This window comes from Saimiri boliviensis, assembly GCF_048565385.1.
Source record: "Saimiri boliviensis isolate mSaiBol1 chromosome 1 unlocalized genomic scaffold, mSaiBol1.pri SUPER_1_unloc_4, whole genome shotgun sequence".
NCBI classification, from domain to species: Eukaryota; Metazoa; Chordata; class Mammalia; order Primates; family Cebidae; genus Saimiri; species Saimiri boliviensis.
Genome location: NW_027412487.1, coordinates 1 through 225,198, shown reverse-complemented (window position 1 = coordinate 225,198; position 225,198 = coordinate 1). Strand labels below are relative to the sequence as shown.

At 56.8% G+C, this 225,198-nt stretch overlaps 4 protein-coding genes and 1 pseudogene across 18 annotated transcripts; 4 read left to right on the top strand and 1 right to left on the bottom strand.

Annotated features, from left to right (window-relative positions):
- Positions 1-84,314: 84,314 nt before the first annotated feature.
- LOC141579874 (malonate--CoA ligase ACSF3, mitochondrial) lies at positions 84,315-151,171 on the top strand. 9 transcript variants are annotated; one of them, XR_012515857.1, is made up of 12 exons: positions 84,316-84,439; positions 90,794-91,486; positions 92,693-92,848; positions 105,031-105,185; positions 107,082-107,230; positions 114,633-114,745; positions 125,936-126,062; positions 137,801-137,935; positions 138,415-138,526; positions 146,902-146,998; positions 147,110-147,698; positions 148,355-151,171. XR_012515857.1 is itself a non-coding variant. In XM_074392475.1 (11 exons), the coding sequence occupies exons 2-10, from the start codon at positions 90,818-90,820 to the stop codon at positions 146,951-146,953; spliced, it is 1,668 nt and encodes a 555-aa protein (XP_074248576.1). In that variant the 5' UTR covers positions 84,316-84,439; positions 90,794-90,817; the 3' UTR covers positions 146,954-146,998; positions 147,110-151,171. The 9 variants fall into 9 exon arrangements, 5 of the variants coding, with proteins under 5 accessions (XP_074248578.1, XP_074248576.1, XP_074248575.1 ...); XR_012515856.1 differs by having other exon boundaries at positions 147,110-148,635; positions 150,603-151,171; XM_074392475.1 differs by having other exon boundaries at positions 147,110-151,171.
- A 3,843-nt stretch (positions 151,172-155,014) lies between these two features.
- LOC141583105 (uncharacterized) lies at positions 155,015-155,683 on the top strand (annotated as a pseudogene).
- A 2,563-nt stretch (positions 155,684-158,246) lies between these two features.
- Positions 158,247-179,005, top strand: LOC104650352 (cadherin-15). Of its 2 annotated transcripts, XM_074392484.1 has the most exons (14): positions 158,247-158,375; positions 165,357-165,515; positions 166,107-166,262; positions 169,195-169,339; positions 171,290-171,450; positions 172,278-172,406; positions 172,991-173,176; positions 174,070-174,323; positions 175,154-175,296; positions 175,478-175,717; positions 175,971-176,210; positions 177,052-177,188; positions 177,296-177,454; positions 178,417-179,005. In XM_074392484.1, exons 1-14 carry the CDS (start codon positions 158,334-158,336, stop codon positions 178,615-178,617), a joined length of 2,352 nt encoding a protein of 783 aa, XP_074248585.1. In that variant the 5' UTR covers positions 158,247-158,333; the 3' UTR covers positions 178,618-179,005. The 2 variants fall into 2 exon arrangements, with proteins under 2 accessions (XP_074248585.1, XP_074248586.1); XM_074392485.1 differs by lacking the exon at positions 172,278-172,406.
- A 400-nt stretch (positions 179,006-179,405) lies between these two features.
- On the bottom strand, positions 179,406-184,875 carry SLC22A31 (solute carrier family 22 member 31). The gene is made up of 9 exons (XM_039462403.2): positions 184,407-184,875; positions 182,934-183,037; positions 182,629-182,783; positions 182,244-182,412; positions 181,884-182,029; positions 181,668-181,776; positions 181,347-181,561; positions 180,303-180,414; positions 179,406-179,803 (listed from the first exon to the last, which is right to left on the bottom strand). Exons 1-9 carry the CDS (start codon positions 184,782-184,784, stop codon positions 179,497-179,499), a joined length of 1,695 nt encoding a protein of 564 aa, XP_039318337.2. The 5' UTR covers positions 184,785-184,875; the 3' UTR covers positions 179,406-179,496.
- Positions 184,876-185,099: 224 nt separating this feature from the next.
- Positions 185,100-197,716, top strand: ZNF778 (zinc finger protein 778). 6 transcript variants are annotated; one of them, XM_074392480.1, is made up of 8 exons: positions 185,100-185,337; positions 186,681-187,290; positions 188,815-190,027; positions 190,504-190,595; positions 191,436-191,562; positions 192,468-192,551; positions 193,411-193,487; positions 194,579-197,716. In XM_074392480.1, the coding sequence occupies exons 3-8, from the start codon at positions 189,823-189,825 to the stop codon at positions 196,448-196,450; spliced, it is 2,457 nt and encodes an 818-aa protein (XP_074248581.1). In that variant the 5' UTR covers positions 185,100-185,337; positions 186,681-187,290; positions 188,815-189,822; the 3' UTR covers positions 196,451-197,716. The 6 variants fall into 6 exon arrangements, with proteins under 6 accessions (XP_074248581.1, XP_074248582.1, XP_010330826.1 ...); XM_074392481.1 differs by lacking the exon at positions 185,100-185,337 and having other exon boundaries at positions 185,994-187,290; positions 188,848-190,027; XM_010332524.3 differs by lacking the exons at positions 185,100-185,337; positions 186,681-187,290 and having other exon boundaries at positions 187,298-188,971; positions 189,872-190,027.
- The last annotated feature ends 27,482 nt before the right edge of the window (positions 197,717-225,198 follow it).

Sequence of the window (225,198 nt, the reverse complement as noted above, 5' to 3'; positions counted from 1 at the left end):
CTTGAGGAAAATACCAAGAGGCTGTGCGTGGTTCGTGGTGTGCGGCGTGCAGTGCATGGGTAGAGGCAGCTGCCCGCCTCCCAGAGCCACGGTGCCACCTCCCATGCCTTAGACACCTGCCTCAAGCAGGGCCCAGCCCTGCCTCCCACCGGTGGCTACTTCGGGCTGCGATGGGGCCTGGCACCATGGAAGACCCAGGCAGGTCTGGCCAAGAGGCGCACAGAAGGATACAGAAGAATCTGGGAGTCTTGGGTTAAGAGCCACGTGGCCTGACGTGCGCCAAACATTAACTTGGTCCCTGAAGATCCTGCGTGACCCTTACGGCCCTGTCGCTGCACCTTAGATCTGAACTGGAAGATAAATTGGAATGGATCCAATATGAAAAAATGTGTTTTGTTTTTGCTATTTATTTGCTTACTTATTCTGAGGCATGGTCTTGGCTCTGTCGCCTAGGCCAGAGTGCAGCGGTGTGAGCTCGGCTCACTGCAGCCTCTACCCCCTGGGCTCAAGCGATTCTCCTGTACCAGCCTCCCAAATAGCTGGGACCAGAGGCGCCCGGCACCGCGCCTGGATGATTTTTTATTTTTTGTGGATATGGGGTCTCGGTATGTTGCCCAGGCTGGTCTCAAACTCATGGCTGGAGTGATTCTCCTGTGTCAGCCTCCCAAAGTGCTGGGATCCCAGGCGTGAGCCACTGCACCCGGCCTCGTTGCTTTTTAATAGTTAGGTTTCTACTGACACTGTTTTTAGACACACACAAGCTTAGAGAGCACAGGCTGGCATCAAGCACTCCGCCTCGCTCAACTGGAAGCTTTTTAAACATCAGATGTTTCTAAGGTGCTTTTGGGTCCCCTGGGCTAGAGCAACCTTCCCACTCCACCCATGTTCAGCCCTGACTCCAGACACCAAGGAGAAGGGGCCAGGGAGGGGGGTTCAGGGCTTCTCAGAGCATGGTCCCCGACCCTGGGAACTTCTCAGAAATCCTCGCCTACCCAGGGCCTGTGCAGGAGGCACCTGGAAGTGTCCCGGGTCCGCTCCGCTTGTCCCTGAGGGGACCTGGGGGGACGAGTGTGCCCTGGGGTCTTCGTGGAGCCAGAGTGAGGCCGGCACGGCGACTCCGTCTCTGCCCACAGGTGGGTGGAGGGACTTTCCTGAGGCTCTGGGACCTTCCTGGGGTTCCAGCCACCTGATCTCAGAGCGTGCGTCTGTGGAGCTTGGTGTGGGGGTAGGTCCAGGGTCCAGTCCCTTCCTGCTTGTTGTCTGCAGGCCTGACCCAGCTAAGGGGGTCCAACCAAGCGGCTGAGAGGGCAGGGTCTTATCGGGAGGAGGCTGAGGGTCGAGGAGGAGAAGCAGGGGCGGGGAGGACCATCAGGCTAACCCCCCCCATCTGGCAGCTCAGAGGTAGGGGTGGGGAAGACCACCAAGCAGAATCCCCTCATCAGGCAGCCCAGGGCAGGGGGCTCTATGCCTGGTCTCTGCACATCCTACAGTCACAGTGGACTAGGTTTGTCATTCAGCACCCAGGGAGGCTGCTCCTGCAGGTGGGGCTCTGGCTTCCACCTGACTTCCGGCTGCCCGCCGTGTCCAGGGACCCACTCCAGCCCTCCAGTCCCGCTTCCTCCCTTCCCTCTGCTCACTCAGTGCCTCCTGGAAGTCCCTTCTCACCAGCCCCCAGGAGGTTTGGATACTGGGTCCTGGGGAAGGGGCCCTGGGGTCCATAGCAGAGCATCTGAGGGTCCCAGGGCACCCAGAAGCCCCAGAAAGGCTGTGGGTGACTCAGCAAACCCTCAAATCAAGATATGTGGGGGGGTTTCTCAGGCGTGTGCTGTGGGAGGGGTGGGATGTGGGGTCTGCTCAGAGAGTCTCGGCCCTTGTCTGCTCCTTGTCCCCGTGTCACTTTGTCCCGTCACAGCCTGGCACGGCCCCCCCGACTCCCACCTCTGCCCATGGCTCAGCCCGGCCTCTCAGACCCTCCCCTCCCCTCAACCCTGCAGCCCCGCCTGCTTTGTTTTTCTTGAATAGCAGGTGCCACTTTCTGATGTGCTAAATGTTGTTTACTGCCTGTCTCTCCCTTGAGGTCAGCTCCAGGGACATGAGCTTTTTCTCTCTTTCTTTTTTGTTTAAACAAACTTCATTTTTTCTATCAGCTTTACTGAGCATGAAGTACAGAGGGTTGCCCTGCACCCCCGGCCTCAGTATCCCAAAGAGAGTGGCCGTTTGTTGCAGTCGTGACCCCTTGGACACAGCACCATCACCCACAGGCCACACGACCTCAGGGTCCACCTGCTGCTGTGTAGCGTGTGGTTTGGACACACGTATCCTGACGTGGACCCATGGCTGTGGTATCATGCAGAGTAGCTTCACTGCCCCGGGGCCCCCGTGCTCCTGCTACGCATCCCTCCGTCCCTCCCTCTCCGCAGCCCCTGGCATCGCTGATCTTTGTGCCGTCTCCACAGTTTTGCCCTTTCCTGGATGTCACAGAGTAGGAACCCTACAGAGTGTCATCTTTGTAGCTGGGCTGCTTTCACTCAGCAGCGTGCATTTACCGTCCCAGCATGCATTTACCGTTCCTATGTGTCTCTTTTTTTCTTTTTTCAGACTGTGTCTCACTCTGTCGCCCAGCCTGGTGTGCAATGGCACAATCTCTGCTCACTGCAATCTCCGCCTCCTGGGTTCCAGCGATTCTCCCCCCTCAGCCTCCCAAGTAACCTCGAATTACAGGTGCCCACCACCATATTCGTCTAATTTTGTATTTTTAGTAGAGAAGGGGTTTCTTTATGTTGGCCAGGCTGGTCTTGAACTCCTGACCGTGAGTGATCCACCTGTCTTGGCCTCCCAAAATGTGGTGGTGACATGCCTGAGCCACCCCGCCCCGCCCCTTCGTGTCTTTTGAGGGCCTGGCAGCTCATTCCTTTCACCCTCTGAAGGGCATCGTGGTTGCTTGTGAAGAAGCTGCTTTAACTCTGGCGTGCGGGTTTTTGTGTGGACACGAGTTTCCAGCTGGGCTGGGCGAACCCCATGGGGCACCGTCGCCTCAGAAGCTGTCGGCTGCATCTCTGTCTCTGGTATTTCCTGCTGCATCCCAAGCCAAATAGCACACGGCAAATGGACACCCGGCAAATCCCGAATTAATGCGTGAAGAAAGCGGTGGCCCGGAGAACGCAGCCCTCCCCGGCAGCTCGCCAGGTCTCTCCCTTCTAGTCCCGCTGTGCTTCCTCCGGTCTCCAGGGCAGCCGCCCCATCCTCCACACCCGAGGGAGCCATAGAAGGCTGAGCTCACAGGTGTTCTGCCTCCAGCAATGAAAACAAACTCCAAGATCTGAAGCAGCCACATTTGTGAGGCTCAGACCCTCGGTGGGGCGGGAGTCCGGAAGGGCACCTGGCGTGTCTGGTCTCTGCTCCACTGTCTGGAGACGTGGCTGGGCTGGGACCAGCAGGTGGTACCTCCTGTGGCCTCTTCCTGTGGCCGTCCCTCCTGGCAGCATGGTGGCCTCGGAGTGGCCAGCCTGGCTCATGGCTCAGGGCAGTAGGTGCTGGTGTTTAAGCAGCAAGGTGGACGAGGGAGGTGCAGTCGGGGCCCAGCGGGGGTCGGGGTGGGACCGGGGAGGGACAGAGTGACCTGGGGATTGCGGTCATTTTCTTTTTTCTTTTCTTTTCTTTTGAGACAGAGTCTCACTCTGTTGCCCAGGCTGGACTGCAGTGGTGCCATCTCGGCTCACCACAACCTCCACTTCCTGGGTTCAATCAGTTCTCCTGCTTCAGCCTCCTGAATAGCTGGGATTATAGGTACGCACCATCACACCCAGCGAATTTTTGTATTTTTAGTAGAGACGGGGTTTCCCCATGTTGGCCAGGCTGGTCTGGAATCCTGACCTCAGATGATCCACCTGCCTTGGCCTCCCAAAGTGCTGGGATTACAGGTGTGAGCCACTGCGTTCGGCCATGGCCGTTTTTCTTAAACCATGTCTTAAGTGAAGTATGGGATCATGTCCAAACTCTCTTGATCCCTCATTTCATTTAAGACATGAGGAAACAGAGGCCCAGCAATGTCTGGAGTGTCCCCAGGCCACCCAGCTGGTGTGGGCAGAGCAGGGAGGGTGGTGGGAGTGTGGCTCAGGCCTGGGACTCAGCCTCCGGCGTGTCCTCCCTGGGTTCAACTGCTTCGGTCGGCAGGTGCTATGACAGTGAATGACAAACTGGCCGGGAGCATGGTGGCCTGTGGCGCCGCCCCACCCACCTGGGTGCCTGTGGGCGGTAGGCAGCTGGTCTGGGTTTGGGGCTGGGGCTGGGACCACCAAGACACCCGGGGTACAGGGATGACAGAGTTTTCTGAGGACAGAGGCAGGGGCTGCAGTGATGCTGCCAAGGAACACCGGATTGCTGCCGCTGCCGGGGACGTGAGGCACAGGGTGGCCGGAACAACACCACACTGGGGGCTTCAGCAGCAGAAACGGGCTTTCACGCAGCTCTGGAGGCTGGAGGTCAAGATCAAGGTGTTGATAAGCTTGGCTTCTTCTAGGCCCGGGTCCTTGTCTTTGCCGACAGCCGCCTGTGTGCGCTGTCCTTGTGCGGCCTTGCCCGCACGCACCTTTGGCGGCTCTGTAAGTCCAACTTCCTTTTTTGTGTTTTTGAGACGGAGTCTCGTTCTGTCACCCAGGCTGCAGTGCAGTGGTGTGATCTCGGCTCACTGTGACCTCCACCTCCTGGATTCAAGCGATTCTCCTGCCTCAGCTTCCTGAGTAGCTGGGATTACAGGCATGCACCACCACGCCTGGCTAATTTTGTATTTTTAGTAGAGACGGGGTTTTCACCATGTTGGCCAGGCTGATCTCAAACTCCTGACCTCAGGTGATCCACCCACCTCGGCCTCCCACAGTGCTGGGATCACAAGTTGAGCCCTCGAGCCCGGCTGTAAGTCCAGGTTTCCTCCTCTTACAAAGACACCTGTGGGCCTGGGTCAGGGTCCCACTCGATGGCCTCTGTTTGATGGGATTATCTATTTAAAGAACCCGATTCCAAACAGTCACATTCTAAGTTCCCATCGGAACATCCATATGAGAATCTGTGGGGCAGCACTGACCCCATCACAGGATTCATCGCTAGAGCCTTCAGAGGGGGTGGCCCTACTGACACCTTGACTTCAGCCTGTGCACCCAAAGCTTCGATGACCCATTTCTGTGGTTTCCAGCCCTGGACTGTGGGGCTTTGCGTGCAGGGCAACAGGGGTGCCTGCCACTTGCCTGCTGTTAGCCTCGGGTCCCATGTTGCGGGTGGGAAGCAGGGGTCAGCACTGGGTGATGGTCCCACTCCACGCAGGGTGACGGGAGCTCCTGGCTCCCAGCGACCTCCTTCCCACCCACTGGGTGTCTTGTGCACGGCACACGCGTGTCCCGCAGGCCCGATGGGAGCTGGGAGCTGGCTGCTGGTTCCTGTATGAGGCTGGGGTCTGACCGTACTGCCAGGGAGGCAGACAGCAAAACAGACCATGAGACGGAAGAGCCGAGCCATGCGTGCCGTGGGACGGGTGAGGCGCACGGTGTGACTGAGGGTGGGGAGGGCCTTAAGAGCAGATAGGGGAGGTAACACTGGGCACCCGGAACCCCCCGCATGGGTCCAGCCTGCTCTGGGGGGCGCAGTCCCTGCAGGCCCAGCTGAACGTGCAAAGGCCCAGTTCCCTCTGCCCCAGACCCCCGCCAGTCTCGAAGAGCCATGTGATTCGGTCACGGGATCCCTGGAAGGCAAGGCCTTCCCTAATCCGGGCACCGAGGCCTCCCAGGTGGCGAGACTCCTAAGCAGGCTTGAGGCAAAAGCATAGCGTGCTGGGACGTGTTTGGATGTAAATGTTTTCAGCACAGAGCAGCTGGGAGCTGCGGCCTCCGTGTGCGTGGGAGCTGGGGCCATATGGCTCCTCTCCTGGCTATGCTGCCTTCCTGGATTGGGAGCGCAGCCAGGCGGGGCCCTTGGCTCCCTGGGCCCCCAGGGGTGTCTTCCGGGGGTCCGACTTGAGTCCTGCCGGCCCCTCACTGGCTGCTGCCCACCCTGCCATCTGTCAGGTGGGCTGAGACCATGCCAGCTGCCCTGGCCGTGAGGAGGCTGTGGGGGGACCTGAGGGGCTTGGGCCTGGTGCCAGTGCGATGGGTGTGGGTGTCTGCAGCCTTGGCAGCATCGAGTGACCTCTCTCTTCCCACACTTGGCCCTACCCCTGGTTGGGGAAGAGCCAGGTGCTCACCTGTGGCCCTGCATGACAAACCACATGGCCGCTCACAGGGTCTTCTTGGTAGGGGACCTTCCTGGCCACACAGATGCCTCAGAATTCCTGCCTCTTCTCTCCCAGCTGAGGTGGCTCCTCCCAGAGACCCCGGGAGACACCTCCCCAGGAGATGGGAGCAGAACCATACCTGCCTGGACTCATGGGCTGCCTCCCCTCTAGAACAAGCGCTGGCTCCCCATCTCTGTCGACTCAAGGCGAAGTCTGAGTTCAGCCCTCGTAGCCCCGAGCAAGTTGTCCTCCTGTGTTCTCCACCGCTGGGGCTTCCCGAGAGCCCCACCACTCCCAGCCGGCCGCCGACCTCAGTCAGGGTCATGGGGGATCTGGGCTGCAAGGCCCTGGGAGGGGGCCTGGTGCAGCAGTGGCAGACAGGGGCACTGTGGGGGGCTCCTCGGGGGGCTGCTGGGCCCTCTCCAGCTTCAAACGGAAAAACGCAGGCCAGGCCAGCGCGCGGCTATGCCCAAGGTTCTGGATGGGGTGTGTGAGTCAGCGACTTCACCAAGGACCCCGACCTCCTCCCTCCCCTGCCCCCTCCCTCTCACAGTCAGTGACATCTCAGGGACCCCACCTGCTCCCTCTCGCGCCCTGCCACGGCCCCTGTCCAGGCTTGCTGTCACCTGGCCTGATGATTCCCAGGTGGCTGCTGCAGCTCCAGGAACCTCAGCTTCTGACCACCGCGTTCAGGGAAGGAAGAGAAAGAGCAGGGGAGGAAAGTCTTTTCCAGAAACCCCGTGCCGTTCTCCCCTTTCAGCTGACGGGCTACGCCAGCTCTGGCGGTCGTGCCTGGCTGCCAGAAAGGTCCTGTGGGGTCCTTGCCTTTCCGGGGCATAATGGCGAGAGCTCAGAGGGAACAGAGGGGCTGCAGCCACGAAACAAAGGCCAGAGCTCCCCCAGGCCGCGTGGGGCCTGGACGCTGCTGGGCCCGCTCTAGTCGGCAGGAGGCCAGTGTGCTGTGCGGGGGGGGCGGACAGAGACCCTGCGTGTGGGCCTCAGTGCCAGCACCTGTGCTCTGTGGCTGAGGACCGGGCTTCCACAGTCCCCCACCCCCCCAGGTGTGGACAGCAGGCTTGGAATGTTGGTGAGGGGCCCGGGGGCTTGTCCTGGAGACCCTCAGGCAGCTCCGTTAGACTTGAACGCCCAAAGCACGAGAGAGACTTGCACCAGAGGCCTGGGGCAAGCTGCCACCTGCAGAGCGGAGAAGCCCTTCTCTTCCTGCTGAGCCCTCGGAGGCTCCCTGCGGAGCTGTGTGGGCCCTTCTCACTTTCCCTCCACCTGGGGCTGCCCGGCCTAGCTTGGAGGGATGGGACAGCGGCTGGCCGGGAGCCCTGTGAACGCTCACTGAGATGGGACCTTCAGCTGTACCCGCTTCCGGGCTGTCGCTGACTGTGCTGTTCCTTGCCTGGTTGTTCTGAGGAGTTCAGAAGAGGCTCACTTCCACACTTGCCCTGGAAATCCCAATTTTGCTTTAAAATGCAGCAGTGGCCGGGGGAGGTGGCTCTTGCTTGTAATTCCAGCACTTTGGGAGGCCCAGGCGGATCACCTGAGGTCAGGAGTCCAAGACCAGCCCCAACATGGAGAAACCCTGTCTCTACTAAAAATACAAAATTAGCTGGGCGTGGGAGTGCATGTCTATAATCCCAGCTCCTCGGGAGGGATTATCACTTGAGGCAGGAGAATCCTTATCACTTGAACCCGGGAGGCAGAGGTTGCAGTGAGCCAGGATTTCACCACTGCACTCCAGCCTGGGCAACAGAGCAAAACTCTGTCTCAGACAATAAATATGGCCGGGCGTGGTGGCTCACTCCTGTAATCCCAGCACTTGGGGAGGCCAAGGCGGGTGGATCACATACTCAAGAGATCGAGACTATCCTGGCCAACATGGTGAAACCCCGTCTCTGCTAAAAAAAAAAAAAAAAAAAAAATACAAAAATTAGCTGGGCATGGTGGCGCATGCCTGTAGTCCCAGCTACTTGGGAGGCTGCGGGAGGAGAATTGCTTGAACCCGGGAGGTGGAAGTTGCAGTGAGCCAAGATAATGCCACTGCACTCCAACCTGGCGCTGGGCAACTCTGTCTCAAAATATAAATAAATAAATAAAAAGAAAATAAATAAATAGAATGCAGTAGTCCTGGTCCTGTCAGCTGCTCCTTGCACCATAAATACCACTGTTCATCTGAACGCGGCGGGCCGGGGGAAGCTGTGTTTCTTTTGTGTCCCCAGCACCTGGGATTGTACCAGGCACAGAGCAGGTGTTTGTACATGTTTGCAGAAGGAAAGAATAAACAATGCCTCCTGACATGGGCCCAGGAAGCCCCACATGACACACGCAGCACACGCCTGATCACACGTGGGTGCTGGCGGGGTGTGACACACAGCACACACATGATCACATGTGGATGCTGGGGGCATGCGACACAGCACACACCTGATCACACATGGGTGCTGGGGACGTGGCAGAGCACACACCTGATCACACGTGGATGTTGGGGGACTGACACACACAGCACATGCCTGATCACGCATGGGCAATGGGGGAATGTGACACACAGCACACATCTGATCACATGTGGGCACTGGGGATGTGACACACACAGCACATATCTGATCACACGTGGGTGCTGGGGGACTGACACAGACACCACATGCCTGATCACGTGTGGGCAATGGGGGAATGTGACACACAACACACATCTGATCACACATAGGTGCTGGGGGACATGACACACAGCACACACCTGATCACACATAGGTGCTAGAGGACATGACACACAGCACGCATCTGATCACACACGGGCTCTGGGGGACGTGACACAGCACACATCTGGTCACATGTGGGCACTGGGGATGTGACACAAGCAGCACATGCCTGATCACGTGTGGGCACTGGGGGGCGTGACACAGCACACATCTGATCACACGTGGGCGCTGGGGAATGTAACACAAACAGTACATGCCTGATCACACGTGGGTGCTGGGGGACGTGACACATAGCACATGCCTGATCACACGTGGGCAATGGGGGACGTGATATGTGTTTGCTTGTTTGTAAACCAGAGTTTTTTCTTTCCAGACACACTGGAGCCCCGCTTTGGGTAGGAATTTGTTTCCCCACAACTCCAGACTGCAGCCCACGGCCAAAGCCAAACACAGAGTGGGCGCTTACTCCACGGGGCCCACAGCCACCTGGTGGCTGCGATCTCAGGCTGCCCAAACTAGCGGGTCACGCAGAACATGGCGGCCTCCTGGATCCTGGGGGCAAGCCTCCTCATGTGGGTGAGGTGCCTGGCTCTCCCTGGGCCCGCTGAGGCTGTGATGTGGGGCTCCCTGACCACCTGGGCCTCAGTTTCCCCACCATGCTACAGGGATAATAGTGTGTTGTGAGAGAAAGTAAGATGTTCTCTGCAGAAAGCATCTGGGGCCGGGAGGGCTGGGGCCAGGCCGGGGCTGCTGCTGGTGGCCAGCTGGCCTTGGGGACGGTTTCCTGGGCCACCTCCCATCCCACCCCCAGGGTCAGCATCTCTGCAGGGTGGAGTTGGGGCTCTGAGTCTGCAGACAAATCCACTTCCGGCAGCCGCTCCTGTGCCTGCAGACTTCCTCAGGCTGCCCAAGGTGGCCCGAGAGATATGGGGCAGGGACTGGAGCTTTCCTGCTGTGACAGGAGCAGTTGGCCCGGCTGGCTTGACCTTCCTCCAAGTTTATCTCCCACGGCCCAGCCAGGCCGCCACCTTATCGCGGCCACAGTGAGCTGGGGGCGAGGGTCACAGCATCAGGCGCCCCTGCAAGAGGCTTCTACCCAAATCCCAGCACCCCCAGGCGCTCCTTCTCCACGGGCACCCGAGGGTCTCCCATCCGCTGCTGCCAGGGTGGGCTATGGGCCCCAAGGGTGAGAGCCTCGTCCCCTCCCTGCCTGCGGCTTCCCCCCTCCCCCACCGCTCAGGGCTGTTTTGCCCTCCACCTGCGCTCTGAGTCCGTTCACATCAGCCCCGAGTCTAACCAAACCCAAAAATATGAAGCCATGAAGCCGGGGCCCATCTGTCGGCTAACTGATGAGCACAGATGTGCCCCTGATTTCAGAGGAGGCTGACAGCCGGCCAGGGCTGTTGGGAGAGCCACCTGCGCCCTCGTGGTCCTCAGCCCCCCCCAGCCCCTGGAGCCTCTGGAAGGGGCCTGCCCCACTGAGTGGGAGGAGTGTCTTGGGGCCCCCACAGGAGCCAGGCCCACCAGCTGGGACCCTTTGCTGTGAGTCTCTGCTCAGAAGCTGGCCCCGGGGCAGGGGAGGGGTCTGCTCTGGGGTCATCACCTCAGCACCAGCTTCCCGCTGCCTGCAGCACATCCCCAGGGGCCCCAGGGCTCCTCGGCTGGGTCGAAACAACACATTTGCAGCTTGCTTTGGGTTCACATGAGGGTCCCTTCTGGCTGCTTCATGGAACAGATGCCCTTCCTGCTCTTATTTCCAGAGCGAAGGGAGAAAGAACAAAGCAAACACCCTTCCCTCCTCCGTCCCTCTTCGTCCCTCCTCGTCCCTCCTCCCTCTCTCCTCCTTCCCTCCTCCCTCTCCTCCCTCCCTCCTCCCTCCCTCTTCCTCCCTCTTCCTCCCTCCCTCTTCGTCCCTCTTCCCTCTCTTCTCTCTCCCTCCTCCCTCCCTCTCCTCCCTCCTCCCTCCCTCTTCCCTTCTCCCTCTCCTTTTCTCCCTCCCTCTTCCCTCTTCCCTCCCTCCCTTCTCCTTTTCCCTCCTCCCTCCTTCCTCCTCCCTCTTCATGTAGAATCTCCATTCCTTCCCTTCCCTTTCTCCTCCCTCCTCTACTCTTTCTTCCATTTCCCTTCTGTAGGAGCCAGAGTCAAGATGCCCACTGAGGAGGCTGTGGTTCAGGAGCCTGAGGTTGGGGCTGGACTGGCAGGGGGCGGTGGGGGGGCGGTGGAGATGGTGGCTGGGAAGGGCTGGGAGGGGTTGCAAGGGGCTGGGCGGGGCTGGGAGGAGCTGGGCGGGGCTGGGAGTAGTTGGGCGGGGCTGGGAGGGGCTGGGAGGAGCTGGGAGGGGCTGGGAGAGGCTGGGAGGGCTGGGAGGGGCTGAGAGGGGCTGGGAGGGGCTGCGAGGGGCTGTGAGGGGCTGGGAGGAGCTGGGCGGGGCTGGGAGTAGTTGGGCGGGACTGGGAGGGGATGGGAGGAGCTGGGAGGGGCTGGGAGGGGCTGGGAGGGGCTGGGAGGGGCTGGAATCTGGCTGTAGCTGGGGAAGAAGCAACAGCACTGCCTGGCAGATGAGAAAAACCAAGGTTCTCTGGAGTGGCTGGCCCTGCCCCTGCCCCAGAGGGTGCCCCCCTGGCACCTGTGCCTGAAGCTTTCCTGTGATCAGCACCTGTTCAGCTCCAGGGACGGCCGAGGGGGCCTAGGACCAGGAGTATTGAGGCCTTAGTAGGAACCGGGCCTGTCCAGGGTCCCGGGGGCTGAGGGCACGGGCGCCGAGGCTGGGTCAGCCTTGCTGGACAGGAGGGAGGCCTGCGTCCTGGCCGAGGAAGCCGGGGCCTGTCCACCACTCAGCTCCCTCCGCTCCTGCTGCTTTTCCCTGGGCACCAGGGCTGGTCGGCAGCGTGGGCTTCACTCCCTTCACCTGTTGGATGGGTGAAGTCACTGAGGGCCAGGGTCTCCCAGGCAGGAAAGGCAGCACCAGAATTGGAGCCCAGTGCCTGCTCTGTGTGCCAGGCACCCACGACCGCGGTCCCCAAGTGGCTGAGCTGTGGGACCCGGATGAGGCCTCCCAGCAGCAATCAGGGCCCTGAGCCGGGCGGTGCCGAGGCCACAGTCATGGGTCTTGCCAGGGGCTTCGGGCAAGGCTCCGCCACCAGAATCCAGGTTTGGGACCTGGCTGGGAACCCCTGGCTGTCCCCCACCCCGCAGAAGCCTCACTCTGCTCATCCCTCGAACGGGGATCAGAAGAAGCCAGTTCTCCTGGTGTTTGCCTGAAATCTGCCCAGGTGTGCGGCCTTCGAGCCCTTCTGACCAGAGTCTTATTCCCTCTTAATATGCACACGCTCTTGTGTGTCCGCAGAGGACACACATATGCCACTTAGACGCAGACAGTCTATGTGATTCGTGAGTGTAAGCGTAGAATCTCTATTCACCTCACACGCTGCTTGGGAGAGCTGCCTTCCCTTCCCCTTGGAGAAGTTGCTACTATTTAATTTATTGTAGCATTTCTTTCTCCCCCGCGCCCCCCGCCCACCCCCCGCCCCAAGATGGAGTCTCGCTCTATTGCCCAGGCTGGAGTGCAGTGGTACGATCTCAGCTCACTGCAACCTCTGCCTCCCAGCTTCAAATGATTCTCCTGCCTCAGCCTCCTGAGTAGCAAGGGTTACAGTTGCCTGCCACCACCCCTGGCTACTTTTTTTATTTTCCGTAGAGGCAGGGTTTCACCATGCTGGTCAGGATTGTCTCGAACTCCTGACCTCATGATCTGCGTGCATCGGCCTCCAAAAGTGCTGGGATTAGAGGCGTGAGCCACTGTGCACGGCCTCTCTTAGCATTTCTTTTACCTTTTGATTGTGAAGTGTACACGCCCTTGGGCCAGCAGGAAGCAGAGCATGTGGGACACCCTGGGCCCCTGTGTCCTCCACAGCTGCCCAGGGAGGGAGGCGGCTTCGGCCCCGCCACAGGCTGCGATCATGTGTCTGCTGTCTCTATCGCTTCACATCTCCGTGTGCGTCCATCCCTCATCACAGTGCCGCCTGCCTGTGTCGGGACTGGACGCCTCTCCTTCCTCCTTGGCTCTGAGTCCTGTTTCGTGCGGTGGGTGAGGCTCATGCTCCCTAGTTTGCACCACGTGGCGCTGCTTTAGGAGACGCCTCCTCACTTTGTCTGTTCCATGGGGTTGCTGTGAGACGATCACAGTCACAAACTCCGGCATCCGAGGAAGCATGCCCTTGGCCTCTGCCCCAGTTCCCAGCATGGGGCTCCTAACCCTTAGCCTTTCCGGGATGCTGGGAGTAGCTTTGGCTCGACTGAGGCACCTGTGGGGGCTCCTGGAAGGGGGCTGGGCACTGGAGAGCCCCTAGGATAAGAAGCTGGGAGCTTGCCATTGCCGCTGGGAAGAAGATGGGTAGACGTGGAGGTCATCAGGGGTCATGCTTGCCTGATGAAGCCTCCAAAGAAACCCCTAAGAGACGGAAGACGGAACTTGGGAGCATCCAGGGTGGAAATGCATCAGTGCCATGAGGGCGGCCAGCGCCACTCAGCGGGGCAGAGCTCCAGCGCTTGGGCGGCTTCCAGACCCCACCCTGCAGATCCCTTCCTGAGAGTCCTCAACGACGTCCTTGCTAATAAACTGGTCCGTTTAAGTGCTTCTGAGTCCTGTGAGCTGGCCTAGCACATACCAAACTGGGGGCTGGGGCTCACGGGAACCCGATTTATAGCCGGTCAGTGAGAAGCACAGCCTGGTCCTGAGACGGGCGCTGTGTGGGGGCAGGCTGTGGGCCGCCCCCTGCTGCCGGGGTCTGTGGTGAATCGATTTAATCAAGCTGAATCTTGGGGCATCCCTCTGTCCTCCACAGAGAGCCAGAGACTGTGTCCGTGTGGGAAGCCCCCTGAGTCCGGGGCTGGAGTCAGCAGCTGTCTGAGCAGGGAGTTGGTTCCCTCTTCCCAGACCTGGGGCCTGGCATCTGGGCACACACAGTCTCCTTGGGTGCAGCGGGCATCTCAGCCTAGGGCCTGTGCCTCTCAGTGGGGCCTGCACCTCTCAGCACCTGTGCTTTCCATTATATTCTATCTCATTGAAAAATGCTGTTCCCAGTTCTCTAAATGGATCTGTGTCTCCTGCAGGGACCGGTCACTTCCCGCAGCCTGACAAAGGCTGGCCTACAGGTTTGGGGAGGGCTGAGGGCTGGCCTTGCTGCAAAGGGTGACAGTGCAGCCTCAGAGGCCCCTCGGACCCCAGCCCTGTCCTGGTCACCCAGCCCCTCGCCCCCACTAGCCATCAATAAAAGGGCAGCCCCTGGCCTTGGGGGCATCCCGGGCTGGGATCCGATGCTGGTGCCTGCCGGTCGGAAACCTCACCAGAGGGCAGAGGGCAGAGGAGTGAAAGCAGTGAGCTGCCCCCAGTGCTCCGTATCCAGCAACAAAATCCTCAGAAATCCTCAATGAAGGTGAAGGCAAAATAAAAGCTCTTTGAAGTAAATGAAAGCTGAGAAAACTTGCCGTCCTGAGAGCCGCCTGACAAAGCGTGCTAACGCCACAGCATCAGCACGGGGTAAGGAGCTCTCTGGGCGGGCGGGGGTGACAGCCCCTGTGTGACCTTGAAGGACGACTTTCCTCCTCGCCATCTCTTTTAAGGGGCAAATCTGCATGCTGTGTGTCCAGCATCATGCACTTCGTGGGGTCTGAGTCGTAGAACATGTTGTGGAAGTGGGAAAGTTCCTTTTTGAAGTTTCCTTTCTTGTTAAAGAGTAAGTGTGCTGATAACTTTGTGAAACCCTGTCCTATGTAGCTGTTAGACGTGCCGTGCTTACAGGCATGCAGTATATTCTGTGTCCTGGTACTTTAACCAAGGTATCTGTGCTGGACGTGCTCACAGGCATGTCCCAGCTCTCCACTGCTTTTACCTGTTTAGACAAGTTGTAAGTTGTTAGCTAATTGCGTTTTAGTTTAGATTGTGAGGTCTAACTCCAGCCAACAGAGATCAGACACAGCAGCAAGGACGACCCCACATGTGTGAAAGATAAATTTGTCTGTTTTCCTTTGTTCTTTGTACTCTCGTGGCAAGATGGCTAGCAAGGGTCCCCTTCCTGTAGCCCAGGAAGTAAAAGTTGCATTGCTGAAAGATCCTTTGTCTCAGTGCTGATTTTTCTTTGCGGCAACGAGCATCTATTTCCCACAATGTGAGGAGAGGAGCGTGAGGCGTTGGGTGGGAGAGGAAGACCACTGCTGCCAAAGTTTTGGGTGTCTTGTCAAACGCTGCCACATCTTCAGATGTCTCTAGAAACGGACGTGAGTCTGGACTTGGGTGAACAAGACGTTTAGGACCAGCACGTGCGAAGGGAAAGGGTAGGGCTGATGTGGGGGCTGGTGCCACGAGGCTGTGTGACCCCATGGGCAGCTCTGGCGCACACGGGGCCCATCCAGATGGCACGTGCCTTCATCGGTCACTAGACGCCATCTTTCTGTGGAGGGCAGGGCATGGGAAAGGTGGCTCTGAAGGTGAAACAGAGCCCGGAAGAGCAGACCAGGTGCCCTGTGCTTCCAGGAGCCATCTGAGCAGCATGCCTCGCCCAGCGCCAACCTCAAAAGCAGCCTCCAGGGAGGCCACGCTGTCAGTCTTCTCTCCTGCTGCCACAAGTCCACCGTCCCTCCAGATAGACCCATCCTCAAATGTCCCCTGCACCCACATGCACCTCCGCCCCTGGGCTGGGGCATCTCCCATGCCTGGGGCTTCCTCCGATGCCCCCACCTCTGTCTGTGCCCCTCCTCCTCCAGACCCAAATTGCTCAAGGCCACTAGAGTGACTCTCACCGTGACTCCTGTGTGTGGCCAGTGGTGCCACAGCCTCAGTGCGCTGTTGGAGGTGATCCCAAGCCCACTGCTTCCTCGTGGGGAACAGAGGACCCAACGGAGACCCTCAGCAGCCTGCACAGAGGAGAAAGGAGCCCTTTCCAGCCTCCACCACATGGGTGCTCTGCCAGCTTCCAGCACCTCCTGTTCTTCAGAGAGAATTCTGGAAAATAACAAATGCTGACCAACACACAGCCCCACGGATACTCAGAGTCCTGATTTTTAAAGCAACCTCAGCCACCTCTATCCCAGCTTCTGCCCTGGTGTGGCCTATGCTTGGCACTCACTGTTTAAGAAGACGGAGAAGTGGACCTGCCCATCCCCATGGGTGGGCTTCACACTCCATTTGGCCCCACCGAGGAGGGAACACATGGGTCGGGAGGGCTGGCATTGTTGCAGGGGCAAGATTCCCCACTGGACACAGCCACAGCTTCCACATGAGTTGGACAAGTCTGCTGTCCTCCACGTGGTGGAGATCCTCCACTCGGGGATCTAGGCTGCCGAAATCTGAAGCCACAGCCTCTGCACTTCTGGAAGGAGGATGGGCGTTGACTGCATGGCTGAGAGAGGTGAGGGCAGAGCGTGCTTTGGGAGCACCACGCTGCCCGGCTGCCGCGCGTTTCCTGGGCTCAGTACCCCAGGAGCCTCCTGCACTCAGGCCTCAGCACCCCCCAGCGGCTGGCGCTCCACCTCGTTCCTGCGTTGGGGGAATTCATGTGGGTGGAGGCTCCAGGCTCTCGGCTACAGACTCAGAGTGGATTGGACCCTGCTATCTGCCCATGAGGGGCTGCAGCCAGGCAGGGGTCCATGTGTGTCCCCTGACTGAGTATCAATGCACCAAACTCTGGGGCCGTGACAGTGGAGGTTCGGGCTGTCACAGCCTGCAGCAGGGAGCCTGAGACGGAGGTGCAGGCAGCGCGGGTGTCCTCTGAAGGTGCTGGGAGAGGCCCCTCCCCTCTCCTCCACCTCCCAGGGCTCCCTGGCTCGTGGCCCTCGCTCCATCTCTGCCTCTGTCCGGACACAGCTGCTGTCCCTGCAAGCCTGGCTCCATCCCACTTGTCTTCTAATGGCGCTGGCCATTGGATTTGGGGTCCACCCTCCGTGGGACAGCCTCATCTAAGAATCTTTCACTTCAGTTTTCCTGCAAAGACCCTATTTCTGGATAAGGGCTCTGGGTTTTAGGATGTGTCCAGTGACAACATGAAGCTGGGAGCTGGAGGACACAGGAGCTGGGCTCAGCAGGGGTCGAGCTGTGGGCTCCGGCCCCCTCTGCCCATCCCACCTGCCTGTCTTGTTGAATGGGCACATGAGCATGTTCTGAACCCTGCCTCTCAGACAGGAGGCGCAGCACAGAGGGCAGATGGGCCGGGCACTTGCTCAGTGCCAGCTTGGCTGGTCGAGGGGTAAGGCAGGTCACATACCACCCCTGTCCCACCTCTGCCTCCCATCATGAGCCGCAGCGGGGTGGCCATGAGCGAAAACCACTCAGAACCTCAGTTTCCTCGTCCGAGAGGAGACGACCGAGTCTCTCTCAGGATTAGGCAGGAGCGGAGGAGACAGCGGACCCGCTCAAAACCACCCCATTCCTCGATTGGGGCAGGCTGTGTGGCCCACGCCCAGCCCGGCCTCACCATCGGGGCACACGGCTGGCACTGGGAGGGGAGCCCTCAGAGGGGGCTGGGCTGGGGCTGGGGGTGCTAGGGGAAAAGGGAGGGGGAACCATGTGGGGAGTGGCAGGGGCTCACTGAAGAGGCTGTGGGCTTGATCTGGATCCGGAGGGGAGAATCACTGGGAAGCTCCCCCACACCCACGGCAGCCAGGAAGGGCTGGAAGCAGACGGCAGTGGAGGCTGGAGATGGAAGATAGGAGAAGAGGGCCGACCACGCAAGGGCTGATGGGGAGAGGCTGAGGTGGGGCAGGAAGGGGCCTGGAGAAGGGGATGCCCAGACCCCCACGCCCACCCCTTTTTCCCCAGCCTGGCCGAGGGGCAGGGGCCGCAGAAAGATGTAAGCCACCAACAGTCTTGCCTTGTTGCAAAGAAAATATTCCCTGAAAGACACATCAAAATGAAGTAAATAAAAGAGATAAAAATGGAAATACCAAGGCAGCAACTTCTCTTCTGATTACAAAGCAGGCAGCACAGGCAGCGTGAGCCCTTGAGGACACAGCTGCACAGCCGGGCGGGCCTGATAAGGCCCCTCAGCCTGCGAGGGCGAGATAAAGGCAGCACGCGCCTGTCCTCAATCCCGGCTGCCGTCAGCATGCAGACAGCCCGACCAACTGGTGTTCCAGATAGAACGAAGACGCGGCCACGCTGTTACTGAGACCTTCCTAATCTGCTTGCAGGCATTTAAATGCCATGGGAAACGTGGGGCTCAGGGCCGCAGCTGACAGTGGCTTGACGCGATTCTTCCCCCCCCAGCCTCTCTCCTTGGCATCGTCTCTGGGCCCCAACTTCTGCTGGGAAGGGAAGTTGTAGGTGCAGGTGGAGGGGCCAGGAGGGGGACTCCAAGCACCTTTGGGTGGGGGAACCCATGGGGTCACACCGCTAGGGGGAGCTGTCCCTGAGGTCGGGGGGCAGAGTCTACCGTGTGTGGGCAGCCTGGTGAGTCCCCACCCTTTGTGAGTCCTTGATGCGCTGGGTTCCTGGTTTGGGTTTGATCGTTTCTTTTTCTTTGAGACGAAGTCTTACTCTGACACCCAGGCTGGAGTGCAGTGGTGCGATCTCAGCTCACTGCAGCCTCCGCCTCCCAGGTTCAAGTGATTCTCCCACCTCAGTCTCCCAAGTAGCAGGGATTACAGGCACCCACAAGCACACCTGGCTAATTTTTGTGTTTTTAGTAGGGATGGGGTTTCACCATGTTGGCCTGGCTGGTCTCAAACTCCTGAGCTCAAGTGATCCACTGCCTCGGCCTCCCTAAATGCTGGGATGACAGTGGTGAGCCGCCGTGCCCAGCCTTATTTGATTTTTATGTATTTATTTATTTATTTATTTTTATTTTTTATTTTTATTTTTTTTTTTGAGACGGAGTTTCGCTCTTGTTACCCAGGCTGGAGTGCAATGGCGCGATCTCGGCTCACCGCAACCTCCGCCTCCTGGGTTCAGGCAATTCTCCTGCCTCAGCCTCCTGAGTAGCTGGGATTACAGGCACGCGCCACCATGCCCAGCTAATTTTTTGTATTTTTAGTAGAGACGGGGTTTCACCATGTTGACCAGGTTGGTCTCGATCTCTCGACCTTGTGATCCACCCGCCTTGGCCTCCCAAAGTGCTGGGATTACAGGCTTGAGCCACCGCGCCCGGCCTTGTATTTATTTTTAAAATAAAATCTCTCTTGAGATCAGGCGGCAGCAGAGGAGACAGCGGACCCACGCTGTTCCTCAACTAGGGAGGGCTGTGTTGTGCTTGCCTGGCTCAGCCCCACACCCGGGCCCTCATGCCTGGACTCCACTATCAGGGGTCCCCGGACCTCCTGGGCTTTTGTTGTGGGGATGTGGGGGTGGGGGGTGTCTCCCAGTCCTGAGCATAGAGGCAGGCAGAGTAGAGAAGGGTCAGACCCTGGGGAGAGGCCATCTTGTCACAGCACAGGCAGGATTAGATCCCACTGGTCTCCACCTTCAGTCCACTGACCCCACCAAGGACCCCAGCTGGGAGAAGATGGAGCTTTTATTGATTGATTTTTATTTTTATATAGACAGAGTTTTGCTCTGTTGTCCAGGCTGGAGTGCAGTGGTGCAATCTCGGCTCACTGCAACCTCTGCCTCTGGGTTCAAATAATTCTCGGCCTCAGCCTCCTGAGTAGCTGGGGTCACAGGCACCTGCCACCATGCCCGGCTATTTTTTGTTTTTATTTTTAGTAGAAACGGGGTTTCTCCATGTTGGTCAGGCTGGTCTCAAACTCCTGACCTCAGGTGATCCTCCTGCCTTGGCCTCCCAAAGTGCTGAGATTACAAGCGTGAGCCACTGCGCTCGGCCAAACTCTGTCTTTTCTTGCATTGAGCTGTCTGCCCAGCTGGCAGAGACAAGCACCTAAAATACAACCACATAAACAACTTTGTTCTTGTGGGAAGCAGCGAGATGGCTCCAGAGCCGCTGCAGGGCCCTGTGAGAAGGGGGCCACTCCTGCTGAGGCTGGGCCAGCCAGGCCACCGCTCTTCTCACACCCTCCATGGCTGCAATGCCCTCTTGAGAAGCCCAGGCTGCCAGGTCCAGCCTCCTTCCTGGTCTGGGCTTGGTCTGGCCTTGCTCCGTGCAGGGCCTCATGTGAGCTGTAGTCCCCTGGGAGCCCTCTTCTTCCCGACATCCTCGAAGCCTGTCCCCCTCCTTCAAGGCCCGGCTCAACTGCCACCTCCCCAGAGACGCCTCCGTGACCAGCCGCTCCCTTTACTGCACACCTCCTTGCCCACGCATGGAAGCAGGTGCCACAGGAGTGGATGCCACACGAACAGGTGTTTGTGTCCACTTCCTCCCCCACTCCTTCCTCGGGTTGAGAATGGAGAGTGGGGAGTGGCAGGCATCCCTCCAGGGCTGTCAGCAGCAGTGGGGTTAGATGCAGGGGTGGGGTGGGAGTCCAGACCATGAGGCATTGGGCGGCTGGGCCAGGCAGTGGTGAGTATAGGGGAAGGACCTCTCGGCAGGGGGACTGGCTTCAACAAAGGCCCCCAGGTGGAGGGTTTAGGTGGCTGAGGGGATGGTGAGGAAGAAGAGGCAGGAATCCAGTGCACTCAAACAGGGGCCTCGGGGCAGTGCTCCAGGAGCAACCCCAGAGTTTGTCCGCAGAGTATGTCCCCAGAGCGTGCTCACCTCCTCCTGGGCAGGCCTCGCCCAAGGTGCTACCTGAGCCCCACACTCCACTCCCCAGACTCAGCCCAGGTTCAGCCATATTGGCCTGGCTGCCGTAGAAGCTGGAGATAAGGAACTGACGACTTGTGGACCATTTTTGGTGTGACCCTGGAAGCCCCCGAGGGCGGGGAGTGACATGGGAGGGCAAGATCAATGCTCACTGCCGAGGGGCGTGGCACCTCCTCAGGTGTGGGCTCTGGGGAATCTAGCGTACAGCTCAGCGCTGCCGCAGGGCAGGGAATGGGCTCCCTATGGCCATCACACTGACGCTCCCTGCCTCGGGCCGCTGCAAGCTCACAGCTCCAGCAGCCACACAGAGAGGGGACCTGGCCTTGGATGCCCAGGTGGGACACAGGAGACAGCAGAGGACCCAGTGTCTTCACAGCAGCAGGTGCCGTCCACATTCAGTCCCAGCTTGTGGAACGGGAGGGCGAGAGCCACCGACCTATCGCCCAACACCTAGAGGAAGACCCGAGAGCCTACCCTGGGATCCCCTGCCCCCGCTGCCATCCCCGAGGCCACATTCCGAACCTGCCCCTCCTCACACTCCCACGTTCTGTGGCCACAGCCTGTCCCCTGGTCACGTTCCCCCTGAGGTTTGCACCCACCTGGGTTATTTGATCAAATCTTATCATAACCAGGTTTCCTCCGGGTGGAACAAAGTGGGGAGGGGCCCCCCTTTCTCAAACAAAACCCCTATCCCCCCGGGGCTGATCAGACAGGAGGATAGAGGGCGGCTCCTAGGGAAGGGGAAGGCCCTGGGTGTCCAGGCCCAGCCCCCAGGAGCTCCTCCTCCAGACTTTCTCCTCTCCTGCCGGAGGTGCTGGAAAATGGTGGCTCCTGAGATTAACAGTCAGGGTGAAGATCAATCTTTTAAAACACACCAGTGGCACAGCACGCAGGAAAACTTAAAAGTCCACACAGATTGGTGAAACATCGGTTCTGGTTACAGATATAAGAGGCGGAGGACAGCGGCCAAAACCCACAGGGCAGGTCCCTCCTTTCCTCACACCAGGAGGACACTCTCCCCTCCCCTCCATTTACCACCGAGGAAGCGGAGGGACAGCAGGCCCAGGGCCCGGCTCTGCCGAAACGACAGCGGGGTGGTGGGGGCAGAACCGGGAGACTACTGCCCACCACCCCTGGCTGAACACTCGCAGACAACCCCCCTCACACCGCTGAGACCCTCACTCCTCATCTGGAACTGCACAACACTGGGGGCTTCTCCCAAGGACGATCTATGGAGTGAATGGGACACAGACCTAGAAACCGGCACTTCAGACACCCCTGAATCTCCTCCACTCCAATCCCCACCCTCTATTGCCTCCCCTTCCCTCCCTCCCCTTCCACCTTCTTCCCCATTCACTCCCTCCCCTTCCACCTCCTCCTCCCTCCCCTCCCCACCCTCCACTTCCTTCCCACTCCCCTCCCTCCCCCTCCGCCTCCTCCCCCCTTCCCTCCCTCCCCCATCTCCTCCCCACTCCCCTCCTTCCCCTCCATCTCCTCCCTATTCTTCTCCATTCCATTTCCTTCCTCCACCCCTTCCCCCCTCTCCATCTCCTCCCCCTCCCCCTCCATCTTTTCCCCACTCCCCTCCCCACTCTCCTTCTCCTCCCCACTCCCCCCATGCCATCTCCTCCCTCCTCCCCTCCTTCCCCCTCCATCTCCTCCCCTCTCCCCTCCCTCCCCCTCCATGTCCTCTCCACTTTTGTCCCTCCCCCTCTATCTTTACCCCCTTCCCTCCCCACCCTCCATCTCCTCCCCACTCCCCTCCCTCCATTCCATCTCCTCCCCCCTTTCCTCCCTCCCCCTCCATGTGCTTCCCTCTCCCCTCCCTCCACGGCTGGTTCTGAGCTGGGCCCTCCTAATTCACAAGGGAGGCAGCCCCGTGTTCTGGTGTGTAGGCTTTGGGGTGTGCAGGTCTCCCCAGCGGGTGGGTGTCCACCGCCCACCTCGTCTCTGCCAAGTGGACCTATGATACGGGCCTTGGTGGTGGTTTGGGTGGACTCCTGGCTACTCTTTCCCTCGGGACCCCGGTTGAGCCGTATCTGGCTCTCAGGTCCACATCTGTGAAGTGGGGCCGCCGTGCTGACCTCGCCGGCCGTGGGGTGGGTTAGAGGGCACAGCTCAGGTGCATCCGGCACAGCTGTTTGCCCACAGCCCTGTCGCACTGGGCGGATCTGCCCAGGGAAAGGGCAGGAGACCCCCTGGGGCTGTGGGGTGGTCCCCGCAGGGCTGTGACGCGCCTGGGGACGGGCTTAGACGGCAGCTCCTCTGTCCATGGTGCTGAACTGTCCTCTTGCTGGAAACGTCACTTTCACCCACGAGTGAGCCAGGGACAGGAAGAAGGTGTTGGAAGAGAAGCAAGGGCAGAGAAAGGGAAGAGAATCAGGAAGAGGGGGGAGAGGCAGAGAGGAAGAGGTGGAGAGACAGAGAAAGGGAGGCAGAGCCGAGGGAGGAAGGAGAGCAGCTTTTGTCTTGACCTCCTTGTTCCGACATCACGGTCTCTGAGGAGTGCGTTTCCGTGTGGTTATTTGCCATCACACCCCTTCCTAAGGGTTCCACCTGTGGGTCCCTGGGCGGGTCTGTGTATGTGTCAGAGCTCAAAAGCAGAGCTGCCTTTTATGTGCATGAGCTGTGAGGATAGAGAAGTGTGTGCACATGGACATCATGCATGCACACACGTGAGCACACACTCACCCACGTGCATGCACACATGCACACAGATGAGCACACACTCACCCACGTGCATGTACACATGCACACAGACGTACACACACTCATGCACACACGTCCACGCACACATGCACACACCTACACTTGTATACACACACGCACACACACGTGCATGCAGCCTTGTGCACACACTCATGCACACTCACACATGCACACACTCACACTTGCACACACGCATGCACACACACAACTTGGATATGCCACAGGGAGCTGACCATGCACAGTTTGGGCATCTGGCTAAGTGGCCTCTGCTGTTATCCAGCGCTGGAGATAAAGCCACAGTGGGCAGCAGGGAGGGGAACTGTCTGTAGAGTGGGGTGAAGACAAGCTGTAGCCCTCATGCGTGGGCTGAACCCCCTCAAGGACAGGCTCCAGGTGTCCTGGCAGCTGTGCCTGTGGCCTTGGTAATGGGAGTGTCCTGCAGAAACTGGGACCTCACCACAGAGAGGGACACACCCCAGGTCCCGGAATCAGAGAAGCTGAAAGAGGGTCAGGCCACTGAGTCGCAGGAGCAAGATCCTGCCATAGCCACGTGCCAACCAGTAATTCCAAAGATCGGGGAACATCATGAGAGCTAAGAGGGGAGGCCACCTCCCCACCGGACTCCTCTGGGGCTCCCATGCAGAAACGGAGCTGAGTATAGGCTGCGTGACACGGGACAGAGCCACTGCAGCAAGGGGGCAGCAGGAACTGGCTCTGGGCAGCCAGCTGTGGTTTGCAGTTAGTTCCTCTTGGGTCAGGCCTATGTCCCGCCTGTGAGCCCATCTGTCCTTGTCCTTGGCACCTTACCAAAGGGTCCTTGGAAGAAACTGCCAACTCTCTTCCCCTTGACCCCTTCTGGATGCATGTGAAGCTTCTCACTGTTTCTCCTGACTCCGGAAAAGCACAGAAAGTTTACTGATCTGGGAAGTTAAGCCTCTACTTTGTTCTCATGAATGTGTGCCATCAAGCCACCCATCCACACACTCACCCACCCACCATTCATTCACCCACTCACCCATGCACCTGTTATCCACCCACCCATTCATCCACATACCCACCTATTCAGCCATTCATTTACCCACCTACCTACCCACCCATCCATCCATCCATTTACCCACCCATTCGTACATTCATCCATCCACCTACCCACTCACTCATCCACCCATCCATCCATCCATCCATCCCACCCACTATCCATTCATCCATTCATCCATCAGCCTATCCACTCACCCACACATCTATCCATCTGCCCACCCACCCATCCATCCACTCATCTACCCACCCATCCATCCATGTGCCAACCTATTCATCTATTCATTTGCCCACCCACCTACCCATCCATTCACCCATTTAACCACTCATTTATACATTCATCCTTCCACCTATCCGTCTATCCACCCACCCAAGCACCTATTCACCCATCCATCCATCTACCTATTCACCCACCCATCAACCCACCCACTCATCCATCCATCCATCCACCCACCCACCTCATCCAGCATCCATCCATTCATTCATCCACCCACCCACCCATCCATCCACCCATTTACTCATCCATCTATCCATCCATTTACACATCCATTCATACATTCATCTCTCCACTTATCCATCCACCCACCACCCATGCACTCATCCACCCATACGTCTATCCACCCACTCAGGCACCTATCCACCCATTCATCCATCTACCTATTCACCCACCCATCCACCCATCCACCCATCCACTCATCCATCCATCCACCCCACCCACCATCCATTCATCCATTCATCCACCCACTCTTACACCCACCCATCCATCTATCCAGCTGCCCACCCACCCACACATCTATCCATCCATCCACCCACCCACCCATCCATCCACTCACCCACCCACCCACCATCCATCCACCCATCCATCCATTCACCCACCCACCCACTATCCATCCACCCATTCATCCACTCATCTACCCACCCATCCATCCATGTGCCAACCTATTCATCCATTCATTTACCCACCACCCATCCGTTCATCCACCCACTCAACCATCCACCCATTTACCCATTCATTCTTACATTCATCCATCTATCCATCCATCTATCCACCCACCCATGCACCTATCCACCTGTTCATCCATCTACCTATTCACCCACCCATCTAACCACCCACTCCTCCAACCCCCCCCAACCATCTGTTCATCCATTCATCCACCCACCCATTCACCCACCCACCCATCTATCCACTTGCTCACCCACCATCCACCCACCCACCCATCCACTCACACATCCACCCACCATCCATCTGCCCATCTATCTATCCATTCATCCACTTACCCATTCATTCATCCATCCCTCCACCCACCCAACCTTCCATGCTCCCACCCACCCATCCATCCACCTGTCCATTCACACGCAGATATTTGCTGAGCTGGCGCCATGTGCCTGGGTGCTTTGCTGACCTTTGGGAAGCTCAGCAGTAAAATACCTGTCGTGTTTACCTCAAGTTTCCAGCCTATGATGAGGCTGCGGGCAGAGGCAAACTGGTCTCGGGAGCTGCAGGACACAACTTGGGGTAGCGGCAGTAAACATTAGCACTTGGGTTTGTGTGTCTTCCGTCGCACCTCATTCTTTATGTGACTCCTTCTGTATACCTGTTTTACAACGCAGGGGGCAGCTCAGGCATGCCTCTCTGTTAAGGGGTTACAATTAAGTGAACGAGTGGGTGACTGAGCCAGGTAAATGAGAACACGTGTAACAATCTCAATGGAAAGAACCTGTGGCTGGGTCTCAGGCTGCAGGAGAGGGGAGGACTCATCCGGGTCTTGGCGGATGAATTTGTTGCCTGGGAAGTTGGCAAAGAACCTTCCCCGGGCGGGACCGGTGCAGGCATGTGCAGCCAGCAGGGGTGGAGCGTGAGGAGACACCCAGGGCATGGCATTTTGGAGCTGGGGCTGCAGGATTCGGGGACAGAAGTGCTGCCAATGGGTTTGGCTTTGATGCTGGTTCACGCGCAGCCTTCACTCCACCTGGTTAGTACCAGACACTGTTGAAGGAGGATGAGGGTGTCTGTTCTCGGCCCTGAGCCTGAGCAAAGCTCTGTGAGGACCAGGAGGGAGTGGGGGCTGAAGCTGCTGGGCAGGGAGTTGGGGGAGATCTGGCTGAGTCTAAAAGATAAGGTGCTGCTGTCCGTGTTAGTGTATCATTAACTGGCTCTGTAACCAAACACCCAGACCTTCCTAGGTGGCTTCCAACAACAGCGACTTGCGATTCTCCTGGGCTGACAGTCGGGACAGCAACCAGAGCCCCTCAGTCTCCTGCATGCATCCGGCAGCTCCTTCCATGAGGTTCTCAGGGCAGCTTCGAGAGGGCAGAGGGGCAGGCCACCACTTCCACCAAATTCTGTGGGTCAAAGCACATTAGAAGCCCACCAAGACTTGGAAGCGGGGATTCCACCTCTCCTAGGGAATTTCAGAGAATCCCTGTGGTCGCAGCGCCTGGGCCCAGAGTCACCGGAGCATGGCCATGTGTGGTGAATGCAGACTCTGGTGTGTAGTGGAGGGTGAGGGCTTTGGGATGCAGGGGAGCGGTGAGGGCTGTGGTGTGCGGGGGAGGGGTGAGGGCTGTGGGGTGTTGGGGAGTGGGGAGGCTGTGGGGTGTGGCTGAGGGGTGAGGGCTGTGGGGTGCGGGGGAGGGGTGAGGGCTTCGGGGTGCAGGGGAGGGGTGAGGGCTTTGGCATGCAGGGGAGCGGTGAGGGCTGTGGTGTGTGGGGGAGGGGTGAGGGCTGTGGGGTGTTGGGGAGGGCAGAGGCTGTGGGGTGTTGGGGAGGGGTGAGGGCTTCGGGGTGCAGTGGAGGGGTGAAGGCTGTGGTATGCGGGGGAGGGGTGAGGGCTGCGGGGTGCAGGGGAGGGGTGAGGGCTGTGGGATGCGGGGGAGGGGTGAGGGCTGCAGCGTGCAGGGGATGGGTGAGGGCTTCAGGGTGCAGGGGAGGGGTGAGGGCTGTGGTGTGTGAGGGAGGGGTGAGGGCTGCGGTGTGTGGGGGACGGGTGAGGGATGCGGGGTGCGGGGGAGGGGTGAGGGCCTGGGCCGGTGCACAGGCATAGAAAGAGGGAGGAAGGTGGAGAAGTGCTGGAGCAGGGGACAGGGTGCAGTTGAGGAGGAAACGGGGCCAGATGGGGGTTCTCTTGCCAGGCTGGGTGTGGTTTAGGAAGGCTTCTCAACAGAGCTGAGGGATCAAGTCTGTATCTGCCGGGAGTCGGGAAGGACAGGAGTCGACGGGATTGCGGGGGAATGGGACTGTGTGGGACCGCAAGGATGGAAGGTGGGGAGACGGAGGCTGTGGAGGCCCGAGGGGACCCTGGCTGGTGAACGTGGGCACCCCAGGCTCTAAGCCCCCACCCCAGGGTGGAGAACCCCCACTTCCCAGGTCCCCAGGGAACCCTGTCCCACTTCTCCATCCAGGCCAAGGCTTCTTTCTCAAGAGAGGAAGAGGGGAAGGGAGGGGAGGGAAGAAGAGGGGAGGGGAGGAGAGGAGACCCCAGGGAATGAGGGGAGGGGAGGATGGAGGGACGCTCAGGTTGGAGATCCACTGGGGAGAGCTGTAGAAAATGCAATTAAATGGAAAATAATTAAATCCAATTAAAATTGAGCAGTGGGGGGGATGCTGGGAATCAGGGAAGGCTTGGGCCTCCGGTCCTGTCTGCACGTTCAAAGTGGGAAAAGGAGGCCAGGCCAGGCCCCCAGCACTGCGGGAGCGCCCACTGGCTGCAAAGCCGGGGCCGCCACGCCGGGCTCTCCTGGGGCCTGCCCTGCAGGACAGGACGTCAGTCACCCCTCCTTCCCAGCCACCCTCTCCCACCTGCTGGGGTTCCCCAGGCCCTCCAGTCCAGCTAGACCCATGAGAGCACTTGAATGGGATTCGCTGGGGCCGCCTTGAGACCCTCTGGATGGAAAGCGTCCTGGCCAACATGTCGGCCACCTGGGTGCTTGCTACCACGCACGTTCCCGACCCCGCCCCGGCTGGCTGGCTGGATTCTGGGCATCTGAATTGACGTGAGGTCCAGGTGGGTCAGGTGGCTCAAGCCAGACCTGGAGACCCCCGTCTGATGCAGCCCCTCTTAGAGAGCATTGCCTGGGGCCCTCCCTGCTGGGCTGGGGGATAACCCAGGCTGCTTTCCTTCCTGGGAGGAGGCCTTTGCTGGAACCAGGAGAGCCGGGTCCTGAGGTACTGCTGAGGGGCCTTCGCCTTGGCCACTCACAGGGGTTGGACAAGGCGTGGTGCAGCTTTGACAGCTGGAGCCTGATCTCGGCAGGAGCCTTCAGCCTTCCCCAGCAGCCTCCCGGGAGCTCCCTGCCTCCTCCCTGGGCTCCCAGCCGCTTCCCTCCCCTGAAGCACCCCTGTGAGATCTTCGTCCACCTGGCGGTTTGCAGGCGGGTTCAGCCCTGGGCTGGGACTTGGAGGAGGCAGACCCAACAGACGGTGGGTGCAGCCTAGCAGACATGGCCGCTGCTCACACCAAGGAGTGTGGGGACCTCAGCTCGGCTGGCTGCCAAGGTGGAACCGCTCTGCAGAGGCCTCCCCGGCCCTGCTCAGGACCAGCATCCCACCTGCCACGTGACACCCAGTCCTGGGGTGCAGGGGCAGAGGAGAGGTTAGCTTCATGCGGCAGCAAGGGCTGAGGAGGGCTGTCTGTCCCCGTAACACTGCAGGGTCATTGCTGAGCAGAAACCCCCTTGGAGGTAGGGCCTAGAGAGGCCTAGAGAAGACACCATTTTTAATTTTAAAAACATGCAAATGTTGCAAAGGGAAGTCACGCCTGTAATTACCAAGCCCAACAGCCAGCACGGTGAGGAACGGCAGGGAACAGGCAGGGCCATCCACCTGCAGCCCCAGAGGCCGCGGTGTCTCCCGAATCCTCCCGGAGCTGGCCCTGGGCGGGAAGGCTTGTGTCTGATGCTGTGTCTGTCACAGGTACCCACACACATGGCAGCAAAGCCCAGAATGGGGGTCTCCCTGCATGCTGCACATCCAGAGCACTGCAGGGCATTCACATCCTCCTCCAGCTCAGGATGGAATCCTCTCCGAAGAGGGGGAATGGGGAGGAGGACTTTAGAGGGCAGTCAGGGCCAGAGTCCTCCCAGTGGGTCAGTGTCCTCACCAAAGGGGCCAAGGGAGCCTTCTGGGGGCACAGGGAGCAAAGGCGCCACCCACAACCTGGAGGAGGCCCTCCCCGCCCGGCCCAGGACCCAGATCGCAGTGTCCAGCCTCCGGAGCCGTGAGAACTAGCTCTCTGTGGCTGAGCCGCCATCTCCGGTGAGCCACTATGGCATCCCAAGCAGAGACAGCCACTGAGGCAAGGTTGTGAGCGTTTGGAAGACTGGCTCTGCCCCCGCATGCTGAGTCGAGCCCAGTTGATGGGGTTGGGCAGAGGGTTTTTTTGTTTTTAACTTTGTAGAGAATTTTAGTATTCAGCCAGTGCTGAGGCTGACGGCGCAGGGCAGCCCAGCAGCTCGGTTTCTCCGGAAAGAGCTGGCTCCACTTCACTGGCATTCCCTAAACACCAGGGCCCTGATCATGCTTCACCCATGGCCAGCTGTTCCTGGGGTGAGCACGGAGGCCATCTGGTCCTCTGTCTCTGAAGATTTGGGGACGGGCCCCTGGATGGGCAGAGCTGAGGGACGGCCCTAAAGTGGAGCTGGTCAGCAGAGGGTTTGTGATTCGAGTGGAATCAGACGTTCCCTTTCCAGTGTCATATGCTGGGGAGAATGAGACAGAGTCTGGCCCCATGTGCAGAGGGCACTGCTTGTCAGGAGTGTGGCTGGGGCTGATGTCATCCGGAGGCCTGGGCTGAGTGAAAGGGGGTGCAGGGTGGGGCAGTCTCAGGGGCCACGCAGGGGGTGCAGGGTGGGGCAGTCTCAGGGGCCACGAAGGGGGTACAGGGTGGGGCAGCCACAGGTGGGCCATGCAGGGCTGTCAGCATCGCTTTTCCAACCTCGCTTCCAGCTCTTTGTCCTGGAAAAGATGAAAAGTAACTATGCCTCTCCCTTGCTGTGGCCTTCTGGCTCCAGGTGAGGCCCCGCCAGCCAGTTGTCCTCACAGGAGCTGGGCCGGTACTCAAGAGCGTGCGGCCACGTACTGCTGCTCCTTCTGGTGACACCGCGGTCAGGAGACATGACTCCCTCTGACCACAGCATGAGGGGGCCCGCAGAGAAGGGCTGGCACCCGCCGCCTTCCCGCCCATCCTCCGGAGCTGAGCCCAGTGCAGGAAGCACTAGCAATGGGGTGGTCTTCCTACTCCCTGGAGGACAAGGACCAGGTCTGCCTTTCCTACAGGGGCTAGTGGTTCTGGTTTTGAGGCTGAATTTGGGCTCATGCAATGTCTCTTTTCCCAGAGGCACCCAGAGGAGGGGCTGGGTGAAGGGACAAGGATCTGAGGGGGCAGCTGTGCACCAGGGAAGGACGGCTTCCCGCCACCACGCAGGACGGGTCACGGCCACTCAGAGCCAGGGAAGGAGAACTTCCCCCCACTGCACAGGATGGGACACGGCCACTCAGAGCCACGGAAGGAGGGCTTCCTGCCACAGCGCAGGACAGGTCATGGCCACTCAGAGCCAGGGAAGGAGAACTTCCCCCCACTGCACAGGATGGGACACAGCCGCTCAGAGCCACGGAAGGAGGGCTTCCTGCCACCGCGTAGGATGGGACACGGCCACTCAGAGTCTCTGGGTCCAGCCTCACTCCACCCCACTGCAGGGAGCTCAGGCAGCTCCCACCCCACAGAACAGGCTGCAGGCAGGCCCAGAGCACATGGCCCTGGTGGCAAGTTTGGATTTTTTTATTTTTATTTTTAGATGGAGTCTCGCTCTGTCGCCCAGGCTGAAGCGCAGTGGCATGATTATGGCTCATTGCAACCTCTGCCTCCCAGGTTCAAGCAATTCTCCTGCCTCAGCCTCCAGAGTAGCTGGGATTACAGGCACCTGCCACCACGCCCAGCTAATTTTTTCTTTAAATAGAGATGTGGTTTTGCCGTGTTGGCCAGGCTGGTCTCAAACTCCTGACCTCAGGTGATCCGCCTGCCTCAGGCTCCCAAAGTGCTGGGTTTACAGGCGCGAGCCACCGCGCCCGGCCAAGCTTGAGTTTCATGGCTGCCTTGGTTTCCCTTGCACCACAAGCCTTGTGAGCATGGTCTGGGAGACACTGTTCACACAGGGCATTTTCATCAAGCTCAGCGAACTTGAATAACAGGCCACAAGCAGCGTGCCTGTCCTTTACCCCAGAGGAAGAGGCCTCTCTATCACACTGAACTGCAAACAAGTGTGCCTTCTGCTTCAGAGGGAGCACTCTCCTTACCAAGGCTGTTTGCTGAGCTAAAATCTTTGCAAAGATTATCTGGTACAAAACGATCAGTCTCTGCTTGGAAGGTGTGCAGAAATGCGACCGGCCCGTGGGAAATGGTCTCCCAACAGCCGAGGAGGTGAGAAGAGTGAGGGCAATGGAGCCGTCGTATCAGCCCGCGCTGGGCCTGCCTGTCTTGGGACTTCTGTCTGGAAATACGATTCCTTATCGTCTCAGGTCGTCACTTGCAGCCAGGGCATCGGAGGCAACTTGCTCCCCGCCTTCATCCCCTCTACCACCAGCAGTGTGATTTGGGACAGATCATCCAAATCCTGTTATCTTGCTAAGGTGTGGTGCAGGCCGAATGAGGTTTTATTTGTGAACATGCTTCGAAAACGGCAGAGTATATCGGCCAGGGACGGTGGCTCACGCCTGTAATCCCAGCACTTCGGGAGGCTGAGATGGGTGGCTCACCTGAGGTCAGGAGTTCGAGACCAGCCTGGCCAAGATGGTGAAACTCCATCTCTACTAAAAACACAAAAATTAGCCAGGCATGGTGGCACACGCCTGTAATCCCAGGTAATCGGAAGGCTGAGGCACTAGAATCGCTTGAATCCGGAAGGCAGAGCTTGCAGTGAGCCAAGATTGCGCCACTGCACTCCAGCCTGGGTGACAGAACAAGATTCTGTGTCCAAAAAAAAATTGAGGAAAAGAAAAGAAGGACGTGGTCGTTGTCGCTTTTCCACTCTTTCTCTGTGGTCACAGATGGTCCCCTGACTCCGTTTGCTGGTGCTTTGTTAACATGAGCTGAGTGCAGGTTCAGGAACGAGGAGCCCCTCATTTACTGCACACCCCGCCCTCCCAGGCGAGGGGAGAGAAGAGAGATGGCAGAACCCACCTTCTAGGTGGGCAAGAGCAGCTGAAGGGCTCACAGGCGTGCTGATGCCCAGCAGCAGCCGGGCAGCCACCGGAGCATGGCCAGCCGCCGGCTCTCACTGCCAACCTTGGTCTTGTACCTTCTTCACTGTAGCTGCTGAGGGGTTGGGTGGCGGCGTCTCACTGAAGCTGAGATCTTTTCATGTGTTTGTGGGCCATTTGGGCATCCGGTCTCTAATGTGAAAGATCCCGTTTTCTTCCTGATTTACAGGAGTTTTTTATTTGAGGAGATGACAGTTTGATTTGAGGAAGTTGAGGCTGGCGGTGTGGGCACAGTCCGTTCGCCCATTTGCCCTGCCCAGGCCTGTCCCCAGCTCCACAAGCCAGCTCCTCACATGCACTGCCTCAGACGGACAGCCGCGTCCCAGCACACGCTCAGCTCACAGGCACCTCTCAGATAAAGGGCTCCACAGTGGACCCACGGCCTCTGCGCACAGGGCGTCCACAGCCCACAGGCGTGGCTCGGCAGGTCCTGCAGCCCGCACACCTGTTCAGCCCTGTTTGGCTGAGAGCTTGGCACGCTTATCTGCCCGTGGGTTTACGAAATGTCTGTGCTGTCTTACAGAAGTCAAGTCAGGCTCTGGGAACGAAGAATGAGCCGTGCTGGCCCATCCTAACCCTGCCCAGAGACACGCACGTGGACGTGGGATCTGTATGTGGACACCCTGCATCCCGCACCCCACACAAATACACACGCGAATACGCTTACATGCACCCACGTTCATACACACTCACACATGACAGTCATATATGCACCCACGCCCACACTCACACATGACAGTCACATATACACCCACACTCCTCACACACACGACAGTCACACATACACCCACGTTCACACTCATACACTCGCACTCACACACGACAGACACATACACCCACACTCCTCACACACACTCACGACAGTCACACATACACCCATGCTCACACTCATACACTCGCATTCACACTCACATGACAGTCACACATACACCCACACTCCTCACAGTCACACACAAACACATGACAGTCACACATACACCCATGCTTACACTAACACACATACAAAGTAGTCACATATGGATCCACTCACACCCATACACATGCACACATACACTCACAGTCACATGCACAGTCACACGTGCACCCACACACACATATGCACACATGCACTCACACATGCACAGTCACACATGCACCCACACTCACACACACATGTACACACGCACAGTCACACGTGCACTCAAACACATGCACACATGCACACACATGCAGTCACACGTGCACCCCACACACGTACACATGCGCACACACATGCAGTCACACGTGCACCCACACACACATGCACACACTCACACATGCACAGTCACACGTGCACACACACACACACACGGCACAGTCACACGTGCACCCTCACACACACATGCACACATGCACACACACTCACACATGCACAGTCACACGTGCATCCACACTCACACGCATTCCCCCTGGTGCTGCCCCCGGGGTCTAGGCAGTTCACCCCTCAGGGCTGCCCAGGGCTCTCGTCCTGCAGCAGGAGCTCCCTCTGCAGAGTCTCGCTTGGGCCGTCGGGGCCTGGGTTCTCAGGAGCTGAGATCTTGTCATCAGTGTGGGGAGGGGAGGTGGCAGCTGTGGCCTTGTCCCACCCACATCCTTGCACCTGCCCAGAGACAGCCCTCTGGCAGCCCCAGCTTCCTGTCCACTAACACAGACCCCATTCTGTTCTGGACCTGGCCCTCCTGGCCCCTCACCCCTTCCCCACCTCCACTGCGCAGGCTGTCTCTGCCACGAGTCACACTCCCCGTGTATGAAACAGCTGGCTGAGCTTAATTAAGCCCCACAGTGCCGGGTTCCACCTGGTGAGGAATTAACAACAATAACAAAATAGCAAACACCGGAGGAAGGTCTGAAGAGGCGGGGCGGCGGGGCGCAGGGTAGGGGCCTCCTGCTCCTCCCAGAGGGTGGGAACGTGGCCAGGGAGCCACTGGCCTGTGTGTGGAGGCTGGCTGCCAGCTCTCGGTCTGGGGATGATGTGGCCAGTCCTTGCCACTCTTCCCCGTGGGACAGGGTCTCAACCAGCAAGTCGTCTCTGTGTCCTTCACTGTGCGAGGGGCGCCGCTGGTCGCGCCACCCACAGGTGAGGAGGTTCAGGCTCTGCAGCTCACCTGTTCCTCACACCTGTTCCACACACACCTGCTGAGCACCATGGCGTGTGGGATGCCATGTCACAGGGTCCAAGCTCGCCAGGGCCCAGGCAGAACAGGTGGGTTGAGACGGCCACACCATGTACATGTGCCTTGGGCATGGAGGGGGGCACTGGACTTGGCTCAGAGAGCTGCAGGGCCTTCTCTCGCCGATGTCTGAGCTTCCTGTGGGGGATGTGGCAAAGGCGCTGTTGGCTGCAGGAACCTGGGAAGAGGCTGGGCGGAACAGCAGGTGAGTGGCATTGCCCAGACTCTGGTTCTCCTGTGGTCTGCCGGGGTGGCTCCGGGAGGGCCCTGAGTTTTGGCCTTGCAGGGCTCAGAGGAGGCACCTCCAGCATCACACGTTAAGAGGTGCCTCACACATTCAGTGCAGGCTGCCTGGCTCCTAAGCTAGGGTCTCACTTCTGTACCAGGTACCCACCCCGTCGTCTGCCGCCTGGGGGTGGTGCTCAGCAAGGACGGAGCTGCAGGGAGTGTGGGGCTCCCTCAGAAGCAGGCGCCTACAGATGCCAAGAGACGGGGTGGCCGCTGCAGACCCCAGGCAGTGCCTTCTAGCGGACGGACAGGTTAGCAGGTGCAGCGGCCCACCTGTGCACACAGAGTGATTCCTTTGAAGATGTTATTTATAGCTTGTACCCCATCTGCTTCCAAAATGGGTTTGGGAAATGCAAGAAAAAAATAGAGCAGTGGAAACAGAACCAGCAGGTTATGGCAGAGGCAGCACGGGTCGAAGTGCTCCAAACCAGCCTGGAGTTTTGTTCTGGACTTCCTGGCACCTGAAGCAAACAGAGAAGTGAAGGATTTGTGAGCTTTCATTTCATGTTTGGCTTTTCCATTTTTTCTCAAAGTTATAGGAGAGATAGGAGCTTTCACGGAAGGAGTGCAAAAGCCATGAGAAGCCTGGAATGGCCTCTCTGATCTCAAGAAAGTCACCGACCTGTTTTGTCTTGTTTTTGCCTCCAGTGAAATGGGTATAATAATTCCAGGCCAGGCGCTGTGGCTCATGCCTGTGATCCCAGTACCTTGGGAGGCCAAGGCAAGTGAATCACTTGAGGCCAGGAACTCCAGACCAGCCTGGCCAACATAGTGAAACCCCGTTTCCACTAAAAATATAAAAATTAACTGGGTATGATTAGCACATGCTTGTAATCCCAGCTACTCGGGAGACCGAGGCTGCATTGCTTAAACCTGGGAGGCAGAGGTTGCAGTGAGCCAAGATCACACCATAGCCCTCTGATGAATAAATAAATGAATAAATGTAATTATAATAATAACACCTCCCTGCTTCCCTGGGAGGATGACAGCTCCAAGGGAGCGGATGCTTGGGACATGCAGTCAGGCATCTCTGGGGGACTGTGAATAAGAGGAGTCCCACGTTAAGCTCCTGGAGGGTGGGGATGCAGCCCACCGCTGCCCTAGGTGGGGTGCCTGTCCTCTGTTCTCCTCCATGCCTGAGGTTATTACGGGCACCACGCTTTCTCGTCTGCCAGTGTTTTTGGTTTCGAGGACAAATTATATGGTTATCATATCCATGTATATGCCTATTTTTGGTTTTACATTTATTTTAGTATTATTTGAAATGCAGTTCCTTATCTTGAGGCACTCTTGTTGTGGAAGAGTTAAAAATATCAAGTCTCTGCACCAGGAGGGAATGCCTCAAAAGGCAGCTTGTAAAGATCTGGCAGATTCTGCAGCTTCCTTTCCTCAGGGGCCCTTGTCTTTTGCACCAAGTACCTTCCCTGACATAAGGCGTTGTGAAGACAGTTCTGCCACTTCGTGTGTGACTTTGGCAAGGCACTAAAACACTGTGAGCCTCTTGTCCAGGCGTCCCCAAACTTTTTACACAGGGGGCCAGTTCACTGTCCCTCAGACCATCGGAGGGCGGTCACATACTGTGCTCCTCTCACTGACCACCAATGAAAGAGGTGCCCCTTCCTGAAGTGCGGCGGGGAGCCGGATAAATGGCCTCAGGGGGCCGCATGCGGCCCGCGGGCCGTAGTTTGGAGACACCTGTTCTTGTCTGTGACTCAGGGTTGTAAGAAATGGCCAGTAAATCAGCAGGCGCGGTTGCTGTGATAGATGCTGCAGAAGCGGCTGGAGACAGCTGCTGTTCTCATCATTGCCTCAATTGCATTCAACCTTCCAGACTCTGTTCTCCAGTAAAAGCTGATGAGTAATTTTTTAAGAATCAGATGTCTTTTCAGAGTTTCTATTTCTTCTCATGTCAGTTCTGGTAATTTGTGTCTTTCAAGAAATTTTGGCATACCCTCTAGTGTCAAATTTATTTGCAAAAAGTTGTTCAGAATATTCCCTAATTCTTCCTATTACTACAAGATCTGTGGTTATGTCCTATCCTTCATTCCTGATACTGGTCATTTATATTCTGTCTGTCTCTATAGTAATCTAGGAGTTTATCAATTTTATCAATATTTTCAATGAACTAACTTGTGAGTTTCTTGACTTTTTCTCTATGGTTTGTTTATTTTTTTATTTGGTCAATTTTTGCTGTTTATTACATCCTTTTTGAGATTAATTTGTTCTTTTTCTAGATTTTCAAAGTGGAAGTTTAAATCATTTATTTTAAACCTTTAGTCTGCTAACACCAGTATTTAAAGCTGTAAATTCAACTTTAAGCACTGTTTTGTTTAAAGCCCCCAAATTTTGATATGTCATGTTTTAATTATTATTTGTTCAAAATATTTTCTAATTTCCTTTGTGATTTCTTGTTTTACCCATGGGTTATTTAGAAGCTTGTTGTTTAATTTCCAAATATTTAAGGAAATTTTATAGCTATTGTAATGTAATTAATTTTTGACTTTACAGTTAAAGAAGATACCTTATATTGTTTAAATCTTTTTAATTTATTGACAAGTTTTATGGTGAATGGTCTATGCACATTTGAAAAAATATATATGTGTTCTGTTTTGGGTGGGTGGGAGTGTCCTGTTAATGTCTACCAGGTTATTTTGGTTGGTATGTTGCTTTGTCTTTTGCATCCTTGCTGATTTACTGTTTACACATTCAGTTGCTGAGAGAAGAGTACTGAATGCTCCATAATTGTGGGTTTGCCTATGCCTCTCTGTGGGTCTGACTATGTTGCTTCACATATTTTGAAGCTCTTATTAACTGTGTGTATAGTTAGGATTGTTTTGTGTTTCTGATGAACTGGCAGATTTATGACTATATATGTTCCTCCTTAGTTCTGATAATACTGTCTTGCAGTCTATTTTGCCTGATATTAATGCAATTACTCCCGCTTGCTTATAGTACTGTTTGTGTGATGTATCTTTTTCCGTCCTCTTGCTTTTAAACTATCTGTGCTTTATATTTAGACTCTATTCTCTTGTAGACAACAGATGGTTGAGTCTAACTTTTTTTTTTTAATCTAGACTGGCAATCTTTGCTTTTGTAAATTTAATTTTTATTATCTTTGCTTTTTAACTGAAGTGTTAGTCTACTTACATTTAATGTAATTACTGACATGTTTGGGCGTAAACCATCTTGCTATTTCTTTTAGATTTGTCCCACTTGGCTTTTGTTTTCAATTTTCCTCCTTTCTGCCTTCTTTTGAATTATTTAATTATTTCTTAGTATTCTATTTTCTTTCTTTCTTTTTTTTTTTTTAAATAAAGCATTATTTAGAGATGGGGTCTTACTCTGTTGCCCAGGCTGGAGTACAGTGACACAGCCCTAGCTGACTGTAGCCTTGAACTCCTGGGCTCAAGCAATTTTCCTGCCTCAGCCTCCTGAGCAGTTGAGACTAGATGGGAGGCACTGTGCCCAGCTAATTAAAAACATTTTTTTGGAGAGACAGGGTCTCACTATGTTGCCAGGCTGGTCTTGAACTCCTGGGCTCAAGTAATCCTCTCATATCAGCTTCCCAAAGGGTTGGGATTATAGGTGTGAGCCACTGCGCCTGGCCATTTAATTTATTTCATATACACTCGTGTGTGTGTGTGTGTGTGTGTGTGTGTGTGTGTATTTATTTGGAGGCTACACCTCTGTTTTATTTTTTTTTAAGTTGCACCAAGGATTACAGTGTCTTTCTTGAATTTATATTATTTCACTTCATGTATAATGTAAGAAGATTACAACATGGTGCCATTTACACTCTCATGTTTGTATTTCAGTTCTATATTTTACTTCTACAAATTTTATGATTTTTATGATACATTTTTATTACTTTTGCTTAAAACAGTCAGTTGTCTTTTATAGAAAATCAGTGCATGAGCAGAGCACACTTTATATTTACCTGCATGCTCACCCCCCCAGAGCCCTCCCCTTCATGTGGGTCTGAAACTCCATGTGGCGTGTTGCCCTTCAGCCTGCAGGGCTCCCTGCACGTTTATTTAGGTACGGGTCTTCTAGTCATGAATTTTCTCAGATTTTGTTTATCCAAATGCTTTGTTTTACCTTAATTTTTGAAGGACTTTTTCTCCGGCAGGAAGTAGGATTGTGAGCTCAGAGTTGCAACACTCTGAAGATGCCATCCCGCAGTCCTCTGGCTTGCAGTGCTCCTGATTAGAAGTTGACTATTTTGTTTGTTTTTATAGTTAGCTTTTATTGTTATACGCCAGTCACTATGCTATGAGCTCATCTTTTAAAAATTTATTTATTTATTTATTTTGAGATAGAGTCTTGCTCTGTCACACAGGCTGGAGTGCAGTGGCACAATTTCAGTTCACTCACTGCAACCTCTGTCCCCCCGGTTCAAGTGGTTCTCATGTCTCAGCCTCCTGAGAAGCTGGGATTACAGGCAGGTGCCACCGTGCCCAGCTAGTTTTTGTATCTTTAGTAGAGATGGGGTTTCACTATGTTGGCCAGGCTGGTCTCGAACTTCTGACCTCGAGTGATTCACCAAGTTAGCCTCCCGCAGTGCTGCGGTTACAGACGTGAGACCCCACGCCCGGTCTCTTTGGATTGTTTTTGTGGACCCATCTTCAAGTCCGCTAACCGTTTCTTCTGTAGTCCAATTCTCTGTTGCACTCATCTGTTGAATTTTAAATTTTAGATACTATAAGTTTTAGTTCTAGATTTTTTATTAGATTCTCCTCCCATAGATTCCATTCTTTTGAGATTCTTTATCTCCTCACTCATGTCTTTCCCTTCTCATAAATCTTTCTCTTCTGATTCCAGCATCAGTATCATCTCTTCTGGTTGAATTTGTCTGCTTCTTTGCATAGGTAATAATTTTTTGTTGTGTGCTGGACATCCTGAGGCTATGATACTGTCATCTTTAAAGATGCTAAGTTTTGTTCTGGGAGATGGGTGACTCTGAGCGTGGCTTCATCTGTCAAAGCTTGGTTTTGGGCTTTGCTAGGGCAGGCTCTGAAGCCATCCTTAGCCTGTGGCTATGATAGGCCTCCTGAGACCTCCCTTCCTGGGGTTGTCAGGGAGGTCTTTCCACTATGGCTGTTTGGATCACACTATGTCTTCCAGCACTGTTTGACCTCCAAACTCTGCTCAGCACAAACCCTTTGTCTCCACCAGGCCGTGTGAGGTCCTCCCTGTCAGCTCAAGGGAACTCCTGTACGGATTCCTGAGCTCCCTGTTTTGCACGGCTTCCTCCTCTCTTCTCTGCAAGCTGCAGACAGCTCGGCAGCCCCGCACTCCACGCTCTGCTCCTCTGCCTGTTGAGACGACTGTGCTGGGTTGGGTCCCCACGTTCTTGTCCTGTGCTTTGGAAAGTACCTCCCAGCAGAAAGCTTGGTGAGTGTGGAAATACCTGTTGTGCAGTGGCTGAAAACAGTTCATTTACATTTCATCCAGTGAAATCATTGTGTCTAGAAGGAGGGTGAGCCCGATAGACACCCGTGATCTTTAGCATGGCCGGGAGGGGCCGCCATGCTCCGCCTTGCAGCGTCCTGTCCTTCCACTGGGACCGCGGTTCCCGCCACACCCTCGGCCCCATCAGAGCCCCTCATCCTCATTCCTCCAGGCCCTCGAGACCCCCATCCAAATGCTGGGTCTCGGTTCTGCCCCCCGCGTCTCCACGCAGAGCCTCACCCGTCCCCATGGGCGTCTCTGCTGCTGGTTCCTCTTCTAGGCAGTGAGTGCCCCAGAGGCCAGAGACACCAGGTGCTCTTGGAAAGTTCTCTCTGGCGTTGGTCACGGAACTGTGGTGAACGCAGTGGGGACGGGTCTCACTAGCCATTGCTGGCCTCTCACTTGGGCCGGAGTGGACATTTAAAGGCGTGAGGGGAATCTGGACTGTCAGATTCATCTTCTTAATTTTCTAGATGAGGAACTGGGTCCAGAAAAGTTTCATAATTTATTTCAATTATCTCATTATGTCTTTATTTATTATTTTTACACAATTTTAAATTTTTGAGACGGAGTTTTGCTCTTGTCGCAAAGAGCGAGTGCAGGAGTGGAGTGCAGTAACACAATCTTGGCTCACTGCAACCTCTGCCCCCCGGGTTCAAGCTATTCTCCTGCCTCAGCCTCCCGCGTAGTCAGGACGACAGGCACACCTGGCTACTTTGTGTGTTTTTAGTAGAGACGGGGTTTCACCTTGTTGGCCAGATTGCTCTCGACCTCCTGACCTCAGGTGATCTGCCCATCTCTGTCTCCCAAAGTGCTGGGATTACAGGCGTGAGCCGCTGTGCCTGGCCTATTTATTTATTATTTAAGAAAAAAGTATCAAACATCGGCCGTGAGTTAGGCTCTGGGGCTAGAGATAAATTGCTTTGTCCTTAAAAAGACCTGGGGTGGTGGAGTGGGGGAGATAGAGGAATGAATGAGCGGGATCTGCTCAGGACTCTGTGCAGTGTGAGCTTGGGGGACCGGCCTGGTGCAGGCAGGGAAGGCCTGGAGGAAGGTGGGGGTGTGGGGCCGCGAGGTCGTCGGGAGAGGGCCGGGCAGTGGCATGCCCACACCAGCAGGAGAGCATGTTGAAAGGCCCCGGGGGCCCTGTGAGGACAGTTTTGAGGTGCACGTGGCGCCCTGAGGATTTGGGGCAAGGTCCCTGTGTGCTGGAACAGGGGGCGGGGTGGCAGTGGACTTGATGGGATGGTGGTGAGATGTGGCAGGAGGGCCAGGTCAGGGCAGTGTGGTCCACCTGTGGTTTCTCTCCAGCCACTGTGGGCTGGACAGGCCGGAGGAGAGGGGGTTGGGGAGGCAGTGGGCAGCTGGGGGATCTTCCAGAGAGGGGGTTGTGGGATGGAGCAGAGGCGGTGGGCTCTAGGGGGACTCGGGAGGTGGAAGGGGAAGCAGAACCCTTCCCCAGAGCCAGTGTGCGTTTCTGAAGCTGAGACCAGGCCTGAGGGCACCCAGGGAGCCTGTGCGACTGCCATTCATCTAGGTCTGTGCTGGTGCCCTGGTCATGGTACCCGGATTTTGCTGTCATTTGCATGGGAAGGGACGTGGGTTCCTGGTGGGGAAGGAGGTACCCCATACCCCGGCGCGCACAGCACACAGGCAGAGCAGGGCTAGAGCCCAGCCCTGGGACTGCAGGCAAGCTCACTGCCCGCCTGGGCGTCCCCCACACTGCAGGCTGAGCTGAGCGGGCGCTAGTGTGTGGCCTGAGCTGCCGGTGCACACACACTCACACGTGGGCTCACCCACATGTACTCAGACCCATGACACACACACTTGGGCTCACCCACATGCACTCACACACACAGCACACACATAAACACACGGGTTTACCCACATGCACACACACAGTACACACACACGTCGGTTCACCCACATGCACTCACACCCACAACACACTCACACATGGGTTCACCCACATGCACTCACCCACAACACACCCTCACACGTGGGCTCACCCACACGCACTCACACCCACAGCATACACACACACGTGAGTTCACCCACACGCACTCATAAAACACACACGTGGGCTCAATGCACTCACACCCACAACACACACGTGGGCTCACCCACACGCACTCACACCCACAACACACACGGGTTCACCCACATGCACTCACACCCACAACACACACGTGGGCTCACCCACATGCACTCACACCCACAACACACATGGGTTCACCCACATGCACTCACACCCACAACACTCTCACACGTGGGTTCACACACATGCACTCACACCCACAACACACGTGGGTTCACACGCACTCACCCACAACACACATGTGGGCTCACCCACATGAACTCACACCCACATGCACTCACACCCACAACACACACATGGGTTCACACACATGCACTCACACCCACAACACTCACATGTGGGTTCACCCACACGAACTCACACCCACACTCAAATGTGGGTTCACACAACATACACAGGCTCACACACACGCACTCACACCCACGACACTCACATGTGGGTTCACCCACACACCCACAACACACTCACATGTGGGTTCACACACACATGCTCACCCACAACACACAGGTGGGCTCACACGCACACCCACAACACACGAGGGCTCACCCACACGAACTCACCCACAACACACTCACACATGGGCTCACACACATGCACTCACACCCACAACACACACGTGGGTTCACATGCACTCACACCCACAACACTCACACGTGGGCTCACACACACCCACAACACACTCAATGTGGGCTCACACACACCCACAACACACAAGTGAGTTCACATGCACTCACACCCACAACACACATGTGGACTGACACACAACACTCACACGTGGGCTCACCCACACGCACTCACACCCACAACATTCACACACGGGGTCACCCACATGAACTCACCCACAACACATTCACACATGGGCTCACACATGCACTCACACCTACGACACACGTGTGCTCACAGACACCCACATGCACAGCATACTTGCACCATGTGGGCATGCAGGCAGGCACGCTCACTCTGAGGTTGGAGAGAAGGCATGGTTCTGGGAGCTCCCTGGACCCCTGGGTGTCCGGGGCCTGCCCTCTTCAGTGGTGGTGGAGGCTGGGCAGGCCGCGGCGCAGAGGGGAGGAGAGGCTGACTGTGGAGCTGTTGGTGCCTGGCATTGTTTCCTGGCACGCTTGGGGCACCTTCCCTAGCTAGGTCTGGCACACAGGCCAGGCCTCCTGTCCGGGACCCAGCTGGATGCCACGTAGCAGAGGTACCAGTGTACCCCAAACTGGTGGTGCCTGTGGTCTCGCGGTGAGAGCAGGGCCCTGGCCAGGAACCAGCACGCTGGCAGGAGGCAGGAGAAAACTTTGTTTTTGCCCCGGCCTCCTCTGTCCTGAAGAGAGTGGCCACATGGCTTATAGAGCAGGTGGGAGAGGGGCAGGGCCTGTGCCAAGGCTGGGGTCCGGGTGTGCTGGGAGCAAAGCCCCCGCCTGCCTGTCCCTCCCGCCCCCTCACCTCACCCCAGCTCCTTCTCTCCCTCCTCCTAGTCCCCCTCTCTCTTCAGATTCCTCCTGCGGCAACAAAGAAACCACCGCTGCCCCACCCCCGCCGCTCTCCCCAAGACACCCTGCGAGACCTGTTTATCAATTTGTCTCCCTCTCCTCAGCTCCCCCCGCCTTGTTCTTTATCTTTTCCCCTCTCCCTCCTCGTCCTCCCTCCCTCATTCTCTCTCTCTCCCTCTTGAAAAGCAAGAGAAATGGAAGTCAAGATCTTCTCTCGGTGATAATTATTGAAAAGTTCAGCCCAGAAGCAGACAGCGTGCTGCAGGGGGAGGGGGATATTAAAATGCATGTGCACAGCTTAGCTTTGCAGCAGATGTTGGCATAATTAGAGAAGAAAAAATTATGAAATTAATTTGTGGTTCAATGTAAATTTCAGTGATGGGGAAAGCTGGGCTCCAGTCACCGCATGAGCACAGATAGACACACGCACCATCTACACACGTGTGCACACACAGTCACCTCATGAACACAGATATGCACATGTACCATACACGTGCACACAGTCACCTCATGAACACATAGATATGCACACGTACCACACACATGTGCACACAGTCACCTCATGAGCACAGATACGCACACGCACCATCTACACATGTGAGCACACACACAGTTACCTCATGAACACATAGGCACACGTACCACACGTGTGCACACACACACAGTCACCTCATGAGCACAGATAGACACGCACATGCACCATCTACACATGTGTGCACACACAGTGACCTCATGAACACAGATATGCACACGCAGCATCTACACACATGAGCACACACGCACACACAGTCACCTCATGAGCAGATAGACATGCACACGCACCATCTACACATGTGTGCACACATGCACACACAGTAACCTCATGAGCACAGATAGACCCTCACATGCACCATCTACACACGTGTACACACACATAGTGACCTCATGAACACATAGATATGCACACGTACCACACACATGTGCACACACACAGTCACCTCATGAGCACAGGCACACACGCACCATCTACACACATGCACACACACACACAGTCACCTCATGAACACAGATAGACACACATACCACACACATGCGCACACACACAGTCACCTCATGAACACAGATAGACACACACATGCACCATCTACACACGTGTGCACACACACAGTGACCTCATAAACACATAGATATGCACACACACCACCTAGAAAACGTGAGCACACATGCACACACACAGTCACCTCATGAGCAGATAGACATGCACACGCACCATCTACACATGTGTGCACACACAGTGACCTCATGAACACATAGATATGCACACGTGCCATCTACACACGTGAGCACACACACGCACACAGTCACCTCATGAGCACAGACATGCACACGCACCATCTACACACGTGTGCACACACACACAGTCACCTCATGAGCACATAGACACACACCACACACACGTGCACACACATACAGTCACCTCATGAGCACAGATAGACACACACACACCATGCACACCTGTGTGCACACACGCACACACACATCTCAGCTACCAGGGAAGGGGTCATTGTCAGCCTCATGCAGGGGAGAGGTTCTGGCATGAGCATGGGGTGCAGGGGAGTAGTGGGTGGGATTCTACTTCTTAAAAGCTGGAGGGCAGGGGACAGCACCCCTCCCCAGGGTGCCAGGCTCACCTCCTCAGGTACGGGGAGGGTGGCCCCTGGCTGAGGACTGAGTGTCCCCATCCTCCCAGTGTGCAGGGAGCTTCTTCAGCCTCTGGCAGGTTAGGGTGGTTCAGGGCAGGTGCCATGTGGACGCTGTCGCACAGCATCAGATGAGCGGAGAGTGGCCAGGGGTGAAGGCAGTGCGGGCCTTGGAGGAGTCGATGGTGTTGGCTGTTCTGGGGGATGTCAGGCTGGCAGAGGCAGGGAGGTGGCAACAGGGAGCCACCGAAAGTTCTGGAGTGGAGGTGACCGGGGTGGCATTGCCTGGGCCTCTCGAGCCCCTTGCTCAGGCGCCACTACCTTCCAGCTGTCCTCCCTCTAGGGCTCCAGTGTCCCTCTTGCTCCTGCCCACCCACGCCCCCAGCTTCGCCGAGCCACACGCAGGCAGCCATATGCAGGCAGCCACACCAGGAGGCCCTGGCTCTCCCCATCCCCTTCATCCTGCCCCACCATTCAGCTGGCTGGGAGGCCCTCCATGCCGGTTTCCCTCCATGCGAGCGAGTTGGGGGCTTTGCACCTGCTGTCCGGGGTGCTGTGCCAAGGACAGGGAGGAGGTCTGTGAATGCGGCATCAGGGCACCTACGCTGTGCTGAGGAATCACTCCACTGTCCCCCTCGGGGGCCCCCAGCAAGAGCCCTGGACTCCATAGACTCCATCCCTGCCTGCCTCAGATCCTTAATTCCCCATCCTGATGCGTCCTTCATCATGGGACACTAGACCTTCTCCTCCAGGAAGCCTTCCCTGACCACCCTCTGAGGGCACAGTCAGGGCTGCCTGCATTATCAATGAGGTCTGTGCCCTGTGCAGTCCTGAGCTTGTCTGCTTTAGGTGCTGGCTTCCATCACGGCACACCAGGGTGTGAGGGGCAGGCCAAGAGGTGCTAGCAGGCTGGGGTTTGCTCCATCCTCATGGCTGCCTGAGAGTCATTGGCAGGGTGGGTTCCCCGCTGACCCTTCTGGACCCAGGGCGGCTGGGAGATGGGCCCCGCCAAGAACCAAGTGTTAAAGGTTGAGATGCCCCGGGAGACTGTCCGTGAGGGCCACACCCCTGCGGTGAGTGCTGGGCGGGGAGGGGTCCTGCCTAGCCCCTGTAGTGTCCTGATCCTTGAGCTCCACTGTCCTGGGGTGGCTGAGGGGGCCTTCCTCAGGGTGCTGGGCAGTGGCTCCAGCCCCGGGCAGGTCAGTTTCATGTTTTGGGCGGTGCCCTGTGGTCCCAGCCACCTAGCGTGGCTTTGATAAGATTCAGGGCAGGGGGTGAATGTGGGAGGCCCCCAGCCCTAGGCAGACGCAAGTGCACAGAGAAGACAGGGCCACAGAGGCTCTGTCCAGGCGCCGGACCCATGGGCTGCAGAGTGAGGCTGGACACCAGGTCTGTGTGGACACAGTGTCTATGCCGCCTCCTGTGAATGGAGACAGGCCCTTGTCAGGGGATCCAGCTGGAGCTTCCTTGACCTCACCACTCCTGAGACACTCCTGGTCCCTTGCGTCCATGGGATGTGGACTCAGGCTGCCACCGTCCCCCCAGCTCTGCCCTGGATCCCATAGGGCTGGTGGCTGTCCCTCTCCAAGGTGCTGAAATTGCTGCCTGTCGTCAGCCTCAGCCTCCACGTTTTGCGATGTGAGCTTTCCAAAGGGCGAGGAGAGGAGCGTGCAGGGAGGAATGAGCACCCAGCTGCTGTGAGAATGAGAAATGGTGAAGGCCAGGCTCCCGGCGGGGCTGGGGTGGAGGGTCAGTGTCTTTCACTTGGGCTGGCAGCCAGGGAATTTCCGGGGAGGGGCTCTTCCACCCAACTCTCCCCAAAGCAGCCCCCCCTGGCCTCCCTCCAGTCCTGCAGACAGGGCAGGGGAATGGCCTCTGTGTCTTTGTTGCTCTAGATTCTTTGTTTTAATCCTTGTAAATTTACATCCTTATTTACAACCTAAAAAGCAGAAGTAGAAAGGGAAGTTGAGGCTGGGTAAGTCTGTTGGCTCTCTCGGGTGGGATCCCGTACGCTTGTGTGTGCAAGTGTCAGACACACAAGGGTGAGGCTGGGCACGGGAGCAGACAGCTCCAGGTCAGCCTGGGCGTGCAGGGTGTTTGCCGGGTGGTCTGCTGGGCAGAGGCTGCCAGCCAGCCCTGGGTCTGTGCACAGCCAGCCAGAGGTGGCAAGTGTCTGTGGTATTGGCCCACATTGATCTGTGCAGTGTGTGTGTGTGTGCACATGTGTGTGTGTGCATGCGTGTGTGCGTGTGTGCACACGTGTGCATGTATGTGTGTGTGCATTCCTGGGTAACTCCCAGCAGCCCCCATCCCCTCCCGGACTCAGTAAGGCGCTCCCGTTTTTCTGACATTTGTGCACCTCACGTACAGGCAAGAAGTAATTTACTTAGAAGAAATTAAAAGTTCATGTTAATCGTGCACACCGCAGTATGCAAATGAGGAGCACATTAAGCTCACTAATGCAGAGACAGAGTCAGAGCCATCATCAGCACTTAACCCTCTGCATGCCGGCTCCCCGCTGCATGGGGTCCAGGCCTTGGAGAGGCCGCCCTGTCCCCTGGCAGAGGGGACCAGCTACACCTGGAGCCCTCTCTGGGCTCTCTCCAGATGTCCACCGTACATGCTCATGGCACCCTGGGGAGAGACACAGGGTCTAGACCCCCCTTGGCTCCAGTCCCAGGCCATGGGTGGTGTATGGGGCAGCCTCCTCAAGGCTCCCAGCTGGCCTGAGGCCACAGCAGAGAATCGCCATGGCCTGACACGTGATGCATGCCACAGAGGGAGGCTTCGGGGTGGTGGGCAGTGAGGACGGACCCCTTGTGGTACACCCTGCCCCTGCCATGCCAGGTATCTCAACACTCTTTCCTGGGGAGGGTGGTGCTCTCCTCCGTCCCACAAAGGAGGTCTGCAGAGTCAGGTCTGTGTCTGGGGCTGCTGTCTACGTGTGCTCCAGCTCATGTCCAGTGCCACCTGCTGCAGGACTGGACGGTGGCACCCACCACTGCCCGAGAGCCACACTTCACAGCATCTCGAGGGCCTGCTCCTGTGACGAGTCCAGAGCCAGGCCCCTCCATGAGGCCATCGTCCTGTGCCCTCCCTGGGCTGGCGCCTCCCACCCATGCACTACCATGGACCAGTGCCTCCCGGGGGTTTAGAGGGGGAGGTGGCCGGACCCAGTCATGGAGAAATGTCAAGAAGCAGAGCTGTTGTCTGACTGGCTCTGATGCCTGGCCCTGCCCTGTGGCCTCATTGTGCATTCGGGGGCCCTCAGGGCCATGGGACATGGTGGGGTTGCCTGGCCGCCTCCTTCAGCCCTGAAAAGAGATACAGTGGGGTCCTTTCCAGGCCCTGGTGGATCTTCCTACAGGGGCTCTTCTTCCAGCCCAGGAGAGAGGGGTGGCCAGAAGCCAAAAGAATTTGCCCCGGGTCTCCTGGCCAGATGGGAGGCTAAGGGCTGGCTAGAGCAAGGCATTAGGTTCTGGCCATGTGACGCAGGTGTGGCACATGAGCTCTTGGGTCCCCTTGTGCATCTGTGGCCACCCCACCACGCCCCCAGCATCAGGAGCTGTGCCTGCGGCCCCTGACACGTGGTCAGCAGCCTCTGCCCTCGCCTGCCTGTGGCCTGGCCTCTTCCTTTGGCACCTGCATTGGATGACAGGTCCACACTTATCCAGGTTGGCCCAGCTTACCCCAGAGCAGCAGGGACTGGGGCAGAGTTCCCACCCTATCTCCCCAAGGGGCCTGGCCCTGGCCTGGAAGCAGGGTTTCTGCAGAGCTGAGGCCGCCCCTGGGTACTGGTTTCCTGTAGTTTCCCCCACCTGTCAGGCCTGGTGTTGATGGCAGTGAGATGAGGCTGGTTCACAGATGGGAGGTGGCCTCCTCCCCAGGGCCAGCCCATGATGCCCGTTGCCCCACAAACAGAGCCAGCCTGCTTACTTGGGGGAGCGAGGGCTGGAGCCAGCTCCTCCTGACGCCCTAAAGCCGTCCCCTTAAGGGCAGCACCCACCCAATGCCACCGTCTCTTGTGGGCAGCTGGGCAGCCTGATCACCGCCCGCTTCATGTCCGTACACCGGGTCCCCCACCCATTCCGCAGCCTCCTGGCCTCTGCCCTCAGCTCAGCTTCTGAACTCATTCACTGTTTCTCCTCACAGTCCCCAAAGGCACAGGTGCAGGGGAAGAGGCCGCCTCTGACTGTCCCTCCGGAACCCATGGCTTGGAGGGGTGGCTGTGAGTCCAGGTTCCCCCAGCTGGGCTTGGCAGAGTGGGCACAGTCGGGGGCAGGGTCTGTCCTCTGCACCAGGGGCTCTCAGGCCCACTGAGCACTGACCCTGGGAGGGTCTCAGCAGTCAGACCATGAGGACCACGGAGGGAGCGCTGGGCCCCTGGGACCCCGTCACTGCCCGTTGGCCTGCTCTCAGTCCTGGACTCACCCCATCCTGTGCAGGAGGAGCCAGGGAGGCCTGGGCAAGGAGGGGCGTGGCAATGGGGCTCCTCCCCTCCCCTCCCTTGTTGGAGCTGACATCATGCCTGCTCCTTGGGACAAACTTACTCCCAGCCCCAGTGGGAGGGTGGCCAAGTCTGCCTGGGTTCAAGTCCTCCGGAGTGCCAGCCCTCCCCCCGTGTTCCTCCCCCCGCCGGGTAACACCCTTTCCCCTCACCTACTGTCTCCCAAGGGACGAGAGGTGGCAGGCAGGTCCGTGGCCATCTGTCACTGGCTGTGTGGCTCTAGGCAGTTACCGACCCCACGTGCCTCCTGTTATCCGGCACCACAGGCATGTGTCTCAGCCACGCTGAGCTGAACCCAGGAAAGGCTCCACGACAGCAACGCCTCTGGTCCTCACCTCCAGCAGAGGCGACCATAGCGTCGGTCCCGCCTGGGAGCCTGGCTAGGCTGGGGGCCTGAGGACGCACCTGGCTGCGACTGCCCGAGTGTCCTTGGCCCCTGCTGCTGTCTGGCCCCACCAGCCCGGCACTCACAGTAGCAGCAGCTCTCCTAGTTCTGGGCCATGTCGTGTCCTCCTGGCAGCAGTGGACTCCCATGCCCGGCTGGCCCCCCATGGGTACCTCTGGGCACTGGCAGAGCAGCTCAGCTCCTGGAATCCCCGCCACCCTCCCACCTAGACCTCTGCATGCCCCTGGCCTACCCGGCCCTCCCACCCCGACCTCCACATAACCATGGCCTCCCCAGCCCTCCCACCCAGACCTCCGCATGCCCCTGGCCTCCCCAGCCCTCCCGCCCAGACCTCCACATAACCGTGGCCTCCCTGGTCCTCCCCTTCTGGCCTGCATGGCCATGGCTCTGCAGCCTCCTCTGTTGAACTCGTACATGGCGCTCAGGGGCCTCGGCTTTACTGAGCACATCCTGTGTGCCACACGTGACCAGTGACCAGCAGGCCGCCACGCATGTGTGGAAAGAATTTCTGGGGGATGGTGATCCCGTTGATCACAGGGTGGTCAGCACTGAGCCTAGACTTCCGGAACCCAGGTCTCTGAACCCACGACCCATGTTTGGGTCACAGTGTGCTGCTGAGATGGGAGGGGGTGGGGGCATGTGGCTAGGGATTCCTAGGGCAGCAGGCGGTGGTGGGTGTGGGGCCGGCCTGCCAGGGTGCAGACCCCATGCGTCTGGCTGCTGGGAAGCCGCTTGGGGGAGCAGGAGGGGTCTGTGCCAGGTCTCCGGGCTCTACAGGTGTCGTGGAGAGAGCTCGCTCCTATGAACTCGAGGCAGCCATTGCGTGGTCTTCAATGCTGAGACCCCGTGGGCTCCTGGGTGACCTGTGTGGGGGCCTAGATCAGCCCTGAGTGGGCCCAAGCGTTAGGGGGTCTTGGAGCTCATAGAATCCAGGGTGGCAAACAGAGGTCACCCGCCTGTCCGGGAGGATGGACAAGCATCGGTGTCCTGGAATTCCCTTGGGATGGCGGGAGGAGGCACAGCGATCGATGGTGACGCCTGCTGCCGCTCAGGACGGGGCGGGCCTCTCCAGCTACAGATCCAGAAACTGAGGGGGAAGTAGGCTAGAGTCACCACGAGAGTGGCCGGGTCTAGCCTGGCCTGGCCTCCACCCACAGAGACCATCTCAGCTCTGCTCACTTAGCCCTTGGCCCCGGCCTCTGACATCCTTCGATTCCTGCTCACGACCCTCTCTGTCTGACACCACCCTCCACCCCCCGTTGGTGTTTAGAGGCCCTGGAAGCTGCCCTCCTGTGCCCCGACTTGGCCCTTCCTGACGCGCCAGCCCCTCCCAGTCCCTAAGAAGACAGAACCAGGCGCTGCCATCAAGGTGGCATCCGTGCACAAGATCACGGGGACCCCATGTGCACCTCACAGCTGCCGTCAGGAGACGTGACAGTATGTGGCTCCTGTCCAGTGCCTCCCGTGCTGGGGCAGAGCCGTGTAGAACGCCATGTGCTCGCCCCATTTAGTCCTCACAAGCGCCTGTGGGGTCAAATGCAGGTGGCTGATCATTTCTATATAGACACATGGCTTTGGAAATCGTGTCTCCAGGGAGAACTGGTACTGCCAGCTGCTGTGAGGCACTGGGCCCTTTCCAAGGGGACGCGCTATGGCCATCTCAGTGGCCCTTGGGATTATTCTCCACTCCGCGGCTGGGCACAGTGGCTCACACCTGTAATCCCAGCACTTTGGGTGGCCAAGGTGGACAGATCACAACATCAGGAGTTAAAAGACCATCCTCACCAACATGATGAAAGCCCATCTCTACTAAAAATACAAAAATTAGCCGGACGGGGTGGCACAGCTACTCAGGAGCTACTGGGGAGGCTGAGTTGGAGAATCACTTGAACCCGGGAGGCAGAGGTTGCAGTGAGCCGAGATTGCACTACTGTACTCTAGCCTGGGCAACAGAGTGAGACTGTGTCTCAAAGAGAAAAATTATTCTCCGCTGCAGACTAGACGAGGCGTGGAGCAGTGGAGCTGTTGGCTGGCAGAGGCCCCAGTCCATCATCTGAGCCCTGCACAAACCTTCCTGACTTCTGAGCACTCACAAGCCCTCACTCAAATCAGGTCGGGACAAATAACCCAGGCTCCCCAGGTGTCTCTGGAGTGGCCCCAGGCCCCAGGCTCTTGCACTCACCTGCTCCCTGGCTTGGAGAAGCATGCTCACCCTACAAGGCCCGAGGAAGACATCACTTCCTCTAGGAAGCCTGCCTCGATTCCCCCAGTGGATGTTTACTCTTCCTGACCCAAAGCCTCTGAAGGACCTCACCCTCTGCCGGCTGCCCCTCTCCCTGGTGCAGGGGTCAGCATGGGTGTCTCCCTCCATGTAGCCCTGTGCTGATGTCCAGTCTGGGGCTGGGGGAGGATTGTGGAGAAAATGGATGAGGACACTTGAGTGGCTTAGGGGACCCAAGTATCTCTGGCTCCCGAAAACTGCAGGTGAAGACCAGCCGAGGAGGGCGTCCCTAGCAACCCTTTCCCCACATTGTTTGGCACCCAGGCAGCCCTCACATGGTCCCTGCAAAGAAAGGGGGCTGTGGCTGAGCCCAGCGGGTCATGCTCAGGGGCTGTCCTGGAGAAGATGCAGCGGGATGGTGCGCTGGCTGCACCAGGCGCGGCTTCCCCCGGAGGCCCTGGACGCAGAGCAGGAAAGAGTTAAGTCTTCTGTGAGCAACTATGCGAAGGAAGTGGTAAACAATTTTTCTCTCCCTCGGCTAAATTAATATGCAAATTCCTAAACCCCCCTCCATTCCCTACCCCTGCCTTGAAATTAGCGAGGTAGAATGCTAGGGCTAATTATGCATTCAAACGAGCAGGCTGCGTTCACTGGGCGCTGAGGGGATGCGGGAAATGATTGTAAGAAGATGGAGCTGACATTCTAACGCAGCCCTCCCGCTGCATCTGGAGCTGCTCACGCGCCCAGCAGATGTAACCCGGCAGTGACTGCCGGCTGCCCCCGGCCTGGGAAGGGGGGACCGTGTACACAGCCATGTAGCCTTCTTTTTCCCCACCGAGGAGCCCCACGTTGCCAGCCTGGCACACCACCTCGCCACCGAGGAAGCCCACATTGCCAGCCTGGCACACACCACCTCCCCACCGAGGAACCCCACATTGCCAGCCTGGCACACACTGCCTCCCCGGGAGCCTTTGCTGCTTATACCCTGAAGTCAGAACCTCAGACCAGGGTGCTGGGGTGAAGGCCACGGCAGGCAGCCAGAGCCACAGAGGCCTCAGACCGTGTGAAGCAGAGCCCTGGAGCTCTGCCAGTGGGCGTCTGACCACGTGGTGCCCTCACTGCAGCCGCCCACACCGCCAGCCCAGTCAGCCACCACACCTCCCGAGCAGATGCGTTATAAATTTAAGTTGTAACTAAATTTTCACTTCGAAATAGAGTTTCCCTGCAAAGTCAGTTTGACTAGCAAGAGAAACAGGCCAGAGGCTGCCTGGCATCAGAGAGGAACAGGGCCACAGGGAGCAGGCAGGCTTCCTGAGCCCCAGCTCTAAGATGGGCCAGGCTGGAACCCTTTCTCACAGGACCTCACTCTGCATTTACTATAGAACCCAACCTCCCTGCCTCTTGGGGCCTGTCCCAGCCACATCCTATCATGCGCCTGTCAGTGGTCCCAGATGCAGGAGCCCTCAGGCTGCACATCACAGGGCCCTCACCTGGCACGGCCTCTCCCTCACCTCCGGCTCAGTCAGTCAGTCTCAGGGCCCTGTCCAGAACATCTGCCTCGGCCCAGCCTTCCGCCTCGCCCCCTGCACCCTGGGCCACTGCCCTTGTGAAGGCTCACAAGGCCTCTTTTCCTCTTGTGGAGCACGGAGGCTTAATATTCCCCAAGTCCAAGCGTGTTTTTCCCACTTGTCTCTAAACCCCTGCAGGAAACAGCTTTGTGCTGGATCTCTGGAGCACCCATGGCACCTGGTCCTGACCTCAGCTTGCTTAAGACCTGTCCATGGGGACACTGCTGCAAGGATTGGTTAGGCAGCTCCAATCTGCTGGACATGCTATTTGTAGCTGCACATGACAAGGAGGCTCCTTTCTGAAATGTGTGCCCAGTACTTCAGAGGAAGTCCTTGATGGGTCCATATACTGGTCCAGGTTTACTCACACTGTAAAAGAAGCAACATTATCACCGTCACCATCACCATCATCACCGTCACCATCAGCATCACTATCCTCATCATCATCACATCACCATCATCACCATCGACACCACCATCATCACCATCATCACCATTATCACCATCACCATCACTGTCATCATCACCATCATTATCATCACCATCACCATCACCATCACCATCACCACTATCATCACCATCACCAGCATCATCACCATCACCACCACCATCACCATCATCACCATCATCACCATTATCACCATCACCATCATCATCACCATCACCATCGTCACCACCATCATCACCATTATCACCATCACCATCACCATCATCATCATCACCATCATCACCATCACCATCATCACCATCACCACCATAATCATCACCATCACCACCATCATCATCACCATCACCACCATCATCACCACTGTCACCACCATCACCACCGTCATCACCATCACAACGATCACCATCACCACCACCACCATCACCACCATCATCACCACCATCACCACCATCACCACCATCGCCACCATCACCACCATCACCATCACATCACCACCATCATCACCACCATCATCACCATCATCACCGTCACCATCACCACCATCATCACCATCACCACCACCATCACCATCACCACCACCACCATCACCACCATCATCATCACCACCACCATCACCATCACCACCATCACCATCATCACCATCACCACCATCACCATCATCACCATCACCACCACCATCACCATCATCACCACCATCACCACCACCACCACCACCACCACCATCATCACCACCATCATCACCATCATCACCATCACCACCATCACCACCATCACCATCACAACAATCCTCGCCATTTTCTGGGCATTGATTTGGTACCAGACATCATGCAGAAGGGTTTAGACATAAGATCACATTGAATATGCACAGCTCTTTTGAGGTATGTACTATTATCCTCTGTCTACAGATGAAGACACTGAGGTCTCTAGCTAGTGACAGAGCCTGAACTTGAACCTGGTCCTTCTGACACCAAAATGCCAAGTTCATAGCCCTATATTCTTCTTCCCATGTCCTCATGGCCATGCCTTCCAGTGAGGGGATGAAGACCAAAGGAGAGGCTCATCCAAGCAGAAATGGAGACCCACTGCTGGAGAGGCCCAGACCTCTGAGGCCAGAGCTTAGGTCATGCATGGCCTGAGGGATTTAGATTAAATGAAACCCAAGACTTCCAAATAATGTGTGTTCTTAGTTAGCAGAACAGCCAAGAGGAGGAGATTCTTGCCTCTCCCAGAATGTGCAAAGACCAGCAGGCTGATGGCTTGTGGGTGTCAGACCCAGCCTGGTTGCCTTACTGTGCAACCTGATAGGGGCGTCCTTTCCAGGCAGGCAGGCAGGTAGGTCGGGCTGGGGTCTCAGGACCTAAAGGCTGTCCCTGACCTCCCTGACCTGGAGGAAGATATGTGAACCTGGGCTGTGGGGGATGCAGGAGCAGACCGTGGACTGTTTCCCTGTCTAGGCCAAGGGCTGTGACTGGCCTCAGTTTCCCTCCTATCCCGTTAGAGTGTTGGACTAGATGCTCTCTAATGACCCTTTCTTGCCTAAAGTTTTGTGATTCCAAGTGCAGGATCCTATTAATTTGCCCATCTGTCCCTTCATCCAACCCCCAGAAGCATTCCCAGATGCCTCTGAGTGCACAGCATGCCCGGTCCTCGACTCAGGACGACCCATGGAGCCAGCACTGCACCCCACCTCCACCTCCCACCTGCTGCCTTCCTGCCATCCAGCTGGAACAGCCCTGGTTTCCAGGTAGAGGCGTCCAGAGGGCCTGTGCCAGTCTCAACGGCCACACACATGGATGATGCTGTGAAACTCATTGGCTGTGGGGGCTCCCGGAGCCACCCATGAAGATGTAAGGTGCAATGTGCGGCTGGGTCCTAACACGCAGGCCAGGTGCACATCACTGCGGGGACGGCAGCCGGGGCAGGAAACGGAGCGTCCAGGTGGTGAATCTCCACTGCTCATCAACAGGCTGCAGCAGCTCTGAGCAGCCCAGGAGTGGGAACCGGAAGAGGTCACGAGGCAGGCGGGTAGGTGTCCCAGGGCAGGGAGGGCCTGGAGCATGATCCTCACATAAAGAAGAAAAGTGACCGTCTGGGAAAGGAGCAGTGAGACCCCAGGCTTCATGGCGGTGTGAGCCCCAGAGCACATTTTGGGGGCCTGGCAGGGTGACGGCAGCTGAGATGGGACAAGACCGCCGGGCCTGACAGGCAGTGGCCTCCATTCTGGAAGCGGCTGTGCCGGAGGCCACCACACCTGGTCAGGCAGGGCAGCCAGGTGGGACCTCAGGTGCTCACCGATTACTCTGGCAGGAACCTTCGGGAGGCAAGAGGGGCCCCAGCAGCTGCTCCTTCGCTTCCTGAAACAACCTCCTGCCTGAAGGGCCGGGATGCATTGTCCCTCCGAGGGGCTGCCCGGCCGCTGATTCTCCGCGTGGAACCACTCATTGTGGTGGAGCTGCCCTCTGGGCGCTGGGTAAGTCCGGGCTGCAGTGCTGCTGCAAATTGACACCATTTCTTCTGTGGAAGGTGCTTTATTTCCACACCACAGGCAGAGTTATTACCCTGCCAGCAGTTCAGGGAGCAAGGCAGCAGACACCCCTCCCGCTGTGCAAACCAGTCACTGCCCGCATGGGGGAGGGCACTGGCCAAATCCCTGGTCGGTGAGCTCAGGAGAGCTGGGGCATCCTGGGCAGGGAGCTATTTCCCGGGAGGGTCCCGGCTGCTTGTGCTGGCCCTGGAGATGACACTGGGCTCCAGGACAGACACGTGCAGCTTCCTTCCTGGGCTCGGTCGGTCGCCTCAGGGAAGCAACGTGGTCTCTCTTCGGATCCATCTCCCCTAATGCGGAGGCTGAGAGTGCCTCTGTGAACGGTTGTGTGACCCTTTCCCTGCCGCTTTAGGTGACAGTTAAGGTCAAGATGCCCTGACCCAGAGGCTGGGAGCAAGGAGGGTATAGGAATCACAGAGGTGGGGACAGCCCTACGGCCCCCAGCAAGCCTGCTGGGCCCCTCCCAGCTGAGGCCGGCCCTGCACAGCCAGAGCAGAGCCCAGGGCCAGCCACCCCAAGAGGGCACCCCATGTGGGGCAGACTCTGACCGAGTGGGACCTCACTGTAGCCACCACCTGCAGCCCAGGGCCTTGAGGAGGCCTGACAGAGCCAGACAGGGCCTGTGGACGGAGCAGAGGCTGCTGTGGACTCAGCCTGGGCCAGACCCCTTCTCCTTTAACCTGGGGCACAAAGGTCCCCTCTGTGTGGGACTCACAGACTGGCCGCTTTTTACTCCTCACACAGCTCCCAGGCCCCTGGAAACTTCTGTCCACCTCATCCTTCTTGGTCTCACCGGCCCTGGCCCAAGGTCCTCTGCCCTCACTGCCTGGCTGGGGGCTGCGTGAAGACCCCAAGCGCAGGGCTGGGCATGAAGTCTGGTCTCCACGCACTGGACCTGGCGTGGTGCCAGCTCCCTGCCAGCACCGGGTGCATGAGCACATGGACAGAGGTGTGGACAGATCACAGCAGTCACCGCAAGGCCAGGCCAGGCCAGCTGCCACACAGCAAGGGGCAAGGTGGGCTTCAGGAGCCCAGCCTTGCTGGCACAGGGTAGGGAGCTGTCGACCACCAAGGAACTAAAGGAAGAGAGAGAGAGAGAGCATCTCCGCCCCAGGCCTGTGAGAGTGGTCCTGGCTCCTCCCTGTGCTGGGTGGCAGCTGCCCTCCCTCCAGAGCCCAGCCCCAGGGCTGATGTGCCCACACAGCTGGCACTGGGCTCTCAGGAGGCAGAGGGGGGTGCAGGCAGCCGGACCCCTGACCCTTAGCAGGGCAAAAGGGAGGCAGAGGCCCAGTGTCTGTCTCGGGAGGCACAGTGGGCAGCTGGGGTTGGCGCACAGGGAGTGGTCACCCAGGGTTGGCACAGGGGGAGGGGCTGGCCGGGTGTCCACTCCTTCCTGGGCTTGTTGGGAGGCCGGCCCCGTCTCCATGGTGTGTGGAGCTGCGGAAGGCTTTATGTCAAGAGGCAGAAAGGCCCCATGAATATTTCATTAGGGAGGCGACATGGGGCCGCCAGGAACATCTGGCAGGAGCCTCTTGGGAGCTCTGAGCCAGCGCGGGAAGCAGGGACTGTGAAACTCAGAGGCGGAGGGAGGGGGGCTGTGGCAGGCAGAGGGTCCCCTCCAGCGTTCACTGTTACTGCTGTGGCCCGGCCAGCCTGCTCCCCTGACCAAGACCATCCCCGCGCGGGGGCACCTGTGGGTGACGGCAGGACTGACCTCCTCGCTCCCCGACAGCCCCCTGGTGACCCTTCCCACCCAGGCCCATGGCCTGGGGCACCCACTCACACCACTGTCCTCATGGCTGAGACCAGGAGCCCATAGCTGCTGCCACCCCCACTCCCAGTGCGGACCCCAGGCCAGGGTTCCAGCCGGCACCTCGCCCACCTGTGTCTCCTCTGGGAATCCTAGAATGTGGGCGCCCTGCCCTGAGCCTGAGGGACGCTATTGTCCCCGAGTCTGGCAGCCATTTGCCTGAGTGTTTATGCCACCAGCACCCATGCTGAGGCCTACCCAGCCCGTCCTCTGTGTCCGTGCCGGAAGAGGGCAGTGGGCACAGGGCTGTGTCCAGACACTGTTAGGGACGCTTACTGTGCCAAGGTCCACCGGACATCGCCCCCCACATCACCCCCACATCAGGACTTGGAATAGGAAGCCCCTGTCGTGAAGTGTCGGCCAGAGTCAGGCTGAAGCCTCCCGGGACTGTGGGCTCAAGAGGAAAAGGAGACTGAGGGCGGCCAATCATTGGAGCCCTGCCCCACCCCTGCCCCCAGGACCTCTGAACCTTGCCCCAAAGTTCTGAAGCATAACCCAGACCCCAGGACCCTGTGTCCCCCATCTCTGCCTGACCCTAGGACCCTGTGTCCTGACCTCTGCCCAATCCCAGGACCCTGTGTCCCCAACTTCTCAGGCTCTGGGACCCTGTGTCCCCGACCTCTGCCCTGACCCCTGGGCATCTGGACCAGACCAATGCTGCCCTCCTCCACCTCCCTCAGCCCTCCCTGCCCCTCAGCCCAGCCCAGGCTCCTGACCTTGGCCTCCGAGCCCCCTCCTAGCCCCTTCAGGGTGGAGGCTCCCATGGGCCAGCAAGGCTCCAGGCTTGGATTTTTGAAGTCCTCGAGCCCAGCCTCCTCCCAGCCCCTGCTCGTGTGCTCCCATCTCCCCTCAGTTGGAACCTTCTTTCTGGGACTGGACTGGCCTCCCAGAGCAATGACTGGGATGGCGGCCAGCACGGATCCCCTCATATGGCCAGGGCCCCTCTGTGCCATGCCCCTGCCAGGGCGTGGGTCTGTGCCAGCCTCTGCCAGCTGATGCTGCTTGCCATGGATCATGCTGAGGGGCAACAGCCAGGCACCCGGGCTAACACTCCCAGCCCTGCCAGCTCCACGCCAGCCCACTGGGGGCTGCCCATCTTTCTGAAGGTGAAAATCCCCTCCTCCCACAGCCCCCAGCTCTTTCTGCCCGGCCTGTAATTGTGGGAAGGGCAGCAGGACTTTGCCTTGGAGCTGCTGGGGAGTCCCTCACCCCAGGCTCCTTCCCGTTCTCAGCAGCCAGGCTCGGGACACCGCCACCCACACTCCTGCTACAGCACATTTGGCGTCCGTCCCATCCTTCCGCACAGGCTCGGAGGCGCCAAGCCAGGATGCAAGAGGTGGGGCAGGGGGCTCTGGGACGATGGGAGGGAGGGCAGGCCTGCTGCCCAGGAACCCTGGACCCCGAGGTGCCGCCCTGCAGCCCACCCTTCCAGCCCACGCCTGCGGAATGCAACCAACATTCAGGGACCATCTGGGCGCTGGCCCTGGGAGCCCCAGTGCATCAGGCGGAGGTGATGAAGCCGTGAGACCCCAGAGGAAAGCCCCACACGCAGCCCCCATGGGCACCCCGTGCTGGCCCCACCCAGCCTGCCCAACCTAGCTCCCTGGAGGAGAAGGGCCAAGCATGCCCAGGCAAACATGCCCCAGGGCAGCGCTGGGGGAGCCGGGAGGAGACATCGCCTACCAGCCTGGCCCAGACCCCCCGTGGGACTCAGCCCTCCTCAACGCTGCCACGCACTGCAACCCAGAGCCAGGCTGTGATCCGACCCCGGCCTCTGGCACCCAACGAAGATGCCAGGTGCCCACTACCCTCGAGCCCGCACCCTTTACCTGCACTGCCGCTGCCGGGATCCACCTGCCCCAGCTGGCCCTCCCCAGCTCCTCTGCCAACTGCGTCCGCCTCCCGCCACGGCTGCCAGCGATCGTGGGGGTTTGTGGGTGGGTGTTTGGCCCACGCAGCCACTAGCACGCATCGGTGGCACGCGTCCATCCTCACCGCACGCTGCCTGGACCTTCCACCTGGTGCCTCCGAAGTCCCCGGCGCTGGCTCGGAGGGGACTTGGCACGGATGGGGTCTGGCCAGCGTCTCGCGGCAGAGTATAGACACGCTTCTTTTTTCTGTATTTTAAACACACACACATACTCTCACACGCACACACGCCAAGCCCCCGCCCCTGGCAACACGCATCCCTTCTGTCAGGAGCAAACCCAGCCAAGAATGCCCCAAGCAGGCGGGGGCAGAGAGAAGAGAAGGGGCTCCTCAGCCTGCAGCCCCGTCCCTGCCGCCCCCGTTGCTCTCCCTCTTACGTAAGCCACTGGGAAGAAGAGGAGAAAACGCAGACCCACGTCACACCGCCATGCCTCCTGATTGGGCTCACCTTCACCAGCCAGATCCCCTGGGGCACGCTCTGGCCTGGCCACCCTGTCCTCTGCCCAGCCTCCCTCTGCCCCTGCCCGTTTGCCTTGGTGACCGCACCCAGCCTCTTGCATTCCTTCTCCTGAAAGGCATTTCTTCATCCAGTGCCAACCCTGGCTCCTGTGCCAATACAGTGGTCGGTGAGACAGCAAGGCCGGCCAAGAGTCTGGCGGGACGACCGGGGCATTTGCCAGAGTCCTGACCTATGTCTGAGGGGTTAGGGTAACCCAACTGGACGTGAAAGTCAAGGTCAGCCTCAGGTTGAGGACAGGGGTGGGACAGAGCCTCAGCGAGGCGCCTGCTCCGTGCAGACCCCACCGTCTCCGCCGCTTCCCTTGCTTGAAGAACCCCAGGTCAGTTTCGTGCATCCCTGCTGACGCTGGAGACATAGGTGACAGCTCCCGGGCATCAGGGAGAGGTGTTGGGGAGAGAGCTGGGAGTCGAACCTCCAGCCCCTCTTCCTGGGTGGAGTCACCTGGCACCTCAAGGTGGAGCTGGCGTCTGAGCCCTGAGGAGGAGGCTGCTCCCTCCAAAAGGTGGATGAAGAGGCTGAAGGAGCCCAGGGAGCAGCTGCCCTGCCCTGATAGTCAGCTTGTCACCTGAGAAGACAACCCAAGCCCATCTCCCTGGCCCTCACTCATGTCTTGGGGTGCTGGAGTGTCCCAGGAGGCCCGAGCAGGAAAAGGCTGAGAAAAGGGGTGCAGGTGGCCACAGCCCAGGTGTGGTCCAGCCAGGCCAGCCCTGAGAGGGGGAAGGGAGACTGGGCGGGGAGGGCCTGGCACTGGGGCTTTCCCAGCCGCTCGGCCCGGAAACGTGGGCTGGCCTGCTGAGCGCGTGACCATCCCCACCCTCTGGGCAGGCTGCACCACGTAACCCAGCGGCACTCTCAGCTTCCGGAGGGTGGTGAGCATACCTGGCCTGCAGGGAGAGGGAGAGTCGGGTCCAGAGGGGCCAGAGTGGAGGCGAGACCGGGAGGGAGTGGGGGGCCTGGAGCCGAGAGCTTGGTGGCCTCCACTCCTCTGCCCATCATCTACACAAGGGACTCAAGTCAGACACTTCCAGGAATCTGGGTCAAGCACAGTGATTGGTTTCTGTCCACGGGACCGACACACACACATGACGGACCTGCCCACACACATGATGCACCCGCCCACACACGAGACATGACCATACACATGATGGGCACGCCCACACACATGATGGGCACGCCCACACACATGATGGACACGCCCACACATGACACGCCCACACATATGACGGACACACCCACACATGATGGACACGCCCACACACGACAGACACGCCCACACATGATGGACACGCCTACACATGATGGACACACAGACACGCCCACAGATGACACGCCCACAGATGAGACACACCCACACATGACAGACACGCCCACACACGTGGTGGACACCCCCACACATGACGGACACGCCCACACACGTGATGCGCCCGCCCACACAACGATGGACCCCATGAGTGGGGAGGGGAGGCTACAGTGATTGGTGTTCCCCAGGCAGTGGGACACAGAAGCTCCTTTCTCCCGACCTGTCCCAGACTGGTGATCTGTGAAACGCAGGTTGGGAAGGGGCGTTGAGGCCTTGGCCCCAGCACAGTTAGGGGTTCAGCGCCGTGGCGTCCCGCCTGAGAGCCGGGCAGGCCCTCCAGACACTCGCGAACCAGCGCCCCATGCCGCTCTCCGAGAGCCACCCGGTCAGCCCGCTCAACCTCGAGTGGCAAGGCGGGACTCCAGCCCGAGCTCAGGCCTCCCGGCTCGTTCTCAAGCTGGGTTCCCTAGAGCGTTGTGGTTCCGTGGGCCGCTCCCTGGCTGCCCAGCAGGTGGCTGAGAAAAACCCCTCTCCCCAGATCCCCCAACTCCGCCTGCTCCGTGTAAGTATTCCTGGCCAGTGCTGTTTGGAATAACTGAGTACTGAACTTTCACATTAAAAAAAAGTTTGGCAACAGGGAGGAGGGATGGTTAGAGATACGTGTGACACGTGTGTTTAAAAACGTAAAGGGCTGGCCGGGCTCGGTGGCTCAAGCCTGTAATCCCAGCACTTTGGGAGGCCGAGGTGGGTGGATCACGAGGTCAAGAGATCGAGACCATCCTGGTCAACATGGTGAAACCTCGTCTCTACTAAAAATACAAAAAATTAGCTGGGCATGGTGGCGCGTGCCTATAATTCCAGCTAGTCAGGAGGCTGAGGCAGGAGAATTGCCTGAACCCAGGAGGCGGAGGTTGCGGTGAGCCGAGATCTTGCCATTGCACTCCAGCCTGGGTTACAAGAGCGAAACTCCGTCTCAAAAACAAAACAAAACAAAACAAAAAAATGTAAAGGGCAAATTTCATCCAACCCCACTTTTCTTTTCTTTCTTTTTTTTGCGGGGACGGAGTCTGACACTGTCACCCGGCTGCTGTGCGGCGGCATGACCTCCACTCACTGCAACCTCCATCTCCCGGGTTCAAGCAATTCTCCTTCCTCAGTCTCCTGAGTAGCTGGGGTTACAGGTGCCTGCCATCAGGCCCGGCTAATTTTTCTATTGTTTTAGTAGAGACGGGGTTTCGCTATGTTGGCCAGGCTGGTCTCGAACTCCTGACCTCGTGATCTACCTGCCTCGGCCTCCCAAAGTGCTGGGATTACAGGCGTGAGCCACTGCGCCTGGCCACCACATTTCAGCATAAGTGAACTGAGGCCTGAGAGCAGGGTGACCTCTTGAACACTGTGGGCCTGAACCTACAATCCAGGTCCCTCTCCTGGTCCCTGTGACCCTGGCTGGACCAGCTGTGAGGCATATCCCTCTCCGGTCGCTGTGACCCTGGCTGGACCGGCTGTGAGCTGTCTCCAGGCAGGCCAGGGCTTCCCCGCCAGCTGAAAATTCCTCCAGAGTGGCCTCTCCGACCCCCGCCCAACGGCAGCCTATGCACCTGGCTTCTGCCTCTGCAGGTGACTCTGGATTGCTGTCCCCTCCCACCTAAGCCCCTGGTCATTTTCTCTTGAGGTACTGCTCATCACACAGGTGAGCAGGAAATGTTTGCAGAATTCACTGAGAATCAGGGAGGGGAGGCGGCAGGGAGGCCAGGGTGGGTTCACACTCGGGAGTGGGTGCAGCCCTGCCTGGCCCCAAGACCTGTGGCTCTTCTCCCGCTGCCCGTGGCACGGGCACAGGCCTGCTGCCTCATCTCCGCCTTCCAGAAACATTAACAGAGCGGTGTTCTGTAGCTGCCCGAGTTCTGGACAGACACTCAGGGAGCAGAGGCTGGCCCTGTCCCGCTGAGGGCTTGCTGTGTGGCCTGGGCAAGCTGCCGGACCTCTCTGAGCCTCAGTGTCCCCTTCTGTAGAGTGGAGGTAACACAGCCAGTGAGGACATGGGGAAAGAGTGGCCAGGGGAGGGTCACATTCCGTGATAATTTTTTCTAGTTTTTTTGCAGGGAGGTCACCTGGTGAGTGTTGTGGCTAAAACAAGATGCGGGGGAGGGAAGAGCCACTGCAGGGTCCCCTGGGGCTGGCTGGGCCACATCTGTGGCAGACACCACGGCAGGACCACAGCTGCCCAGGTACCCATCTGGATGTGCCACCTCTGTGTTGCCCAGAGCAGCTGGGCCGGGGTGGCAGCCATCCGGCTCCTAATCTCCCTGCCGGGGGCTCCTGAGGGAGTCACCCCCTCTCCAGGGCTGGAGGCTGGAGTTACCCGCTTTCCCACACAGGAACCACTGGCCCAGGTTCTGGCTGACCAGGACAGTTCCCCAGTGCCAGGCCCCCACAGGAGCCCCTGAAAGGGGTCGGTGGCCTCTGTCTCAACTCAGCTTGCTCAGGGACTCTCAGCTGTAGCTGCCACACTTGACAGCCCCTGGGAAGCTGGGGACATTCTGGAGCCAAGTGCCAGTCACACCTGTCCCAGCAGCACAGCTGTGTGCTTGGCAGTGAAAATTGCTGATGGGGGGGTGCCCCAAAAAGAGAGTCAGGAAGAGACAGAGTCCAGCCACAGGTAGTTCTATTCTCCCAGCTCCTCCACTGACTGCTCTGAGGCCTTGGCAGAATGCTGCGTTACCCAAGCCTGTTTCTCCATCTGTAGAATAGGGATAGGAACCCTTCCACATGCCAGGTCCTAGAGAAGGCCAAATGAGGTGACACTCTGTGCATATTCCTGGCACAACAAAGTGACGACCCATGTGCACCGTCACATCATGGGCTCAGGTTAGCCACTGTAATCCTCAAAGGTTCCTGGGAATGGAAGCACTGTCACCTTCACCTACAGAGGAGGAAACCAGGGCACTGAAATTTCAGTGGCCCCCCTGAAGCCATGCAGCTAGTAGAGAAGGAGCTGGAAATTCAAGCAGGATGGTGATGATGACGATGGTGATGGCCAAGATGGTAGTGATGTTAATGATGATGGTGGTGATGGTGATGATGGTGATGATGATGGTGATGGTGGTGGTGGTAATAGTGATGATATTGGGGATGAAGGTGTTGGTGATGATGGTGGTGATGGTAATGGTGATGATGATGGAGATGAAGGTGATGGTGATGATGGTAGTGGTGGTGGTGATTACCGAGTAGCAGCTCAGCCGTAGAGACCCCCACCCAGGTGGTGCTGAAGAAAATGAGAGGCAGATACCCAGACAGAACAGCAAAGTGGGTCTATTTGGGGGGCCAGCAGCCTTCCAAACTGAGAGCCTCAGGGGCTGACAGCATTCCAGGATGAAGACCCCGAATCGACCCTGACCCACACATTTATTCTCTCTGAACAGGTGATCGTTAACAAACAGGTGTTTGGTATTTTCTCATAACACAAAACACGCCCAGTAGGCAGCTGGTGCCTGCTTACCACTGATCACAAACAAGCTGAAAGGTATTCTCCACGAGGGAGCCACGGGGCCAGAGTCAGCTAGCTTAAGGATTGTTTTTACAGGTGGATTATATTTACATGTTGTCCTGCCGCTTTGGAATGCCCCAAGTAGTTTTCCACTTGGTGGGGGCGGCTAGGTTTTCCTTGCCATCATTACCCTAGCAAACAATATATTCTATCACACACTCAACATTCATCAATATTCAAGAACTTAACATTTCTCAAGGTCAATATTCATAAACATAACATTTCTCAACAGGCGATGGTGATGGTGGTGATGATGGTGTCGGTGAGGGGCATGGTGATGGTAGTAATGGTGATGGTGTTGGTGGTGGTGATGATGGTGATGATGATGATGGAGATGATGGTGGTGATGGTGAAGGTGATGAGGGGGATGGTGACGGTAGTAACAGTGATGATGGTGGCATTGTTCTTAGCAGTTTATGTATATTAATTCATTTAATTATCACAATAAGCCAATGACCATATCCATTTGCAAGTGAGGACAGTGAAGCAGACAGAGAGTGTCTTGCTCCAGACCACACAGCCAGTAAGTGGCAGAGCAGGGGCTCAGGGCTGCACACACTGGTCAGAGCCCGTGTCCGCAGCCTCTGCCCCATCCTGCCCTGTGAAGCCGCGCTGCTCTCGAGAAGTTTCTCACGAACCTGGGGAAAGGGACTGAGTTCAGAGCACAGAGTGCAGTCCCTCTGGAGGAGCTGGATCATACGGGAGGCGCAGTGGGCTCAATGTTTCTGTCCTCCCAGATTCAGATATTGAAAACCTTTCCCCCACCTCCCCGTGATGGTATTAGGTGGGGCCTTCAGCAGGTGATTCAGTATGAGGGTGGACCCTCGAGAATGAGACCGCGCCCCTTGTGAAAGGGAACCAAGATTGCTGTCAGTCCTCTTTTCCTCGTATGAGGACACATGAGAAGTCAGCTTGGAAACAGGCCCTCAGCAGAACCCAGCCACGCCAGCACCTTGATCTTGGACTGCAGGCTCCCGAACTATGAGATGGAGAAGTCTCTTGTGTAAAAGCCACCGAGCCCATGGTCCTTTTTTACAGCGGCCCCAGCTGTCTGAGGCAGGAGGTGAGATTTCAGCTGTGCCTTGAAGGACACCTGTAAGTGGTTCGGAGTGGGAGGGTCTGCCCGGGAATGGAGCAAGGTCTCAGAGCGAGACTCTCACCCACTGGAGTCTGGCTCTGGGGGGGCCCAAGCTCCAGATGCAGCAGTGGGACCTCCCTGCAGCCCCCATCTGCCAGCCATACATCCTGCCAGCAGCTAGGTTCTCCCCAGTGCAGGCAGTTTGAGAGCCTCTTTGCCGAGACTCCTGCCCTGTCTACCAAGAGTCCATGTCCCAGGCTGAGCAGGGATAGCCAGGCACCCTACAGGCACTGCTGGCTGATGGGAGGGGAGCCTTCCAAGGTGTGCCAGGGGACCTCGGTGCAGCAAGGGGGACCGGCCTCACCCCCTACTGCCACCTCTCTCACCCAGCATCACCCTAACTGCCCGCTACTCTCAGCCCCCACTGCCCTCACCCTCCACCACCACCCTCACTACCCCCTTCACCCCCCATAGCAGCCCTGACCCCCACTACCACTGCCCTTAGCCGGCATCACCCTAACCTCCCGCTGATCTCACCCCGAACTGGCTTCACCCTCCACCACTGCCACCCTCACTACCCTCCTTACCCCCCCCACCACCCTCACCCTCCCCACCCTAAGCCCCCACCACCTTCCTCGCCCCCCCACTTTCATCCCCCACTCTCACCCCCCACCACCGTCCTCATCCCCCACCGCCCTCACCACAACCAGTGCCCTGATCCCCCAGCACCCTTGCCCCTCCCAGCACCCCTGCCCCCCAGCACCCTTGTCCCCCCAGCACCCTTGTCCCCCAGCACCCCTGCCCCCAACCAGCACCCTTGTCCCCCCAGCACCCTTGCCCCCACCAGCACCCCTGCCCCCACCAGCACCCCTGCCCCCCACCAGCACCCCATCCCCCCACACCCCTGCCCCCCGCACCCCTGTCCCCCATCAGCACCCCTGCCCCCCCACACCTTTGCCCCCCCCCACCAGCACCCTTGCCTCGCCTGCTCCCCCTGCTGCAAAGCAGAAGAATTCGCGACTTGGGGTGAAAGCCTGGATTTGAGCTCTGCTGCCACCCTGCCCTGCCTCGGTTTGCTTTTCTGCTGCTGCGGACACCGCTGGCTGCTCACCTACACTGCGCCTCTTCTCCACCAGGGCCGAGGTCTGCCCTCTGGCGGCACCCGCCCAGCTCAGAGCCAGAACTACGGGACCTAGGGGCTGTGACTGAGGAGTGTGGCGGAGCCTTTGGGTGTCCACTGAGAGCTTTCTTTTCTCGGCTTCTGCAGGGAACCGGCCTGGCAGGAACGGCTGCTCTGGGGAAGGGAACTGGCCTCAGCCGGGGTTTCCAGGCCAGCGCTTGCCCTGGGCGCAGCCACCACGTTGCAGTGGGACAGGAGCCGCTTGCCCTGTCCTCTGGGAGATGCTCCTGGAGGTCAGGGGAGCCAGGGCCCGATGCTGTCCCAGCTTCTCTTCTCCAGGCACCCACCCAGCCTCCGAGAGAGACAGAAGGAAAGACAAACTCGGCGGTGCCTGCATCTCTCCCAGCCTTCTCGTTCGAACCTCCCACGCTATGCGGTTGGTGCCAACATGAATCCCGTCTTACAGATGAGTAGATGCCACTTCAGGGAGGTCAGGGGCCCTGCTGGAGATCATGGAACAAGTGGTGGGGCCCAGGCCTCAACACCCATCTCCCCCCACCGTGCCTCTGCCACCCCCTCCCAGTTCCTTTCCGGACTCTGGACCCCACAGGTGTCCTGGGCTCTGCTGTGCGGTTCCTGGCTCCCTTCCTGCCTCCTCAGCCAGAGAGGGAAAATGCTCCTGGCTGGGTTCCCCACCCCTGACCTGCCCATTCCACTTTGCCCAGCCGTAAAGCAGGGAGTCAGGTCCCCTCCTGATGGGCCTGTGGAGTTGGATGGGAAAACATGGAAATTCAGTGCGGGCTCAGAATCAGACCTGAGTTCCGGGTTCACAGTCACTCTCCCACTCAGCCACCATCAGCCTCAACTGCCGACGGCCCGAGCCGCCTCTACAAGGCTCTCCTCTCGTACCCTGCAGTCTGCAAGGGCAGGAGGTGCTGGGGGCTGGCTGGCTCCTCGGGGCCAGTGGGGAGCCACAGAGGAAGGGCGCTGGAGGGACAGAAAGGGACACCAAGGCACCGAGGGCCCAGCAGGACCTGGGGAGGGGTACAAGGGCAACCATGCTGTGCACAGACTGGCTGGCTCCACGCTCACTCTGGAATGGTGGGGTGAGACTGCCCGGCTGTTGTTTTGATTGAATCCAGATGCCCCTCGTACTTGAGACAAATGAGCTCTGGGGAGCATTTAAATAAAAACACAAGGATCGGAGGTATCCCCAGGGCCAGCTTCGTGGGAGCCAGGCAGAGAGAGGAGGGGGCCCTGTACCCGCACCCATGGCAGGTGGCCCACTCCCGGGCCTGGCACAGCTCCCCTCCCCCACCAACCTCCTGGACACTGCTGGGCCCACCCAAGGCCTGGAATCTCCTGGAATCTGTTGTCCCAGCAAGTCACGGGGCACCCATGAGAGCTGCACCTGCAGCGATCGGGTGCTTGGCCCAGGGGTGCCATGCTGGCAGGAGAGAGTGGTCCCCAGCACCATCATAGCCGGTAATTGACATCTGTCATGTCGGGACCTTGGGCCAGGCAACCTGGGACCCAGATCTTCATTTCCTCTCCTGGAAGTGGAGGCTCGGAGGATTCCAAGCTGGCAGGGCTGCTGGGAGGACGAGTCAGAAAAGCAGGTAAGTGCAGAGCCCGAGGCTCCATGTGGACTCGCCACTCAGCTGAAGTCACGCCCTGCACCCCAGCCTCCACCCTGCACCAGGTCCTGACTGTGGCACCTCTCGAGGGGTGTCCTTCCGTCTTGGGGCTCCCCAAAGCAGGAGGGACATGCAGGGCAATGCTGGCACAGGCTGGCTCAGAAACACGGCAGAGCCGGGCCCTGCAGGGACCAGGCGTGTTGGGAGTGGCCTTCGAGGTGTCAGGCAGCTGCCTTTGAGCAGAACACTTACCTGGAGTGCTGCGGCTCGAGGAATCTCTTGCCCAGTTCCTTTTTTTTTTTTTTTTTTTTGAGACGGAGTTTTTGCTCTCGTTACCCAGGCTGGAGTGCAGTGGCGCGATCTCGGCTCACTGCAACCTCTGCCTCCTGGGTTCAGGCAATTCTCCTGCCTCAGCCTCCTGAGTAGCTGGGATTACAGGCACGTACCACCATGCCCAGCTAACTTTTTTTGTATTTTTAATATACACGGGGTTTCACCATGTTGACCAAGATGGTCTCGATCTCTTGACCTCGTGATCCACCCACCTTAGCCTCCCAAAGTGTTGGGATTACAGGTGTGAGCCACCGAGCCCGGTCCTTTTTTTTTTTTTAGATGGCGTTTCACTCTTGTTACCCAGGCTGGAGTGCAATGGCGCGATCTTGGCTCACCGCAACCTCCGCCTCCTGGGTTCAGGCAATTCTCCTGCCTCAGCCTCCTGAGTAGCTGGGATTACAGGCACGTGCCACCATGCCCAGTTAATTTTTGTATTTTTAGTAGAGACAGGGTTTCACCATGTTGACCAAGATGGTCTTGATCTCTTGACCTTGTGATCCACCCGCCTCGGCCTCCCAAAGTGCTGGGATTACAGGCGTGAGCCACCGCGCCTGGCCTCCATTTTTTTTTTTTTTTTTTTTTTTTGAGACAGTGTCTCACTCTGTTACCCAGGCTTCAGTGCTGTGGCACGATCTCAGCTCACTGCAGCCTCCACCTCCTGGGCTGAAGCAATCCTCCCACCTCAGCCTTCTGAGTAGCTGGGACAACAGGTGTGCACCACCATGCCCAGCTCATTTTTAAATGTTTTTTAAAGAACAGGGTCTTGACCTGGACCAACCCAGGCTGGTCTCAAACTCCTTGGCTCAAGTTATCCACCTGCCTCAGCCTCCCTAAGTGCTGGGATTACAGGCGTGGACCGACGTGCCCAGCCCCTCATGTGGTTCTTCTCGTGGGCATGCCCTGCGTGTGTTGGCTCCTCCTTCATGGTCTCCAGCTCCTGTTCAGTGAGGGTATAACACACTGAGAACGGTCACATGGGTGGTGTCAGGACTGAACTGAGTTGCAGGACGCCAGCGGGTGTGAGAGTTGCTGCTTCGGAGAATGATGGTACCATTTCCATGCCCACCATTTCCATCTATAGTGCTTTGTCATGGCACATGTGGAAACAACTACACCCGACTTTTTCAATCCCAGAAAACCTACGTTTTTCTTCCCAAGACAGACACTGTGCTCACAACACCCTGTTGCTGCCTTTACTGAGTGTTGCGTGTGCAGGAATCCACACTGTAGCCATATTGCAGGAAGCGGGTGCCATGACCATGGAAGTCAACACAGTCAGCAAAATTCCACTGGGAGCTGGAACTGACACAGCTGCATGGTGTCATGTATGCACTAGTCATGTGTGGACCTGTCACGTGTGGACCTGTGGTGTGTGGACCTGTCATGTGGATCTGTAATGTGGGCCTGTCATGTGTGTACCTATGGACCAGTCATGTGTGGACCTGTCACGGGTGTACCTGTTATGTGTGGATCAGTCACGTGTGGGCCTGTCACATGTGGATCTGTCATGTGTGGGCCTGTTATATGTGGACAGTAGTATGTGGACCTGTCATGGATGGACCTGTTGTGTGTGGATCAGTCATCTGTGGGCCTGTCACATGTGGATCTGTCGTGTGGACCTGTTACATGTGGACAGTAGTATGTGGACCTGTCGTGTCAAAGACCAGTCAAATATACACCAGTCGTGTGCAGATCAGTCATGTATGGACCTGTCACGTGTGGACCTGCCACCCAGAGGGTGATCTGTCATGGATGGACCTGTCATGTGTGGACCTGTCATGTGTGGACCTGTCACTTGTGGACCTGTGACATCTGGACCTGTCATGTGTGGATCTGTCATGTGTGGACCAGGCTGTAGGTGGAATGCCTCAGCCAATTCTATTCCTGGGCAGGGCAGGGGACACCTCTGCATTTTCTGAGCCCCATGTCCCTGCAGAGCTGCTGGGTGAGCATCACAGACCCAGGCCAGCCCCTCCTCCCAGGCAGGGGCTGGAGGTGCAGGGGAGGATGTCACAACCAGCCCTAGAGGCCTCATTTCTGCTGCCAGGCACCTGCCCTCATGATGTCCAGCCTAGGGCACTGAGTGCACAAACGCACCTCACGTCAGTGCCAAGAAGGTGTGACCAGTGCCTGCTGAACAAAGAAGGTCTGTAAGTGTCCTGATTCTGGGACAGAGAAGGTACAGCCCCTCCTGAAGGCTGGCACCTGCCTCGGCCTGTCCTGGTTACCCCACAGCCAGGTGAGCCCAGAGGGTAAGCAATGAAGCCAAGGTGGTCACGAAGGGACGGGGCAGCTTGGAAGCTCCAAGGACATGAAGGTCTGAAAAAGGAAAAGGAAAATATAGACATCCCTGCTTAGCCAGGGTTTTCTCTCCCTCTTCCTCCCTCCCTCCGTCCCTCTCTGTCTCTGTCTGTCTGTCTGTCTGTCTGTCTGTCTCTCTCTCTCCCTCTCTCTTTTTGAACTGGGGTCTTGCTCTTTTGCCCAGGCTGGAGTACCATGGCACAGTCTTGGCTCACAGCAACCTCCACCTCCCAGGTTGAAGTGATTCTCCTGCCTCAGCCTCCTGAGTAGCTGAGACTACCGGCATACACCACAACATCCGGCTAATTTCTTTCGTATTTTTAGTACAGAGTTTCACCGTGTTGGTCAGACTCGTTTTGAACTTCTGACCTCAGGTGATTCCCCACCTCAGCAGTGCTGGGATGACAGTCAGGAACCACCGCGCCTGGCCCAGGGCTTCCCTTTCCACAGTGTCAGCCATGGTCAGCAGAGCTCCAGAAACGTCGAATGGAAAATTCTAAAACTAAATGATTCATAAGTTTTAAATTGTGCATGGCCTGATGAACTCTGACACCTCCTGGGGTGGGATACCCCATCTGTTGGGGGATCCATGCTGTGGATGCGTGGATTTTTTTAATGTTATGTTTATTTCTGTTATGTTTTATGCTATTTTTATGTTTTATGTTATTTTTAAAAAGCTGTCCAGTTTTATTTGCAGGGCTTCAAGTCACCGCACCTGATGGGCTTCGTCCCCCTCGGCGGCTTCCAGCCCGGGCACCTGGGCCTGTGGAATGGCAGCCTGCGCTGGGGTGGCTCCTGCTGGACCCGTGGGCACTGCACCCTGGGAATGCTCTGATGGTTTCAGGGCCTGCCCACCTGTGGTCCTGCCCCCACCCCCATTTTCATCTTCATTCTCATCCCATGCATCCCCTATTTTTGGAGGGGCAGAGTGGATGAATGAATCCACCTTATTCCCCAAACTCCCCCAAATCTGGACTCCTCCCGGCCCTAAACTCCAGCTCCTGAAATGCTCCCACTGTACCTCGACAGGCGGCAAGCTTCCCGTGCCGCTCCTCCAGCCCGCTGCGGAGATGGAGGTGAGGGCAGCGCAGCAAGACCCGTGCAAGCCGCGGGACGCCTGGGAAGAGGTTCGTGCACCGAACAGGGCCCAGGGCAGAGGGGCTGCTGTCACTTCCTCCCGCTGGTGGGCCTTCTGCTGGAATATAGCACAACTTCACGGGAACTCCAGTATTTTCCGCTGTACCAGGCCAGGCCTTCCTTGGCTCACGTGGGGCCTCATCATGTCCCAGCGTTTTCTCCCTCGGGAGGTGTGGCAGCTCAGACGTGGGCCTCCAACCTCTAGGTTTCTCAGAAACTCAGGGTCCCTCCCACTGGCAGCACCAGCCGGCTCACTCTCTGTGGGCAAAATGGAAGCTTGGAGCCCCTGGGAACCATGTGGCCGGCCAACAGGGCCTCGGCACATTCACCCCCAGACGGCACTGTGTCTGCCCCACTTTGGCACAAGTCACAGGAAGAGGCCCCTGCTCTGATGGGGTGGTGTCTCAGGCTGGGCGCTGAGCGGGGAGAGGACCCTGTGGGGCTCCAGGCTGCTGGAGAGGGCAGAGGGAGGAGGGAGGGCCTGAGGAGGAGCGTGGCGGGAGGAGGGAGGATCAGGAAAGGTTTCTAGGCTCCAGGAAATGCGTCCCCACCGCAGGTCGCAGAAAGCGGCAGCTAGGCCTCCCCTGGCAGCTTTGCGGGGCTGGCAGCTGCGCCCGCTGTTCCACAGGTGGAAGCCAGACCCTGGGAGCCGACTTGTGCCAAGCCAGCATCAGCTGCCGGGACACGTGTGTGGCACTCAGACAGCTCCGCCCAGCGAGGCCTGTGTGCCTCTTCCTTGTGGGGAAGACGTGTCACGTCAGGGTCTGGGGACACTGCAGGACTGTGCCTGGTGTTCCGTCCCTCTGGGCTGGCCCCCATCATGCCCATGTTCACTGCGTGGCCCCGACAGTCAGCCTCGTTGATGTCGCCTTCCAGGAGGGAGGCCGGCCTCGGCGCCCGTGGCCCAGGGCTGGTGTGTGTGGCTCTGGGTGTGTGTGCGAGGGACCCAGCACATAAGCTAAGGTCAGGCCCTCTGAGGCTCCGGCAGACTTTCAGGCCCTGCCCAGAACTCTGTCCAAACCCAGGTGGGGCAAACACTTCCAGGTCAAATACCAAAATTCACGTCCCCAGGACACAGGCCTTGGGCAGTAAAGGCAGAGGCAGGGGTGGAAAGGGGTGCAAAGACATATGTCAGCACCTGTGACCTGCACAGACACGCCACGCACATGTACACGCACACGCAAAAACACCGTGACCTGCACAGACACGTACTACACATGTGCACATGAACACCCGTGACCACAGAATGCACCATGCACATGTACAGGCACATGCACACACACCAACACCCGTGACCTGCACAGACACATGCCACACATGTACACGCACACACACCCATGACCTGCACAGACACACCCACACACATGTACACACAACTGTGACCTGCACAGACACATGCACACGAACACCCGTGACCTGCACAGAATGCACCATGCACATGTACAGGCACATGCAAACGCCCATGACCTGCCACGCACATGTACACAGACCAACACCCGTGACCTGCACAGACATGTGCCACACACATGTACACGCACACACAAACACCCATGACCTGCAGACACACCCACACACAGGCACACACACCACCCGTGACCTGCACAGACACGTCACGCACATGTACACGCACACACAAAACCCATGCTGCACAGACATACCCACAAACGTACACACACACCCATGACCTGCAGAGACCCACCACACACGTACATACACCTGTAACCTGCATAGACACACAACACCCATGTCCATGCACACGCATGTCAGGGAGCACAGCTGGGACCAGGCCAACGTTCTGGGCATCTGGGGGGCTTGCGGTTTATGTTTATCTGGTTTTTCCATCTGTCTTCTTTACGGTGAGTCTATTACTTGCAGTAATTTAAAGAAAGTTTCAAAATGAAATTGCCCAAAATAAGGACAGTGGTGGAGCAGGTGGGAGGGTGGCCTCCTGCCCATTAATGACTGCTCGGGATAGAGCCTCCTGGAGATGAGGGAAAACGAAGCCACAGGGAGCTGCTCTGGGCTTTGGGGGATCAGCAACTGTTTTCTGGCCCCATGGGGCACAGACATAGTCAGAATGGCCACACAGGCAAGGCACGGATGTGGTCAGTGGGGCCTTGGGGGTGGAGCATGGATGCGGTCAGTGGAAGTGGGCCTTGGGGGTGAGTAGTGGGTGTGGTCAGTGGACGTGGACCTTGGTGAGGTGTGGGTGTGGTCAGTGGATGTGGGCATTGGGGGTGAGGTGTGGATGTGGGCATTGGGGGTGAGGTGTGGGTGTGGTAAGTGGACGTGGGCCTTGAGGGTGAGATGTGGGTGTGGTCAGTGGACGTGTGCCTTGGGGGTGAGGCGTGGACGTGGTCAGTTGATGTGGGCCATAGGGTGAGCTGTGGGTGTGGTCACATGCCACACATGTGAAGTGTGGACATGGTCAGTGGGGCCTTGAGCTGTGGGTGTGGTCAGTGGAGCCACATGGTGAGGCGTGGACATGGTCAGTGTGCAGGGGCCTTGGCATGAGCTCCTGGAGTTAGGTGGCTTCAGTGGGACCCCACTTGTTTTCACAGCTGGAGCCTGGGCACTGAAAGGTGTGCTCCCTGTTCAAGACTTTGAGTGGCTGGATGGGCAGAGCCTGGTCTCCAGGGGGTACACTCTGCCCTCCTGCTGGCCCCTTGCTGTCTCTGCCCACTGCTGACCCTTCCTTTCTTACTTCTCCTCCACTGGGAGGCTCTAAGGAGCAGGGCCCTGCTTCTGCTCAGCCCATCTGCTACCATTCATGGGTCCTGTGGCTGCCCATCAGTCTCTCGTCCACCTCCATCTGCCAGGCCACCTCCTCGGTCAGAGCCAGCAGCACCCGATGCCCTCTGCCTCCGGTTTGGCATCTTTATGAGCCACCTCCTTGTCTCCAGCTCTGCTCTACAACCTGCAATGGCTCCCTGTGGCCCAGAGCAACTGTTCTCATGGGACCACAGGGTCCTCCCACTGATGTGGAAGTCATTCAGCTCACAGTGGGAGCTCTGAAACAAGGGAACTCACAGAGATGGAGAGGAGAATGATGGTGGCCAGAGGCTGGGAAGGGTAGTGGGGGTGGGGCTGCTTGGCTACACGGACCGCAGTGGAACCTGTGGAATATGTGGGTTCCACGCAGCAGCGTCTCTGCCTACAGCTCTTCCAACGTGAGTCAGCCGCTGCCGTATCTGGTCCTGCCAGAACCCGTGAGCTGATACGCCAGTGACCACGTCCGAGGGTTGGGAGACTCCTGCTTATCCACACCTCCGGCAGCCCCTGCGTGCCTACCACGGGCGAGGTATCCCACAAGAATCAGAATGGCCTTGCCACGTGGTGCCACCACTTCCAAGCTAGCTCCCTGCTCCAGCCTCCCACAGCTGACATAGAACCAACCCTCTGGAGGTTCCCTATCTCCCTCCGTCTAGATTCCAGACAGCGTGACCCCAGCACCTTATGGTTTGATCCCTTCACCCGCACAGCTGCCCACCCATCACACGGGGCCCCAGCTCCAATGGAGCACATGCCGCCCTCAGCAAGCCTCACTGCAGCAAGCTGTGACTGTGCCACCGCACCCCCGGCCTTGCAGCCTCCACACCTTTGTCCACGCCGCCCCTTCTCTGAGTACACTGCTCCTCCCATCACCCCAGGTCCAAATCCTGCTTCTCTTTCCAGAGCCAACTCAAATGTGGCTTTTCCCACAAAGCGTTCCTGAGCCCACCTGGTTGAACTGTTCCCACTTTGCGATATAGACGTTTTATGATAGTGATGATGACTATTTATTGAGACCATCCCGGCTAACATGGTGAAACCCTGTCTCTACTGAAAATACAAAAATTAGCTGGGTGTGGTGGCAGACACCTGTACTCCCAGCTACCTGGGAGGCTGAGGCAGGTGAATCACTTGAACCTGGAAGGTGAAGGTTGCGGTGAGCTGAGATCATGCCACTGCACTCCAGCTTCAGTGATGGAGCGAGACTCTGTCTCAAGCATAAATAAATAAATATTTACTGAACGTTTTTTCCAGTCCAGGCACTGTCCTGGGAATGTTAGCTGAAACATTTAATTCTTTTTGAGATAGGGTCTCACTCTGCCACCCAGGCTGGAGTGCAGTGGCGCAAACACAGCTCACCACAGCCTCCACCCCCACAAGGCTCAAGTGATCCTCCCACCTCAGCCTCCTGAGTAGCTGGGACTGAGGCCCACACCATCTTGCCTGGCTAATTTTTTTGTACTTTTTGTAGAGATGCGACCTCATGATGTTGCCCAGGCTGATCTCAATCTCCTGGGCTTAAGTGATCTGCCCACCTTAGCCTCTCAAAGTGCTGGGATCACAGGCATGCGCCATCATGCCCAGCCCGTATTTCATTTTTATAACATCCATTGGCTCTGGCCCTCTTACCTTCAGGTGAGGAACTGAGGCTCAGAGACATTGGTTTCCTGGTATCACACAGCTACTAACTGGCTGAGGCCATGTATTTGTTCTCTATTGCTGTCTTCAAATTACCCCAAAACTTAGTGGCTTAGAACAATGAAGATTTGTTATCTCACAGCTTCTGTACGTCTGGATTCCAGAGCAGCTGTGCTGGGTGGCTGTGGCTCAGGGTCACCCCCCAACCCAGTGCTGTGGGCTGCAGCCTCACTTGAGTGACCTCCCTCAGTGTGTGACACAAGAGGCAGCAAGGAGGAGACTGAGCTGCCCACCCCCGGTCACACACAGCCATCCCCTCGGCCTCCTGTTGCCAACACAGGGCCACCCCATTCAGTGTGGGACAGACACCAGGAGGCAGGGTCCTCCGGGGCCAACCTGCAGGCCAGCAGCCACAGGCAGGGTCAGCCTGGACATGTCCGGCCCCATCGCGGGGCCCTGGTCCTCCTCCTCAAATGGCCGCCGATGAGCAAACCCCACCTGGGTGCTTCCAGGTGGATACCGTCCTACCGTCACCAACACTCAGGGTTAGCCCCCCCGCCAGAGCCCGCAGGGGGAGGACCATGTGCTCGAAGTTGCCAGAAGCACCTTTGTGAGCAAACACGGCCAGCCAGATCTGTGCTTTGCTTTAATCAGGTGAAAAGGTGTGACCCAGATGCCACCAGCAGTTTGGGCTCCTTAAGCCAGAGGTGTGAAGGGAAACCAGGAGAGGAGGTCGGGATTCCCCCCTGGCCTCTGCCACTTTCCAGGGGTATCCAGCTGGGAGGATTTCCTGGGGAAAGGCTGGGGTGGGTGGGGCACCTCAGGCAGGCTGAGCGATGCCCACGTTGTCAGCAGGGAGGTGTGGCTGGCTCCTGGAACTCTCGAGGCTTCAGGGGCTGCAGGGGCTGCAGACGCTGTCTGCTCACCAGAGAAACACGCGTTCCCTGAGCATCTGCTCGGAGGCCTCTGCTTGAGGAGCTGGCGATGGAGATGTTAGAATGAAGAGCGAGAAAGAGTAGCAGTTAATATCCACCAACAGCTCAGGGCCTGGCTCCCGACCCCCACTGCACCCCGAGGTGGGAGCGCTTACTACCCCCTCATGCTTGCAGGGGAGGGCCTCCGGGAGGAGGCGCACAGTCGGTGCTGTGCTGGAAGCAGGAGTGGGCTGAGCCTCAGGGCCAGGACACGCAGCATCTCACCCACCCAACACCCCTCCCCAGGGCACCTCTCCTCCGAGGGTCAGATCCCAAGCTCACAGAACAGGCAAGAAGGGCCTCAGAGCACCCCCAGAGCAGTGAGTGCCTGCTTTCCCGGGACACAGACCTCTCTAGCTCAGAGCCCTTTCACGTGGGGGCCAGCTTCTCGCCAAGCCAAGGCCCGGAGGCCCCAGCCCCTGGAGCACACAGGCGGCCGTGGGCCATCCACAGGCTGCGGGGAGCCAGGCAGGTGCTCTCTTAAGAGGCAGCTGCACCCATTCCACGCCGCCCTGCAGACCTTCGTTCCATAGAGTTGGGGATCCCAGTGCACAGATCATGTCGTGTTCTGATGCGTGAATTTCAGGTTCTCATTCAACATTAGACGGCCACGCACAGTTCCCACGCTGCTGGCTGGTGTCCCCGTTACCGGCTGCAGAACCTCTCAAGGTCTGGCCCTCTCCTAAGGCGCTAAGCCTGCAGCAGGGTGTCCGGGTTGTTTTCTGACTTGTGGCTGCCAGAAACATCCTCCAGGATCCAGCCTTTGCAGTTCACTTGTTCTTTACGAAGCCATCTGTCTGGTGTTGTGTGGAAAGGTTTGGTTCTCAGCAGAGGGAGGTGTCGTTTGTTCATGGAGTCTCAAAGAGAGCAGGGAGGGGGCCGGGGGTGGGGGGGGACAGACACCAAATTCTGAGTTCAAATCCCAGCTCGGCCACTTTCTAGGTATGCAGGTTTGGACATGTGACATGACTTCTCAGTTTCCTCGTTTGTAAAACGGCACCGTGATCCTTTGCCCAACAGTCCCTCAGCTCACTGCCCTCCATGCCCAGCTCTAGGGCACTGCACGGAGGGGCCCTGGCACTGGCACCTGAAGACCCGGCTGTGCGCCTGCTGGAAGGTGACTTCCAGGAATCCTCTTGGATTGTTTAAGGAACAGGGCAAGAATCCAGCTGAGAGGAGCTGAGTTCACGTGGTCACCGCAAGTGTTTCCTTTCCTCTTCCCCCTTTAAAAACGATTCCATAGTGTGGTTTAACTTTTATTCTTATCTGTTCTATATCCACACAGTTTAAAGAACTACCCTCCCCTTCCTGCTCACCAGAAGTACACCTTCATTCTGAATCCTGGCGTTTACCCCATGGGGATCCCTGGAGGTCTGCGTGGCCTCCTGCCAGGCCCGCCCAGGCCACACCCCACACCTTCCACCCCACGTCCCTCCCGTAGTCCACGGTAAAACTGGGTTCAATCAGTGGCAGTTCCGCATGCTAACGGCCACACTACGGATGTTGATGTTCTAGCGGTTTGTAAATGCTACGGGAAACTGAGCCTCCTAGAGAAGCATGATCACATACGTGGCCCTCGCTGGGAAACATTCTCCTGTGTTCCCAGCATTTAGTCCCTGCCTTATTTTTTCTTGATTAGTTTTCTAAGTATTTGTCACCTATCCCTAACTCTGCTTCCACCTGTCAACTCTCCTCTCAACATGGTAAACACACAGGACTCTCTGTCCACTGTCTTCCCGGGGGTGGCCTGCCCCTGCCTGCCAGGCCAGGATTCCCAGGAGTCATAGGAAACAAGGCTGGAGGGGAAGAGGGTGGGGCTCGGGGGCCTGGTGGCCACAGCCAGGGCTTCGGCAGGGCCCCCAGTGGGTTCTGAGCAGGGTCCAACTCAGCTTTGATGGGGTGGCCCCAGCCGCTGTACTGGGCCTCTTAGGAATCCAGGCGAGAACAAGGCCCTTCTGGTCTGGGTGGTCACAGCAGAGCTGGCGGGACAGTCAGCTTCTGTGAGAATTTGCAGAAGTCAGTAGGACTGGAGCTGGGATGGGAGGAAGGAGGGAGCCATCGACTGACCCCAGGATGGAGGATGAGGGGTGAAGTGGGAGGGTGGGGTGCTGCTACGGGACAGACCTGAGCTTCTGTGGGGCCACACTGGGTCTGATGTCTCTTGGGTGTTCCAGTGAGGTGCCAGGTGGGGCTCTGGACCATCCCTGTCCCTGAGTTCTGAACTGTGTCCACGTGGTCTGCGTGGTAGGTGTGGCCACTTTCATTCTCTGTGCTCGGTGCTCTGTGGCCCCTCGTTCCGCTAACGTCATGAATTTACCCACAGCTGCTTCCCTCGGTTTCCTCTGCTCTCCTGCCTGAAACCACCACATTTCGCACACCGGACGCCTGCCCCAGCCTGCTGACTTTTTTCTCTTTCTTCTCCTGTTTTTCATCTCTTGGTCTTTCTGTTCTTTTTCTGGGAGACGTCCTTTAGCCCCTCCCTTAGGGTTTTTACCCAGGCTGCTGTATTCCGACCCTCCCGGCACCCTTTTGTGTTACTGGGATGCTCTTTCTCAGGGCGGCTGGTCCCGGACTCATGGGAGCTGTCGCATCCCTTGTTACCCTGGGTGGTGTTGACTGGGTCGTTGGGAGTCTCTTCCCTCTGCACAGCCTGGCTGCCTGCGGCTGTTCTGCTGGTTGTTTCAGACTACACCTCTCCGGCTAGAGGCTGTCCTCCAACGTCTGGTCATTCCTGACTGCTCCTGCTGCCCACCTGCCGCTAGGATGCTACCTGAGCCAAGGCACAATGGGACCCCTGCTTACTGGGGGACTGGCCATTTCTCGGAGACTGCACCCTCCCCCCATGGCCACCTTCGCAGAGCTGTGGCCAAGGACTGCAGGAGCTGTCACCCTGACCCATGTCCTGTCTCCAGGTGTGTGACCCCGACTGAGTTCTTCAACTTCCCAGGAAACCAGAAATGGCTGTAGGGACAGAAATTTGCTCACACACGTCCTGGGGCCGAAGGTGGCGTAATCCCAATGTGAGACGCCCTCCTCAACTCTTCCTCCTGCCCTTCCCCTCCTGAGTCCCCTGGCTGGAAACACCATTCAGCCTGCTGAACTCTGAAAGGAGACGGAACTCTGACCCCAGATCAAGCCTGTCCCAGTGGCAGAGGCCTGGACTCTCCTTTTCTGTGTAATACCTAGCAGGGTGGCAAGCAGGGCACTAGAAGTTCGGGTCTTCCCCTCATGCTCTTCTTCTTAATGTCCCCCAGATCCAGCTCCATCCTACCAGGAAAACCAGCCTCAGGCCCCTGAAGTGCCCTTTTCCGAGCTTCCCAAGGACACAGCTGCTGTCATAACAATCATCAGCAGAAAGGAAGAGGGCCTGGAAAATAATACACTTACAACAGAACGCGTGCAAGACTCTGCTGATATTTACTTATTTATTTATTTAAAGACAGTCTTGCTCTGTCCCCCAGGCTGGAGTGCAATGGCGCAATCTCGCTCACTGCAACCTCCACCTCCTGGGTTCAAGCGATTCTCCTGCCTCAGCCTCCTGAGTAGCTGGAATCATAGGCACCCACCACCGCACCAGGCTAATTTTTGTGTTTTTAGGGGAGACGGGGTTTCGCCGTTGGTCAGGCTGGTCTTGAATCCTGACCTCAGATGACACGCTTGCCTCAGCCTCCCAGTGTTGGGATTACAGGTGTGAGCCACCGCACCCAGCCGATAATTTGTACTACTGTTTACCAGTACGTGTCTTTGTGTTATCTGTATTTATTTTAGGGGGGAAAAATCCCCTACATTTCAGCCAACTGGACTTCGTGTCTGGCTTTAAATGTTTTCCGCCACTGTCCACCCAGCAAACAGTCTAGCTTCATATCCGTATCCTTGTTCCCAAGTTCCTTCCAGAAGAGATTCTCAGACAGGGTCCGTTTGTTGTCGTTTTTGAGGCGGAGTCTTGCTCTGTTGCCTAGGCTGGAGTGCAATGGCACGATCTCAGCTCACTGCAACCTCTGCCTCCCGGGTTCAAGCGATTCTCTTGCTTCAGCCTCCCGAGTCGCTGGGATTACAGGCGCCCGCCACCGCCTGGCAATTTTATTTATTTATTTTTGGTATTTTTAGTAGAGACGTGGTTTCACCATGTTGGTCAGGCTGGTCTCGAACCCGTGACTTCGTGATCCGCCGCCTGGGCCTCCCACAGTGCTGGGATCACAGGCGGGAGCCGCCGCGCCCGGCCGAACGCCGTCCTTTTAAAATCGAACCTTGGCGCCGGCCTGTAACCCAGCTACTCCGGAGGCTGAGGCCGGAGAATCGCGAAACCCGGGCGGCGGAGGCGGCAGCGAGCCCAGGTGGCGCCATTGCAGCCCGGCCCGGGCGGCAGAGCGAGGCTCCCCCTCGGCAAATAAACAGCATCAGCCCGGAGCTCCCACCCGGCCCAAACCCCAGGGAGCCCCCTCCGGGAGGAGAGGGCGAGGCCCAGCAAGCCGCGTTCGGAGCGGTCCCGCGCGCCGTTCGGATCGGGACAGCCCCGGGGCAGCGTCCGGGGACCACGATGCCTGCCGCGGCCACGGCTGCGAGACGCCCGCAGCCCCGACCCAGCCGTGATGGGACAGACGGGACCGGAGGGGGAACGCGCGCGCCCGGAACCCGCCACCGCGGCGCCGCGCCGGGTGGGGGCGCGCTTGGGCAACGGACGCGCCGCGCCGGGGAAGCCGTTGGGCGCCGGAAGCGGTTCCGGTCCGACCCCGGCGCGCGTGCGGCGGCGGAGAGGAAGCGCTCGGGCGAGGCAGGTCCCGCACCCCAGCCGCGCGGCCGTCCCGTAGGTGAGGGCGGCAGAGCCCACGGGGCCGCGGCGGGCCGGCGGGGCGCGGAGCTCTCGGGGGCGCGGCTCCCGCGCCCGTCCCCGGCCGCCGCTGGGCTGGAACTGTGGCGCGGCCGCTTCCCGGCGCTCCGCCTGGGGCCGGGCGTCGGGCTTCCGGGGCCCCCGAGCCTCTGGCGTCCCGTGGGGAGCGGGGGACGGGGGAGAAGCTGTGCGGACGCCGGGCCCGGTGAGACCGTCGAGCCGGCGGGGTCCGTGTTCAGGCGTCCTCAGAGCGAGTCGTGTCGGGCCGGGTCCAGAATAGATTCGCTTCCGCTTCTCCTTGGGCCTGCGGAATTCGCCCTCGCGGTCCTCCCCGCCTGCGTGGTCGCTGCGTGCACCCGGTCGCGCGGGGGGCTCGGGTTCAGGGCAGACCCAGCTCCTGAGCAGACGGCGGCCACGTGCGCGGGGAGTGTTGAGAAGGCGCAGCCGGCCGCCAGTTCCCTCCAGAAGGGAAGGCTTCAAAAGGGCGAGGCCCGCTGCAGCGGGGAGTTGCTGTTGCCGTCCTGAGTCCAAATTCCACGGCGCAGGCCGGGTGCAGTGGCTCGTGTCGGGAGGCCCAGCATTTTGGGCGGGAGAGGCAGGAGGATCACTTCTGGTCAGGAGTTCAAGGCCAGCCTGGGCAGCATAGGGAGAACCTTGTCTCTCCAAAAAAATGCAAAAATTAGCTGGATGTGGTGGCGTACTCCTGCAGTTCCAGCTATTCAGGAGGCCAAGGCGGGAGGAGCGCTTGAGCCCAGGAATCCGAGGCTGCCATGGTCCTTGACAGCACCATTGCACTCTAGCCTGGGCGGCAGAGCAAGACACTGTCTCAATAAATAAATAAAATTGAAAAATAAGAGGTGTCATTTGAACTAGGTTTGGAAAAATGATTAGGAATTTGCCGAAAAGGGAACGATTTTAGGGTTGGGAACACAGATTGTGTTTGGGGCGTCATGTTGCTTTCTCAGCCTGGGAGAGGTTTACATGCTGGGCCCAGGAGCACAGGTGTCTGGCGGTGGACCATGGGCACCCCGGAGCTTTATAGCAAAGGAGTGACCTGATCGTATCGTGACGCGTGGCCCCGGCTAGTGCTCCTTCCGCAGGTGTTGGGGACGTAAGATGTGGCTTCCCTTGCTCTGGCCCCTTTGGCTGTGAACCTTCTCAAGGCAGACAGAAACAGCGAATGAAACTGTGTGCTTGGGATAGCTGTAAGCGCCACCTTTCCAGATGGCATTTTTAAAATAGTATTTTTCTTCCTAAAATGTATATGGGTTTCAAGTATGTTTTTCCCTGTTGGTTTTCTTGATTTGAGTGCACTGCTCATGAATGCAATGTGAATGTCTGTTACTTAAAAGTGTAATTTTGAAAACAGCCCCCCAAACCACAGGTGTCATGCTGAAATGCACCCCGCCCCACCGGCCCAGCACAGCCCTTTTCTGCCCTATAGCCCCGTCAGGGCAGTAGACAGGAGGAAGTGCTGGCGTCCACTTCAAACACAAGGTCTGGAAGGGATGGGTGGGTCAGGTGTGGGGGTGAACAGGTCAGGTGTCATTTTACTCATTTTGAAACAGCCCCTTCATTTGAATGCCAGTGTCGTTCTGATCAAGGGATTTTTGTTGTGAGGCTCTGCGGGGAGCACGCAGCCCAGCATGGCGGCTGTTTGTTTTCTGCCTGGCCTGTGCTGGAGCGTTTGTTTATTCTCACGTGACCCTGTGAGGCAGGTCTAGTGATTGTCCCATCTTATTGGTGGAAAGCAAAGGGCTAGACCAGTGAGAAAATTGGGACAAAGGGAGCGGCCATTCAAGCTGAAGTCTGTGGCAACTCTAAGCTCTGCTGTGAGCCTGTACCCTACTCTGAGCTCTGGACTGGGAGTTGTTCAGGAAGACCATGCATGGCCATCTGCCCTGAGCAGAGTCTGCCTGCTTATTCAAGGCAGGGCTCTGATCCGATAACCTTGAGGATTCGACCTCTGTGCTGAAAAGAATTGTGGTTGAGTGCTCCATGGCCTCAAGCCTGAGGACCTTCAAAGCTGGCTTGATGGGGTTGTTTGCATCTCTCACATGCTTGGTGGAGAATAAATCAGCACCTCTTTGGAGGGGACTTTGTCAGTGTTTCTCAAAATTAAAGATGGCCCAGTAATGTCACTTCCCAGCATCTGTGCCCTAGACATCCTGAGTGAGCACAGCTGTGGGTGCCAGCACTCCCGTGCCCCCAGCAGATGCTGGCTCAGCGGCCCCTTCTCACCCTCCATAGGAAGCCTTCCCCCCACCCACTCCGTCCCTCCTGCCCATGGCCTCTCCTCACAGCGCATGGGCTCTGTGGGAGCTGAGGCCATCTCACACAGGGCCAGTCGCCTCTGTCACCTCCCAGGGGTGGGTGGCAGGAGTGCCCACCATGTGCAGGGCTCTGGACTCTGCCCAGGAGAGCAGCAGTTTCTGCTCAGCCTGCACTTCTGAGTTGGCCCAGCCAGGCTGCACATGCCAGCATCACCGGCTCCACCGAGCTCTGGATTTTGTAGGGAATCCGGTCTTACTCTTCCACGGCTTCGCGCTGCAGGATGACCCAGGAATTTGTAGAAATGCCGAAAGCGGGGCTGAGCCCTGGTAGTGTGTGCTGTGTGTGCTCAGTGTGTGTACAGCATGAGCCTGAAGTCGCTTTGTGAGAACTCGGTTCTTTGTGGTCTGCAGAAACCTCTTCTGAGCAGCAGCTTTGGTTAGAGGAAAGCCGTCCTCTACCCTTGCTGTCCTGCTGTCATGTTGAGGGACAGCTGCAGACAATGACAGGCACCGTCTGTTTCCACCGTGTCGCTGGAGCACCCCAGAAAGTCCCATGCCCTGCAGCATGCGCTCCAGACACGCCCTGTGGCTGCCAGCAGCAGGACTCCAGCCCAGAAACCCTCAGCCCCCACTCAGTTTCCATGTGGGGGTCCTTCGTGTCCCTGTGCCCCACACCTGTAACGCAGTGCAGAATTGGTTGGAAGTGAGGAGGAGGTGCGGTGGGGCCGCTCGCGTTTACTGCTTTCTGAAGCTGGCACAGCCCACATGCCAATCTTGTGTCTCGTCTCTGGTCAAGCTCCATTGTTTTCTTGCCGATCTCTGGGTTTCTCTATGGTAGCAGAGTCCAGAGGGGTGGGCGGACCAGCCATGGCCCTGACTCTAAGCAGCTGTGGAGGGCAGAGCGTGGTGCCCATGTCAGGAGGTGATGTGGGCTGCAGGGTTGACCGTCGGGTAGAATTCAGAGAATCCTTGCACAGGACATCCAGGCAGTCCCTGGAGCTGTGCTGAGTTCAGGGCCCTGTGGGGCTGCTTTTCCTCCTGCCTTGGTCAGAGGTAAGGGAATCCCTTTGCTGGCCGGGACAGGGGGCTTCACTAAGAGCCAGGCTAGCGGAGAAACCAGACACCCCAATCAAACACGCAAAAACCAAGGCCAGTAGTTGAGTGTCTGAAGCACGAAACATACTTTGGTTCTGACCGTTTTTGTTGTGGAGTTTGTTTTGTTAAACTGCAAAGTGTTGTGTATGGTTTCAAACTAAGAGCAGAAAACAACTTCAGTGCAAACCACAAGCAGCAACATGGTAACTTCCCCAGCAGGTTAATGAAGGAGATGTGCTGGAGAGCCTGCCGGGCATGGGACACAGATCCATGGTGACTTTCCCCAGCAGGTTAATGGAGATGTGTTGGAGAGCGCCTGCCGGGCATGGGGCACAGATCCCGCAGGGGGGCATGGCTGCTCGGGGAGTGCCTGTCGCAGAGAAGACAGGGTCGTGGGGCACTGCCGTCTGGAGACGAGGCTTGCTGCTTTCTCTTACAGTGTTGTCTTGAGTTTGGAAAGGAACATCTTTCCCCTCCCCATGGAGTGTTGAGTGTTATGCCTGCGGGAAGTGTGAGACACGGGGCCTGGGACCTCAGCTCAGATGCCCGCTGGCAAGTGTTCTCGCCGGCCTTCCAGGTTTCAGCGCCGGGCGCAGTGGCCGCCCCAGGAGGATGAACAGTGTCGGTGCCTCCACCTCTTTGTGCCTCTGCACCTGCCTAAGCAGCTGTGCCCGCTGCTCCTGTGAACTGGGAGCTCCCCTTGGCTTTTCTGTCTGGCTCAGGAGGGAGTGACCTTGAACTTGGCCTCCTTTGTTTTCCTGTGTGTGAGCAAGTGGTAGCCTTGTTTACTGAACACAGTGTTGAATGCAAAATTCTGAGATGAAACCTAACCTAATATGCATGTATTAAATGGAAACATCATTGTCAAAATCATGCTGTTCAGAGTCCCTGGGAACCAAGTGGGCGACGACTGTGCTTCAGCCCCAGTCCCAGGACGCTGTCAGACCGAGGGCTCCTGAGCACCCAGTGGGTGCCTCCCCCAGGCCCAGGACGCTGTCAGACCGAGGGCTCCTGAGTGCTGAGTGGGTGCCTTCCCCAGGCCCAGGGCGCTGTCATACCGAGGGCTTCTGAGTGCCCAGTGGGTGCCTCCCCCAGGCCCAGGACACTGTTAAACCAAGAGCTCCTGAGTGCTGAGTGGGTGCCTCCCCCAGGCCCAGGACACTGTCAGACCGAGGGCCCCTCAGCACGCAGTAGTAGCAGAGACGGGGTGCTTCCCCAGGAAGGGAGGCAGACCAGCCTCTTCTTACTTCAGAGGCTTAGGCAGGGACAGCGGGGGTCCTGAAGGAGATGTGAATTTAGGGGCTGAAACCAGGGGTGAGCGGCTGTTTGCCTCAGCAGGTGGTGTCAGCGCTGGGAAGGACACTGTCAGTTCTGTCTGTAAAGAGCCTGAGAAAGCTGACTGTCTCATGCCCTCGTGAGTAGAGCGAAGCTTCAATCATAAAGGCCAAGGAGGCAGGAGGCTCATGGACGGTGCCGCCCCGTGGCCTCGCTCTGGGTTGTGGGCACTCTGCCCTTGACCTGTGTTCGTGTCCTGAGACCGTGTTCCAGGCGGTGTCCTCTGGTGGCAGGATGCCAGCCCCCATGTGTTACGAGCAGTGAGCCGACAGGCAGAGGCGCTGTGGTCTGTTCTTGGTCTCTTTTCTCTGAACAAGGAATTGCAGCAGAAAGCGGGCCCGCCATGGCCCCTCCCAGGGCATTCTTGCTCCTTGAGGATTTATTTGTTATTTAGTACTAGTTAAGTTTTTGTGGGGAGAGGGGAGAATTATAGTTGAACCTAAAATACATTCTCTAGCCCTGTGAACTGCCTGATTTAAAGCTCGATTTGGCTAGGTGCAGTGGCTCACCCCTGTAATCCCAGCACTTTGGGAGGCTGAGGTGGATAGATCACCAGAGGTCAGGAGTTGGAGACGAGTCTGGTCAATGTGGCGGACCCCACCGTCTCTACCAACAGTACAAAAATTAGCCGGGCATGGTAGTGTTCACCTGTAATCCCAGCTATTTGGGAGGCTGAGGCAGGAGAATCACTTGAACCCAGGAGGCAGAAGTTGCAGTGAGCCGAGATGACACTATTACACTCTAAGCTATGTGACAGAGCAAGGCTCCGTCTCAGATAGATAGACAGATAGACAGAGCAGGTAAGACTCCATCTCAGATAGGAAAGTGGGGGGAGAGAGAGAGAGAGCGCGCGCGTGCGCATGGCTCACACCTGCTCACTGCAGCTCACTGCAATCCAGGACTTTGGGTCAGCCTGGGCAACACAGCTGACCTTGTCTCTACCAAAAAAAAAAAAAAAATGCTGAGTGTGGTGTCACGTGCCTGTGGTTCCAGCTACTCAGGAGGCTGAGGCTGGAGGATTGCTTGAGCCCAGGAAGTCAAGGCTGCAGTGAGCCATGATTTTGCCATTACACTCCAGTCTGGGTGACACACCAAGACCCCATATCCTAAAAATAAAAGAAACCAGCCTTGGCCACCTCACCACAGTTCCACTTCGCACCTGTGTGAGAGGTGCGTGAGAGAAGCCCCGGGGTCTTGGTGTCCCGGCCACACCTGTTGTGGGGAGGGCCCAGGCAAGCTGTTCACACTTCCTCCTCTCACTTGGGGTTTTCCAGGCTCAGGATTCTAAAAACTGTCATTCAGATGTAACTTCAGGTATAGAACTTTCTATGCTTCTCCTTGGTTTTACCTAGTTTATTTCATTGTTTAGAATCTTGTGTGATGTGGGAATCCTTAAACTAATGAAGCTAGATAGAAGGCTGAGATGCTGGGCATGTGCATTCCAGCGGCGTGGGCGTGGGCGTGGACGGGGTATGAAGGCTGGACATTGTCCAGTGCGCTGCCTTGTGACGGACGGCAGGTGCAGCAGGCGTACCTGGCTGGGGCCTGGGGAGGTGTTTAAATCCTGCCTTGGCTGGGTCTAGATGGCCAGTTGGGCACTCACATGCTGTGCCTTGCCTTTCTCCAGGTCGCCCTTGGGACGCCTGTCAGGATGATGCCACACCCTGTGAAGCTGACCTTCCGGCGCCTGGCCTGTGCCTTGGCCTCCTGCCGTCTGGCTCCTGCAGGACACAGAGGAAGTGGCCTTCTGCACACAGTCCCCGTGGCCCCCTCAGAGGGGACCACCCCGGTGTTCACCCGTGCCCTGGGCTTTGGGGACAGAACCGCCCTGGTTGACCAGCATGGCCACCACACGTACTCAGAGCTTTATTCCCGCAGCCTTGGCCTGTCCCGGGAGATCTGCAGGCTCCGCGGGTGTGTTGTGGGGGGCCTCCGCCAGGAGAGGGTCTCCTTCCTGTGTGCGAACGACGCCTCCTACGTCGTGGCACAGTGGGCCTCGTGGATGAGCGGCGGCGTGGCAGTCCCCCTCTACAGGAAGCACCCTGCGGCCCAGCTGGAGTATGTTATCTGCGACTCCCAGAGCTCGGTGGTCCTTGCTGGCCAGGAATATCTGGAGCTCCTGAGCCCGGTGGTCCGGAAACTAGGGGTCCCGCTGCTGCCTCTCACACCAGCAGTCTACAGTGGAGCGGCGGAGGAAGTGGCAGAGGGGCCAGTCCCGGAGCAGGGGTGGAGAGACCAGGGTGCCATGATCATCTACACCAGCGGGACCACAGGCAGGCCCAAGGGCGTGCTGAGCACACACTACAACCTCAGGGCTGTGGTGAGTGCCACCCCGCGCCTCCGTGGCACCCGTCACAGTGCAGTGCTCTGTGTGGACTCCGGGCTGGAAGCTCTTCTTTTCCTTCGCTTTTCTGTGGAGTCATTCATGGTTGTCACCATCCTGCAGACCTGTGTGAGGTGCCCAGACACGGCCCGCAGGGCGTGGCTGCCGGCCTCACTGGCTGTGCAGGATGCCTCTGGGAGTGACCAAGCACAAAGGGGCGGGCAGGGACAACACCTTCCGGTGTAGAGGGATTGAGGGGCTGCTACTGACCCCACCAGGACCATGTGCCATGAGGTCAGAGGAACCCCTCACTGCCTGTGATGCTGAGGGACTTTTCAGAGGCAGCCACGTGCTCAGATGCGTGGTGAGGACCCCACGTACACCCATGTCTCACTCATTTCTGTGTCCTGTGGTGGCCTCAGTCACATCTTCACGGAACTCTAGAGCCAGGTCACTTACCTGTCACTTGTATCCTGCTTTCTTCCAAAAGTACCCATGTGTGTCATAAAGTCTCTCATGCAATTGAAGCAATTAAGTAAAAATGAGAGCTCAGAACCACGACAGGGAGGGTAGGAAGTGGACCCTATGGAGTGGCTTGGCACAGGCACCATGAGCATGGAGGTGACGACAGTTCACGAATCAGCAGAGCTCTGCGTGGGCAGTGCTGTGGCTGAGCCAGTGGTTGGGCCGGGAGTCTAGATTCTAGTCTGAATGGCGCTGGGTCCCTGAGTCCCAGGCCTGCGCAGGGGCGGAGCTGGGGATGGCACTGCTGGGTCATGGCTCCATCTGCCTGGTGTTTGCAGAGCCACTGCACCACCTTCTAAATTCCGTAAAGCCTCTGGCTGGGTATGGCACTGTCCTCTGTCCCCAGAGTCAGCAAGTGACCCAGCAGATCTGTTGTGGCTTCTTCGTCATCTTGAGAGGGGAGCAGCAAAGAGCCAGGCTTCTTCCCCGTTCCTCAGCTGGGGACCCAGAGCTCCCATCCCTGAGCCCGGGTCTGTGTGCTCCTGCGGGCCACAGCCTCTCCCTTCCTCAGCTGGGGACCCAGAGCTCCCGTACCTTAGTCTGGGTCTGTGTGTGCTGTTGCGGGCCACAGCCTCCCCCTTCCTCAGCTGGGGACCCAGAGCTCCCGTCCCTGAGCCCGGGTGCTGCTGCGGGCCACAGTCTCGCTCCTGCTCTCAGCTGCGCTCTCATCCCCTGCAGGTGACTGGGCTGATCCACAAGTGGGCATGGACCAAAGACGACGTGATCCTCCACGTGCTCCCGCTGCACCACGTCCACGGTGTGGTCAATGCGCTGCTCTGCCCGCTCTGGGTGGGCGCCACCTGCGTGATGATGCCCGAGTTCAGCGCTCAGCAGGTGAGTTGGGTCACGGCTCCTGGCAGCGCCCTCAGAGCAGGTTCCTTTCCTGGTGTGCAGTAGTCCGTATCCACAGGGCACGTGCGACAAGACCGCAGATGCCAGGGCCTTGGGAAGCATGGAACCCTGTGCTTCCAAGGCTTTTTGCTATGCATGCGTACCTGTGATAAAACTTCGTTTCTAAGACACAGTAAGAGATGAACAGTTAATAACAGAAGTTATAACCATGTACTGTAGTCAGAGTTAGGTGGCAGCGTTCTTTCTCTTCGAAATACCTTCCGGTACTGTGCTCCCCTGTTTTCAGACTGCAGTGGGCCTCACGTCGCTGAGGCCATGAACAGAGACTAGGTGACCCGGGTGACTGCAGGTGCTGCTGGCCGGGGGTTCCTGGGCCGCCGCAAATGCTCACACACCTGGTTTAACACAGTGCGAGTTTGTTCTTAAGTGCTGGGAAGCCAGGAGTCTGAGCTGAGTCTTGCACAGCTGATGCTGCGTGTGGTGGGGCTGCTCTGTCAGGAGGCTCCAGGGCAGAGTCTGTTCCTGCCTCTTCCAGCGTCTGGAGCTGAGAGGCTTCCTGTCTCCCTGGCTCTAGCTGCTTCACGGCCAGCTCTGCTTTTGGAGGCACATGGCCTTCTCTCTGTGGTGAGTGCTCGCTCATCTTCCCTTTGCACGGCTGTGTGGATATTCCAAGATAATCTCCTGTCATGAGGTCCTTCGCTTCATCTCCCTGCGGTTGCCGCCACTTTGTGAGGTGACACCTTGGAGATCCAGGGCGCATGGTGTGGCCTCTTGAGCTGTGCTGTGGCCACTGTGGCAGCTTTTGGTTACTCCAGAGTACTGGCCCAGCCGGAGGGCTGCTGCAGAGCCTCCCTGCCTCCCTCTGCATCGCCACCTCTGTAGTCTTCCTCGACACAGGCAGAGCGGGGAGGATGCACACTGGGCACGCAGAGCACCGGGTAGGACGCTCATCCCCGAGCTGCAGAGCACAGCCTTGCCTGTGCCGGGCGCTGTGTCCGGGGCAAGTCAGGGATGCTGCTTTGGAGAGAAATGACCCGGGCTTGAGGCAGGACTCTGCAGCGTCAAGCCCCTCCTGTCAGTTGGGGATGGCGGAGGCTTTTAGGAGCTGCTGTGGCCTGCATGCATTTCAGAGATGGGGGTGGCTTTTAGGAGCTGCTGTGGCCTGTGTGCATTTCAGAGACAGCGGTGGCTTTTAGGAGCTGCTGGGACCTGCCTGCATTTCAAAGATGGCAGTGGCTTTTAGGGGCTGCTGTGACCTGCATGCATTTCAGAGATGGAGGTGGCTTTTAGGGGCTGCTGTGACCTGCGTACATTTCAGAGATACTGGTGGCTTTTAGGGGCTGCTGTGGTCCTGCATGCATTTCAGAGATGGCGGTGGCTTTTAGGAGCTGCTGTGACCTGCATGCATTTCAGAGATGGGGGTGGCTTTTAGGAGCTGCTGTGGCCTGTGTGCATTTCAGAGACAGCGGAGGCTTTTAGGAGCTGCTGGGACCTGCCTGCATTTCAAAGATGGCAGTGGCTTTTAGGGGCTGCTGTGACCTGCATGCATTTCAGAGATGGAGGTGGCTTTTAGGGGCTGCTGTGACCTGCATGCATTTCAGAGATACTGGTGGCTTTTAGGGGCTGCTGTGGTCCTGCGTGCATTTCAGAGACGGCGGTGGCTTTTAGGAGCTGCTGTGGCCTGCATGCATTTCAGAGATGGGGGTGGCTTTTAGGAGCTGCTGTGGCCTGTGTGCATTTCAGAGACAGCGGTGGCTTTTAGGAGCTGCTGGGACCTGCCTGCATTTCAAAGATGGCAGTGGCTTTTAGGGGCTGCTGTGACCTGCATGCATTTCAGAGATGGAGGTGGCTTTTAGGGGCTGCTGTGACCTGCGTACATTTCAGAGATACTGGTGGCTTTTAGGGGCTGCTGTGGTCCTGCGTGCATTTCAGAGACGGCGGTGGCTTTTAGGAGCTGCTGTGACCTGCATGCATTTCAGGGAAGGCAGTGGCTTTAGGAGCTGCTGTGACCTGCCTGCATTTCAGAGATGGCAGTGGCTTTTGGGGGCTGCTGTGACCTGCATGCATTTCAGAGATAGGGGTGGCTTTTAGGGGCTGCTGTGGTCCTGCATTCATTTCAGAGATGGCGGTGGCTTTTAGGAGCTGCCGTGACCTGCATGCATTTCAGGGAAGGCGGTGGCTTTTAGGGGCTGCTGTGGCCTGCCTGCATTTCAGGGAAGGTGGTGGCTTTTAGGAGCTACTGTGACCTGCCTGAATTTCAGAGATGGCGGTGGCTTTTAGGGGCTGCTGTGACCTTCATGCATTTCAGGGATGGCGGTGGCTTTTAGGGGCTGCTGTGGCCTGTGTGCATTTCAGAGATGGTGGTGGCTTTTAGGGGCTGCTGTGACCTGCATGCATTTCAGAGACGGCAGTGGCTTTTAGGGGCTGCTGTGGCCTGTGTGCATTTCAGGGATGGCGGTGGCTTTTAGGGGCTGTTGTGGTCCTTCGTGCATTTCAGGGAAGGCAGTGGCTTTTAGGGGCTGCTATGGCCTGTGTGCCTTTCAGCTGACAGCATGTGAGAGCCACTCGCCAGGCTGCAGAGGGCACAGGGGGCTGAACTTGAGCCCGCAGGAAGGACAGGACAGGGCATGTCACAGGTGCAGTGAAGCGGAGACCTCAGGTGAGGCTGTGGATGCTTACTGACCTCCACCCTTAAAACATGCCTTTTATTCACAGGAAAATGCCTTTTATTCACAGGAAAAAAATGTCTAAAAAGTGAATGTGGGAAAACCCCTTAGGTTTGGATCGCGTCATGATCTTTCTCATCAGAGTGCTATTCTCTTCAGCGGAGGAGCCCACCCCTGAGTCCAGGTGCCCGGGGCTGGGCTCCGGTTCCATGCCTGGCTGTCCTGCAGGGCAGACGTCCTAGCTAGAGGAGGCACAGCCCTAAGCCCAGAGCACAGCAGCCAGCAGTGGCCGGCCGCACACTCCCGCTCTCACCAAGGACGCTTCCTGTCTGAAGTTTTTCTGGCCCCCTCGAAGGCTGTGTGGAGCTGTGGGGCCTTTGACTAGGAGCTCAGGACTCGAACCCTACTCAGATGTGACTTCCTCTGCAAAGGGGCTGTTCAAGTGGATGCTTCCTGCTCTGCTATTCTCACGTGCGGCCCCGCCCACCTCGCCTCTGCTGCTACAGCTGAGAGGCTGGTCCTCTCCACCGCCAGGCGCCCGGCCTCACACAGTGGCTGGAGGTGGAGAGCAGGCAGCTCATCTGGCCTTCAGCCTTTCATTGGAAAACACGGGCCCTGGCTGCATGAGCCTGAGGGGTGTGTAGGAGGGCCTGTCCTGGCTCCCCTGCGGGAATATGGCTGAGTGGCCCGACCTTCCTTGTGGCTGTCTCCTATGGCGAGTGCCCGGCATGGACACAGCTGTCTTGGGTGAGCGTCTGCTGAGTCGAAGTGATTTTGTTGCAGTGAGTTCCCCGGGCGTGCACTGTGGGTGGCTCAGCACCTGCTGTGCAGGGACCTTCGATGCCTTTACTGTGTCTCTGGGGGCCCCGGCGTCTGTGCCTGTGACTGGGCCCCTCAGCTTGCCCCACCTTGGCCCCTGCTCCTTGGCAACCTGGCCTAGAGCCTCTGTCGGGGCCTCCCGGACACTGACAGTGGCTGGTCTGCCATGCTCACTTGGACAGAGGCAGTGACGGCTTTTGTCGTAGACGTGCCAGGATGTGTGCAGCCAGCAGGGGCAGAGGCAGAGGTCTCCCAGGAGCCCAGGACAGGTTGGTTCTGTCCTCCGGAGTAGAGTGTGTCACCCTCAGGGCGAGAGGCAGGTGGGTGCAAGTGCTGGTGCAGGCCGGCTGTCGCAGATCCAGATTTCCTCCGCTGCCTGCTTCTCCAGCGCTGTGTGAACAGCAGCACCTGGCCTTCCCAGTGCCCACAAGCACACGGCTGGGGAGCTACTGCTCTGACATCTCTGTTCAGAGGCATCTGCCATGGGGGTCCCTGTCCTCAAGTCTGTGCTCAGAGAGCCCATCTGCCCTGGGCTCTCTGCTGGGGAGTATTTGCCCTGGGGTCTCTGCCCTGGGCTCTCTGCTGGGGGTCTCTGCCCGGGAGTGTCTGCCCTTGGCCCTCTGCCCTGGAGTGTCTGCCCTTGGCCCTCTGCCCTGGGTTCTCTGCTGGGGGTCCGCTGTCATCTTCCTGACACTGCAGACTGGCTGGTTAGTGGATACAGGGAAAAGTCTCAGACCTTCACTGTTATTGACACTTGGGATTTTCTCTAAACTCTGCCCTGAAAACTTAATATTTAAACAAATTTGATGCTGTGGCTACAAAAGATTGCAACTCTTTCACAAACTTCGAGTTTCAGGGTTTTTCAGCTTTAGAAATTTATATTTGTAAAATCCAGCTGTCAGCATGATTGAATGTTGGAGTTTTGTCTAAGACTATCTTTAAGAATGTGTATGATACAAGCGTGGGGCGAGCAGAAACCTGCAATGGGTTTGTGGGTTTCAGGATCTCAGGCGCAGTATCTTCAGGTCATCTTGCTGCATGGGTGGGGGGTGTCAGCATCTGCAGGTGACGGATGGGGCTGGGGGACAGGAGGATGGTGGGTGTCGGTGTCTGCAGGTGACGGATGGGGCTGGGGGACAGGAGGATGGTGGGTGTCAGTGTCTGCAGGTGACGGATGGGGCTGGGGGACAGGAGGATGGTGGGTGTCAGTGTCTGCAGGTGACGGATGGGGCTGGGGGACAGGAGGATGGTGGGTGTCAGCGTATGCAGGTGATGGATGGGGCTGGGGGACAGGAGGAGGACGCTGAAAGATGAATGTGCAGCCACAGCCTCTGGAGCTCAGAGTCACCGCTGATGAGGCAGCAGAGGCTCCCATCAGTCACTTGTCTCTGACAGCGCTGCCCTGGCTGAGTCCTCAGGGTGGCAGCGTGCACTTGGGAGAGCAGGGCAGTGAATCAGGGCAGGCCGGCTGGGAGTGCCCTGTGTGGGAACTGCCGTCTGGTGGGGTATGTGCTGTGGCAGCTCAGGTTAGAGCAACAGGCGTGTTCCTGCCACTTCGGAAGCACTTGGTGGTAGTGAAGTGTTCTGGCGCCCTTTGGGGGCTCCCAGCCTTACAGTGCTGCTGGGAACTGTGGCAGCGCATTGGGATGTGCTGGAGGAAGGAGGTCATGCTTGGCTCTCAGTGCCCTTCTCTAGGGCTGCAGCTGCCTGCCGAAGATTTGGATGAATTCCAGAAAAGGCATTCCTTCCGGGCCTGTCACCTCTGTGGGCTCCCCGCCCTCAGCCTTGTCCGGCTTCGTGGGTGCTCCCCGTCCTTCAGCCTTGTCTCGCTTCACGGGTGCTCCCCACCCTCAGCCTTGTCCCGCTTCGCGGGTGCTCCGCGCCCTCAGCCTTGTCCAGCTTCGCGGGTGCTCCCCGTCCCTCAGCCTTGTCCCGCTTCACGGGTGCTCCCCACCCTCAGCCTTGTCCCGCTTCGCGGGTGCTCCGCGCCCTCAGCCTTGTCCGGCTTCGTGGGTGCTCCTCGTCCCTCAGCCTTGTCCGGCTTCGCGGGTGCTCCCCACCCTCAGCCTTGTCCCGCTTCGCGGGTGCTCCCCGCCCCTCAGCCTTGTCCCGCTTCACAGGTGCTCCCTGCCCCTCAGCCTTGTCCGGCTTCGCGGGTGCTCCCCGTCCCTCAGCCTTGTCCGGCTTCGCGGGTGCTCCCCGCCCCTCAGCCTTGTCCCGCTTCGTGGGTGCTCCCCGCCCCTCAGCCTTGTCCCGCTTCGTGGGTGCTCCCCGCCCCTCAGCCTTGTCCTGATTCGCAGGTGCTCCCCGCCTTGTCCCCCTGTGCACGTACTCTCCGCCCCTCAGCACCGTCCCACTACACGTGTTCTCTGTGTTTCAGTGTTGCTTGTGCTTCCGGTTCACTGCACTGTTTTATAGTTTCTCCGAGTGCTGCATCATATGGGTCTGTTCTTTTAGCATTGCTGTGTTGTATTTTGTAATATGCATGTGCCACAGTGTGCTTTTCCCTTCTCCTGTTGAAAGACTTTAGACTGTTTTGTTTGTGGCTATTAGAAAGAACAGTTGCTGTGAACATTCTCATGTAGGTATCATCATAGATGCTGCTTGGATCCATGCGTCCTGGTGCCAGCTTACAGGCTAGGCATGGATTTCATTTTTGTTGAAACTGCCAAAGTTCTCAAACATGGTTGCGTATTTCATATGCCCATCAGCCCCATTCTGCTGGTACCAGTTTACTGTATGAGTCCGTGTGACGCTGCTGATAGAGAAGGCTGGGAAGAAAAAGAGCTCTAATTGGCTTCACAGTTCCACATGGCTGGGGAGGCCTCAGAATCATGGCGGGAGGTGAAGGGCACTTCTTCCATGGCGGAGGCAAGAGAAAATGAGGAAGAAGCAAAAGTGGAAAGCCCTGATTCAGTTTCAGGAGAATAGCAGGGGAAAGACTAACCCCCATCATGCAGTAACCTCCTCCCCGTGTTCCTCCCACAACATGTGGTCATTCTGGGAGATACAGTTCAAGTTGAGATTTGGGTGGGGACACAGACACACCATATCAGGAGTCCTTACCCTTTTTTAAATTCCCCATGTGTGTCCTCTCTGCTAGCTTCGTCTGCTCCTGCAGACGTTCCCCGAGGAGGCACAGTGCTTCCCCTCGCGATTTTCCTGCAGCCTGGACAACTTCTTTTCGGCAGTTCTCGTTCTGCAGCTTCGCTGACGACAAATCCCTCAATATTGTTTCACTCAAAACGTTTTTATTGCACCTTCCCTTTTCAAAAACAGCTCTATCAAGATACAGTTCATGTACTGTAAAATTCACTGTCGTAAATTATAAACTGCGTGGCCGTTACCTCAAACCGGTGTCCATTTTTCGTCAGTCCTTCCCACCGTTCCCAGCCCCTTGCAACCACGAACCTGCTTTCTGCCTTCGACATTCCTTGTCGTAGATGGCAGTGCATGCACCCAGGCCGTGTCACCTGCAGCCTCCTTTCCAGCGTCCTTCGTTTGTAGGGTGCTCTCCTGTGTGTTGGTCGCTTATTCCAGAATAGCACTTTATCCTGTGGACATACCACATTTTCTCTATCCCTTCACCATCTTGTGGGCATTTGCACTGTTTCCAGTCTGGGGCTGTATGAATCATGGTGCCATGAGCATTTGCATATAAATCTCTGTAGAAGTGTTTGCATTGATCTTACATGGACACATAGGGGTAGAGTTGATGGGTTGTATGGTGAGTTTCTGTCTAATGTTTTTAGAGACTGGCAAACTGGCCGGGCGCAGTGGCTCACAGCTGTAATCCCAGCACTTTGGGCAGCCGGGCAGGCGGATCATCTGAGATCAGGAGTTGGAGACCAGCCCGGCCAACATGGTGAAACTTCATCTCTACTGAAAATACAAAATTAGCTGGCTGTGGTGGCACACCCCTGTAATCCCAGCTACTCAGGAGGCTGAGGTAGGAGAATCAATTGAACCCAGGGGGCGGAGGTTGCAGTGAGCCCACCAACATCGTGCCCTTGCTCTCCAGCCTGGGCAACAGAGCAAGACTCTGTCTCAAAAGGGAGAGAAATGAAACTGGGAAACTGTTTTCCAAGATGGTTGTATTGCTGTACATTCTCAACAGTGGCATATGAGAACTTCCGTGTCTTTACGCCGCATCAGCACTTCTCATTGCCTTCAACTCTTGTTCCTAATGACTACTGATGTGGAGCTCTTTTTTTTTTTTTTTTTTTTTTTTTTTTGAGACAGAGTCTTGCTCTGTCATCCAGGCTGGAGTGCAGTGGCTTAGTCTCAGCTCACTGCAGTCTCCCACCTTTCGGGTTTCAGTGATTCTCCTGTCTCAGCCATCTCAGCAGCTGGGATTACAGGCATGCACCACCACGCCCAGCTAATTTTTTGTATTTTTTTACAGACAGAGTTTGGTCATGTTGGCCAGGCTGGTCTCGAACTCCTGACCTCAAGTAATCTGCCTGTCTCAGCCTCCCAAAGTGCTGTAATTGCAGGCATGAACTTCCGTGCCCGGCCAGATGTGAGCATTTTCATGTTTATTTTTACTTTTTTCTTTTTAAATGTTTTTTGTAGAGATACGGCCTCCCTATGTTGCCCAGGCTGGTCTGGAACTCCTGAGCTGAAGGCATCCTCCCACCCTGGCCTCCCATAATACCAGGGTTGCAGGCGTGAGCACTGCGCTCAGCGCTGTTCTTTTTTGCATCCATTTGCAGTCTTTGGTGAACTGTCTAGTGAAATCTTCTCACCATTTTTTTTTTTTTTTTTTTTTTTTTGAGACGGAGTTTCGCTCTTGTTACCCAGGCTGGAGTGCAATGGCACAATCTCGGCTCACCGCAACCTCCGCCTCCTGGGTTCAGGCAATTCTCCTGCCTCAGCCTCCTGAGTAGCTGGGATTACAGGCACGCACCACGATCCCGAGCTAATTTTTTGTATTTTTAGTAGAGACGGGGTTTCACCATGTTGACCAGGATGGTCTCGATCAGTCGACCTTGTGATCCACCTGCCTCGGCCTCCCAAAGTGCTGGGATTACAGGCTTGAGCCACCGCGCCCGGCTTCTCACCATTTTTTGATTGGTCTATATGTCTTCTCAATGAGTTGTAAGAGTTCTCTGTGTATTCTAGATACAAGCCTTTTTTCAGATGTATGGTTTGCAAATATTTCCTCCAACTCTGGCTTGTCTTTTTATTTTCTTAGTATGTCTTTTGAAGCACACATTAATTTTAACGAAATTCATTCTGTCAAAAAAAAAATTTTAAATAAATTCATTTTATCAATTTTTAAACTTTATAGATCATGTTTTCTGTATCTCATCTAAGAAGTCTTTGCCAAACCAAAGGTCGTGTCATGGAGATACTTGCTTTTGTTTTTTCTTAGTCGTTTTCTAGTTCTGGCTCGCATCTGGAGGTTTCTGACCCACTGTGGGTTAATTCTGCATGTGGTGTGAGGTGGAGACTAAGATTCATACCTCTGCATGGAGCTCTTCAGTGTATCAGTGCCGTTTGTGAGAAGGATTATCCTTTTATCTGCCCCTATTGGTGACTTGACGTCTTTGCCAAGAATCACTTGCCCACATATGCATTGGTTTATATCTGGACTCTCAATTCTGTTCTGTGGATCTGTTGTCTAATCTCACACAGCATCATACTGTGTTAATTACTTTTGCTTTACAGTCACTTTTGGAGTTGGGAACTATGTGTCTTCACCTTTAATCTGCCCTTTGAAATTTATTTTGGATCTTCTGGGTCCTTTGCCTTTTTATGTAAAACATAGGATAAGTGTATCAATTTCTGTAAAATACAGCTTGCTGGAATTTTGGGAAAGATTGCTTTGAAGCTGGAGCTCAGTGTGGGAAGAACTATCTTCACGACGTGGAGGTGTCGCATCCACCAGCCTGGCCTCTCTCCCTCCGCTCCTCTGTTCTGTCTCCCTCCCCTGGACTGCACCTGTCACGGGTGCTGCATGCCTCCCTCGTTCTGGTCGCCTCCTATGCCCTGCTTGTCTGTGTCTTTGCTTTTCTGTCTGCACTTCAGCCTAGATCCCATCCACTGACCTGTGCCTGACTTCTTTACTCTTTTCTGCTGTGTCTTGTTATTAGGTCTGTTGAATGAATCTTCATTTCGGAGCTTCTGTTTTCAGTTTTATGATTTTTTGCGGTTCTGCTTTTCTTTGCAGTTCTCCATTTCCCCATGTTCATCTTTTCTTCTGAATTCCTTAATCTGGTTATTGCAGGTACATGAAGGCCTTGTGTGGCAATTCTGGCTTCTGGATTTCCTGAGGCTCTGCTCTGTTCCTCTTCCCTTCAATTTGGGGTCACATCTTTGTTGCCTTACATGCTTTGTAACGGTGAAGGGTTCCAGTCTTTGTCTTTGTCTTTGAAAGAATGATGTCATTTCTTCCCTGGAGATTCCTGCCTTTCTGTGCCAGGGAGCACGGGGAGGCTCTTATAACTGCAGTCCAGTGAGGAGGGGGATGGGCCGGGGATGAACAGTGAGGACGGGGATGGGCCGGGGATGGACAGTGAGGAGGGGGATGGGCCGGGGATGGATGGTGATGAGGGGGATGGGCCGGGGCTGGACGGTGAGGAGGTGGGTGGGCCGGGGATGGACGGTGAGGAGGTGGGTGGGCCGGGGATGGACGGTGAGGAGGGCGGTGGGCCGGGGATGGATGGTGAGGAGGGGGGTGGGCCGGGGATGGACGGTGAGGAGGGGGATGGGCCGGGGCTGGACGGTGAGGAGGGGGATGGGCTGGGGATGGACGGTGAGGAGGGGGATGTGCCGGGGCTGGACTGCAGTGTCAGCTTTCATCGGCCCCAGTCTCAGTACTGTGTGGACGAGATCTTACCAGTGCGTCATGGGCTTCTGTTAGGGGCTGACCCCACAACACAAAGCGTGCCCTCTGCCCTCTGCCACAGCCATTCAGGGCTCCATGTGGAACATCTGCAGGTAGAGAGGGCCATGGAAGGAGCGTGGCTCACCAGCTCTTCCTGAAGCTTTATGGGCCACGCAGGAAACTGCTAATGAGTGAGGAACTTAAAACATATTTATATTTAAGCAAGAAATGTTTATTATGGAATAAAATATATTCACGTGACTCTTAGATAAAATACTTCACCTATTGACTAGTCACTGCCTGCCTCTCCATACTGGAAACCGTGCTAACTTGGGGTCTGTGGGTGGCCACCAGGGCCTTCTGCCAGCTTCCCCAAGGTGCACATCCCCCCTCCTCAGTGTTGCTGGAAGAGCCTGCTCTCCCCATGATGGCTCTCCCCCACCCCACGGTTGCTCTTCCCCCATGATTGCTCTTCTCCCTCCCATGATTGCCCTTCCCCCCCACAATTGCTCTTTCCTTTCCACGATTGCTCTTCCCCACCAAATTGCTCTTCCCCCTCCACAATTGCTCTTCCCCCCATCATTGCTTTCCCCCCCCACGATTGCTCTTCCCCCCCACGATTGCTCTTCCCCCCCATGATTGCTCTTCCCCCCATGATTGCTCTTCCCCCACCCCACAGTTGCTCTTCCCCCACAATGATTGCTCTTCCCCCACCCCACGGTTGCTCTTCCCCCACAGTGATTGCTCTTCCCCCACGGTTGCTCTTCTCCCTCCCATGATTGCCCTTCCCCCCACAATTGCTCTTCCCCCCCACGATTGCTCTTTCCCCGACACGATTGCTCTTCCCCTAATGATTGCTCTTCCCCTCTCCACGATTGCTCTTCCCCCCTCATGATTGCTCTTCCCCCTCCACGATTACTCTTCCCCCTCCATGATTGCTCTTCCCCCCCAATTGCTCTTCCCCCAAGGATCACTCTTCCCCCCCTTGATTACTCTTCCCCCTCCACGATTGCTCTTCCCCCAAGGATTGCTCTCCCCCCCTACGATTGCTCTTCCCTTCCCACAATTGCTGTTCCCCCAGTGATTTCTCTTCCCCCCCACAATTGCTCTTCCCCCCCCACGATTGCTCTTCCCCCTTCGTGATTACTCTTCCTCCTCCATGATTGCTCTTCCCCCAATGATTGCTATTCCCCTCCACAGTTGCTCTTCCCCTATGGATTGCTCTTCCCCGCCATGATTGCTCTTCCCCTCCCACGATTGCTCTTCCCCCAATGGTTCCTCTTTCCCCCCACGATTGCTTTTCCCCCCGACGATTGCCCTTCCCCCCAAGGATTGCTCTTCCCCTAAGGATTGCTCTTCCCCCCGACGATTGTTCTCCGCCCTCCACGATTGCTTTTCCCCACCAAAATTGCTCTTCCCCCCACATTGCTCTTCCCCCTCCACGATTGATTGTTCTTCCCCCTCCACGATTGCTCTTCCCCACCACGATTGCTCTTCCTCCCACATTGCTCTTCCCCCCCATGATTGCTCTTCCCCACCACGATTGCTCTTCCCCCCCACATTGCTCTTCCCCCCCCATTGCTCCTCCCCCCCACATTGCTCTTCTCCCCCCATTGCTCTTACCCCTCCACGGTTGCTTTTCCCCTTTCGGGCCAGACATAGTTGCCCCACACAAGGTGACTTCTGTGGGAACGGGTAAGAGGCTGAGGCACCGCTTTTATATGGGAGGCGCTGTGGACTCTTGACTGTGACCAACGAGAACGCCGTGCATGGAGCCGGGAGCCTCTGCTGTGGGTCTTGGTGCCTGCTTGCTCATCTTCTTACTGAGGGCTTCCTTTCCTCTGCAGGTTTGGGAGAAGTTCTTAAGTTCTGAAACGCCGCGGATCAGTGTATTTATGGCAGTGCCTACCATATACACCAAGCTGATGGAGTACTACGACAAACATTTTACCCAAACACATGTCCAGGATTTCGTGCGTGCCGTTTGTGAACAAAAAATCAGGTAAATGAAAAGAGCCCACTTTCCGTGCAGATAGTCTTAAAGAACAGCAGATAGAACTTCCTTCCAATAAAGCACTTCTGAGTTCTAGGAGGCAGCACTTTGCATTTCCTTTCAATGTTCTCCCTTGCCACCCGTCTATACAGGTATCTAGAATCTGTTCCACGTTGACTTCTGTCTGCATTCCGTGTCACTGTCTCTGTCTCTCAGGTCTCATTGTCTGTCTCTCATCTGTCTTATCTCTCCATCTCTCTGTCTCTGTCTTCTGTCTCTCCGGTCTTTCTCTCTGTCTCTTATCTCTTTATCCATCTGTCTCTCCATCTGTCTCTACCTTTCCATGTCTCTCTGTCTTCATCTGTGTGTCTTCTCTCTCTCCTGTCCGTCTGTCTCTCTGTCATGGGGTCTGAAGGACCAGGGTGAGGACAGTGACCTGAGCCACTGGCTCCTGCCTCCTGTGCCCACATGTGCACGGCACCTGCCTCCGCTCGGCGGTCCCTTTGCTCGGCAGTTTCTCTGCTTTTGCACGCAGCCCCGTGACCCCTCCTGCCTGGGGTGCGTTCTGCTGCTTTTCCTCCCATCCCTGCCCCTCCCTCCCAGCTCCCTCCCAGGGCCCAGCTGGTCTTTCAGGCCATTCAGTGGCGTTTGCTCTGCACTCTCGCATGAACCTGCAGGCCTGGGAAAGTCCCCTTTCCCTCGTGTCTGCTGAAGTGTGTCCACTAACTGGAGATGCATACGTGTGGCTCAGCGGGTCTCCGCACGAACCACGGCCCGCACTGCCCGCAGAGTCCTGGGCAGGGTTTTTTTCTGGTTGTGAGAGGCAGGAGTGGCATGGCGGGTGGACCGCAGGACGTGAACAGAAGGCTCAGCTTAACGCTGTTTCCAATGGGGTTATTGTGTGTCTGCGGCTGCCGTGCCACTCCCCCTCGTCCCCAGGAAGTGCCCAGGGAAGCAGCATGTGGTTGCTGGAGAGAATTCCGGGCTGTCAGGGCACACACCTGACCCTGCTTCCTCCCTTTGCTGTTCCCTTTCCCCTTTTCTGTGAGGCCGCCGAGACCATGGTTTTGCTGTGCTCCTCACTGCCTGCCCGAAGCCCCACCCTGGGGTGCCCTGGGGCAGGATAAGCAGTACATTTTACCAAGTCTAAGGAACCGAGGGCAAGCATGAGGTCAGTGAAGGACAGGATCCCGTGATTTCCGGGGTGACAGAGGCGATGAGACCTCGGCCATCTGGACTTCCCAGCCAGGGTCCTGGCCGTGCTGCCTCCTCAGAAACAGGCAGCAGGGACCCCTCCGCTCAAACCCAAACAAAATCGCCTTCCCTCTGCACGCAGGGGCTCTAACCCTCCCTCTGCACGTGAGGCTTTGGGAATGCTGTGAGGGCAGCATAGGACTCAGGGTTCATCCTGCCAAGCCTGAGCCGAGCCTGTGAGCTGAGCTGGCTCCCCATCTGTGGGCAGTTCTGAGCCCCTTGGGTGTGTCCGGCCTCATTGGGTGCTGCAGCAATTCCTCCATGTCTCCGTTCTCCCGTGGAGCCTGCGAGCTGAGCTGGCTCTATACCCGGAGGCGCCTGGCCGCAGCCGCCACACCATGGCTGTTCCCCTGTAGTCAGCTCCGTGATCAGCAGCTGTGCGCTCACTGCCGTTCTTGAGCATCGGCTGTGAGCAGCGTGGGAACTTTGGGGGGGGACACCACGGACCCTAAGCACATTGTTCCCCTAATTAGCTGTTAGGCCTGCTTACCTTCTAAAACATACCCAACGCGTCATTTCCAAAACGCACAGTCATGCGGTTGCCCAGGCTGCAGTGCTGCGTGTGGCCCGGGCTGCTGCGCCGGTGAAGGGGCGCCACCTGTGTGCGCACGGCCTCCCCGATGGGCTAAGGCTGCCTTTGGTTGTGCATAGGCTCATGGTCTCAGGCTCCGCTGCCCTGCCCCTCCCCGTGCTGGAGAAGTGGAAGAACATCACAGGCCACACCCTGCTGGAGCGGTACGGCATGACCGAGATCGGCATGGCTCTGTCCGGGCCCCTGAACCCCGCAGCGCGCGTACCAGGTACAAGCACTGCCCACAACCCCGTTCCCCTCCCACTTTGCCTGGAGCCCACCCCAGGTGGGCCTGTCTCCAACCACCCACATTTGGATTGGACTGAAGGGCAGTATGGAGGATGCTCCCCTGTGGGACAGGCCACCAGGCCAGAAGAGCCCTCCCGGCACTTGGGGTGCCCCGTGACCTGCCCCTCCCGGCACTCGGGGTGCCCCGTGACCTGCCCCTCATGGCACTTGGGGTGCACTGCGACCTCCCCCACCAGGCAGACCAGCCTTCTCCCAGGTCTCAGTCGGGCAGATAGGGAGAGGTGTCGTGCTGGCCCCTGGCTGCATGACTGGGGCCACATGGGAAGAACAGCAATGTCTGGAACAGGTGGCACACATCTCAGAAGAAGTGTGGGCCCATGCTGCTGGCTCCACACCATGTCAGCCATGGTGGGAGCCTCCGTCTGCCTGGAGTCCAGGTGCCATGCAGTGCCAGGGAAGGTGGGTGTGGGGGACAGGGTGGGGTGAGTGACCCAACTGCCTGTCTTCTCTAGACAGGGGCTCCTGGCACCACACCCCTCTTGTCCAGCCTTCCCTAACAATCCCATTCTGACTTTCATATCAGCCAACGCTTCCATCCCTGGGTCCTCTACAGGGACTTAGGGGAGCAGAGCCCACAGCTGGGGGGGTACCCCACTTCCTTCCATGAGCAGAGCCCACAGCTGGGGGCACCCCGCTTCCTTCCATGAGCAGAGCCCACAGCTGGGGGGCACCCCACTTCTTTCTGCACAGCCCTTTCAGTCTGTCCAGAGCAGAAGAGAGCTCTTGGTGCAGACGTGAATGTGAGACAGTCCCGTGTGTGTCTGTGCAGCTGCTTACCTGCATACACAGTAAGATTCACCCCCTCTGGTGTGCGGTTCTGTGAGTCTGAAGAAACATCATCACAGTCAGATGGAGGAGGCTCCTCCCCTCATTCTGTGACATCACAGTCAGATAGAGGAGGCTCCTTGCCTCGTTCTGTGACACCACAGTCAGATAGAGGAGGCTCCTCGCCTCGTTCTGTGACACCATAGTCAGATAGAAGACGCTCCTCGCCTCAGTTCTGTGACACCGCAGTCAGATAGAGGAGGCTCCTTGCCTCGTTCTGTGACACTGCAGTCAGAGAAGCCTCCTCGCCTCGTTCTGTGACACCTCAGTCAGATAGAGGAGGCTCCTTGCCTTGTTCTGTGACACTGCAGTCAGATAGAGGAAGCTCCTCTTCTCAGAAACTTTTCCTCTCTGGTGGTCAGCACCTCCCGGCCCCTTGTTCCCGTTTCTCTTCCTGTGGTTTTGCTGCTTCTGGAAGGTCATGTGGCTGAATCCCGCAGGATGGGGCCTCCGAGCCTGGCAGCCTGCACTCGGCTTCCGCCTGCCGTCGCCCGAGCTGTGTGCGTCAGAGCCCTCTCCTTTCACTACCGAGTGGATCCGTGTATGGATGTGCTGCAGAATTCAGAGACTGGAGAGACCGTTAAGGTTGCAGAGGGAGCTGATTTTAGGCTTACCCCGGCCCATCTCGGATGTACTTCCAAAGTGGCTGAGTGCCTAACAGAGACAGGGCTTGACGTTGTAGGCCTGAAGTACAGTGGTGCGAAAGCAAGTTTGCAGGTACAGAACAGGTTCGACAGACGCTCACTCAGGCTTGCATATGACTTCCGCTGTGCAGCGCTCATTACGTTTAGAGCTCGGGGATTCTAACCTGGGCCTTATCTGATCTGCTGCCCGCCGTGACAGCACCTGGGGGCTGCAGTCCAGCCTGCTTATGCATTGCTTATGACCTTCGCTGAACATACACAGTTACCAGCTACAGAGAATAAGGATACAAGAATCTAAACTTAAACAGGTTGCAGAGCAAGATACAATTCTGCACGGGGGGAAGGACTGGGAAATTTGCTTATAGAAGAAATATTTAATTTCTGCTCCTCTTTCCTGCATTAATTTTAATTTTATATCCTGTTGTTTCATTCCTTTTTTCTTTCCCCCTTTAGATATGCCGCTGCTTTTGACCCTGTTTTAGGCAATGACACATAAGATGTTATAAATATCGGTGGGCAGACTTCTGTGCAAACTTGGGTTTTTATTTCACTTGGGCAGATACATAGGAGAGGGATGGTGGGATTGTCTGAAGCTGCCAAGCTCTTCTCCACAGCAGTGGCACTATCCCACTCCCCTGCGAAGGGTGGGACGTCAGGAGGGCCTGCTGCTCAAACGGGCAGTGACAGGGTCTTGTTGGGTCCTGTTTCTGTCACGACGGGTGGTGTTGAACACCTGGTTCCTCATGTCAGTGGTGCGAGCGTCTCTTACTGTCTCTCTCTTGAGAGAGCCACCACTGTCATGAGAGACACAGGAAGAGGCATCAACACCACTGTCATTTCAGACCGTGATCCATTTTGAATTCATTTTGTGCACAGTGCAAGATATGGTCACAGATCTTTTTAGCATATGAGTGTGCAGCCTTTCCAGCACTGTGTGTGGGAAGACTCCCTCCTCCATCGAGTGGCCCTTTGGGTCTTTGTGGAAAGTCCGTTGACTGCGTGGGGTTGACTTCTACGCTCTGCTCTGTTCCTTGCTCTGTCCGTGTCCTTTGGCTAATTCCATGCTGGCTTGATTCCTGGGGCCCTAGGGTAAGCCTGGACATAGCAGTGCTTGGGCCCAGCTGGGGCCCGGCAGTGATACGGTGCTGGGGCTTGCAAGGTGAGTATGACGGCTGCTGGGCTGGAAGGAGAGGAGGAGAGGCTGTGGGCTCACAGCTGGGCCTGGGAGCCGTGGGGGCTGCTGGCTGGCTTGTGAGTGAAGGGGCGTCCCTGGTGCTGGGGCGTCCCGAGCAGGATGACAGGGCTGTGGTGCTGAGAGCGTGTGCTGCATGCAGTGCAGAACCACCCGTGCAGCAGCCACACAGAACGCAGGGCCTGCTGCGACACGGCCCAGGAGAGTGGGCAGGCAGGGGCGTATTGTGAAAAGAAGTAATTGCCAGTGACGAGAAAGAGATCCTAGTGTCAGACCCCAGGAAACCGCCATCAGTGCTGGTGCTCCCTGCCCTAGGCTGGCGCTCACGTCTCCACGGTGCCTGTCGCATCAGCTCGTTCCTCGGTGGCTAAAGCTCTCCGGTGGAAATAAGATGGGGGCCTGGAAGTCAAACTAGAGTAGAACCTCGAGTCTCTGTCCTCATCATCGTCCTTCTTAGCAGGACATGCTGATTTTGTCTGGCGCCACCTGCGCTGAATGACGGAGCAGAGCCCGGCTCAGTGAGGGATGCAGGCGAGTGAGGACCGATAGGCTGATGGCTCCAGGCTTTGTCCTGTGTTTGTTCCGGAAGCGTGTAAGCAGGTCAAGTTCTGTGTATCCAGAATCTGTCTGCACAGAGTTTGTGGTTGATGACGACTGTTTATACACAGCATTGCTTTGTGTGTCCTCTCATTTCATGTCCTCAGAACGGCCCTTGCTGTGGGGTCACTTTTTCCATTCACACACAAGAACCCCCAGAGCCTGCCCATGGTCACGCAGCCGGTGAGTGACACAGACACGCACATGTACGTCCCAGGCCTGCCATGCTGCCGGGAGCACAGTGGCCTCTTCTGTGGTCCTGACTGCAGAAGACAAGATGGACAGGGACCCCCAGCCTTTTTTGCTGGAGTAGATACAAGGCCGAGAAGCTGACGCCAGGAGCAGCAGCGAACTGCCGTCTACACCGAGGGCTGCTCTGTCTACACTGAGGGCTCCAGGAGCAGCCCTGGAACTGCCTGTCTACACTGAGGGCTCCAGGAGCAGCCCGGGAACTACCGTCTACGCCAAGGGCTCCAGGAGCAGCCCGGGAACTACCGTCTACACCAAGGGCTCCAGGAACAGCCTGTCTACACTGAGGACTCCAGGAGCAGCCTGGGCACCGCCGTCTACAATGATGGTGCCTGGAGCAGTCCAGGGAACGCTGTCTACACCAAGGGCACCAGGAACAACCCGAGGAACTGCTTTCTACACTGAGGACACCAGGAGCAGCCCAGGGAATGCTGTCTATACTGAGGGTGCCAAAGAGCAGACAGGAGCCCAGAGGCTTTGCGGGAACCTCACCCTCCTACACTAGAATCAGAGCTCCCAGGTGAGCAGGAAGGAGCCCCAGAGAGCACACGGAGGGGAGTCCCTGGCTGAGGAAGGGGATCCAGAAACCCTGAAGCTTCAGGGTTATTGGGCAAGAAATCCGGGCGCAAAACTCTCCGTGTCTAACTACCCACTACAGCCTTAGTCGGGCGCTGAGGACAGCCCCTCTTCTCTAAAGGAGACGCGAACGTCTACAACTTTTCCTTGTCTCTAAATCACCAGCAGCATCAGTTCTTTAAAGGAGCCGCAGCATTGAATCCAGTGTGCCCATGCAAACTCTGAAATGCAGCCTCCCGAGCAGCGTTACTGGAGGGCACGGTGGTGAAAAGCCTTCCTCACTCTCAGGCTCTAACCCCCTCCCTGGCGGCCATGGCCTCGGCCCTTGGGTTGGCTCCAGCTGTGGGGTTTGGGCTTGCCTCGCTGCTCCGTGCTTGGGAGAGAGAGAAGGAGAGAAGCCGGGTGGAGGGTGACGTCTGCGCGTGTAACGCGTCCCCCGCAGGAGGATGAGGTCTGCGCGTGTAACGCGTCCACCGCGGGAGGGTGAGGTCTGCGCGTGTAACGCATCCGCCGGGCGGAGGGTGAGGTCTGCGCGTGTAACGCGTCCACCGCGGGTGAGGTCTGCGCGTGCAACGCGTCCGCCGGGCGAAGGGTGAGGTCTGCGCGTGTAATGCGTCCACCGCGGGAGGGTGAGGTCTGCGTGTGTAACGCATCCGCCGCGAGACGGTGAACTCTGCCTTGTGTTACAGTTCTGGGCATGCTCCATGTGGCTCCTGTGGAGGGAGATGAATCATTCATGGTGAGCACTGCCGTGTCTAATTACACTCTAATTGGGGGTTGAGATCAGATGAGCTCAGAGCTCCTGGGCTTCTCCGTGGCTTTGACAGGGAGCTCCAGGGCCTTACTGGTGGTTTCCCTTGTCCAGGTCCCAGGCACCAGGAAGGGCCACAGGCCAGTTAGGGTTATTAGGGAGGGGCTGACAGCCATTTCAGAGGTGGGCTGCCACAGGAATGTAATAAACGTTCAGGCATCCCCCCACCCCCACCCCTACTTGCAGCCACGCTCTACATTGGCCCTCACAGGCTGGGTTCTGTCCGCACCACGCACATGCACAGGGCACAGAGGGGCACCTGGGGTGTGGGGACCACTCCCTTGAGCTTCCATGGGCAGCCCCACTGCTTGACTTCTGGAGAATCCAGACACCAGAGCCTCTTCAGCCACTGCAGATGGCTTGGGACGGCCACACACTTACCCACCTGCGGCCCCGCCCCTAGCCCAGCTGTGCCGTGTCCTGGTGCTGTTCCCCCGCCCCAGTACCGGCACCACCAGGAAGAGGCGAGAAGCCGCGTGAGTTGTTCCTGTTCCTGTGAAACGCCCAGAGCAGACAACCTATGGACACAGACAGCAGACTCCTTGCCAGGTCTGGAGAGGGAGAGTGTGGCAGTCATGGGACGGCACTTCCAGGCCATGGGGGAGTTCCGACTGGAGCGAGCTGGGGGCTGTGGTGTGTGTGTGTGTGTAACACCGCCGTGCTGTGTACTGTGGAATGGTAAATCACTTGTTACACAGGTTTCACGGCTGTGCGGGAGTTCTGACTGGAGCAAGCTAGGGGCTGTGCCGTGTGTGTGTGTACTGTGAAATGCCGAATCACGTGTTACGTGGGTTTCACCTCCATTTTAAAATCTTCAGAAGCAAAACATAAAGATGGAGGAAGGATGGGAGAAAGGGGGCTGAAGCCGGCCCATCATGCCCCAGTGCTGGTTCTGGCCAGAGTGAAGGTGTGAGGTGTGTGCACGTGTGGAACCACAGAGAACTCCCAACGTGGCCCGGCCTGACCTGTGGGACCCCAGGTGTGAACAGGTCTAGCCAGGCAAGCAGGAGTGATCCCAGCACCAGCAGCCCTTCACCAAGTGTCTGGAGGCCGGGAGGCCCTGTGGGTTACAGAATTCACTGCACTGACCCTCCATGCTGACCCTGGAAGTGCCTGAAATCTCAACGTAGACTCTCACATGTGATAAGCGTTCAGGCACTCCCGTGAGGCACGCCAGGGCAAAGGCCTCATGTCCCGTGCGTGGACAGGAAGTCCAGGGTGAAGGCCTCACGCCTTGTGGATGGACAGAAAGTCCCATCTTTGCTCTGCTCCTAGGCCGTGCGCATGCTGATGCCACATCGCCAGGGTTTGTTCCATAAGCAGCCTCTGCTGTCCCACCGCCATCCTAGAGCACGGGCAGAGCAAGGCTGCAGCAGCCCTGTATATGCCGGCAGGGTGCACGCCCCTTCCCCACCCCCCGGGCTCTGTCCCACCCTGGCCAGTGTAAGATTTGATTTTAGCCAGGTTGGGACTGTGCAGGTGGGATGGATACACTGAGCAAATCGTGGGTGTCTAATAAATGAGCCATTCCGAGGTGTGGCCCACCTGCCATGCAGAGCGCAGGGCAGTACCTCCCGCTGTGTCCCGGACACACACAGGAACCTCATCATGGACAGCCCTGAGGCCATGAGGGTGAGGCGCCAGCCCTCCTTAGGCAACAAGTGTATGAAAGTGGAGACGAGAGCAGAGTCCGTGGGCAGCCGTGAGGCTTCGGTCGGGAACTGGGAAAGTGATGTATGGGGGGCCCAGGCCAGGCCTGGGTGCAGTGTGAGCGCCTGCTGTGCCGCGTGGCCATCCCTATGGCATCCGCTGGACCTGAGCACACCGCCCGCTGGCATGTCCTGTGCGGCGCTGCGCTCCCGCTTCCTAGGCCACCTCCCCGCGGAGTCAGGTGGCCTGCACCCTGATTCCTAGGCCGGCTCCCTGTGGGGTCACGTGGCCTGCACTCCCCGATTCCTAGGCCGGCTCCTCACGGGGTCACATGGCCCCACTTCCTAGGCCGTCTCCTCGTGGGGTCACGTGGCCTGCACACTCGCTTCCTAGGCTGGCTCCTCGTGGGGTCACGTGGCCTGCACTACCTGCTTCCTAGGCCGTCTCCTCGTGGGGTCACGTGGCCTGCACTCCCCGCTTCTTAGGCCGTCTCCTCGTTGGGTCACGTGGCCTGCACTCCCCGCTTCTTAGGCCGTCTCCTTGTTGGGTCACGTGGCCTGCACTCCCCACTTCCTAGGCCGGCTCCTCGCGGGGTCACATGGCCTGCACTCCCGATTCCTAGGCAGTCTTCTCTTGGGTCCAGGGCATGTTGCTCTGTTTACACACTGATTCCTGCACGTGGCACACAGGAGCCCAGCGGAATGCGAGCGCAGCGCGCACGTCTCTCCCCAGGTCCCTGTCACTGCAGCCTCTCCTCAGTGTTTCTCCTCCCCTGTAGGTTCTGTGGGGACCCCGCTGCCGGGCGTGCAGGTGCGCATTGTCTCAGAAAACTCACAGAAGGAAGGCGGCACCCACACTGTGCTCGCAGAGGGAGACGAGAGGGGCACCAAGGTAAGCCACTCTGCTCTCGGCAGGCGGGCTGCCGTCTGTCCAGGCTGGACCCCTGGGGTGGACCCACGGGTGTGTCTTTCCCCTGGAGACGGACTCCCCTCCGCACAGGGGACCGGCCTCCTGGACACTGTAGGTGCCGGCCATGTTCGTCTGTGTGCTCACGGAGCAGTGGGCGGATGGAGCCCAGAGCAGAACACCTAGGGGACCCACACTGGGCCCACAGCCCCTCTTAGGGGCCCCATCCACAAGGACACACTGACGTGGGCCATGAAGTCCTCGGCTAAGGGCACCCCTGAGAGAAAGCAGGAGAGGTCGTTGTTGGTGATGGGAATCTGGTTAAAAACAGGAACTGGCCTGGCCCTGGCATCTGTCCTGAGCCGACGCTAACCGCAGGCCCCGAGGGCAGGTGTGGAGGGGGTCACAAGAGTCCTGCACGCTAAGGCGGGTGCCTGTGCCTGCACTCTCGCTTTCTAGGCCGTCTCCTCGTGGCCTGCACTCCCGCTTCCTAGGCCAGCTTCTCGGGGTCACGTGGCTCTGCACTCCCCGTTTCTAGGTCAGCTTCTCTGGGTCTTGAAGGGTGCCTGTGCAGAGCTCACTGGTGGCCTCCTAGTCTCGTGCGTTATTCTAAATTTGACAAAAGGTGAACAAGAAGAAAGGACGTTGGCTCATTTCTGTGAGGATTTTAACATGAGACTCTACTCATAACAGGTGAACACACATCAAGGAGGAAGGTTTAGGGATTATGGGGAAACGGAATCTTGATTTAAAAAGAAATTATTTTCTCTAAAGCCAGTATCCACACCTGATACCACACATGATTGACTGTTGCCTTGAGATTTTAAAAGGAAGGATCGAGTCTGACCTCAGCAGATTGCCTTCTCTGTGGCGCTGTCTTGGCCCTCGGGCCATGGGCTGTTCTCGTGAGTGGACAGCCACATGCTCTCCCTGGACCTTGGTTTCCATACCTGACCAGGTGAGGGTTGGAGCGATGGTTGTGGCTGGAGCCGTGGTTGTGGCTGGACATTTTAGCCCAGCAAACAAGTAGGACGCAGGTGGCTTTCAGTGTAATTAAATGACAAGCTTCAGAACCACCTGAAGTGGCCATTGTTTCCCCACGAAAACCTCTCACTGGGGCCACCTGTAGCAGCCGACCTTGTGTGGAGGGTCACACCATGCCCACTGCCTGGCCTGAGTCACCTGCAGCGCCTCACTGGTGTGTTATCCTCTGAGGCCCCCACTGTGGCCCCGACACTGCCATGGACACCTTCCTGAAACCCATCTGGGTGGCTGCCCCTTGGTGGATGCCTGCCCCCACCCTCTATAGGGTGGCTTGAGGTCCCAGCCCATGCGGTTGTCCTGACACCCCTCTCCCGGGGCTCCTGCCTCGGCCTCACCCCGCCTCTCGGGTCCCTGAAGACACCAGCCCTTCCTGGCTCTCAGGTCTGTGCTCCCTCAGAGCTTGTGCTCCAGGAGAACGAACATGGTGATACCTTGGTTCTGTTTTAGTCAAGGAAATACTCGTTTCGCACGACTTTGCATTCCTCTCCATGACATTCCTCTTCGCGGTCGATACCCTTCTCCCTCTTCCCGCTTTCATGGCCAGAACTCAATTTCACAGGTGTCCGGGACTGACATTCAGTTGGCCTTCTTCCATGTCTGTCTAGTGAGTCAGTGCCATGCAGGCAACTGTGTGGAGGTCAGGGCCTGGATTGACTGAGCCTGTGTGCTTGCAGTGTGGACAGGGGCTGAGGTGCTGGGTGGATGGAGTCTGTTTACAGTGTGGAGAGGAGCTGAGGTGCTGGGTGGATGGAGTCTGTTTACAGTGTGGAGAGGAGCTGAGGTGCTGGGTGGATGGAGTCTGTGTGTCTACAGTGTGGACAAGGGCTGAGTGCTAGGTGGATGGAGTCTGTGTCTACACTGTGGACAGGGGCTGAGGTGCTGGGTGGATGGAGTCTGTATGTCTACAGTGTGGACAGGGGCTGAGGTGCTGGGTGGATGGAGTCTGTGTTTACAGTGTGGAGAGGGGCTGAGGTGCTGGGTGGATGGAGTCTGTGTTTACAGTGTGGAGAGGGGCTGAGGTGCTGGGTGGATGGAGTCTGTGTGTCTACAGCGTGGAGAGGGGCTGAGGTGCTGGGTAGATGGAGTCTGTCTACAGTGTGGAGAGGGGCTGAGGTGCTGGGTGGATGGAGTCTGTGTGTCTACAGTGTGGAGAGGGGCTGAGGTGCTTGGGTCACTGTCACCGCAGAACAGGCCATGAGTGGAGATGCCTCACCGTACTGAGAAGTGGCACATTGACTCCTTTTTTTTTGTCACACAATTTTATGAATTTTCACATATCTATGGATTCACAGAACTCCTACCACAGTCTGGATCAGAGCAGGTTCTCTCCCAGAAGCATTCACTTACCCTCCGGTACCCCTCATCTGTTTCCGTTTGAGTTCTGTCTCCTCAAGAATCTCTTATGGCCAGAATCCCATAGTGTTATATTTCAAGCCTGCGGCTTCTCTCACTTAAGATGGTGCCATTGAGATTCACCCAAGGGTGCTGTGTGTGCCAGGAATTCGCTCTTTTTTATTGCCAAGTAATATTCTGTGATGTGGGTGTTTATCCAGTCACTCATTGGAAGACATTTGGGTTGTTTCCAGATAGGGGCCATGGTAAGTACAGCTTTATAAACATTATTAATTTCAGGATTTTGTGTGAAAATAAGTTTATATTTCTCTAAGGTAAATACCTAGGAATGGGGTTGATTGGTCACATTAAGTGTATGTTTAACTTTAGTAGAAAGTGCCAGACTGTTCTTGTGGAGTTGCTGTGTTATTTTGCGTTTCTACCAGCAACTGGTGAGAGTCCTGGGTGCTCTGCCTCCTTCCGGCACTTGATATTCGTCGGAAATTTTTCCATTAGCTGCTCTGGCCGGTCTTTGCAGTGCCTGGCCGTGGTTTCATTTTCACTCTGGCCATCGTTTCAGTGTCACTCTGTCTGGTGTTCAGCAGTGCCTGACTGTGGTTTTAATGTCACCCTGGCCGTGGTTTCAGTGTCACTCTGGCTATGGTTTCCATATCGCTCTGGCCATGGTTTCAGTGTCACCATAGCCGTGGTTTCTATGTCATTCTGGCCATGGTTTCTGTGTCACTCTGGCCATGGTTTCTGTGTCGCTCTGGCCGTGGTTTCAGTGCCACTCTGGCCGTGGTTTCCATGTCACTCTGGCCGTGGTTTCAGTGTCACTCTGGCCGTGGTTCCAGTGCCACTATGGCCATGGTTTCAGTGTCACTCTGGCCATGGTTCCAGTGCCACTATGGCCATGGTTCCAGTGCCACTCTGGCTGTGGTTTCAGTGTCTCCCTAGCCATGGTTTTAGTGTTGCTCTGGCCGTGGTTTCAGTGCCTGGCTATAGTTTCAGTGAGTAGTTGTTTCGCCACTGGCCATTGATGTGGGGCATCTGTACGCATGTTTATTTGCCATCTGTGGGTCTTGTTTTGAAGTATCTGTTTAACTCTTCAGACTGTTTAACTGGTTTATTTTCTTGCTGTTCAGATTTAGAATAGGTGATTTGCCAGTATTTTCTCAGTCTTACGTTTTCATTCTCTGCTATTTCTTAGAGCAAGTCTACTTTATCTTTTATTTTCTTTTTCCTTTTTTTTTGTTTCTTTCATGGATCAAGCTTTTGCTGTCATATCTAACTCCAGGTTGCAAGGGTTTTCTTTTAGGTCTTCATCTGAATGTTTATAATTTTACATTTATATCCATGCAGCATTTTCAGTGAATTTTTGGGTAATATGTGAGGTTTAGGTGGGAGGTTCATTTTTTTGCATGTAGTTTTGCATTTTTTTTGGAATATGTGAGAAACCTCACATACTAGGTTTAGGTGGGAGGTTCTTTTTTTTTTTTTGATAAACCATTGTTCAAATATCATTTGAAAAGACTACCCTTTCTGCATTGAGTTACCATTGCCTCTTTGCCAAAAATTAGTTGGACATATTTGAGAGGGTCTGTCTGTAGGTTCTCTGTTCTGTTCCCTTGATCTATGTTTCTGTTCTGCTGATACCTCATTGTCTTGACTTGTGGTTTTATGCTAAGTCTTACAATTTTAGTGCGATTTTACCAGCTTTATTCTTCATTTTCAGAGTTGTTTTGGTGCACATATCAATTTTAGAATTAGCTTGTCTATATCTACAAAAAGTCCTTTTGAGATCTTGATTGGAAAGCCAGGCATGGTGGCTCATGCCTGTAATCCCAGCACTTTGGGAAGCCAAGGCAGGCAGGTCAACTTGAAGCCAGGAGTTCAAGACGAGCCTGGCCAACAAGGTGAAGTACTGTCTCTACTAAAAATACAAAAAAATTAGCCAGATCTGGTGGCACATGCCTGTAATCCCAACTACTCAGGAGACTGAGGCATAAGAATTGTTTGAGCCTGGGAGGTGGAGGTTGAAGTGAGCCAAGATTTTGCCACTGCACTTCAGTCTGGGCAACAGAGCGAGACTCTGTCTCAAAAGAGAGAGAGAGTGAGAAAGAGAGAGAGAGATGTTGATTGGAATTTAGCCATTCTGATAGGGGAGATCACTTGGGGGAGAATTAGCAATTACTGTGTTGAGTCTTCCAATTCATGAACATGGTATGTCTCTCCATTTATGTAGATCTACTTTGGTTTCTTCTATGTTGTTTTCAGCATGTAGATGCTGTACTCGTTGTGTTAGATTTATATCTAAATGTTTCTTCTTTTCTTTGCTACTCCTTTTAGTCCTCCTCCTCCTTTTCCTCCTCTTCTTTTTAAACTATTGTAAGTATGGCAGGGGGTGGGGCATTGTTTGTTTTTTGAGACATTTTGCCCTTTCACCCAGGCTAGAGTGTAACGGTGTGATCTCAACTCACTGCAACCTCTTCTTCCTGGGTTCAAGTGATTCTCATGCCTCAGCCTCCCAAGTAGCTGGAATTACAGACATGTGCACCATATCTGGCTAGTTTTTAATAGACACAAGTTTTCACCATGTTGGCCAGGCTGGTCTCAAACTCATGGCCTCAAGTAATGTGTCCACCTCAGCCTTCCAAAGTGCTGAGATTACAGGCGTGAGCCACTGTTCACTCAGGTTTTTGTTGCTGTTTTCAATCGTTTTGTTGTTAATTTTAAATTGTTCATTGCTAGTAGGTAGAAATACAATTGATTTTTGTGTGTTGGCCTCAAATACTTCAGTTGTTACTTTGCTAAATTCACTTACTAGTTTTCAGAGATTTTTGAAGACTTCTTGGGAATTTCTACAAATACAATCGTGTTTTGTGCAAATACAGTTTTATTTCTTCCTTTCCAATTTGTATGACTAAAGCTCTAAGATTTCCAATACCATATTGAATGGAAGCAGTAAGAGTGGACATTCTTATTTGTGACTTTACAGTGGAAGGATTCAGTCTTTCAGCAAGTGTGTTAGTTATTGGCTTTTTGCAGATTCTATCTATAATATGCTGAGAGTTTTTATCACCAAACACATGTTGAATATATTCAGAAACCTTTTCTGCATTAGTTCTGCATGAAATCATTTTTATTTATTAGGCTGTTAATATGGTAGATTAAATTGAACCAACCTTTTATTCCCAGGACAAACGCCACTTGGTCATGGTGTGTCAATTTTTTGTATGTAGTACTGGATTTGATTTGCTAACAGAGTGTTTTTGCATCTGTATCCATGAGAAATTTTGGCCTGTAGTTTCCCGTTCATGCACTTCCTTTGTCTGGGTTGTGTTTAAGGGTGATACTGGCCTCATTAAATGAGTTGGGAAGTGTTCCCTCCTTTCTTATTTTTTTCTGGAAGAAATTGTGTGGAATTGGTATTATTTCTAATTTAAATTATTGGTGGAATTCACCAAGGAAATCATCTGGACCTAGAGGTTTTCTTTTCTATTATTATTTTGTATGTGTGACAGTCTCACTCCAGAATACAGGCTGGAGTGCAGTGGTGCCGTCAGAGCTTACTGCAGCCTTGTACTCCTGGGCTCAGGTGATCCTTCTGCCTCACCCTCTCGAGTAGCTGGGACCACAGACATGTGCCACCATGCCCAGCTAACTTTTTAATTTTTTGTAGAGTTGGGGGTCTCACTATTTTGCGCAGGGTGGTCTTGAACTCCTGGCCTCGAGTGATTCTTCCTCCTTGGCCTGCCAAAGTGCTGGGATTACAGGGGTGAGCCACTGTGCCCTACCAGTGTTTCTTTTTTGGAAGAAAAAGAACTATGAATTCAATTTCTTCAGTGTTTATAAGACTATTCAGGTCATCTGTTGCATCTTGGGTGACTTTTGGAACATATGATTTTTGAGGAGTTGGTTCATTTAATCTGTTAACTTTTTGTGTGTAGAGTTTCCCTTCAGGCCATGAAATCATTGAAAGGTTAATAAGGGTTCCGCAGAAACAGGATTAAAAAAACTCTTTAATAAGGGAATTCTCCTAATAACCTTTTAATGATGTCAGGACCTGATGTTATGTCCTCCCATGCCTCATGGTGCCAACTTGTGTCTTCTCTTTCTTTTTTCTTTGTTATTCTTTCTAGAGGTTTATCTGTTTTATGACTCTTTTTTCACAGAAGTCACTTTTGGATACATTGATTTTTCTTTATTGTTTTTCTGTTTTCAATTTCACCGATTTTTGTTGTTTTTTTCTGCTTGCTTCTGGCTTTTCTCATTTTCTAGTTGCTTACGGTGAAGCTTTAGTAATTGATCTGAGGCCTCTCCTCTTTGTAATACGTACATTTAATTATGTACACTGCCCTTACGTTGAAGCTTTAGTTGATCTGAGGCCTCTCCTCTTTGTAATATGTACATTTAATGATGTACATTGCCCTTAAGCATTGCTGTAGCTGCATCGCCAAATTTTGACATATTTTTATTTTCATTTACTTCAAAATATTTTAAATGTTCCTTAAGACTTTCTCTTTGCCTTGTGAATTATTTAGAAATATGGCACCTGTTTTCCAAATATTTGGATATTTTTCCATTATCATTATGCTATTGGCTTACAGTTCAAGTCTATTACAGTCAGAAGACACACTTGGTATATTTCAGTTCTTTTAAATTTGTTAAGTTGTGTTTTGTGGCCCAGAATGTGATTTCTCTTGAAGAATGTTCTGGTGTACTTAAAGAGTATATATTCTTCCCCGGGTGTGGTGGCTCACACTTGTAATTCCAACACTTTGGGAGGCCAAGGCAGGAGAATTACTTGAGTCCAAAAGTTTGAGCGCAGCCTGGGCAACATAGTGAGACCCCCATCTCTACAAAAAGTTTTTTTAAAAAATTAGCTGGGCATGGTGTTACGTGCCTTTTGTCCCAGCTACTCAGGAGGCTTAGGTGGGAGGATCACCTGAACCAGGGAGTTTGAGACTGCAGTGAGCTAGGATCGCACCACTGCCCTCCGGCCTGGGGGACAGCAAGAGTGTGTGTCCTTCTTGTTTTAGTAAATGTCTATTCTGTTAATTAGAGGACGATGTTTGGTAGGTTGTTCAGTTCTTCTGTATCCTTGCTGGTTTTCTCACCACGTGTTCTCTTACTAAGTGAGGGGTTGAGTTTTTCAGCTGTAACTGCCTGTTTCTGCTTTCAGTTTTTTGCTCCATATACTTTGAAAGTCCATTGTTTGGTACATTCACGTTTGTAAATGATTGTGTCTTAAACATTTAATGCTTCTGGTAATGCTGTGTGCTCTAAGTTTACTTTGCTATTAATATAGCTGTTCTAATTTCTCTTGATTGGTGTTTGCTTGGCATATACTGTTCTGTCTCTTTGCTTTCAACTTACCTGTATAATTGTATTTGAAGAAAGTTTCTTATAAACAGCATACCGTTGGGTTATGTGTGGTTTTTTAATCCAGCCTGACAAGCTTTGTAGTTGGTATGTTTAGACCATTTACATTTAATGTAATTATCGATATGCTAGAATTTAAGCCTCCCATTTTACTGTTTGTTTACTATTGTTTCCTGAGGGTTTTATTGCTTAACTTTACTATCTTCTTTGAGGTCATTTTTTCGTATTGTTTTATTTTGTCTCAAGTTTTTGACCATAAATGCTTTGCATAGTTTTTTTAGTAATCGTTCCAGGGAATAAAATATACAGACTTCGGTCTTCACAGACCGCTTAGAATCCACATTTTAACACTTCCAGAAGACTGTGGAGCCGCGTCCCAGCCTCTGTATCAGTTACTGACCCCTCTGCCTTTATGTTGTAGTTGTTATAATTGCTGTATTTGTTGTAAACTCCATTCGACAAAATGGTAATTTTTGCTTTCAACAGTCAAAAACATTTTAGAGAACTTGAGAAGAAAGGAACTCAGCTTTACTCATCCGAATATTTCCCACTTCTGCTGTTTTCCTTTATTTTTGATGTTCCAAGTCTCCTTCTGATACCCGTGTCTTCCTGTGTGAAGGACATTCTGTAGGAATTCTTTAGATCAGATCTGCTTGCAACAAATAATCTTGTTTTTATTCATCTAAGAATTTCTTGATTTTATCTTCCTTCCTGAAGGGGATTTTTATTGGATTAGGAATTCTGCGTTGATAATTGTTTTCTTTCAGCATTTTAAAAATAGGACTCTTGGCCCATTGAGGTGGCTCCCGCCTGTAATCCCCGCACTTTGGAAGGCTGAGGGGGCAGATCACCTGAGGTCAAGAATTTGAGACCAGCGTGACCATCATGGGGAAACTCCATGTCTACTAAAAATAAAAAAATTAGCCAGGCTTGGTGGAATGCACCTATAATCCCAGCTACCTGAGGAGGTTGCAGTGAGCCAAGATCATGCCATTGCACTCCAGTCTGAGCAACAGAGTAAGTCTTTGGCTCAAAAAATAATAATAATAAAAATATGACCATGCTTCTTTCCGGCCTCCATTGTTTCCATGGAGAAACCAGCGGTGGGGGGAGCCGTTGTTCCTGTCCAGGCGTCAGGAACTGGATGGCGACGTGTCTGCACTTGTACAGCCTTTGCTTTGTCCTGTTTGGGATTTGCTCAGCGTCTTTAATTTATAGGCTTGTATTTTCACGAAATTTTGGATTTGTAGTCCAGGTTTGTCACATGCCTTCCTGCACCTGAGTCTCACCTTCATTACTCTGGTGGCGTGCCTGCTAGCCCTCCGTGCTCATGTTCGTGGTCGTTTTGCTCTGCTGTTCAGGTGGGGCGTTTCTGTTGCTGCCTTCACGCTGTCAGAGTCATTCTGCCATTGAGCCAATCCAGTGACATTTTTTTGTTTCTGTATTTTTCAGTTTTAAAACTTTCATTAGGTTCTGCTTTGTGTCTGTTATTTCTTGGTTGAGACTTTCTATTTTTCCATGTATGTGCAAACATTTGCCCTTACTATTTTCTTTTGGTGTTGGGGGGACACTCTGTCACCCAGGCTGGAGTGCAGTGGCGCTATCTCATCTCACTGCAGCCTCCACTTGAAGCTATCCTCCCACCTCAGCGTCCCAAGTAACTGGGACTACAGGCATGCACCAACACACATGGCTAATTTTTGTCTTTTTTGTAGAGACAAGGTTTTGCCATGTTGCCCAGGATGGTCGCAAACCCCTGAGCGCAGGCAATCTGCCCGCCTCAGCCTCCCCCAGTGCGCCCTCAGTTCTGAGCATTTTTATAATGGAGCTTGCAGATAGATGTTTTTCAGGGAAACTCCCGTCACTGTGCTGTCTCCATGCTGTCCTGTTCTTTTTCCACGTGAGTTGATGTTTTCCTGGTTTTCCCTTGCTGAGTAACTTCATATTGTACCCTGGACATTTGTAGTGTGAGGGGTGAGATTCTTGGTCTTACTTACCTTCGATGAAGATGTGGATGTGTCTGTTTTACTGTGACTTGGTTGGCGTAACTCCGTAGAGTCTGACCTCCTTCTCTGGGACTGGTTTCAATGTCATTTTATTTTTAGGGCCTTGGCCTTGCTGTCTCTGCACGTCCCACAAGTGTACTCACCGGTAGCCAGTCTGACCACGGCAGTGGAGCAGCAGATGAGGGACAGCAGTGGAAAATCTCATGAGATCCAGATTAAGTCCATAGTTTCCTTTGAAAAAACAAACACGAGCCTCTGAGCAGGCAGGAGTTAGGCTGGGCACTGCACAGAAAGCTCGTCACCGCGTGAGGCAGGCGTTTCATGTCCTGTGCATGGCGTCTGCCCCTCCTGGAGGAGCCCAGGCTGCCGGGTTAGCAGCAGGTGACACAGTCGGCCGGGGCTGCCGTGAGGCAGTGCTGGCCCAGGGGCGTGTCAGCTTCCTTTCTGCGCATCAGGTCAGTGTGTTCTACGGTCTCACAGCCTCTGCCTTGGCCCCTGGCTTTTCGAAGTCCATTCCAGATGGCAGGTGATGAGCCTCAGTGAGACTCTACACATCCCTGACCTCCTGGGTCACAGCCAGGTGCCGTCACAGTTGAGAAAGGTGAGGGGCGTGGGGCTGGCAGCTGCTCGCCTGAAGCCCCTCTTCCTTCTCTGCCCTCCCCAGACCCTCCTGACCGTTGAGCCAAGGGCTTGGCTGGTGTCTTCACAGACCCACCACGTCCAGGGCCTCCCAGGTGCTCACCCCATCTGCTCCTGATGTGCAGGGAGCCCCAGCCCAGGCTCATGTGACCCAGCCTCCCTCCTGCCCTCTCCACAGTCACCATAGAACGCCACGGCTGTGCTTCCTGGGGCCACGGCAGTGCCCACATATCTAACAAGGAGCTCCAGGGACCCTCCACCCTTGGGCTGCACCTTCCCTCCCAAGAGTCTTCCCTCTGCCCTGTGGAGGGTGCTGCCCACTCCGAGCTGCCTCAGCCCCTGCGGGCGAGGTGTGCACAGATGCCCGCCGCTATGCTCCCTGGTTTGAGAAACACCCTGAAGATGGGATTTGGGCACAGGTTTTAGAAGTGGACAGGCTGCCTGAATCCAGCCGAGGCCCCAAGTGCTGAGGGTGGTTCCAGTCACATGCTTGAGTCTAGAGGACAGGGTAGCAACATCTGCTTCTGTAGCTGTTCTGGGACGAGCGAAAGGACACCCAGCTCCTGACCAGGGCATCAGGGCGTGTGCCAAGGACGGCAGAATGCTTAGCTTGGGGTGGTTGGCTTCTACCTGTTGAAAGCTGCATTTTCCAAACGTTCCAACAAAGTGCTTAGTTCCAGGAAGCACATGGCCCTGGATGGGCAGGGTGGCGGTGCCAGCGCCAGGCGGGTGTGCTGGCTCTGACCTGCACGTGCTTCGTCTTCCACAGGTGACCCCAGGGTTTGAAGAGAAGGACGGGGAGCTGCTGGTGAGGGGACCCTCTGTGTTTCGAGAATACTGGAATAAACCAGAAGAAACTAAAAGCGCATTCACCGGGGATGGCTGGTTTAAGACAGGTAGGATCTAACCCTGCGGGCATGGAGGAGACCCCGGGGCTGGGGAGGGGACAGGCAAGAGTACGCCTTGCCCAGGTTCAGTGACACCAAGGCTTTCAGCCAAAGGCAGAAGACGGGGGTGGTGCGGGTAGGGCTGGAGGCTGCTGTTCCAGCGCCGCACCCTCTGAGCGCCCGGCCTCTAGAGCAGGGTCCATGGCCCCGTCTGTCAGTCCCTCGGTGCCCCGAGACAAGACATCCGCACTGTCCCTCAGCGTGGCAGCCGCTGCAGCGAGTACATATCCTGACCACAGGCGCTGGACCCCACACGCCCCTTCCTGTAGCCCCTCTGCCCATTGTGGGCCGGGGCGCCCTCCACCTCCCAAGTACACCCCTGCACCCAGAGACCTCATCACCCCCACGCCCAGCTGCCCTCATGCCCTGCACATCTTCCTCTCCCACTGGGGGCCTAAGTCACCTGCTACAGTGTGGTAGGTTTGCGGTGTGGCTGTTCCTCTACCATTCTGCAGTTAGCACACTCTCCCCGCCTGCCGGAACGGGCCTGTGGGGGAGCGGGAACCCTGTGGCAGTCAGCGGAGATGGCAGCGCCCCCAGAGCCTGTGGGCAGCCCCCACTGCCACCCTCATGCTCTCTCTGAACCTGCCCTGAACCGCTGCGTGCCCCACCCCCTCCTTTGTGCGAAGCCGACTTGGTCCGGGATCCCATGTCCCGCCCCATGGGCCGTGTTTGGACATTTGGATAGTGGACAGATTTGGGTGTGCAGGTGTTCACAGTAGTGGACTCATCTAGGAGATCTGCACTGGAACTTTGTTCCTGAACTCTGGGTATAAGATGGTGGTAGGTTTTCTTTTCCCCTTTTTTTTTTATGGCTTGTCTTTATTTTATGCTGAACGTCATTATTTTATAATAATCTGAGGTAATATTTTCCAAAAAGAGAGGCCCATTTTCACACATCAGAATCTGCTGGCCCAAAATCAGAAACACACCTGCCCCATGTCCTTCCACAGGGAGCAGAGCTCAGGGGACACAGTATGCAGGCAGGAGGGGCTCCTGGAAGAGAGTGCAGGGGTTGGGCTCCTGGAGGGGTGCTGGGAGGGAGGAGAGCGCGGGGAATGGGCTCCTGGAGGGGTGCTGGATGATGCTGTGTTCCCTGCAGCCTCGCTGCCCTGTGGCCTGATCTTTGGCTCCCGGAGGCTCTGGAGTGTGCGCTACTGTAAGGCAGGCGTGCTAGGTGTGTGGTCTTTGAGCACGTTTGCAAAGTGAAGACTTTGTGAGCCCCTAGAGCAGAGGCCGGTGCCCTATGCAGCATCCCACAGGCTCCCCAAGGGACCCCAGGAGGCACCTTCGTGGCTGGACATCAGCAGAGGACCCAGGGCTGGGGCCTAGAAGCCTGTCTGCGACAGGACGTGGCTGGCACAGTCAGCCCTCCCTACCGGTTTGTCATTTGAATACATCCCGGGATGCAAGCTGGTCCATGACTCCCCTTCAGATTCGGAATTCCAAGAGCCTGACTTGAGTCCGTCTTGCTCTGAGTGTCCCTCCAATGCCCTCTGGATGCCCCGACTCCAACCTCACTCACACTGTAGTTCTTCTTTTATTTATAAATTCAGGCAAAAAGCTGAAGATGTTTTCTCAAAGCACAGGAACCAAAACCCTGTGGATTTTTCGAATGGCTGGGCTCTCTGAGCTGCTGGGAGGGCAGCCTGTGCCATGCAGGGCTGTGGGCGCGGAAACCCCGCAGTCCCCGGCACCCGTGCAGATTTCAGCCGGGGTGGAATAGCGTGCATTAATTATTGTAAAGAGATGTCTTTAGGAGAAAATGGTTTTGAAATTCAGTTTAATTTCATTGTAATGTGCTGCAGACAGGAAGGGAGTGTGTGTGTTTAATTGGCTCTCAGGAGTAAGGCCTGGAAGCCGCATGCCTTTGTCACAGGCCATTAGCGATGCCGCCTGCGTGAGGAGAGCCTGCAATCAGCCCACAGCTGCCGCTCCTGCGGGGAGAGCATGATATTAAATAGAAATCAGGAGAAATTAAACTTAACCCTTTCCCTGGCCAGCCCCTCCCACCACATGGATTCTGGCATAAGCCGCCAGGCACAGGGGACAGCTGGGGATGGCGATGGCTGGGGATGGCCGGGATGGCCGAAGCCAGTCCATAGCTCCTCAGCGGCCTCCTCCGGGTCAGGATGAGAGGAGAGGTTGCCGGCTTCGATGCTGGCCGCTCCTGCCTCCCTGCCCTGCCTCCAAACCTGCAGCCTGCTTCTGCCTCAAGATTGCACAGGGGGCTTCAAGGCCATGGGGTCTCCGCTGCTCGGGGGCAGGTCAAAGGTCTCCCTCAGGTAGCTCTTCTGATAGCGAAAATGGTCTTTCCCAATGCTCTGACTCCACCTGCCCTCACTCAGAGACACATGGCACATTTGCTGCCTGGGCCCAGTGCAAGGCAGCACAGAGGTGGGCGTCCCTGCCAGGCAAGTGGTGGGAGCAGCAGCCCCTCCTGGGGAAACCAGGCTCAGGAGGGTGCAGTGGGGCAGGCCAGTGTCCCTGCATGGGTGGATGGGTTCTTAGGCTCTAGCTGGGGGAGGAAATCCAATGACAGTGCTCCATAGAGAAGAGCCCTGGGTCCCGGGAAGACCACCAGGAGCTTGTGGGGAAGGATTGCGGGGGGAGCCGGGGATCCCGGGAGGACCACCAGGAGTTCTCAGGGAAGGACTGGGGGAAGGAGCCCTGGGTCCCTGGAGGATTACCAGGAGCTCGTGGGGAAAGATGGGGAGTGGGAAGTAGGGGGCTGGAGAACCCCCAGACAGAGACATACTGTTCAGGGAGGGAGAGAGGAGCTGGGCCCAGGTGGCCCCATTCCCCGAGGCTGAGTGTCAGCCCTGTCACCTGGTCCCTTCATGCCCATGGGCACCACTGCCGGGCACCAGCTTGCTTGTCAGCCTCTCCAAGGTCACTTCTTCCGGGGCCCAGCCAGGGCTCCATGTGTCGCCAGGCATCCCCAGACCCTCTGGCTCTCAGCCATGGGGTGCTTACATCTGGGCCAGAAGGGTTAAAGAGACCTTGTGATTTAGTGGGACTCGCTGGCCTCAAGAAGCAGAAAATCAGAGGGCCAGTAGCCCCAGCCACCCGGGGTTTCCCCTGTGGAGCCAGAGCTGGCCAGGGGTCCTGTGGAGGCCCAGCGGGAACTGGGGGTATCACGATTCTGGCCCACGGCCTCTCCGTGTGGTAACGAGTTGGATGCTGAGCCCCAGGCCTGGTGGCACATTGGAGCTCAGATGGTGGCATCTGAGCTGTTCTTACAGCCATCCCTTCTGTCAGAGCAGGCACCTTTTCAGAAGCCCTCGGGCTTTTGTGTCCTAGGCCAAAACTCTCCTGGCCGCTCTCCCTTCACAGGACACAGGCCCTCTGTGGGACAGGGAAGGGACACAAGCATTCTGGTGGGAACCAAGGCTGGCCTGGCTGGTGCCAGCCCCTGTGCCAAGGTTGCCAGCCAAGGTCAGAGGTGACCACAGGAAGGACAGGTGCAGAAGTGCCCTCACCCGCCCCAGCCCCTTCCATATGGCAGAGGGACCCACTGGGCCTCTCTCATTGGCCAGGCTGTGTGGTGAAGCCCGTCTCTTCCCTCTGAGCCACGTGTGCATGCTGACAGCTCCTGAGAGGGCCATGTTTTGCTGCCTGCAGGGCGACTGGAGCCCACAGGGCCTCACCAGGCCCACGAGACGGGCATCAGATGGATCTTAGCCTGGGTTCCCTAGAAAACGCATGAGGACTCTGGGCAAAGGGTGAGTGTTTTCCCTTTGTTTTTTTTAAAACCAAAGTTATATACCCATGGTTTAAAGACCCAAGTAGTTTTAGCAGTTCAGGAACAAGAGCTACAGCTGTGCCCCTTCCCACAACCCGCCGGCCGCGGCTTCTGTGCTGTCTCTGCATCCTGAGGACCCCCCGGCCGCGGCTTCTGTGTGGTCTCCAGGCCCCGGGACCGAAGCACCACCACCTCCAGACTCCCACAGGAGGCCCCTCCTCAGACTCGGCCCGGCTCAGTCGTGTGCAGGGTCCGCACCATTGGGACCTGGCGTCCCCACTGAGAACTGAGCCCAGGAGACACTGCTGTTTTTTTGTTTTCCAGAGTCAGGAAAGTCTCGATTTTCTTGGTCTAGGTACCAGTTCCTCATGGGCTGGGCTGGTCTCGCCACCGGTCTCCTTCCCCTTCACAGCCACTTCTTCCCTCCTGCTGGGTCAGGGCTTCTGCCCCTGCCCGCGGTGTCCTCCCTCCACCCCCTAGCTCTGGGGACTGCTTTCCTCGGGGGCTTCCTGAGGTGGAGAGCGTAGGGTCAGTATTGGAGACTTGCGTGTCTCTGTGTCCTTGTTCCGCCCTTAACCTGCGTTGCGGGTTTGGCTGGGTATGGGGTTCTGGGTTACAAGTCACTTCTGTATCATTTTCTGGCCTCCAGAGTTGCTGGTGCCACAGCCATGTTGAATGCTGGTACTTGGTGACCCCTTCTTTTTAACATAAGGTGTCTCTTCTGTCCCCAGAGCCCTGAGCCCAGCCCAGGGAGCCTCCGGGTGGGGACTGAGCCCAGCCCAGGGAGCCTCCGGGTGGGGACTGGGCCCAGGCCGGGGAGCCTCCGGGGGGGACTGGGCCCAGGCCGGGGAGCCTCCGGGTGGGGACTGGGCCCAGGCCGGGGAGCCTCCGGGTGGGGATTGCACCCAGGTCAGAGAGCTGGGTCTAGGCCATCGCTGGGACTCCCTCTGCCTTCAAGAGCCCTCTTCCACCCCAGGCCCACAGGGGAGACCTGGATGACTGGAGCCTCCAGTGTCCATGGGCACCAGAGCTTCCAGCACCTTCCCTCCTGCTGGGCGATGGCCAGTGCCTGCCTCGATAGGGGCTGCCTGCACCGCTGCCCCTCCAAGCATCAGTCTGTCCTCCTTGTAGCCACCTCCCGTGCCCAGGGGCAGCTGGCGGAGCCTTTCGCGTAAGTTGGTTTCCAGCTGCCCCTCTGTACCCATGTGGGGGCACCTGTTCCAGGCTCGTGGGCAGGGGCCTCTGAGGCAGAGAGCAGAGCTCTCAGGGGCAGGAGCTCAGGCGGGGGCCTCGGGCTTCCCTCGGCACTTCCTCCCCGACCAGGAGCCAAGCTTCAAACGCATTTTGTCGCTGGCGTCAGTGCATTTGGGAGCAGAAGTCCAACAGGCTGGGTCTGGGCCTCTCCACACCGTGTTTCCTGGACAGAGCTCTGGGGGGCTTGTGTCACTCCACACCCAGGCTCAGGAACCGGCTCTGCACAGCACCAGTGTTGTCACCTCTCGTGCAGGTCAGGACGCCCCGGCCAAGAGCGCTTCCTCCCAGGTCCCCAGACAAGGTCTCTCTCCGGGGGACCAGGGGCCTCAGCACTGCACTCCACCCAGGCTTCCGGGGAGAGAATCTGAGTACTGGGAGATTTATTTTCAATTGCAGTGGAAGGCAGAGATGTGAAATAGTGTTAAATCCAAAAGCAGCTTATCAGTCCAGGGAAAGCAGTGTATGGACCGCTACATTCTGTCAGAACAAAACTCCTTTAATGCGAGAGTCAGGTCGAGGAGACAGCCCATTGGCAGCCGACTCTCATTCCAGAATCAATGCATTTTGATAACTATGTTGTTATAAAAAGTAAAGGTATCGGCCGGGCGCTGTGGCTCACACCTGTAATCCCAGCACTTTGGGAGGCCGAGGCAGGCAGATTACCTAAAGTCAGGAGTTCAAGACCAGCCTGACCAACATGGTGAAACCCTGTCTAAAAAGAAAAAAGTAAAGGTAATTGAACTTGTTTGACCTGCATTTCACAGTGACCAAGTGTGTCCTCTGCGCTCTGGCTCTGGATGGCCAGTCGCCCTGGAGCCTGTGAACCTTGTGGGTCACCCTCACTGCCGCAGGGCCTCCTCCCATGGTATCCAGCCTGCCCTTGCTCGGCCAGGACTTTATTAAAACCCTGGCTCCGATGCCCCTGAACCCTCGATAGCAGAGTCCAAGCCTGGAAGAACAAAACCAGCCACTCTTTCCCTTGGCAGGGGCACAGCAAGGTGAGTGAGACAGGTGCTGCAGTGTGGGAATGGGCAGGGCTGAGGCTGCTCTGCACTGAGAAGCTAGAACAAAGCCTGACATGTTCCAAAGGCCAAGCTCAGGGCTGGGAGGGAAGCCGCGGGGAGGCCCCTGTGGGTGGAGGCGGCCAGGCCTTGCAGACCGGGCAGCGGCCAGGGGAGGTAGACGGGAGGCACTGGGGCAGAGGGGCCGTGTGCACAGCAGGAGGGACCCTGAAGGGCCCCGGCCTAGAGGGGCCTTTTCAAGGAGGATGCCAGGAATGTCCAGGCAAAGGCAGCCAGGCCTGGGAGACTCACGTGGACTTGGTCTTTTTTCTGTGGGCAGTGAGAAGTCTCTCCCTACACCCAGAAGGAGCTGCAGGCAGCAGTGACGATAGAGATTGACTCTGGAGGGCGGGGCTGGACCTCTGGTTCTTGTCAGGCTGAGAGCCGAACCACCCTCTGATACCCAGGGTGGGAAAGAGGCACGGCTGCCACCATCCACTGAGAGCCCCGCATGCCATGCACACGCCTGGGCACTGAGGGCCCGCAGACCCAGGCACAGAGGGCCCGCACACCACACACACCCGGGCACTGAGGCCCCGCACACACACCCGGGCACCGAGGGCCCGCACAGCACACACCCGGGCACTGAGGGCCCGCACAGCACACACACCCGGGCACCGAGGGCCCACACAGCACACACACCCGGGCACTGAGGGCCCGCACAGCACACACACCCGGGCACCGAGGGCCCGCACAGCACACACACCCGGGCACTGAGGCCCCGCACGCCACACACACCCGGGCACTGAGGCCCCGCATGCCACACACACACCCGGGCACTGAGGGCCCGCACACCACACACAACTGGACACTGAGGCCCCGCATGCCACGCACACACCCGGGCACTGATGACCCCGCACGCCACGCACACACCCAGGCACTAAGGGCCCACACAGCACACACACCCGGGCACTGAGGCCCCTCACGCCACACACACACCCGTGCACTGAGGGCCCCACACGCCACGCACACACCCGGGCACTGAGGGCCTGCACAGCACACACACACCCGGGCACTGAGGGCCCGCACGCCACACACACACCCGGGCACTGAGGGCCCACACAGCACACACACACCCGGGCACTGAGGCCCCGCACGCCACACACACACCCGGGCACTGAGGGCCCCACACACCACACACACACACGAGCACCGAGGGCCCGCACAGCACACACACCCGTGCACTGAGGGCCCCACACGCCACGCACACACCCGGGCACTGAGGGCCCACACAGCACACACACACCCGGGCACTGAGGCCCCGCACGCCACACACACACCCGGGCACTGAGGGCCCCACACACCACACACACACACGTGCACCGAGGGCCCGCACAGCACACACACCCGTGCACTGAGGGCCCCACACGCCACGCACACACCCGGGCACTGAGGGCCCGCACAGCACACACACCCGGGCACTGAGGGCCCGCACAGCACACACACCCGGGCACTGATGACCCCGCACGACCCGGGCACTGAGGGCCTGCACATCACACACCCAGGCACTGAGGCGCCACACACCCAGGCACTGATGACCCACACACCACACACACACACACTCTTGGGCACAAAAGCTCCCTTCAATAATCCTCCCTGAGACAGGTGTCTGTCACAGAGACAGGTCTGTGCCCTGAGTCTCAGGCACAGCCTTTCCCCACAGGTGTGGCTGCACCTTCTCCAGCACAGAGGCCTGGGGGCCTGAGAATTGTGCCATGCTGTGTGCTGACCCCTAGGGTTCTGCCCTTCACATGGCTCAGTGGAAACCCTGCGTGTAGCACAGTGGGCAAGCTGGGACCTGTGGTGACCCTAGGGTTGGAGGCCAGGCAGGGCTGTCACTGAGAAGCGGGACCCAGGGAACAGATGACTCCTGGGGATCTGAAGCCTGGGACCCACGGAATGGATAACTCCTGGGGATCTGAAGCCTGGGGCCCAGGGAATGAATGACTCCTTGCACCCACCAGTCCTTCCTGAGCACTGGTTCCTAGAGAAGCATCTCAGAGCAGAGGCAGCCATGCCCAGGCAGGGGAGAGACCGCTGGACAAGGCCTACAGCAGGGTCGCTGGGCCTGACTGTGCCAGAAACAGCTCAGCCAGAGAGGATGGACAGACAATGTCGCCACTCTTGAAAGATCTCAGCACCCTGCCTCCCACCCCCCTGGATACACAGCCACACCTGCAGACACAGCCACGCCTGCAGGCATACCCACACTTGTAGAGATACCCACACTTGCAGAGATACAGCCACACTTAGAGACACAGCCACGCCTACAGAGACACCCACCTGCAGACATACCCACACTTGTAGAGATACCCACACCTGCAGAGACCTGAGATACACCCACAGACATCCGTGCCTGCAGAGAGACACACAGACACCTGCAGAGACGTAGGGGCCTTGCAGTGTGCAGAGAGGTCCGGTTGTGTGTAATTAGCCATTGATGGGCCTTTCCTGTGTTTGCAGCACTCATTCCTTGTATTCACAAACTTAGTTTATGTGAACTTGTTCTTTAAAAAGTTGTTGCACAATCATAATCCAAAGCTGACGTTGGTGTGACTTATCTCTTGATGGGCTCACTTAAAGGGCTGGTGCTCCTGGAGATTGGGAAGAAAATTGCTCCATAAACCAAAAAGCAAAAAACTTATTTAAAAAAGATAGATTCACAGGAAGTTAGAAATAGCACACAAGAGCTCCTCGTGCCGTCCCCCTAGTTTCTCCCAGTTTCAGCCCCATGCGTGTGACTGTCCCACGGCCTCGGCCCTGTGTGCACAACTGTCCCACGGCCTCGGCCCCGTGTGCGTGACTGTCCCACGGCCTCGGCCCCGTGCGTGACCGTGGTGCAGCCACCGCCCCATGTGTAACTGGTGCAGCTTTGGAACCAGGACACGGCACTGGGCTGTCATGGGGCATGGACAGCTTCCTCAGCTCTACACGCGAGGTGTGTGCCTGTGTGAGCTTAGCTCTCTACCAACCCACTCCTGTGCAGACCCGCCATAGCTCACCCCGTGGCTGCCTCAAGCGGCCATCATGGCCTCACAGCCCTCCCACTGCTACCCCACACCCCGATCTTCCTGTGACTTGGCAGGTAGGGAAGGTTCATAACTGCAGTCAGGTGATGGAGCCTTTTAGGAATGGTCGCTTTCCTCAGCCGCTCTCCCTGGAGGTCCGTCTGGGCCGCTGCTGGGTCAGGGCTTTCCTGCCCGCCTCCCGCCCCCGTCAGTGCCTCTTCCTCCCCCATCCCCCAGTCAGCTTCTCCCTACTGCCTCAGCACCTCTTCCTCCCCCCACTGTTCCAACACTGCAGCCCACTCCCCACAGCCTGTGTCCTGCACCTCAGAACCAGGGCCACGCCCTTGGCTCAGGCAGCGTGGGGAGGGGACGCTGGAGAGCAGAGAGATTCCAGCTGTGTCCAATGGCCCAGCCCTACTGGGAGCCTCTGTTGCCCACTTGCCCAGTGTAGGGTGTAGGTACAGCCCGGGGGTAACCCCTTCAGCACAGCCTGCAGACCTGGGATTCTTTGTCCTGAGGACACGCACCCACTGTCATGCTGTGATGACACTGGGCACCTGGAGAGTTACACTTAGAGCAGCCTGAGAGCGTGCCAGGCGCTTGGCAGCCTTGGGTGCAGGCAGTGTGGCCTCTGGCAGGTCCAGAGCAGGCCAGCGGCTCCATGCTGCACAGGGTCTCTGGGTGGTGCAGGCCAGTGGGGACCTGTGTCAGAAGCTGCATGGGGAGCCCTGCGCACCCGGCAGCGTCCCAGGTGTCAGCAGCTGTGAGCAGGAGCAGCCTGGATGGGGTGGCTCCATGCAATTAAAGAGATGCTGTTGGAAGACCAGTGGCTCTCTGGTCCAGAGGGGACACATGGAGCCAGGCTGCACAGCGGGAGCACAAACCACAGTGGGTCCCACAGGACTTGGGACAAGCTTTGTCCACGCCTGCTCACAGCCCTCCCTGCATGCCCCTTTCCAGTCAGCCAGCCAGCCAGCCAGGCTACCCCAGGGCCACAGCGTGCTCACCTCCTGGTGGGGAGCCTTTCACTTCTTCTGCTTCCTGTCAGCACAGAGTTCCAGAGCTGGGGAGGGTCCTGCCTGAACGCCCAGCGCTCCACTCCATAAATGAGCCCGAAGCCCACCGGGGCACACCTATCCGTCTTGCCTAATAGATTCAGGAGCGCACCGTGGGTCTCGAGGAGTGGCAAGGTGATGGATGAGGCCTTTCTGCGTCTAACAGCATGATGTATAATGAAGTATTTATGATTTATTGCAGCTAACAACCCGTGTGGATTGCAGGGTGTGTGCGAGCAGACGGGTGAGGCCTCAGCGCCGCTCTCTCACACGCACCGTGTGCTCCCACGGCCTCAGGCACACACGTGTGCCTGCGCACGCTCACAGTCATGTGTCCCGTGCCCTCCCAGGCCTGCACATGCACACTCACAGGCACACGCACCTTGTGCCTATGCGCCGTGAGACAACTTTGGGCCGGGAGTGCGGGCTCCGAGGCTGCAGCCACTGTCCCGGCTCCCCACCCTTGGTGGCTTGTGCCGTCTGTGTTGAGCTACTTGAGAAAGCAAGCAGCAGGGAAGGTCAGTTCCCAGCAGGAGGCTCCAGGAGCTTCCCCCTGGACGAGCAGAGGCCATGGCTTTGCCTGAGGAAGAAAGTGTGGGGCAGCCCAGCCACTGTTCTAGGAGCAGCGTGGTCAGGTGCAGCAGGCAGGAGGTGGGCACCAGCAGAGGTGCCAGGCACCAGGAAAGGCCTGTCCTCCTTGGCACCAGCCCCTCTCTGTGGGCCTCGGTGTGGGCCTCCCATCGAAAGGAGCTGGGCAGTCACTGCTGGACATCAGCAGGGTGGGGTGTTGGGAGGTGTCTGGTTTACCTGTTTTACTGAATATTTGACCTGGATTCTTTTGTGGGCCTGAGAGAAACAGCAAGAGGCCCTGGTGGGCCTCAGCCCCTCCCCCAGAACCTGCTTGCACGAGGGGTGGCCCCTGTGTGCTGCTGTTGAGAGAGGCCATCTGGGGCCTTACAGCAGCAGCGGCAGCACAGCCAGGAGGCCCAGCACACCCTGGCGCCCGTCCTGAGCGAGGGTCACCCAGCACACCCTGATGCCCGTCCTGTGCAAGGGTCACCCCACACACCCTAATGCCCGTCCTGAGCGAGGCTCACTCCGCCACACCCTGGCGCCCGTCCTCAGCGAGGGTCACCAGACACACCCTGATGCCCGTCCTGAGCGAGGCTCACCCCGCACACCCTGATGCCCATCCTGAGCAAGAGTCAAAGCATCAGATCCTGTGCTTGGTGCTTCGAAAAGGCCACACATCCCACCCGTGACCGGTGGTTACCGACAGCTGTGATGGAAACGGGCTGAGCATACTTACTAATGCAGGGTGTCTGCAGCCCACAGCCCAGCAGTGCTACTGCCACCTCCTGGCTCAGGCAGGCTCTGGGCCCACTGCTGACCTGCCCCTGGAGGGGGTACACACGGCCGAGGGTGGGGAAGGGCAGACCCCATGCCGTGGGCACAGTCCCACCTTGGGATGCACATCGTGACCTTCAGGAATGTGGGCTTACCTAGCATGGCTGCTTCTGTGTTGCGGTTGCCATGGGGGGTAACCAGAGCCCCCTTTCCTCAGGGGACACCGTGGTGTTTAAGGACGGCCAGTACTGGATCCGAGGCCGGACCTCAGTGGACATCATCAAGACCGGAGGCTACAAGGTCAGCGCCCTGGAAGTGGAGCGCCACCTGCTGGCTCACCCCAGCATCACAGGTGCGTGGCCAGATTTGCACCGGGGAGGCTGGGCTAGACCAGAGGTGCTGCCTTTCCACGTCTGCGTTTGAGGATCGCGGATGAGGCAGGGGTCCCTGTGATGCTCGCTTCTGCTCCCTGCCCTGGCCGGGGCACACAGGGCTGCTGGGGCACAGCCTGCTCAGTGTTGGAGCAGCCGCCCACATACCACCGGGGCTCCCAGGCCTGGTCGGGCGCAGCTCGCCTCTGCATGGCGCCCCTGCGGGAGGGCAGTAGGGAGCGTGCGGAGAGCCAGGGGTGGGAAGGCTGCCCTGCGCATGCCCAGCACCAGATCCACCACGGGGAGCCCGCCGCACTCCCCTCCCCGCAGGGCCAGCCAGCACCAGGACGGGCTTCAGGGCTGCAGCCAGACTGAGCACTCCCTGTGCATCCAGGTACACTTCAGCCTGTGAGTGCCATGGAGGCGTTCCCATGTCCCCATACTGTTCCTCTATCTGCAGATGTGGCTGTTATTGGAGTTCCGGATATGACATGGGGCCAGCGGGTCATTGCTGTGGTGACTGTTGGAGAAGGACACTCACTGTCCCACAGGGAGCTCAAAGAGTGGGCCAGGTAGGGCTGGGCGGGGCGGGCAGGGGCATCCGTGGGGTCTCGGTGGTCCGGGGGTGAGGGCTGCCCTAGCTCTTGCCTCATTCAACGGTTCCAAGCTCTTGTCCTGGGTCCAAGAAGTATGAGGTTACACTGACAGTTTGATGGGTGAGGAGGGTGGATAAGAATCTTCCTGAGCGATGAATTTTACCGAGTTCTCAGCAGAGAGAGAGGATGTGAGGGTGATTGGCCACACAGAGTTGGGTGTGGCTGGGTCCAGGGTTTTTTTGGGGCACAGAATGGGGAGGGGCAGGCTGTAGGTGACATTGGAAAAGGAAATTTGGTTGGTTAAAAAGCATTATTCAGAAAGAAACAGTCCCGAGTGGCAAACAGGAGTAGAAGTTCTTGCTCTGGGCTGCAGGCTCCAGGCTGTGTTTGGCTTGAAGATCGGTTTCAGTGGGTCCACCCTGTCCATCTGGGCATTTGCCTGCCTCCTGCTGCTGTCGTAAAGAGCTCTCTGAGGCAGTAATTTATAAGAAAAGAGGTTGAATCGGCTCCCAGTTCCTCCGGCTGTAAGGAAGCATGGCTGGGGAGGCCTCGGGAGACGTCCCTCACGGTGAAAGGTGTCAGGGAGGCCAGCACGTCCCACGTGGTGGAGCAGGAGGAAGAGCTCACCTATGGCAGATTCCTTCAGAACAGACATTGGTCTCTGCTCTGCTCCCTCTCTGTTCACACCCTCTCTGCCTCCACCCTGACTTGCCTTCTCCTGAGCACTAAGGGGAGTTTTGGCTGGTCAGCTGTGACTCCACAAAGAGCAGGAACCCCTGCTCATCAGGCAGCACAGAGACCGGGGGTGCAGGGCACAGCTGGAGCACTCCCGCTCCGCAGGGAGCACAAAGGCCGGGGGTGCAGGGCACAGCTGGAGCACTCCTGCTCCACAGGAAACAGGGAGCACAGAGGCCAGGTGTGCAGAGCACAGCTGGAGCACTCCCACTCCACAGGAAACAGCACAGAGGCCGGGGGTACAGAGCACAGCTGGAGCACTCCCGCTTCACAGGAAACAGGGAGCACAGAGGCCGGGTGTGCAGCACACAGTTGGAGCACTCCTGCTCCACAGGAAACAGGGAGCACAGGGGCCGGGTGTGCAGAGCACAGTTGGAGCACTCCTGCTCCACAGGGAGCAGGAAGCACAGAGGCCGGGGGTGCGCGGCACAGCTGGAGCACTCCCGCTGCATAGGCAGCAGGGAGCACAGAGGCCAGGTGTGCAGGGCACAGCTGGAGCACTCCCGCTCCACCTTGGCAGCTTGTTTCATTAAACAGACACCTTGTTGAAAAGAAAAGGTAGGTGTCTTGTGCTCAGAGCTGCGCTGGAGAGTTTCAGGGTCCAAGTGTGCAGGAACTGAAATCCTGATGCTCCTCAGCCCTTGGCTGTCCTCAGGGCCGCCCCCTGCCTGGGGACACCAGGCTGTCTGCCCCTGCTCTGTGCATCTTTGGAGTCAGGCCCCTCACGCAGCATTGTGTGGACAGTGACAGTGGGTGTGAGGAGACCCTGAGGCAGGAGGCTGTGGGCTGGGCACCTGAGGGCCTGCTGGAGAGAAGCCACCTGTGAGGGGCAGGACCAGGCTGGGAAGGCCACCCGTCATGCGGTCACAGCCCAGGACTTGCCAGTCCTGCAGGAGCCCCGGAGCCAGGCCTTCACTGTCCAGGCCACTTGCTGTGCTCAGGTGACAGCAGCCCCCGCCTGCAGTCCTAACCCCCGTTCGCTGTGCCCAGCTCAGGCTGAGACTGCAATGCTTTTCCATTCGCCATAAAAGAAAGGACAGATCTTGGGTCTCCTTTCAGATTGAAAGGAGTCGCAGATCTGTGAACCTGGAGTCTTCCATTTAAAGTACCGTAAAGCAAATACATGGTCCCAAAGGCTCCACTGCTCAATTCCATCAAACCTTTAGGGCAAAAAATAAAACCAGACCCAACAAAGTAAGTCTCTGACGAAACAGAGCAGGGAGGAGCACTTCCTAACTCCCCTCACGGGACCATCGCTGTCCTGAAATCAAAGCCGAATGAGGAAACAATAGGGCAGGGTTCCCAATGGGCACACATAGAATCCCTAAGGAAACATCAGCAGATGGCATCCGATTAACGCGCACACAGATGGCACATGATCAGGCAGCAGGGATGGAGGGTCACTTTCATATTCAAGACTCGGTTCGTGTAATTCACCGTACTTACAGAACGAAGAAGAAAACCTGTATTTCAGTAGATACAGAAAAAGCATTTGCAAATCTCAAAACCCTTTTGTAGCAAAAACTCTTAGCAAACCAGGAGAAGGAAAATCCCTGAACCTGAGGAGCGCGTCTATAAAAAGCCACCAGGTGACGTCCTGCTCAGTAGGGAGCTGCTGGCGCTTTCTTTTTTTGACCAGGAAGCGGTGTCTGCCCTTCCTACTGCCCCCCAGTCTCGTTCAACCAGAGTCTGTCCGCTGTTAGAGGTCGAGACACTGGTTACACACAGAGGCTGGGGAGGCTCGGGCAGGCATGGGCCTCTGGGGTCCTGGCCGTGTTAACTTTCAGCCTGGTGCCACTTCGATGGGGCAGTTGCTTCAGTAAAACTTCAGAAATTCCTACACAGGCCGGCCTGTGGTTCCCGCCTGTAATCCCAGCACTGTGAAAGGCCGAGGCAGGTGGATCACCTGAGGTCAGGAGTTCGAGACCAGCTTGGCCAACATGGAGAAACCCCGTCTCTACTAAAAATAAAAAATTAGCCGGTCATGGTGACGGGCACCTGTAATCCCAGCTGCTCCGGAGGCTGAGGCAAGAGAATTGCTTGAACCCAGGAGGCGGAGGTTGCAGTGAGCGAGATCACACCACTGCACTCCAGCCTGGCAAGAGAGCAAGACTCTGTCTCAAAAAAAAAAAAAAAACTGTACATCCCTCACCACACTGCATTGGACAGCTGTGTGTGAATTACACCTCCATGTAAATAATCTCTAATAGTTTTATACAACTGTGAAATATGTAGGGAAGTTGGAGGTGGGCATGGTGACACGTGCCTGTAGCACTTTGGGAGGCCGCAGCAGGAGGATTCTTTGAGCCCAGGAGGTCAGGGCTTCGGTGAGCTGTGACTGCACCACTGCACTCTGGCCCAGGCAACAGTGAGATCCTTAGAAAGAAAAGAGAAAAAAAGAAAAATGTGGAGGTCAAGGTTGACAGCAGCACTGAGGTCGAAGCCAGCTGCCCCTGGGGAGTGAGGGGCTACGCTGGGCCGACTCTCCTCCATCCTGAGAGGCGTTCTGGCAGGGCAGGTAGGCAGGGGGCCCGTGCTGAGTCTCTGGCCGTTTCTGGACGGCAGACAATGCTTTCTCCATGAAATGCGTCAAGAAAACACGACACTTGGTTTCTGGACTTTTCCAAGGAACGGTAACCTGAACAGTCAACAGTGGGATTTGCTTTCTGACACGGCTCAGAGCAGCCTGCACGCCCTGCGCCAGCCCATCCTGTGCCTTGGCTGCAGCCAGTGCCTTCATGGCACCCCTGGTGGGCAGCAGCCACACCACCACCTGCCTTCAGGGGGTTCATCTCATTTATTTCCTCCCCTCCTTTTTTTTTCTAGTCGCCCAGGCTGGAGTGCAGTGGCGCAATCTCGGCTCACTGAGACCTCTGCCTCTTGAGTTCAAGTGATTCTCCTGCCTCAGCCTCCCAAGTAGCTGGGATTACAGGCATGTGCCCCCATGCCTGGCTAATTTTTGTATTTTTAGTTAAGACGGGGTCTCACCATGTTGCCAGGCTGGTCTTGAACTCCTGACCTCAGGTGATCCATCCACCTCGGCCTCCCACAGTGCTGGGATGACAGGCGTGAGCCGCCGTGCCCGGCCTTTCCTTCCTTCTTTAACGGTGAAGGGAGGAGCCCCAAGTACCACACAGCCTCAGCTTCTGATCCCAGCCCTGCATTCCTGCCCACTGCCCTCGGCCCCACCCACCGAGTTTTGGCTGTGAGGAAAGGGGACCCTGAGTGGAGGTGTCAAGTCTCAGGGGCCGTCCGTGCTGTGCAGGGTCTGTGAGGCCTCCTGCCATGCGGGCTGGTGTGTGCAGAACCATGTGGCCTTTTCCCATCTCAAATGCCCCTGCCCCTGCCCATCCACTCCCCAGCCTGCTCACCCGTCCCCACCCCTTCCAGATGTCTCTCTGGAAGCGTTACTGGCCATAGGGTTACAAGGGGTGTTCCAGCTGCAGTGCGGGGTCTTGAAAAGCCTGGCCTGGTGTGGGGGCCCTCTGCCCTGCAGGCCACTGTGTGCAGCCCTGTCCTTAGGGGTGACCTCGCCCAAGGCCTGCACTCACCGTGGCTTCTGTGATAGCAGTGATGGCAGCATGCTGCCACCTCCTGCAGTCACCATCCCTAGGCTGCTGGGGCGGAGACAGCTGTGGTCACCCAGTACACATGCCTGGACTCAGGATGGCCATGGTGTCTGGCCAGGTGCAGGGTTCCAGGGCGCCTGAGTTCCTGCCACTGGGCAGTGTCAGGGCCACATGCCTCAGGCTGTGCTCGTCTCTGCAGAGACGTCCTGGCCCCTTACGCGGTGCCCTCGGATCTCGTGCTGGTGGAGGAGATCCCACGGAACCAGATGGGCAAGATTGACAAGAAGGCGCTCATCAGGCGCTTCTACCCCTCATAACCCAGGTGCCAGGGGCTGGGCACTCGGACCGGAGGTCTGGCAGGGATCGGCAGACACCCCCTTCATGCCGAGCACTGTGGGGTCTGGGCAGAGACCTGGCCTCCCTCAAACCTCAACCCCGCAAATCACGGCACACAGAATCAACTCTTTGGATGAAATCACTTAGTGAGGCCCCCAGCCTCGGGCCAATTGTCGCTGTTTAAGGAAACTGTCCCTGTCCCCAGTGTCAGCTCTGCCTGGTCACCACCGACTTCGCGGCGAGCCCCATACGCTCAGGCACCTCCCACCCCACAGTGCCCTGTGGCTGCTGGGCTCTCCAGGGCAGGTCCCAGGAAGGTCCCCCAGGTGTCCCCCCAAAAAGAAATAAAGAATCCACTGGAGGAAAGAATCCCCTGTCCCATGCCGTCTGCCCTGCCTGCACCTGCACACGACACACAACTGCACATGCCTGTGCCTCCCCAGAGCCAGTGTCTCCCGGCCCACCTAGGAGGTCTGGGCAGCGCCCGGGGGCGCCTCCTGGGAGGAGCTGAGGGTTCACAAACCTCCCAGAGCCAGCCCTGCCCCGCGGGTCTTGGGCATCTGAGGAGAGCAGCTCCCACTGTGGGGACACCTGCCACCCTGCACAGTCCTGTGTGTCCGCCGGCACGTGCCACCAGAAGTGCGCAGATGGACAGCCCTGGAACTGCTCTGCCGGGACCCCACCTCGCCCCCCAGCGCAGGGACTGTCCAGGTCTTCGCACCAGCCCCTCCTCAGCCCATGAGCCTCCCTCCCATCATCATCTCCACCCAGAGCTCCACCTGCCCCATCACCCCCGATCTCATCTCTGCAGCTCGCCGGCCTTTCCCACAGGCTTGAACGATCGCCGAAACCTCAGGAAGGTGTGTTGTGAATGTTGGGTGCACCCACGTCGCATGTACTTAGCGGGGTCAATTCAGATGCACGGGGACCATGGAGAATCCAGACGTTTTTGAACAATTTTCAGGAGAACAGCCTCTGGGAAGTAGCATTCACAGCTGTTGGAAGTAGATGTTGGAAATAGATGCTTGGTGCCAAAAAGAAAAATCAGCACTGAGACGAAGGATTTTTCAACAACGCAGTTTTTACCTCCTGGACTGCAGGAAGGGACCCTCGCTAGCCATCTTGCCACAAGAGTACAAAGAACAAAGGAAAACAGAAAAATTTATCCCTCACGCATGTAGGGTCGTCCTTGCTGCTGTGTCTGATCTCTGTTGGCTGGAGCCAGACCTCACAATCTAAACTAAAACCCCATTGGCTAACAACTTACAACTTGTCTGAACAGGTAAAAGCAGTGGAGAGCTGGGACATGCCTGTGAGCACGTCCAGCACAGATATCTCAGTTAAAGTAGCAGGACACAGAATGTATTACGTGCCTATAAGCACGGCATATCTGACAGCTACATAGGACAGGGCTTAACAAAGTTATTAGCACACTTAGTCTTTAACAAGAAAGGTAACTTTAAAAAGGAACTTTTTCACATTTCCCACAACAGCCCAGCAGTGTTTAGCCTCAACTTACCCAGAACGTTCTGCGCTCAGAATGCACGTCTGAAAGTGTGGCCATAAACGAGTGTGCCGTGCAGGGGGCCAGCCCCATCTCAGGCTCATGAGCCTCGGGGACAGGCAGGCATGGCCTAGGGCCCCTGCTCACTTCAGCATGTTGCCACCAAGCTCGTGTGAGCCCACAGAGCAGCATCCAGCCCTGCTTCCAGGAGGGGTGTGCACCCCCACCACAGCCCCACCACACCTGAGCTCCTGCCTCTCCATGTGGCCTTGTGCCATCCCCATGGCCGACCCCGGAACAGTCAGGGGAAGGGGGCCCGCCCACCTGCCAGAGGCCTGGACCCCAGGGAATGGCACCCAGAGACCGCAGTCCAGATGGCGGGGTCCAGGCCTTGCTAGTAGCTAAGCAAATGCCTTCTGTTCGGAAGGTCAGATTTCACATAGCAAGATTTTTACAGTGCCACAAACTACAGATGCCACAGTGTATATCATACACTCTCAACCAGGCAAACTTTCTGCTGCCAGTACCGCAAACTGCAGAGAGCCTGGAGCTCGCTGACTGGCCTTAGAATGTGGTGCTCCAAGGACACACAGAGGAATGCTGTGTCCTGAAGTCACGAGTGACTCTCCAGCCTTCCCTGTACCAGGCTGGTCAGTGTCCGTGCACAGCCCACCAGTGCCCAGCCAGGCCCCCAGTTCCCCTCCACTCTGCCAGCCGGGACCAAGCCCCTCCTGGAGGGAACTCGCCCTCTCCTCCCCAGCCCATTAAAGGCCCGTTTATTCCCCGTCTTGGCCTCTGGTGCTGACCTGGCCTCTGGAGACACAGGTGGAGCCCCGTTAGCTAAGTCACCGTGACTGAGCCCCTCGAGATACCACAGCCCCCCATGCCTGGCAGCACCCACCCCACACACCCTGCTCCTGGCTGGGCAGCCCCCTCTGCATACTGGGCACCTTTGACCTTCTGGGAGACTGGCTTGAATCTGTGAAAAGTCAGCCAGCTCTGACCCCAGCCGGACACGGGGTTACTGTCAGGAACTGCTCTGAGGCTGGTGGTCCAGCTTCGCCCGGGGGGTGGCGGGACTCCCGAAGATGTGGCACCATGCCTGCTGCTGCCAGGAACTTCCCACGCGCAGCCTGTGGGAGCTGCCATCCTGTCCTTTCGGCCTGTCCTCACCAGGGGCCAGGTGAAGCCCCTGCCACCCTTTGCCTTCCCTCAGCCTGCGCCTTCCCTGGAGGGGAGACATGGGCTCAGCTCCTGCCTCTTCCATTTGTTAAACAGATAGGGCCAGGGCCTGCAGGGCAGCCAGGCCTGGCAGCTCCGGAGTGCTAAGCTGGGCCCATGTTCCCACCCAACAGTGGCCCTCGGGGCCACTGTCCTCCCAGGTGTCCAGGCCTAGCACGGCCTGAGCCTGCTCCGCCTCAGTTTTCCCACTCTGAACTGAGGCTGCTGCTCTCTCGGGACCCTTCTAGCACTGACTGAGGAATGGGGGCTTTGTTCCCTTCAACTCCTGTTCATGGGGACTGTGACACCCACGCCCTCTCCCACCCAGACTCTGTTCTGTGGCACCAGGGTTGGGAGCAGTGCCAGGCACAGCAGGGAGCATGGCAGTGGGTGTCGAGGCAAGCACTGTGGGCACCACCGGCCCGGAGGAGCCACAGCTCCCGGACCCTCACATCAAAGCTTCTGGCCTCATTTGCTGGGAGGAGGTTCTTGCACAGAATAGCAGCTTGTTGCTGGCCACTAAGTCAGTAACAGATCTGTGCAGGTGGGCGTGGACCACATGTATGTATATCTCACACCTGCATACCCCACATGTATCTGTGTCTAACCTGCATACACCACACATATGTATGTGTTGCACACAGGCCTGCATATATACACACGTGCACACGGGCCCTGTGTGCACACTGGACCCTCCCTCTCTCCCTCCCTCCTCGCCATCTTCAGGCCGTGCTCTGCCAGGCCAGTGGTCACTGCTCGCTGGGGGCAGCTGCACTCAGACCCCAGCTTCCCACACTCGGTGCCTCTGATTAGGGTGGGAGTCACTCAGGCTCCTCTTATTTCGAGGTGCTTGTGCACTGTTGTGGCTGCTCTCAGTGGCCCTTCCAGAACCTTCCTGAGCCAGACCAGACTCTCACTCCCCAAAGGCCCAGAGCCTGGCTTCATGGGCCCTGAGCGTCAATTCTGTCCTTCCTCCCTGGCTGCAGAGCAGGTCAGTGCAGCCTTCTGCCTGGGAGAGTAAAGTGGACCCTGTGTTGACACATGGAAGACGTCGACATGGCAGAGGAGCAGCTCACCAAATGGGTATGAACGATCACGCCCCACGTGCCTCTGCCTCAGTGAGCAGCCGCAAGAGGGACGAGATCACTGGAGAATGAGCATCTGCAGCTGCACCCCATGATCTGTCACCCACAGCGGCCACGGCGTTCCCTGCCAGCTGCCAGCACAGCCGGGAAAAGGCTTGGGGTCACGCTGTTGCCGCGGGATGGACACGCACGGTAGCAGTGTGGGGCCCATCTGCCTCTTGCTGAGCAGGAAACCCACAGGTGCCGAACACAGGTGCAGGGAAGGGGCGGGTCCCGGGCCTGAGGGTGGGGGGAGGGCACTGCTGCCGTTCCCCCACACGCAGCACGCAGGCCTGCACACTCAAGGTGCCCACTCGGCCCAGACACCCCTGCAGGTGCCTTCCCAGGGTTCTCGCACCTGCTGAAGGTGGCCCTCAGCCAGCTTTGCACACGAGCAGCTGAGGCAGGTGAGTTGAGGGCGACGGTGGGAATCATGGGCTTGGGGTCAAAGCCCCAGGTTGTCCCCTCTGGTGGCACTGGCTGTAAGCTCCGGCTCACACAAGGAGCCACCAGGCTGGACTGGGTGCAGCTTACAGACATGGCACGTGCTGTGGGTGCTGGGCCGCGGCTCTTCCACACAGTGCTGATGCTGCTGTCTGCAGAATGCACCGTCAGGAGAAAGAGGTCCAGGCAGGCGGGCACAGCCACGGCTCGGCCAGGTAAGGCCAGGAGGGCCCAGGATGGACGTGCATTGAGCCAGGCAGATCTGGAGAGGCGGTGGGATGCAGAGGGAGCACCCTGCGGAGGCCACTCGGTCATCAGGAGCCAAGCCTCACCCTGGGAGTCTCAAGGAGGGTGTCCCGTGGCCTTGGCCAGCAGCCACCTGGTCCGCAGTCTCACTGGATGGAGACCCTGAGCTCCCGCGGCATGGCCAGTCAGGGCAGGGCTGGTTCCCTGGGGCCATCTGCCGTGTCCAGGAGCCTGGCGCTGCTACTGGCCTTGCCCCAGAGCCCAGCTCTGCCCTTCGTCCCCTCACCTTCCCTCCGTGGGTCCCAAGCTGCGGCAAGTCTTTAAAGTGGGACACCCAGCGCCAGCCCTGCCCCCGACGGGTCCCTCGGCCACTCAGGGCCTGTGTCCTCGTCCGTGACACAGTAATAAGGGGCGCTTGTGCAAGGGCATGAGAGGGTCCGGTGGAAGTCACGTTTCAGAAAGTTCCTAGCCCAGCTCCCAGGGCAGGCTGCCGGCTCAGCAGGGGGTCCTCGTCTTGCCCTGGGTCCCTGACCAGCGGGCTCCCCAGGGCTGTCCCGGCTGGGATGGGTGGAGCTTGGTGCCTACAGGCCAGCGAGCGCATCTTCAAAACCCACTGTGCTTCCAGGGCCTCCGGAGCCCAGGGTGGGTGCAGGGCCCCAGGATCCACCAGCCAGACCCTGACCATCTGGGCCGGATGGTCCCCTGCTGCCCTGCTGTGTGTCTGCGAGGGAGCGCCCTTCCTTCCTAGCTTCATTCCCTGGGGCACAGGGGCGTGTGAGTCCACATCAGCAAGCATGTGTCCAGCACATCCCACACGCAGCCGCGTCACAGAGGAGTGAGACGGACTCCCCGTGTGTCCACGTGGGAACGCTGTTGGGTGGCCCAGGCTCAGGCTCAGGGTGCCAGGTGGGGGCACATCCGGCATCCTTCACCTATGGTGGCCCTAGCCACAGCCCTGGTCCTCTCTGGAGCATGAGCCAGTGCCCACCGAGGCAGCCCCTTGTCATCAGCTCACAGGACACGTCCCCCATTGGCAGTCTGGTCACTCACAACCATTCAGTTATCCCAGAATGGCTGCAGGTCACAGAGTCATCAATCTCCTTCATTTCCACCTGCCAGCCCTCCCCAGCCTCACAGCCAAGCCCATTAAGACAGCAGCAACGCCAGCAGCATGTGGAGTCTTTACTGCATCGGCCGCATGCCCGGCGCTCCCACTCCAATGGGAAACAGCCGCCTCTTAGCTGGAAAAAAGATGACACCCCGTGCCAGCTGAATGGACTGTCCCCTGCACACACAAATAAACACGCACAGACACATGTGTCCATAAACAGATCTGGCCTCAGAGCCACCCTCCAGGTGCAGCTGCCCCAGGCCTCAGCATCTGGTGACAGCCACAGCAAGATCAGAGCAGCCTCAAGGGCCCAGCAGGAGACAGCAGAGGCTCAGCTCGGGGGTCTCAGAGCCCTGTGGGCCACGTGACTTTACAACGCTGTAAAAGCTAAATTCCAATACACTTCCTGCCGGGGGTGTGGATGCAGGACCCACATTTTATTCAGGATTTTGAAGGGTGCATAAATTGGTGTCTAAGACCACAGGGCCCGAGGCCTCTTTGTGGAGGAAGTGGGGTGTCTGATTGCCGATTCAGTTTCCTTAGGGCTGAGGTTTACTCAAGGTGTCTACTTCTGAGACAGTTTTGATGGCCTGCATGCATCCCGCCCTGGCTTTCAGACCTGCTGACCCACAGTCGCCTCGTCCCTCTGCTGTCCGGGGACTCGATGGAGTCTGTGCTCTCCTCTCAAGATGCGTGGGGCATCTCAGCTGCAGGCGTTCTTTGTATTTTCTCACCTGTCCTGCCACCGCTGACTTCAGGAACTCCTGTGGGCATCCCCTCCTCTCCCTGCCCTCCAGGACCCTGAGCTCTCCTGCTGCAGAAGGTGGATCTCCCTCGCTGGTTTCCTGGTCTCAGGCACCACCAGGGCTGACTTTTTTTTTTTTTTTTTTTTTTTTTTTTGGAGACAGGGGCTTTCTCTGTCACCCAGGCCGGAGTGCAGTGGTGCAATCATAGCTCACTGCAGCCTTGAACTCCTGGGCTCAAGTGAGCCTCCTGCCTCAGCCTTCTGAGTAGCTGGGACAACAAGCATGTTACCACCACGCCCCAGCTAATTTTTGTTTTTTAATTTGTAGCAACAGAGCCTGGGTTTGTTGCTGTTATATGTAAATTTTCATTGCTGCAAAAGAAGTAGCACCCGAATATAAATTTCTCACAGCAAGGCAGCTTTGCTTTCTGCAGAAAGGGTACAGTCAACCGCGTTTGCCACAAGAGTACACGGGACAAAGGAGGCAGGCCACTTAGATCTAACACATGGAGCCTGCTGCTGTGTGCTGCTTCCACTGGCTGGAGCTGGACCTCACAGTTGAGGCTGCACCCGCTTGGCTAACAACCTAAGACTTTCCTAAGCAGGTAAAGGCAGCGGAGAACAAAGGAAAAGAAGGAGTCACTTGACGGATGCTTAGAGAGGCAAAACTGCTTCCACATAAGGAAGGGACATAGCTATGATCTCAAGCAGGTCAGGGCAAATACTAGGTTAAGAACTGAGAACACTGGATACACATTTCTTTGTTATGACTAACAACTATTCGGGAGTATTAGCAAAGGGTCTAGAGTAAATTAACTTCTTAAAAAGCTATTATTTATAATGAACTAAGAGGAAAACTTTGAAGAGGAACTTTTTATTTTTATTTTCTACAGTTACCCAGGCTGGTCTGGAACTCCTGGGCCCAAGTGATCCTCCCGTCTCAGCCTGTAAAGTAGCTGGGACCACACACACGTGCCACTGCCGTGCCCAGCTAACCTTTAACTTTTTTTTTTTCAGACGGAGTCTCGATCTGTCGCCCAGGCTGTAGTGCAGTGGCGTGATCTCGGCTCACTGCAACTTCCGTTTCCTGGGCTCCAGCAATTCTCCTGCCTCAGCCTCCCGAGTACTTGGGACTACAGGCATGCGACACCACACCCAGCTAGTTTTTTATTTTATTTTATTTTATTTTTGTATTTTTAGTAAAGACGGGGTTTCACCATGTTGGACAGGCTGGTCTTGAACTCTTGACCTTGTGATCCGCCCACCTCGGCCACCCGAAGTGTTGGGATTACAGGCGTGAGCCACCGCGCCAGGCCAACATTTTAAAATGCTATAAAATCTGCAGGATTTTTTTTTTTTCAACCAAGTTTATAGCTTTTCACTCCACGCATCTCCCAAGGCCACAACAGGCTGTGACATCCTCCAGGCCCCTTCGGAGCCCTCCCACCATCTTGGGAGGGCCCGTCGAGTCTCAAGTTCATTTCGTTTTGTTTACTAGGTTTTGTTTCTTAGTCACTAGTTAAATTTACTAACATTTTCCAACTTCTTGGCTCAAGGGACTTCATTTTAATAAATAATACTTTTTAGTTGCTGAGTCCGTGTCTGTGTGATGAGCTCTCCCAGTGTGTGTGTTAGGAAACATCTGTACTTGGCCGGCCACGGTGGCTCATACCTGTAATCCCAGCACTTTAGGGGGCCCAGGCAGGCAGATCATGAGGTCAGGAGTTTGAAACCAGCCTGGCCAACATGGCAAAACCCCATCTCTACTAAAAATTGGAGAAAAATTAGCATGGCATGGTGGTGTGTCCCTTTAATCCCAGCTACTCAGGAGGCTGAGGGAGAGTCCAGGGAGCAGAGGCTGCAGTGAGCCGAGATCTCACCACTGCACTCCAGCCTGGGCAACAGAGTGAGACTGCATCTCAGAAAAAAAAAGAAGGAGAGAGGCACCGGCTCCAGAACAGGTGTGCATCTGGCCCAGCATTCAGAGAGCAAGCCAGGATCGGAGGCTGGAAGAGCGAGGGCCTCTGCAGGGAGCCAGGGGCCCAGCCTCGGACACCCTGAGTGCTCAGCAGGGCCTCCCACCGGACGCCAATGCCCTGGACACCGCCCAGCTGCTCCGGGACTTGGGGCCACAGCCTAGCCTCCAGTCCTACCTCAGGCGTAGCTGCTTAGCCTGGAATCCTGGCTCTGGGTGAGCCTCCTGATCTGTCTGATGGTTTTTGAACCGTCCTGGGTACAGGCGTCTTTCTGGGCCTCCTCTGGTCTAAGTCCACTCTGTCTGGAGAAGAAAGAGGACAGCAGGAATGTCTGGTGGCTCCGGAGCCCTGGGCGGCCCAGCCTGTCTTCCCAGCCTGTAGGCCAGGCCTGGAGAGGTCATCGCAGGAACCTCAGATCAGCCCCTCTCCCACCAGTGGCTGGAGTAGGGATGAAACGGAGACCGGCGGCTTCAGCTGAATTGATTCTATTACAGCAACTGATTTAATCTGAACGGTCATTACTGTGATGTATAGACTACTTGGGATTCTTTGCTCCCAAATTTGTCTCCTGTCCACTTGATATTTATTGAAAGACAAAGCTTCGGCCTCTGAGTAGAGGGGGCAGGGAGGGCGGGGCTGCCTGGGCTGACTCGGACCACCAACCCCTACCTCTGCTCTGATTGCAGGGGCACCAAGCACATCTGTGCTGGGAAGATCAGGGAGGTGGCAGAGAGGACCCGGCGCCCTCAGTGTCCAGCACACATCCCCTGGCCTCTGCCCTCCCTGCCACCCAGCCCTGGCCCAGAAGCACCTGCCACCAGGCAGCCCATCCTTCCAGGAGCTTCCTGAAGATGGGACCATCCTCTCCCAGCCCCAGCTGGTCCCCACAAAGGGCCAGGTGTGGAATGACCCAGGGCAATGCTGGCCTCTTCCGATGATGAGGCCAGAAACTCAAAGGGCCTCTTACCCTGTTTCCCCGTTTCCTCCTGTCCGGGAATCAGAACTGAGGCTGCCAGCCTCCACAGGTGCCAACCACTCAAGAGGCGGCATGGTAGGGACAGTAAGCTGGTGGTCAGGAGCCAGCAGTCTCTAGCCTTCTCCAGCCTGGGCAGCACCCAGCTACAGCAGCCAGGCTGGATGGTCAGGGGCTGCCTCTACCCCATCGCACAGGCCAGCTTCAGGGCCACTGGGGATCAGGCCGAGACCTGGAGTGCACCCAGGTGGCAGCCTCTGGGCTATAGATGCAGCCAGGCCCCTCTAACTGCCATCCCCACCCATGTCCTTCTCCTTCTGACCCCTCAGAGCCCCTCCTCCCCTCTCCAGCCCCATCCCCCACCCCCACCCATGTCCTTCTTCTGACCCCTCAGAGCCCCTCCTCCCCTCTCCAGCCCCATCCCCCACCCCCACCCATGTCCTTCTTCTGACTCCTCAGAGCCCCTCCTCCCCTCTTCAGCCTCATCCCCCCCAACCCATGTCCTTCACCTTCTGACCCCTCAGAGCCCCTCCGCCCCTCTCCAGCTCCCTGTTGCTTCTGCCTCCCTCCCTCCTGTCAGTGTTGGGTTATGGGGATGAAAGACACAGAGGCGTGGGGCACTGAGGGAGGGACCCAGACACCCACGAAGAGGAGGAGAGGATGCCGTCCAGATCTGGGTAGAGATGGGCCCGCCCATAGGTGGGATTTGCCTGGAGTGGCGAGTTCACATGGTCTAGGGGGCTGGACAGCCACTGTCTCTGGGACCACAGCTTTCTGGGATGGGCCAGGACAAGGCCACCCATGTCCCACCTGCCCTTCTGGGGTTCAGCCAAATACGGCCCCCACCCCCATGACTAAAAGGCAGCTGGGAGCTCCAGCACTGCCCGAGGGGACAGCCAGGCTCACCAACCTAGCCTTCATGGACCCCAGGGGCCTTGGGGTGTGGGACGCTCCGTCGTGAGCCCTGCCCCAGCCCATCTTTGGAGGATGCTGACTGGGGGCCCTGAAGCTCGTGGCCACCTCCACTGTCTGCCCCCTTCCCCTGACGGTGCTGGCCCAGGTCCCAGTCTCTGTGGTCAGCCCTGCCCCCTCAGCCTCAGCCTTGCTGCGGCCTGGGCCGACCTCAGGAGCCCCTGCCAGCCCAGCCACCCTGCACCTTCGACCATCAAGGAGACTGGGGTGGCCTCGGGGCAATGCCAGGTGAGACCTCAGGTGAGCTGCTGCACCCCCCCAGTGCTTGGGGCAGGGGAAGGGAGGTGGGCCTGGGCCAGACTCGATAGCCCTTCCCTGGCACAGGCCTGGCCTCCGTTCTCCCTGATCCCTGCCCACGTGGTGGCTGCAAAAACAAGACACCAAGGCATCCACACTGGGTGACAGTGCTAGGCCAGCCTGGAGGGGGCAGGCCTGTCCAGCATGGGGACGGCAGCCGGGAAGAGCCCATCATCGCCTCCCAGCTCTGCCCTGAAGACTCTCCCGCCAAGAAACTGGCTACCCCTCCCCCACCTGCCTCGCTGCTGTCCTGGAGCCACACTGCCCCCTGCTGGGGAAGGCAGGTGTGACAGGCCACCAAGCCACCAGCCCAGACCCCACCAACCCTGACCCCGCCCCTAGGCCTGACCCCTGACCCCACCCCCAGCCCTGACCCCGCCCTCAGCCCTGAGCCCCCTCCAGCCCTGACCCCACCCCCAGCTCTGAGCCCCCTTCAGCCCTGACCCCCCCAGCACTGGCCCTGCCCTCAGCTCTGAGCCCCTTCCAGCCCTGACCCTGCCCCCAGCCCTGACCCTGCCCCCAGCCCTGACCGTCCCAGCCCTGACCCCGCCCCCAGCTCCGACCCCCCTCCAGCCCTGACCCCCCCAGCCCTGATGCCGCCCCATCCTGACCCCACCCCCAGACCTGACCCTGCCTGTAGCCCTGACCACCCCCAGCCCTGACCCCACCCCCATCCCTGACCCCTCCCGCAGGTTTCTGGAGACCTGCCGAGCTCTTGGGGCTGCACCTGCCTGGTTGGCTCCAGTCACTGTAGGGGTGAGATCCAAGACCAGTGTCGGGGCAGCTGGGCAGGACAGGACCCGGACAGCCCAGGGGGAGGCCCCAGCAGGCCCACCCCCTCACCCCTCTGTGCTCAACTCCCTGTTGGCACAACAGCCAGGACTGACCATCAGGCTCCAGAGGCCCGCTGTCCCCAGGTCCTCAGGAGGGCCACCCTCCCACCAGCAGCTCTTCCTAGCCAGCATTGCCCATCCGTCTGTCTGTGTGTTTTGAATGCTCAAGATTTTTTCAACAGGCTTGTCTATTCTTTTCATGTGTGTGTTGTGGGGGGGTGTCAGTGGCTTCTGAACAAAAACAGCACCCCCAAACCTGATGGGGGGTCCCTTGAGCACCTTGCACTGAGCCCCATGGCCATGGGGTCAGGTAGTGGCCTGAACGCGGGGACAGCATCACCCCTGAGCCCGGACACCCCAAGTACAGCGGGGTCCAGGATGGCCCCAGCCAGACACTGCCTGGCCTCTTCCACACCTTGGGACCCCGCACCTTCTGTCCTGAGGAAACTTTCGGGCAGAAGCCCCTATATAGGGCCCCTATCCAGTGGGGGCCACGGACACTCAGCCAGGACTCAGGTGCCGTGGGTGCTGGGCCCAGCCCTTCGGGAGCCACTCCCCACCCCCACTTGCTCTCTGAGGATCTGCGTCTGTCTAGATGGGCTGATCTGTGCTCTGACAGCCCCAGGACTGGGTATTAGCCTCACCCCAGCACCTGGCGGGCTCTAGGCCAGAGGAGAACGTGGGAAGTGCATGGCCCGTGGCCAACACCTGGCTCCCGGCCAGGCCTTACCTGTGTCCGACTCCACACCCCGGCCTCCTCCAGCCTCAGGCCCTGCCTGTCAGATGGGGCCACCTGCCCAGGGGGTCCTCAGGGAGCAGCTGCCACCTGCAGGGTGAGCCCCTGGACCCTCTGCCACGGGCAAAATTGGCTCAGGTCTGGAATTGACACAGCCCCCAGGCCAGGGCCTCCTTTGGTGTTGGGTGCTGCAGGAACTCCTCTCCGCCCTCCATAGCCCTGCACCCTGGGTGGGAGCAGCCCTCACACCTGCTAACCCCTGCCCTCCGGCCCCCACTGCCTCTCCAGGAACAGGGCTGCGTCTGACCTGAGCCCTGGAACTCGTGTCAGCACACCTTGCTTGACCCCAGCGTCCCAAATCATGCTGGCCCCTTAGTGGGTGGGGTGTGCATCTGTATTTATATACATAAATCACACAGATTCAATTTAATAATCAACGAGGGTGGAGAACCGTTACTGCACTGTGTGATTACAGAGTCACTCCAGAGCGCACAGCTGAAAACGCACCTGCCCACATCTGAGAGGAAGGTGGGAATTCCTCAGCCCACCCCGGACCACTGCCTGCCATGTCAGGAGGAACAGCCCAGGGTGGGAGGTGGGAGGGCCTGTGGGACATCCAAGGCTGCGGGGCTCCTGGGGGTTCCTGGGCCGTTCATTGTCCCCCAGTTCCTCAAACTAGGGAGAGGAAATTGGGTGGGGAACCGAGGCTGTGGACCGGCCGGCCCCACCCCCACCCCATGCCCATGAGGCACTTCCCTGGCACTGGGTGAGCAGGAGAATTGAGGTGGGTGAGGCAGAGGGCGCAGTGATGGAGGAGAGCCTTGGAAGGCCCAGGACTGCAGACTCTCGAAACAGGAGGGGGAAGCCCAGAGTGGGGTTCCAGCTGGAGGCTTTGGGTGCAGAGGGAGGGTACTCGGACTGGTGTCTCCAAGTCCACCAGAAAAGAGGAGGGCTCTTCCAGGGGTGATGGTCCTGCAGCTGGAATTGGACTCCTGCCCCCACTGGACTGGACCTCCAGACTCAGGGTGCCTAGCCCTCCCCTGCCCCCTTCCTTTGACACAAGGGGAAACTGAGGCTGGGGGGAAGAACCTCCAGCCCAGGGCTCCAAGCTGGGACTGGACTCAGGGCTCCTGCCTGCTGGCCTTCCCGCTGATCTAGGAGCACGTGGAGTGGGGTCTCTAGCCCTCCCACAGCGGCCAAGCCAGCTGCCTCCCAGCCCCTCCCCACATTTGGGGCTTGCCCAGGACCTGGCCCAGCTTAGCCTTTTCCTTAGAGACCCCCACATCCCGTGGAGGAGGGGCTTGGCCTCCATGGGTGGGAGGCAGTTGACTGAGCAAGGTGGATGCTGGGTGGAAGGGAAGAGGAGCTGGGGTGGCACACAGCAGCTACCCCGGGCCTCTTTCTGGGGGGAGGGCGGGCACTTCTATCTCACTCCTGCACTAGTCCTGTGAGGCTGAAAACCAAAAGCATTCAGAGGGCTTCTCCACCCCTAGTTTGGGGTGTCTGACCACAAAGGAGGGTCGGTTGTTCCCAATGGGCTACACCCAGCCCCACAGGCCTCCCAGTCTGGAGATGGAGGGGTTCCCTGCGCTCCCTCATCTTGGAGCAGTGAGAGCTAGGGACAACCCCGGCCTGAGCCTCCCGGGCAGCCTGGCCTCCTTCCAAGCGGGCCAGCGGGACAGATGGTGCCTGAACCTACCCAGCCACCCCACAACCTGGAGAGGAGAGCAGAGGTGCCCGGCTGTTCCCACCACAGAGAGGAACGGGCTCCCCAGCCGGGTCCCGGGCTGCTCAGCAACACCTGCTCCCCATCTGCCTGCTCAAAAGAAGAAGTCCTCCCGACAGCCCCCTCCATCCTCCCTCCAGGGCCTCCCGACCACGCGCCGGGCCTGTGCGGGTGTTGAGCTGTGCCCGCACCCTCCCGGGGGCGGGGTCTGGGGGGGGAGAGCAGGTGCCACACTCAACAGGAGGTAGGGCTTCTGGCCGAGGTGGCCAGGAGGCTCCAGGAGGAGCAGGCAGCGTTGGCCTTCGGCGTTGAGGGATGAGAAGGAGTTCTGTAGGCAGCAGCGGGAAGGAAACTGCTCCAGGCAGGGGCCTCGGGGAACAAGGGGATGCTGGAGGAGGCGCGTGGACCAGCGGAATTGGGGTATCCTACAGCCGCGCTGGCGTCAGAGGCGTGTGAACCAGAGCAGCTCCATATTGAACAGGAGCTGAGTAAAGTGAGGCCATGAGGAGGTGCGTGGAGAGTGCTCAGCAGGATGAGGGGAGACGCAGCCCGAGGGACGCGGGGTCCAGGGAGAGCTCAGGTGACCCCCACGCAGGAACTGGGGTGCAGATGCCATGGGTCAAGGGCGAGCCGGGGCCCAGGGAGCAGGTAATGAAGTAACAAGCCCCGGCTGGTCCCTGGCCCGGCCCCACAGCCTTGCCTCTCCCTCCGCTCCGACGCGCAAGCCGGGGCACCTGCGACCTCGCCCTGGCCGTGCCCGCCGGACCCCGCACGTACTGTCACTCAGCCCTCGGCCCGGCCCCGCACGCTCACAAGGTGTCACTCAGCCCTTGGCCCCTCCCAGCCCCGCCCATCCTCCTCGGGCCCCGCCCCACCCGCCACAAGCAGTCACCGCTCCGCAACGCACCTGCGCTGTCACTCAGCCCTCGGCCCGGCCCCGCCCCGCCCGCCCCACTCGCACACGTGCTGTCACTCGGCCTTCGGCCCCCCTCCTAGGCTCCGCCCCACTTGCCCGCCCAAGTGCTGTCACTCAGCCTTAGCCCCGCCCAGGCCAGCCTCGGCCCGTCAGAGGCCTCTCTCGTGCTGTCACTCAGCCGTCGCCACACCCCGCTACTCCCCCCTCACACGTGCTGTAGCTGGTCCTGGCCCGCCCCGCGCACTTGCGCTGTCACTCAGCCTGGCCGCGCTGCTTTGGGTCGCGGGTGCACTCGGGCCCCGCTCCCGCCCCCGTCCCGATGGACGGCGCGCTCCTCCTGGTCCTCGGGCTGCTGGCCCAGGTAAGGCATCGGCTCCTGCGGGGTCCCGGCTGCCTCTCCCGGCCCTGCGGGACGGCGTCTTCCACTGGAGCTCCACAGGTCTCCCCCAGGACCGCTGGCCCTGGCCGCCGTTGGGGGCCTGTGGGCTGACGGGTCTCGGGTGGGTGCCGCACTCCAGAGGGTGTGGGGAGTGAGTGTGACCAAACCCTCCACCCAGTGGAATAACCCCAGGACTGCTGGGGTCAGGCAGGGACCACCCCGCAGACCGTGGCCTCTCTTTGGAGGGACCCCTGCCAGGGTCTGGGGGGCTAGTCTTGAGTGGAGCAGAGAGACAGGGGCAGCGGCAGGAGCGCCCCTCTCTGCGGGGCTGGGGCTGGATTTCCATAGGGACTCCCTGCGGTGGGCCCATGACCCTGGCCAGTCTGGGGTGATGTCCCACCGCCCACCCCAAGTTCCTGGCCCGCAGGGGTGGCTGCAGGCCCTGCCCTCCAGGAACTCCCACTCTGGGCTGCTGCTCGGTTGGGAGCGCCCAGCCCAAGCCAGGTCCTGCCGCACAGGGGCCTCACCGTGGCATACGGCAGCCCTGCAGCTCTGGGCCTGGACTTCTCCTGGACCCTTAGCAGCTGCCTGGGCCGATCAGGTCTGGGGGCCCGCCCCAGGAGGCTGCTGAACTCTGCCCCTCGAAATCTTCTCTGGGCCCCTGGGACCACGGTCTCTCCAACATGGGAGCAAGCCAGGGTGGAAGGAAGCCCAGGCGTCGGCCCCCACACCCCCCAGGGGCACTCCCTAGCCAGAGCCACGTCTCCTCACACCCTAGGCGGACCTGGACACAGAGGATGTGGCTGGGCCAGGGCAGGGCCAGCTGTGGTTGGGACGTCACTGGGTACAGGAGGGCAGCCTCCCTCTTGCCAATTTAAGAGGGAATGGACATAAAGGGCTTAGCGGTGCTCACGGCATTCATTGCTGTTGTGGTCCTGGGATGGTCAGGGAGCCCTTTCCCAACCCCCACTGAAGGGGCTTCCTGAGTCCCCTCATTCCCACAGGCCTCTCGGTTCCAGCTGGCTCCAAATTCAGCCTCTGGCAGCCGACCAGGCCCCTGGCCAGCCAGACCCTCCAGCAGCTGCCCCCAAGGGCACCACAGCTCCTGCCATCCCCCAACTTTCGGCCCCCAACTCACCCTCTGGAGACAGTGGCGGGGGAGACAATGGCTCAGCGCGCATGCTCACCCCCAGGCCTTGCACCCCTCAGCCCTCTGCCGGCGAGAGCAGCTTTGGGGGGGGCCCCACGCCTCCAGGGCCCTTCCCCACCTGTTCCAGGGACAGCGTTTCTTCCCTGGCATCCCAACCTAGGGTGTGCTGGGGGGAGGCCAGCGCCTGCGAAACATTCCTCAAGACCTCCTCCTTTGGATTTGGGGGTGTTTGCCTTTCAACAGGCCCCCGGGGGGCACTGTGATGGGTGGGGGAGGGGGGAAGGCTGGACCTCTCCCTCCCCAGAGGCCTCGCCTCTCGCTGTCCCTTCTTTTCTCCCCCAGGGCTGGGGGACAGTAGCCCCCTCCCCTGACAGCTGGAGGCTGAGGGAGTTGGTGGGCGGGAGGGTGCTGCTAGCGTGGGGGACTGGAGCCGAGGCTCAAATTCACTCCACTGTGAGGCAAAATATGTCCATGTCAGGACCCTGCCCGCCCCTCCCCCACCTTCAGGACCATGTGGGCTCTGGTGCCACCCCTGGTCCAGGGCAGCCTCTGGGTCCTGTCAGCCCCCTGCACCCACACTATTGCTAGTGGTCGGTTCTGCACCTGGGACCCCACACCAGCTGGAGGCGGCTGAGGGCTGGGGCAGCACTGGTCACTCAGAGAGACCCCCCCCACCCTGCTGGGCTTTGGGAGCCCCTTGGACTCTGGAAGACAGAGCAGCAGCAGCACCCTGGGGGCCAGATGGGGGCCCTTAGCTTGGGTGACTGTGACCAAGCCCAAGAAGGGAAGCGGCTCCCAGGCCACTGTTCTCCCGGAAGTGGCAGGACAGCCCCAGACACTGCGGTTTGGAGGGAACAGCTGCCTCCGCGCCTCTCTCCACACCCCTCCTCTGAAGCCTGCAGCAGCTAGAGAGGCTGGGGCCCAGGGGAGATGCTCCAGCCACTCTGGGCCAGGCCAACAGCTGGGGCCATTCCTGGCATGCCTGGCCATCCAGGAACGGGACGCCCCAGATTCCAGCCTGGGGGAGGGGTGAGGCCTGAGAGCCCTTCACACTCCCTTCCCAGGCAACCCCCAACCACCACCTACCTGCCCACCAAGCCTGTTCCTAGAATCGAGCAGCACCCTTCCATAGAAAATGGGGAGCAGGAGTGTGAGGGCCCCAGAGCCCCCCCATTCCCACCTTGAAGTGGTCTTTGTAAACTGTGATCAGTGTGTGGGGAGCTTTCTCCGGCAGCAGCCCCTCAGGGTTGGGTGTGGGCTTGGAGCAGACCCCAAGAGAGGCGTTAGGTCCCAGGAGCTCTGCTCTAGGCAATGGCCCCAGATGTGTCTAGGGCTTCCAGACGGTTCCCTCCAGGTTCTTGGCTAAGGGCAGGGTCAAGGATGAGCTTGGGGATGTCACTGGGGACCCACTGTGGGGAAGCAGGTCCTTAATGTCCATTGGTCTCACTTGGCTTGGAGGGGGCAGAGAGGAGTGGACAGGCGTCCACAAAACCCACCTCCCTGGGCGCTCGCGTCCCCTAGCCCAGGTGTGGGGCTGTGGGCTGGCTGTGTTGAGTGCCTTTGTCCCGGGCACTGGATGTCCGAACTCCCCAAGGCAGCTCACAGGCCCTCCCTCCACTGACCACGTCTTCTGGAATGGGGGTGAGGTTGGAGGACAGAGCCAGCTTTGAGAACACCCCCAAGAGCCGGAAGCGGGCTGCGGCCTGCCTGCCCACCCACACCCACGCTGCCTGTGATTTGGGCAATGCCACCCTGCCAAGGCTTTTTGGCCTCTGTGACCTGGTGAACTCAGGCTATGGACAGGCCTGAGCCCAGCATGACTGGAGGGTGGGGGAACAGCGGGCCCAGGTTTGGCGGCAGCTGGGTGGGAAATGTCTGCATGGGTGGGGGTGGCCCCCTCCCCCTCAGCCATGTGGGGGTCCCAGGGCTTGGGGTCTCCCTCCCCCATGCCCAGGCCTAGCCCAAGGCAGGCATGGCTCTGTGGCTGGATTTCCTTCGGAGCATGTGGTTCAGAGCCTGGCTTAGGTCTCAGACCCTGTGTGGCTCCTGGCTCTGCCTGTGTGGCTTTGGATGAACGGCTCAGGCCTCAGAACCTCACTGCCCATAGCCAGAAGGTGAGGGGACCACCACAGCCTCCCGAGGACTGAGGGGACGGGGAGGGCAAGGTGGCTCCCAGGCCCAGCGCAGAGCTGCCCAGCCAGGGCGGAAGCTGACCCTGTGCCTTTCAACCGGCTCCTCCATGGAGCTGACGCAGGCCCCATGCTGGGCAGGCAGGTTTCCACTTGGCAGGAGCTGCCCTGCCCTGGAAGTGGCTTGTGCTCTGTGGGCACTGGCAGGCTCCGAGGCCAGGGCCACCATCTGTCAGCTGGCAGAGAGCTTCTCCGGCAGGGTCTCTACCTGGGAACCTGGGGAGCCCCCACTCCGTCCTCTCCCCGCTTCCTGCAGAAGCGTATGCTACTCTCTGAGCTCCCAGGAGGCCATAGAGGAGGGCCCGGGTCCAGCTGGCCGTGGTTTGAATGCTGTTGCCACCGCCTGTGGGGACCTCTGTGTGCTGGACCAGCCCTGGGGGCAGGGCACAGCCACAGCGAGAGGCGCCAGCGCCCCATCTCAGCGTGGGCAGGCGGGCAGCCTGGAGCTTGTACATCCAAAGGGGTGGGTGGCCGGCGGTGCAGGACAGAGGCCAAGCCTCCTGGGATTCAGCCTAACAGGCCTCCTGGCCACGCCCATGTCTCCTTCCGGGCCCCCAGCCACCACCTCCTCCCAAGTCCGCCTGCCCCCACGTCCCGGCCCCTGCAGGGACTGAGGTCTTGGTGAAGCCAGCGGGAGCAGGCGGCATGGGAGGGTGAGGCATCGGTGCGGGGCTGAGGAGAGCCAGTAGCCCTCGAGGTCTGTGGTTCCACAGCAGGAGGGGTGGCCCGGCCTGCCCAGCTCTGAGCCCCCAGTTCCTAGCGCTCCCTTTCGTGGTGCCCTAGCCTGCCTGGAGCAGGTGCCCCCTTCCAGAGGGGAGCTGGGTGAGGCCTCGCCTGAGTCCGTCCCACGCATAATCCCACTGGCCAGGGCGCAGTTGGCACTCCCTCCCCTGCCCGAGGTGGGAAGCTGTTTTAGGTGTTGGCATGGCAGGCACAGGGCCTGGCACTGGATAGGACGTCCTGTGAGCCTCCCTAGACCCCAGCCCACCTGCTGTCTGGAGGAAGGAGCTCAGGGCCAGCTGAGAAGACAATGATGAGATGGGCGCCCTGTCTGAAAGGGGAGCTGAGGAGCTTGTTCCTGGTGGGTGGTGTTCAGGCCTGCCCTGCCCCCAGACACCCCATCGTCTGCCCGGGACCCCTGGCACCTCACACGCTCCACCCTGCCCCAAATGGCACCCCAACAGCCTGAGGGCTTGCCCTGGGTGAGGGTGCCCTGGAGAGCACGGCACGGGGGGCAGGGGGTCTCTGTGTCCCTCCCCACCCAGGTGGTACAGGCAGCTGCCCAGCCTCTGCGTTAGGGTCTGTTCCTTGGGGAGTCGCTGCTACCCCCACCACAGCTGGCCACCCCAGCTCAGCATCTTCCTCTAGCCTCCATGGCTGGGACCATGCAGACGCCACACCCTCGATACACAGTGACCCTCAGGTCTCACCCCACAGCCTGCAGTGGAGGACTGGGAAGGTCAGGGGACGGACCCGGGGCCCCAGGCACCCTTGCCAAGGCCAACTGATGCTGTGAGCACGGGGCCTGTGGGGCTGGGTACTGTCCATGTGGCACAATGAGGGGAAAGGGAAACGCAGCTCCTCACTTTTGCCAGGCATATTTCAAGGGCTAAGCAGCACGTGCGGCCTGTGGGTCTTGGATGCTGTGGGTCTAGCAGAGGTCCAGCCTCATGGGGTTTAGCCTAACAGACGTCCTGGCCATGCCCGCAACTAGGAGAGGCTGCCCAAGAGAAGGGCCGGGAGCCTGGAGACCCCTGGACTGGGGGGCACAGATGGCTCCTAACCAGGCCCACAGCACAGAGGATGGGGAGGGGCAGCTGTGTTCCCCTCTCCAACCTCTCCCTCTCCCTCCCCAACCCCTCCTCCCCCCCATCATCTCCTCCTCTTCCCCCCTCCCCCTCCTCCTCCCCCTCCTCCCTCACCTCCTCCTCCCCCACCTCTCCCCCAACCCTGACCCCTGCCGCACTTGCTGTGTCCAGGCAGACTCTGCGCCCCTACAAGCTGCAGCGGGCATCGGCCTGGGCAGCCTCCCTGACCTGAGAGCTTGACAGTGACCCCCATGTCTGTGGCTAACCGGGTGGGGTCAGTGCAGAGCTGTGTCCCTGTGCCGTCAGCTGCAGCAGCTTCTACCAGGCTGTGCTTTGGGGTCAGGGGCCTTTCAGGAAGAGCCATGCAGCCCACCCAGAAACACTGACTCCCCAGACTCGGGTGGTCCCAAGCACAGGTGTCCTGGGGATCCCAGTGATTCCAGAACCAGGCAGGGCCTGCCACCTCTGTCTAAGCGTCCCTCTGACCAAGGCGGGACCAGGCCCCTGAGTGGGCGGCTGTGGCCCAGGCTAGGAGCTGGGTGTGGCAACCGCGTTTCTAACACCATAACATTCAGGGCGTGCTTCTGGGGCTGCTGTCAGTGCCCCTCCACACCCGGGTCTTGACTTGGGTCCCTTCTCTAGGCCTCAGTTTCCCAAGCTCCAGGGTGGGCTGGGGCCACCTGTGGTCACAAAAGCTGCTGACAGTCTGTGGACCTCGGGAGAAGTTAGGGGCAGCAGCTGCCTCCACTTTGAGGCCCGAGGGTCCCTGGCCCTGGGGTGGGTAGGGATGCGCTGCATCTCCCTCTGCAGCCCCACGCTCCGCCCAGGCCCCACCCCTACTTCTGGGGCTTCCTGGGTGCAGTACCAACAGTGCACCCCAGCCCCTGGGTGTGGCAGAGGAGATGGGCACGCCGGGGTCCCAGGAGCTGAAGTATGGGGCGAACACTGCACCGAGGTTCCCTGTCCTGGGAGAAGAGCAGTGAGGCAGGGGTGGGGCTGGCCCTCCGCCCCTGCTGTGTCCTCTTGGCTGTGTAGCCACAACAAGCCCCAACCCCACCCAACCCCTCCGAGGCAGCCCTGCCCCCCCCCCCAGCCAGCCTCAGGAACCCAGCGGCCACTGCTGGTCACCTCCGGCATTGGGGGCCCAGCCCTGACCTGATGGGACCTGTCGGACCAGCCGCAGGCTGGGTCAGCTGCGCAGCTGGGGGCTGCTGTAGGAATTAGGGTACGTTTCCAGCTGCTCTTGATGGACTGCAGCTCTGGCACCCTGGGCTTTCATTCCCACAAGGCAGCCTGGAGAGGTGGAGGGGGACAGGCACCTTCCCGAAGGCACCGCACTGCGGCTCCCTGGGACCCTCCACCGCCAGCACCCTGCACTCTGGGCACTGCCACCAGCTTCCCGGGGTCATTTGGAGTCAGGACCGCCAGTGGCCCCAGGGCCTGCTGTGTACACAGCTACCCTGGCACCTGGGGTGAGGCTGTGCCCCCGCTGAGTGAATCTCAGGGGTCTCTCCCAGCCAGACCCGGACTCCCGTGCTTCCTCCCAGTGGCCACACACGCTCACCAGGGGCTGCAGACAGCGAGGCTGCTGAGTGGGCCCAGGAGGAGACTGGGGCAGCTGGATGGGGCTTTGAGGGCCAGTACTTGGGGTGTGGCCACCAAGGCCCCAGCTCAGTGTGGAAGCCCCATGAGCCAATGAGCACCCACCCACCACCCTGGGGGAAGCCTGTGGCCTCCCCGCAAGCCCCAGCTCCCAGCTGCTCCTGCCACCCGGGCTCCGGGAGACCATGCTATGGGACGCGTCGGTCTGTTGCAGAGCCTCTGCCTGTCTTTGGGGGTCCCTGGATGGAGGAGGCCCAGTGCCCTGTACCCCTGGCGCCAGGGGCCCGCTCCAAGCCGCGTGCGGAGGGCCTGGGTCATCCCTCCGATCAGCGTGTCCGAGAACCACAAGCGTCTCCCCTACCCACTAGTGCAGGTGAGTGGGTGGAGTGGGGAGGGAAGGCAGGGGTGGGCTGGTCCCCTGCGTGTCTCCTCATTCCCTGAAGGTCTCCTGGGAGCTGGGGGAGCCCCCACAGCTGTTACAGCCGAGCCAGCGGGGCCATGTTTCAGGGCCTTGCCAGGGCTCTGGGCTTCCGACCTGGGTTCAAACCCTCCCCGTCACCCGGGGCCGCGTCGGAATCCAGGGCGGCTCCCACCCCACATGTGCCTCGGGTGGACACAGTCCCCGTCGGGCTGCACGCTCGGGCATGATCTCTGTCCGCGTATCCACTGCGCAGAGTAGGGGGAGGTGAAGGTGGACTGCATTGCCTGAGCCTCAGCTACACACACCTGGAATCGGCCCAGGGACCGGTGCCCTGAGGACACCAGGGGCTGAGCCTGAAAGGAGGCTGCAGGACGGGGCACCCTTGAGGCCACAGGCTGAGCTGGCCCCAGCCCAGCACCGCTCCCCACTGGGCACCAGGCCCTTCCTCCCGTCCTGGGAGCTGTGGACCGGGCCTGAGGGGCTGGGGAGAGGGCAGGGCCCCGCCCCCAGAGTGGCTCTCTCCAGCTGTTTCCTGCCCCACAGATCAAGTCGGACAAGCAGCAGTTGGGCAGCGTCATCTATAGCATCCAGGGGCCCGGCGTGGACGAGGAGCCCCAGGGTGTCTTCTCCATTGACAAGTTCACCGGGAAAGTGTTCCTCAACGCCATGCTGGACCGCGAGAAGACCGACCGCTTCAGGGTGCGGGGCTGCGCCATCGGGCCTTGGCCCTCAGGCAGGCCTGGTGGGAGCAGTGCTCCTCCCCCCACCAGACCAGGCCTTTAGGCCAAACCGCTTCCCCTGCAAGATCCAGGCACCCTTAAACGAGGGTCAGGTACAGGGGTCTGGGAGCCAGGACCGGCAGCCCAAAGAGGCAGGTGTTTCGGGGCACGCTCCCATTGAACAGGAAGGCAGACAGGCCTCGTGGGGTGGCTCTATTCTGCCGGGAGGAGCTTGCTGCCCCTCAGGAGTGCCGTGAAGAATCTCAAAATAGTGTTGCTGGGGTCGCCGGAGATTCGCTCCATTGCCCAGGCCGGCGTGCGGTGGCACGATCTCAGCTCACTGCAACCTCTACCTCCCCGGTTCAAGCGATTCTCCTGCCTCAGCCTCCTGAGTCACTGGGATTACGGGTGGGCCACCACGCCCGGTTAATTTTTTTTTTTTTTTTTTTTTTGAGACGGAGTTTCGCTCTTGTTACCCAGGCTGGAGTGCAATGGTGCGATCTCGGCTCACCGCAACCTCCGCCTCCTGGGCTCAGGCAATTCGCCTGCCTCAGCCTCCTAAGTAGCTGGGATTACAGGCACGCACCGGCACGCACCACCACGCCCAGCTAGTTTTTTTGTATTTTTAGTAGAGACGGGGTTTCACATGTTGACCAGGATGGTCTCGATCTCTCGACCTCGTGATCCACCCGCCTCGGCCTCCCAAAGTACCGGGATTACAGGCTTGAGCCACCGCGCCCGGCATGCCCGGTTAATTTTTGTATGTTTAGTAGAGATGGATTTCTCATGTTGCCGTCCCAAAGAGCTGGGTTGGCAGGTGTGAGCCACCGAGCCCAGCCCCAGAATTGTGCTGACCCCAGCGGCAGCCACTGTTCTTGTGGGTGGGATTAGTCAGGGAAGAAACCACTGATGCCCTTTGGAGGCTGGAGTTCTGAGGTCCGAGAGAAGGGGTTGTGAGAGCCAGGCGAAGTGGCTCACACCTGGAATCCCAGCACTTTGGGAGGCCGAGGCAGGAGGATCGCTTGAAGCCAGTAGTTCGAGACCAGGCTGGGCAGCAAAGTGAGGCCTTGTCTCTACAAAACATCAGATGGTAAAATAAATTAGCCAGGGGTGTTTTTGCAAGCCTGTGGCCCCAGCTGCTTGGAAGGCTGAGGAGGGAAGATCCCACAGGACAGCGATGCTGCACTCCAGCCTCCATAGCAGAGCAAGACCTTGTCTCAAAAAAGAGAATAGGCCGGGCGCGGTGGCTCAAGCTTGTAATCCCAGCACTTTGGGAGGCCGAGGCGGGTGGATCACGAGGTCGAGAGATCGAGACCATTCTGGTCAACATGGTGAAACCCCGTCTCTACTAAAAATACAAAACATTAGCTGGGCATGGTGGCATGTGCCTGTAATCCCAGCTACTCAGGAGGCTGAGGCAGGAGAATTGCCTGAACCCAGGAGGCGCAGGTTGCGGTGAGCCGAGATCGCGCCATTGCACTCCAGCCTGGGTAACAAGAGCGAAACTCCGTCTCAAAAAAAAAAAAAAAAAAAAAAAAAAAAGAATAAAGGGCAGTGGGAGCAAGAGGAGGAGGGAGCCCCAGAACCCAGAACCCCAGAGCCCAGAACCCCAGAACCCGAGAGTCCAGAACCCCAGAACCCCAGAGCCCAGAACCGCAGAACCCCAGAACCCAGAACCCCATCTGCATTCCCTGCAGGCGCCTGCCCACCCCTAGCCTGCCCTCTCCAAAATGTCATTTTGGGCTGGGCGAGGTGGCTAATGCTTGTAATCCCAGCACTTTGGGAGGCCAAGGTGGGTGGATCACCTGAGGTCAGGAGTTCGAGACCAGCCTGGCCAACATAGTGAAACCCCATATTTACTAAAAATACAAAAAGTTAGTGGGGCGTGCTCCTGGGCACCTGTTATGCCAGCTACTTGGGAGGCTGAGGCAGGAGAATCACTTGAACCCAGGAAGTAGAGGTTGGAGTGAGCCGAGATAACAGCACTGCACCCCATCCTGGGCAACAGAGCGAGACACCGTCTCAAAAAAAAAAATCATTTTGTACCTGAAGTGGGGAAAGGACGCTTCCTGCCTTTGCCTCTGCAGGAAGCAAAATTTCTTTTATTTGCCCTGAATCTTCCTTTAGACTTTGAGAACCAGTGGTTAGGTCCCTTACAGAGAAAGTTATTAGAGAGTAGTTTTCACCTGGGAGCAATCACTGTGCACATTCTCCAAAAGGATGGGAGGCGGTTTAAAATGTCCCATGCACAGGGGAATTAAACTTCAGGAGGAGGCCAGGTGCAGTGGCTCACGCCTATCATCCCAACACTTTGGGAGGCTGAGGTGGGCAGATGACCTGAGGTCAGGAGTTTGAGACCAGCTTAGTCAACATGGTGAAACCCCATTTCTACTAAAAATACAAAAATTAGCTGGGCGTGGTGGCGCACACCTGTAATCCCAGCTACTCAGGAGACAGTCAGGAGACTTGCTTGAACCCAGAAGGCAGAGACTGCAGTGAGCCAAGAATGTGCCATTGCACTCCAGCTTGGGCAACAAGAGCAAAACTCTGTCTCAAAAACAAACAAACAAAAAAAACTTCAGGAGGAACCAAGACCACAGAGAGAAAGGGAAGAGAGATTAGGAACCCTCTGAAAGCCTTACTTTAGTCACATGTAAATCAGGTGTGAGCTCCCTGGCAGCCAAGGCAAGCAGGAAAATTGGCACCTGCCCTGTCTGCTAAGGGAAGGTAGCCCCCGTCCAGGGACATCCTCAGCCACCGTGGCAGATGCCCCACCCCGTGCTGCTTCTCACCTGTTGAAGTTGGTGTTTCCAGCTGGAGACAAAGTCTGAATGTGCTCTTTCACATGGGCCTAATGGGAGCCACAGAAATTCAGGGGCAACAGAACCAGCCCTCGCCCTCTGTTTGAACAGCTAAGAGCGTTTGCCCTGGACCTGGGAGGATCCACCCTGGAGGACCCCACGGACCTGGAGATTGTTGTTGTGGATCAGAACGACAACCGCCCAGCCTTCCTGCAGGAGGCATTCATTGGCCGAGTGCTGGAGGGCGCAGCCCCAGGTGAGGCAGGAGCCCAGCCCTAGTTGGGAGGAGCTGCAGGGAAGGGCCCTGGGAAGCCAGAAGTCCAGGATTTCCCTTAAGCAGGAATTCCAGAGGCCCCTCAGAGAGTCTAAAAATAAGCAAACAGGTCTCCAAGGCAGGTCTGTTTCCACAGGTCAACCCATGCCATTTCCCATTTCAAGATGAATTTCAAACCCAAAAATCTGAGCCTGGGGTGGGGCTTTTTCAGGGGCCCTGCTTCTCCCCTAAAAGCAAATGACTTCTCCCTCCTGCTGAGGGGGCATCTGGAGCCAGGCAGACCCCACCCTCTCCCTGTATTCACACAGGGTCCGGAGCACCCACAGGCATCTCTGGGTGTGCTCCACCCCAAAACCAGGCTGACCTGAATGCCTCAACCAGCCACAGGGACTCGCTCCCACCTCCCCAGGGACCCGAGGGAACGGCTTGGCGGAAGGGCACGGGCCCTTTCATGTCTGGGGCTCCAGGCTTGGCTCAGGCCTCGAGGCTTGTATCCTGCCTCAGCTTCCTTCCTGTGTCTGTGGAAGTGGCCTCTGTGCCTCATTCTGCCCCAGTGACAGCATGTGCCAGCTACAGCTGTCCTAGGGGGCTGTCACAGTCAGCAGGAGCTTCCCTCAAGGGTGGACTGAAGCCCGTCCTTCCCACCCCACCTTGGTGGCTCAGTCCACCTGAGCTGCCTGAGGGGTCAGGCGTAAATCTCAGGAGAAGGAAATGGGGGAAGGTAAAGCAGGACGCGGGCCCCGCCACATGCGGATTCCTCTCGGCACCTTCCCGAGTGCCACTGCCCACAGCAGGTGGGGCTGGGGCTCTGGCCTACAAAACGCGATGTGCGTCCTCTGCTCAGCCTACCCGCGCATCCTCTGCTCAGCCTGCCCGCGCATCCTCTGCTCAGCCTGCCCGCGCGTCCTCTGGTTACCCTGCCCGCGCATCCTCTGATTATCCTGCCCGCGCATCCTCTGCTCAGCCTGCCCGCGCGTCCTCTGATTATCCTGCCCGCGCGTCCTCTGATTATCCTGCCCGCACGTCCTCTGATTATCCTGCCCACGAGTCCTCTGATTATCCTGCCTGCGCATCCTCTGATTATCCTGCTGTGAGTCCTCTGATTATCCTGCCGGCGCGGACTCTGATTATCCTGCCCGCGCATCCTCTAATTATCCTGCCCGCGCGTCCTCTGCTCGGCCTGCCCGCGCGTCCTCTGATTATCCTGCCCGCACGTCCTCTGATTATCCTGCCCGCGTGTCCTCTGATCAGCCTGCCCGCGCGTCCTCTGCTCAGCCTGCCCGCGCATCCTCTGATTATCCTGCCTGCCGTGTCCTCCGATTATCCTGCCCGCACGTCCTCTGATTATCCTGCCCGCACGTCCTCTGATTATCCTGCCCGCGCGTCCTCTGATTATCCTGCCTGCCGTGTCCTCTGATTATCCTGCCTGCACGTCCTCTGATTATCCTGCCTGCGCGTCGTCTGATTATCCTGCCCGCCTGTCCTCTGCTCAGCCTGCCCGCGCGTCCTCTGTCACCCTGGACACCAGCAGCTCCTGGAGACCCCCCACTAGCTTTCCCACTGTGACCCAGCACCCTTAGCCTCTGCACGAGGCAGGAGGCACAGGGGCCAGCACCTGACCCAGGGTTGCATCCAGTGCTCGTGTGCTCCGACCCCATAACAGCACAAGTTGGGCAAGTGGCTCGGCCAAATAGGTGGCCTGGACACGGCGTGGCAGGCTTCGGGGGCAGCGGGAAGCATCTGGACTTGGGGGTTGCCGTGTGCCGGCCGCCTCAGTGATGCCAACAGCAGCATGGACTGACTGCCTCATCGGGGGTCAAGCTGCGCTGGACTGGGGAGCCTGTGCACATGAGGTGCCCACGCGCCCCTCACAGTGCCCCCAGCCCATCCGCCCTGTGGACGTTGGTCATCATGCCTCCCCATGCTTCCCAGGCACCTACGTGACCAGGGCGGAGGCCACGGACGCTGACGACCCCGAGACAGACAACGCAGCGCTGCGGTTCTCCATCCTGCACCAGGCCAGCCCCGAGCTCTTCAGTATCGACGAGCTCACAGGGGAGATCCGCACGGTACAAGTGGGGCTGGACCGCGAGGTGAGGTGCCCCAGCAGCTGCACACCCGCACGGCAGGGCAGCCCATCTTCCTGGGTCCCTCTGCCCCCAGCCTGCCCACCCCAGACTCTCCCGTCCCTGCCATCAAAGGGAAGCACTCCTTCGCTGCAGAGCTCACAGTGGTCCTGGTCCTTGAGGAGATGGCATGGGGTGGACCCACAGATGGACAGAGACAGGAACTGCACTGGCCCAGGCAGGAGAGGTCTGGTCCAAGAAGGGTGTGAGGGGCCTTGCACAGGCCAGGGCTTCCCCAAGCGGCCCCTCCCCTCTCAACCTCATGGCAACGGCTACCCGCTAGGAAGTGACTAGCTCCCTCTGTCAGGGCCTCCGCTGCCAAGCTTCTGTGCTCCCTGAAGACCACCCCTTGAGTCAGCCCCTCTGGGAAGCCCTCCTGCTTACAGTGTGTATGTGGTCTCTGTCCATTTCTGTCCCTGCCACTAACCACGGAAGCCAAGATCACTGGTGCACTTGGTGCCCAGCACACAGCAGGTGCTCTGTAAACGCTTACACACCGCACAGTAGGTGTTCTGTAATGTTGACCCACTGCACAGTAGGTGCTCTGTAAATGCTAACCCAGCACACAGTAGCTGCTCTGTAAATGCTTAGCCAGCGCCATAGGCTGGGGCAACATCACGGCCCCATGCTCTTGGGATTGGGGCAGGATTTTCAGGGCCACTTGGGGTCTTCATCACCCACTGAGTGCTCCTGTAGGAACTGAGCTGGCCAGGTGGCCTGGCACCCACACCCAACCAGTCCCCATGGGCCCCACCTGGGCCCTCATCTTCTGACCCCATGCCCCGCGTCCCCAGGTGGTTGCGGTGTACAATCTAACCCTGCAGGTGGCGGACATGTCTGGAGACGGCCTCACAGCCACTGCCTCCGCCATCATCACCCTCGATGACATCAATGACAATGCCCCTGAGTTCACCAGGAACGAGGTGCTGCTGCTGTCTGTCCCTTGAAAGTAGCTGCAGCATGGGGCTGCCTTCCCTTCTCGGGCTCCTGCAGAAGGCTAGGGGCTTCACTAGGGGCAAGAGGAGGATGGTGTGCTTTGGAGAAAGGGCTCTGCGTGGGTGGCTGGAAGCCAGAGCTGGAAGGGCCTAGGGTGGCACGTGGCAGCCTGTGAAAGGAGTCAGAGCTGGGAGAGAAGCAGCCCCATGGGACCCTCTGGGACCCTCTAGCGTCAGGAAGCCAGCTTCCTCCTTCCCTCGCTGTATGGGAAGGGAGCAGCCAGCCCTGCCCTCCAGGCAAAGGTGGCACGTATGGGTGCCTGGCATGAAGCTGAGCCCACAGAGGAGGACAATGGGGGTCCCTGGGAGGCAGTGACTCACAAAACAGACAATCCTGAGGACACCCAGTGGGTGGGGAGCAGCTTCAACAGGCAGGAGCAAGGGAGGGGGTTCCCACTGGAGGCAAGGGGGAGAGTTGGGGAGAGTTGCGGGGAGGGTGGGCTGAGGGCCCAAGGGCCCCACCCATGCTGTCCCCTCAGCTCTGCTGCTAACTAGGGCTGGGATCCCCCCAGTTCTTCATGGAGGCCACAGAAGCCATCAGCGGAGTGGATGTAGGGCGGCTAGAGGTGGAGGACAGGGACCTGCCAGGCTCCCCCAACTGGGTGGCCAGGTTCACCATCCTGGAAGGCGACCCTGATGGGCAGTTCACCATCCACACAGACCCCAAGACCAACGAGGGTGTGCTGTCCATTGTGAAGGTGAGCAGCGCCCTGCTGGCACACACAGATGCCCCCCACTGGGGTCCAGGAGCCTTCCTGGTAGGGTCGCCTCCCCTGACTGGCTGGGACCTTGTGTTCATCCTTAGGTGAGAGAGGGTAGAGGAGGGCACGGAGCCCCCGGCCTGAGGACTGGGTCCCAGGGTCGAAGGGCTCAGGCCACGCTGCCCAGGGGGCTTGAGGGCCAGCAGCGGGGGAACACCCTGCAGCCTTTGTTTACCCAGCCTTCCTCCTTCTGTGTGGGATCCGTGTCCAAAAACAGAGCCAGTCACCTGTGTCAGTCCTGGTTCTGCCAGAGAAGCGGAGCCCATAGGAGCTACATTTGCACAGACGCGTACACAGGTGTAGATATGGAGGCATTAAGATACTGACACAGTAAAAGGCTGACTGCAAGAAATTGGTTCATGTGACACTGGGGTCTGGCTGGGCAGGTCTGACGTCCAGACCACAGGCCAGAGCCAAAGCGGCTGTTTCTAGGGAGAATTGCTTCTTCCGCGGAGAAAATGCAGCTTTGCTTTCAAAGCCTTCCCTGAGTGGAAAAAGCTGACTCACATTATGCAGGGTGAACTCCTTTATTTAAAATCAAGTGACTGCAGGGGCTGGCAACGCCGCCCACCTCTCGACCCTGAATGAGACACCCGCAGAGCGTGCGCTCGAATCCTGGGCTGCTCCCGAAGCACCACGCACACAACCGGCGTTTTCATCATACTCTTTGTGCCTTCTCGTCCTGCATAATTTCTGTTTTTTCAAGCTTAAAGGGGCAGAAGGAAGGTACAGGCACTCTGGACAGACCCAAGGAGCAGCTTCCCCAGGCACCACGCTTGGGTGCCTTCACTTGGTCTGAGCGGGTGACGGGCTGTGCTTCCTTCCCTCAGGCCCTGGACTATGAGAGCTGTGAACACCACGAACTCAAAGTGTCAGTGGAGAATGAGGCCCCACTCCAGGCAGCTGCCCCCAGAGCCAAATGGGGCCAGGCCAGGGTTCGAGTGCGTGTACAGGACACCAACGAGGCCCCCGTGTTCCAGGAGAACCCACTTCGGACCAGCCTAGCAGAGGGGGCACCCCCAGGCACTCTGGTGGCCATCTTCTCTGCCCGGGACCCTGACACAGAGCAGCTGCAGAGGCTTAGGTATGGCTCCCGAGGCCCTGGGCAAGGCTTAGGAGGCTAACAGCTGCATTCCTGTTTCGGGTACCCCTGTCCCCTGGGCTCCAAGGGTCAGAGAGTGTAGGGGCCATCTGCTGGTGTGGGTTCCTGAAGGTCTGGAGGGTCTTGAGTCCCAGGCATACCTGTGTGTACGTGCTGGACTAACCTCACCCCCTAGGGCCGGCCCAGCTCCAGCCTGTGCACACCACAGTCTGTCCCTGCAAGCCACGTCCATCCCAGGAGGCCCCTACTCCTAAGTAGTGGGCCATTCATGTTTCATTTCACCCTGAGTCTCCACGATGCTGGGGGAGAGCACTGACTGGGGCTTACCTAGGCTGCCACACCACTGTCTCAGGGCCCTGCACAGCTCGCCTGCCCTCCCTGAGCCTCACTTTCCTCACCTCACAGAAGGTGCCGGTGAGGTGACCAGACACCTCCTTTCTTGACCAGCTCCCATCATACTCACATGGGCTGTGTGTACATATATGTGTGCATTTGTGTGCACATGTGTGCTATATGCATGAGTTGTGTAGGTGTGTGTGCATGGGTGGTGTGCACAGGTGTGGGAATGTGTATATGCATGTGTATATGTGTGCATGTGTATGTACTTTGCATGCATGTGATGTGTGCATGTGTGCATGCATGTGGCATGTAAGGTCGAGCATGTGTGTGCATATGTTGTGTGCATTTGTGAATATGTGGTATGTGTGTGTGGCGTGTGTGTGTGTGTAAGGTGTGTTGTGCACCCATGCCTGACCACACTTGTGGGGCCCTGGGGTAAGCTCAGATCCTGCTCTTCCCCTCTCCCACACCAGCTACTCCAAGGACTATGACCCAGAAGACTGGCTGCAAGTGGACCCAGCCACTGGCCGGATCCAGACCCAGCGGGTGCTCAGCCCGGCGTCCCCCTTCCTCAAGGGTGGCTGGTACAGAGCCATCGTCCTGGCCCAGGATGACGGTGAGCAGTTTGGGGCTTCTTGACCCGGGCTTGTCCTGGTTGAGGACCTCTGCTGGTATCTGAGGGCTCTGCCCATCCCCCGGGTGGTTGGGGCTCAGAGCTGTGCACCCCTCTGAGCGACTGGTGGGGCAGGCCAGGGTCTTGCGGTGGGGTCACCGAACTGTGGCCCCCTCGCCTGCAGCCTCTCCGCCCCGCACCGCCACTGGGACGCTGTCCGTGGAGATCCTGGAGGTGAACGACCACGCCCCCGTGTTGTCCTTGCCGCTGCTGGGCAGGCTGTGCAGTGAGCCCCACCAGGGCCCCGGCCTCCTCCTGGGCGCCACGGATGAGGACCTGCCCCCCCACGGGGCCCCCTTCCACTTCCAGCTGAGCCCCAGGCTCCCAGAACTCAGCAGGAACTGGAGCCTCAGCCAGGTCAACGGTGCGCTCCCCTCACCACCGCGCTTGGGCCGGGGACGGGACAGGAGGGCTAGGGATGCGCAACGCCGTGGTCCTGCCGCGGGGTTCCCCCGGCTGCATCCTTGCGCGGGGCAAGGTTACTCATCGCACCCAGATGGATGGGGGGGTACCCAGGCCCAGGATCTCGGGACTCGCACCCTGTCTTGGCGTGAGGAGGACAGGCGAGGTGGGGGCGGCCCCGGCAGGCCCTCGCTGACCACGGGCGCCCTCCGCAGTGAGCCACGCGCGCCTGCGGCCGCGACACCAGGTACCCGAAGGCCTGCACCGCCTCAGCCTGCTGCTCCGGGACTCCGGGCAGCCGCCCCAGCAGCGCGAGCAGCCGCTGAACGTGACTGTTTGCCGCTGCAGCCAGGATGGCGTCTGCCTGCCGGGGGCCGCCGCGCTGCGGGCAGGGGGCGCGGGCGTCAGCCTGGGCGCGCTGGTCATCGTGCTGGCCAGCGTCCTCCTGCTGCTGCGTGAGTGAACACCCACATCCACCGGACCCTCAGACCCTCCGACCCTCCAGCCCTCCTCTCCAGGACAACCCCTGCTTGCCAGACACGCCCCTTCCTCGCCGGCTCCACCGCCTCCTCCCTAACCCCGCCCTTCATTACCGGACACGCCCCTTCCTCCCCGGCTCCAACGCCTGCTCCCTAACCCCGCCCCCTTATTACGAGACACGCCCCTTCCTGGCTCCACCACCTCCTCCCTAACCCCACCCCCTCATTAACAGCCACGCCCCTTCCTCCCCGGCTCCACCGCCTCCTCCCTAACCCCGCCCTCTTATCACCAGAAACGCCCCTTCCCGGCTCCACCACCTCCTCCCTAGCCCCGCCCCCTATTACCCGCCACGCCCCTTCCCGGCTCCACCGCCTCCTCCCTAACCCCGCCCCCTCCCTAACCCCGCCCCCTTATTACCCGCCACGCCCCTTCCCGGCTCCACCGCCTCATTACCAGCCACGCCCACATGACCAGACACCCCCTTTCCTCCCCAGCTCCGCCGTCCCCTCCCTAAGCCCGCCTCCTCATTACAAGTCACTCCCCCTATTACCAGCCAGGCTTGTTCATACCATGCTCCGCCACCCCTTCCGACCCTCTCCTCATTACCAGTCACGCCCCCTTCTCCCCAATCCCGAAGCGTCACCAGCCACGCCCCTTTCCCAAGCTCCGCCCCCTACTTGCGGACCTCTTTCTCTTGCCCAGCCCGCCCCTTCCACCCAGCACCTGGCCCCGCCCCCTCCCCCACCTCCCTCGCAGCCCTCCCCCTGATTTCGCGCTTTGTGTCTGGCCCCCGCCTGCGTCCCCCTCATTTCCCAGTGCTAGTCCTGCTTGTGGCGCTCCGGGCACGGTTCCAGAAGCAGTCTCGGGGCAAGGGGCTTCTGGGGAGCCCCCAGGACGACCTTCGAGACAATGTCCTCAACTACGATGAACAGGGAGGAGGGGAAGAAGACCAGGTGAGGGGGAAGGTGTGGGTAGGGAGAGGTCTCCAGAGAATGCAGGCTGCAAGTTGGCCAGGAGCCACCGCGGGATGCATGGCTCTATTTCACGTCCTCGCCCACAGGATGCCTACGACATCAGCCAGCTGCGTCACCCGACAGCACTGAGCCTGCCTCTGGGGCCGCCGCCACTTCGCAGAGATGCCCCACAGGGCCGCCTGCACCCCCAGCCACTCCGAGCTCTGCCCACCAGCCCCCTGGACATCGCTGACTTCATCAGTGATGTAGGTGCTCCTGGGAACACCCCAGCACATACAGGCACACAAAGGTGCACACATGTAGGCACACACATACGTGCACATTTACACACCTGCCCACACATGCAAGGACCCGCGTGTATGCACTGTACACGAGCTTTCCAAGGGCACCCGCAGAGGAAGATGCAGCGTGGGTGGGGGTGCAAAAGCCGCCCTGCCACTGTCTGAACTGGGCCATCAGCCTCCGCCCACGATGCAGGTCTTTGCATGGATGGAGTGGCGTGGCCACAGACTCAGCCACTGCCCCATACCCACCGTGGAGGGGGAGGGGAGCCCCAGGAGCATCCCCTGGGCTTTGGTGGCTCTCAACAGAATCAAGCCCTCCCCAGGAGCCCCTCTGGACGCAGCGTTAACAATTCCCTGCCATCCACAGGTGGATACAAACATGGGAAATCTGGGGTGGGGGTGCGCAGGGAACTCCCTCCCCTCGGCCTGCCTGCACCTGTAGCACCTGGCTCAGAGAAAGCCCCCAGCAGAGGTGCGCACCCCCGGTTAGGAGAGTGTGTGTCCCCACGAGCTGAGAGGACGGAGGTGTGGACAGAGCCTCGGAAAGGCAGGAGGGCTGTCCTGCGGATGGGGGTGTCCGGGAGGCTCGGGTTCTGGCGTCAGTGGACAGGGGCTGCTGGGACCAGGAGACCAGGGTGATGGGAGCAACCCCTTTTACCCGCTGGGGCAGGCAGAGCCCTGGGGGACGGGCTGACCACTGGCCTAATCCTGAGGAAGGGGGCAGCCCACTGCACCCTCTTCGCGCCCTCTGCTGTGCCCTCACGAAGCTTTGCCTCCCTGCAGACCTCGCCCCGGACGTGGGCAGCTTCCCCTTCCTGTGCCTGTGCCTGGAGCTGACTTTGCCGTGGGCTATGGCCACAGTAGGGCGGGGGAGGCACCTGCTGGCCTCTACATGCGTCCTGACCTCTCTTGGCCTCTTGCAGGGCTTGGAGGCTGCGGACAGTGACCCCAGCGTGCCGCCTTATGACACAGCCCTCATTTATGACTACGAGGGCGAGGGCTCTGTGGCAGGGACGCTGAGCTCCATCCTGTCCAGCCAGGGTGATGAGGATCAGGACTACGACTACCTCAGGGACTGGGGGCCCCGCTTCGCCCGGCTGGCAGACATGTACGGGTACCCGTAAGGGTTGGAGCCAGGAACCAGATGGGACCACCGGGCCAGAGACAGTCTTTCTCTAGGGGCACCTCCACCCAGAGACAGAGGGTGGACAGCCTGACCCTGGGGCGCAACTGGACACATCACTCCCAGGCCACCTGGCAGTGATGGCCCCTGCAGAGACAGCCTGAGGTCACTGGGCCTGACCCCAAGTGCCTGGAGCAGCCTCGTTCCTGGAGGGGAGGACCCAAGTCTTGGGCAGAACCCAAGTGTGGAGGGGCAGCCAGGAAGAGGCTCCTTCCTGCCGGGGTGGGAAGAGCTTCTCTCCGTCAGCCCCACGGGGGTCGCCTCCCACCAGCGGACTTCATCTTTGTATGAAAGACGGCAGCCTCCCGGGTAAATCTGAATGAAAAACGTACTAGTGTGTCTCATGCGGGGTGGGCGCCCAGTGCCGCACTGACCGTGAGGGGAATAGGGCCAGGCCCCCATCCCACCCTACTTGGCTGGAGCAGGGGTGGCTGGGGACTGCCCCTACCTGGAGAGGGGCTGTGGAGCGACTGCTGATACACTGGCTCCTTGCTAGGGAGCCCAGAGGTGGGGAGTGGGCACAGGTGAGGCCCCTCCAGGCCCCAGGTGTGGCCTGAGGGAAGAACCAGGGAGGACGCCAAGTTCCACGGAAGCCTTTATCCTCCACACCTGCTGGGTTTGACCAGGGAGGAGACTCAGGGCCTCCCAGGGCCCAGGGCTCAGCTGGGGACAAGTTCGCGCTGTCCCCATGACTCTACCTGCACTGAGACACGGGCTTCTGAGGGGTACGTGTCTCCCCTGGACCAGACGTCTAGGGTACTCAGCCATGCCGCAGGCCTTGACCTCGGTCCCTCCTGGCTCCTGGGGCCAGCAGGCAGCACTAGTGCTGCTCGAGGGTGTGGCCGGCCCAGCAGGCATCAGAGGGCGACAGCAGAGGCAGGTGGTCCTGGCGGGAGCAGCCCCGCAGGCGTGGGGGGCAGCGCAGGCGGTCGGCGTCCTGCAGTGACTGCGGCAGGCCCCGGTTTCGGCTCTCTGGCAGCAGCAGGACGCACAGCAGGGTAAGGACAGCGAGGGAGGTGAAGACCACATGTTGAAGGAAGAAGCCCCTCCGGCCGTGCATGGTGTCCAGGGGGTCGGCCGCCTGGCCTAGGAACCCGGCACCTAGCACCAGGCCCAGCCCGGCCCCTGGAGAGAGTATGTTGAGGACAGCTGGCGGGGCAGCTGTGGGGCACCAGACATGGGGACACACACACGTGACTGCAGAGGGAGTGGCAGGAAGGCTGGCTGAAGCAGAGCCTAAGGTTTGCTGGCTGAGGATAACTTCCATGCTTGCTTTGGAAAAGCCCCCTTCCTTCCTGTCCCGGAGCAGCACCTGTGCTCTGTTCATTCAAAGCTCGGAAGTGATGGTTCCCCTGAAATTCTGCCATCTCTGGAGGCTTCCTCATCTCTGCCCCGCCCCTTGTCCCCCACCTTCCCTCCCCTTCCCAGTTCCTGAGGCGTCTGCCCAGAGCCTCCTGTGAGCAGGGGCACCCGCCACCCAGGAGCAGGGCAGCACTTCACCTGAGTGTCACTGGACGGAGGAAGTGCAGCAGGCGGGGTGTGGGGACCGGCCTCCTTCCACCTGGCCCCTCCTCCCCACGAGGGGCCCTGGGCCCTGCTGTGTGGCTGGGCAACCCTGTAGCTCACCTGATCACTGTAGGGAACACCTCAGCTGCAAAGAGGCTGCTGAGTACAGACACAGCCCGGGAGGCCAGGAGCCCCAGGACAGAGACGGACAGCATGGTCCAGGCCGGCAGATCTGGGGACAAAGGACAGGGGTTCCCAGGCCTTCCACCCTGGCCACGCAGAGCCTCTCCCCAGAGAACCACACCGCTGTCTGGGCACCTACTTCCCAGGCCTCCACCTCCAGCCCCTCTGCGGAACCTGACAGGGCACCCTGTCCTCTGCTGCCTGATTCCAGCCTGGCTTGGATTCTCAGGATGATAGAATCCTAACCCGGAGCCACAGCCACAGCAGCCACCTCCCCCTGGGCCTGTGCTCAGCTACTGTATGCTGTCCACTGCCTTTGCAATTTCGATAACCGTCCTAAAATCTTGAATACTTTGGAAGTAAGGCATGTATCTCATTTGGGACCCAGCCCCACACACCATGTGACCAGCCCTAAGTAGATGGGCCCTCCCATGCCAGCCTGGGGCCAGCGGAACTCTGGGCAGAGCCTGCCCAGCCTGGCCTCTTGACCTCTCACCCCTGTGCTGCATTCTGTGGTTGGGGACAGCTTTTTCTGAGATGGAATTTCACTTGTTGCCCAGGCTCAAGTGCAGTGGCATGATTTCAGCTCACTACAACCTCCGCCTCCCTGGTTCAAGTGATTCTCCAGCCTCAGCCCCTCACCTAGCTGGGATTACAGGCATCTGCCAACACATCCAGCTAATTTTTTGTATTTTTAGTAGAGACAGGGTTTCTCCACGTTGGTCAGGTTGGTCTTGAACTCTTGACCTCAGGTGATCCACAAGCCTTGGCCTCCCAAAGTTCTGGGATTACAGGCGTAAGCCACCGTGCCCAGTAAGGTATTTTAGGCTCAGGCAGGTTCCTGGTTCCTTACTTTGGGCCTCCCAAAAGGATCAGAGGAAAACCATGCTGCTCCCCCTGTCTGCACCACAGCCTCCTGATGGGGCAGACCTTCAGCCCAAACACCACGGCCCTATATGGCCTGTGGGGCCCCAAGCTCACACTGGGCTCCAGCGAGGATCAGCAGGGATGCCAGGCCTGTGGCCATGGTGCCCAGCAGCAGGACGGGGCGGCGTCCCCAGCGATCTGCTGTCAGGAGCAGGAACACCAAGGCTGCTGCCTCCAGGCCGGCCTCCAGGAAGTAGGGCAGGTAGAAAGTCAGCACCTGAGGGGCCAGGCTGCGAAGGAAGCTGGCTCTGATGCCCCCACCAACCAGTCTGGGAGAGAGAACAAAGCTATGGGCCCAGCCAGAGCCAGGACCCTGGGAACCACACACCCACCCCCCAAGGGAAGGTACAGAACCCAAGCCCTTCCTCTACTCACGAACTGAAGCTCAAGATAAGCCCGTTTCTCCAGGTGACCTGGGTGTGCAGGAGCCCCAGGGGGGAGTGGTACTGGGGCTGGGGGCTCCCTGCAGACAGCATGGCCAGCTCTGTAGCAGCAGAGATGTGGGGGTAGAGGGGGGTGAAGAGCAGGCAGTCCCTCTTTGAAGCCCTCCTCTAGTACCTGAATCTCCCTCCTCCCTGCCCAGTGCCTGACCTGTGGCCAGGGAGTTCTCCTCCAAGGAACCGTGGTCGGGGTCCACACCGCTGGCTTCTGCAAAGTGCCACAGGATGTTCCTGGCTCGGGCTACCTGCCCTGTGGCCAGCAGCCAACAGGGAGACTCGGGGAACAGGGCTGGGAACCTGCAGGGTTGGTGAGGATACCCAAGGCTCCCTCCACCTCCAGGATAGAGAGGCAGAGGCCAGGCCCCCACTTCTCCCCGGACTCAGGGGAGGGACATGGCTGTGGTTCTCTGTCACCCCGTCCCAACAGCTTACCCCATGTGGGATACATCAGTGCAGAGGGAAACTACACAGCCCCCACGGGGGCTGCTGGCCCCGCTCCCATCACACTTACCCCCAGAAGAGCAGCAAGAGCCCACTCATCAGGGCGCCCAGCCCCTGCAGGAGGTGCCAGTCCTGCACAAGTGCAGCCAGGCCAGGCAGCAGCAGAGTGCCCGCCACAGAGAAAAGGCCGGCCCCCAAGGAGAAGGCCAGGCGATGAGGAGGGTCACACAGCTCCAGGCCTGGGCAGATAGAGACGGGCTGAGGTGGAGGCCTCAGGGAGGGCTAGAACAGTCCCACTGGGGACTGCAGGGACCTAGTGCTGACCTGCCTGGGAGTGGGATGCCCGAGCTGGACTCCCCACCCCTGCAGCTCGGGGCTCTTGGCAACTGAGCCTCAGAGGCCTTCGGGCCACCCACTGCCCCTCCCCCAGTGACAGCAGCCCCCATGGTACTCACGAGCCAGGTACAGGGCAAGCAGGGCTCCTGCCAACATCCCCCCATGGATTAGGCGCAGGACCAGTAGGGTAAGGAAGCTGGTCACCAGGGCCTCGCCGGCCCCAAGGCCCGTAGACAGCACCAGGGAGGCCACAAAAACTGCCCGGCGGCCAAACCTAGGGGGTAGCGGGGGACATGCTAGGACAGGGTCAGGGCAACCCAGGGTCCGCTTAATCCTGGCAGCACCAGGTCTAGCTGAACCCTGAGAGCAGTGGGCCAGGGGTGGGGAGGGCTGCTGGGCAGCAGGAAAGGGGAAGGGGCCTCACCGGTCACAGCCCGCTCCCAGGATGACACAGCCCAGCAGCCAGCCCAGGAGGTGGCTCAGCTGCTCCAGCGGGACATTCCAGCTGTCTCCGCACATGAGGTTCCACTGTGGGGAACAGCAGCCACGTGGAGGCCAGCTCAGGACCCTCCCCTGCCTCCTCACTGGGGACAGGTGCAGGGAGTCCCAGAACGGCTGCCCAAAAGCGCCCTACACGGCCTGCTCAATCCCTCCCTGAAGGGGAAACTGAGGCATGAGAAGGCAAGGTGGCTTGGTCCAGTTCACACAGCAGCCTCTTGGGACTCCGGCAGTCCCTGCAGAGGGGTTGGGAGACCTGCCCCCCCTTGTTTTCTGCTTGTCTCTAGAAGGGGCCTCCCCCACCTCTGCACACCATTGCTCTGCTCCGAAGCCAAATCTTGTCCCACCTGTTTCTACCTCCTGAGGGACCCCAGGGACACCCATGGCCTCGGTGGCATCGTAGACACAACCCCCACCCCACCCAGCCAAGGGCCATAGCCATGACACAGACCTAAGAAATGAGTCGCAGCACCCGCCCCGGTCCCGCCCTGCCCGTTTCAAGAGGGACTCAGGCAGCAGCTGGAGAGCTGTGCTCAGCGGCATTTCCCGGTGAGGCCCTTGACCCTTGACCTCAGCTCTGCGCCCCCCACCCCCTTTCCAGTTCCTCGCTCTTCTTGCCAAGCTTAATCTACTGCTGGGGAACATGCTATGTCTGCGATTTAACTTTCAAACCTGCGGTTTTGTGGAGCCGGGCCCCAGACAGGAGGGCAGGTGGGAGTGGGGGTGGAGAGAGAAGCTGGGCGGGTTCCAGGGCCCCAGGCAGGCCCTTGCGGGGAGATGTGGCAACCCAGAACCAGTTTCCACGCTGGGGCCAATCCTCCCAGGGTGGGAGGTGGAGGCCGCGGGGTAAAGGCTGCCGCAGGAGTGGGAAGCAAGAGAGGGGTCTGAGGGTCCCTGCCGCCGCTTCCCCAACTCTTCTCACGCAGATAGTCAAGGTTCCCCTTCAGGCAATGCTGCCTCCAGCCCAGCCTCCGCGCGCCACGCCCCATGGGTGGGAAGCCCACTGTTCCCAATCTGTGCTGACCACGCCAGTCTCTCCAAGCAGAGACTCTCCCTGGGAAGCCAGCCCAAAGCCACGGTCTGCTCAAGACGCTGGTGGTCGTGAAGCAAATTCCAGGCCCTGCTCCCCCTGGCCTTCAGCTCCAATCCTCCTGCGCCCCAGGCCACCCCGCGCCCAGACTCAGCCCCCGCCGGATCCATGGGAGCAGCCTCTCCGCAGGCCTGGCCCTGAGCGCGCGTCTACCGCACCAGCGGGCCGGGGGCCACCCCCAAGCGGGGACCGCAGGAGGACGGGCGGGTGGCCCGGGACAGAGGCGCCAGCGAGGGCGGAGAAGACACAGCCAGGGCCTCGGCAGGCTGCGGGCGGGGCGGGCCGCCGGGCAGCGGGAAAGGGGCGCACCTGCGTGACCCGGCTGCGCAGGAGGCCGGCGGCGGGCAGCGCGTAGAGCCAGCCGCGAGGGCCGGGGCGCGTGCCGTTGGGCGCGGGCGCAGGGCGAAGGCCGCGGCGGGCGCGGGGCGCGGGCTCGGGGTAGCGCAGGAGCAGGCAGGGGCTCTGGACGCGCGTGGGTCCCAGGCGCGGGATGGCTGCGTCGAGCAGCGCGGGGGGCAGCAGCGCGGGGTCCGGCCGGCAGCAGCGCGCCGGCTGCGCGGTAAGCAGCGCCTCGGAGCTCAGCGCCAGCCCCAGCACCACGCAGGGCACCCACGAGGCGGCGGCCAGCAAGCGCCGGGCCCGGCCGAAGCCACCCGCGGCCCTCAGCACCCGCGCCTCCTGCTCCATGTGCCGCGGGCTGCGCGCGGGTCGGGACTGGGCCGGGACCCCGGCTCGCTCCGTGGGCGGGGCCTGGGGGCGAGGCCCTAATGGGCGGGGCCCGAGCCGAATGGGGCGGGGGTGTGGGCGGGACCTGTGAGGGACGAGTCCTGACGGGGCGGGGCCTGACCTGGCCGTAGGGCGGGGGCTTGAGGCCGAACAGCGAGAGGGCGGGGCACAGTGCGGGAGGGGGCGGGGCCGGGGGCGTGGCCGCGCGCTCTAGTACCCGCGGGGCGCAGGTGCACGCAGGTTGCTCTGGGCGGGGGGTCCCGCGGGCGTCTCGGAGGGGTGGTCCTTGCGTGGCACCGAGAGCGTCCGCCCGGGCGGGGCGAGGTCGGGGAGGGCAGCCGCCTGCTCTTCTCCACACCAGGAGCTTTCGTCTGGTTTTGCAGGAGGAGCTCCCAGGTGACCCGCGGGTTCTGAAACCGCCGCTCGGGAGCTCGGGGCCTGCGCGGCAGCTCCGGGGCGATCGAGGGAGAACGGACGCCTTTCGCCGGGTTCCTTCTCCCCTTCTGAGAACCAAGTAGGTGGTACTTATTTTCGAGTCCGATTATTTTCTTCTTCTTTTTTTTTTTGGACGCGGAGTCTCGCTCTGTCGTCCAGGCTGGAGTGCAGTGGCATGATCTCAGCTCACCGCAACCTCTGCCTCCCGGGTTCAAGTGATTCTCCTGCCTTAGCTCCCGAGTAGTTGGGATTACAGGCATCCACCACCACTCCCAGCTAATCTTTGTGGTGTTTTTTTTTTTTTTTTTTTTGAGACGGAGTTTCGCTCTTGACCTCGTGATCCACCCGCCTCGGCCTCCCAAAGTGCTGGGATTACAGGCTTGAGCCACCACGCCCAGCCCGACATACAATGTTTTTTTTGTTTGTTTGTTTGTTTGTTTTTTTTTTTTTTTTTTTTTTTTGAGACGGAGTTTCCCTCTTGTTACCCAGGCTGGAGTGCAATGGCGCGATCTCGGCTCACCGCAACCTCTGCCTCCTGGGTTCAGGCAATTCTCCTGCCTCAGCCTCCTGAGTAGCTGGGATTACAGGCATGCACCACGATGCCCAGCTAATTTTTTGTATTTTTAGTAGAGACGGGGTTTCACCATGTTGACCAGGATGGTCTCGATCTCTTGACCTCGTGATCCACCCGCCTCGGCCTCCCAAAGTGCTGGGATTACAGGCTTGAGCCACCGTGCCCGGCTATGTTTGTGTTTTTAGTAGAGACGGGGCTTCACTATGTTGGCCAGGCTGGTCTCGAACTCCAGACCACAAGTGATCCACCCACCTCGGCCTCCCAAAGTGTTGGGGTTACAGGCGTGAGCCACGGCTCCCGGCCAAGTCAGAGTGTTTTCGCGGTAACATTTGTGGCAACAATCATGGTGGATTCTGTGGATCGATCCTGAGTTTTCTGACTCCTAGTTTCTCTCGTTTTGCTTTGTCAGTGGGCTCTGCATTTGCATGCATAATTCGAATTGGCACTTCGCTTCCTAACACTTCTACTGAGGTGGAACTCACATCACATAAAAGGCCAGGCATGGTGGCTCACGCCTGTAATCCCAGCATCTGGGAGGCCGAGGCGGGCGGATCATGAGGACAGGAGTTCAAGACCAACCTGACCAATATGGGGAAACCCCTCTCTACTAAATAAAAAATTGGCTAAAATAAAAAATTAGCCGGACGTGGTGGCTGGCGCCTGCAGTCCCAGCTGCCTGGGAGGCGGAGACAGGAGAATCGCTTGATCCCAGGAGGCGGAGGCTGCAGTGAGCCGAGATCGCGCCACGGCACTCCACCCTGGGCGACAGAGCGAGACTCAGTCTAAAAAACAAAGTTAGACAAAAAGAAAATGCCAAAGAATCAACTGTTAGAGCTCCTTTTTATCAGACAGATAAAAAGGAACGGGACCAGGGACTCCCTGCAGAGATGGAGAGGGCACCGAGCACTCCACCCCGCGGCCTCCCGCTGTGGCCGGATCGCGCGCCGCGCTCGCGACGACCACTTCCTGGCTGTGCCCGCCCAGCCTCGCGCTCTCGGTCTGTTCCGGCTGCGCGGTGGCGCCCAGAGGCCTGGTCCTTACGTCCGCCTAGTCCTCCGGGCCTGTCTCTGCCTCCAGCCCCGTTCCCGCGGCAGCCCCGCAACCCTCCCGCTTCCCCGCGGAAGAAATGACAACTTCCGGGCGCTGGAAGCCAACGCTTCGGCCGGCCGGCTGGAGGCGGAAGTGACGCCAGAGACGCGCCGGCATGTCTTTAGTTAGCTGTCCCTGTCTTTGCGGCGGTCAGCCCCGGCGCCGGTGAGTTCCGCGCGTGTCCTGGGGCCGTCCGCGGGGGTTCCGGCCCGGGCGCAGTCGCCCGCACCCTGCACCCCGCGCCCCGCTACCCGGATAGTGCGTCGCCACCGATTCCGGAAGGGAGAGTCGCCGCCGCTCGCGGCTGGGGGACCCGGGCCGCGCCTCCGTTCCGCGGAGCTGGTGAGAGAGGAGACCTCCGCTTCCTCGGTATGAACAGGGCGGGCTTCTGTGAGAATTTGGCTTTGACGGTTTTTATTTGATTCTGGCACATGTGTTGGGATCGAAGCATAAGGTCGATTCCCGGGGTCCGGGCCGCCGCTCTCCGTGGGCACCGCGGCCGTTCTCCGCTGTCCGTGCTCACGTTTTGCTGTAGAAAAACCTGAATGTTGGCCGGGCGCGGTGGCTCACGCCTGCAATCCCAGCACTTTGGGAGGCTGAGGCGGGTGGATCACGAGGTCAAGAGATCGAGACCATCCTGGTCAACATGGTGAAACCCCGTCTCTACTAAAAATACAAAAAATTAGGCCGGGCGCGGTGGCTCAAGCCTGTAATCCCAGCACTTTGGGAGGCCGAGGCGGGTGGATCACGAGGTCAAAAGATCGAGACCATCCTGATCACCATGGTGAAACCCCGTTTCTACTAAAAATACAAAAAATTAGCTGGGCATGGTGGCACATGCCTGTAATCCCAGCTACTCAGGAGGCTGAGGCAGGAGAATTGCCTGAACCCAGGAGGCGGAGGTTGCGGTGAGCCGAGATCGCGCCATTGCACTCCAGCCTGGGTAACAAGAGCGAAACTCCGTCTCAAAAAAAAAAAAAAAAAAAAAAAAAAAAAAAAAATTAGCTGGGCATGGTGGCGCGTGCCTGTAATCCCAGCTACTCAGGAGGCTGAGACAGGAGAATTGCCTGAACCCAGGAGGCGGAGGTTGCGGTGAGCCGAGATCGCGCCATTGCACTCCAGCCTGGGTAACAAGAGCGAAACTCCGTCTCAAAAGAAAAAAAAAAAGAAAAACCTGAATCTAAACGCTAAACATCTGCTGCAAGGAATAGCCCCTGCAGTCGTCTTACTCACTGTTGGCGCTGGGCCGTGTTTTCTGTGTCTCCGGTAAACAAACCTTATGGTGGACCACTATTTGAGTATAATTAAGTTGAAAATAAACTGCGCTCATGATACTTAACCTTTAAATACTTGGTGAAGCATCTCTTAAAGACAAAAATGTTGTCCTGCTAAACCACAATACTAGTATTTCTCCTGAGAAAATTAAAAATAATACGGTCATCCGCTGCCTACTCTGTAATGCCTAGAATTCTCGATGTTGTTCCAACATTACGGTGTTGGGTATTGGGGGGACTAAGAGCCATTCCAGGTTTCTACATTCCCACCGTTAATGTCTTAGTGTCTTTTCAGCTGGAACGGTTCCTATCATTCCTCTAGCATATTGCCTTTGGCATTGTTTTCTCATGATATGTTTAAATATCCCTCCATTTCTTGCTGCTTCCTATGAACCAGTAGTTGAATTCAGAGGAGAGGTTGGCAGAGGGCGGACAGTAAGTACCTTATGCTTTGGGAGCCACGAAGTCTTAGATTACTGAGTCACTTCCTGTCCCATCCTTCTCTAGCTGTTAGCTGTTCCTTCTCTGCTCTGTACTAGTGGCAAGCCACAGCCCATTTCTCATAAGGTCAACGGGCAGCTGCCTTTAGAGGTTGTAGATTTACTCTAAAGTCCCACAGGGCTGTTCTCTGAGTCTCATCCGTGCCTGCCAGAGGCTTCCAGCGGAACCTGTGTACCATGGACACTGTGTCACTGGGTCTGCTGCATCATCTCCACCGAGTGCCTAAGAAGCTTGTCCTGCACCTGAACTGCCCGGATCCACTGGCAGCCTTATAGGTAACTGTATAGAGCATTGAAGCTGTTACATACATTGCCTCTAAACTTAAAAGATCTGCAAAATGTCGTGATTCTTTTTTGGTTATAGGTTTTATGAGGTGCCGTAACTTGGGGGTGCGTATTGGAGGGGATGTCTTTATGTAATCCAGGCTACTGAACTCACAGAAACCGGCCCCTGAATCCCAAGCCCTGTATTCTTTATGTTTCATATGAAGGTATCTAAAATGTGTTGATTTCCTGTTTACTGTATCCAGCCAGCATAATGTCATCATAGCATATAAGGGCAGTCTGAAAGTCAGGTCCTCTGGGGATGGTAAGGCAGAGAACGGAATTTTACCTCCTTTTTTGAAACAAGGAAGGGAGCTGTGCAGGTGGCACCAAACTGAACAGGTGTGGGCCTTTCCCCGTTCAGACACCTGGTAGTAAGTACAATTTATAGGAGGAGAATGGACATGTTTTTCTGACCTGTGAAGCATTGTTGTTTTAGTCACCTCATCAGTAGAATAGAAAAGCACGGCTCTAGGCTTACTTTTGTCCTGCTGGGTAGTGATCACAGACTCAGGGGTACAAACCGACAAGGTGGTTGAACATGTACTGGCTAGCTGTCTTGGTTTACCACCTCCGGAGTAGATGAAGTGAGACGAATTCCTGTTATCTGAGTCTAGGGTATTTTAGGTATAAACCCAAGTGAAATTTGTGAATGGCTGTTCTGATGATTAAATAAGGCTTCTGGTGTGTCTTCTGACCCATATACTGCTCTTGAGTAGATGATACGGGTATTACTAGTTCTCAAGAGAGTAAACAGGATGCAGTGGCTTTCACATATATCATCTGCAGAGACAAGCTAATGCATGAGGTTTGTTAACTGGGAAGTAATGGTTCCTCGTTATTGTTTGATAGAAAATCGAGATCCAGCCATCCCTGCATCAGGAGGGCAGGAGACTGCGCTATCCACAGAGGTTCACAAGCCGCCCTGCAGCAGCCTTGGCCTCAGGAACGGAGCCTTCAGACGTTCCCATCAGCCTCCCAGGATGGCAGCCCCTGACCTGGCCCACAGTGAGTCCTGGTGTTGCTCTTCCTCAGATACTTTGCTCTAGGTCCTGATACACAGTGTGAGTCCCACGGACGGGCCTCAGTAGTCACGCTCTGGGTTCCTGTCGTAGCTGCTGGAGTGAGCCAGAGAGTGCAGCCTTGTCGGTAAGCCCCGGGTGTGTGTGCCGTGGAAAGGGGTGATGCATAAACTCCTTCATGAGTTTTCTCGTCGTGGGCACATGAAGAGTCACGTCCCTTGGGGTTTGCGTTTCCATATTTGCAATAGGAGACTTGCCATTTCCTGACGGGCAGCGTAGCTCACAAACCTGTTGTATCACTGGGCGACACAGACCACCCTGGCACTATGTGACTGTGTGTGTGTGTTTTCCTGAGTGTGCAGGCGTACATGGGAATTTCCTGCTAGGATGGAATGACTTCCAGGTACGTAAACGTCTAAATTAGGGTCAGCTGTGGATTCTCGTGCCTTCTTTCTTTTTTAGGAGGTCATTTTTCTAAGGACTTAGTCTGCCTTCATGAAGAACAGACCCAGGCAGCAGGGATGTTGGCTGGCTGGCTGATAGATTCTTATCAGGTATGCCAAAACCTTATGTTTCTAAGAATAGCATACTGGTATTCATCAGACTGACACATTTCTGTCTGGGCAGACTTGCGTCCGCTGCTTCTTAAAGCAAATAAAGCCTCACTCAAGGACTGAGTCCCTGGTTGAATCTCCCTAGGAGCTGAGCCTAGTTGATCATGTGTTACTGCAAAAATCCTCCCAGTATTTCAATGTTACCTCGGCTCACGGCAACCGCTGCCTCTTGGGTTCACGATTCCCCTGCCTCAGCCTCCTGAGTAGCTGGGATTACAGGCGTCCACCACCATGCCCAGCTAATTTTTATTATCTTTAGTAGAGATGGGGTTTTACCATGTTGGCCATGCTGGTCTCGAACTCCTGACCTCAGGTGATCCACCCGCCTTGGCCTCCCAAAGTGCTGGGATTACAGGCGAGAGCCCCTGCACCTGGCTTCAATGTTACTTACTATTTTGACCCTGTAGCACCAAATGCATGGTTCTTATTTTGCTGCTGCTCTGACACATGGTAAGGAGGAGAGAGTGTCCTCTCTGAGAACTGATTTCCACATCATGACTTATCACTTGCTTGTACTGTGCTCAGGAGAGGGACATAAGGCGAGAGGCGTGCCCTGTGGGGTTGTGGTGAGACAAGTTCACATTAGAGGGGCCAATCCAGCCATATGGGGGAGATGGACATCACGTGTGTGGGTAGAGAAGGGCTCCCAGGACCCTTGGGCCATGGGGTAGACAATGGGAGGCCTCACGGTCCCATGGAGCCTAGGGCCCCGCTTCCTCATTCTCCAGGGAACACTGATGACAGGTCGAGCAGCTCTGACCGTCACGTGTGATGATTTAGGACTCGGTGACCTTTGATGACGTGGCTGTGGACTTCACCCAGGAGGAATGGACTTTACTGGACCCATCTCAGAGAGACCTCTACAGGGATGTGATGCTGGAGAACTATGAAAACCTGGCCTCAATAGGTGAGGCGGCCTCCATTCTTGGCAGCTTCTGTAGCATCGATACGTTTCTCCTTACTGTGCTCCAGAGTTGGTGATGGCAAAGCCGAGTACTGAGGAAGTAACATAAAGCAACTATGCGAATGGGCTTGAAACTAGGGGTGGTAGTTTCCAGAATATGGCCCTAGGGTCAGGACTGTCACGTCACTCACCTAGAAATGTGCATTCTCAGACTGCACTTGTTACACACTGGATCACAATGTCTGCTGGTGGGGGGGCGGGGGTGCTGTCATCTCTGCTTAACAAGCCCACCAGATGAAGCCAATTCATTGTAACACTGAGAACCACTGGGCAGTAGTTTCCCAAATGAATGAAAATCTCTTTGTGCTTACATTATTTCCTATTTCAGTAGGAGTCTTAGCGATTTTTACAAGGTGCATTTAAGCCTGAATGTGGTTATAGTGCTCAGAGATAACCAGTGTCTTTGAGGCACACAAGGATGGGGTATTTGCACTTTGAGCTCTTTCACGACAGTTTCACTACTTTCTTTAATAATGTAGTTCTTGGCCAGGTGCAGTGGTTCATGCCTATAATCCCAGCACTTTGGGAGGCAAAGGTGGATGGATCACCTGAGATCAGGAGTTTGAGACCAGCCTGACCAACATGGAGAAACCCAATCTCTACTAAAAATACAAAATTAGGCAGGTGTGGTAGCACACGCAGGTAATCCCAGCTACTTGGTAGCTAAGACAGGAGAACCCGGGAGGCGGAAGTTCTGGTGAGCCAAGATCACATGGTTGCACTCCAGCCTGGGCAAAGAGAGGAAAACTTTGGCTCAAAAAAAAAAAAAAAAGAAAAAGAAAGAAATGTAGTTATTTCATGGGTAGGTTTGTCATCTCTTCCACTGGTGTCTCTTTCCCTGTATACAGGACATCACCTGTTCAAACCCAGTGTGATCTGTTGGCTGGAGAAGGAAGGGCAGTTGAGGGCAGGGCAGAGAGGAGTTCTCCAAGGTGAGTGAGTGTGAAGAGCGTCCCTGGTTGATGTCAAGTTTGGTGGGTGTGGAAGGTTCCTGAGTGTACGTTTTAAGATGCATTCTGGCACAGAACGTGAGGCCATTGGACTCACAAGTTTGGGCGTATCCTGAGCTTCCCATATTTCCTTAGTTTCTGTCTGATCTGGACTTCCCTGTGATCTCATTACAAACCTGCTCTTTTGTTCTTTGAGTTTGTATGTTTTTTGTGTTTTTGTTTGTTTGTTTGTCTTTGGTTTTGAGGTGGAGTCTCACTCTGTCACCAGCCTGGAGTGCAGTGGCGTGATCTCAGCTCACTGCAGCCTCCACCTCCCGGGTTCAAGCAATTATCCTGCCTCAGCCTCCTGAGTAGCTGGAATTACAGGCATGTGCCACCACACCAGCTAATTTTTTATTTTTAGTAGAGATGGGGTTTCACCATGTTGGTCAGGCTGGTCTCAAACTCCTGACCTCAAGTGATCCATCTGCCTTGGCCTCCCAAAGTACTGGGATTACAGGTGTGAGCCACCACATCGGGCCAAGTTTGTGTTTTTAATATATGCTGTTTGTCTAGGTCTTTTCTTGCTTTCTTTCATTGATAATACTGTTTCTATTCACCATCACATTAATTTTTTTATAGACTAAATTTATTTTAAAACCTTCTAAATTATGACTCCCAGTTCCTATATTCCAAATTTTACACATAGCCCCATTCATCAAATCTATCTTTGCTTTATTTATTTATTTATTTATTTATTGCTATGTTTTATGTGAAAACAAATAACAATCAGTTTGATCATTTTTAGGTCAATTAACCTACCATTTTGTTCTGCAAACCCTTTTTTTCTTTTATGCTTCAGAATGGCAAGTTAAAAGCAAAGGATCAGCACTTCAGCAGGACAGAGCTTGGTTCAGAGCATCAGATGAGACACAAATGGTAAGATGAACAAGAGAGATGCTTTTATTTATCACACTCATAAAAGATTGTGAATTCCACTGTAAAAAATGAGCAAAATTGGCCGGGCAAAGTGGCTCACGCCTGTAATCCCAGCACTTTGGGAGGCTGAGGCAGGCAACCCACCTCAGGTCAGGAGTTTGAGACCAACTTGACCAACATGGTGAAACCTCATCTCTAGTAAAAATACAAAATTAGTTGGGCATGGTGCTACATGCCCACAATCCCAGCTCTTGGGAGGCCGAGGCAGGAGAATCACTTTAACCTGGGAGGTGGAGGTTGCGGTGGCAAAGGTTGTGCCATTGCACTCCACTCTGGGCAACAAGAGTGAAACCCCATCTCAAAAAAAAAAAAAAGAAAGGAAAAGAAAATGAGCAAAATTGAGAGACTTTAGAGAAGCCGCATTCACTCAGGTGGGGGCTGTCTGCGGGAAACACACTGAATGTGAGGAATTTGAAGGAGCTAATCCTGTCTTGGACCTTGGTGCTGGCAGGCGTGGTGCCTCGTGCCTGTAATCCCAGCACTTTGGGAGGCCGGGGTGGGCAGATTGCCTGAGCTCAGGAGTTCAAAACCAGCCCAGGCAACCTGGTAGAACCCCATCTCTACTGAAAACACAAAACAAAATTTCTGTGCCAGAATGCACCTGAAATCCCAGCTACTTGGGAGGCTGAGGCACAAGAATTGCTTCAACCTGGAAGGCAGAAGTGGTGGTGAGCTGAGATCACGCCACTGCACTCCAGCCTCAGTGACAGAGTGAGACTCTGTCTCAACAAAAAGAAACTTGGTGGTTCAGAGTTTCTTCAGACACATCAGCACACACATAACGAGGTATTGAGATTGCAGGCTGTTTGGTGAGCACCGACAGGAGTCTTTTCAGAGTTAGAGCAGATGGCACAGGATTCTTGCAGTTGGGCGCATCATTTGACTTGAAAGACATCTACGGGGCAAGAGCTGCATGCATGTTGTGAAAATGGCAAAAATCGTAATCATCGCCGTCATACTTCTGTCTTCAGCTGGGTGAGATCTTTGAATAAGCCTCAGCAGTTCCCTGATGATCACTCATTCTTTACCAGCAGGCAAGAAGCCACAATGGAGGGCAGCTCTGTGACCGGATGCAGTGTGGAGAGGCTGTCAGTGAGCCCTCAGATCTCAGCACACATGTGAGAACTCAAAATACAGAATACAGTTGTGTGTCTAACCATTATGGAAAAGACTTTTTAATTTCACACCAGAAAACCTTGTGCAAAGCTGGAGGGCAGTTTTCTGTGTTGGATCAGTGTGGAAAAGCCTTCAGCCCCACTCCAAATATTGTTTACCAGCAAACATGCACTTGGGACAAATCTTTTGACTACAGCAACTGTGGGAAAGCATACCTTAAGCAGACAAACCTTCAGAGTCACATGAGAACTCACAACAGAGAAGGAGCATGTAAATGGGGGCAGTGTGGGGAGGCTCTCACTCACTCCCCAGGCTGTGCCACACCTGTTCAAATGCATGCTGTAAGGAATCCTCATGTATGTAGGGAATGTGGGAAGGCCTTTAGATACACTGCATACCTTACTAGTCACATGCAGATGCACACTGGCGAGAAGCCCTGTGAATTTAAAGAATGTGGAAAATCCTCCCCTATTTCCTCAAGCCTGACTCAACATGTAAGCATTCATGCTGCAGAGAAGCCCTGTGAATGTAAAGAATGCGGAAGAGCCGTCACTGGATGCTCAGGTCTTTCTCAGCACGTCCAAACACACACTAGAGAGAAGCCCTACGAATGTAAGGACTGTGGGAAAGCCTACAGTAGGTTTTATCTACTGAGTGAACATTTAAAAACTCACATGAGGGAGAAGCCCTTTGCATGTGTGGTTTGCAGAAAATATTTTAGAAATTCCTCATGCCTTACTAATCACCTTCGAATTCACACTGGAATAAAACCCTACACATGCAGCTACTGTGGGAAGGCCTTCACTGTGCGCTGTGGCCTGACTAGACATGTACGAACGCACACGGGCGAGAAGCCATACATGTGTAAGGACTGTGGGAAAGCCTTCTGTACATCCTCAGGCCTTACTGAGCATGTCAGGACTCACACTGGAGAGAAACCCTATGAATGTAAAGACTGTGGGAAATCCTTCACTGTTTCTTCAAGCCTGACTGAACATGTGAGAATCCATACAGGAGAGAAACCCTATGAATGTAAGCAGTGTGGCAAAGCTTTCACGGGGCGCTCAGGCCTTACGAAACACGAGCGGACACACACCGGGGAGAAGCCCTACGAATGTAAGGACTGTGGGAAAGCCTACAACAGAGTTTATCTACTGAATGAGCATGTGAAAACTCACACAGAGGAGAAGCCCTTTATATGTATGATATGTGGGAAGTCCTTCAGAAATTCCTCATGCCTGAATAAGCACATTCAAATTCACACTGGAATAAAACCTTACGAATGTAGGGACTGTGGGAAAACCTTCACCGTTTCTTCGAGCCTAACTGAACATGTGCGAACTCACACTGGAGAGAAGCCTTATGAGTGTAAAACATGTGGAAAGGCCTTCACCACGTCCTCACACCTTATCGTGCATGTAAGAACCCACACTGGAGAGAAACCCTACATATGTAAGGAGTGTGGAAAAGCCTTCGCTTCCTCCTCACACCTCATTGAACACAGAAGGACTCACACGGGTGAGAAACCCTACATATGTAACGAATGTGGGAAGGCCTTCCGTGCCTCCTCTCACCTGCGTAAACATGGAAGAATTCACATGGGACAGAAACCCTATAAATGTCAGGACTGTGGGAAAGCATATAATCAGTTTTGTCTCCTAAAAGAACATTTAAAAACTTACACTGAAGCGCAGCTTTTTGTATGTAAGGACTGTGGGAAGTCCTTTAAGAATTCCTCATGCCTTAACCATCACACTCAAATTCACACTGATGAGAAACCTTACTAATATAAGGAACGTGGGGAAGCCCTCAGTTACACTCGCTCACGCTGAAGACATGAAAGATGTCTTGCTCCTCGGTGCCCGTGACCAGGTCGTCAGCATCTGATCACAGCCTGGCATGCAGGAAGGCACCCGGGGCCCTAGAGCATCAGGACAGTGGAAGCCCTAGTGTTCTCTCAGGTCTTGCAAAATACAGACGGTATCCAGTGGATAGGACTCTGCTAATGTGTGATAGGTGCGGTGTTGCTTTGAGGTTCTGCACAGTGCTGTGACGATCCTTTGTGATGTCACACTGGAGAAAACCTTAGGAAGGTGAGGATTGTTAGGAGGTCGTTTTCATATGACATCATTCCTCAGCCTTTAGTAAACGCAGGGATTGACACTTGAAGTATTGTGAATGTACAGAAGATACGAATTGCTTCTCTGTGTCCTGAAACATTGTAGGCTAACAGAGACTTGTCTTTCCAGGGGTTCTGTAGATGTATTTTGAACTTTTATGATGCTGCACTGATCCTTCTTGGAGTGATGACTCTGTTCCAGTAGAAATTCTCCAGTCTGGTTATTACACTCTCCGAGTTTCAGCCTGGCCAAGAGTGGATCTTGAGGATTCAGATGTCATCCTGTGTTAGCCGTATGAGCTCTGGTTGGCTAGTCGTGCTCTTAGCATGACCCCACCCGTCGGGTCCCACACTGGCCAAGGTGGGGCATTACACAGCTCCACGTTTCATGAAAATGCCCTTCTTGTTCTCCCACACCTGATCCCTTCAGATAAAACACCAGGTGCAAGGAGGGGCAGAGTGGAGAGGGGCAAGATCAGAGGCCAGCACCCCACACGTGGGGAGGCTGGAATTCTTGTACCTCAGGCGGTGCAGGAGGGTGAGAGTCTCGAGTGTCCCTGCTGACCTCCAGACCCTCTCCACAGTGCATGGAGCAGTCCTGGAAGCTGCTGCGATCTGGCCCTTCTTGGAGGGACCTGTTTGTGTGTGTGCTGCGCCTTTGCATGCCGTGAAAACAGACCGGGACGCAGCTGGTCCTGGTGTCCATGGCACTTGGCAGCATCACTGGCGCTTCCTGGATGAGGCCTTAAAGTCACACAGCAGCAGAGCAAGGTTTCTGTGTGAGTGACTTGAATGTGTGTCCCCTGGCTGCAGCCACCTTGGGTTATGTATTTTATGGCCATCGGGGCTGCAGCTGCTTGGTGACTGTGTGGTGTGAAATCCCCACAGTATAAAGGTAATCGACAAGGTGAACAATAAATCCTAGATGGAGAGACCTGTGCACCTTTGCGTTAGGTGTTTATCATGGAGAGGGGTGGGTTGTGCAGTGTTTCCCTTGTGGGATTGAGTGTGGCTGTTCAGCCTATCTGTTGCCACCTTTAATTGTTGGCAGGGACGCCAGAAGTCATCAGATGAGTGTGAACCACCTTGTGGGGCTGTGGCGGCTCCTGGTCGGGCCTCAGATGCCATCCTCATTGGCTGAAAACTCACAATTGCCTGAGTCCAGAGCTTGTGAGTCTCAGGTGACCCCGTCCTGGTGCTTGGACTTGTGTGACAGCATCCTGAGCAGGCGGCAGCACAGACACTGCCCTGCCTGACATGCTTCCTGCTGGTGGAGACATCACCTCAGCCCCAGATCTCATTATTAAGACGACTCCTGGCCGGGCGCGGTGGCTCACACCTGTAATCCCAGCACTTTGGGAGGCCGAGGCGGGCGGATCACGAGGTCAAGAGATCGAGACCATCCTGGTCAACAAGGTGAAACCCGTCTCTACTAAAAATACAAAAAATTAGCTGGACATGGTGGTGCGTGCCTGTAATCCCAGCTACTCAGGAGGCTGAGGCAGGAGAATTGCGTGAGCCCAGGAGACGGAGGTTGCAGTGAGCCGAGATCGCGCCATTGCACTCCAGCCTGGGTAACAAGAGCGAAACTCCGTCTTAAAAAAAAAAAAAAGTGGCCGGGCACGGTGGCTCAAGCTTGTAATCCCAGCACTTTGGGAGGCCGAGGCGGGTGGATCACGAGGTCGAGAGATCGAGACCATCCTGGTCAACATGGTGAAACCCCGTCTCTACTATAAATACAAAAAATTAGCTGGGCATGGTGGCACGTGCCTGTAATCCCAGCTACTCAGGAGGCTGAGGCAGGAGAATTGCCTGAACCCAGGAGGCGGAGGTTGCAGTGAGCCGAGATCGCGCCATTGCACTCCAGCCTGGGTAACAAGAGCGAAACTCCGTCTCAAAAAAAAAAAAAAAAAAAAAAGTACAAAAAAATAGCTGGGCGTGGTGGTGCGTGCCTGTCATCCCAACTGCTCGGGAGGCTAAGGCAGGAGAATTGCTTGAAACCGGAAAATGGAGGTTGCAGTGAGTCGGGATCACACCACTGCACTCCAGCCTGGTGATAGAGCAAGACTCTGTCTCCAAAAAAAAAAAAAAAAATACTCCCCTCCCTTCACAGGAGGTGACTTCACCCACTTCTCCAGAGCCCCTCAGAAGTGATGCCCATGGTCCGGTGCCCTAGGCACTAATTTGACATTTGAGATTCTGTGAGGAGCCTGAGCTTGCTGTCAGCTAGCCTGTGATCCTGCTGTAATCTCGGCCGAGGCCTGCAGCCCCGCACACCAGGCCTGTAGGAGGATCTGGTAGTGTCTGTGGAATCTTGGTAACTGATAACATGTGTTTATTTCCCCAGGACCCACCTCCTGTCAGTCAGGAGCTCACCCTCCGGGGAGACCACTGTCTCCTCTCCCCTGCAGCTTCCAGGGTCACCTCCTTCCTCCCTAGGCTCGGCTTCACACAGAGCCTCTTCTTTTTTTTTTTTTTTTTTTTTTTGAGACGGAGTTTCGCTCTTGTTACCCAGGCTGGAGTGCAATGGCGCGATCTCGGCTCACCGCAACCTCCGCCTCCCGGGTTCAGGCAATTCTCCTGCCTCAGCCTCCTGAGTAGCTGGGCTTACAGGCACGTGCCACCATGCCCAGCTAATTTTCTGTATTTTTAGTAGAGACAGGGTTTCACCATGTTGACCAGGATGGTCTCTATCTCTTGACCTCGTGATCCACCCGCCTCGGCCTCCCAAAGTGCTGGGATTACAGGCTTGAGCCACCGCGCCCGGTCCAGAGCCTCTTCTTCACATGGCCTCACTTTTCACTTCATGCCCTCCCGCAGCAGACCTGCAGACCTGCCATCCTGACCATTGTCGGGCTCACCCCTTCTCACCTTTACCACTGCTCGAGGACATTATCACTGAACTCCCAACATCTCAAAGTGATTGTCTTGAGTCATAGCACACGCTGTGATGTGGGTATGATTGGTCTGTCCTCACCAAATCTCAAGTTGAAATTTCACCCTCAGTGTGGCAGTGCTGTGAGGTGGGCCTGGTGCAGGTTTGGGTCATGGGGGCACCCCTCCTGGATGGCTGGGTGCCATTAGTTCATGCTCTGTCACGACTGGATTGGTTGGTAGGGAATGCGTTAGTTGCCGTGAGTGTGGTTGTGATAAAGCCAAGCTGTCCCTTGGATTTGGCTCACTGCCCTTGACCTCTGCCCTGTTTGACATGGCAAAAAAAAAAGTCCTCATCAGAAGCAGGTTGGGGCCGGGTGCGGTGGCTCAAGCCTGTAATCCCAGCACTTTGGGAGGCTGAGGCGGGTGGATCACGAGGTCGAGAGATTGAGACCATCCTGTTCAACGTGGTGAAACCCCGTCTCTACTAAAATACAAAAAAAAAAAAAAAAAAAAATTAGCTGGGCATGGTGGCGTGTGCCTGTAATCCTAGCTACTCAGGAGACTGAGGCAGGAGAATTGCCTGAACCCAGGAGGCGGAGGTTGCGGTGAGCTGAGATCGCGCCATTACACTCCAGCCTGGGTAACAAGAGCGCAACTCCGTCTAAAAAAAAAAAAAAAAAAAAAAAAAGAAGCAGGTTGGGTGCCAGTGCCATGCCTCATGCAGCCTGCAACCATAAGCCAAATAAGCCTCTTTATCAGTTACCCAGCCTCAGGTCCATAGCAGCACAAACCAGACTGGCGCCACGCATTGTGGAGAAGTGGGTGAGAGGCAGGACTGCTCGCACAGATACCCACGTTTCTCCTTCTGACTCTCAGAACGTTTTCCATGCCATTAGGGCAACGAATTCCCTCCTGCATGAACTTCACCGGCGACATCTGAGTGTTCCTCGGCGTCAGGTAAAACATTAGAGGACCCATTGTATTGTGTTGTATTTTTTTTGTCTATTAGGATGCTTTTCATCCTGGGGTCTTGCTGTGGGGGCTAGACCATCCCTCAGGGATGTTAATTCCTGAAGATGGGGACCAGCTTGCTGGAAACGCTCACTTCAGATGCGAATCTACCACTGCTTCCTTTCTCCAGCTGACACCCCAAGCCTGCGTCCCTCCTCCCCGAAGTGCCCGTGGTCTGCTGGAAGTATGCAGGCTAGCCAGCCCCAGACTTCATCCTGCCCTGTCTGCCTTCCCTGGGGAAACCCAGTAAAAGGCTGTGGGCTCTGCCCCCCTGCCTCCTTCTGCCTCCTGCCCAGCTCTGCCACTCCCCTTGGGCCCTGCCTGGAGTAATATGCCCCCTTCCCTTGACACCGTGAATGATAAACTTTCCATATCAGGAACCTGTGTGTATTCACTCACTCACCCTTACACTTTCCCATCTAGGCCCCCAGCCGTGTTTCTCTCCCCACAGGTCTTTCTACCCAAGCACCTGCCCCTTGACAGGGGCTTACCAACCCCAGGAGATTCTGGGACCATGTGTAAGAGCTGCCATGTGGGCTCCTGGGCAGTTTTATTCCTTCTCTCTACTTGCTCATCCTTACGAGGGAGTGACATTGTTTCCAATGTGGCTGTAAAACAGCACCTCCCTGGGGTGTTGGTTTGGATTTTTCTTGATTACTGATAGTATGAACGTGCTTTACGCTGGTTATTTTCCTCTTTGGATGAAATACCTGGTCGTGTTTGTTCCTGATTTGTCTGCTGTTTGTTCTTTTTTAGAAATAGCAAGGCTGCTGTGAGGTGAGTCACCACTCATGGCTTCTCAGTTCCTCGAGGTTTCCACTTGACGTTTTCAGTTTTGTGATGGTGTTTTAAGGAAAAAGATTTCTTCATTTTTTTGACTACTCAAATTCATACAGCTTTTATCTTTATCAGAAACTTTATTTTACTTTAAGGACTTAAATATCCTGTAGTATTTTGACCCTTCCACAAATTTTTTTCTGTTTTGAGACAGAGTCACACTATGTTGCCCAGGCATGACCTCAATTCACTGCAACCTTCATCTCCTGGGTTCAAGCGATTCTCTGTCTCAGTCTCCTGAGTAGCTGGGATTACAGGCGCCCGCCACCACACCCAGCTACTTCTTGTATTTTTAGTAGAGACGGGGTTTCATCATGTTGGCCAGACTGGTCTGAAACTCCTGACCTCAAGTGATCCACCCACCTCAGCCTCCCAAAGTGCTGGGATTACAGGCGTGAGCCACCGCACCCAGCCTTGTTTTCCACAATGTTTGTTTTATCACAGGTTGCTGTGCTTAATCCATCTGGAGTTGAGTTTTAAGAGGTCTAATTAGAGGTCTAATTTCATTTTTTCTGCTATGGTCATAAAATTTTTGCAAGACCTCTGGTTTTTTTCTCTTTCTTTCTTCTTTTGTTCTTGTTGCCCAGGCCGGAGTGCCTGGCACAATCTCCACTCACCACAACCTCCACCTCCTAGGTTCAAGCAATTCTCCTGCCTCAGCCTCCCAAGTAGCTGGGATTATAGGCATGTGCCACCACACCTGGGTAATTTTGTATTTTTAGTAGAGATGGGGTCTCTCTGTTTTGGTCAGACTGGTCTCGATCTCCTGACGTCAGATGATCTACCCACCTCGGCCTCCCAGACTGCTGGGATTACAGGCGTGAGCCACTGCACTCAGCCAAGACCTCTGTTTTTCTGATGGACAGAGGTTTATGTGGCTCACAGTTCTGAAAGCCGGGGGGTCCCAGAAGCATGGCACCAGCATCCGCTAGACTTCAGATGGGGGCCTCATGCCGACTTCTGTGTTCACACAGCCAGTAGGAAGCAGATATCCTAACACTAGTGAAAGAGAAAATTTTAAAGTTTGGTTTTTTCCATTCAGTTGCTCTAGCCTCCGGGCAGTCCTGCAGCAGCAGACACATCAGCCTTCAGAGCTGGCCTGTGAGGTTGACTACTCTGCAGGTGGACAAGCCCCGCTCCTAGAAGACACATGAGCAGCACTGCACAGCCTTCGAGAAGGGAATTCACATTGAAAGCACAACCCACACAACGTTCATTAAAACCTGCTGGCCAAACCTAACTAGGGCCCTCGCCTGATTAACGGATATCTCCATTACCCATGGGATTGAGAGAGCCAGAGTGTCACAATGTAAAATTCAAAAGTGTCCGTGATCTTAAGTTACTCAGCATATGAGCAACAGCCTTAGGTAGCAGTGCAATGATATGAAACAGCTGACGTTTGTGACCTCGGAATCCTAGAAGGAAAGGAGAAAATGGGCTGTAGTCAAACCACTTGACAAAATACTGATGAAAAACCTCTCGTGTTCAGTGTAAGACAGAAACTTACAGTTTCAAGAGGTTCAGTGAGCTGCAAAGATGATAAACGTAAAGAAAACCAAGCCCAAACCTGCCATATGAAACTGGTGAAAGCTACCATGTATCCAGCAAAAGTGTCCTTTAGGGACAATATGATACAAAGAATAATCGCCTGAAGACTTGGTTTAAATAAATGGTTACAGAAGACTCTTTAAAGAAGATAAATTGGCCGGGCGCGGTGGTTCAAGCCTGTAATCCCAGCACTTTGGGAGGCCGAGGCGGGTGGATCACGAGGTCGAGAGATCGAGACCATCCTGGTCAACATGGTGAAACCCCGTCTCTACTAAAAATACAAAAAATTAGCTGGGCATGGTGGCGCGTGCCTGTAATCCGAGCTACTCAGGAAGCTGAGACAGGAGAATTGCCTGAACCCAGGAGGCGGAGGTTGCGGTGAGCCGAGATCGCGCCATTGCACTCCAGCCTGGGTAACGAGAGCAAAAACTCCGTCTCAAAAAAAAAAAAAAAAAAAAAAAAAAAAATTTAGTACCTATCACTGATCCAAGCACTCAAAATCGGAATTGGTGAATACCTTCTTAGGATGCCTGTGTCTGTAGTTAGGTGTGTATGTGTGTGTGTGTGTATATTTGTGTTGTATGTATATGTATGTGTGTATGTATGTATGTGTGTATATATGTGTTGTGTGTATATGTGTGTGTTCTCTGTGTGTGTGTGCGTGTGTGTATACTGGAAATGTTACCTAATGCAGTTGGGTAAGATAAATTAATTCAAAATAGAATTGCAAACAGGAAACTCTCTCTCATATTCATATGATTTACATGGAAAGCCCTGTAAAATCCATCGATAAAAACGTAATTTAGAGGAGATGAAATTACTGTCAAAAAATAGATGGTCTTCATCTACACAGTCAACAACCAGTGAGGTGCTATAGCAGTAGAGAAAACATTTAATAGCAATAAAACAATGCTTAGAAATCAACTTACCAAGAAATGTGTAAAACCGAAATGAGGAAACTTTAAAACACCTTTTTGCCGGGCGCGGTGGCTCAAGCCTGTAATCTCAGCACTTTGGGAGGCTGAGGCGGGTGGATCACGAGCTCAAGAGATCGAGACCATCCTGGTCAACATGGTGAAACCCCGTCTCTACTAAAAATACAAAACATTAGCTGGGCATGTTGGTGCGTGCCTGTAGTTCCAGCTACTCAGGAGGCTGAGGCAGGAGAATTGCCTGAACCCAGGAGGCGGAGGTTGCGGTGAGCCGAGGTCGTGGCATTGCACTCCAGCCTGGGTGACAAGAGCGAAACTCTGTCTCAAAAAAAAAAAAAAAAAAAAAAAAATACAAAAATTAGCCAGGTATGGTGGTGGGTGCCTGTAATCCCAGCTACTCAGGAGGCTGAGGCAGGAAAATTGGTTGAGCCTGGGAGGTGGAGGTTAAGTGAACCAAAACACACCACTGCAGTCCAGCCTGGTGACAGAGTGAGACTCTGCCCCCCTTCCCCCAAAAACAGTACAGAAAAATTACACCATTCACAAGAATTAAGTTCTAAACAGATCAGGGATCTAAATGTGTAAAATAAAAGCACACACAGTGGGTTATGTGAGTGGTTTCAAGGCGATTGGAAGAGGGTCTGCCCAGTAGGGGCAGTAGCAGAGGCAGGCCGGGTAACACGGTGCCTCTGCCAGCTGCAGTGTCGGGGTCACCACGCAGAAGGGGAGAGCAAGGGACTTCCAGGGGGTAATGGGGTCGGAGAGGGGCTTGTGTGCTGAGTGACACGCGGCGCCCAGCCAGAGCCATGGTCACCACCCTCAGAAGGGCAGCAGCCGCTGGGGGTCCTCACAGCCCTGGGTTTTCCCTTATCTGTGGCTAGATGTCTGACAGTATTTCACAGGCCACACAGGGACGACAGGACGTAAATGACTACACGTCTGCTCGTCTGAGCTCTGCTTCTCTCTTTAAAACGCATCTCAGCCAGTCTCCAGAGCAGAATTCCAAATGTTGAAGTCACGAAAGATTAAAATCCCTACGGTGTAAAATCCTGAAAATATCATCCTTTAAGTGGCAGTTTTCCTTTTTTCTTTTTTTTTTTGGAGACAGGATCTCACTCAGTCGCCCAGGCTGGAGTGCAGTGCCGCTGTCACGGCTCACTGCAGCCTCAACCTCCTGGGCTCAAGTGATCCTCCCCACAGAGCCTCCCACAATGCTGGGATTACGGGCATGAACCACCTTGCCCAGCCAATTTTTAAACTTCTTGAAAAGACATTTAGACTAGACATGATGGCTCATGACTGGAATCCCAGCAATTTGGGAGCTCAGGGTGGGAGGGTCGCTAGAGCCCTGGAGTTTGAGACCAGGCTGGGAAACAGGGTTATGCTGTCTCTGCCAAAAAAGTTTAAAATATTAGCTGAGCGTGGTGGCCCACGCCTGTGCCTCCAGGTCCTCCGGAGGCTGAGGCAGGAGGATCACTTGAGCCCAGGAGTTCAAGGCTGCAGTGAGCCGTAATAGCATCACTGCACACCAGCCTGGGCTACACAGCCAGCCCTGTCTCCAAACATATATATTATAAATAGATACGAATTGACAGAAGATCAGGAAAGGTGTGAGGAAGTCTTCACTTTACACCTCAGGCTGACCATCAGCACAGAGGCAGCCATCACAGCTGAAACCAAAACAGTCAACAAAAAACCCAGCACACCCAGGGGAAGGGGGAGAGTCTGACTTCCAGAATTATCATGACCACATTATTAGATTCAAACGTCTAATCTTTAATAAAAGTTTGAAGCAGGCCAAGGGCACAGATGGTGCCTGTATGGCTGATAGCACCACAGGGTGGTGGGGTGGCCCTTATGCCGTGCTGAGACGCAGGATCCGAGAAATAAAGAGACAGGACACAGAAGTACAAGGAAAATGCAGCTGGGCTCAGGGGGCCACGCCACCTATGAATGGTGACAGGCGAGGCCCCGAATGTCCAGAAGCATGAGTATTTATCATGTATAGGTTAGGGGGCAGGGCAGTGAGTGAAATCATCTTTTAGGATAGCGATAGGGTTGTGAACAATAAAACAAGGGGTCCACCCCATTAGGTCACCTAGGCCAGGAGGTGGACAGTGCGCAGCAAGGGGCCCGTTCCCAAGAAGGCAAGGGACGTGTGCAGTAAGGGGTCCACCCCCGTTAGGTCACCGAGGCTTGAAGGTGGGCCGTGCGCAGTGAAGAGGGTGCAATGTGCAATACTTCTATCTATGGGCAAACTACTTCTAAGAAGATTTATGGGAGGATGCTTTAAGTCACCTAGCAGTGACAGGGCTGTCAAGGCTACCACCACCTTCTGGCAGCTTCCAATGGGTTCTATGGGAAGATGCTTTTCAAGCAGCACAGTAGCAAGAGCTGATAAAATTTACGGTCACCAAGGTGGATTGCCGATCTGAGGGCAGCCTTCCACAAGAACTGGAGCAAGGTTCTACAACTCCTTTGTCAGGAGGAGTGGCTCTCGCCCCAAGCCTGCCATACAGTGGGTATCTTTATGATACTGAAGGCTGCCGCCTGGGCCATGGATTCTTGTCCTGGTGTAACTGTTTTTCCCTTAATTCATGCTCTGCACTGTGTCTGCTCTAGGCATTCCTCCGATTATAAGCTGCCTATTCCTTAATTCATGCTCTGCACTGTGTCCACTCTAGACATTCCTCCGATTATGAGCTAAGATATAATTACAGGTATATATGTATGGAAATATTCTTCAGGCACTCATACTATCAACTATTATATGATTACATATAGAGGATTATATAAAGGAATTCTTCAAGCCCTAATTCTATAAACTAATAAATGATTATATAAAGGATTATATAAAAGGAAATAACTGGGTATTCTTCAAGCCCTAACTGTGCCAGGGTTCTGCTTAGGTCTCTTTCCTAGGTGCCTATATGGAGGGGTTACCCACAGTGCCTGCAACCGCCCAGCCACCTCCTGGGGAGAGGAAAGCAGAGGTGCCCGGCCCACTGCAGAGAGAGGAGAGCAGAGCACAGGGCTCCCACCACAGAACAGGCTTCCCATGGGGCCCTGGGCTGTCAGCGACCCCTACTCCCCAACCTGCCTGCTCAGAACAGATCTTCCTCCCCTCCCCTCACGCCCCGCAGCGCCCTCCACCCTCCCTCCAGGACCTCCCTGACTGGGCGGGGCCTGTGCGGGTGTTGAGCTGTGCCCGCGCCCTCCCAGGGGCGGGGTCTCAGGAGGGTGCGCAGGTGCCACACTCAACAGGAGGGAGGGCTTCTGGCCGAGGTGGCGAGGAGGCTCCAGGAGGAGCTGGCAGCGTTGGCCTTGGGCGTTGAGGGATGAGAAGGAGTTCTGTAGGCAGCAGCGGGATGGAAGGTGCTCCAGGCAGGAGCCGCGGGGAACAAGTTGTCGTCACCAGCGATGAATCCGTCCGGATCTGCAGCAACCTCAGTTCCTGCCTCCTTAGAAGAAAGAATTCAGCCAAGAGTCATAAGGCAGAGGGAGAGACCGAGGCAAGGGTCACAGCAGGAGTGAAAGGAAGGAGCGTACGCTTGGAAGAAGGCCGAGGGCGGCCTGAAAGGCAAGTGTGTGGTGTGGCTTTCTGGCTTGGGGTTTCCTATGCTGACATCACGCGGGAGCCTGTGTGACTTCCCCCTCACCCAGCCCCTGAGCTCTTCTCGAGAAGCTGCTCGTCACCAGCTTTGGGTGCTTTCTATCTATTAGGAGGCTGTCTTTCCCTGGCGCTGGCTGTGACCAATTACTGCTTTAGAGACAGTTAAGAACTGTCTGAGCATCACCTGATGGTGGCCAGTACTCCTGTTGCGTGTGTGGTCGGGGGAGCCTCTCCTGCCCTGCTCATACTCTAGCCACTCACTCTAACATCTCCTCCCGCCAGAGTTCAAGACCCCAATTCTTGAGGGAAAATGGACAAAGGTCAGTCTTCTATAACTGCTGGCTGCTGCAGAGGGGCGGTGGCGGTGGTTCTGTGCGTCTTGGCCTCCTGCGAGCTGTCAGGACAGGGCTGGCTCCTTGGATTGCTGAAATCGGTGCCCAGCCAGGGAGCAGTATCCAGGGAGACGGGCAGGATTTTGCCTCTGTCCTGTCACCCCGATGGGCAGTCCAGGGGTCCCCCATAGAAGGGTGGCTCTTGAATATCGAGAGGACCTATCCCTCGATGAGGGCCACCTGGAGCTGGATGACCTGAAGGTGGAGGACACAAATAGGGTTATTAGATTTAGAGTAATGTTGGCCAGGTGTGGTGGCTCACACCTGTAATCTCAGCACTTTGGGAGGTAGAGGTAGGCAGATCACCTGAGGACAGGAGTTCGAGACCAGCCTGGGCAACATGGTGAAACTCCATCTCTACTAAAAATATAGGGGAAAAAAATTAGCCGGATGTGATGGCACGTGCCTATAATCCCAGCTACTATGGAGGCTGAGGCGCGAGAATCACTTGAACCTGGGAAGTGAAGGTTGCAGTGAGCCAAGACCACACCACTGCACTCCATCCTGGGCGACAGAGCGAGACTCTTTTTTAAAACATTAAAAATAAAAAATAAAAAAAAAGGACTGGCCGGGTGTGGTGGCTCACGCCTGTAATCCAAGCACTTTGGAGGCCAAGGCGGGCAGATCACCTGAGGTCGGGAGTTCAAGATCAGCCTGACCAACATGGTGAAGCCCCGTCTTAAAAAAAGGATTTAGAAGAATGTGAAACTGACATAATGGGTGAGGACATGCCCAGGTAGCTGACGCCACAGACGTGCCCACTGGGAAAGGTTGCTAGCCCGCTCTGACATGTGCCCACAATTAGGGTCTTGTTGCAGGTTTACAGTGCCCAGCGCTCTTGCTTCTTCAGAGCTGCCGCTGGAGAGCACTGATTGGTTCAGAGGAAGATGCAGGGGTAGAGAAGGGTGCAGTGAGGTTATCTACACACTGTGTACATGACTCCCCTCAAGAGATTGCTTGGTTACATTTTTACTAAAGCTTATCTGAGTAAGTGTGGGCTATTTACAAACCACTGAGACAGGACTAACCAGACTGAAGTTACTGGTTAAAGATTTAGGTAGCTTCTGGCCAGGTGCCATGGTTCACACCTGTAATCCCAGCACTTTGGGAGGCCAAGGCAGGTGGATTGCGTGAGGTCAGGAGTTCAAGAGGAGCCTGGCCAACATGGTGAAACTCCATCTCTACTAAAAATACAAAATTTGCCAGGCATAATGGCGCATAATCCCAGCTACTAAGGAGGCTGAGGCAGGAGAATTGATTGAATTCAGGAGGCCCTTGCATTCTAGCCTGGGCAATAGAGTGAGACTCCATCTCAAAAAGAAAAAAAAAAAGATTTAGGTAGGTTTCCTATGAGAAATTAGATACAGATTGGGTAAATATTACGCAAACACTCATCTTGGAAAGTTTATTTTTGCCCCCAAAAGGTGTGGGGTATTTAGACATTATCAGGGACTGGTGGGAGAATGGTAATATAAACATATAAAAATATGACTATAAGGGTCTGGTGCCTCATGCCTATAATCCCAGCACTTTAGGAGGTAGAAGCGGGCAGATCACTTGAGGTCAGGAGTTCGAGATCAGCCTGGCCAATGTGGTGAAACCCCGTCTCTACTAAAAATACAGAAATTAGCCGGGCGTGGTGGCTCATGCCTGTGATCCATCCCAGCTACTCGGGAGACTGAGGCAGGAGAATCGCTTGAACCCCGGGAGGCTGAGGTTGCAGTGAGCCGAGATCGCGGCATTGCACTCCAGCCTGGGTGTCAAGAGTGACACTCCATCTTAAAATAAAATAAAATATATAAATATGGAAGGCAATATCCCCGCCTAGCTACCCACTGTGGCCGAAGGAGGCGAGCGGACCGGGGAATCTGGGAGTGTCCCAGGAGGCGTTGGGAGGGGCTGAGGAAATGGGCCTCTGGAGTTGCGCCAGCAGGGGCGGGCGGGGCCCAAGGAGCAGGAAGTGAAGCAGCAAGGAATCCAGGCAGGTCCCTGACCCGGCCCTCACCCTGCCTTCCGCACAGCCTCCCTTCTCTCTCCACTCCGGACCCCGAAACCCGCGCTTCTCAGACCTCGCGACGGCCCTGCCCGCCAGAGCTCTGCACGCGCTGTCACTCAGGCCTCGGCCCCGCCCCGTTCACCCAGGTCCCGCAGCTCGGTCCCGGCCTGGCTCCGCCCACACCTGCACGTGCTGTCACTCAGCCCTCGGCCCCGCCCCACTCACTCGGGTTCCTCCGCTCAGCCCCCGCCCGGCTCCGCCCACACGTGCTCGTGCTGTCACTCAGCCCGCGGCCCCGCCCCGCTCACTCAGGTCCCGGGGCTGGGCCCCGGCCCGGCTCCGCCCACACGTGCACGTGCTGTCACTCAGCGCATGGCCTGGCCCCACCCCTCAACACTCAACCTTCGGCCCCACCCTACACACACAGATTGTCACTCATTCCCGCTCTGCCCCGCCCCCACGCACCTGCGGGGTCACTCAGCCTCGCGGGCTCCCAGCCGCGCCCCTCAACTGCGCTGAGCCTGCCTCTGGGGCGGCTGCCTGCCCCCTAAACATCGCCGACTTCCTCAGTGATGTAGGTGCTCCTGGGGACACCCAGGTACACACACGCACGCAGTTACACCCGGACCAGCACCTGTATCCTCACGGGACATGCGCGCGTGCCACCCATGCGTGCGAACATACAGCACACACAGCCTTTCCAGAGAGTCTCTGTGTTGCGTGTCCTCTGAGCTTCCGGCCGCGGTGCTCCAGCGTCAGGGGAGGGTGCACCAGTGGGGATGGGGAGGCTCCTGGGGACAAGCGCGGCCCGCTGGGCTGGGAGAGGAGCGCCAGCAGGGTGCAGCCGGCTCCAAGGGCACCCGAAGAGGAAGATGGAGCGCGGATGGGAGTGTGGAAGCCGCCCTGCCACCGCCTCAAGCAGGCCATCGGTCTGCACCCACGACGCAGGTCTTTGCATGGATGGAGTGGCGTGACCACAGACCCGTCCACTGTCCCGTGTCCACCGTGGAGGGGGAGGGGGTGCCACAGGAGCATCCCCTGGCTTTGGTGGCTATCAGCGGAATCAAGGCCTCCCCAGGAGCCCCTCTGGACACAGTGTTAATGATTCCCTGCCATCCACAGGCTGGATGTGAACAGGGAAATCTGGGATGGGGGCGTGCAGGTAACCCTCCCCTCGGCCTGCCTGCACCTGTAGCACCTGGCTCAGAGAAAGCCCCCAGCAGAGGTGCACACCCCCGGTTAGGAGAGTGTGTGTCCCCACGAGCTGAGAGGACAGAGGTGTGGACAGAGCCTCGGAAAGGCAGGAGGGCCGTCCTGCGGATGGCGGTGTCCGGGAGGCTCGGGTTCTGGCGTCAGTGGATGGGGCCGCCAGGATGAGGAGACCAGAATGATGGGAGCAACCCCTTTCACCTGCTGGGGCAGGCCGAGCCTTGGGGGACGGGCTGGCCACTGGCCTAATCCTGAGGAAGGGGACAGCCCACTGCACCCTCTTCGTGCCCTCTGCTGTGCCCTCAGGAAGCTTTGCTTCCCTGCAGACCTCGCCCCGGACGTGGGCAGCTTCCCCTTCCTAAGCCCGTGCCTGGAGCTGATTTTGCCCTGGGCTGTGGCCACGGTGGGGTGAGGGGGAGGGGACCTGCTGGCCCCTACGTGCGTCTTGACCTCTCTCGGCCTCTTTGCAGGGCTTGGAGGCTGCGGACAGTGACCCCAGCGTGCCGCCTTATGACACAGCCCTCATCTATGACTACAAGGGCGAGGGCTCCGTGGTGAGGACGCTGAGCTCCATCCCGTCCAGCCGGGGCGATGAGGATCAGGACTATGACTACATCAGGGACTGGGGGCCCCACTTCACCCTGTTGGCAGACATGTATAGGCACCTGTGAGGGTCCAAGTGAAGGGCCAGATGGGACCACCGCTGGCTTCAGCAAAGTGTCCCAGGATCCACCTCCAATTTCCAGGGACCCCAGGGACACCCACGGCCTCTGTGGCATCATAGACACAGCCCCCACCCCACCCTGCTAAGGGCCATAGCCATGATGCTGGCTTAAGAAATGAGTCGCAAGGCCGGGCGCGGTGGCTCATGCCTGTAATCCCAGCACTTTGGGAGGCCGAGGCAGGTAGATCATGAGGTCAAGAGATCAAGACCATCCTGGTCAATATGGTGAAACCCCGTCTCTACTAAAAATACAAAAAAGTAGCTGGGCATGGTGGCATGCCTGTAATCCCAGCTACTCAGGAGGCTGAGGCAGGAGAATTGGCTGAACCCAGGAGGCGGAGGTTGCGGTGAGCCGAGATTGTGCCATTGCACTCCAGCCTGGGTAACAAGAGCAAAACTCCGTCTCAAAAAGAAAAAAGAAATGAGCCACAGCACCTGCAACCACACCCGCCCCACCCTGCGCATTTCAAGAGGGACTCAGGCAGCTGCTGGAGACCTGTGCTCAGCGGCATTTCCCTGCGAGGCCCTTGACCCTTGACCTCAGCTCTGGGCCTCCTCCTACCCTTTCCAGTTCCTGGCTCTTCTCACCCAGCTTAATGTACTGCTGGGGGCTCTGCTATCCCTGAGTTTTTACTTTAAAATCCAACGTTTTGAACATATAAGTGCATGTGTCTTTATAATAGAATGATTTACATTTCTCTGGGTATATACTCAGCAATGGGATTGCTGGGTCAAATGGCGTTTCTGGTTCTAAAGCTTTAAGGACTCTTCCACAACGCTTGATCTAATTTACACTCTCACCAACAGTGTGAAAGCGTTCCTTTTTCTCTGCAACCTTGCCAGCATCTGTTACTTTGTTTTCTTTTGCTTTCAAGATGTCGTCTCTCTCTGTAGCCCAGGTTGGGGTGCAGTGGCACCATCTTGGCTCACCGCAGCCTCCACCTCCAAGGTTCAAGCGATTCTCCTGCCTCAGCCTCCTGAGTAGCTGGGATTACAGGCACGTTTCACCACGCCTGGCTAATTTTTGTATTTTTAGTAGAGATAGGGTTTTGCCATGTTGGCCAGGCTGGTCTCCAACTCCTGACCTCAGGTGATCCACCCGCCTCAGCCTCCAAAAGTGCTGGGATTATAACTATAAACCACCATGCCTGGCCTGTTTCTTGGCTTTTTTTTTTTTTTTTTTTTTTTCTGAGACGGAGTTTTGCTCTTGTCACCCAGGCTGGAGTGCAATGGCGCGATCTCGGCTCACCGCAACCTCCGCCTCCTGGGTTCAGGCAATTCTCCTGCCTCAGCCTCCTGAGTAGCTGGGATTACAGGCACGCGCCACCATGCCCAGCTAATTTTTTGTATTTTTAGTAGAGACGGGGTTTCACCATGTTGACCAGGTTGGTCTCGATCTCTCGACCTCGTGATCCACCCGCCTCGGCCTCCCAAAGTGCTGGGATTACAGGCTTGAGCCACCGCGCCCGGCCTTCTTGGCTTTTTAATAATCGCCATTCTGTGTCAGGCACGGTGGCTCACGCCTGTAATCCCAGCACTTTGGGAGACCGAGGTGGGTGAATCACCTGAGGTCAGGAGTTCAAGACCAGCCTGGCCAAAGTGGTGAAACCCCATCTCTACAAAAAATATAAAAATTAGCGAGGCGTGTTGGCACTTTCCTGTAATTCCAGCTACTTGGGAGGCTGAGGCAGGAGAATCACTTGAACTCAGGAGGCAGAGGTTGCAATGAGCTGCGATCATGCCACTGCACTCCAGCCTGGGTGACAGAGATTGTGTCTCAAAACAAACAAACAAACAAAATAAATAACTGCCATTCTGACTATCGTGAGATGATATCTCACTGCGATTTTGATTTGCATTTATCTGATGCTCAGTGATGTTGAACTTTTTTCTTGTTGGCTGCATGTATGTCTTCTTTTGAGAAGTGTCTGTTCATGTCCTTTGCCCACTTTTTAATGGATTTTTTTTGTAAATTTCCTTAAGTTCCTTATGGATTCTCGATATTAGACTTTTGTCAGATGCGGAGATTGCAAAAGGTCTCTGTTCACTCCGACAGTTTCTTTGGCTATACAAAAGTTTAATTAGATCTTTCGTTTAATTGGATCCTATTTGTCAATTTTTGTTTTTGTTGCAATTGCTTTTGGTGATTTCACCACTGCAGCGATATTCACAATAGCAAAGACATGGAATCAACCCCAATGTCCATCTGTGATGGACTGGATAAAGAAAATGTGGTACATATACAGCGAGGAATACTGTGCAGCTGTAAAAAAAAAAAAGATCATGTCATTTGTAGGGACATGGATGGAGCTGGAAGCATTATCCTCAGCAAAGTAATGAAGGAACAAAGAACTAAACATGGCACGTTCTCAAGTGCAAGTTGGAGATGAGCAAGGACATATGGCCACAGGGAGGGAAACGACGCACACTTGGGCCTGTGGGGGGTGGATGGGAAGAGCTTTACGAAAAATAGTGCATGCCGGATTCATACCTACGTGATGGGTTGATAGGTGTAGCAAACCACCATGGCACACGTCTACCCACCTAACAAGCCTGCACGTCCTGCACGTGAACCCCAGATCCACTAAAAAAAAATCCGAAGCTTTGTGAAAACTGATGGGGATCCAAGCACCAAACAGGACAGCAGGTGGGGACATGGGACAGAGGCGGGTGGAGAGAAGCCGGCCGGTTCCAGGGCCCCAGGCAGGCCCTGGCCGAGATGAGGCAGCCCCGTCGCAGTTTGCACGCTGGTGGTAGTGGAGCAGATTCCAGGCCCTGCTAACCCTCCTGCGCCCCAGGCCGCCCCACAGCCCTCGCCCAGCGCGGAAGAGCAGCCTCTCTGGGGGCCTGGCCCGTGCGCGCGCGTCTGCGGGACCTTCGGGCAGGTGGCCGCCCCCGAGAGGGGAGCCCAGGAGGACGGGAGGGTGGCCCGGGACCGAGGCGCCAGGGAGGGCGGAGAAGGGACATCCAGGGCCTCCGCAGGCTGCGGGCGGGGAGGGCCTGGGGCTGCCGGGCAGCGGGAAAGGGGTGCACCTGGGTGACCCGGCTGCACGGGAGCGGGCAAGGGTTCCAGGCGCCAGACCGCGGCGTCCAGCCCCGCCGGGCTCTGCACGGATTGGTGGGCAGGGCGGGCGGGGAGCGGCGCAGGTTGGGGGCGGGGCCTAGGCCGGGATGTTTGTGTGGGCGGGGGCTTGAGGGCGGGGCTAAAGTGCGCGGTGGGAGGGGCCGTAGGGGGCGGGGCTTAGAGCCACTGAGAGGCGGGGCCCGTGGGGTCGGCCCGTGGGGTCGGCCCGTGGGGTCGGCAGGTGGAGGCGTGGGCGTGGCCGGGCGCTCAGGTGCGCGCGGGGCGCAGGTGTACGCAGGTTGCTCTGGGCGCGCGAGGTCCGGCGGGGTGAGGTCGGGGAGGGCAGCCGCCTGCTCTTCTCCACGCCTGGAGCTTTCGTCTGGTTTTGCGGGAGGAGCTCCCAGGTGACCCGCGGGTTCTGAAACCGCCGCTCGGGAGCTCGGGGCCTGCGCGGCGTCTCCAAGGCGAGCCAGGGAGAACGGACGCCTTTCGCTGGGTTCCTTCTCCCCTTCGGAGAACCAGGTAGGTGGCGTTTATTTTCAAGTCCGATTGTTTCCGCGGTAACATTTGTGAGAACAGTCACGGCGGTTTCTGCGGGTCACCCCTGAGTTTTCTGACTCCCAGTTTGTCTTCTTTCGCTTTGTCAGTGGGCTCTGCGTTTGCGTTCGCAATTGGAATTGGCACGTTCCTGCGTTTAAAAACGCTGTTCGCTTCCTACACTTCTTTTGAGGTGGAATTCACATCACATAACCCGCGGCACAGGGCTCTGCTCAGTGCCCCCGCCCCCTCCCCACAGACACAGACACAGACACACACACACACACACACACACACGCACACACGCGAGTGCTGCGGCCCCACCGCGCTCTGGACCAGCTTCCTCCGCTCCCCGAGCCCCTCCAGGGCCCTGCAGCCTCCGCCCTACTCCCGCGTCTGCCGTTCTGACATCCATTCAATGGAGCCCGACGTGTTGTGTCTGGCGTGTTTGGCTTAGACTCGAGTCTTCAGGGTTCGTTCCTGGTAGAGCGGGGATGAGGACCGCGTTCATTTTCATGAGTGGATAATATTCCGTGGATGGAGACTGCCCTGGGACAGGACCCGGGCCACCCCCAGCCCGCCCCCCTGACCCACCCCCTCACTGGGGCCAGCCCTGCGGAGACCTCGCAGGTGCAGAGAGAAAGTGGCGATGAGTCGAAATTTAAGAAAATTTATTATTATTTTTTTTTGAGATGGAGTCTCACTCTATTGCCCAAACTGGAGCGCAGTGGCGCAATCTCGGCTCACTGCAACCTGTGCTTCTAGAGTTCAAGTGATTCTCCTCCCTAAAATTAGCCTCCCTAGTAGCTGGGATTACAGATGTGCGCCGCCACGCCCAGCTCTTTTTTGTGTTTTTAGTAGAGATGGGGTTTCACTGTGTTGGCCAGGCTGGTTTCAAACTCGCAACTCAGGTGATCTGCCCGCCTTGAGCTCCCAAAGTGCTGATTACAGGTGTGAGTCTCGCAGCCTGCCCCACCGGATTCCTATATGTACAGTTTGCAAATATTTTCTCTCATTCTCTGTCTTGCCGCTGTTCTTTGATGGATAAAGTGTTCCATTTTCATGAGGTTCAGTTTATTATTTTCCTTTTTGTGTTTGTGGTTCTGGTGTCATATCTAAGAATTATTACCAAGTCCAAGTTCACGAAGGTTTTACCTACATGTCCTTCTAAGTTTTAGTTGTAACTTTTATATTTGGATATTTGGTCCAGTTTGAGTTCATTTTTGTATAGGGTGTGATGAGTCCAACTTTGCTGTTTTACATGTGGATGTTCGTTTCTCTGAGCACCATCTGTTGAAAAAACTACCCTCTCTTAATTGAAACACAGGCTCCCTGGTTTATATATGGACTTTCCTGTTCATCCCATTGAGCCACGTCCGCCTTCATGCTGTCATCACACCGTTTTTATTAGAGTAGCTATCTACCATATTCTGAAATTAAGAAGTGGGCATCTTCCAGCTTTGTTTTTCTTTTTTCAAGACTGTTTTTGAATATTTGAGGTCCTTTGCAGTTTCATAGGAATTTGAGGCACCCCTTTGCATTTCTGAGGGAAAAAAAAAAAAATCCCTTGGGCTTTTTGCATTGAATTGCACTGAATTTGTAGAATGTTCTGGAGAGTTTTGTCATTTTAACAATATGAAGTCTCCTTTCACTGGGCGTGGTGACTCACTCCCGCCATTACAGCACTTTGGAAGGCTGAGAAGGGAGTCCAGGAATTTGAGCCTAGCCTGGGCAACGTAGTGAAACCCCATCTCTACAAAACATAAAAAACAGCCAGGCATGGTGGGGTGTAGCTGTAGTCCCAGCTACCAGGGAGGGGGAGGGGGAGGAGTACCTGGGTGTGGTGCTCTAAAGCACTGGGATCACATTGCAACACTCCAGCCTGGGTGACAGTGAGAACACTGCTCAAAAAAATAAATAGGCCGGGCGTGGTGGCTCAAGCCTGTAATCCCAGCACTTTGGGAGGCCGAGGCAGGTGGATCACGAGGTCAAGAGATCGAGACCATCCTGGTCAACATGGTGAAACCCCATCTCTACTAAAAATACAAAAAAAAAAAAAAATTAGCTGGGCATGGTGGCATGTGCCTGTAATCCCAGCTACTCAGGAGGCTGAGGCAGGAGAATTGCCTGAACCCAGGAGGCGGAGGTTGCGGTGAGCTGAGATCGCACCATTGCACTCCAGCCTGGGTAACAAGAGGGAAACTCCGTCTCAAAAAATAAAATAAAATAAAATAAAATAAAATAAAATAAAATAAATATAATAAAGTCTCCCAGGTCTTGAACACAAGATGTCTTTTATTTAGGTTGTCTTTAATTTTTCAGAAATATTTCATGGTTTGGGGTATACAAGAGTCTTACCCAGGCTGGAGTGCAATGGGGCGGTCTTGAGTTGCTGCCAGGTCTGTCTTCCAGGTTCAAGCAGTTCTCCTGCCTCAGCCTCCTGAGTAGCTGGGATTACAAGTGCTTGCCAACATGCCCAGCTAATTGCCCTATTTTTGGATAGACAAGGTTTGACCAGGTTGGCCAGGCTGGTCTCAGACTCCTGACCTTGTGATCTACCCGCCTTGGCCTCCCAAAGTTCTGGGATTACAGGCATGAGCCACCACGCCCAGCCGGGGGTATACAAATCTTCTACTTCCTTAATTAATGTTTTTCCTACATATTATGTTTCTGGTTCTGTTGTAAATGGAATTATTTCTCCGTTTATTTTTCACACTCGTCATTGCTAGTGTATAGAAATAAAACCAAGTGTTTTACTTTTTTTTTTTTTTTTTTTTTTTTTTTTTTTTTTTTGAGACGGAGTTTCGCTCTTGTTACCCAGGCTGGAGTGCAATGGCACGATCTCGGCTCACCACAACCTCCGCCTCCTGGGTTCAGGCAATTCTCCTGCCTCAGCCTCCTGAGTAGATGGGATTACAGGCACGCGCCACCATGCCCAGCTAATTTTTTGTATTTTTAGTAGAGATGGGGTTTCACCATGTTGACCAGGATGGTCTCGATCTCTTGACCTCGTGATCCACCCGCCTCGGCCTCCCAAAGTGCTGGGATTATAGGCTTGAGCCACCGCGCCCGGCCTACTTTTTTTTTTTTTTATAGACTTATTCTATAAAGCAGTTTTAGGTTCTAAAAATATTAAGAGGGGCCGGGTGCGGTGGCTTACGCACCCCCATCTACCTGAGGCGAGCAGATCACCTGAAGTCGGGAGTTCGAGACCAGCCTGACCAACACTGAGAACCCTCATCTCTACTAAAAATACAAAATTAGCTGAGCATGGTGGCCCATGCCTGTAATCCCAGCTACTCCAGAGGCTGAGGCAGGAGAATCACTTGAACCCTGGAGGTGGAGTTGCAGTGAGCCGACGTCATGCCAGTGCACTCCAGCCTGGGCAACAAAAGTGAAACTACGTCTCAAAAAAAAACGGCCGGGTGCGGTGGCTCAAGCCTGTAATCCCAGCACTTTGGGAGGCCGAGGTGGGTGGATCACGAGGTTGAGAGATCCAGACCATCCTGGTCAACATGGTGAAACCCCGTCTCTACTAAAAATACAAAAAATTAGTTGGGCATGGTGGCACATGCCTGTAATCCCAGCTACTCAGGAGGCTGAAGCAGGAGAATTACTTGAACCCAGGAGGCGGAGGTTGCGGTGAGCCAAGATCGTGCCATTGCACTCCAGCCTGGGTAACGAGCGAAACTCCGTCTCAAAAAAAAGAACAAAGAAAGAAAGAAAATTAGGGGGAAGGTGCAGAAATGCTCCATATAACCCAAGCCTCCCCAAAAGCTTCATCTGCTGTCAACATTGGCCACTAGCTTGGGGCGTTTGTCACAGCGACTGAACCCATATGACACATGGTCGTCACCCAGAGTCCACAGTTGACATGAGAGTTCATCCTGTGGGTCTGGACAGGTGGACAGACATCCATGACACAGAACCACCATTCCAGGACCGTCCCGAGGAGTTTCTCACCCCAGAGTCCTCTGTGCTCTGCCAGCTGACCCCTCCTTCCCCCGGGACACCCAGCGTCAGCTGATCTTTCTCTTGTCTCCATAGTTTGTCTTTTGCAGAATGTCACAGAGTTGGAATCGTACAACATGTCGCCTTTCAGAGTGGCCTCTCCCTTGGCAACAGGCATTTCAGTTTCTTCATGGCTTGTGAGCTGTTTTACCATAGTGCTGAGCACACCTCTGTCTGCTGTACCGCAGCTCATCTGTCCACCTGTGGAAGACATCTTGGTGGCTTCCAAGTTTTGGCAGTTAAGAATAAAACTGCCTAAACATCCATGTACAGGTTGTGGTGTAGACACAAGTTTTCAGCTCCTTTTGGTAGCTAGCAAGGGGTGCAGCCACTGGATTATATGGTAAGGGTATGCTTAGTTATGCAAGAAGTTGCCAAACTGGCTGTATTCACCAGGGTTCTCTAGAGGGACAGAACTAAAGGAATAGATACATATAATCAGGAGTTTATTAACTCACATTATCTCAAGGCCCCACAATAGACTGTCTGCAGGCCGAGGAGCAAGGAGAGCCAGTGTGAACTCCAAAACTAGGGAATTTGGAGTTCCATGTTCGAGGGCAGGAAGCTCCAGCATCCAGCACAGGAGAAAGATGGAGGCTGGGAGGTGAGGCCCGTCTCTCTTTGCACATGCATCTCCCTGCTCATATTCTAGCTGCCTTGGCAGCTGATTAGAGGGTGCCCACTTAAATTAAGGGTGGGTCTGCCTTTCCCAGCCACAGACTCAAATGTTCATCTCCTTTGGCAACACCCTCACAGACACACCTGGGAACAATACTTTGCATCCTTCAGTCAAGTTGACATAGTATTAACCATCACAAATCCAGCCCTTGTCAGCTTGAACCCGTACACATTTCCTGAGATCATACATCATCTTCAAATAAGGACAATAATAAGGTCATAATTATACTTAACACAGTACAACTATCCTTTGTTCAACCAGAAATGCACCAATCCCCAACCCAAATACTAGTACGTAAAGTTGACAATACTTAAATGTTGATGTGAAGTCAGTAAGTCTGATGTCACATGATAAAGGAGAAAGGAAATAAAAGGGAGATATTTTCTCAGTGCCAGGGTACACATGCACAGACATTTTTTTTTTTTTTTTTTTTTGAGACGGAGTTTCGCTCTTGTTACCCAAGCTGGAGTGCAATGGTGCGATCTCGGCTCACCGCAACCTCTGCCTCCTGGGTTAAGGCAATTCTCCTGCCTCAGCCTCCTGAGTAGCTGGGATTACAGGCACGCGCCACCATGTCCAGCTAATGTTTTGTATTTTTTTAGTAGAGACGAGGTTTCACCATGTTGACCAGGATGGTCTCGATCTCTTGACCTCGTGATCCACCTGCCTTGGCCTCCCAAAGTGCTGGGATTACAGGCTTGAGCCACCATGCCCGGCCACAAACATGTTTTTAACAAGAGGAGGAGGAACTGCTGGTGAGAGTTTCAGTCTCGAGTCTGCAGCTGGTCACGTGGTCGTAGCTGGTGTTGATGGCTGCCTTCTGCTGCCCACTCCATGTTTGTTCCCACTGCCTCCAGCCAGCACCTCAGCAGGTTGTGGGTGTTTCCTGGTGGAGTCACCCAGACCTTGTGTCATGCTGCCTGGACTGTGCGTGGCACCTTCCCCTTGACCTTAATCACAGGGCACGGTGATCCTAAGAGATGTCAACGGATCTCCTGCATCCCACGTGCTCTTCGCACCCTCCGCTGTGGAGTTCTGGACTGATCTTGTCCTGATGCTCCAGGTCAGTCACCCTGGCCAGTGCTGTGCTCCCTTCTTAGCCTGTTGACTTAAAGGTAGGAAGAGCCCAACGTGTCCAGGCATCAATCGTAACTTCTAGTTTCAGAGAATTGTTGTGTGTCCTGGTGGCAGCCTTCCTCCCTCTGGAACTAAGACCTCTAGGCCAGCAGAACGCAATACTGTGGGAACAGGAAGCAAACATTTTGCTATCACTAGGGGTGATGGTGAGTGATGCCTCTGTGTGATGCCTCTTCTGCCCCTTGATTCCTGGACCCGTGAGTCCTGGCTGTGAGAGAAACAGTAGGCTGATTCATGGCACACAGCCTCTTGGAGGACATTGCCCCACCCTGCAAACTCTTGTCACCTAGTTGGCATTGCAGTTGTGACTTCAAAGGGCCATTCCACTGTTCTATCAATCCAGCTTCCTCAGGATAATGGGGAACATGGTAAGACCAGTGAATTCCATGAGCGTGAGCCCACAGCCATAAAGTGAGTGCCTCGGTCAGAGCCAGTGCTGTGTGGAACACCCGTAATGCTGGGTAAGGCATTCTGTGAGTGCACAGATGGTAGTCTTGGCAGAAGTCTTGGGTTCAGGATAGGCAAACCCATATCCAAAGTGAGTGTCTGTTTCAGTGAGGACAAACCTCTGACCTTTCCATGATGGAAGAGGTCCAGTATAATCAACCCGCCACCAGGTCGTTGGCTGATCACCCTGAGGAATGGTGCCATATTGAGGGCTCACTGTTGGTTGCTGCTGCTGGCAAATTGGGCACTGCACAGTGGCTGTAGTCAGGTTGTGTTGCTGAGCCCATGCGTAACCTCCATCCCTGTAGGGCTAATGGCCCCATGGGGTCGTGGGGCGTCCCCTGTGCTGTGCTGAGGTGCAGGATCTGAGAAGTAAAGAGACAGGACACTGAAGAACTGGTGAAGAGCATCTGGACTTGGGGGGCCATGCCACCTGTGAGTGGAGACAGGCGAGGCTCCAAACCCAGAGAAGCGTTTGTATTTATTAGGTATAAGGCAGGGGGCAGGGTTGTGAGTGAGGTCATCATCTATAGGCTTAGTAATAGGGCATACGTAATCATGTGAGTCACAAGCGAGGAGGCCATCCCATTATGTCACCTGGGTAGAGATTTGGGCTGTGCACAGTAGGGGGCCATGCTGTGCGCAGTAGTAGAGGGTTGTGTACAGAAAAGGGGTCCACCCCTGTTAGGTCACCGAGGCAAGGAGGTGGGCTGTGTGCAACAGGTGTCATGTGCAACACTTCTTACCTGGGGGCTGGAGACTTCAAAGGGTTTCTAATAGAAGGATACTGTAAGCCAATGCAGTGGGAGCTGACAGACTTGTGCTCTTCTCTTAAGATATTTATGGGAGGATGATTTGAGCTAGCACAGAAGTGAGAAAACACTGACAGGGTGTACAGCCTCCGTGACTGGTCACACCAGAGGGGTTCTTCTTCCTCGGTTACTTCCAGGATCTCAGGCCCGAGGCCGACTTTCCACAGGAACTGGATGCGAGGTGCTACAGCTCCTTTCTCAGGAGGAGAGGCTCCTGCTCCAAGCCTACTGTACAGAGTATGCCCTTTCAGGCAGGGACGCCACCACCTGGGTCTTGGGTTCTCGTCCTGGTCTGGCTGTTTTCCCATGTGCTGCTTCTGTTCTGTGACTGCTCTAGGCATTCCTCCTACTACAAACTACTATTTGGTTATGTAGAAGGAGTCCATAAATCAGCACTAAATGTGTCAGTGCAGCTCTGACTACAATTCCTAGGTGATTATATAGAATATATATATGATTCTATAGAGTACAGTATTTGTATGACTACATAGAAAGATTATATGGAACTAAGTATGCCAGATATAAGTACTAAGTATGATTAAGCTAGTTATAGGTAAGCAGTAAGTTATACTTCAGGCACTAATTGTTATGACTGTAAACTAACATGATTATATATAAAGGATTATGTAAAGGAAATAGCTGAGTAATAACACTATAAATGCCTGGGGTTTGCACATCTCTCCTTCCTTGGTGCCCATGTAGGGGTTACCCACAAAATAAAATAGCAGAATTTTATCATTTGTTACAGAAGACTCAACCCCTCAAGCAAGGAATCTCTCACCTATTCTGTACCCCCACCCCCACCCCCACCCCCACCCCCACCGAAGGCCCAATCCCCCAATCTGGGAATTTCTTGCTTATTCTGTTTTTACAGAAGACTCCACCCCCAAAGCTGGGAATCTCTGGCCTATTCCATTTAGAACTCTCTAAACAGTTCATGCCAAGGACTATCAGTGTTCTTCACACTATTAGGAGTAGAGTCCTTTGCATTTTGGGTCTAATCATAGCACCCAACTCCAGAAACCCCTAAACCAATGAAAGAACTTCATCCTTAATATTCTGTTTCTCTAGAACCACACCTGGTACCAAAATCTGTATTAGGGTTTTTTAGAGGGAAAGAACTACTGGAAAATATATGGAATTTATTAACTCATACAATCGCAAGGTCCCACAGCAGGCTATCTGCAGGCTGAGTAAGGCGAGCCAGTCTGAGTTCCACAGCTGAAGAACTGGGAGGCCAGTGTTCCGGACAGGAAGCATCCAGCATGGGAGAAAGATGGAGGCTGGGAGGCTAGGCCCATCTCCCTTTTCACATTTTTCTGTCTGCTTTTTATTCTAGCCTCACTGGCAGCTCAGTAGATAGTGTTCATCCGGATTAAGGTGGGTCTGCCTTTCCCAGCCCACTGACGCAAACGCTAATCTCCTTTGGCAATGCCCTCACAGACACACCTGGATCAGTCCTCTCCATCCTTCAGTGCAGTCAGGCCGGCACTCAGTATTGAGCATCACATCGTCATCCAAAGTGGCTGTACCCTTTCTGCATTTACACCAGCGATGAAGGTCCAGTGTTCGGTGGTGTCACAGTGCCAGATTTGGAGCATTCTCATAGATGTGTAGAGAATCTCGCGGTTTTAATATCCCTCTCCCTGATGACATGTGAGGCAGATCATCTTTTCAAGTGTTGATTTGCCGTCTGTTTAATTTTGCAGAGGTGTCTGTTCATGTCTTTGGCTCTTTTTTGTTTTTGTTCTGAGACAGGGTGAGCCACCACGTCTGGCCTTTCCCATGTTATCTTCTAGGAATTTGATAGCTTTGTGCCTTACGTTTAGTTCAGTTACCCATTTTGAGTTAGTTTTGGGATGGGTTTGAGTCTGTGTCTTAATTCATCTTCTGCACGTGCTCGTCCAGCTGTTCCCACATCATTTGTTGAAAAGATGGTTCTGCTTCATTGCCCTGCCTTTGCTTGTCAAAGATCAGTGACTGCATTAATGTCGGTATATTTCTGCACTCTCCATTCTGTTCCTTCTGTTTTAACATTTTGTAGAGATGGTATGTGGCTCATTATGTTGCCGAGGCTGGTCTTGAACTCCTGGATTCAAGTGATCCTCTCACCTCAGCCCCCAAAGTGCTGGGACTGCAGATGTCAGCCACTGTCCAACCCTCTACTGTTGTGTTGCTGTCCATAGGACTTCACTTCTAATATTAGTAATCTGTGTCCTCTCTTTCTTAGCCTGGTTAGAACCTTATCAATTTTATTGATCTTTTCAAACAACCAGCTTTTTTTCTTTCTTTCTTTTTTTTTTTTTTTGAGACAGAGTTTGACTCTTGTCACCCAGGCTGGAGTGCAGTGGCAAGGTTTCCACTCACTGCAACCTCCACCTTGCAGGTTCAAGCAATTCTCCTGTGAGAGCCTCCCAGGTATCTGGGATTACAGGCACTTGCCACCACACTGAGCTAATTTTTCTGTGTGTATTTTTAGTAGAGATGGGGTTTCACCATGTTGCCAATGCTGCTTTCAAACTCCTGACCTCAGGTGACCCACCTGCCTCGGCTTCCCAAAGTGCTGGGATTACAGGCATGAGCCACCATG

Bases quoted from the DNA above. Each gene is read 5' to 3' on its own strand.
- LOC141579874 (XM_074392474.1), top strand. From the start codon at position 90,818: ATGATGCCACACCCTGTGAAGCTGACCTTCCGGCGCCTGGCCTGTGCC. The intron at 92,849-105,030 runs GTGAGTTGGGTC...TTTCCTCTGCAG, and splicing joins CCGAGTTCAGCGCTCAGCAG to GTTTGGGAGAAGTTCTTAAG. The intron at 114,746-125,935 runs GTAAGCCACTCT...CGTCTTCCACAG, and splicing joins GAGACGAGAGGGGCACCAAG to GTGACCCCAGGGTTTGAAGA.
- ZNF778 (XM_074392480.1), top strand. From the start codon at position 189,823: ATGAGGTTTGTTAACTGGGAAGTAATGGTTCCTCGTTATTGTTTGATA. The intron at 190,028-190,503 runs GTGAGTCCTGGT...TTTCTTTTTTAG, and splicing joins AGCCCCTGACCTGGCCCACA to GAGGTCATTTTTCTAAGGAC. The intron at 190,596-191,435 runs GTATGCCAAAAC...GTGATGATTTAG, and splicing joins GGCTGATAGATTCTTATCAG to GACTCGGTGACCTTTGATGA.
- SLC22A31 (XM_039462403.2), bottom strand. From the start codon at position 184,784: ATGGAGCAGGAGGCGCGGGTGCTGAGGGCCGCGGGTGGCTTCGGCCGG. The intron at 181,777-181,883 runs GTCAGGCACTGG...CTGCTGCTACAG, and splicing joins GGAGAACTCCCTGGCCACAG to AGCTGGCCATGCTGTCTGCA. The intron at 179,804-180,302 runs GTGAGCTACAGG...CATACTCTCTCC, and splicing joins GTGTTCCCTACAGTGATCAG to AGGGGCCGGGCTGGGCCTGG.
- LOC104650352 (XM_074392484.1), top strand. From the start codon at position 158,334: ATGGACGGCGCGCTCCTCCTGGTCCTCGGGCTGCTGGCCCAG. The intron at 169,340-171,289 runs GTGAGGCAGGAG...CATGCTTCCCAG, and splicing joins GCTGGAGGGCGCAGCCCCAG to GCACCTACGTGACCAGGGCG. The intron at 175,297-175,477 runs GTGAGCAGTTTG...CCTCGCCTGCAG, and splicing joins CGTCCTGGCCCAGGATGACG to CCTCTCCGCCCCGCACCGCC.